General features: G+C 43.4%; 7 protein-coding genes and 3 long non-coding RNA genes across 14 annotated transcripts; 3 read left to right on the top strand and 7 right to left on the bottom strand.

Annotated features, from left to right (window-relative positions):
- The first annotated feature begins 23,897 nt into the window (after nucleotides 1-23,897).
- ZC3H12C (zinc finger CCCH-type containing 12C) lies at nucleotides 23,898-64,972 on the top strand. Of its 4 annotated transcripts, none has more exons than XM_085216238.1 (6): nucleotides 23,898-24,127; nucleotides 42,479-43,245; nucleotides 53,746-53,885; nucleotides 56,260-56,494; nucleotides 57,089-57,195; nucleotides 58,362-64,972. In XM_085216238.1, the coding sequence occupies exons 1-6, from the start codon at nucleotides 24,017-24,019 to the stop codon at nucleotides 59,756-59,758; spliced, it is 2,757 nt and encodes a 918-aa protein (XP_085072364.1). In that variant the 5' UTR covers nucleotides 23,898-24,016; the 3' UTR covers nucleotides 59,759-64,972. The 4 variants fall into 4 exon arrangements, with proteins under 4 accessions (XP_085072364.1, XP_085072366.1, XP_085072367.1 ...); XM_085216240.1 differs by lacking the exon at nucleotides 23,898-24,127 and adding an exon at nucleotides 24,475-24,615; XM_085216241.1 differs by lacking the exon at nucleotides 23,898-24,127 and adding an exon at nucleotides 24,900-25,035.
- A 9,922-nt stretch (nucleotides 64,973-74,894) lies between these two features.
- On the bottom strand, nucleotides 74,895-111,025 carry RDX (radixin). Its single transcript, XM_085216233.1, has 14 exons — nucleotides 110,761-111,025; nucleotides 104,075-104,139; nucleotides 95,655-95,738; nucleotides 90,434-90,529; nucleotides 88,871-89,145; nucleotides 86,484-86,567; nucleotides 85,861-86,007; nucleotides 84,438-84,534; nucleotides 83,672-83,835; nucleotides 82,887-83,017; nucleotides 79,851-80,011; nucleotides 79,080-79,172; nucleotides 78,228-78,470; nucleotides 74,895-77,265 (listed from the first exon to the last, which is right to left on the bottom strand). The coding sequence occupies exons 2-14, from the start codon at nucleotides 104,084-104,086 to the stop codon at nucleotides 77,101-77,103; spliced, it is 1,752 nt and encodes a 583-aa protein (XP_085072359.1). The 5' UTR covers nucleotides 104,087-104,139; nucleotides 110,761-111,025; the 3' UTR covers nucleotides 74,895-77,100.
- Nucleotides 111,026-120,116: 9,091 nt separating this feature from the next.
- On the bottom strand, nucleotides 120,117-124,352 carry LOC146545803 (maestro heat-like repeat-containing protein family member 2B). The gene is made up of 7 exons (XM_085216235.1): nucleotides 123,666-124,352; nucleotides 123,457-123,549; nucleotides 122,973-123,068; nucleotides 122,685-122,808; nucleotides 122,374-122,482; nucleotides 121,756-121,908; nucleotides 120,117-121,499 (listed from the first exon to the last, which is right to left on the bottom strand). Exons 1-6 carry the CDS (start codon nucleotides 124,101-124,103, stop codon nucleotides 121,884-121,886), a joined length of 885 nt encoding a protein of 294 aa, XP_085072361.1. The 5' UTR covers nucleotides 124,104-124,352; the 3' UTR covers nucleotides 120,117-121,499; nucleotides 121,756-121,883.
- LOC104917595 (maestro heat-like repeat-containing protein family member 2B) lies at nucleotides 124,200-125,669 on the bottom strand. Its single transcript, XM_085231195.1, has 5 exons — nucleotides 125,544-125,669; nucleotides 125,224-125,346; nucleotides 124,933-125,088; nucleotides 124,593-124,715; nucleotides 124,200-124,283 (listed from the first exon to the last, which is right to left on the bottom strand). Exons 1-5 carry the CDS (start codon nucleotides 125,667-125,669, stop codon nucleotides 124,200-124,202), a joined length of 612 nt encoding a protein of 203 aa, XP_085087321.1.
- A 1,089-nt stretch (nucleotides 125,670-126,758) lies between these two features.
- On the bottom strand, nucleotides 126,759-127,740 carry LOC146545802 (maestro heat-like repeat-containing protein family member 2A). The gene is made up of 4 exons (XM_085216237.1): nucleotides 127,632-127,740; nucleotides 127,283-127,442; nucleotides 127,115-127,155; nucleotides 126,759-126,953 (listed from the first exon to the last, which is right to left on the bottom strand). Exons 1-4 carry the CDS (start codon nucleotides 127,638-127,640, stop codon nucleotides 126,759-126,761), a joined length of 405 nt encoding a protein of 134 aa, XP_085072363.1. The 5' UTR covers nucleotides 127,641-127,740.
- Nucleotides 127,741-127,895: 155 nt separating this feature from the next.
- LOC146545801 (uncharacterized) lies at nucleotides 127,896-128,582 on the bottom strand. Its single transcript, XR_014881105.1, has 3 exons — nucleotides 128,432-128,582; nucleotides 128,281-128,346; nucleotides 127,896-128,025 (listed from the first exon to the last, which is right to left on the bottom strand). It is a non-coding gene; the product is annotated as an uncharacterized LOC146545801 (long non-coding RNA).
- A 77-nt stretch (nucleotides 128,583-128,659) lies between these two features.
- LOC146545800 (uncharacterized) lies at nucleotides 128,660-129,730 on the bottom strand. The gene is made up of 3 exons (XR_014881104.1): nucleotides 129,611-129,730; nucleotides 129,005-129,097; nucleotides 128,660-128,729 (listed from the first exon to the last, which is right to left on the bottom strand). It is a non-coding gene; the product is annotated as an uncharacterized LOC146545800 (long non-coding RNA).
- Nucleotides 129,731-141,803: 12,073 nt separating this feature from the next.
- On the top strand, nucleotides 141,804-157,670 carry FDX1 (ferredoxin 1). The gene is made up of 4 exons (XM_085216234.1): nucleotides 141,804-142,116; nucleotides 147,077-147,201; nucleotides 150,810-150,939; nucleotides 155,867-157,670. Exons 1-4 carry the CDS (start codon nucleotides 141,950-141,952, stop codon nucleotides 155,979-155,981), a joined length of 537 nt encoding a protein of 178 aa, XP_085072360.1. The 5' UTR covers nucleotides 141,804-141,949; the 3' UTR covers nucleotides 155,982-157,670.
- An 18,911-nt stretch (nucleotides 157,671-176,581) lies between these two features.
- Nucleotides 176,582-236,828, bottom strand: ARHGAP20 (Rho GTPase activating protein 20). Of its 2 annotated transcripts, XM_085216231.1 has the most exons (16): nucleotides 236,592-236,828; nucleotides 226,811-226,899; nucleotides 209,660-209,830; nucleotides 206,566-206,625; nucleotides 203,838-203,987; nucleotides 201,966-202,007; nucleotides 200,580-200,664; nucleotides 197,820-197,897; nucleotides 194,607-194,673; nucleotides 192,196-192,378; nucleotides 186,906-187,084; nucleotides 183,848-184,009; nucleotides 182,541-182,650; nucleotides 181,633-181,822; nucleotides 180,727-180,838; nucleotides 176,582-178,638 (listed from the first exon to the last, which is right to left on the bottom strand). In XM_085216231.1, the coding sequence occupies exons 1-16, from the start codon at nucleotides 236,688-236,690 to the stop codon at nucleotides 177,575-177,577; spliced, it is 2,841 nt and encodes a 946-aa protein (XP_085072357.1). In that variant the 5' UTR covers nucleotides 236,691-236,828; the 3' UTR covers nucleotides 176,582-177,574. The 2 variants fall into 2 exon arrangements, with proteins under 2 accessions (XP_085072357.1, XP_085072358.1); XM_085216232.1 differs by lacking the exon at nucleotides 206,566-206,625 and having other exon boundaries at nucleotides 236,592-236,827.
- A 123-nt stretch (nucleotides 236,829-236,951) lies between these two features.
- Nucleotides 236,952-287,410, top strand: LOC146545799 (uncharacterized). The gene is made up of 6 exons (XR_014881102.1): nucleotides 236,952-237,130; nucleotides 240,342-240,526; nucleotides 248,245-248,448; nucleotides 249,995-250,073; nucleotides 252,149-252,324; nucleotides 285,427-287,410. It is a non-coding gene; the product is annotated as an uncharacterized LOC146545799 (long non-coding RNA).
- The last annotated feature ends 948 nt before the right edge of the window (nucleotides 287,411-288,358 follow it).

Genomic DNA, 288,358 nt, shown 5'->3' with positions numbered 1-288,358 from the left:
TGACCTGGATGAGGGCATTGAGTGCTCCCTTAGTAAGTTTGTGGATGACACCAAGTTGGCTGAAAGTGTCGATCTGCCTGGGGGTAGTGAGGCCATACAGAGGGATCTGGACAGGCTGGATGGCTGGGCTGAACCAATGGGATGAGGTTCAACAAGGCCAAATGCCAGGTCCTGTACTTTGGTCACAACAAGCCCAGGCAATGCTACAGGCTTGGAGCGGAGTGGCTGGAAGACTGCGTAGGGGAAATGGACCTGGGGGTACTGATTGATGCTCGGCTGAACATGAGCCAGCAGTGTGCCCAGGTGGCCAAGAAGGCCAGTGGCATCCTGGCTTGCATCAGGAACAGTGTTGCCAGCAGGAACAGGGAAGTGATTGTCCCCTGTACTCAGCTCTGGTGAGGCCACACATGGAGTACTGTGTCCAGTTTTGGGCCCCTCACTGCAGGAAAGACATTGAGGCTCTCGAGCAGGTTCAAAGAAGGGCGACAAAGCTTGTGAGGGGTCTGGAGCACAGGCCTTATGAGGAGCAGCTGGAGGAGCTGGGATTGTTCAGTCTGGAGAAGAGGAGGCTCAGGGGAGACCTTATTGCTCTCTATAACTACCTGAAGGGAGGTTGCAGTGAGCTGGGGGTCGGCCTCTTCTCTCGTGTAACTGGTGATAGGACTAGAGGGAATGGCTTCAAGCTGCACAAGGGGAGATTCAGGATGGATGTCAGGAAATGCTACTTTTCTGAAAGAGTGGTCAGGCACTGGAATGGGCTGCCCAGGAAGGTGGTGGAGTCACCAACCCCGGAGGTGTTCAAGGAACGTTTGGATGTCATGTTGAGGGACATGGTTTAGTGAGAGCTATTGGTGATGGGTGGATGGTTGGACTGGATGATCTTGAAGGTCTTTTCTAACTTTGGTGATTCTGTGAAATCTAAGTGGAAAATGGAGATTTCTGGTGCCATCAAAAAGAAGCTGTATGTTTGTATGCCTGAAAAACAAGCTCCTTTCAAGATTCAAACCTAATTTTAAAATCTCTAAAATCTCTAACATCAGAGGTTATGAGTGAAGTATAATCTATTCTGTGATTGATTCGACTGGAAAATAGATGTTAAAATCACACATAGAGAAAAGTTAATATCATATGGAAAATTGCTAAGCTTTCTGCATTTGGCAATATATTTTCACCACTAAGCTGTCTCCAGAAATTACAAAGTCCAAACTAGCCTGTCCTATAGTAGCACTAATCACAATTACAGCAACTGCATAAAGAGTGGCAGTGACTGATGATATGTGAAGTGGTACTTGTCATTCTTGAGTTCTGCTCCAGAAGAAATGGGTAAGATAATAGGTTTGAGAGCTTTGCTAACCTACACAGAAATTAGTAACCAGGCCAGCAGTAGCTACTCAGTGCAGACAGAAAGTGCCATAATTTTAAATGGTCTCTCCAGGTCTCTCTATTCATTAAGAATTTTAAATGTCAGGCTTAGTGCTAAGCTCTCAATTTTACCTACAATAGACCTTCACCTAATATCACAGCAGATGCAGCAATTTTCTAAGGAAAGAGCAAAAGGTAATTTCCAGAGCTGTTGCAAATGTTCCTACAGATTAGGACTTCTACAGCTTTCATGTTATATAACAGCTGTCAAAAAGTTAGACATCCAGCTAAGTTAATAATTAAATTCTCACTCCAGTCAATGGGGGAAGTAAATCGCACCTTGAAATGCCTTTCTCCACCTCTCTCTGGCTGTGGATGGACACTATTTGCTAAGGTTAACCTAGACTTCACTTTTGGAGGACTTACACTGGGTGAAATGAAATCTACCTACCATGATTTCTGTGTCCCACAGACACAGATTCCATATAGGATCTGGGGGGGGCGGATGGGGGATTGATGGAAGTAGAGGAGAAAATGTCCAAGGTGACATCGTGCCCTTGTGGCATGTATTTCTCCAGCATGCCTGCAATAGGCAAGGCAGTCTGCCATTAATCAATCAGCATGCTTAAGTACCTTATTCTTCTATATTCAATACAGGAAGAAAAAGCACTTCAAATAATATGTACCATGTTGCAAACATGACTTTTTGGCTGTAGCTGGTTCATGCACAAAAAACAGATGGAATTAACTGCGTAATGGAAATGCTGGATTTAGAAATAACTCTTTGAAAGAAGAAGCCAAGTTTCAGAGTTAATAATATAGGGGGAAATCAACCCAGTTCGGTAGATAAAATATATAATCAGTGAAGTCATGTTGATCAAAACAGTGCTTCAATAACTTCTACTTTCTGAACACTTCACAAACAAATTAATGGATGTCTGTCAATTTATCATCCTCTATGGTTACATATTAGTCCCAGGGAAACGACTGCAATATCTTAACATGATTAACCATATTAAATAATTATTCTATGTGAAGTGATGCTCTTCACTAGCACTGCAGTCACCCTGAGCATAGTTTTGCCTAAGATTAAAAGTTCTGGCCTGTAAATCTATTGATCTTACTTCTTTAATTCAAATGTAAGAAGATACTCTGTTGTCATGACAGAGTTCATTTAGTGGAAGCCTTTGGGTTTCCTAGCTGATGTCCCTGTCTTGATGCAAGGAGAAGAGGTTAGCTAAGAGTATCTAACCCAGGGTAGCAGGCAATTGTGTAGTATAAATATGAGTTTAGGAATGTACTTAAAGGTGTCTACCAGTGATTTAGGCAGGCAGGAACTGCTGTGGTCAGTGGAGATACAGGGCTCAATCAAATATGTGATGAGTTCCATCTGACATGTCTGCTTCCCAGCTGCTACAAAGGGCATTAGTCTCATACAGATCCTGTGCTATATGCACCTGCCCACATGAATATCTACAGTACTCAAGGACATCTCAGTTGGAAGACAACTGATTTGCATCCTGACAGCATACAGTCAGCACACCCCAGGGGATAATTCAGTTCACCTTCACATGTTTATCCACTGCTTGATTCAGTTTTTCATACACGGGGACTTAGCACCATTTGGAAGCCATAGCACACAACTAAGATTTCTGCACAGAGCTAGCAGACACACCACAGGATCTATGGGGAACCACGGCCTGCTGGAGATCAGGCAGCTATGATGACACTGCCCAGAGGCACCCACTGAGACAGGCAGCTCTCCAGTGCCTGGCCACCAAGCTGCTCTCCATCCCAAGGGTGTCTCTAGGGCAACAGGATCTTCGGCACTAGGCTGCAGAAATTCTCTTTTCCATTCTCTCAACGGGCGCAGAGAATACCAGGAAAATTTGGCAGTGTCTGCAGCCCTCACGCAAAAGGCTTCAAGACAAACCTTCCATGGCACCTTCTGCTCTCCCCTGAGCTGCTCTCCTTTCCCACAGTGTCAATAAGATCCACTTCACTGTCCATCCCACTCCCACCTGAGAGCCATCTGTCCCTTACCATGCTGCAAAGCAGGGGTGCAGAGGAGGAACCCTGAAATAAAAGGAGGGAAGGGACAGAATCTCAAGAACATGTGAAAGAGTTGTATGAGAGGCTGATGAATTTGTAAAGTCATTCATGCTATAATCCCACTGCATGTAATGAACTAACTGCAAATAAAAGCTCACCTTCATGCCTAGCGGCTCCCATAAATGTCTCTTGTGGTCCCAACTCAAAGGCTATGGAAATCAACTTCTCTTTCCTGTGACTTCAATGATCTTGAGGTTACCTTGGCATCTATTCTTCTGTTTCCCATCCTTTTTTCTATATTTTCACTCTGCTGTAAATTTCGAATGCTTTAAATATGCTGTGAATTATGAGCCAGCAACAAAAATCTGATTCCTTCAGGAGCATGTATTACTTCCTCTCAGATAATTCATCTGTGCAAATCAGTCTGAAAACAGGAGTTTAGACCTACTGAAATTAAGCTGGGAAAAATCAGGAGGAAACTACCATTCGAAACATAGGTCTGCTACTGGTAACTTCTCTCTTCTAAGTGATACAGTTTTCTATGGACTTGTTTATGGCATCTTTTTTTTAAATCTACTGCAGATGGACAGTACCCTGTTATTCTTTACAGCTGCATAGGAAGCTGGCACAAGAAAAGAGGGCAGTGTGTCCAATGTCACCTTTGGTTCCCACCTAGAAGTCAAGAGTACAGCATGTCCTCTTTGACACTGCTAGGAAAAACATCCGTTTGAATGTGGACTCAATTTCCACTTAAAACAGATTGTAGTTGATTTCCTATGCTCTTTGGTATAATTTTTAAGCAGTTCACTCAATAAAAGCCTGAAAGACTTCTTTGGTTGAAAGTTATAAAATATTACAACTAATTTACAGTGAAAGCCAAGAGCAGAAAGCAAGATCTGTTGTACTGACTGCTAAATATATAGCAAGGAGCATCTCCAGTGACCAAGAAAAGAGTGCACAGACTTCAAAATGAAGGGAAGCTGCTGAAATAACCTGCTGAATTTCCTGTTCCATGCACACATAAATATTCAGCAATGTCACTGACTTCAAAAGAGGTTGAAGTTGGGTTAACTAATCTGTATGTCAGCCTTATTTGTATTGCAAGCAGGTCCATTAGAGTCGTTTCCTTGTTTTTGAAGGGATGTGCTCAGGGATTTGTATGGCTACCAAGTCAGAATCCAACTCAGAGAGCTCAGGTTTTACAGTGAGGATGTTGCACAGAGCACATGTACTGCACGCTGGACATCTGAGATACAAGTCTTGTCCGCTCAGCAGAGAAGAATTGACCTTTTACTGTCACCTGGAAAAGTACTGAAACATTTATTAAATTACTGTTATTACAAATGTCAGATAGCAGTAAATGAGTAAGTTGTTGTTTTTTTTTTTACCATCCCATTCTCTTTCATTTCTGCCACAAAACTCATGCCCTTGCAGCAACACAAGCCCTGCATACCAACAGAATGAGGAAACATTGCATGGTGTAACAGCAATGAACTGTGACTTTGTTCAAGGGACACTGCTTGGGGAGGGGTGAGGGGGGGTGGGGGGCAGGAATTTGTGCAGCAATTAATGACCTTCCTTTACTTTGAGTCCTTGTCTTTACCTGTGGCTGGTGGTGCCAGCAAATAGGGCAGTGGGTGTTTCTCTGCTTTACCTCACCATAAACCTAAGTGGGTTCACTGGATGGCTAAGTGAATGGGCTGAGGACTTCTTATCCTCGATTTATATTGTCTTGACTTTGTATTGAACAGTGGACATCAAGCAAGAAATTGCCATTTTGCATCAGCTCTGAAGAAGCCAGTGCTTTACAGATTGGCCTTCTGTAAGTGACACAATACCGTCCATTATGTTTGGTGGAAAATGACACTACATTTTTCACTGTGCTCAAATGTGATTTATCCACAGCACAAGTACACAGTGAACACTGCAATTGTCATTTCTCGCTAATTATGTAGAAAAATCCACTAAGGGAAAAAAGAAACTCTTGCAATGGCTTTTCAGCTAACAACATTACAAATAATAATGATAATAAAATAACCATGGAAAAGAACATGAGAGGTGAAAGTATATCTGTATAAAGAAATAGAATATTTTTTACATCCATAAAAAAAGCAGAGCCAACACAAGAAAATTGTTCTTTGCCCTCAAGGGCTTTGAAGAAAGAAAGGGGAAGATTAGGCTGGCAGGGCACTGAGTGTGCACGGAATGCACGGAGATGAGGAGTCATGCCCCACAGCATCACGACTGAGAAGGTGCTGGTATTTCAGGCAACTGAGCAGGACAACAAACACAATGTGTTTAGCTGCACGGTATGCTAAAGCAGGGTGCATGGGGGAAGACCTTTGTGGGGCTGCATTCAGATTACACAACAGATGTCAATACAATCATAGAATCCTGCAGGTTGGAAAAGACCACTAAGAATTTCCAGTCCAACAGTCAACCCCATCCCCACCATGCTCACTAACCACGTCCCACAGTGCCGTATCTCCATGTCTCTTGAACACCTCCAGGGACAGCGATTGCACCACCTCCCTGGGCAGCCTGTGCCAGTACCTCACCACTGTTTTGGAGAATAAATGTTTCCTAATATCCAACCTGAAGTTCTCCTGGTGCAACTTGAGGCCACTCCCTCTCATCCTATCGCAGATACTTGGGAGAAGAGTCCGACCCCCATCTCCTTTCAGACAGTCGTAGAGAGCAATAATGTCTTCCCTGAGCCTCTTATTCTTCATCTTCAATAGTTCTGGTTTAGAAGAGGGATTGAAAATAGCATTGTTTAATGTCTTAACTATGTTATTTATGTTGTGCCCATATTCTATAGGACAAAATGTTCATACTGAATTTCTCCTCTCTAGCCAACTTTTTCTATAAATTGGAGCTGCATTCCACCACAAATAAAGACCATGGGAGCATTCAGAGGTGTAAAATGAAAGCAGAGGCAGGAGAGGAACTTAGCTAACAACCTCAAGGGAGAAAACAAAATAGATTATTATTCAGCTTTTAGGGCTTACAAATCTTTCATTTTTTTTCACAATCTCCTTGTCCAGACAACATATAAGACCTAATAAATGATAGTCCAAATTTTCAGGTTGGATATTAAGAAGAATTTATTCTCAGAAAGAGTGGTGAGGCATTGAAACAGGCCGCCCAGGAAGGTAGGGGAGTCACTGGAGGTGTTTAAGGAAAGGGTAGATGCAGCTCTTAGAGATACGTTTTAGAGAGCTTTTTGGTGGTGGGTGGATGGCTGGACTAGATGATCTTAGAGGTCTTAATTCTACGATTCTACAGATTCTACAATTCTATATTTAGGGGAACTGTTTTGCATAAGATGAGTGATGAGCACTGGTTTTATGCACTGATAAAATAAGTGGAAAATAGACATCCTGACAGCACTGATTCCGATCACTGGTCTTCTATACAGGTCATTCTATTAAATTTATGTGGAATTTACCTGAAAACTTTTTTAGGCCCAGCTGTCAGGATGCAGAATAAAGCATACTCAGAGCAAGCTCATGCAGGACAGTGGATAAAAGCAGATGTAATCCTGACACAGACATGCCAAAAAGCCTGAAACAGGCTGACAGCAGCTATCACCAAAGACATGAGGAAAAATATTTTTTTCACCACATCTTAATTACTCTGAGGAAAAAATAATCCTAAGCCTGGACCAATTTTAAAAGGAAAATGAGTACTTGTAGCAGGCGTTCCTGTGGTGAGTCAGATATCACAGACACCTTGATGCTCCTTAATGCCTCCTTGGTCTTGCACAGAGATACAGGACTGGTTGTAGAGTCCCTCATCCTCAGCCCTGCTCCTTTGAGCCTCCTATATTTCTAATTTGTGCTGTTCTGGAACAAAGCATGGAGACGTTATAGCAGACTTCCAGCACCCAAAGGGGCCTACAAGAAAGCTGGGGAGTGACTTTTTATCAAGGAGTGTAGTGATATGATAGGGGGGAATGACTTTAAACTGAAAGAGGGGAGATTCAGATTTGACATTAGAACAAAATTTTTTACTTAGAGAGAGGTGAGGCTCCAGCACAGCTGCCCAGAGAGCTGTGGCTGCCCCATGCCTGAGGTGTTCAAGGCTGGGGTTGGATGGGGCCCTGGGCAGCCTCAGGTGGTGGGGGGCAGCCCTGACCATGGCAGAGGGTTGAAACTGGGTGGGCTTTAAGGTCCCCTTCAACCCAAAACATTCCATGGTTCTACATGATCCTATGGCATGGCCAGAGAGTGGAAACTGAGGGGCAGAAGATAAAAAAGAGTTGGTGTTTAAAAGAAAACAGCACTGTTAAGTGCTGTGTTGATATCAGAGAAAGTTTTCTCCGGACATAGAAACAGATGTGATTTTCATAAATCCCAGTATAGAACTACCCAGCAGAGGGGAAAAATAAATAACCTTCCATTTAAATAATTCCTGATGAAGCTATGTTCATCAAAGGGGGAAAAATCTGGCAGGATAATTTAATCCTTTTAAATCTCTGTTGTTAAGTACCGTATTGAGTTCTTGAAAAGTAAAAGCAAAAAACAGCACAAACAACAGGTGCAAAACATTGCACAGTATGGGTAATTAATGCCACCCTCTCTGATGCTGCATGAATGTTGGGAGGTCCAGTAAAAAAAACAACAACATTTAAAAACATCACTCATTTGACTTGATTGCCATTCACTAAATAAAATAAGGATCGCACAGATTAATATGCAAAAAGCATTTTTATATGATAGATTATTTATATGATTATATAAACATGTATGTTACATATATGTAGTGAATTTCCCCATGCATTAGCTGGAGCTCTTAATAATACATGAATACATGTAAGATATCCTTACTCCAGCACCAGCTGGAGTCATTGCGGCTTGCCATAACAGAATTAAAATAAAACCTCCCAAAAGACTACGCATTCCCCTCAATAGAGCAATGAAGCAAGAGGGCCATTGGGCCCGGGCTGAGCAGTGAGAGGCAAACATGGCATGAAATCCCCAGCCTTCAGCCTTTCAGATTTGCTGAAAGGAAAAAAGCTATACCCCCCAATTTTTATTTTTTTTTTTTTTTCAGTCAAACCAGGCACTTCCAAAGTCAAGATTTTGCAAATACTCAGTGTAAAACATAATTTCACATACAATGAGTTGCCAGCAGAACAGAAGTAATTGAGTTTTTATCAGCCTCCTGGTATGTCATCTCATGTGACAGAAAGCCAGACCCAAGGATCATAGCAAAATAGAGGAGACCTTGACCACCAATACACCATTCTGTTACCTTCATAACTATTGTCGAGAAGCACAAGTAATTACGTTTTTCACTCTCTATAAACATATGCATCCTGCCTCTGAAGTTGATACTGAAATGTTTATACAAAACGCCATTTTCACGGGCTACTTCATGAAGGAATATGTACCAAACTTTGAAGTGTGGCCCAAGAAACCACAGGGCACTCTGTGGGTGTTCCCTCGAGGGCCTCTTTGAAACCTTCTTTGAAGGAGAGAAATGAGGACATCTGATTAAGTTTGATCCTAAACCAGAGTCTGCTTCAAGACAGGCAAATTCCACAGTAAGAGCTTTGTATCCTAATGAAGAAGCCAGAACCTCATGCATTTAACCTTAAGCAGAGTGATGACTTTCTCACATCTGCTTTCATGTAATATGTTTTTTTTTAATTTATCTTTACTTGAAGAAAAAAAACCTACTAATAATGCTCACAATACTATAAGCGATTTTAGGGTAGCTGGAAAAGTAAAAGCAAAAATGTACCAGAATTAGTATTGATTCTGAAGAAGACCATTTCCTCTCAAACTCCTTGGAGCTCTAGTAAACAGTGCAGGTGTCCACAAGCGTGCTGAGCAACACACTTATGTCAGGAACGTGCAGCAGAACAGCAAGGAAATTCTGAATCACTAAAGCTTGCCCAAATCCAGCAGGTTTCACACCTCCTAAAGGGCACCATGAGCATGGAAACTGCTAGTGGTAATTAAGTAATCTAGTTTTAAACCATTTAAATAGTAGACACATCAATGAAAGAAACATTAAACTACTTTCAGATGAAAAGACAGTCAATCCTAGAGCATGACATCATCTCTAACAAACTGGATCTAATCCATAAAACTAGAATTCATACAGGGAGAAGTGTTATAGCATCTATGGCAAAGACCTGGTGTTCTCCTAATATAGAAGCTTGCTGCCTGTGTAAAAATAGCAGATTAATCATACTGATTAAGCGTGTTAAGCGTGATGCAAGTATACATGCAGTAATGATCTTGAAAATGTATTGACAGAAAATGTGGTGCTCAGGGACATGATCATGGTGCTCAGGGACATGATTTAGTGGTGGGTTGTTAGAGTTGGGATACTATGGTTAGGCAGAGGTTGGACTTGATCTTGAAGGTCTTCTCCAACCTGAGCAATTCTATGTGGCAAGAACAGCAAGTTTCATTTAAGCTTGATCTGTTCAGATAACAGGACAAAACAACCTTCTGCAAACCACCTCTTGAGTATTGTCCTCCTGCAACCACATCCTTCAGCATCGCTTTCAGAAAGAACACAAAGAGGTGTTGGTCATGCAGCAGTACATATATATGCCTAGGGCTGGTCCTGGTACTCATGATGCTAGTATTTTGGAAAGATGCTTATAAACTGTTAATAAGACCAATAAATCAAGCCCAAACTGCAAGATTCTCGTTTTTGGGTTTGAATTCCAGCATGGTCGTGACAAAATAGCAATCGTCTCTTAAGTGGAAGTCTCACAACTACCTGTTGAAAAACAATAGATATGAAAATAAACAATTCTTTTTTGAGTAAGATCTAAAGAAGACGATGATGAAAGCCCTGTGATTTCATCCCAGAACTCCCTCAGTTCCCTATAACAAGATATGAGATTGTCCCATGAGGAATGAGGAATGAGCATGTGATCCAAGGCAACCACACAACTTCACCACGGGAAGGTCATGCTTAACCAATCTGGTGTCCTACTATGATGGAGTGACGGCACTGGTGGACAAGGTGGACAAGGGAAAGGTGATCAGTGTCATTTACCTGGACTTGAGCAAGGCCTTTGACATGGTCTCCCACCACATCCTTATCTCCAAATTGGAGGGATGTGGATTTGATGGATGGACCACTCGATGGATAAGAAATTGGTTGAAAGGCCGCAGACAGAGTGTGGTGATCAATGGCTCTATGTCCAGGTGGAGGCCGGTAACAAGCGGCGTCCCCCAGGGCTCTGCCTTGGGACCGGTGCTCTTTAACATCTTTATCAATGACATCGATGATGGAATCAAGTGCACCCTCAGCAAGTTTGCTGATGACACCAAGCTGAGTGGTGTGGCTGACACAGTGGAAGGAAGGGATGCCATTCAGAGGGACTGCAACAGGCTTGAAACGTGGGCCTGGGTGAACCTAATGAGGTTCAACATAGCAAACTGCAAGGTTTTGCACTTGGGCTGGAGGAATCCCAGGCAATCCATACAGACTGGAAGGAGCAGTCCTTGAGAGCAGCCCTGCAGAGAAGGACCAGGGAGTTCTGATGGATGGAAAACTTAAAACGAGCCAGCAGTGTGCTCTTGCAGCTCAGAAAGCACATGGTATCCTGGGCTCCATCAGAAGAGGGGTGGCCAGCAGGGACAGGGAGGTGATTGTCCCCCTCTACTCTGCTCTTGTGAGGCCCCATCTGGAGTACTGTGTCCAGGTCTGGAGCCCCCAGTACAAGAAAGACAGAGAGCTGTTGGAGAGGGTCCAGAGGAGAGCCACGAAGATGATCAGGGGCTGGAGCACCTCCCCTACAAAGATAGGCTGAGGGAGCTGGGCTTACTCAGCCTGGAGAAAAGAAGGCTGTGAGGTGACCTCATTGCAGCCTTTCAGTACCTAAAGGGAGCCTACAAACAGGAGGGGAATCAACTTTTTGAAAGGGTAGATAGCAGCGGGACAAGGGGAAATGGTTTTAAGTTGAGGGAGGGAAGATTTAGGTTGGATGTCAGATGGAAGTTCTTTACAGAGAGAGTAGTGAGGTGCTGGAACAGGCTGCCCAGAGAGGTTGTGGATGCCCCGTCCCTGGAGGTGTTCAAGGCCAGATTGGATGGGGCCCTGGGCAGCCTGGTCTAGTATTAAATGGGGAGGTTGGTGGCCCTGCATGCAGCAGGGGATTGGAGATTCATGATCCTTGAGGTCCCTTCCAATCCTGGCCATTCTGTCATTCTGTGATTCCCAGGAACACACTGCTCTAACGGGCTGTAGCTCTGAGAAGCAGTCTGAAGAATTGGATTTGCCTCAGCAGAGAACTATTCATATGCTCAATAAGCCAGCACAAGTTGGTTATTTGCTGACCAAAATGCCAGTGGAGTGAAACTACCCATGGATAGAAAGCACCAGAACGTGAACACCAATCTCATGCAGAATCTCTGAATATTAGAGCTCTGAAAATGGAGCACTTAGCAGAGATATACTGTGCCCGTGGGCATGAGCTGAAATAAAACTGTGATGGTGCTGTAGAGCATCTCCTTCCACCCCCAAGAAGAAGAAGCCTGCAGCATTCCATGGACCTATGACATGGAGCTCATTGTCCCTCCCTCCTCTCCCAGGACAGTGGCTCTGTTCTCATCCTCTCTACAAACATCATGATAGATTTGTCTCTAGTAAGACAAATCCATCGAAACCCATCCATCCAGCAATAGAAACTGCATTCTAAGATAGAGGATTCTGCGCTTACTGCCATAGGCTAAGAGGTTCATAGTATGGCTCCCCGAATCATAGAATCATTAAGGTTGGAAAAGACCACTCAGAACATCTGTCCAACATCAACCCATTCCCACCATGCCCACTAACCATGTCCCTCAGTGCCACATCTCCACATTTTTTAACCCCTCCAGGGATGGTGACTCCACCACCTCCCTGGTCAGCGTGTGCCAGTGCCCAATTACTGTTTCAAAGTTTTTCCCAGTATCCAACCTGACAGCTACCTCTTCAATTACAATGCCCAGTAGACTCTGGCAAACTCTCTTCAACCCACATATAGCATCAAACTAGGTTTGGCCTCATCTTCAAGAGCTGAATCTAGAGGATTTTTTCAATAGAAGCTTGTCCCTAACTACTTGTAATTTCATCAAAAACAGGAAAACAAGTGTTCAGGCACCATGGCAGATGCATGGTCCTGGCTGTTTTCCCCAACTTCTGCTCGTTTAATAATGGTTTTGATGTTCCATGACCAGCCTATGTCTCTCGAGGACCCAGTATGGTTGTTTCTGGTAGAACAGGCACAACAATTTGTGCATTCCTTCCCGCAAGGCAATTCCCTACACTCCGACACCCCTTGAAGCTGAGGGTTCTTCAAGAGTGCACAGAGTATTGCTCCTGGGGCTTCAGGAACAGACAGGATATGGACCCAGAGCCCTTCCCAGAATAGTAACCTTAACAAGCATTCATTTCCACTTGAACAGTTGAAGTGAAGCATACAGGCCTCCCTCGTGCTCTCTGCATTTATGTCTAAATGCAAATCGTTCTTACCTTTCATCTATGAGAGATGAAACATCACCGTATGTCCTTGTGGACTGAAAACCCACATGTGACTGATGACAGAGGACTACTTTCTGTCCTGGACTACATACATCCTTCCATATCTGCACTACATTCATTTTGGACTAGAATAGAACATACCAACACTATTTCCATGTGTGCCAGGGTGGTGGTCACAATACATTGTAGTTAATGCAGTATATAGACACTGAAACTCAAAAACATTTAGAGGGCTCCAAAAAAATTGCACAATTAATCACAGCTTTTAGGGTCGAACGTGGGGCAAGTATATGAGGGTTGGGAAAGCACTTCTGAGCTGTCTTTTAACCTCTGCCTAAGGTGCCACCCTTTCATAATGTATTTTGCATAAGTAATTCTGCATATTGCATGTTGACACACAGCAATAAAGCTTGCTAATTTTCAGTGGGACGCATGAAAAAATCAAATCAGAAATCATTAAACCTCTTGAACATGTTAATCTTTTCACCCTGTGGCTTTTTAATAGACAGCGAGAATTCACACAACAGTATGTCTACACAGAAACAAATCTTCCAAAAACACAGAGCCCTGCTTGGTACCACTCACTGAACTCAGATCAACTACAAATAGAACAAACACTAGGTAAAAAACAGCAGCGGTAATTAAAATTAACCTGGCATTTCACAACAGAAAATGGAACCAGAGTCAGAGCCTTTTCCAAATCCTGGCTTTCGAGTGCTAAGCAGTGAGCTGCATTTTCAGTTTGCTCAGTGCATTGCTCCTCACTGCACCTAGAAAGACTGTCATTCATCACAAATCACCTACAGCATGGCTAACAAACATTTTGAAAAGCACTACTGGCATAGAATAATAGAGTTATGGAATCTTTTGAGTTGGAAGGAACTCGTGAAGGCCGTGTAGTCCAACTCCTGAGCCATGAACAAGGACATCTACAGCTCAAACCAGTGGCTCAGAGCCCTTTTCAGCCTGACCTTGAATGTTTCCAGGGATGGGGCATCTACCACCTCCCTGTGCAGCCTGTGCCAGTGCCTCACCACTTTTCCTGAGAAGAAATTGTTTCTAACAACCAGCCTGAACTTCCCAGGTGCAATTTAAGGCCATTCCCTCTCATCCTGTCAGTTTCAGTAGAAAAGTCACTTTTAAAAAGGGGTTGTCTACACATAAATCTTGAAATATCTCATTTACTATCTCTAAAACCAATGGTTGTTCAGACCACATGGCCCTGACTGTAGTATCCATGTATCTTCATGTGTTCTAAATCGGGAGCTACTCTCTTGGCAGCCTGTGTTTGCCGATACCTAGTACAGCAAGTCCTTGATCTAGCACTAATAGGTTTATAAACGTAACATTAATAGAAACAATAAATAATAATTGAATACTTAAAAGAAGCAGAAGAATCCAGAGTCCCAGGTTAAATGTGAACTATGGTTAATATATATATATGTGTGTGTGTGTATATATAAATATATATTGTATTATAGTACAATATATGGTTAATATAGTATTATACTGGTCATAAAATCAAAGATCAAAGTGGTATGGATTTACCACAGACACTGTTCGCAGACACTCGTGCATTCTCTCCCATTCCTAATATCAGTTTGGTCATTTGCATTTCATTGTGTTACCCTTGGCCTCAGACAGCTCTCTGCACTTGAAGTTATCTCTTTTTTTTTCACAGAACTGTTCTGAGTTTCTTACAGATTGACACATGAACAATTGGAAGATTCAAAAACAATTATCCCCTATGTTAAGATGTACAATAGTAATAAGAATTTTTTAAAGAAACCATTATAAATCATTTAAGCTGTTTATAAAAATAGAACTGAAAAGGGTAATATTTCTGATCACTGAGCTACAATGGAGTATATTTTTAGATCAACTTGCCTTTTAGATACATGTAAAAAATTCACTCAATGTTCCTCCCACACTCGTGAACTTGAAAATTTACTCCACGACATCAAGAATGAAGGCAATACCTCCTTAAACTAGCAATCAAGATAACTTTCTTAAGAGCACTTTTGGCATCTTATTTTTCTGAGTATCTTTTTTAAAACATTGTGTCTATCACCACCAAACAACCAGCACACTCCTGCTGGCGTGATGCTTGCAGATGTTAATGCTCTCCCAGCAGGCACTGTGGCTCACTGACGCCCAGCATCAGACTTGCAGCAGATGTAGGCTGAAGTCAAAACCACACAGTTGCGTGGTGTATAGTGTAAAGTTTTGTTCCTGTTGTGATGTAATGGAAGAGGGCTTTTCCTCTGATTAAGTTCCTCACTTTCCATCCTAAAAGTTAAACTGGGGTTCCCACAGTGTACATTTAATGCCATACAGTCTCTCTTCTACCACATGCTTAGTTTCAAGTTCCTTGTTATGAGAACTACGTGAACTAAGTGGAAGGAGTCCAAAGAGGAACAAAAAGGGTGATGTGAGAATACAGAAAGTTTAAAGAAATAATTTGTTCTGCCTGTAGAAGAGAGGCAGAATGATAGCAAATATCAAACAATGGTAAAGAGTCTGACACAGGATGTTCTCCATCCTGGTCCTGTGGGTGAGACAAACAGCTTTAGATAAAGGTTAGACATTAGGAGCAGTCTGTTCACATCTGACAGCTCTAAACACCCATAGACAACTGATGCTAGCTCCAGATCTCCACTTCTTCTAGCAGAAGCCAACAGCATTTGTAGATACATACCATTAAGTCCTCTACGCTTAGACAATTAATCCCATGCTGACAGTTACCAAAGAAGTGACTTTAACAGTACAGAACAGTGAGTAAGGAGAATTCTGCCTGTAGAGCGTATGGCATCTCTCTCACCAGGTGTTCTCCAGAAGAGGTAGGGCAAACAGCCTTAGAACTAATTTAGATGGAGATGATCTTGCTGTGCAGTAAAAAGATCGAATCATAGAATCATTAAGGTTGGAAAAGATCACTAAGATTACCTTGCCCAGGAATGCCCAACCAGTGGCTCAAAGGCTGCAAGAGGCCCAGGACAGCCAGCAGTATGGCCCACCGCCGGCTCCACACCATCATGGCAGCAGCTCTTCCCCACAGAGAATCCCAGCCCGGCCCTGGGTACACACAGCAACTGAATATGGGTGTGTGATTGGCACTGCCTGGGCTGAAACCAGGATCACTAAGAATTGCAACCACTTCCATCAAACCAGACATTGATATGTGAGTTTCACAAAAAGGTCAAATATCCCACTAGTTTTATTTTCTTGTTCCTCTCTTTTTTTAATGTTTTCATTAATAAAATAATAAAATAAGTTTTGTTACTTATATACATTAAGTATATTATCTATTTTCTATGTGGTCCAAGACAATTCCTCTTCATGGGGGAATGTCCCCCATGAGGACAGGCTGGGAGAGTTGGTGAAGGCTCCAGGTAGACCTGAAAGCGTCCTTCCAGTATTTAAAGGTGGGCTGTAAGGAAGGGGACAGACACTGTAACAGGGTCTGTTGCAATAGGACAAGGAGAAATGGTTTCAACAGGGCAGATTTAGACTGTAGGTATGGAAGAAGTTTTTTACAATAAGGGTGTGAGGCACCTGAACGGGATGCTCAGGGAGGTGGTAGATGCCCTGTATGTGGAAACATTCAAGGTCAGGCGGGACAGAGCTCTGACCAACGTGTTCTAGCTGTAGCTGTCCCTGTTCATGGCTGGGGAGTTGGGCCACTGCATGGCCTTTAAGGGTCTCTTCCAACTCAAATGATACCACGATTCTATGAATATATGATGTAATAAAGAGCTTCCTAAAGGAGAGATAAAGCTCTTAGGCTAATTCTGAGTTTTGTCACCGCCTTCTGCAGCCTAAGGGGGACCTTTGGCACAAGAACTCCCAGCAATGCTTTCCTCTGGTTGTGCAGTGTCTCAGCTTTCCTACAAGCCTCTATTAGCCGCCACAACCCTCCCGTTCTTCTGGGCCCCAGAAGCCAACACACACACATCCAGCTGAGCAAAAGCCTCTTTAATATTCCTGTCAGCCAGCCTTTTGCAAACGTCAGGTTTCTGCTTTTCCGTTCTCTGCTGGGAAGAAGATTCCCAGGCTAGTTTCCAGTCATGCTGCTGGATTTGCTGACAGTGAGTAATTCTGCTTCCTGTGGAGCTTTGGAATGCCTGTGAGCAGCATGTGGCCCACCCCAGCCCACCTCAGAGACCCTGGCTCTGGGATGCAAGACGGAGGCTGCTTTGCTCCATTCGCACAAACACAGCCAAAGAGCTCTCCCCTGGCTACCTCGTCCTAGCAATACCATTCTGTGGCCTCAGAGTGCCTTAAGACTTTGATTAGCTTTCATGATTGAGAGGAAGGTGAAAATGAAGCCTGCACTTGTCTGTGTCCACAGATGTATGTGGCAATCTTTTTTTTAACCCCCCGAAATGCTGACTCTTCAAAGACAGCTTTCTGCCTCCTGCTTATCCCTTTGATTACTTCCCATCCTTGCTGCCTCCCACAGTGCTGTGAGGTTGCAGGAACACAGCCCAGGAGAAGTTAAAGGCATTCAGAGCTCTCTCAGCAAACAAACAACGTAGTACAAACAGCCACACTGGGATGGAGGTCTTGGTCATGCCCTGCACTTTCCTCTGGCAGCAGCCACCTGAAGGAGTCCTCTGCCAAGCACTCAAACCAAACAAGCCCATAGATGCCAGCAGGGAGCTAACAGCTTGGGGCTGCCTTAGGAACTTGCTAGAGGGATTCTTATTCCATGAATACGTTTGCCTTTTGAAAGCATTGGTAGATTCAGGGTGTCACTCCTTTTGTTGCTCTGAAACCTGACATTTGACAACTTCATCTCATCCTCGCTAAATCCTACGTAATCAAAGACACAAAACAGTTACACATTACTTGTGATTTTCAAGGCCTCCATTATTCACAGATCTCTCTTGGACCCAAGGTAAGTGTGGATCTGAGGGACATGGTTTAGTGGGCATGGTGGTGGTGGGCTGATTGTTGGACTAGATGATCTCAATGTTCTTTTCTAACCTTAATGACTCTGTGATTCTCTCTTGTTCTTTCCAGGCTGAGTGCCTGCTCAGTCACACTTCACAGAGGAGCTGCTCCACACCCCTGACCATTCCTCTTCCACCATTCTTCTGTGTCCCTTTTGAGATAGGGAGGCAAGAACTGCTTGCAGCATCCAAAATCTGGAGCATCTGATACTTGAACAGTACCATATTGATGCTTCCTGTTTTCTATGATGTTTTTTTTTTTCCTCTAAAAATCTATTGCTTGCAGCCACTGCTGAACACTGATGTTTTCTTTATAACTCCAGTGCCCTTTGCCTCACATGAGATGAATAGTTCTTAATCACTGCATTTTGGTTTACACGACCCTGAAAAAGAAAAAAGCCACCAGTATTATCATGACATTTTGCCACTTTATTCCCTGCTTCTTTTTCCACAAAAGTTTGAATACAGTGATCAGTACAAGTGAAATCATATTGCCCTGTGCAGGTAAATGAAATAGGCAATACATGCTATGTGTGCAAAAGCACACTTCTAATCTTCAATGGGCATTGAGTACAGGAAGAAAATCCTCATTCTTTAAAGGATAAAATGACTATCCAATTTGCAAAGTTATCTTGCAAAGTTTTAACTCCTGATGTACACTGTCTTTAAAAGCTCTATAAGCAATGTATTAAGCACTAGCAATTACTGCAGTTCCAGGGTGCCCAAAACGTGTGCGAGTCTGCTTTCAGTGACATGCTGATTTAAGCCTGTAACAGCAACAATTTGTAGACCATATAATACAGGGAGAGAAACAGAAAACCTATCAGGCTTGCTGTCTGTTGATCAGATCTAACAAGTAAATAAATGCACAGTGCTCACTGTATAAGGTATTTATGTTAAATTGAAATGTATATGTGGCTATTAAACTACATTTTTTAAACATACATAACTGCAAAAAAAAAAAAATAAATAAATAAAACTCTTGCCTAGAAAATAAAGAACATAGCACTGTTCACTAAAGCCTCTGAGTTCAAGGTAGTGAAAATAGAGGAAATTAAGATAGTGTGCATGAGATGGGTTTTGGGTTACAAATACATTTTACAAATGGAGTAATTTTATCTAGTATATGTCTAAAGAGCTTAAATTTATGTTAATACTGTGTAGGGTTTGAATAGACTGAAACAGCAATCTAAATAATTTTTTGTATGTTTGACTCACAGTAAATTATCAGTTACCTCAGCAACTCACTGCAGTACAAATCACCAACCTGAGTCTGTTGCAGGCTGCGGGGACTGCCTCAGACTATATTCTGAGGAAAATGGGACAAAATATCTTTTGCACAGGACACAGGAATGACTTGAGGGGGGTATTAGAAAGAAGACAGAATGTAAAACCGGACTGGGTAAAAGAATGGTGATTAATGAGGAGCCTCAGAGTACATGTAATCACAGAAAGATAGGCCTGGGATGGACCTTGATTGGTCATCTAATCCATCCTCCAATTCCAACGTCAGATCAATAGTACTTACTACTTGTCCAGTACATACTTGAAGACATCCAGTAATGGAGATAAGACTGTACTCTCAGCAACATAACGCTATGCCTCACTAATGTTACCATTAAAAAAGCTTTTCTTCCATGATGAAATTTAAGTCCATTACAGCTTACTTTATCTACCAAGAATAGATCATTCCCTTCCTCTCTCAATGGCTTTTTAAGCACATGAAGACTCTTAGCATCTTTCCCTTGTCCTCTGTACCCAGCACCTCCAGCCCCTTTGGTCTCCCCAGCCCTCTGCTCACTGTTACTGCCACCTGTACTATCTCCTGTTGGTTCACAACCTTCTGGGCTCTGGTGCACAAACCCAGCTCTGTTACTGATCTCCTACAACACTGCACTGAGCATGGACCTCTTCCCGCATGCATATCTGCCTGGGATTTTTACTATTTTCCCCACAAACACATGTTGCTGATTCACATTCAGCAGCTTACAGTCAACTCCGCACTTCTTCCTGACAGTAACTTTTTCATCTATTGCTCCTATCTCTGAGTTTGTCTGATTTTGTCCCCCAAGGTTGTGCTTTGTTTCCTGGACCAGATTTGTGTTTGTCAAGACCTAAGCCCCCTCCTCCAGCATGTCTGCATTTCCTCCCAGAACAGATCAGAACCAGGTTTGGACTGCTGGAAGATCCTACAGGGTGCATCCATTCTGCCACAACCCCCCACACCCACACTACAGAAATGATACCCAACCAGTTCAGTCCCGGTTTCACAGCAGCTCTACACAGAGCCTGTTTCCTTGAGCAAACTGAGATACAGCATCAAACAACGTGACATTACATTTTCGCATGACTCAGTTGCTGTGGTAACATAAATTAACAAAATGTACATTGTCGTAGCAGCTTTGTCACAAAGTATGTAGGCTTTTCTACGCAAATCACAGCAGAAGCAGCACAAGGTTCTGAGCTGGAAAAGTAACTGGACAAAATGTGATGGCTGAAAAGAGAAAATAATGTCAGTGGGAGGTTAAAGTGAGAGCTGATGAAACATCTCCATGTGTTAAGGACGTCAGTTTGAAAACAGGGACTGTAACTGGGTGAGGGTGTACTTGCAAAAGGTACTCAGAAGATTGAAGAAGGTTGCCAGTTGGTAGCAAACTTAATAATAGGATCTTAGAGAAAACCACCAGTTAGAAAGTAAAGGCAAAAAGCATTCAGTCATTCTGCTGAAATCCATTATCTTTTCCAGCATGCCTGATGTGAATGAGCCAGCAAGGGAGCACTGAGCAGGGGCTACCTGAGAGAAGGGTTCTGTGGAGGAATGCATAATACACAGCTTTCCCAGTCCAAGATGCATCAGTGCCCTGGGCTGCAAAGCAGGGCAGCTTGTTGGACAACAACAGGAAAAGAAAAGGCATTCTCCATGCAGAAACAACACGCAGAGAATAACACAAGTTGTGGAAAACATCTGTAGATAGTAAGAGGAGGGCAGAAAGAGCAGACTAAACATCCAGCATAACTGAGAAGGTAAAGAAACTTCGAAATGTGCATTTCTTTAATTAAAAAAAAAAAAAAAAAACACACACCAGAAGAGATGATGAAATGCAAAGTTGCAAAAGCAAGTCTGATTTACCAGCTACATAAAGAAGATTGAAGGGAAATCAGAGTTCATATGTACAGGAGGATGGATGGTTGTAAGAGAAAAAGTGCTGTTTACAAACTTATCTGATTCTGTATTATTACACTGTACTGTCAGTTATAAATTACAATTTTTTCCTCCATTTCCTTACCAGGAAAGGGTTGTGCAACATATGAAAGTCCCAGACAAGCCATTGAAATCCTGAATTTCTTCAAAATCTGAACAACAGAGATGTGGGAAAGCTGTGAACATGCAATGGTGAACAAAATGGGAGGGCAGAGAGAGGTGTGAGGAGTTCTGGATGTAGATGATGTCCTGACCTGACTGTTCTATTGAGAGAAGACTAGCAGCTCCTGCGACTCTTCCTTGCAGGTACCACTGCTGCATTACGGGTTTGTGATCACAAGACTGAAAAATCTTTGATTCTGACTCCCACGCTTCTATTTTAATTTGGAAGCAATTTGCTACTAAAGTCAATGGAGAGGAAATGGGGTTTTGCCAATGAGCAATGCAGTGACATCAAGCAGCTCATTTCATTTAAGCTCACATTTGAGCAAACTTAACCCATGCTTATAATAAATTTTAATCAATTACAAAGGTACTACGGGTTACATAACTCGAATCAAGAGATGGGGTCCAAAAGATCCCTTAGATAAACTCACTGGGAACTACAGTTTACAAAGGAAAAAAAGTTAATGTGAAACTCTTGTGACTGAAAGTACTGCAGAAATCAATTCCACTCTCTCGTATTCTTGTAATTGCAAACCATTTTCTGCAGCACCGCAGTGCTTTCAACTGACTCATACACTCCTCAGTCACTGGCAAGGGCTCCCATAATAAGCAGCAAAGTAGCACTGCAAGTGTCTTAATTCTTTACTCCTCTTTTCACCAGTTTCCTCTTCCAAATTAATACTCTTTGTTACATTTGGACAACACTCCGATATTTTTAAAGTAACATCAACATGTCTGGGACTAAGGGTACAAACATTTTCAATTTTGTTAGTAGTGGTCTCAAAACCTCTCTGCAGAGTAACAAAGCAGAGAAAGCTACCACTGTGCACTGAACACTGTGAAATCATGCTTATACAAACTCAGCATGAGACACGCTCAGAAACTGAGCAGATCCTGTTTTGAATCACAGAATCATAGAATGGTTTGGCTTGGAAGTGATATCAAAGATCATTTGCTTCCAACCTCTCTACTATGGGCTGGATGCCACTCACCAGATTAGGCTGCCCAGGGCCACATCCAACCTGGCCTCGAACACCTCCAGGGATGGAGCATCCACAATTTCTCTGGACAGCCTGTTCCAGCACTTCACTGTTCCCTGAGTGAAGAATTTCTTCTTAATATCATTTCCGCTCTTTTAGTTTAAAGGCAGTCCCCCTTGTCCTATCACTATTAGACTGTGTAAAGTTGGTCTCCTCACTGCTTATAGGCTCCCTTCAAGTACTGGAAGGCCACAATGAGGTCTCCCTAGAGCCTTCTCCCAGCCAAACAAGCTAAACTCCCTCAAACTTTCTTCATAGGAGAGGTGCTCCAGCCTGTATCTATCTTCATGGCCATCCCCTGGACCACCTCCAGCTCCACTTTCTTCCTGTACTAGGGGCCCCAGGCCTGGGCACAGTCCTCCAGGTGGGGCCTCATGAGGGCAGAGTAGAGGGGGGTAGAGTTCTTTACTATGAGAATGGTGAGGCTGCCCAGAGAGGTTGTGAATGCCCAGTCCCTGGAGGTGTTCACAGCCAGATTGGATGGGGCCCTGCGCAGCCTGGTCTAGTATTAAATGGGGAGGTTGGTGGCCCTGCATGTGGCAGGGGGGTTGGAGATTCATGATATTTGAAGTTCCTTCCAACCCTGGCCATTCTGTGATCTGTGATTCTGTTGTTGTTCTGGGCTGCAAGTACACGCTGCTGATTCATGCCCAGCTTTCTGTCCATCAGGACCCCTAAGTCCTTCTCTGCAGGGCTGCTCTCAATGAGCTCTCTCAGTTTGTACTTGTATCTGGGATAGCCTTGACCCATATGTAATACCTTGCATTTGGCCTTGTTCAACATCATCCAGTTCTCATAGGCCCACTTTTTAAGAATGTCCAGGTCCCTCTGGATAGCATCACTTCCTCCTATTCTGTCAATTGTAGCGCTCAGCTTGGTGTCATCGAACTTGTTGAGGGTACACTCAATCCCACCATTGATGTTGTTGATAAAACCACTAAAATATACCAGTCCCAAAATGGACCCCTGGAGGACACTACTCATGTCCAGCCTCCAACTAGGCATAGAGCCCTTAACTACAATCCATCTATCTGTGTCCATCCAACCAATTCTTTATCAACTGAATACTTCAGTCTTCAAATCCATATTTCTCCATTTTAGAGAGAAGGACATGGTACAGGACCATGTCAAAGGCCTTGCACAAGCCCAAGTAGAAGACATGACCTGCCCCTCTTTTGTCCCACCGGTGCCATCAGTCCGTCACAGAAGACCACCAGACAGGCAAATTGAGTGAGATGACCAGGCAAACTTACAGATGACCAGACCCACTTACAGGTCATGTCATGAAGGTTTACTGAAACATAAACAAGAAAGTGACACAGTCTGTTCCTCCAGAATCTTCTGTGTAAGTAAATTTATCATATTTTATCAGAATACCTGCAGAATAGCCTTTCAGGCTTGTATTTCTGTACAGGATTTATCACATGCAAAATTCAGAAATTTAGCCCATTTTCTGCTGGGAACCTGAAAAAATCTTTATGAACTGCATTAGCAGAGCATCAGAGGCCAGCAGAGCCGTACACACGCAGAGCCCGCGAGTAGCTTTGTGTCACACCCTGGCTACGCTCAGCCGGCAAACCTCAAGCGCGGCCCCGGATTTCATTCATGTCTCCAATCACCTCCTGGCACTCAGCCACGGCCGCACGCACACGGGCGGCTCCGTAGGATGGCGCGAGGGAGATTACTTCATCTCCACAAAAGTAACAGCGAGGTGGGAGGAAACCTCCCATAATTAGAGCATGGGACGGAAATTAAGGTTTCTACTAAGTCTGTGGCTGAGTCGGGTTGCGATCTGTGGGAAGGAGCTCTCCGGTCTGCGTTTCTCCATTTGTAAAGACAAGAACAGTAAGGTACGAGGAGACTTCAACAGCAAACGTTTGTAAGCACGCAGAGATTTCCTCTGAGGGCGGCAGGGCGGGCCGGGAGGACCCACACCCAGGCCGCAGCCGGCCCGTTTCGGCACGGCGCGGCCCCGCCAGCACACAGCGGAGCCGGGGAACGCCGCGGATCTCCACGAGCGTCACCGCAGCCCCGCGCCGCGGCGGAGGGCGGGCGGCGAGAAGGCCGCAGCGCGGCGGGCAGCGCGGGCCGGGCGGGCATCGCGCGGAGCCCGTCGCCGCTGCTGGGCGCCCCGGCGGCAGGTGCGGCCCGACCGGCTAGCGGAGGAGGAGGGGACGAGGAGGATCCAGGCGAGCCGAGCCGAGGGCCGCCGCGCAGCGGGCATGAAGCGGGCGGCGGTCGCGCCCTTCGGCGGCGGGCGAGGTGACGGCGACCTTGCCGCCGTTCTTCCCGTCCGTAACGCCGGGGCGGGCCGCCCTCCTCCGCCGGCGGCCTGCAGGTGGGTGTCGGGGGTAGGTCCGGGGGAAAAGGGGGGGGAACGGCGGCGGCCCGCCTCGGTGACGCCCATCGCCGGGGCCGGGGCGGCGCGCGGGTAAACACGGCCCGCGGCGGGGCCGCGCCGGCCCTGCCCGCCCCCCGCGCCTCCCCGAGGTCGCCCGGCGGAGCGCGTCCCGGCGCCGGAGGCCGCGGTGCGGCGGGCGGGACGAGGCGCCGGTGCCGCTCGGTGCTTCGCGCGGAGGTACGAGCCGGCCCTGCCCTCTGCCCCGCGGGCCGCCCGCGCTGCCCTCGGAGACCGCGCGCCGCGGAAACTTTCCCCTTCTCTTCGGCGGCCTGGGAGGCGGCCCGGCAGCCCCGCGGACCGCCCGGCGCCGTTCTGCCCCGCCGAGGAACTTGGGAGGGAATCGGAAAGTTGGCTCAGGTACCGCGCCCGTCCTGTCGGGAGCTGCTGCTGTTGTGTCGCGGTCGTTTTGCGGGGACTGCGTGGTTCTGCTCCGCGGGTGTGAGCGCTGAGCGCGGGGCGGGCGGCGGGCGGGGAGCCCTAAGAGCGCCGCCCGAGTCCGGGTCTGCGGACAGGTGGGGCTGAGAGCGGGCGCGGACGGCGCCGTGCGTGGCACTGACCGCCCGGCGCTGCTCTCCGGGAGCAGAGCGGCGCTGGGAACGCTGGCGGCTGGGCAGCTCTGGGCGGGACCAGCGGCACGCGTGGGGCGGTGGTGCCAAAAGGCAGCGGGCGAGCCCAGCCCGCTCAGCAGCGCGCTCCTTTGACGCGAGGTGTGTTGCCGTGTGTTGTGTGTGCAGTTGCCGTGTCCTGTCTTCTTGGTCTATGAGGAGCGGAGGTGTCATTCCTAACTGGGGGATCCTGAGTTACGCAGTTAATAGTTAATGTGCTTCAGAAGGCGCTGGGTGTATGGCACGGTCTTCTCAGCTGGAGGGAGAATAGCCATCCACGTATGTGTGGGTTCACAAAGCGGGACGGTGCTCCCTCTGCCACTGTCTCTGTGCTACCCAGCATAGAGCAATCCAATGAGTTCACTCTATCCAGGACAGCCTTAGATCTTGATGAACAGTCTTGGTTTGTCTGGTGATGCTCTGAGGTGAGCTTCTATCCCAGCAAAGTGTAATGTAGCAAGCAAACTGAAGTTCTTGCATGCTGACATGCTAAAGACAATTTGTTCTCTCAGTACAAAGTTTGCTGTTTCAGTATGCTTACATTACTTCGATAGGTAGGTGGTTTTGTATTTTCTCTCTCTCACCTCTTTATCTTTTTTATTTACCAGAACAGTGTTGAGAAACCCAAAACTATTACTTTCTTCTAATGAAGATGGCTGAACCAATCACAGATATCCCAACTCTCCACAGACCTTGCTATGTCCCTGGTTTCTGCCCAGTGTGGCAGCTCTGCTCTCACCTCACAAACATCTATAGGGCAGCAGTCACTCGGCAGTCTTAGAATAAACATTCCCATTCCTAATCCTTTAGATAGTTCTTATGAGGTCCTAATAGGCAGAGATCTATAGAAACTACTTTTAGGCATTGTCCAACTCAATAAGCTTTGAAGAAATGTGGTCTTAGGATGTAAATGCGAAGAGAAGTGGAGTTTATTTAAGGTATGCAATTTCAAAACAAACTCTATACATTCAACCAGACGGAGCATGAAGGATTATCCAGACCTGACTCATCTGTGTAGATTGTGCACTTTAGGCTGAATGTTGAGCTGAGTGATTTCACTGCTCGCTTTGCTGGGTTGTACCAGCTTTTAAACATGTTATTGGTATTCTAGAGCTGTTTTTCTTGGAAAGAAACTAGGCTAGCAGTTGATGAGACTTGAAAAGATTGAAGACTTAGTTCAATAGTTGATGAAACCGTCTGCTGTTCAATTTTAAATAGGTAGGTCAAAAGCATTACAAAGTTTTCTGTACTGTCATCTTACATATCCTACATGCGGCTGAAAATATTCCTGAAGTGAACTGGAACAAGACAAGTAAAAGTCACCTTGAGCTGAAATGAGGAACTCGCTTGATCCAGGTTGTTTCTTGTGCTCAGAAATGGCTGTGCGCAAGCAGCTCCGTCCTTAGGAGAAGGGATATGTGCTGCTTAGGGCAACTTCTTACATTACTGTCATCATCGAGTCTTGTTCAGTATTTTCTGCATCAGATCCCTAGCTTCTGGCTTGAGGAAGTATAAAGAAATAATAATAATTAAAAAAAAAAATCTACCCTTCCATGCTTCCCATCTGTGGAGATTTTTCATTAGTTACACTTTCTTTTTTAATTACAACAGATCCTAATCTGATTATTTTCTTTTCCAGCCTCAGCTTCCAGCCCTCCTCTTAGTCTGTACTTTAATTTATTCTTAAAAGCTGAAATAATTGAAAAAGAACAACAATAGTCAGAGGGAGGGGGTTGGGAGGGGGGGCGTTACAGTAATTAAAGCGATGGCTGGAAAACAAATGAGGTTATGATGTAAAACTGAACCTTTTTCCTGTTCCGTAAATATTACTCTGCTGCTTTTGCTGTTCTGTGAAGCAGTGTCCCACGTGCAGCTAGGAAGTAGTGCAAAGGGGTTTTTGTGATTGGGGTTTTTTTCTTAAAGTTATTCAAGATATTTCCTCATTCACTCATTTCCGTCGTGTTTGTTGCCATGGCAGCTGGCCAGTGGCCTTATTAGCCGTGAGGTGGTTACACTTCTTGTTTGTGTGGTACTGGAAACTACACTGGAGGTACCAGAAGAAGCAGATGTTGCACATTGACCTTAGTGAGTGGTTTCTGTGAACAGAATGAAATGTTTCTGTCCTTGGACTGAATTATTGTGTAGTTATGCATTATATCGCTTATTGTGTGCTGTATAGCTATGTTTAAAATGCCTCCTGTCTTCCAGCACACTAAATATTTGCAGTGAGCGTACAACCACTGCCATATGTTTGGAATGAGTAACCCATTAATTGAACCAGGCCGATTTTATGCTCAGAATTGTCACTTATTTCATTTCAGTTACTACATTGCATGTTAAAAGTAGTGTATGACAACAGCAGAGATAGGATGGTGAAACAAGAAGTGGAGTCATTTTTCATACCTCCTGGTCATTTCCAGTTAGCACACAGATAGAAAATCAATTGTAATCTGCTCATAATCGCCCTCCTGGTAGAATTATGAGGTATTTCTCTCTCAAATTTTATTTCTCTTTTCCCTCTTCCTTCTGCTTTAATTATTTCCCCCCTTGCTGTTTTTCCTCTATACGTCATGTGGAATAGGAGTTTGAGGGGGGAGGTATGGATGGATGTTTTCCCGTGTAAAGCTCTGCATTGCTGCGGAGCAGCCTGAAACTCTGTCAGAAGGCAAGTTCCATGCTCTAGTGTTTATTGATGAGCAGAAGTTGGTGAAGGTTTTCCTAACCTCGGGGCATTGCTCTCTTTACCTGTTTCCATATTGATTATTTTAGGCTAGATCACATTTCTTGTATAAGACTGAGCTCATCCTACCAAAAATTCAGATTGCATTTTGCTTACTGAAGTGCTGGACTCTGCACCTGACACTTTCCCATCCTGCAAGGATGCTTTGCCCCCAAGTTCAGGAATTACTTCAGCATTTTGATAAACTCTAGCTCCTTTCATTCTTGAATGCTGGAATGCTGCAGAATTCAACTGTTCTGAAAGAGTAATTGGGTTTTCAGCCCTGGACTGGTATAGTCCCATCTGGAAAGATGTGGATGACCATTCTGAAGCTTGAGGGAGGAGAAAAACGTCTCTCCCTCTGCAGCTGCTGGCTGTGTTCTGCCAGGCTCTCCTCGCACTCTGCCTGGCTGTTGTAAGGCTGTTTTCTCTTGATTTATGACACCAGGGTAGCGCTCTGGGTTTCACATACATCAGCCTCCTCCTTGCCAGGGGAGATGTCTGTTTATGTGTACCTGTGTGTGTATGTGCACACAGATGAAGAAAAAAATGCTACAGGGGTCTCTTGACCTTTAAATGTAGAAAGGTCATATGATGAGACTCAGGAAATGCCGCTCCCACTGCCTTTGTTTGAGCCCAAAGTATTTAGGGGCTAAAACAGAAGGGTCTGAGTTCTTTTAGGATAAATACGTGTAAAACTTCTGCAAGATTGTACAAACTGTTTAACACACATTCTTATAAAATGTGGTTTTCTTGAGGGTGGGTAGAGAGGAAAAAAAAAAGCCATGTTGGGAAGGAGAGGTTTTGCTTAAATGGAATTTGGTATTTTGAGAGAAGTGAGGAAGAGACAGCACAACACTAAGTGGTTGGGAGTGAAGGAGAGTTTAAAGGTCATTAGTAATCCTCCCAGTGGCAGAAATACAGTAATTTCTTTTGGTATGAAAGGAATGTCTTAGGAGGAGGTTGGAAGTTACAGAGTAGTGCCCAAGACTGGGAAAGCGAGTGAAGCTGGAGGTGCTGAGCAGTAAGCATGCCCCTGCTGCTACTGCGAGTACCTGGCAAGCAGTCTGCATGCTGCAGGCAGCGAGGGCTCCGAGGCTGGAAAGAGTCCGAAACCCTGGAGTGCTTCAGTAATTGACAAAAACTGTCAAGACAGTTCCTAAAAGGCCATTTGTGTGAGCCGTCCTCCCATCTGAGCTATAAAAAGTGATGTGTTGAGAAATCAGTGAGTCAGCTCTTGAAGAAGATTGCCATAAAACTTTGAAATTTTGCGATGAGTTGAAAATTTCTGTTCTGTTGTGACTTAGAGCTTTTATCTGAGAGTTCATGAAATGTGGCACTTGGGCTGAGACTGGCTGGAGGGGGCAGGCTCCAATTCTGTTAATAGAAACTACTGTCCTCGTTTACTTTTGTTCTGCAAACTGGTGCTACTGTCATAGCTGCTATCGGCAGCTTTCCTGTTGCATTATAATTGGTGCCCGGATTTGGATAGCTCTCTCAAATCCATCATCTGTAAAGCTGAGTTTGAACCGCTCAGTTACCTCATCTTTCCTGCACAAAGCGTTAAATCCTCATCCTCGATGAGAGACACTTCCGCTATGAAGTGCCATCAGTGCTTTCTTTCATGGAGCTCTCCACTCTATCAAAGGGAGGCTCTGAGAGCCTCACAGATTGTAGCAGCATCCCCTAAGGCCTTCCCAGTTTAAAACATTCAATTCGTTTGAAAACCTCAGATAATCTGTCCCATCAATCCCAGTACCTATTGTTCGTCTTGCTGAACGCACCTCTGGAAGTGGTTTCTCCTGGCCATCGAAGGGCTGTGATTGCAGATGCCCAGGGCAGTGCACCTGGGCTCACAAGGCTCCAGCAGCTGCTCTGGGGTTGTTGCTGCTGTCCTTGCTGGCTGCCAGCTGAGCCGTGAGTTGGACTCGTGGCTGTTTCAGAGCTGTCGCAGTTGGATTACAGTCTGAGCTTCCTGAAGTTGTTGCTGAGCTACAGCCCATACTTACAGCGGAAGGATGGAAATCAGAGTTTTCTGCTTTAGCTCTAGTTTCCTCCAGACACTCACTCACCTGGCTGTTGGTAGCTTTTTGTGGTAGCTGTTGCATGGAGGATAATAACATCTGATATCACGCATACATTGGCAAAGCCTTCAGCGGGTTCCAGGAAAAAGGTCGTGTGGCTCATGAATGCATTTAGTAGTACCCACTGGCTGGAGTTTGACCTCATCACCAGAACTCATTCAAAGTTCAGTCATTGTTTCCTCTGAACTCTCTGCTTTCTTCCCTGAATGTACCATCCCTTGTGTTGTGAGTAGCACTTGGTAACATCCCCTTGCCTGATGAGTTATGAGAGAAACTGCAGTTCTTCCCAGAAGTTTAACATGTCCTTGCGTTGTGGAATGACACAGTCAGCATTTTTCCAAGACTCAGAATAACTGTGCTTGAACTTTATTAAAGTTTAACTCATAGTTCCATGCGTGGCTTCCCCATGAGGTTTTGTTCAGTGTTTGGTGGTGGTCTTCCATCTGATTAGTTCCATACAACGGGCAACTTTCATGAAACCAGCTTGTAGTGTAGCTCAGAAGGAACTGCATGTAACACCAAAATCCATTATTCTTTGAATTCCGTCAAGATGGGACAGAACATAGAAGTGACTTTGCCTATTTCTCTGCTGATGAGAACACCTTGCTAAGTTTCAAACAGTAGCTTTTTACACACGATATATGGAACTTCAAACAAGGAAACCCTTTATTGTGAGAACAAGCGTTGTCAAGATGCTGATCTTTCTGTTCTCTATGTACAGAAAGCAGTTTGAAATGTTCATCTGCATCTTGGATTCATCAGTGTGCCTTTGGGAGCACTGGGAGGAAGATGTAGCAGAGGGCTGAAAGCAGACGCCTCCAGTGGGCATTGCAAGTAGAGGTTAGTCCATCTGCTGATGCGGAATGCTTTTGTGGAAAGGAAAGCCTCATTGCCTGCTAAGTGCAAGATGATGTTGCAAGAAGAGGTAATAAGGCCAAATGTGCTGCATTAGCAAGCGTGCAGTCAGTAGATTGAATAGTGATTGTTTGCATCTTTTTAACTTGGGGGCTTGCCTTTGGAGCACCATGTCCAGTTCTGGACTCTGAAGGATAGCAGAAGATACGGCCTTACTGGAGGGAGTGCTGAGAGCAGCTGCCAGGGTGGGTGAGGGCCGAGGTACTCGTCTGCAGAGAGGCTGGGACACTTAAATGTGTTCAGCCATGGTAGGGAAAGTTGAGGGAGATCTTATTGCTCTCTTCAGCTACATAGCGAGAGGATGTGAAGAAGACAGAAATATTCTCTTCAAAGGCATGCACCAAAGGAATAACAGCCAGTAGTTGCAATTCACAGAATGAGAGCTCTCAGGGCCAAAAAGACTTGCAGTATATTATTCTTAATGAAGGAATCTGTACCAGGTATTCATTTGCAGGACAAAGATCTGGTCTGCTTTCCAACTTTAAAAATAAAACCACAACCTATGTACTAAATGTAGAAGAAATTTTGTCTGCAATATTCATTTCTAATTTAAAAGTTGCAACGCTCTGAGCTTAGAATGAAGTGAACCTGGGACTCCAAAGACCTAGAAAGATTATGTAAAATCACTAACAGATGGTTTGTCTTTTTTTGATATATTAGATAATTAAATGAAAGTGGGCAAGCTGTTTTGTTAATATATAAAATACTAGGATTTCAAAGACACAATGTGTGTAGCTTAGTTACAAACTTCCTGGTGGGCTCTCCTGATTTCAGGAATACAGCAAACCTCAAGAAAACCCCATGCCCAAGTGACAGGTACTCTGATAGGCTGCTGTGTAGCTATTTTCTCATAATTTATTTTTGAACTTGGATTTGCAGCTACAGTAACCTACTTACTATAGAGTCTGCCTATTGTTGCTGCTTGTCAGTTCTATTAAAAGCTTCTCCAGAAAGTAAGAAAGAATTATATACTAAGTGTGTCTCAGCAAACCATATTTGCCAGCTCTGTCTTTCTTGCTTCTTAACTTTAAAATCTGGGTGAAGATTTGGACCTTAACATACTTTTCTATCTTTTTTATCCCAATAAATTATAAGGTTGAAAGTCATGCAGAAAATCTGCTGCTGGCAGCTCCCTCGCGGAGGGCTCCAGTCCAAAATGACAACTGCAGCAGCATGCTACAGGCACAGGAATTGTCTCTCAAACAGGCATAACCCTGTGAAGCCATTTAGGGCTACACAAAATCCAACCAACACCTTGAACTCCGTCCAGGAATCCTGGAGATTAAGAGCTGTGTTGCCAGCAGCATGACCTGGAACACAACCTGTCCGTGTCGCTAGATGGTTTGAGAAGCCTATTTTCCTCTGACACTCCTTTCAAACTCTTAATAATAGCATGGCACAGATAAAAGATGTGAGATTGACTAGAGAAGTCTCTTAAATTTGTATTTAAATGAAGGGAATACTTTTTTTTTCACTTAACCATGTTAGTTTTGTTAGAGGATTTTCTTCTGACAGAACAAATTTGAATAGAAGTACTTTGCTAAGCATGATGGCGTACACTTTGTACAGTTGTAGGCATTGTCTGGACGCCCAATATTGTCACAAGGAAAGTTAATTAGGCAGTTCAGATTTTCATGTTCAGAAAACACCCAGACAGCGTGACTCACTCTGGAAGTGGGAAGAGATCAAATCCAACATGTATCACCGGAAACTTCTTTTTAGCTCTAGAGTGATTTGTATCTCGGTGTCTCTCCTTCAATTCGTAAGTAATAATAATAAAAGTTAAGAACTTTAGCAGTGTGGTCTTTGGCAGTGATTTAAGCTAATTGTCCTTTGGTTTGTGGCGGAGATGTGCAGTGTTGTCCTGCTGTCAGTGGCTCGGCTGCCATCTTGGGGCATGCAGGGACTTTGGGCATCTTCTCTCCTGCAGCCACCTGGAGAGCTTTCTGATAGAGCTGGAAGGACTAGATTGAAAGTGGCTTTTCTTGGTTTTCTTTAGCAAGCTGGGTAAAAACAAGACAGACCCTTCAATCTGGGATTTGGTAACTATTGGCGGGTGATTTTTCTCTTTTTTTCTTTTTTAAGGATTTTTAATCTGGGTTTTCTTAATAACTTAAGATATTTTAGGCACTTGCACCACCAGAAAAGGCAGACAAAAATATAAGATATTGGGTTACAGTGCATTTCTAAAGAAAATGCACAAAACTGTTAGACTTGCACACAGCATTGGTGGTGGCTGTTGTGTTTTTCCGTATTTGTATTTTTAAAAGGAAAAAAAAGACATTTTTCTTTCTGTCAGGATCTGTATCAGGGAATAGTGCAGAAGTAAGATTCACAGTATTGCGTAGGCCTTACAGTCTTTTACTCCAGTGGGAATTGGACATACTGAAGAGAGTCCAACAAAGGGGCACCAAGATCGTTCAGGGACTTGAGCATCTCTCCTGTGAGGCTGAGAGCTGGGACTGCTCAGCCTGGAGAAGGGGAGGCTCAAGAGGATCCAATCAATGTCTGTAAATCCGTGAAGGCAGTGTGCAATGAGAACAGAGCCAGGCTCTGCTCAGTGGTGCCCAGTGCTAGGATAAGAGGCAGTGGGTACAAACTGGAGCACAGGAGGTTCCCTCTGACCACCAGTAGCACTGCTGTGCTGTGCAGGTGACGGAGCACTGGCGCAGGCTGCACGGAGACTCTGGGGTCTTCCTGGAGCTCTTCCAAAGCCACCTAGACGTGGCCCTGGGCACCCTGCTCTGGGTGACCCTGCTGGAGCAAGGCTTGGGTCAGAGAGACCCAGAGGTCCCTTCAAACCTCAGCGATTTTGTGATGCCGTGGTTCCATGGAGAAGCGTTGCTCTAGTTTTGTGCTCAGTCCATACTGATTGTCTGGCAGGCTTATATCAGAACCTGCAGGCCACCTGGACCCCTTTGAGGGTTATGGCCTGGAGGGGAATGCCTCTCTGCTTTGTTAAATGTTAAGTGTAACTACAGGCAGCTGAGTCTTCTTTCTGGAAGCGAAATAACTCTTTGCTGCTTGTTTCAACGTATTTGGAGATGGTTTTATACATTATTCTATAGAGAAATTGTACTACATTTTAAAATGTGTTTGATAATTGTAATTATTTTTTTCAAGGCTAGTCATCTTCCCTAGGCAAAGCATTACTCATCTTTATCATAACACCAGTTGTTTTTCTGAATTCCAGGGAATTTTTGCTGGTCATTTAATTCATTCCTCTGCATGGAGTGGCGGTGGGTTTTTGTTTGGCTTACTGACCGTGTAGGTACAGCCCACACCATTTGCCTTTCCTCAGAACTAAGCAGCCTTCTTTCCAAGTGTTTTACTTGAGACAGTTGGTACCACTCCAGTTGCTAACTCATAAAGAAAAATTTTTCTTTTTCTTCCACTTCATGATCTGAAATATAAGCACTTCCCTTGCAGCTCCCCAGGACAATAGTAAGTGTAGGATATTTCCTACATGACACAGCAGTGGGCTTTGTCTCAGTATACAACCTTTGTCTTTATTTCATACATGCAGTGGTATGTGATTGATTTAACTTGTACAATCTATTCTTGCAAATGCATCATTTATAACTGGATGCTTAGTATAAAGTTCTACAATAAAAGATAATGAAATGCTGTAATAAGAAATGCTGTCTTTCTGATTGCTGCAACAATACCACTTGAGTTACAGAATGACCATTTTGTATGCTTGCATAAAATCATTTCTTCTTAAAAAACAGCTTTGTTTTCATGTTTGAAATGAGTAGAGTTGGCTGCAAGTAGCAGCTATCTTTTTTCTTTCTGATTTTTGTTTGTAGTAGCACTTCCCCAATAAATTCAGCCTATGCCATCTGAATTTATCAGGTGTTCAGCTCTCTCCTCTGGCCCATGGGACCCCTCAGCCATGCAGTTCAACCCAGTCCCTGATTGTCCTGCCATGTCCAGCCAGCCAGCTCGCAGCTTTGTGTTTCCTTACTTTTCAATCAGATGGTATTAGGGACCTGACGAGCACTGTTTGTGACGTCTGATCTTTAGGAACCTCAAAAAATAGATGTTTGGAGCTTCCTGATCTTGAAAGACCAGAAATTGGAAGAGCTGCCAAACGCTTTATTTTGGTGACTGGATTTAATTTACTGACTGTTTGTGTTTTAAAGGTGGCAACAGGAGGTTGCGCAACTAGTCAAGTTATTGGATTTGCAGGTTTTAGCCAAGCAGAGCTTTCTTTGTTCATTTGCACCGTGTACTTCCTAGTGATGCTGTTGTAGCCTATCACAGATGTGATGGGAGATCCACATTGTTTCTGACTAAGGTTTCTTTGTTGACCACCTCATTCATAGTTGGAAAGCTTTGCTGTCGTTGCAGACATGATTTAATAGGATGATGTGATGTCTTGTAAGCCTTGGGCAGCACAACATTTAGGGATGAGCTGAGAAAATTCTTCAGGTACAGGTGGCTGCTTTAAGTAGCTGACATCATGCAAGGAGTAGAATTAGAAAACATTTTCTTAATTCATGCAACTGCAGCCTGCTGGAATATTTGATATAAATGAATATAACATAAGTAATTAAGTTCAGTCATAGTGCAAGAGTGAAGATTTATCAGCAGCTGACAGTCAGAACTGATTCTGTGAAGACATGAGGTTGGAGTGTGGGAAGTTGTTTGGTGGTGTGGGGGTGTTTGGTTTTGTGCATTGTTGTTTATTATTCTACTTGTTACTGTAGAATGCATTAGGCAAAGGCAAAGAAGGCTTATTTGCAAGTAAAATAGCAAAGCTCATACCCTTATTTTTAAGGCGAGTTCTCACACTGGATCACAAATTTGCCTGAACTGTGAAGTTCTCAGCATGTTACACATGGACATAACTGGTACCTTAAATACCAGAAATGCTTATTTTGGCTGAGGGTAGCACAGAAAATGCCTGGCTCTAGTTAGGGAGATCCTGAACTGATGTCTGATGCCAAGTGATGCTGTGTACAGCTCGTGGGCATAGGTGAACCGGGCTGCCTTCTTATTTTGCCTACAGGAGTTTTAATATGCTTAACGTTATCCAGTACCAGCAACTGAGGTAGTCTAAATACCGCAGCAGGGTCTGATTAGCTTTTTCAGATCACTGCTTTTATTTGCTGTTCGCAAAGAGGCTTAATCCAGTGCTGGAGATCAGGCTTCCCACTGGGCTCGTGGGTAGCTTTCCCTTGGCCTTTGTGCTACAGTGGCAGAAATCAGTGAGGAGCTCCTCCTGCCACCAGCTGAAGGGCTGTGAGGCAGCGGCTCTGCTGCTGGCCATGGGCAATGTAACCCAGGGAAAGCAGAGCGTGGGCTTCTGCTGGGCAGCGTGCTTAGCAGAGTGTGTGATGAAGCCATCAGTGCAGTAGTACAATGGCATGGGATTTCAGTATTTTTAATTGAGCTTCGAGCTTTGCTGCTGTTATGTGGCACAATGTGTGCGCTGTGGGGCCTGTTGGATTGGGATGGGTGGGCAAGGCTTGGGTTTGGGTTTAGGTTTCAGTAGGGCCTCCATGAAAATAAAACAGAACATACAACGTGCTGGCTGTGGCCACGCTCCTGATTTCCCGGCAAGCATTGCATCACTGCAAAGCAACAGGAAGATCTTGACATCCTGAGCAGGGCTGTGAAATAACAGGGAAAGAAGCTTTGTTCCAAACAAATATGAGTGGCTCGCAGACAAAGGGTGCTTCTCAGTGCCTTCCTATCGAGTGTCCTAACGTTTCAGCGCCACTGCATAAAAATACTCTTTGTTCCATGTATTAATATTATTTGGGGTTGCTTTAATCAATTTTGCCTTCCAGCAAAACTGAAATACACCCACAAATCCGGCTATAGCTCTGCATAAGTGCACATCTTTTACACTTATTGACCGATGTACAAAAGTGTCAGGAAATTCAGAAGGCAGTTTCTGAATACTTTTCATTGCTTGGTGTGAGCTCCTTTCATAGCTCTTCACACATTGTACCAATATGATTAATTTTGCTAACAAGAAAAGGGGAACGCAAATAGCTAGTGATGGATTTGTTTCTCTTCAATACTTTTATACAAAGGAAGTTTCCTGAATAGCCTTTATATTTCTTAGGAGTGTTTTTTTATATTATCATTATTATGATAGAACTCACAACTTTTACTACTCAAAAATAATTCCTTTCTTTGTTTCATGAATTAGAAACAATGAGGAGAAGCCAAAGTCTGCCCAAGCCAGGTGTTTCTTGTTGGCAGCCTGCTCCCTAATGACTCTGGCTCTCATACAGCAGCTGCCTGCTAGCCTCCTTTGTATGGCCCATTGTTGCTGCACACCCCTCGTTAATACACATGCTGCCCGGGGCAGCCCCTGTGAATGACATCAACTTGCTTATCTTAGAAACCCCAAACCTGATGCAGGGCGGGGAGGTTGCCTTGCATCTGCCTAGCCAACTAATTGTGAGCACCGCGGGTTGTGATTGGCTCCCCTTCCTCTCGGTAATAGGTTAAGCAAAGACATTGCGGGTCCATCTGTTCGTCCATTCATTGTTCTGCTCGCTCGCCTCAAGTCTGCAGCTGAAATCGTGTTAAGGAGTTGCTTCTGGAACAGCTACAAGAAACCAATGCCTGTGTGCCTTCCAGCGAACGTAAGTATAGGGGCTTCTCTCTGCAGAAATGGGACATTTCGCCTTTCGGATGTTCCAGCAGGTCAGGGTGCCTTCTGACAACGTGAGCATGTGTGTCAGCAGAGATTGGCACGCTTTGGGCATCTGGAAGAAAAGAGAGGAGAAAACATATCTGAAGACTTATCTTAAAGTGTATTCAGGAGCGGTCTTCCAGCTCAGTCCAGTCTGTCAAGGAACTTCTAAGAGCATTGGAAATTGTATGTTTCCAAGAATTTGGAAATGGCAGGCAGTACCCATCAGTAGAACCAATTTTATTGTAGCTCCCTTGGAGGTAAAGGAAGGTTTTGACTTCGAGTTATCATTCTTTTTTTCTTTCTTTCTTTCTTTTTTTTTTTTTTTTTTTTTTTTTTGCAAGTAAGCTGCTGTTTTATTGCAATTTTTGAGTGGTAGAAAAGCTTTTTTAAAAAGCAAAACTACTTTCCTTGTTATACCATACAATGGGTAAATCTTTCTGTGTGTGAAAATAGGAAGAGCTCTTTTGAGGGGTGTGTGAAGGTACAATAGTGCTATACAGACCATTAGGATATTCTCAGGTGGGAACATGTTCTACTGAAAGCTTTTGTACTTTGAAAGTGATTCATAAATGTGTCAGGTCTAACCCAGGTAATTTATAAAGCTTCTAATCTGTTTTGTTTTATGTTTTGAGTTCAGATGTTAGGCTGAAGAACTCTGTAACTCCATGAGCTATGTCCCAAGGATCCTGGAAAAAAAAAAAAAAAAAAAGCCCTAAAAACAAAGACCTTCATATATCTGTTGAGAGGGAAAGAGCGTATATAAAAGGGTTAAAAAGAGGTTTGCATTTCTACCACATGCCCTATTGTGTGAACATATGCATGAGTCTATTGAAAGTTTTCAGAAGATGGGCAGGCCACCAGTTGCTGGTCTCCTGCAGTTCCAGTAGACATCTGTTGCCCCAGAGCATTAACCAATCTGTTCAATGGGACATCCTTCCTTTGTTGGACAGAATGATGCAGACAACAGCACTTGCTGAAATACAATGGTAATTAAATACATAGAAACTACAGCAGTAGGTATTTATTACATATTCATTATTTTATTTGCATTGTTGCCATAGCGTTACGGTTTGGGTAACAGATACATTCATTTTTTTTTTCTTTTCTGATCAGCGCCGCACTTCTTTTTGTGACAAGTAATTACAGTGTTTCAACAAACTGCCATTTCAATATTTCCCGTTTTCTTTTTAGAAGACTTAGAAAAAGACTTCCTGTGTGAAAACAAGATGAACTGTTTCACTGTAGAATGTATCTTCGGGAACTTTTTGGAAGGTCTTTTGGGAATACACAATTTCTGTTACCTTGCCACAAGACGCACTGTTTTCCTCCTTGTTATTTTCCTCCGTGAACAAAATTTGCATTAAAATACTTTTCTTATGTTCAGTCATAAGTGGAAAATATTCAGAATAGGCATTAAAAGATTAGATGAGTTCTTTTCCCACATTCCTGTGAGAAACAGAAATATTTTGTGTGAATTGAATTAATGAGTCGATTGTTGTTAGCAGTTATAAAAAATAGTGGTAACTTAAGAAATGGAAAAAAGAATTTGGTATTACCATGTGGTAGCACAGTGCTCATCCCCAGTGCTGATAAATGTCTTTGACTCAGTAATACAACGTTTCAGGCCTTTAACAGCAAACACACTGTGAGATACCATAGTTTCAATCAGGCTATAGTTTGTTCTTAAAAGTTCTGTTGCTGTAAGTATGTCCAAATTGGATGTTACTCTTTTTTTTTTTTTTTTTTTCCTTTAAATAAAACAAATTCTGTTACTCCACTGTGAGCACAACCAAAAGTTGCAGACTTTCCTTGACAAGACTTTTTTGGCTGGCTTTGTTTGCTTGTTTGGCTCTCAGTTGAGTCAGAAATCATAGCGGGTATTTTTCTCATCTGTCTTGCATTGTATCAGAAGCCTGCTTTAAAACCTACATGCATAATGAGAGTTTCTTGTCAATAAAGAATGCAAGGAGTTTTTCTTATCTGATGTTCCTCCTTGAATAAACGTGACCTTTTCTGCTTTCTTGTGAGCTTTGTTGTCCTGTGTGGAGATACGCTGGCATTTATTCAGAGTATAAATTTGCTCAAATAGACTGCCTCTTTGCTCACCACATCAAGATAAAATAATCAACTCCAGCGTTTAACATCTGATCTTCGTGATTCTAATCCATGACTCTCATATAGGGCAGTGTCTTGTGAGCTCCCACGTATAGAATTTCAAGAGATGCTGCTGACCATGAATACGGTGCAAAAGTTCAGATATTGCAGACGTTTCTCTGAAAAGTTTGTGTGCAGGGCCTAGGCCAAATGCCAGGTATAGCATACTGCTTACGCAAAATGTTTCTGAAATCTTTAATTTGGGGCTTACAGTAGGGGACTCATTTAACTGCCCTTGAGAGAAAGAGAAGAGACTTAGAACAGGTACATGCGAGAATGATGATGGATGCATTCCAACAAGGCACAAAGCTCAACTCGTGGCCACTTTTGTATGCAGATGATATGCAAATCATCTAAAGTATATTTCATATAAAGGCTGATCTTTGAATACATCCATATGCCAATGAGGTTTTTAATCACGCTGAAGGGTTTTGTGATTGCAGTTGCTTTGAGGCACTTAAACTTCAGTGAAGAGTCAACTGGAAGATGACTTAAGTATTATTTCAACTAACGCTCAACAAACAAAATGTCCTTGTCACTTGGATGTGTTTATTCTATGATGTTAATATCCAACCTCATCCTTCCCACTTCCAAAAAAAAAAAAAAAATCCCACTGCTTTTAGCTCAGTGCTGAAATGCCATTTCACAGTACATGGATTTAGGCAGCGCCCCATTATCTGGGCGCGCTCGGCACCAGCAGTACATGAGCCAGCTCAACTTTTCAGGCCAGCTTAGGAGTGTTGCCCATTAACAGGACTTCCTCGAGTCCCAGCAGATTGCAGGCTTGGGAACAATGATGTCGGGCCTTCCAGTTTGCTTTGGCAGCTGCATTGTTCTCGGAGGGGAAACCAGACGCACTTAAGTCCCACTCTTTTTCATGGGCTTTTGTTCATACCAAATTATTCTTTTGCCGTGCTAGTATTCATGATGGTATGTTAAAGGAGTGCATCCTAGCAACTAAGGCTTGTTGCTAAGCAGCCTTGCTTCCAAGAGATTTTTCTTGTTTGAGGGTTAGTTTTTTTTGTTGGTTTTTATTTGTTGTTTTTTTTTTTTTCTGCCGCCAGTCCTGTGAAGGCTGTAGTGTTGGTTTTTTAACTGTATCCTTTTATTGGGATATTGTTGTGATTTGTTACTAGCACTGTGCTATCAAGTGCATTACATTAGTTAATAAATCACTGATGTGAAAAGGTTCGTTTCCGAAGTTCTTCTTGTGTTTAGTATGTGGTGTCGTGTGAACTCCCTTCAGTTAAGGGAATATAATGTTCCTTGGGACGCTGTTTGAGATTGGGTTATGGCCTTACTCCCTTCTTATGAGGTCAAGTCTGAATAAAACTTGAAAGTAGAATATTTTCTTTCCTAGAAGTCATCTTAACTAAATTATGGGGTTAGACAGAAAACACTTGTGACAGATTTTGTATCTTTTTTGAGCTAAAAGTACTTGGGTAAACTGACTGTGCCTGAACTGTATTTGATAAGTTCAGTGAAAACCTTTGCATCTATGTATTACTTTTATATTCTGCTCTGCAAGGTGAAAGTGTGGAAGAGCTCTTTGTTTTTTAGTCTTCCTTTCATGGAAAGTTTCCTTTTTCATGGTACCCCTGCAGTACGATTGCTCTGTGTTGTCCATTTTCATCTGTGAAAAATAATCTTCTACTTTTTTGATTGAAGCATTTAGCAAAAAATTTCCCACTTAAAATAACAAAATAAGGGAGAAAGACAGAAAGCTGTCCTTTGGAAATGTACATTATGGAAGTAATGCTTTGATGAAATGGATACTCAATTTATGTATAACTGCCATTATGCAAAATTCCTCAAGAAAAACTGCAATTTTTCTTCTTCCATTCTTTTTATATGACTTCTTCCTATAGGTTTAATGTGATCTAGCAAGTAGCTTCCACAAGTCAAGTCCAAGAGTTGAAATTAGCATTTATTTTTGTTGACTTACTGGCTTGACAAAAAGCCTGTTGCAATGGATGAAAAGACTTTCCTTGGCTTTATTGACCACTAGATCAATCCGTGCCTTTGCATCTTGTGTGTATTAGTAACACAGCACTCTGTTGAGAGCAGTTAGTCTTTCTTAACTATCACTTTATAATTCAGAAATAGGTCGAGTGTATTCAATTTAATTCATAGTGTCTTTTAGGACCAGTAAGTTTTTACTGAATTATGTTTTCTGTTATAATTGTTTATTTTAGCACTAATTTTATTTGCCTAATAAGCCAGCTGATCTTGTATTATGCTAATTTCTATTGAACAGAGAGTCTAAGCTGCTTAGTTTGAAAGGTTTTCTGGTAGATGTATTTCATAGCTGCATTTTTCTTTTATTGTTGCAGTACTGTCTAAAGTTAGAGGAAATACCAAGGTTACCTTTAGGAAACTGAAACTTTGTTCAGTTTCCTGTTGATTAATAAACCCATTTCTGGAAATGGCTAAGTAAAAGCATTTAATACATGAAGAAAAGAAGTGACCAGTTTTTACTCAGCTTAGCTATGTATGCTCCTTTTGAAAAGTTTTTTCCTGAAAAAAGATGTCCATGCTCAAAAAAAGCACCAAGTTGTGTGTCTTTGCTGTGAGAGATTAAGTGCAATTCTGAGAAGGCAACAATAAAATACAAAAGAAATAAGATGTGTAACCAGTTGCAACATTTTTGTTCTCTCTTTAGGAATACGGAGCGCTTTATATTCAGGAATACAAGAAAAACAGCAAAGTGGAGTCAAGTACATGCAGCAGCTTCATGGGCTTGAAGGATCATCTAGGGCGTGACTTAGGCCATCTTTATGTGGCGAGCACTGGCACGCAAATAAATGCAATTGTACCTTGGTCCGTGGCGGAGAAGCCGACGATGGATAAGGTTAATTCTAGGAAAGAGGACGTAGACAAGGAGGCATCTGAGGAGACTTCAGGAAGCTCCAGCTGTGACTCTGAAGAAGGCACAAATTCCGATAATGATTCAGAGAGACTGAATAATTCTGCATCAGAATCACATGTATTGCCTAAGACTCACCGACAACTGTGCCGATCTCCTTGTTTAGAGCCTCATATACTAAAAAGAAATGAAATTTTGCAAGACTTTCGGATAGAAGAGGCTCAGACAGTACCGAAGGAAGTTGAAAAGCCCCCTGATGTGGTGAAAGAATATCAAACCAAACTGGAGTTTGCACTTAAGTTGGGTTATTCTGAAGAGCAGGTTCAACTTGTACTAAATAAACTTGGTACTGATGCTTTAATAAATGATATTTTGGGAGAACTTGTCAAACTTGGGAGTAAAACTGAGACTGATCAGTCTGTAACTAATGCTAACACTAGTGTAATGCGTGAAACGTCTTCCATAGAGTCTCAGAGGTCAGAATCTCCGCTGCAGGAGGATGTGACAGAGGATGGTGACAACCTGAGGCCAGTAGTTATTGATGGCAGCAATGTTGCAATGAGGTATGTGATCGTGAAGCTTTTTGCTTTTGTATTTCAATGGAAACAGAATTACTCTGGTTCAAGCACTGATGACTATTTAATTGCCTAAAACTGTGTGCAGGTTCTCTTGCAAGTATCATCCTCAACTAAACAGCATGCCAATGTTGTAATCAGTTTAGTGGTCTGTAAGAATTCAGTGTCGATCTTCCTGTGTAACCAGCTATCAAATCTCTCCTTCCCATTGCCAGTCTAATACTTAATTAACTTTTGGTATACTTAGCAAACCTGTATTAGGCACCACTGCTATGAGAAATCGTATCCAGTTACATACAGAAGGGCAAAGCAAATGTAAGATTACAGAGGATTATGAAACAGTGACATTGAAGAAGGTAGCTTGAAGGATACTTTTCCTTGACATGTTGTTCTATAAGTGGTTTATCTGTAAAATTTGACTGTTGATTATCAGATTTGGAGCTAAGTTTTACTGCCATTAATAGCTGTGATTGTGCCTTTAGACTTTTCACTTACATACCTACAAGTGACACAGCTATCTAGAGCATTCAGCCATTCTGACCCCAGTAATAGGTGCATAGCAATAAACTTGTCTGGGGAGAGGCAGTAGGTTCAGCTTCCTCAGTGATGAAAGAGGAGGTAATGCAGAAGTGCTCAGAGATGGGGTTTTTTGATCTGTATAAAAGATCAGTTGTCTAACTGATGAGTAACAAATTGGTTAACTTGTAAGGATTGTCCAAGTACTAGCACCACAGGTTAGAAGGATGTTTTTAGTCTCCTAATGAACTATTAGGATAGTAATAAAAGTTCATGCAAGACACTTCTGGGCTGAAGATTTTTTTTTATTAACATTATTTTCTCTTCAATTGGATTACCTTCGAATGAGGCTTTTTTCAAATGAAATTTAAGTACAGCTCTTTAGAGCAGTGCAGTAGCTTTTATATATTTAAGTAAAAGTGGTTAGCGCATAAACTACAGGTAATGCTTCTTTCTAAATTGGGTGTTCCAATGAGTTTTTTTACGTGACGTATCATGCAGCCTGAGTTGTAAGGGAGTTACATACAGATGAACAAACACTATTTTGATGCTAAAATAGATTTGAATTGCATTTTACAGAAATACAAAACTCTTGTGCAAACTTAGCTAGTTAGCACAGCTCAGACATGATGGCTGAACTTTGGTGCGATATTTCCTAGTAGCTGCATCAAACAGGTTCCAGAAGTAAATCACAGAATAATAGAATATCCCTAGTTGGAAGGGACCGACAAGGGTCAAGTCCAACTCCTGAATCCACACAGGACCACCCAAAATTCATAGAATCATAGAATTGAAACCACGTTTCTGAGAGTGTTGTCCAAATGCTCATTGGAGTCCATCAACTTGGGGCTGTGACCCCTGAGGAACATGTTCCAGGGCCCAGCCACTTTCTGGTGAAGAGCCTTTTTCTAACACACAGCTTAACCTTCCCCCCTTGGATCTTGTCACTGTCACCGGAGAGCAGTGATCCACATTGCCTCTCTGCTCTCCTCATGAAAAAGCTGTAGGCTGCAACAAGGTCTCCCCTCACTCTCCTCTAGGCTGAACTAACCAAGGCACGTCAGCCGTTCCTCACACGTCTTGCCCTCTAGACCCTACACCATCTTCATAGCCTTCCTTTGGATGCGCTCTAATAGTTTTATATCCTTCTTATATTGTGGTTTCCAGAATTGCAAGCAGCGTTTGAGGAGAGCCAAGTAGCTTCTGCTCAGCCACTTTTCCTTAACGTTTATTCAACTATTAGTGTAAGTAAGTAGGTAATGACTTCTCAGTTACTTCCCTGACCACATAAAGTGGGCCAAGTGTGAATTTATGATATGCATGGTACAGGGCCTTAATGTATAGAAAATAAGTAACTGCTTTAATCTATATCCAATTGACAGGTCTTTATTTTTCTGTAACCAGCTATAAATCATAGAATCACTGAGTTTGGAAGGAATCTCATAGTCCAGTCACCTTGTACAGAGCTGTCAATTCAAGGCCATGTCCAGTTGAGTTTCAAACACTGAACTTTCTGAGGTTCCCATTGGCCCATTTCTCTACCCTGCCATTGTCCTTTTGAATGGCAACATACCTGTGTGGCATATCAGCCATTCCATCCAGTTTTGTGTCTTCTGTGGACTTGTTTCAGAGTGCATTCTGTCCCATCATCCAGGCCAGTAGTGAAGACATTAAGCCATGCTGGCCCCAGTATCAGTCCCTTGGGTACACTGCTAGTGACTGGCCTCCAAGAGGACTTCATGTTACTAATCATAACCCTTTGGGTGCAGAAGTTCAGCCAGGTTTCAGTCTGCCTCTCTCAATTTATGCCACCCATATTCCATTAGTTTATCGGTGAGGCTGCTATCAGAGGCAGTATCGAAAGCTTTATTTTTTAAACCTCAAAATAAACAGCATCCACAGCTCTCCTAATCCACTGAGACAAACATCTCATCATAGAAAGCTGTGAAATTGGTCAAGCATTATTTGCTCTTCATAGCTCCATTTGACTATCTCAGTCACCTTCTTGTACTAAATATGTTTGGAAAAGGCTTTCAGGAAGATTTGCTCCATCACCTTTTCAGGGATCGAGGTGAGGCTGACCAGCATGAAATTGCCTGAACTGTCCTTGTTTCTCTCCTTGATGATAGAAGTGGTAACAGAAGCTCTCTTCCAGACCTCTGGAACATCCACATTCACTATGACCTTCCAGAGGTTTCCAAGAATGGGCTTGTAATCAGCAAGCTCCCTCAGAACTCCTGAATGCATCCTGTTGGGGCCGAGTAGCTTAGGAATGTTCAGTTGAAGTGTTCCTTAACCTCTGCTGAGGAAAAGTTTTCTTTGCTCCAGACCTTTCCTTTGGTCTTGGGCCTGGGATTCCTGAAGGCAAATTTTACCAATAAAAACTGAGACAAAGAGTTGAGTACCTTCAGCTTTTATGTGTCCTTTGTGACCAGGTATCCTGTCTCTTCCCTCCAGGGCCGTATCCCATGAGATTCTTCTATACAGTGTAAAGTCTGCTGCCCTCAAGTCCAAGATTGTGATCCTGCTTTTTCCATTGCTCTTTCTTTTCAGAATCCTGAACTCCACCTCTCAGTTCACTGCAGCCAAGGCTGCCCCTGACCTTCACAGTTCTGATCAGTTCTTCCTTATTTGTAATTTTTAGGTACAGCAAGGTTGTCATGTTGGATCCTCAGTCACCAGAGTCAAGAAGTTGTCATCAGTGCACTCTAGAAACTTCCTGGGCTGTTCGTGCGTTACAGTGCTGGCCAGCCAGATGATAAAAAACAGTTTTGCTCTGTTTTCATTCAGCCAGATGACAAAGATATGTTTGCTTTGCTTTGTCAAGTGGATTACATCGTTAGCTAGAGATCAGTCCTTCATTACAAAGGAGGTTCAATCTTGTGTTTATGAAAGACGCATCCCTGTTGTTGACATCATCTGTGCAACCAGTTGTTTACCTGCTTGATAGTCTCTTCCTTTCAAGAAAATAGGCAATAGTAAATAAGTTGAGCGTCCATATGCAAAAGAACAATGTTTGGAGCAGTGAGGAAGACATAGGAATTCACCCACAGTTCAGACAATCTTATTCAAATGTTCATACCTAAATGTCTGCGATACTGTTACAAGAACCTTAGTTCTGTGACTTGGCATGGTCTTTTCTTTTTCTTTCTCTTTGCCTTTCCAAGGTATTGCCAACTAGCCTACTTTGGAGCTGCTAGCAGGAAAAGCAAGACCATAGCTAATCTTCGAAGAGAGATTTCTGAGAGCTTTCTCGTATGCTCTTGCTGGACTGGGTATACTGAGCTACATTCTTACTTCATGTTGTCATAAGACAAGTTCTTGATGCTGCCTTACCATAATAATTGATATCATTTACTGTAATTATTATTTTAAAAAAGAACTGCTAATTTTCTTTTAAAGGGATGAGACTGATTAGTGTGCACATGTATCTAAATTTAAAATTGGAACTGAACAGAGATGAGATAATCCCCTAGAGCAGCTGTAGAACTCTTGATACACATTTAGCACAACTGGGGTGAGATTGGACTGAGTGGTAGGAACCTGGGTTCTTTTATACTGTATCTGAGCAGTGACGTACACTGTCATTGTAGAAAACTGGATATATCTAATCCTACTACAGAAGTGTTCTTCTTGCGTGTAGTTGATGATGTTGTAATGAAAAATGGTGGTTTAAAGCATTAGTCCACAAGGGTGAGAAAAGTATTTCTCCATTGACATAAAAATGCACTTGGTGCCTTATTTGGTGTGAGCTATTAGACAAGTAACACATGTCCATCCATAGTAGTTCTGTATCCCCATTTGAACTTTAAGCAAACCTACACTTTCTGTTTATGTAAGTGAAGAAGACAAAAGGTGATCTTTGTCCATCTAGCAAATACCAATCACCACCTCTTCACCCCTGAGTCTGCTCTCTGTTCTTCAGTGTGTTCCCAGACCTGCTCTTTGTGCATCCCAGGCTGCCTCTTCTGAGCCTCAGCAGTCAAGAATGAAGGGGAGAAGGTCCTGTTCTTCCATGAGACAACTGAGACAAGGCTTTGAGGTTCTATTTTGCCCCTTCTTTACTTCTTTACTGCTGAGATTCAGAAAGTTCCTTCTGAATAGAGAGAAATATGCTGCAGCACTGTCCTTTTTCCTTGCTTCTCTTTTTCAAGGATAAGGCTGGGACTCTGAAAATTGCCTGAAACTAGTTACTGCTGTGATACTTTTCTTTACTGGAATCAAAGTCAAGCTTTTGCTAAGAAAAGTAAGGAATGAGGAACAGAGTTGTTAGCTACAAAAACAACTGGAAATTTTTCTCTACAGTGTTCATGTGCTTCTGTCCCATATTTGTTAGCTTTGCTTGGCTGTTGTGGGTACCTTCACTTTCTTTGCTAATGGGAAGAAGTTCAACGCTTTAAGTAAGCCTACATAAAACTTTGTGACAAAAACAGACAAGAAAGTCTGAACTTTGCTGTGCTCACAGTGACAGCAACATGAAGACAGCGTTGAATTGCAATTAATTGGAGGTTGTACTTGCTGTATTAGATTTTTTTCAAACAATTTCAGAATTACATCGGAAAAATAACTGAAATCTTGATCATATGCTGTCTGGGTTTGCTAGTGGGAATGCAGAATTTTGTTCTGAATAATTAGATTTGTCTTAAAAATTCACCTTTTGAATTCCAAGATTATGTAGGCTCTGAACTTCTGCTTGCCCTTTTGGAAAACTTTGACCTGTATTGGAGGTATATCCTTGCTAAAGGACAACGCAACCTGAGAAAACTATTGCACTTTTCTTTGGGAGAGGAAGATACTGACTTAGGGGACTTTCACTTAAGAAAGGAACAGGTTTCCCAGAAGGTGGTGGATGCCCTGTCCCTGGTGACACTCCAGGTCAGGCTGGATGGGGCTCTGAGCACCTGATGGAGCTGTAGATGTCCCTGCTCATGGAAGGGGGGTTAGGTTAGGTGACATTTAAGGTTCCCTTGCAAATCAAATGATTCTATGATTCTATCAAAGGCATTTTGCAGTTTTCCTACTGCTTTCACTCCCAGCCATCTATCCAGCCAGATGGTTCGGGTGCTCAGCAGGGGCAGAAATGCACATCCGAGTCTGGCAACTGTGACAGCGCTGGTGTTGCTCAAAACGATGTGTGAGATACCCATAGGCAGGTATCAATCATTAGACATCTCCATTTAGGAATCTGAGCCTTGTCCATGTGTATTAGTCATGATGCAGGTCATTTGACCATAGTAAAAATTTTGCTGATACCAGTCTACTTAGTTTTTCCACAGCTGGAAATGACTCTGCACACTGTCAACCAAAGGATGATTTGAGTTGTCTCCTTTATGCCAGATGTAATTTCTATCTAACAATTAAACTGCAGACTTATTAAAATAATTGCACTAACAGTTTAGCCTCTTCTCAGACTGAGCTCAGTAGACACAAGAACATGGATGGATTCAGACATCCGTCTCACCGGTAGCCTTAAGCAGCGTTTTCTCCATAGTCTGCCTTGTTTCTGAGATTATTTTGAGAAACCACTCCAAGCAATAGATAAAAATATTTTTCCAGCAAGTAATGATCATGTGGCTGGCAGCTTGTTACTGGCAGCTCTGAGTGCAACTTCTCTTTGCCCGTTTTGAAGTCTGGCTGCAGCATGTATGACTCTGGTTCAATCAGATACCCTCATGTCGGGCTGGTGGCAGCACCTCCATCCCCCTGTAGTGTCATTTTGTGTGGTGTTACAGCCTCCAGAGCTCTTCAGAGACCTCAAAACATGGGAGTCGTTTGTCATGGTCTAATGGAAAGGAAAACACATTTGGAAACTGTTCTATCCACATCACACCTGCACCACATTGTACAAATAAGGAGCAAATGCAGAATGGATAGAAGATCCGGGTTGCTGAGAAGTGCTTTGGGGCAAGTTATTGTGGGCAGGAATCTGGTAGAACTTCGAAGAGGTATTTTTTTAGAGAAGGGTTGAAATTAGATACAAAACCAGTCTGCCAGCCTAACAAGACACTGAGCCAGGATGGAAATGCTCTCTCCTTGTTATGGACTGCTGTCCTGCTGTTACATGATGGAAGAAAATAGTTTGGTAGTCCTCTAAGTTTGCTGGACTGATCTACATTTTGTTGTTCCTGTTTTTAGTCAATATGCTTTTACCTGCAAAGTATCTCATGTCCAGGTTTCACTTAGATAAAAGCTTGTGGATGAATTGCAACACTCATTAGTGTTGCCTTCAGCTCTGATGTCATTAGTGTGTGCGTATCCTGCAGCTTTCAATCTGAGAGCCAAATTTTGGTTTGAATATTGCATGAGGACACACGAGAAGTCTTGCAACTGTTGTTAGCAGTCAGTGTTTTAGGAGCATACTTCTCTCTTTTCAACGATTTAACCACTTGAAAATCAAATGTGGGGACAAATAAGGAAATGGGGAAGATAAAAATGATTTCATCAGATATCTTACCATTGTTCTACTAACTACTAGCCTAGAAAATGCTTGACTGGTTTTGTTCAGGAAGCATTCAGGGTTGTACTGCTACTTTTTATCCTTTTAAAAGTGAAGCTACATCTATCAGGAGACCAAATATAACAAAAAAATCATCCATGAAGGGTATGAAATAGTAATAGATGCTTAAGAAATATCTTTATGTTCCTTAAACTTGAAGCAGTGGTTTACATGCAGTCAGTCAGCATGCAGAACCAAAGCAGAACACACTGATTCGCTACCACTGTCATCCTTACTGCCCTGAGCCTCTATATGCTTGTAATATTTGGGAAGAGATTGAAAAAAAATGAAGTACAAATATTTCTCCTGTTCTTTACAACTGACCAGAAGGAAGAAAGGCAGGGGAAGAAGCGTGATTTCAGTCCTTTCATCATATGATGTATCATAAAGCTGATGAAGCACAAAGATCAGAGAAGAAGAGCATTGAATTTGCATCACCACAAAATAAAAGAACAAATTTTAACCAGATGTTTTTCAGAGTTTCTCACTAATAATTTAAATTGGACTTTGTATCAGTTCCGATGTTAGAATGGGCACGGATCAGAAAAGTGGCAGAAATAATCTGAAGATTTATGTGAACTTTAAATCCCACTCAGCAGTGCCTGAAAGTTTGTCTGCATTGTAATATACTTCATGAGAGTTTAAGTATATTCCAGATTGATGTTCTGAGTGGCAAGATTTTCATGTTTTGTGTTAGGCTGAGCTGCCTTTCCCTTGCTGTGCCTTGAGCAGTGTGGCTTGAATTCCAACTGGATGGAAAGCAACAAGAAAGAATTCTCATCTCTTTCAGGCCAGCATCTCATTCCAGAAATGATTTCTCACATTTATGGGAAAAAATGTACTGTTCATACTGTTACTAAAACACACTCTTACAAAACACTTGTTCTCTGTAAGGAGTGAAGCGTGGTTTTATTCATTGGAAACCAGAGAAATTGTTTAGAGTAATAACAGTACAATGATTTCACTGGAATTTAGAAGCTGGAACAAACCCTTCCCAACTGTTTTAAAATGGATTGCAATGTGTGTACAGTTGCACATGGCCTGCTGATAGTGTGAGCAGTAACTTCTTGTATCAGCTCTGCAGGGGAGGCCTTACACCAGGGAGCTGTGGCATGCAGAGGGGAAACTTCACGTCACCCCGCAGAAGTAACTGTCCCTGTGCCAGCTAAAACCCACAGACTTACAGTCTGCTGCAGCTGCAGTGTCTTAGTACAGAGCTCACGTTTCCAGGTCCTGTCGTGGAACTGCTGGAAAAGGAAATAATGCAATTACTTGGTTAAATCCACATTGTGGTAGCGGTCTTTCGGTTTTGTTTTTCTCTTTTTTTTTTTTCTTCTTTTTTTTTTTTTTTTTTTTTCTTTTTTGGTATTTTGTGCAGAGTCTGTGACATCCAACACAGCCTCTGCTGAGGACAGTGCTTTGTGAGATGTGTCAGCCACAACTCCTTGTCTTTCAATTCGTAGACTCATAAGAACAGCAGAATCACAGCATGGCTTGGGTTGGACAGTCCTTAAAGCTCACCCACTTCTAACCTCCAGCTGTGGGCAGGACTGCCACCCACCAGATCAAGTTGCCCAGGGCCCCATCCAACCTGGCCTTGTGTGCCTCCAGAGATGCATGCTCACCCTCTGCAGGCATTTAAGATCTAAACAGCTTCTATTTTTTTCTCACTACTACAGGGCTGTCTCATCCATTGCAGCATTATTCAGGCTCCCTCAGACTGTCAAGAAACATGTGGCAGTGCAGCATGTTAGGGAGGTGGAGCAGCAGGTACTCCAGAATGGTTCTGCCAAACAAACAGAAGCAGAAGTTTTTAAATTTTCTAGGGTTTGTATTTCCCTACAAACTTTGCTACTGGAAGATCTTTTAGGTGACTAGCACTATTCATATTGTTCCTTTCACAAATCACTCCTTGGTGGTTGAATTCTCTTACCTTTCAAAAGCCAGATGAGGAGGTGTTCATACAGAACATGGCAAGTCAGTGAGGCAAAAGCTAGTGGCTTGCTGTCACCCTGTGTGTCCCTTCTGCTATTAGCAGCTTGCTGTCATCCTGTGTATCCCTTCTGCTGTGCAGAGCTATGGGCTCGGGAGGGACCTCGTGGAAATTGCTGATCTCCTCGTGTGCATGGGGACAGAACCTGGACCAGAGCCATCTGACTTGTACTTAGAAATGTCCACTGAGGAGATTCCAAATAATTTCTAGGCAGATTGTCCCATTAGTCAGTTAGAAAGCCTTTTCTAGCATATTGCTCAACTGTTTCTCATGCATTTTGTGCTGACTTTGCCATCACTGCTCAGTGGGACTGCTGTGGGCTGACCGGGGCCGGGAGCCAAGCACCCACCCAGCTGTTTGCTCACCACCACCCCACAGCGGGACTGGGGAAAAACAGGAGGAACAAGAGCAAGAAAACTCAAAATAAGGGCAGGGAAATTGCTTACCAAGTAGAATTGCAGGCAAAAAAGGCTGGAACCAGCTGTGTGCAGCATGGGGCAGCCCCAGCCCGTCCTCTCAAAAGCCACCTCTGCAGCCTCCCCAGGACCATGAGGGCCCAATGGCTGATAGATGTGCTCTGTTTTAATTACATGCGATGTGCTGAAGACAGTTTTGTTCCTCCATAGGCTTGTTTATCCTAGATTAACTGAATGCACTTTTTCCAGCGTTTCCCCATAGGTCTCATTTTGCTTTCCTTTGGATTTTTTCCAGTTTTCCTGTGTGTTTCATGTTCTGCAGTGCCTGAAATTGGATGTGGAAGTCAGACGAGGCGTCACCTACCTTTAGAAAATGAAATAATTACATCTCTCACTTTACCTCAGACAGTTATTGCACAACGGCTGCACTTCTTTTGTTTTGCTTGTGTCTGATCATATTCTGCTGAACTTGCTCGCCTCCATGGTTTTTTAATACACAATTAATTTCACCTTCCTAAGTGCAGTACTAAGCAAATTCTTAGTTTTCTTTTGTTGACTGTTCTTTTAGTGTCTCCAGTTTGCCTGAGCTGTGCTGTAGAGTGCCTGGTTTTGGAATCCTTCTCCTCTGTCTGAGCTTAAGGGAAGCTCCTGCTGGGCTCTGCCACCATGCCCTCAGGGCTCACTATTTGTTGCCAGCATTTCCTAAGAAATTTGCACTTTTCCATGTCGGCATTTCAGCTGTCCCATATCAAGTCTCCATGATGGCTGTTATATGCCAGATTTTTGGTTGGGCTGTGAGGATTTTTAACACTCTGCTTATGTTTTTCCTTATTCGCCAGTCTGCAAAGAGATGCAGACAGTACTCTGCAGATTCACTATCCTTCTCCCATGCCATACAATTGATGGCAGTATTTGATCAGAGCTCAGACTGACCCCTGCTTGCCTTAAGAAACTCCGGAGCACGTGGATAATGTGACATTGGGTGGGAGATGTGTGCTTCACTGTGTTCCGTGTGCACTCAGAGAAAAGCAAAGTCATATAATAAGGAAATTTAATGTGTGTTTCAGCCATGGGAACAAAGAAGTCTTTTCCTGTCGAGGAATCAAATTGGCAGTAGATTGGTTTTTGGAAAGAGGCCACAAAGATGTTACCGTGTTCGTGCCAGCGTGGAGGAAAGAACAGTCAAGACCTGATGCCCTTATCACGGGTAAGCTCTGCTCTGCCTTCACTGGCTTATGGGATGCTTTGTTCAATGTGAGTGCTACTGGGCAAATTGTTAGAAATGTAAGACTGCAATAAAAGGTATCTTTGGTGCACCAACTTCATTGCAGTCTTCAGGAAAGAAAAGGGCAAAGTAGTGCCCTCTCCACATCTTCTTTCTCTGTTCGCCTTCTAAATTTTTCTTTAATGCTGCTCCTGATGTCTTCAGGGACGTAATTGCCATTTTTAAATCTGTTACGCCCGTGTAGCCTTGGCAGCAAAGAGGTTTGAAGGCTGTGATTCACGGAATGATCTTTCTTGTGGTGAGCAGAGTCTGCCAGCCTGCCCTGTCTGCAGTCACCTGCAGTGAGTCACTGCCCTGCACTGGGAGCAAAGCGAATGATCCCGGCAGAGTGGAACAGTTCCCATTTGGAACATTACTGTTAACGAGTGAGAAGCCTGCTGATTTATTTATTTTTTTCACTTTGAATGTGTTTACCCTCCAAACAGTTTGATGTAGATGCAGTTGTTTCTTTATCCAGCTTCTTGATTCCCTATGAAGACTGGGGGGTTGTCTTCCTGCTGCTGTGAAGTTGAAACAGAGGAGAATCAGAATTTTTTTTTTTATTATTATTATTTTTTAACTTTTTAAGCATGCCTTTAAAGCTACCTTTAAAGGAAGGGAAGCTTATGAGAATAGTAGTGATGGCTACTTAAAGAATATGGAATCCACGTTTTGATTTCCACGTGCATTTCTGAATATCTAGAAAGACTTTTCCAGTGCTTCATTTCATTTGCTTGCTTGTTACTAGAACATACCTTGTTCAGGCGAAAAATGGATTTGGAAAGGTATTGTTAGCCCTCATCACAGGTAGTGTGGGGTCTTTCCCTTGAAAGAGAACATATACTTTGGTAAACATTTGATATAGCCTATTGCAAAGGCAATAAAGAAAGCCATAACCTGAGAAAGAAGATGGATTAACCTGTCTCAAGGCTTGAGCTGGTCTTGGTCAGGTCATTTCACTATATTAGTGTTTGAGGTATGAGAAGAGCATTGGCTAAGTAATAAGGATATTTTTATATATATACTTATGTAATTATATACTTACATATATACTTATATACTTATATATACTTATATATATATATAATACTTAGAGTTGAAATGTAGCATTTGCTAGAGCTGTGGCTAGGACTAGAATCCCAAAAAGGAGTTTTGAGAAAGCAGAAATTCTTAGGGTCGACTATTTTTCTACCAATGGAAAATGAATTTGCTGTGTGTCGTCAGGGAGCTGGTAAATGGGAGGCAAATCAAAGAAGAATCACAGAATCATGTATTTTCCTTCGTCTCTGCTGCGAAGCAGGAGTTCTTCAGCTTTCTTAGCAGGATGCAGGGTGCCTGCTTGCTGCCAGCCTGCAGAAGCACACTGTGCTGACACTCCATTTCCAGAGATACTGAAACATGTGACCACCTGGAATTTTGTCAAAGTCTGAAATGACTGATGTGGGAATGGCTTTACGCTGCCCATATTTGTGAGGAGCTTCTTGGTCTAAACAACAGCTGCATTTTTCTTATTACTACCTGCCATTTATCTAGACGTGACAGATATTTTGTTCTTTCTTAATGGGGAAAAAATTGCCATCCTTTAGACTCTTACATATCATTTGCTGCATGGGGGAAAAACGACTGCAGAAAGACTGGACATCATTTTAATCTTGTGGCTTTTCTAGTGAGCAGATAATGTTGGCCTGAAATATATATTGCTTATTTGTAATATTAATGCTGTATTTCTTCCTGTTGGAGACTTTTTTTTCAGTATGGAACATTTTCCCTGTCAGGTTTCTTTCACTGCACAATTGTTATTTGAGATCTAAATCATTGTTAAGAGCCATGACTCATAAAGAGTGTGTGTCTTCTGCAGTTTTAGGAGTTGCCTAGCTTTCTGTTTATTTTTCTTTCATAGCATTTTTCTTCCATAGCTTGTCTGCTGTGAGGAGACTGGTAGCCAGTACAAGTGACCCAAGGTGGGGATGCCCCAGTGCTTAGCACAAAATGACATCTTAAGCCTTCTTAGGAGATGTTTTAAGTTTAGGTAAAGCCTGAGTGTTTATAAAGAATGCAGGTTTTCTAATCCTTGTGGGTACTGTTAGTAGTCACTCCGTGTTTCGATTTGTTGTGGGTGTTGTGTTTGTATTCTTTTGAGTATTGTCAGTTGGCTGCTGACTGTAACTTCGAGTATCACACATCAGACTCCTTCTGCTGGAATATAACCTTTTAAGACATGGTTATAAATGCTTCCTAAAATCTAACGTCTTTGGAGATAAGACAAATACATTTTCATTTTATTTCTTCTTCAACTTTTGATTCTTTTTCTTTGTAGATCAGGAAATCTTGCGTAAATTAGAGAAAGAGAAGATTCTTGTATTCACACCGTCCCGCCGAGTGCAAGGGAGAAGGGTGGTGTGCTACGATGACCGATTTATAGTGAAGTTGGCCTTTGAGTCAGATGGCATCATTGTGTCTAATGATAACTACAGGGATCTAGCAAATGAAAAGCCTGAGTGGAAGAAGTTCATAGATGAACGCTTGCTAATGTATTCGTTTGTTAATGACAAGTAAGTCATTTTATCCTTGTATGTGCCTCTAAAATAACAGTTTGAAGATTTGTATGAATTTGTTATCTTCCACCAAAATCATTAAGTACATGTAAGAAAACAAAAGGAATAGTTAGTCATGTTTTTGGTATTGTGAGTAAAAGTACTTGAACTCTGCTTCTTTGCTTTTTTGTAGCAATGTTTTTATATTTTCACTGTAAAATTGTTTGCCTCTTCTAGTGTATACCAAAGTGTATGCTGTATTTTATGTGTGCTAATGTGTCATACTTAAATTCTTCTGATGTACTGAGCCAGCAGTTTTGAGAACCTATGGCTCCAAAACCATGAAGTCATAGAGCAGCCCAGTTTGGGATGGACCCACTTACAGTTACTGTTGGTGGCTTTTTGTTGTGGGATAGGCAGTGCTGCAGCAGAAAGTCGATCTTGTGCAGCTGTGGTACAGTGACATCAAAAGCTGCAAGAAAACAGCTCTCAGAGTACCCAAACATAAAGATGTTAGCATGGCAGGCTATAGCATCAGGAGGTTCTTGTTTATTGCAGGAGGAATGTGAAAAGGCATTTGCTTCTGTAATACTTCTTTTTGTTGCTTTATAGATTTATGCCTCCTGATGATCCTCTTGGCCGCCATGGCCCAAGTCTGGATAATTTTCTTAGGAAGAAGCCTATTGTGCCAGAACATAAGAAGCAGCCGTGTCCGTATGGTAATTTGATTTTCTACTCATCAGCTTTCTGTACTGCTGGAACTGGTGACTCAGCCCCTGCTTTATTTTAATGCTGCCAGAATTAAAACTTTTAGATGGAGGTTTTTACATTATTGTCTTATCCTGAGAATGTTTGAAATGATGAGCACTGGAGTTATTGCAGGCTGAAGGGATTTTTTTAATGTGCTGGTTAAAGAGCATTTCTATCTACCAGTTGAACTAAAGGAGCTATTCATCAGTCTTTGGTAGAGAGAGATCTAAAACAACACCTGGATTCTTCAGGCTCTGGAAAGCTATTTTGTAATGGACTTTTGGCCAGATAATGGATTGAGGTTCCTCAAGTTCAGCTGCTGGCCATCTTAACTGAGCTGAACGTCTACTGCTTTTATGGCTCCATAACATTCACATTAAGTTTCCCACTTGTATATCTTCTTAGCACAGTACACCAAGTGCCTGCATATACACTGGTGACGTGTTCAGCTCAAAATGTGTCTGGTAGTGTTGGTCTGTGTTCTGAAGCAGTTGCTGCAGAGCACTACCACTGCCTCTTTTACCCATAGTACAAGAAAGGAGATCTTAAATCTCACCCTGCATCACACAAAACCATTTGCAAGATCTTCATAGAATCATAGAACCAGAGAATGATTTGGGTTGGAAGGGACCTTAAAGATCATCTGGTTCCAACCCCCTGCTATAAGTGGGGACACTTCCCACTATACGTTACTGAAAGCCCTGTCCAGCCTGGCCTTGAACACCAGGGATAGACCATACATAGCTTCCCTGGGCAGCCTGCTCCAGTGCCTCACTGCTGGCACAGTGAAGCATGTCTTCCTAACATCTAACCAAAATCTACCCTCTTTCAATTTAAAGCTGTTATCCCTTGTCCTGTCACTGCATGTCCTTGTAAAAAGTCCTTCCCCAGACTTCTTGTAGGCCCCTTTAGGTACTGGATGGCTGCTATAATATTCACTGGAGTCTTCTCCAGGCTGAATGGCTCCAACTCTCTCAACACGTCTTCTTAGGGAAGGTGCCCTCTGATCAGTCTTTCAAGTTGTGAGTAAAACTTTAAATGAGAAGCATTTCCGTTGTTTCATGATTCAGACTTTTTGTTTCTTGTTTTTTTCTTGCTGATATTTTTTTAAATCTCATTATATTTGTCTTGACAGGGAAGAAATGTACCTATGGACACAAATGCAAATACTATCATCCAGAAAGGGGAAATCAGCCTCAGCGATCTGTAGCTGATGAACTTCGTGCCATGTCTAGAAGTACAGCTGCCAAAACTACAAGTGAAGGAGGACTGGTAAAAAGCAATAGTGTTCCCTGTAGCACTAAGAATGATGGCACTTCTGAGCTTAAGCGTGCCACTCCGAAGAGACAGTCGGATCCTAGTATAAGAACTCAAGTCTATCAAGACTTGGAGGAAAAGCTTCCCACCAAAAACAAATTAGAAACCAGGTCTGTACCTTCGTTAGTTAGTATACCAAGTTCCTCTGCTGCAAAACCCCAAAGTACTGCACCTTTAACCAACGGCCTTCCATCTGGAGTTCATTTTCCACCTCAGGATCAAAGACCACAGGGACAGTATCCTACAGTGATGATGGCAACCAAAAATCACGGAACACCAATGCCTTACGACCAGTATCCAAAATGCGAGTCTCCGGTAGATGTAGGGTATTACTCTATGCTGAATGCATATCCAAGTCTGAGTATATCTGGTCCACGCAGTCCTGAAAGGCGCTTCTCCTTGGACACAGATTACAGGATTAGCTCTGTAGCTTCTGACTGCAGTAGTGAAGGGAGCGTTAGTTGTGGCAGCAGTGATTCCTATGTGGGTTACAGCGATCGCTCGTACATGAGCTCACCTGACCCACAGCTGGAGGAGAACTTGAAGTGCCAACATATGCACCCGCATGGCCGCCTTAACTCTCAGCCATTCCTACAGAGCTACCACGAGCCTCTAACACGAGTGCAAAGTTATAGTCACGAAGAACCAAAGCATCACCACAAACCTCCAATTCCGTATATGGCTGTGCATTTCCAGCATCCAAGCATCGGTGCTCGTTCTAGTTGTCCAAATGACTACTCTGCGTCTCAGAGTTCGTCGCACTCAAAGACCATGCACATGGGGAGAGCCCTTGTGTCCACGAGGATAGATAGCATTTCAGACTCACGTTTGTACGATAATTCTCCGTTGAGACACAGAAAGCCTTTTGCTGGCCAAGATGGGCTTGGAAGCTGGGACAGGCAGGGCTACGGGATGGATGCGTACGGCTACCGTCAGACCTACTCTCTGCCCAGTAACCCCACACAGCCGTGTTACGAGCAGTTTGCTTTCCAAAGCTTACCGGAGCAGCAGGACCAGACATGGCGTGTACCGTACTGTGGAATCCCTCAAGACCCCCCGAGGCACCAAGACACCAGGGAGAAGGTGTACATCAACCTGTGCAACATCTTCCCCCCTGATCTTGTGAGGATTGTCATGAAAAAGAACCCTCACGTGACAGACGCTCAGCAGCTCGCCGCAGCCATCTTAGTGGAGAAATCTCAGCTAGGTTATTGAGATGATGCATCTTTGTGGTGTCCAGTAGTTTTCAGCTCAGCTCTAACGCTGAGGGAGGTTTGCTACAATAGCATTTGGGATCTCCTTCTCAGCAAGGAGGTTATATAGTAATCCATTTATGTGAAATACTGTAATACGGAGTCTGTATGTATAGCCCCATGCATCGGAGTACCTGATACGTTTTGTGTTCTAGTTTGAAAATTTTTTAAAGGCTATTTTCATGTCTGGAGAAAGCTCCAGTTTAAATTAATATATAGAGATATATATATACAAAAATCTGTGGTCTCTGGTTATAATCTTTGGTGCATCAGGGGTTTATATGCAGCACTTTCTATCCTTGTTACATGTTGTTGCGATTTTGGGATTTGTTTTTTAACTTGCTGGATGTTCGTCCTGCATGGTGTTAAAACAACCTGCAGAGAGAGGATTTTGCTACTTCCAGCAGACAATTTTCAAGCCAAGTTTTTGAACTTTTTACAACACCGTGTTTGTTTGTTTATTTGTTTGTGGGCTTTTTTGTGTGTGTGCTATAACCTATTTATAGGAGACAAAGATTTACTACAGCACTGACTTTATTTTTTAAACAGATAATTGAGTTACCACAAATGGTGAGATGGGTAACCTTATATTAGTAATTTATAGCATGGCACTTTTCATTGCTTCCTTTATTTTGTTTAAATAGTTACATGTTCTGTTGATGCAGTTGATTGGTAAGATCAAATGCAATCAGAGGAAAAATAGGTTTTTTTTTTCCTTCTTTTTTTTTTTTACTAATTTATGGCTAAGGTGAAAGCCTTATTGCTTGGTTTTCAAAGGTGCTGAGAATTTGCAGCCTCCTTTGAGCCCAGCAGAAACTGCCAACACTCGGTACCTCCAAGAAACAGGCCGCCTTGCTTCCATCCCCACGTGCTGTTCCTGGTCAGTAGAAAGGGGCCTGACTTCCTAGGGTTCTGTTTAGATGTTTCATGTGTTTTTCTTTGTATTGCTGCACAAGTGTACCGGATAAAATACGCTTTTCATAAAATATTTACCTGTTTTTAAATGAATTTAATTATCTCAATGCAAGTTTTGTATTTAAGACACTGTTTGATTTTACTTGTTATTTATCAAGGCTGGCCTGCAAAGGGTTTGTGTGTTGAGGATATGCAACATTTATTAACTGCACTATGGTGACGATATTGTAGCTCAAAAGAATAAGTTAAACTTTTTGTCTTTCTGTTGCAGATGGGAGGGAGGGTTGGGAGAGAAGGGGCTGTGTGTGTTCCTGGCGTTAGTTCCTGGCCTGCTGCGCCGCGGGGGCCAATTCTTGCCACAGGTAGTGTAGTCTTAGCAGCAGACCGAGTGAGTCTGCTCTAGTACTAGTAAGGGATATTTCTGGTTTTAAGTCATGGGTTTTACTAGCACCTCTAAGCTTTTATATATATATACACATCTATATATATAAAATAGAAATAGATTTTGCAATTGATGTCGGTTGTACTTACATGACATAGTCAGTTGCCTACAGTTTTAGGTTTCCATCCATTGTAACATTTTTTCAGTGTTAACAAACCACTAGTTTACACTATTACTGCTGATCATTTTAGTACACTTGCTGGAATGTAAAGGCCCTGAAGAACCAGAAAGTACCTTTTACTGTTGATACAAATTGTATCTTTTTAACTGAGAACTATTTTGATTTGTAGATTTAGTAGAAACACAAACGTATGACTACAGGCTTTTGGGCAACATTTTATCTCTTATTGAAAAACTAGAGATTTCAGACGTAGAATAGATTTAGGCGAGTAAAAATAGTTATTTGTTCAGGTGTCTGTCTCAATTTCACATATTTAAAAAAAAAAAAGAAAGAAAATAAAGAAACTATTGGCATCTTCTTCCTCCTAAAATATTCATAATGCGAACTCACTAAAATAAAGGTAAAATGCTGCCTGAAAATAATGTCCAAGCACCTTTGAATACGAAGACATTTTCACTACTCGTGCGACACCGTGTGTTGCAGCGAGTAGGATTTGGGTATACAGTAAATGCTTCTAAAGAGCATTGTGCTTATAGACATATCCAATAATCTGAACCGTGTTCAGCAAACTATTTCAGGAAGTAGTGCTCCAGACGGCTCTTACTGCTGATTTGCTGTGGGATCTGCATTTGCCTGTCCGTGGGACGGCGCAGGAGCCGTCTGTGTGGCTGTAGCCTTCCCCTCGCTTTGGTTGGTGGCTGTCTGCAGGCATTGCTGGAGCGTAGGGGCTGACGTAGTGCTGATGCTGAGGTTTGGAGAGGTTTGGAGAGGTCGGTGGGTCTCATCTGGGTTGTGCACCTAAGATTTTTTTGAATGGAATTACACTTCAGTACTACACCATAGTGTAGATGCAGCTGTTTTAACAATGCAGCTATTATACCTGTGTTTTTAATGAGTTTCTACGTTTATTTATTATGTAGGGATTCGCTTCTGCCAAAAGCTGAATTCCTTGAACACGAACAGGAACGTGTGTTTGTAGTAGAGGCGTTTCATCTTCCCTATCCCATGAACATCAGAACACTCTGTGCTGTGTGCCCGGGGCTTTCTGGCTTCCAGGCTTCACATCGTACTGCTGAAGCCAACTGGAGACACGTTGTGGTGCCCAGATCTCGATGCCTCCACAGATGTTAATGCAGCACTGAACCCCTGCGAGTGTGGTGGTTGGTAGAAAATTCCCATTGTACGTTCTGTGCTTGGTGCCGAAGCACTAAAAACACTTTGAAAGTGTAAGAACAGGAGTTATGTGGTGATTGTTGATGTTGTGCAATGATGTGTTGGTTCCCTTTAGACACTCTTACGTTGGGTAAACAAAATGAATGGTGGACAAACGGTAGGGCTTGGTTCTTCCTTTGTTGTAGTTGTGAGTCTTGGAGGAAGAGGGGGAGACCGATCTGTATAGGGGGCAGTACCAGCAGTATGTGGGGAGAAGTGGTACTGGGCAGGTGGTACTTCTGGCAACGGAATTGCACTGATGCAAATTGCTGGACTTAAATGGTAAGGGGTATCTCGTCAATATTGTCTTCACTGCAAGCACTGCAGTTACAGAGGAGAACCTTCAGTTTAGCCCTGTCCCACCACTTCCCTTCGTTCGGCGTCGAGAGCCGTTGGGCTGCTTCGCAGAAGCTGTGTGTGCAAGCGGGAGCTGAGCCACCAGAGCTCCCTTGTAACAGTGTGCAGATGCACCGTGTTTGGGTGCACATCGACGTCAGGTGTCTGCATCGCTGTTCTTTATACAAGGGGTGTTGTCAGTATTTAGAGTTCTTAAATGCATCCTGTGGGCACCTGACTTTGAGCTCGGGGTGCCCGGGATGTGGCGGTATTAATTGCTATGATGTCTTTTTACAAACACCTTTAAATATTTCTTTTTTCAATACCTTACCCTTGCTTGCCAACTACTGCTAATGCGCTGGAGGTAAGACCATGTCCCTGCAGGAGCCCTGTTTTCCCTGCTATGTCTGAACTATAACTCGGTCCTCCGCTGCAAAACTGCTGTGGGGAGAGCCAGAAGCGTGCTGCGTGCATGCAACACCCCAGAAAGGAGAGCCAGCCTGGTGACACCCACAGCCTTTGGACTCTTGTTGAATTGTCCTATCTTCTTCTGGGAAAGTGGCAGCAAATGGGGAGCGCTTCTCCCAGAGTACCAAACCTGTCTGTGCACACAGAGTACCTCACATGGCCCGGACACCACGGCAAGGCGATGGGTGTGGGTCGGGGCCAGGCTGGTGCTGCTGGCTGCAGCGTGGTACGATGCTTTCCTGCTGTCTGGAGCATTTAGAAAATACCCAACTGACTTTGCATTGCTACTGAAAATTTAAAATACTGTGCAATTAAAGAGACCGTTTTTTTAATAAAAAGTAATGTAGAAATTATTTATTTTGATTTACAGTGTGACTCTTGCTAATTTATTCCTTGCTTTATAAGGCCACGGAGGAGTGTATCATTTAGTGTAGGAGCTTAAGCTGCTGAAATGAAGATAACAACAGATTAAAGCTTTAAGCTTTAAAAAATCCTGTGGTCTTGTTATGTTGTTTTTTATTTGTTTGTTTTTATAAAAGGGTTGAGGTTTTATAAGCATCAAGTCATGCATTTTATACACTCTGTAAATTATCAAGGGGTACGATTTGAGAATTTTCTCTGAATTTTAGTATATATGTGCACACTGTTTAGACTAACCATGTAACCAGCGTTAAAAGCATCTGTGTGAGGCGGTTGTTCCAGCTAGCCTCATGGTGGGGAATGGGAGGTACATTCAGATTTTATGTGTGGACGTTCCATAGCGCATTGCCCATGGTCACAGGTATCTTAAGGCTTCGTCAGGAGCTGGTATCTCGTAGCCTGATCCCACGTGCAGTGTCTCTACATGTGTGGATCATACTGGTGTCTGTGTGTTGGGGTTTGCTTTGTTACAAGGCAGTGAGGGAGCTGTCTATAAAGGCATTGTTGAATACACTGAGTTGTTAGGAGCATGCTGTAAATCATTTTCCACCTTCCATTTCCAGGTCTTAAAGGTTTGGCGTAACTTATGCTTGAACTGATTGTTACTCTGTCCTTGCACCTCTAAAGGGGAAATAACAGCAATAGTTCTCTTCCCCTCTCAGATCTAATAGCCACATGAGGAGCTGGAAGCATGCAGAAACCAAATCTGTTCATTGGCATCTCAGCACATTCATCCTTACTGTTTCACTGGTGTAACAGTCTACGCCTTCTAAAGGCAAACCTCTGTTTTTGTAGGATGAATTATTTTGTTATTCTTCACTGAAATCTGATTTAAAAGGTTAGGTTGGCTGGTTGGTTGCTTTTTATTTATGTGAACGACACTCTTAATTATTCTGGTATTTAAGAAATGTTGTGCCAGCACATTATGGAACATCGTGCAAGGAAACAGAAACACAGCTACGGCAGCAATAATTGCATTCAGTAGTTTCTTTTCCCTCATTATCTCTGTGCTCGTATTGAGTAGGTGAAGTTTTCTACAATTCTAAAGGCAGTTCTGGCAAAGCCATTAGTTAAGAGTCGTGTCGGGACTAATTGGTAAAGCAATTGTCAAATGCTCTTCGTTCCTTCATTGGTTGTTCTATGTCATTTCTGTGATGTGACTACTCGCATCTTAAAGCCACCATCTAAACCATTCCAAAAACATGTATCTGGATTCTGCTTTTAGAGAGAGAGAAAAAATAAAGATTTGTTTTCCTCACTGATGGGCTGTTTTGTTTCATACATACAAATTTTGAGAGCAGCATCGATGGCAGCAGAGCATATAGCAGCTCTGTGTCCTGACCTGCACTGCACAATGGCTCCCGTTGAGTCAATTCAACCAACAGTGCCACAACTGAGAGGTTCAAACACATGCAGTGATTACAGAGCATAAGTTCATTTTTAAGGCAGTAAATCATATTTAGTGGGCTCTTTCCAGTCCTTTCTCTTGGTGAGAGGGCTAGGGCTCTGTGGCAGTCATTGGTAGCAGAATCTGGATCAAGACTACGCACCAGCAGAGCTGCTCTGCCTTCAACTATTGCTACGCATCTACTTATCTTTAAGTGCATCACTCCAGCAGTTTATCTCAGAATTTTGCAAAGTTATTTGATGAATGCAAAGGTACCACAGAAGCTGTGGAAGCAGACTGTTGAGCACACATGATGCTGTGGAAAGTTGTGCAGAATTGCACTGCTGGGCTGGGGTTGACCTGCTGGGTTTGGGTGCCCTGTCAGCCCTGCAGCCAGGAGTGAGGCTGAGAGTGGCACAAATGGGGTGGGTGGTTGGCCTGAAAACCAAGCTAGCGCTCTTAAGCAGTTGTGCCCATTGACGATTCACTTGATGCAAGCACTCTGCACAGCCATTTGCATTGCTGCACCCTGGCTGAGTACGCAGTGTGGGTTTGCCTCCTTTGGGCAATGGGAGATGTTGGAGTGAACCTGGAATGTCAGAGCCCAGCAGATGGGTCAGGCAGGATGGCAGGGGCTCACTCCCACAGGGATTTGCCTGTTTGCATCCTTCAAGGTAAGCTTGGGAAGCCTACCGCAAAGAACGCGTTATCAAGCTAAAAACATATCCTGTGACGTCTTTAAAAAGAGCCTGTCAGGGATCCCAGCAGCTCTCAATGGCCACAGAGGTGTTATGCTGGAGCTGAAGGCCCAAAAGCAGACAGCCTGCAACATCCCTCTAGCTCTTGTAGTACCACACAGGTGCTCCTGTAAGGCCGCGCCCAAGCATAGGGAAGCACCACAGGACAGAAATGGCTACAACTGCAACAAGTGATGGATCACCCCCATCCCTATGGCAGCCCCGGGCCCATAGCCACCTCCACGTGGGAGTTGCTGCCCCAGGGGTGAGGGCTGCCAGAGCCAGGCGGTGCCGCCATCAGCCCTTCTTCCCCTCCCCTCACAGATGAGTGTGCCAAGAGCAGCAGGTGGGTACAAAGGAAATTAAACGCCACTATTAATTTACATGAACCAGTGAAGCGTGGGCAACAGGAGCAGGAGACAAGGAGATGGTGATCAGCTTTAGCAGCAGGTTTTTACGTGGACCAGGCTCACATTACAGAGATCCCCCGATTGCGGGGCTGACCTGGGGCTGCTGCTGCCTTCTGGTGACCTGATATGCCCAGCAGGCAGAGCTGTGCTGGGCTGGGGCCAGGGCTGTGTGGGGCACTCAGCCTTCCTGTGCCACACAAAGGCCGTGGGATTCAATTCATATTTCTTAAATACACACCTGGATTTAGGTTCTATTTTGCTCATTTCAGAAGCAATCTTTTTTCCCTTTTGCCCTGGGCTTGCCCCGTTTTGCAGAGTGACTACTGCCCGCTGGGGCCAGGCCTCTACTCAGCCCTCCACCAGAGTCCTCCCACCGTGAGGTGGGTTAGTTAGTTAGAATAGAATCTCAGAATCATTCAGGTTGGAAAAGACCACAAAGAACAGCCGGTCCAACCCCAACCCATCCCCACCATGCCCACTGACCACGTCCCTCAGTGTCACATCTTTACAATTCTTGAACTCCTCCAGGGACAATGACTCACCTCCATCTCCCTGGGCAGCCTTTGCCACTGCCTCACCACTCTTCTTGAGAAGAAATTTCCCCTCACACCCAACCTGAAGTTAGTCAGCACCCAAAGCTGGGAGACACAGGACACAGTGCTTGGAGCCTTTTTGGAATTGCTCCAGGGAAAGAAAAACATCAGCATGATAAAAATGGAAAGGGTAAGCATGGCACAACATGCAGGCAAGCAGAATCATTACCCTACTAGAAGCCTTCATTGGGATTTTATTGAAACATAACTTTCCCATCCCATCCTTCTGCCACTGAGAACCAGTCAGTGGGATAACAGCACCTGGGACCTGCCAGTGCATGTGAATGAGGGAAAGCAAAGCAGCAGCAGACATGTAGTCATACACACAGAGAAGCCAAGTAACACGTGTGTTTACGTAAAGTTATGTTATTACCCTGCCTGATCCAAGCAGTGAGGAGCTGAGCTCTGAAACCTGGGCACTGCTGAGAGAACACGAGGAAGGGAAGCGCTGCTCTGAGCTAAAGGCCACGCTGCTTCCGCCCTGGGGAGCAGGCCAAGCTCCTCCACGATGGCTGCCTGTGGGTCTGCACCTCCCACCTTCCCTCCCTCATTGTACAACACCCAGCAGGCAGCACACAGCTCCACTACACAGACATATTAGCAGACCTGTATTGATGGTAACCTCCTGCCTGCTATCCAGCAGTAACAAAGCCCTATCCAAGGTGAAATCTTCCCTGCTCATCCCTATGGTCAACCTCCCATGGTCTTCACCAGAGGCACTGTTTTTACCCCGTAAGCATGCAGCCCAAAGATATGATGACAAAATCACTTTCCCCTCCCCCCCAAATTCAAGCTGCTAAAACACACTGCCTTGAGCAATTCCTTCTCTGCAGCATGGTAGAACATTCACTAGTGAACCTGAACGCTGTCAACAAAACCAATAAAACACCGTGGACAGCAGAGATGAGCAAAGGCAACACAGCAGTAAATAAAGCCCTCAAAGCATTTTGCAGATGTATTTGCATGAAAGTGCCTCATTACCTCTCACGGTTAGAAACGAAGTAAAAAAGCTCTCTGAGAAGGCTGCTTCCAGGTGCAGTCACTGCAGAGGCACTCCCAAGTCTGGTGAGTGGCAAAATGCACAGACAGCAGAGCTCCCTGCAGCACTACAGCAGGCACAGCCCAGGCACCAAGGCAGCACCTAGGCTCAGCAGCAGCCTCGGGGACCACCACAGCATCTCCCTCTTTCAGCAGCTTTGGCCAAGGATTTCAGACACATGCATATGGCATCTTCGGGCTCACATTTAAGAGCTGTGATGATCTATCCACACAAATCTCAGTCTGAGTAGCCAGCATGCGTGACAGCAATGTGACCAACACAGAAGTTTTCAGGGTTTGGCATTCCCAATAATTCAGATATCCATCCACTCAAGTCCCTTATTTACCAGTTCCCATCTTCTCCTTCAGGAATGATTTATTCTTTGCAATACCTGATCACAGCATTCATAGACAATAACTTGGTTACAGGTGGGTACCACAAACAAAAGTTCTCTGAGAAATGAAATCGGTGCCATCTGACCATTAGCAAGACCGATTATCAAATGAATAGTGATTCTTCAGATTAACATTAAAACCCATTTATTCAGGCTTTTGTGCAGGGTGCACAATTCATTGCAGTTACGTATACACAGTATGCACGTTCTAATAGCATACAAAAGGCAGATAGCAACAGGTTCTTACACTGGAAATGTATGTACAGACATAGCAAATCGGTAGTTTTACATTAAAAAATACCTGACAGTATTCCTGCATCATCAAGGCTATTAGAAATGGTGTAGAAAACCAATAAAACTTGGAAAGTATCTACCCTCATTTCGCTCTACCCAGGCTGGATATGGTCAGGCTTCCCACACAGTGGTCAAAGCCTTCAAGTTCCCCAACACTCGGCAGGGTCACATCACCGCTCACTCTAACACGTTCCATCACATGTTAAAGATTAATACATCAGTATTAGCTCCTGTTTTACGGGGGAAAACAACTTCAGTACTTCTAAGAACTCATTTTCTCCCAGGAAAAGACAACAAAGGAAAGATTTCTAGAGAGCATGAGAGAATCAAACATTAACGAGATGTTGGAACAGTGCTTCCCGGTCCGTCCCGAAAAGTCCTTGTGGACCAGGCAGCACCTAAGGTAAAGTGCTGAAAACTGTCCAGATTTAGAGGCGCAACAGCAGGCCTTGGCTGACCCCAGGTCTTCTGTTGATCTCTACCTTGTTCCTATCCTAAGGGCTGCAAGAGATCGTACTTTTGTAACCTGTACAGAAAGACACAGAGAAATCAAGCAGATTTAGCAAAGATAGAAGCAAAAGCAAGAAATAGAATTACGTAGCAACATCAACAGAGCCCTGTTCACTCCCTGTAACTGCTCTGAATTAGCACATTCCCACATTCCGTGTCTGAACGGATTTTGTTTCAAAGATGTGAGGAGAATCAGTGAGCGTCAGCAAAGAAAGACTGAGGAAAGGTGTTGTGCCTGTAGCCAAGTCCCCTGCAGGAACATGGAGAACCGACTTCACCGAATTTCAGCACGAAAACCAGGTCCAACTTTGTTCAACAATCACATTTCAGAGTCGGTTTTTTATATGTAGCAGTAGAGCCTTAATACCAAACATTCCCATTACTCTAACACCCATCCAGGGGCGGTTCCACAACGTTAATTCATTAACACAGGCAGCACATCACTGCTGTGACGACGGTAGGTCCGTGTTAGAACTGCTTCCATGGGTGGCTGAAACAGGGTGTGCTGTGCATAAACACCCAGTGCAGAGCATGTGTCTGCAGAACATTCAATCACAGCCACGACTACTTCAGCCAGCCCTCTGCACAACACACAGATGCTGCTTGCTGTGTGAGCTCTGTGGTGAATGGCTTTGCAGGAGGATGAAAACAAACAGGGAGGTAAAACCTCAGTTTTATATCAAGGGCAAAACTGAACCCTACTCCCTCTGCACACTGTAATACTTTAAGCTGTGTTTTTAAACACTGTTAGCTTTGAAAAGCTTCATTTTTAAACCTACTCAAGATAAAAATTCATACAAAAAATACAGAACTTGCATACTTCATCACAGTACAGCCATGAGAAGGCCCGATGCCTATTAGAAATCTTCAGTTTCATCTTTTTATATGTACATATAAACACATACAAATACATAAATTACCAAGTTCAGTTAGGTGCATGTACTATTCCCTACAGTACTGTTCCTACCAAAAATAGTTCCATCCATTAGTTGATAGCAAAGCGAGGGGCAGCATCCCAGGCACAGCACAGCTTTGTACCACGCTGGGGAAGAACACAGCCATTTCACCCTTCAGTCAATGAAACAGGGCACAGCAGAATTACTGACAGGAAACTTGACTGTAGAAAGAAACGTGTGGTTTTCTCTTCTCTGAGAGTAAGACAAGGTGGGAAGCAGGAACCAGTTCAGAAACTAGAAGAAATGTAAATGAAGTCAGCTGCATCATATAGAAGTCACTCTTAGAAAGGAATGCCTTTTCATAGTCCACTATTAAAGGTGAATGGTCAGGTAAGAGATTTTTTAACCCTGCACACCTGCCATTACATTCTAAAAGCATGGGCTGAAGAGCCATTGGGTGACTTCTCAAAGGTATCAGTGCCAGCTTCCATCAGGGTGACCTGCAGCAGAGGTTTGAAGGCAGGCAAAAGCACAGCCATGACTCTTTCAAACAAGAATCTGCAGGAAAAGCTTTCTGAGTTCATGTTTCCTCCTTGTAGGTTCTTTACATCCACAACTGCTCGGTTGAAGAGCAAAACTGCAGCACCACATAACCGTGCCTGGCTGCCCTGCTGTTTAAGCACTCATGCCCATCCCACCCAGGCTGGATATCAGGGAAAAAGTCTGCCCCAGAGGCAGTGGGACAGGCAGCCCACCAGGGCAGGGGGCATGGTCCTGAACTGCTGGAGCTCAGGGAGTATTTGTACAGTACTTTCAGACATACAGTCTGATTTTTGAGTGCTGCTATGTGGAGTCAAGGGATTGGACACAATGACCTCTATAGGTCCCTTCCAACACAGGATACTCCGTGGTTCTATTCCAGTCCTTTCCCTTGCACAGCCCAGCCTCACCGATGAGCTACACAATAGAACGAAGTTTCCTCTCCCAAGTGCTCACAGAATCATAGAACGGCCTGGTTGAAAAGGACCACAATTATCATTGAGTTTCAACCCCCCTGCTATGTGCAGGGTTGACAACCACCAGAACAGGTTGCCCAGAACCACATCCAGCTTGCCTTGAATACCTCCAGGAGTGGGGCATCCACAACCTCCTTGAGCAACCTATTTAGACTCACAATTGAGCCTCATGGGTAGAAACAGTGACTCGTATCTTCTCTGATTTTCTGAAAGCATTAATACGCTTGTTTTTCTGACATTTTTTGCTCTCCAGAATGCTACTAGGAATTGTTATAAAGTCAACATGTTTATTTCTGTATAAGGTAGCATATATCAATTCACCATGCATGCCTGGTACAAGAACATGTAGCCAAAATTAACTCAGAGATTATTCCAAGAAGCAGCAGCACTAGTTCTGAATTTAAGAACTATGAGTTACCATGCTTTGTAGAAAAGATCCCAAAGGCAAAAGAAGAAAGAGTTGTGTTTTCAAATGATGCAGGGAAGTTTACGTGGCACTTGGGAGCATTGCTCACGAGAGAAGAGATTCAGGAAGTTAAAACATGAATTAAACTGAACTATCAATTACAGGAAGCAAAGTAGAGGTGCAGATTAACAGCATAAACGTTTGTTTCAGAACTTTTCTGATGTGTGAACCTTGCTTTTCCATCCCAAATCCATAGAACATGAATCCATTCAAATACAAATTGATTCATTCCCAGTAACGAAGAGGAAGACAGGACAGACCAGTCCGCGATCTCTGGGCGTTTTTTCCTGCACATTCTAGACTTAGAATCATAGAATTGCTCAGGTTGGAAAAGACCTTAAAGATCATCAATTCCAACCGCAACCTGACCATATTAGTTACTGCGTCGAAGATTGAAGTGCACTTGGCAGAAAAGCTTTCAGCTTCAGCCCTGATGCAAATGAACCTTGTTCTGGCAATACGACTGCAATTACCATATTCATAGAGATTAATTAATTAGAAGTGTTGCTTAGATAAAAGTAAACCTAGACTATTTCAACTCATCAAGATAACATACTTTAAGGAAACATTTGACAGAAATCAGCCTTCTATTGAAAGCTCAGTTTAGCAGAAAACTATTGATGTTATATAGTAAGATGTTAAATCTTGTATCAAATTTAGTGAAGAAATGGGGGTGATTAAGAAGTACAAAAGCTGTGGCCACAGGGAGCTGCAGACCTGATAAGGAGAACTCTGTGGGATCTCATATGCAGTCTCAGAGCCTGTCATGAGATCACTGCTTCACATGGGGACACGTGGGATTCACACTGCTGGGACAAGCAATGGGGCAGCGAGAACAGCGCACGTACACAGCACATCCTGTGACATCAGAAGTGCTCTTTGCAGAAGGTAAAATTATAGACTGCAGAGCATGTCTTCTGATGAAATGTAACCAGCTATACAGTGGTCAGGCTGGGTACACAAGGTTTTAAAGAACTCCGAGATCTCTCAGTGCTGGGCAGCAGGCTTCCTATAAGCCTTCAGAAATTATTCAGATAATAGCAAGCCCTCTGGTGTAAACAGGATAGTTTTAAACAAACAAGAGCCACGTAGTTGTCCCACCTCTGAACTTGATGCCTTTTCACCTGATCCACTTCTCACAGAGCACATGGAACTTTAACTGTTACGCCCACATGCACTAGGAACCTTTGCATCAATCAGGCCATCTCTTTTGATGTGCATTTCCACCTCTCCTTGTTTCTTCTGCCGCCTAACGCCTACTGCTACGAACAGAAACTGACGCGTTGTCTACAAAAGCCAACAGAAGCACCTAATGGAATCCCAGAGGTTCCAGACATTCCATTCCTTCGCTAACTCTCCCTTTGCTATGAGCCATGTAGCCATAAGCTACCTCCTCCTGAACATCTGGAATACTGCAGGCACTGCTGCAAGCACACTGACCTCTTACTGACAAGAAACGTGGTGCTTTGGAGCTTTGAAGGAAGGATATGTCATTGCTTTGGGGGACTTTGTTTTTGAGAGTCTACTTATGTTACATGAAGCTTCTATATTTGATAACGTTGGCACTCCCGGGGAAGGAAAAAAAAAAGCAAAACGACTCAAAGTTTCTCTAATCTCACTTCAAAAGAACGTAGAACCTACAGACAGTAAACTGAACAAAAGCGATAGACTCCACAAATGAAAAAAAAACTCAGTCAGCTGGCCTACGCTTGCGGATCTGAGCTCAGCTCTATGAGATGGAAAATGCAAACCCTAACAAATCAGTTGCTGAATTCGCTAAATAACTCTCACACAGTGAATATACAGATGCTGCAAGAATACACTGAGGAGTCCCGGACACAAATGAACAAGCCTTCAGGTTAACAATCCTAATTCAACACGTGCTATTTCTTTTTTATTAGCCATCCTTTTCTCGGTCACATCCACCCTTCACTACGACATTGTCCCCTCCAGCCCTGAGATGCTCCTTGCTGCTGACTGGCTCCCCAGACCCAACCAAGTGATGGGCAGGGGAGCTGCCGTGGAGCCCCTTGGGCAGAGCAGACGCTGCCCAGCAGGCACCCAGCAGGGCGGGCAGCCAGAACCACCTCCTCGCCCAGACTGGCACAGCACAGCAGGTGGGAGGCAGATCCTCTGCACCCCTAACACAGCTAGCAGATATGCTCTGAAGAGTTAAAAAGGCCTGTCTGTATATTAATCTATTAACGCTGACCACATTTTCCTGAAAAATTTTATCTAAATACATTACACTACTGGACAATTTCTATGAATAAAGTCAACACTGTATCAGATTCTTTCAAAAGGAAGATATTGTATTTTCTTGCGTTGGTATTCCTACCTAGAAAGCACTTATGAATGCTAGCATCAACCAGCTTATTCCACAGGTCGCTCTCATCTCCATTAAACCCTCCAGTTCTTGAAACAAATTTAGTGTCTAATGAGAACTGAAGGTTTTCTGTATTTTCCACACAGAAAATCATGCTTGTATGGAAGCTCACTTTCAAAAGCAAAAGATTGTATTAGCATGGCTTGTAAACAGTAGCACTGTTCTATGTTGTTTTCTCTCCACCTCAAGAGCATACCTTTTACCTTTAAGACACCCTCTCAGAGCACACACCTCCCCTTCCAAGGACAACATCCTTAAGTTACATTCCCACGCAGAAGCTAACAGATGAGGAACTTGAATCTAAGGCGTCAGCAAAAGGGGCTCCAAGAAGGAAGTATAAAACTAATACCAATTAAATGTATCAAGTGCTTTAATTTATCACAACAGTTCTAATACATAGAGTAATAAAAAGGGTTGTGCTTGCATTTGAGTGCAAGGGCAACTGCAAGATGGAATAAAACGTCATCTGAAAGGAGGTCTAATTTAGGTGACATCTGCTTAGCAGAGTATTTTGCATACTTTGTACAGAACTGTTTCTGCCCTTCTATTAGGGCAACAGAAGGATGACAAAGCACAAGTCTGCCATTACAGACAATGCAGGCCCTGTGTTTATTCAACAGCATCGCCTACTATGATATGCAGAGTCATAAAAAAAAAGTTTCTTCATGTTTAAGACAAGACAGTGACCTATAATTAAACTTAATTTATCCTGGGGCTAAACAATGTGTAGGCAGTGATTGAAAGTTCTCACATTACTCATTTGGCTCTTATGTGGCCAAATTACTCTTCAACAGAACCCATTTGCTCCGATAATTCAAATCTTGTTCTGACTCAACAGCCACCAGTGCATCCTCCCAACTGTATGTGCTGATTTCATAAGTGGAATATCATTCCCTAAGGATACAATTTAAGAAATTTTATTTTACATTTCAATTTGACTTGTGAAACAAAAGACTGATTACCAACACTTCTACACTGCTCTGGAAAAGCTTAATACATTCAGCAAAGCTGTTTGGGGGAAAAAAAGTGCATTAAATAACAACAGCGGACCTCAGAGAAATTTACTGTATCTCTTTATTGTTAACCAATGAATGTTATCCAAAATAGTAGATGTAATTGTAGCTTAATTGTACAACACAAAACAGGATGCTAAAGGAAAAAGCACGTGGAAAATTATTTCACCAAGTAATCATTCAATGTACTCTTAGTATTCCTGCACCAGTCAGCGCTCCCAGCCGCTGCTGACAGCAGCTATTACCACTTTGTTCACTGTGAAAATCTGTATTACAAATGGTTGTTCCTGGTTGTTTTTAGAAAAAAAAAAAAATCACACAGCTTTATAAATGGATCTAATCCATTTAGCCCTACTCTATATACCGTAGGTTTATGAACAGCAAACGTTCCTGTTATTTTTCCCCAATGCTGAAACTGATGCATCAATGTCAGTGCACACTTCCCAGGGAAAAACAAGGACTCAGTGGAAGCACAGTATTTCACCTGCTATGGCAAACTATCCATACACTTCAGGAAACTGCTCACGTTTCGTGGATGAAGCCCGTGAAACAGCAACTACACTTACAATGCACTGCAAGTAGAAACACCAGCTTCCACCAAGCAGCATTCTGAAGCACGTGTACACCATTTGCACATCAGTCCTAAGGTTAACGAGATATGTTTAGCCCCACAAACCAAAAATATATTAATGTATTTTTATTCTAATTTCGTGATGTCACCCCACACAGCCAACCTTTAACTCTGCAAAATAAAAAAAAACTTAGTTGGACTGTTCATAAGAAAATTAAACCTATTGTGCATGAAAAAAATGTTTAATAAAATGGCAAATTTTAATAGATAAGTGTAAATTTATGAGTGCATAATATCAAACAGAAAAGAGCTGAACCATCCTCAGAGAAAGCAGGGTTCTTCCATTGTAGGTATTTACTAAGGTACTCTAACAGAAGGAACATCTGCACATTAACTGTGAAGATATTTCTGAAGTTCATTTCCTAGGATTTCTCAAATAAAATAAAAAAAAAAAAGGAAAAAAGGAGCAAGTCTCCTTTTCAAGAAGGAAAGGACTTAATGATCTGACATCAGATATGACAGTAACAATACTAGCTTCACTCAAAACTGAAGCTATAAATACTTTTAACTCCAATTCTGGGAACTTTCATTTTGTATTTTGAGATCCAACACCGAATTAATTCATATGCACTTTCTACACCCCTCCCAGAAGATAGTATACCAGTGACAGGTTACAGCTTTAAAAAAAATACAAGATGCTTTTACAATTTAAGCTCAACAAAAGGCAGTTAAACAGCATTTAGCACTATAATTCCATCTTAATGTCAAAGAAAATCCTAGGAACAAGGGCTCCTAGAATTTATGATATTACTGTATAGTGACAGAGCTTTTTCATGGTGTTTGAAGGACCAGTCATCATGTATGTAGTAGTGAGGTAGGATACTGTCCCCTCCCTGGGACTGATGTTTTCATATGCTCCCTTGCCAGAAAGGTCCAGGGTCTCCCTACTGCAAATAAAATAATTACAAGCAAATAGCATACAAAGCTTTTGTTGTTGTTGTTGTTTTTGCATTTTGTTGCATTTAAACACTTTGGGTATCTAAAATAATCACCTAGGGAAAAGCAATACATATTCCAGCCTATCAGCAGCCACGTGCTGCCTACAGGTAGTGTTCCATTTAGACAAACATCTGGAACTACCACCTGCCATCCAGACCTTTGTGAACAGGTAGGCAAAGAAAACCATCAATGATGACAGGACATGAAACACCTACGAATTTGGGAGGCAAAAAAAGAAACTGAAAGTCAGCAATACCAAACTCTTCATGGTGTACCTATATTGAAAAATTTAATGTCAAACTTCATCATCCTGAAATAGTACCTATCCAGTTTTGGTTCAGCTCCTTTATTCTTTAATGTTTAAGCAGTATGTACATTTGTCAATCATCGTACACTTCACATCAGATTTCAAAGAAAAAAAACTACAAAACAACAAAACTGAAGACATGATGGGGAAAAAAAATGCTATTATTCTCCACACCCTCCCCCTGCAAAGCTAGGGATGGCAGACTGCCTTACTGTTGAATAGCTTCCCCTAAATTTGTCTTTAACCACTGTAGTCAAACTGGTATTAAGTGCTTTGGCAAAGCGGGTGCAATCCATCAAATCTGCAAAGGCCTGCTTTTTTCTCTGTTGGTGGTTCAGCTTTACGAGGAACATATATGCAAAATAACAGCTCTCACATTGCTTCAAACTCATCAATACGCTGCTTTGTATTGCCTTGTCGGATTTGTCGAAGAGTCTTGTACTTATCACGGCCTGCTTTAACATTCTCAGCATGAAGGACATCATTTTGTGTTTTCTTGGTTTCATCTCTGGCTTGGGCCAACTCAGAACTTAAAGCCTGTTGAATAAAATATTTGAGTTTAAGTGCTTTAGCTAATCTTTTCATGACTCTGGAATTTCTGTTAATACCTATCCTACTGCTTGGACAGGGATTCCAGAATGTCAACCAATGAAACACTGTCTGTATTCTTCAGTAACTAAAGCTGTAAGGTCTATCAAAAAGACTGTAGAACGAAGAAGATGACAGCACAAGATTCCTTCCTTATAGATATGTGAGCATCAAACAAACAAAAACCACCTCATAACCTAACATCCAAGAACAGAGGGACCAGCAAGATAAAACAAGAAGATTACGTTATTTCTATTTCTGCTTGACTGAAGACAGCACACTCATCTCCCTGATTTTGCCAGTGACTGGGCAAGTAGAAAAGATGCATTATGGAATCATGCTATTAAAATATTGCTGCCAGAAAAAGAAGCAACTTTCCAAACAGATATTTCATAACATGGCAAATTGTCACCACTAACATTAGATTATTATACTTTGAAAGATAAGATTGATCTAAGAGGAAATGCTCTTTCAGGGAAATAAGATTCATCCTCAAGGGGAATATTTCAGCCTCTACTTTCATGATGTCTGTGAGCAGCAGCAAATAAACCCAAATACTATTAAGCAAGCATCTGTTCGTACTAATCAATAGATTTCAGAGCTCAAAAGGAAAGCGTTAAGTTTCAACGTTCAGTATCCCAGCCATTATACAATTACTTGTAATCTTCACTGTCCAGTGTGACAACATCCTAATACTTCTAAGCTACAAAGCATAATCCTGCAGCTGGCCTTTCCGTTTATTCTGCTCTGTAGCACTATGAACGATACTGGTTGTTAAATTAGTAATAAAACCCAGTAACTGGTAAGAAGGGTACTTCCTTGGCACACCAAACTTCAATGAGACCTTTTAAAAATAAAGAACAAAAACCCAAAGCCTGAATTATGTTGATAGAACTATATGTCTTCGTTACCTGGAGCTGTTTCTTAACACGTTCATTTTTCTGTGTTTCTGTTACCCGTTCCTCCTCACTCCTGTGATTCATGACACCATCAGAAGACAGTTCTGCACTGGCTTCAGCATTGTTTTCATCATGTTCATCGTGTTCGTTCTCTGTTGGAGGAATAACTGGTGGGGGAGGAGGCGGAGGAGGAGCAGACATCACAGATTTCAGTTCTTCTTTGGTCTTTTCTAAGTCCTCCTGGGCTGCAAAAGCCTAAATACAGTAAACAAGACAGTATTTTTAAAGTTGATTTAAACTAGTTAAAAATTCACAAGAAATAATTGAGAAATTCTCCTCCCAGGAGAGATGCCTCAGTTCTTTCATCAGCTTGGTAGCCCTTTTCTGGTCTGCCTCAAGTACGTCCAAGTTTCTCCTCTACTGGGGAGCCCAGAACTAAGCACAGTGCCCCAAGTGTGGCCACAGAAGAGCTGAGAATTTTGCTTTATAACCTAGTGACGTTTTATGTGCCTTTGTTCCAATTCTGATCCATCTTTTCACCACCAGTCATGATTTTTTATTATTATTTTATTTACACCTCCCTTTTAATGTGTTTCTTTTCCAGCACAAAGCTTCAATCCATCACCCCACAAAAGAAAGCCATTTTAAATCTCTGATCATATATTTGTGATAAGAATCCCCCCTTTCCTGTTCATCTGTGAATTAAATATAAGTACAAAATGGCTTCAAATTAAAAAAAAAAAAAGCTTCTCTAAGGCCTGAGGGGAAAATGAGACCCAATCCCATGGAATTTCACTGGTATTTCTGCAGTTATCCCCCTTAGTTTCTCTTAAGGTCTGACTTCCCACAACATGAGCTCATTACTTTGTGCTGCCATTCTGAGGCTTCCTCCTCTTTTTTTTTCTTGGCCTCCTCCAAAAGTGCAATCTTGGCAGTGAATTCAGCAAGTTCTGCTGCCTAAAACAAAAACAAACAGGGTAGAAGTTTTAGTTCAATACCACTTCAGCTCTGCAGTGCAAGAGAGCAGAACGTTTGAAGAGAGTCATTTATCATTCATCACTGCTCTGCTTATTAAAAATAGAAATTTTAAACATGTATGACAGACAGAGAGAGTCAGTATTTTTGTCTGATAGGAGACTGTCTGGGATGCAGAATAATCTATCTTCCTCACTTCCAAGCTTGCTGGGAAATAAAGACTTGCAGTTACAAATTACCATTTGGCACTGTTTCACAGCTCTAACAGTTTGAACAAAAAGCTGATGACTTTAGATGATAATCTCAGTACTGTTAAGATAAATCTCGCCTCAAGCATTGTGTGCTGAGTTTAAAGACTAACAAAAGTTGTTCTACAGTTGAGAAATATTTTCCTATAAAATTTTCATTCCCTTCTCATTTACCACAATACTTCTTCAATAAGGAGTCATCTAGCACAGAAGGTAATGCTCTAAGCAGAGTAAAACCTAAGAGGTTTGGGTTTTTTTTGTTTTGTTTTTCTGAAGTCTCACAACAGTCTGTAACAAAGCATGGGGTACTTCACATACTTCTTCATTTTACAAAACAGACGTAACCAAAATTCCAACACAAATTTCAATTATGTTTTTCCATTTGCTTCAATGCAAGATTAAAGGTTCTTACTAGCTGCTCCTGGTTCTTCATTTGATCAGCTGCCTGTTTGGCTAGAGCAGCTTTAGCTTCTTCAGCTGCTCGACGCTCCTTTTCCAGGCGCTCTGCTTCCTCTTTTGCACGTTTTCGCTCCTGATCCAGTTCTAGAGCTCTTCTGGTCTGTTCCTCTAGCTCTGCCGAAGGGACAGTTTGCAGGCAACACATCTTTATTTCATTCTTACTCGTATGTAACACAGATAACAGCTACCACAAAGCTTTACAAGACTGCCTCAAGTGAGCCTGACTTAAGCTAAGAACTGCCAGCACATCCCCTGAAGATGCACTCCATGTCTTTCATACACACTTTGGGTGTATTTCACCTCATAGCTCAGAGTTGCAGAAAGTTATCAGCTTCCTGATAAAAATAAATAGATAGATATATCTAAACACACCAATCACTACAGATGAGTTTTTACATATATTAAATCATCCTGTTACCACAAAAAAGCCAAAGACTTCTACTCCATTGAAACGCTTTACAAGATTATCTTAAATGCAGTTGACATTCTAGACCTGCACTTCCAGCAAAATGACTGAGATCCATTTGAGAGATCAGAGAACAGACTTCCAAGAAGTGCAACAAGGAAAAATCAAAACCAAGGAAGGGATAACAGTTGTCTAGCTGCCTGGTTAGGAAAATACTGAAAGCTAAAGGGCAGAACTCTGACGTAAGGGAGTTAAGAGAAAACAATCTGTCAGTACTGTAATTTCAAGGGAAGAATTGAACAGGGAATTATTTTTTTAATAATAAAATCTGAAGGCCCGAATCAGGGGCACTGCATTACAGGTATGGTGAGTTGTACAATGCAGTACCTATAAAACTAAACCAAATGCACCAATGTTTAAAAACACTTTGAACAGATAAATCCTCCCAGTGAAGATGGAGAACACTAAGCTACCATGTTAACTACAGAACAAAGGCACCATTTATATAAACATGAGTCCATCTCTAAAAAGAATGCTCAACAGGCTAGTAACGTGTATGACATACTACACTGGATAGACTATATTGCCTATAAATGTTACCACTATTGAGAAATTATTCCTTCCCCTTTACTTATTTTTGATAGCTTTATATTTACATTCTTTCCTTTAGAACAATCTTCTCCAGAGTATGTTGTTAAATTAAAAGAACAACAAACAATTTCTATCATAGTAACGTATTACCGAAGGTATTTCCAAATAAAGCGCTTAACAACTTTAACATAGTAAGAGTCTTATTTTTTCTTTATTACAATCAAGATTGAGCACGGTTTAACTTAATGAAATAATTCCAAATGATACTGTATTCCACTCTGAATGACATTCTCAGAACAGTTAGAGACAAGAGATGCTTCTGACTTTTCTTTGAAAACACAGCTCTCAAGAACTCTAAGCTACGATGCAATTCCTGTTTAAGTTCTCCAAAATTTCATGGTTTTGACATTTATGTCCTGCTCTTGCAAAAGCAGCAACTGGAACACGGTCACCAAGTCAGAGTGGCTTTGCAAATACTGCTCATTTTTAAGTTTCCTTAACATCTACTTCCACGAAAAATACTTCAGTTGACATTTTCCCTGATGAATGTTTTGCCCAAGATCACTTTTTTGTTAGTTTATTTGAAATTTAGACCCAAACTTTTTAAATAAAGCAAACATAAAACTTATTTCACCAAAAATCTAAAACAAAGTCAACCAAAAAAAAAAGTTTAACCCTTTTTCTCAGAGAAGCTTTGGCATGAGGAGTTTAAGCAAGGGATGGAATGCACAGCCGGTATATGTACCCTTCACACCAACAGAAGTGCCTTTCAGTGCCTGGTGAAAAATGTTTAGTCAAACTACATACCTTTCAAAGACTTGTGAAACTTACTAACAAATCACTGCCGAGAACTGAAAACACATCTCTGACTTTCTTGCCCTACTAGATGCATTCCACTTCTAAATTTAACATCTCCCTTCAACAATTCCAGGGCACAGATTTTGTGTTGTCTGTCTGGATGTATCCAGCCTGTTTTGCACCAAAATACTGGGTGCTATGGAGGCAGAGCTAGAGAAAGTGTAGGCATATTTGCATAGCTACAGACAGCGATTGCCTTTATCGTGCTTGAAGCCAACGGTTATGAACAGAAGAATGAAACTTTTATGAATACAAAGCAAATCTGAAGCAAAAAAAAAAAAAAAAAAAGAGATAGCAATTGGACAAGGGGGAATGGTTTTAAGCTGAGACAGGGGAGGTTTATGTTAGATATCAGGAGGAAGTTTTTCACACAGAGGGTGGTGACACACTGGAACAGGTTGCCTCAAGAGGTTGTGGATGCCCCAGCCCTGGAGGCATTCAAGGCCAGGCTGGATGTGGCTCTGGGCAGCCTGGTCTGGTGGACCTGCACATAGCAGGGGGGCTGAAACTACATCAACATTGTGGTCCTTTTCAACCCAGGCCATTCTATGATTCTATAAGAGGAGAGGGAAAGCAGTAGAGATAGTGACTGCACAGAATAGCTCAACATAAAAACTGTTTACCAACCACACGTTTTATTCACAAAAGTCCATTCAGACTTGAATTTTTAAAGTTCTCAGCACCAACAAGGGATTGGGAAAATAAAGGGATAAGGAACTTCCAAATGAAAAGCTAAATTCAACAAAATCCTGTAGAAATTACTCTGAATAATTGTAGACCCCCTACCTCCCCCAGCCTCAGATTTTCAGCACTTTAAGCATGTCTTAAATCTGAGTTAAACTGTATGCTGTTTAATTTCCTTTTATAAATTAAGATTAAGACTCTTGCTATATTAGGAATCGGTTTTATATTAAGAAAACACCCCCTACCTCAACTTTCAACTTTGAAAAGAATAGCTCTTCTGAAATTAAAGCATAAACACCACTATCTTGCCTTGCTATTAAAATAAATTCAAAAATAAAGCAAGCAGAACACCACAAAGAAAAAAACAAACACAAACCATGGAACTGCCCTACCCAAGTGAACTACACAGTGTTATCAGACAGAACAAATCCAGGAGCAGTGAGAGCTCACCTTTCTGAGCTTTCATTGTTTGTTCCTCAATTTGTCTTAAGCGTTCCATTAATTCTTCTTTTTCACGCTCTATTCTTTCCTTTTCCTTTTCTGCAATCTCCCTCTTCTTCTTCTCATTTTCAAGTTGTGCCCTGAAAATAATAAAAGGCTTTTTTTTTTTTTTTTAAATATCAAGTACATTTCTTAAATTCTGCCCTGAGGATTCCGGAAGCATTTGTTCTCAGTTTACTTAAATAATAAAGAAATATTTAATTTTCAATGTTTTGAATTCATATTCAAACATAATAATTAAGTCTCTTCATTTCAAAATATAGTACGTAAAGAATTATGAACAGAACCGATTAGCAGCCCTAGTTATGGCCCAACCAGGTAAAGCCAAGATTATAGCTGCATTTCACACAAGTTGCATGTTCCATCTGGGGTAGAAATAGTCACTGTATTTTTTGAATACACAAAAGGTAAGTTGTTACATTCTTTGCTAAACTTGCTTTCACGGTTCACATGTAGAGTATAAAAGTCCCTAAGAATCAAGCAACAGAAACTTTAAATGTTTCACAAAAAACTTAATGAGAAACAACGGTAGAGCTACTATTACTATGCTGAAAGCTCCAAAGGGACACGGCTTTCTTTTAGAACAGGGGAGCCATGCCAGTGCGCAAACCTGCTTACACCTCACAGAAAGAAATGTCTTTTCCAGAATGCTAGGATGTTTGATATTCTATGACTTAGTATTCTGAAAAGGATAGAAGAATTTTCCTTCTGTTTCATGAAAGTTTGTTAATTACCTTTCCAATTGTTTCTGATGTTTCTCCTCTCTAGCCTGGGCCTTCATCTGTTGCACTTCAATTGTATCAGGTTTCCGCCTCCTCATGTACAATTCATGATTTCCCATACACAGTGCCAAAATACGCTTGTTAATTCTCAGACGAGGTGCATAAAAAACGAAATCCTAGAAAAATATGCACATATCCATCAGTTGAAAGACTCAGCTGTAACAAGAGTCAAAGTATTACTGCATTTGTTAAATTTAAGTTTACCAATGTTTTTATACTCTTCCTCCAAAATCCAGTTACCATTAGGAGCCTATAAGATAAATTCAAAAGCCTATTGGTGCTCCTCTATGTACAGGTTAGCTATTTTAGTCTTTTTTTTTAATTTCTAAAAAGCAGCACTATTTTCTGTGTTTCAATGCAAAAAACTTCATGTTTTGTCTCATAGAGTCTGATGGAAGGTGCTACTGTAATCCAAGCAAAAAATCAAAATAAAAAGAAGAGGTGGGAGTGCAGGGAATTCAACATGCTACAGAGCAGCTTTTCAATTCATCACAAAACATTAGCTGGCTTATAGAAAGAAATCTTAAGTGTCAACAAGAAGGAAGAGAGCGAAAATAAATGTACCGCATTTCAAAACTTGAATTTCTTTTTGATTACTGAATACTCTACCAACACAAAAAGGCATAAAATTATTTTCTTATGCCATAGTACCAAAGCAGGCTCCTTCAGGCTTGAAACCCTTCACATAAAAAGGCATACTATTCTACAGACAACTTACAGGGGCCTTTTTGTCAATTGGCTTTATAACAAACTTCTTGTCATTGAAAGAGATGTTTCTTATTTCACTCCAAGGAAAACCAATCTTGGGTGTCAGCCTTCAAAGAGAAAAAGTTCTCATTAAAAGAAGAAAAAGATAGGCATTTCATTAATGTCCACTGACACATAAGCCTTATTTTCATCCTGTTTTCACTGCCACAATTAAATTACATTTATAAAACCTACCAAGACAACAGTTTAAGCATATTTTAGTTGACAATTTCACATATTCATTTGATTAGTTTGTAATAGTCAGTTTCATATTCTAATAGCACTGCAACAGAAGAAATTGAGAAACTTCTGTTTTGACATATTCTACTACCATTAAATACAAGCTGAATACATGCCAAATACCAAGATTCTTTATCAGCCAGCGATAATCTTCTCGTCAGAGAAATGGACAACTATTTCAATGGGGATATAATTTTAGAAAAGTTAAACGTTGCGAAGACTGAAATTAGATCAGCCTCTAGTAATGCTGTACTTCAGTTTAATTCAGCTGTAAGATACATCTCATTAATTTCCAAAGTTCACACTAGATTTCATCCACTTGCATTTTAAGTAGAATTAAGTTGAGAAGCCGTTACAATGCTCTGCACCAACTGCAAACTTTTAACTCTGAAAAGAAATAGTTCTTAAATTCATTTCCTGAATATTTTCATCATCTTGCAGGAGTTATGTTGCCATCTAATGGCAATTAAGGCTCACAGAATTTTGTTAAGGAGCATATACATCCAAGCACGTCATTTCAGTTCAGATGACAGCTCTGATCTGGTGTTTGACACGTTTTACTTTAAATCACTGTGAAAGCACTGCAAAGACCAGATACCATTAACAGAAGTGTCTGAAAAGAAACAAAAGAACGAGTCTGCTCTTCAGCATTAAGACTAAGTTCTGTATATTTCAGCTCTATCTGTATCTAAGTAAGGCAGAATCTGATCTCTATCACAACAGAAGATCCATCTATTTTCCTAGATGTCTAAAGGTTTCCTTTTTAGATACCAAAGTTCTTCTTGCTCTACTCTTAAACGCAATTCTTGCAAACTTCTCAAACACAATGTTCAGCTTCTCAACGTCCTTTTCACCCTGACTTAAAAGAGTTTTAACAGAGTGAAAAGTACAGGAAAAAAAAGCTATATCAAAATGGTCTTGCTACAAATATCCATACTTAGCAACATCAATTTAAGTTTATACAGAACTCCATTCACTTCTTCTAATTGCTATTTCTTTTATAAAGTTAACTACTGGAATGTTTTACCTTCCACATAGATTAGAAGATCTTTGATACCCCTTTCTGCTAGATGTTATTGAAACATATGCTTTTGTATAATCTCAGGTAGGATTCTCCAAGGACAAAACTGTAAAAAGGAGTATTTGCCACTTACTTATCATCATGTTCATAAATATTCAGACCCAATGCATCAACTCCTAACCACAACTCAGTTCCTTTTTTATTCTTTATTTCAAAATAGTTGACTCCATACATTTCCAAATCTTGTGCTATCTTAAGGTATTCCATCATAGAATCTTCCCTGATAAAAAGAACAGAAAGAAAAAAGATAAATGCATCATACAGGCAAGTCAGAAATAAAAATGTAAGAATAGGGGAACTACAGAGTAACTTATTAGTGAGAAATTTAGTTAGGAAGCAAACATCTCTTGGAAATTCACATGTACATTGATTTAAGTATTTGCAGCACTTTACATCCTACACTCAAATACAGCTTGATCTCTGCACTTTGTGTTTTCAGCCTGAGAAGAAAAGAAATAAATGTATTTTAGAAGCATGCAACTACAAAGGCAGTTGATAGTCCTACCAGAAATCACATAGGCAGCCAACAATCCAACTGGAAATTCAACTCTCATCCAAACTTCCACGGAAGTTTTTGATAACTGCTTATGCCAGCCAGAGCAGAAGAAGTTTCCAAGCAAAAACACCATCACCCAAAACACATCTTAATAATAAGAAATATCCTTATAGGTCTTGGAACATTTTGTATGTGATTACCTTAACATTCCCCTGTGCTCTTCATGCCAGTTCTGTATTCTCTCTTCCCATTGCTCTTTTGTCAGTTTGTGCTGTTCTAACACACTGTGAATAGAAATTGTTATTAAATTACAGATTATCATTTCATCTCAAACTTTTTTTTTTTTTTAAAAACTTGTGGCACAACATATTCTTGAAGAAATTTAAACATTACTTCCTATATACTGCTCATCTTTTCACCCCAAAACACAAGTTCTGAATTTCAAAAAGAAAAACATTTAGAAAATAGTGTGGATTCACTTTTTTTGTGATATTCCATACAGTCTTATCATAATTCAAGTCACACCATGGCATATGGCAACTTTCAGTAAAGCCATAAAATGTAACATTTGGAACTCCCCAAAACACACAGACTTACTAAGACCTCATACACAATGCCACAAATTGACCTTCATGTATTTACAGATGCATTCAAGCTTTCATTCTGCTGTCAAGGAAAATCAGAATAGTGAAGAAAGCTGATTTGAGGTTTACCTACAGCAGGCTGCAATTATGGATGGAATTATGCTTTTACTCCATGCACCTAACTTTTGAAGCATTCCTAGAGAAATTACTTTAAAGGGCAATTAACTAAAAGAGGATTGCAAGATAATCTTACTAAAAGAAATCAGAACAGTTTCTTTCCTTTATTTCTATTTAATCAGGACAATAAGTTTACTACTTTTCCTTATGTTTCTAGGGAACTACATAAGAAATAGCATAATGCAGAAGATACTAATGCAGTGTTTATCTTTGTAGAGGATGTCTGTAGAGGATGCTACTCTACCCCACATCTAGGTACACAGCCATCTCATCATCTGGTTCTCCCCTCACATGCTATGATGAAACGCAGCCAGCAGTTTCACACAGACTTACTATCTATCTTGCTGCTGCCCAACTCATAACTCTGAGCCAAGAAATCCACAATATTCTGACCAGTGAAAGTAACTCTATGGTTAAGCAGAACTGCAAATCCTCTCATGTTTTTCCATAAGTTGAAAAGGTAGCCTGCTTCCTGAAACAAGTATTTCTGACATTACATTGTTTTGAAGTATTTTTATTAAGTACTTGAAAGTTTTCTAGCAAATATCTGGTGACTGGAGGCAAAACAGGAGTAATTGTGCTAGAATGAATACAAAAGCTATGTACCCACTCAGCACAAACCGACAACTCATTGAAAACGTGCTGGGAAATCATCTGAATGTATGTCTACTGAAAAGGAGCATCTTAAGTATTGGAATCTGTGTTGTACACAAGCACTCCAGTGTTTCAAAGGCTGTCATCAACTCAGCAGAGACAAAGATTTGTGAACTATTATATTCAGTAATGAGTTGTGCTGATTCCTAGCCTCCTTGCCTTCTACATTGCTCCAGAAGAATACTTCCTTAGGAATCCATTGTAATAAGAAGGAAGCAAGCAGCCAACACTTACCCCAAGGTTTTTAAAAAACTAAAACATTCACAGAAATGTTTATTTAAACATTTATCACATTTTGAAATGCCTTTTTACTGGCTAGGAGATTCTCACACTTAGCTGACGAGCTAATCTCTACTTTTTGTTTTTGAATTAAAAAAAAAACATTATGTGAATCTCAAAGGAAACTGAAATTATTCCACAGTTCTCATCTCTTTGAAGATGCACTAGAGTTACAGATTTAGTGAGTATACATTTGTTGACAATACACAGTCATGGATTCATTTACACTAACAAAAGTATCTAGCTTTGCAAATTTGTGTTGCAATGCTTCCCTTCCTGCCAATGCACGTCAAGAACAGTTTCAGCTGCAAGAAAGAAAACCCAGAACTATAATCCTGTTGCTTACCTTTCCTAGGCACTTACATGAGTTACTGATACAAAAACATTCACACAACAATTATAACAAGAACTCATTTTCTAAATTTTCTGTCCAGGTCAGCATTTGTAAGTCAAACCCACAGCAGAAAACGTATTTTATAACTATTTCTCAGGAATTTACTATCATTTACCAAAGCTTCTTGCATAAATACGCCATGAAGTGAAGGGTAAACCTGAGTAACTTAACATGATTTTAATTCAGCAGAGTCAAGCCTCCAGCAATGATAGATCAGTACTTATTCCCACAGTACTCTGAAAATTCCACTGGCTAAATCTGGCAGCTGGTTGAGGATGGGGCAAGAAATAGGACTTCAGAAACCCACAGCTGTGATGCTTTGATATTTAGTCTAAACTGGGATATCACTTCCTTGTAAGTTCTACCAGCAGAACATGCACTCTTTTAAAAAAGCTACCATTAATTGCATTTTTAACTTCATATTTTCACTACAAGTGTGCTGCAATCAAGTTTATATAGAGCAAACAATGCAAAAAGACGTATTTATGGTCTGTCTCACCGCTGAGGGAGAAGCCTGTCATTGGCTAGGTAGCCTAGTTTATGTATCTCCTTATTGTAATCTCCATACTTGGACTGGACAGCATAAGAAGCGAGAAGAACAGCCGTTTCTGGTGGGCAATATATCTCATCATTTAAGATAGCTTCTTTCACTTGCAGGAAGAAAAGTCTTTGTGTTATTTCCTGGATTAACTCTTCAGATACATCCTCTGGAAAAAACTTGGCCCTGAATTTAAATTGCAAAGGATTTTCTTTCCTTACATCTTGCTGTGTTACCTAAGGAAGAAAAGTAAACAAAGAAAGAAAATATAGGAAGAGCACCAAATGTTATAATAAATACAATGAACTTGACACCAATGACTAGTAGGAAGAAACAAAATATGTTTAATAAGGATTCCGTAGCAAGAATTACAGCATATTAACTTAAGAGTAAAGCTGAATTATTCTTTTAAAAGAAGTCTTTGTACTGTTGAGCTAAATATATGTGCTTTGTTTCTGTGCAAAAAACATGGTTCCATCCATCACATTTTTGTAGAACTTACGGACAAGCCTTATCGTGATTTCCCTGAAGAGATCAGATGTGATCAGCTTATAAGTCTAGTCTAAGCTGTCTAGTCTACAATTTATACACAAACAGATCTTCTGTTACTTTTCTATTTTATTGGAGCTCAGCTTTCAGCACTCATAATGACAAGAAAAGATCATTTTAACATCAAATAATACAGCGATTGTTAAAAGGTAAATTCAGAATAAATTTCATACATCCCAATTCCACGTGCACCTCATTTCATATTTAATTTCATGTGCACAAGTAGTCCTTTTACAACTCTGCCCCACAGGAAATTATGCTTCTGTTTGCTTGACTAGTAGAAAGTATCAAAAATGGTAATGACTTACGCTGCAACCACTCTCATGAATCTGTCATGAAGTTCAACAAGGCCAAGTGCAAGGTCCTGCACCTGGGTCAGGGTAATGCCAAGCATAGATACAGGTTGGGCAGAGAATGGCTTGAGAGCAGCCCCGAGGAAAAGGATTTGGGGATGTCAGTTGCTGAAGGACTCAACTTCAGCCAGCAACATGAGCTTGCAGCCCAGAAGGCCAACTGTGTCCTGGGCTGCATCAAGAGAAGTGTGACCAGCAGGCCACGGGAGGTAATTCTGCCCCTCTGCTCTGCTCTTGTGAGATCCCACCTGGAGCACTGTTTTGGGGCCTCCAACACAAGAAGGACACAGAGCTATTGGAGCTGGCCCAGAGGAGGGCCACAAAGATGTTAACGACTTTCTATGACAAGTCATTCATGAAGCTCAGGGGTAAACTGAGAGTGAACAGGAATACAGGGACAAATATGGAAGTCATTTGTATCCGTGCATCATCCAAAGCAGCACGGACAGCAGGGTGAGACAGTCTTCTAAACACTGTATTTTGCAATTTAAAGCAAACAAGAAGCTACTTCTTGACTAAATTTGATAAATCTCACCTACAATGTCAAAGCAACAAGTCTTATAAAATTATATTTAAAATAGATAAAATTTATATATTTGCTCAAGTACCAGGAAATTATTACCTTTTTATTTAGCTTCAGCCACGTTGAGTAGCCTTTGCTGTCCACGTACTGCAGTCCAAAAAACCAAACTTCACGAAGACCAACAGTTTTTACCACCTAAAGAAAAATGATCCACAGTTATCAATGATTAGCGAACAGGAATTTGTTACCTTGTATAAGTCACCTCAAATTTAAATGTAACAAGATTTTTTAAGTAGGCAACAGGAGCAAAATACATTCAAAATAAACACCTTGTAGCCAAAGGAACAGCTCCAGTGTGCAACTTACTGCATGGATCAAACAGCCCCTGAGGAAGACAAAGCTGCAAACAGGATCCTGATCTTTGAAATCAGGACTGGGAAGCTACCTGCTGACCAAACAACAAACAAGTCTACTTCAACCAAAGACAAGCAATGAAACTATATCACTGAATAATAACTCTGGACAAATATGATGTAAAGAGTGTGAATCACCTCCATTAGGTATTTCTGAGATCTTCTAACCGTTGATGACAAAAGAGGTAAGAGAGATCTGGCTGATAAACCAAACAGGGATTGTCTACGTAGCTTCTGATTTAGGCAAAGGCTATTAAAGAAAGAAAACTGTCCTTGAATAAAGAAAAAGCATCTTTATAGATGAACTAGATAGAGAAAATAAAAGATAAGCAGTCTCCACAGCAGGCAACGACTACTTGTAGTGCAACCATCAGGAAGTCCCACCAGATGTGATAAAAAAATAAAAAGAATGAAACTGATGCGACAAAATCTGCAAAAAACCTTCCAAGATGATCTCTGAATAGTCAGTAAAAAAGAGATAAACTTAATAAGAGGTGAATTTTAATAAAACAAAATACGTGCATAAATGAGGACATTTTAAGTATGTTAACAAAGCAGTTGTTGTAGAGGTAAAAAGCCACAATGCTGTTGTATACAAATCTATGGCATTCACAGATCTCTAATACTATATACAAACACACTGTCCTATAAAAAGATGCAGCAGCACTGGAAATCTTTCAGAAACATTCAAATGAAGGATCAGGGATATGGAAGCATAAACAAGACCGGAACACTGACATGGAGAACTAAGAAAGAGGAAAATATTATGCAGGTTCTTACAATGTGCATGGCAAGTAGGAGAATAGGAAACAACTAATAATTCATATGTTATGAGAAACGTTAAGAGAATCAGATGAAATCATTACATAGGAGGATCAAAGCCAACAAAAAAGAAGCACTTCTACTCTACGAAATAGAACGAAAACGCAGAACTGTCTTACAAGTCCTTTGCGTGGCAGGAGTATGCCTGGATTCAATAAGCAATTAATCAGAAAGGTCCAGCAACAATTATTAAATAAAGTGAACTCTGTCTCCAGAAGATGCAGTATGGCAGTAATTAAGTTATGTTCTCAAGTAGGACCAAGCTGGCAAGCTGGTTTACCAAAGGCTGTTTTATTTCCATAAAACACGCATTCAGATCATGAGAAGTAAAAAGAATTTTACACATAGATCCTTCTCCACCTTAAAGAAGGTACTACCTGGTTGTTAATCTAAAATTTGGAAAATCAGAAAGCGTCGCAAGACTGCTGTGCAAAATTTTTTCTAACCCCTTGCACGTGTGTATTGTTGTTTACATAAGTGCAGCTTTTTATTCTCCTCCTCTACCCTTCCACCTTCAAGCTCCACCAAAGCACAGAATCGACAGTACTCATGGATCCAACATGACTCTTTTAGTGTAGTCATTTTCTCCAAAGCCCCTACATTCCTATAATGTACCTTCCTACTTTGGAACATCAGAGAAAATGAGGACGAGTTTACTTTAGTGCTATGTCTTTAATTTTCTGTGTTGGGACACCAGACATAATTCAAGAGCTGCTGCTTCCTTTGGCACAGACTGCCTGTCCAATACTTATCAAAATACCACGGCTTTAGCAGACAACTCTGAAAATGCTCTTTGCTTTGTAGCCATACTAGTGAAGCCTTGTTAGCCGATCAGCACTGTGAGCTGCAACAGAAGTCACCAAGAATCTCAGAGGCTCAACTGCCCAGAAGGCATATAGAGCCAAGTGCATATGCTCTCATCAAAACACATCACTCTCACCTGCTTTGTACTGCCCTTCAGTAGAGAAGGGCATTGCACCTTCTTCAAATCTATACAGTTTCCCCACTACAATACATGGTTACACGTGCTCATAAATCAATACTGAACACAGTTTATATATGAGTTTGTTTTTCCTCATGCAACAAATAAGGAAAAAAAATGCAGTCTACAACTGCCATCTCAGCCCCAAAAAACTTTTCTGACACTCTGTAGCAGGATAACACAGGCACTTACACACTGTAGTAGAGTGATACAAAAAATAAGTACACAATGGGAAACTTCAGAATTTGATTTATAGTTCTGTCTCAAAAGATTTATTAGATAGCCTCAGGCAAATTTTCATCACATCCATGAAACAGATTTATCTACCATTACAGCCTATGCTTTGGCAATTAACAGGTAATAAAAATGTTGGAGACAGATCTGTGCCTTGACAAATCAAAACATACATAAGAGGACAAACTAGCAGGAAATTCAGTTAGTCAACTTCTGAAAGACTGTAAGGGAGGCTTCTGAAATACCTGAAAAGGAGAGCTGGGGTTTAAACTTGAGATGAAGGAGACAATACTCCCAACTTTTCCTGAACTGAAACCATAGTAAACAAGTTCTACTGCCAATTCCATATTGAAAAAGCAAAAACCAAACCCTCAGACTCTGGAAACACACCTACCACAGCATTCCCTCCCTTCTAGGAAGGAGTCATAGATGAACAATTGTTTGAGAAAGAGAGAATGGACCTTCTCTTGCTCATACTGACCACTGACACGATGGACTAAAGGACTAATGAAAGGACTGTGGATGTAGTAGAATTCTGAAAGAGTGGGAGTCATTATAAAACAGGCTTGTGCAATAAACAAGAACTTCAGTATGTTTCAAAACAGAAAAGAGAAGCCATCAGAACACCAGTTCTTTTCTGCTAGCAGACAAAGATAAACACGCAAACAGAATGGGAAACAACAACTCCAGAAAACAGTATCTACAAATTTGAAAGAACCATTGACTGAAGGAAGGACAAGTTGTTCACTAAAACAAAAAGCACTAGACAACAGCAAAAATCATGAACAAGTTATTTTCTGCAAGCACTAGTTAACAAGTGTATTGCCATGTTCATCATCTCTGCATGAACCTGGCACACCAAATATCTCGATAGCAGTGCTACTCTATTTTTCTATAGAGAAACAGCATCAACAAAGCATGAAAATTTAATGCTGATTTGGCAACACAGTTCAGCTCACGACACTACTCTGTATAATCTACGTACAAATTTAAGATCAGACTGAAAATATTTCTCTCAACACAGAAGTATTTTAGATGGTTTTGTCTGACTTAAAGCTTTTCAACTTAAATTTCCACAAGTTGATCATAAGAGGTACCGAGATGTCATAAGACACACAGAGAGGTAAGGAACAAAGTTGTAGAGAACATGCAATGTGTCAGAAAGGAAGAAGAATTCACAGCTGTATCTTCGCTCCCTGCTTGCAAAAGCCCAATTTGGAAGAAACTGATTACCTGGGCACAAGATATTACATAGCAGAATGTCACCGCACCCAACACTGCATGGCAGAAGATACAGCAAAGGTTGGCAAAAGGAAAGCAATAATCTTGGGCATTTGTGTCACAGGATATCATACTTTTTATTTGATGGTAGTATTGGCTAAACAAAAAGCAAAACAGCTGGCCATGTATTTGTTCCCCTCCCTTCAAGGCTTTTAGAGAGTCAAGAAGTGTATTACTCTGTTGAGGCTGAAGATGTACTGCTACTGACAGCAGTTAAAGGAGAAGGGGGTTAAGTCTGTCACATCTGCTTCTAACAAAAGTGGCAAATTTACTTGATTATAAAGTAAAAGGCTTAGCGTTAGAAACAAAGAAATTCTCATCCCTTCAACTTACATACTGAGACATTTAATTGGCGAGGTGAAAACCTCTGAATGTCACTTTCTCCAAAATGCTCAGCTCTATGCAATTGAAGCACCTACAGTGGAGGGACAGAAGTGACAGTCCTACTAAAACAATTTTTTTAAATACAGTTGCACTGTTTTTGAAGAATAATTTGGAATACTTCATTTTTTAAATGAATGCACACACCTTGAGCCTGGATTATACATTGTACTTTTTATTTCCTCAAAGAAATGTCGTATTGACAACCTTTTAAGATTTTCTAAAGCACTGTACAACCTGTAGCTAATATCAGAAAGAATGAATGTAAGAACAACATTTTTAAAGAAATCATTCATGTAGCTCATTTAACTGGTTTCAAGATACGGACAAATGAAAAGGTGTAGTTCTGATAGGCCTGCAAACAAGGAGCACATTAAAAGCTGTAATTCATAGTTTTTCACTCTGAAATTCAAGTTTAAAAAGAAAGCAAACTGGATTACAGGATAGCACCGCTTTTCAAACATTCAATAGTCAATATAGCATCTACAGATTCTTGAAGAAAAAATGCTAGCTTCCCCTAGTTTGTGTGTTACACTCTTTTAAACAATAGTGAAAGTTATAAGAATTCCTCATAGATGCAATTCTAACAATCCTACAGCAATTGGTATTTTTGTCTAATCACTGTATAATAACGTTACTTTGAAGCACTCCTGAAGAATCACTTTCTGTGATTCTATAAGGAGGAAAGATTTAGGTTGGATGTCAGGGGGAAGTTCTTTACAGAGAGAGTGGTGAGGTGCTGGAACAGGCTGCCCAGAGAGGTTGTGGATACCCCATCCCTGGAGGTGTTCAAGGCCAGGTTAGATGGGGCCCTGGGCAGCCTGGTCTGGTATTAAATGGGGAGGTTGGTGGCCCTGCATGCGGCAGGGGGTTGAAGCTTCATGATCCTTGAGGTCCCTTCCAACCTACACCATTCTGTGACTCATTTTGTGATTCTGTGAAGCAGTTCTATACATAATACTCAACTGACTTCTCATTGTTCACCTACTTATGCAGAATTGTCTTTGAATTTAGCACATTCCATTTGGATTAATGCTGAAGTTCAATCTAATCAACAACATAGCTTAGATCAGTTACATTAAAATACACAATCATATACAGGAGAACACTGCTGCTTTATCAAACTCTGCTTTAATACCCTCAATATGACATGGTTGTATACATACACAGGCATATATGTACACACATAGAAATACAAATAAGTTACCTGATCAAAGAGCTGCTTGCCCGTTGTATTGGGTTGGATGGCAAACTCCAGCTCTGCATCCATTGTGGTTACTCTGACGTTGATCTACAGGAAACAATGAAAATTTTAAATCACACTATAGCAGTGCAATATTTCCATATACTTTGATTACTTTGCAAGAAATAGCCTACAATAAGTAAATTCAACCATTTAAATGGTTTTGTACAGAGCTACGGAGTAGACAAAAATCTTTTATTTTACATAGAAGCATACTCTGCATAATATTCCATGCCAGACCTGAAGATCAAACCATGGAACAAAGTTCACGTACCATCTTAATGAGAAGGCTGACATGAGTACTAAACTCTCAGGCATTAAGCTATAGAGCACTATCTTTTGGTAGAATTCTCAGATACCTGCTACAGAAAAAGTTCAAGTCACAGATCATCACCTCAAGGCACGTATACTTGACAGGACAAAAAGCCAAGCAGCATCCTGTCCTGCTATTTCTCAGATTCAGAGATTCAGTGTTATTACACAGATACGACTAGAGGTCAAGATGGACCAATCAACACTTTCTCATCATTAGAAAGAAGAATTACACAAGTCAGCTTTCTTTAAACTGATCCCATTTAATCTACTATAGGACTGAAAATCCACTGGCATTCCGTGAGCTTTGTCCCTCTCCTGTAATAGAAAACCATTTTCCATACGACTCCCAGCAGGTGTTGTTTCTGTCTGTTCCAAAGCAAGCAGTCCAGGTGGTATCCAGAACCTACATACCTTACCAATACCTCTTCAGATGGTATGCACAGGAGTGAGATTTTTCATGAAACAAAAATAAGTACCAATACACAGTACTGTCTTCTCACAGCTAGAAGAGTCCTCTATCCTACTGCTAAGCAATCAGACTTTATTTATGTTCAGAGAAGAGTATAAAGCATTAAAGGTCAAATTTACATTGCTATAAATGCAGGGGAAAAAATGTAAGGCTTACTTAAGGCACATAGATATTCTCATTTCTGTCTTCCATAAAATATGGAACTGGAATAAACTAGGACTTGTATTGCAGGCTCCAACACTACTTGGTCTATGTCTGTGTAAACCATTTCTACTCCCTATCTCCCTAATTTTGCCACCAGGTGGAATAATCTGAGAAGCAAGCCTGGAAAAGTCTCAGTCAGACAGAACACAGAAAAATAGATCTACGATGGGAAAAAGAAAACTGGACAATAATTTGTCCCTGCATAACAATTTAAGGTTGTTCACCCCTTTCCCTAGCGTCAAGGTAAACAGCTCTGGACATGAGCTGGAAGCACAAGATGAGCAGCAGGAGTCAGAAGACCTCTAGGTTATAGACCTACAAACAAGGAAGATAGTGGGGCTTACAAACTTTTTGTGTGCAAATACTGATAAAGAACAAGAGTTGAAGGCTTTGGAGAAAAAATAGTAAATTTTTATTGGAAAAAAATAGAGGGAGGTGTGTGAGAAGAGAGAAGAAGAGGTGTTTTTTGTATGTTTTGATCCTCCTTTCAAAAGATACAGCTTTTTAAAAAAGCACTTTTATTCAGCTTTAGAAAGGAAATCTGCTTTAGCACAGCTAGCAGTAAGTTAAAGGGCTAAAATATAACTTTATTAAATGCCAAAGCATCTCTTACGTAACAACAGCATTGCCAAAACAAGATGTGCCACAGAAGATTTAGAAAACTCAGAATGTGAAACTAACTGCAGCAGACTTCATGAAGTTGCAATAGGGACTTCTTACATAAATACCCTTATTTTTAAAAAGTTCTTCTAGAAATGGAAGAGCTCCTGCCTGGAAGTCTGCATCCCTTACAAAAGCTGAAATAAATAAATAGTAGAGCAATAGATGTCATAGTAATACTCCTGCAGAACTTAAGTTCTACTAAGAAGTCTCAAATTAAATGACAGTAATATTAAAATAACCTCTTACGACATGGGATATTTTTAAGAAAAAGCCCACTAAGGTAGTACTACTCTTGACTTTTTTTTTTTTTTTTAATATATTTTCTTCCTATAGATGTTTGGGCTAACTTAGATTTTGGCATGCAACTGCTGACCTTCTTATAGCTAAAGCTTTGAAACAATGTTGTTTCCAAGAAACAAGATTACCATTGGCAAAAGGTGAGACCAAACCCAGAAGGCTGATCTCACCCAAATCCCAATCACACCATTTGTTCTCAGCAAAATCAAACCTCTGCTCTCAGCTGCACTGTTAGCTTTATTTTGCAGACAAGGTGCATTAAGAAAGACAATAGGGAAAGATTGAGAGAACACAGGCAGAGAGAGACAGCCCAGTGACTCGGGCAATGGACTGCCATTCAGGGAAACTGCCACTGGGGGTGGCAGGGACATTACCTGAACCACAATTTATGAAGACAAACACTGCTCTGAACATAACTGCTGAGCCAACTTTACCACACAAGCATGGAGACAGGATGAGCCTCTCGCAAAAGTTCTAACACTACCACTGCTCAAGGCACAAGAATTAGTTTATGCCAGCTTCTCAATCTGGCCCTCACCAGGATTACACTCATTCTCTCAGAAGCTGCTGAAGCTGCCACAAGGCACTGGGAGCAGATGCTTTGTAAGGATGCCACTCTGTAACCTAACCTACAAACTCTCCTGCTGGTCTTTGCAGTCCACAGAAGTTTGCCTAGTGAAGCTTTTTTTTAATGTTTAAAAAGTTGTGGTGTCTGAACATATATTTGGTGTCACAATTTAACAGTTTATTCCATTTACTACTGACCTAGAAATATCCACGTGGTCATGCGTGGGAAATACTTAAAAACTTAACTGGAGGTTTCACAACTGGGTAGCCCTGACCTTGCCTGAGGATTCACAAAGCCTGCGTGGTGAGAGACTGCTCCCTGTTTATAAACCCGTCTGTGGCACAGCTGACACACAGCTGGGCAACGACCGGCAGCACTGAGACCTGGCAGTGCCGCATGTGGACACAGAAAACACTGACTGCACTACACAGGGCACAGAGAGCTCCGATGCTGCCAATGCTCAATCCGTGCAGCTAGGCAGAGTTTTAACACAAAGGATTTAAGACATCTTTCGTGCCCCCAGTTCAGATATATGAGTACACCAAACTCCATCCACAGAGGTTAGGGCAAGAAAGGCACTCCTGAGCTGTAGGTAGTGCTATTTGAAGATAAATAACTAAATCCATGCCCACAGGCAAGATAATGTGGCTAGGGTTTGCCTCTTTCTGGCAGAATATCATCCTGAATATACTACCTCTATGTATTTATAGGTGAATTTACATTAGCCAAGCATCTGGACAAGCACTGTCTGTATTCAAAAGGCCATAATGGAAAAGATGGAAGAGGAGGTTAACGAGTTACTTCAAAGCGTTTTAAGAAATTCCTAAGAGGAAGTGCTTATAGCATGGTGCTTTCTTCAGTTGGCTGCTTCTATAAGCAAAGATGCTGTAGGAATGCATAAAAAGCAGTTAAGATTATCATATCATAAAATGCACTGGACATTTCTATTGCAAAGTTCCACCTAAGAGCATTAAATCGATGTTTAGACTACCAAGACTTATCTCACAGCTTCTACAGTAACTAGCTTGGCTCACTTGTCCACAGGTAGTAAAGGAAACAAATGGTCAAGGAAAAGAGCCATTGCTGTCCTTTAGCCACTGTTTGCTGTGATGAGTTGCGGTGCTTCAGCAGAGCTGGCACTAATAGGCTGCCCAGAGAGGTTGTGGATGCCCCGTCCCTGGAGGTGTTCAAGGCCAGGTTGGATGGGGCCCTGGGCAGCCTGATCTAGTATTAAATGGGGAGGTTGGTGGCCCTGCATGTGGCACAGGAGGGTTGGAGATTCATGATCCTTGAGGTCCCTTCCAACCCTGGCCATTCTGTAATAAAGAATAGGAAAACTGTTTAAAATCATGTGAAAAATATGTACCATGGTTTTGTTGTTTTAATGAATGCAGTGCTAGTCTTCTGTAAAAGCCATAGAAATAGCCCAATGCTCATCTATAATCAAAATGCATATAACAGAAGTTGTTTCTTCAAACTAGTTCGGCCAGTTTCTGTATCTTGTTTGCTTCAGCACATCAGTCCCACTGCTTTATGCATCACACAAACTTGCAGCCTTCTCTGCATCAAAGCAGGGGGATGAAAAGATGAATGAGAAAAATGAAAGAATAAGATAAGGTAAAACAGTAAGGATCAAATGGCATTGTGAACTAATGGCTACAGAATAATGCAACACAAAAATTAATAAAACTCAAAGTTAAAAAAAATCAAAAAGGTCCTCAAAAATGACATCAATTGTCTATTTCTGCTGCAAAAAATAAATCATATATCCAAACCATAACTAATGCCCTGAATATCTAAAGATTGCCCTGCAAAACAAATCCACTCTTTATCAGAATGTTATTACAATGTAAACCATTCAATTCAACCATTTTGCAGAAATTAACTTAATCTTGCAAATACTGATTCCAATTTTAAACATTCATTGTACTTCACAGTGTGATAGCTACTGCTCCTAGATACACAATGCCATAAAATGCCACAGCCCCAAAGAACTGCTTTTAATCTTCTGACAAATAGCCCTGTGACAACCTGGTATCTTGCTCTTATGCCTTGCACAAAAATGTTGAAAACTATCAGGAAAAAAAAAAACCCACAGCTGATAATTTTAACTCCTCTTACACCTTATAAATGCAACTAAAATTTCAGTCAATTAAAGCTAATCTTCTTAGCCTATGAAATGATTAACACTTACGTAACTAATGGTGTCTAATTTTAGACCCCATGTTCCTATTTTTGGTGAAGAGCTGAGAGAATGGCATACAGCTGAGAAACATTTTGTATCTGCTCCTTTAGGAACGAAACATTGCAAGATTCAACAGATGCTCTGTTCTTCCCTGGGCAGAGAAGTGAGCACATTGCAAATGGCCCTACCAAGCAGAGCAGCCCCAATTTTGATTACAGTAACAAAGACCTAATTAAACACAAGTCAGCAATTTTTTTTTCCAGAAGGATCACTAAAGCTAACTGCAACTTAATTATGCGCTGACAGGCAGAACTGAGAATATTCATGTCTCCAAAGCATTTATTTTAAAAGTAGAGACGCTGAGCAAGCTCCTTGAAAACAACGGAGAGCTGCTTTGTTCCAAACACACATCAAGGACATCAACAGACTTTTCTACAGAAGCAACTGAACAAGAAAATGTTTTAATAGTGGATATTTTTCATAAGCATATTACTTTAATATCTCAAAACAATGCACTGTCGCTTATACCCTTTTCAAAACACTACTTTGCACTCCAGCCATTTAACCCAGTAGCCTCTGAGAGAAAATCCCACTCACATAAGAACAATGACCTTTACTGCCACATATAAGAAGATCATTCCCAGTGCCATGAACCTTACTGCAGACAGAGGCTAACCTTCCAGGAAAAATAGCTGAGTCTCAAAGCAAAATTTTTCCATGGTAAAATACTTCACTGGTCTTCATTTGTTTAATTTTGTTTGGAACATTACATAAACTGTCCACATAAAAGCAAGAAAAAAAACCTGCATTTATTTCCATTGATCTTCCTGTAATCAAGTGTTCAGTGATTTACACTGATCTTCAACTTCATTATTTATTACATGTAACATCAAAATAAAATTCATTCTAAAATGCAGAGAAAATGTGCTCAGTTTTATGCACAGATTCACTTACAAGCACCCCAGATTTCCCAACAACTCTCATTGGGATCAATACTGCAGGATCTGAAGGAAAAGAATCTCAACAGGTCCGCTTTCAGGGGAAGCTTCACAGTAGCTGCCAGAGCAAAACCTGAGGTTTGACTTCTACAGGTAAAGTTATTTTATCTGTGGCATGTATGCTACCACTACATTAACTGATGACGAGGTACAATTTCTGCAAGATAAGGTTTTGAGGAAAAAATCTGCATGACATTTTTTCAGCAGTTATCAATTTCATTTCACTTCTTAATGACTCTTTTCACCTGGTGATATCTCAGATGCGCCTACAGCATCAGTAGAAAAAGGCCAACATCTGAGAAGCCTTACATAAAGCCCACCATAGAAGAATATATGTATGTATTCTCACACCTTTGGCACAACTCCAGCTTTCTTTCAAAGCTCTGGTGGCAAATTTCTGTTTGTAGGATGAATTGTGAGCCCTTCTGACAACTCCATAATTCTAAGGATATTCCTTTTCTCCAAACCTTCCCAAAACCACATTTTCTACAATTTTTCTCAAGTCCTTGAGGTGGAAAAAGCTTTGTTTGGCTAAGTTTTGTGGTTCTGATCCCACAGATTAAGAAAAGGTAACCTCACTCAGGCAGAGCTGTTCTCTATCAATCACACCTGTGAATTCCTTGGGCCATTACTGCATGGAGTTGGGGGTTTCAGGATCCCACAATCACTTTTTCCCCTTATTCTAAAAATACTTTTCCAGTTGGGAAGCTCTATTCAAGGACAACTCAATTAACATAGCCAGGATTGGAAAAGGTCAGAAAATAATACACTGCCAATTCATTTTCCTGTCTTTAAGAATGCAGCCTTCTGTAGGAAGGGGTTAGTACACAAATAACTCATTCTCCTTTCATAAAGTGTTAAGATACTGGTCTAAATCACTGAGGGGGGGAGAGGAAGGGGGTGAAGAAGAAGAAGAAAACGACACCGACAGTTTGCCAGTAGAGTAACAAGTAGATTAAGCTCTAGACAGAATTTCTAGCCTTTGGACAGACACTCGCATTATTCACTATGCCATACCATTTCCAAATACTGGCGTGTAATACTGACTATTGGCATTTCAAATTAAGAGCAAAACCCTTTCAAACATCTACAAAAAGATACATGTACACTTACACACATAATTGCACTCAGTGGTAGATATGCCCCATTCCTCATCTACCACCTCATGAAACATCAGTAAACAAAGGAAGCCTGAAGACTATTACAGAACCCAATTAAGAGGAGGAGAAAATCTTCTCTGACAATTCAGTTCCTTTTCTGAATGTTTTGCTCACTAAACGCAAGGGAAAAACGAGAACCAAAAGTCACTTAACACATGGTAGACAAAGAACTAAACATACAATATTACAACAACAACAAAAGAATCAAGTTGTAGAGTATATCCTTAAAGGATTCTAAAAAAATCAGTATCAAGACAAGAAGTTGTGGGTTTTTTTGTTTTTTTTTTTTTTTGTTTGTTTGTTTTTGGGTTTTTTTTGGACACAAGGTGAATGAACCCGTATTTTAGCTGAAATGAGGTGTTCTCCCTTCTCTATTTACCTTCTAGATTACATCTCCCACCACATTAAAAATACCACCTAATGGACCCATTACTATTACTGACACTTCATACGTTTTGTCTTTCCCTCACAGACCCCACAGCAAAACCTTCCACTTATTCTAACAGATCTTGAGTCAAGAACAAAGTGTGCCTCCACCACCCAGCGTACGCCATCTCACCTCAAAGTCAACAGTACCTAAAAGATCACTCCCCCTGCCAGACAACCAGGCTTTAAGTCCACTGCAGACCCTGAGCACTACTCTCCTCTTGAACTGTGCAACTGACACACAACTCCTCAAAGCACCAAGCTTCCCCTACCGTTTCACGTGTTCATATCAAACTAACCAGCTGAGCTCCACTTGTGTATTATAAGATCTTATGGAACATATTACGGACACGGGCAAAACAACCAGTGCTGTTCTAAGACCACTGAATCACAGATGATTGAAGGGACCACTGCAGATCCTTCAGACCAACCCCCTGATAAAGCAGGTTACCCACAGTAGGTTGCACAGGAAAGAGTCCAGGTGGGTTTTGAGTATCTCCAGAGAAGGAAACTCCACAACCTCTCTGGGCAGCTCCAGTGCCATCCTCAAAGTAGACAAGTTCTTCCTCGTGTTCATATGTAGCTTCCTCTATTCCAGTTTGTGCCCATTACTCCTTGATCTGCCACCAGTCACTGCTGGAAAGGGTCTTGCCCCACCCATCTGACCCCCACCCATTAGATACTTTAAGCACTGATAAAACCCTCTCTTCCCCAGACTGAACAGCCCCAGGTCTCTCGGCCTTTCGTCCTAAGGGAGATGCCCCAGTCTCTTTATCATCTTTGCGGCCCTCCACTGAACTCTCTCCAGAACTTCTTTGTCTGTCATGAACTGAGGAGAGCAAAACTGAACACAGTATTTGAGACGTGGCCTCACCAGGGCAGAGCAGAGGGGGAGGATGACCTCCCTCAATCTGCTGGTCACGCTCTTTTTAATGCGCCCCAGGAAACCATTGGCCTTCTTGGTCACAAGGCCACACTGCTGGCTCACGGTCAGCCTGCTGTTCACCAGGACACCCAGCTCCTTCCCCACAGAGAATTACCACTCCAAAAAACTGAAAATTCTGTTAATTTTTAGATGAGTAAGAGAAAAGCAACTTACTGGTTTCGGCATTTTGCTGGTTTTCTCCTGTCCACTTCAGTCTTCTGTAAATTCTTTGTTCCCTTCTGTCAAAAACAAATGTAAAAAGGGTTGTTTTAAAATTAATCATAACAGAGCTTGCGTACATCACAGCAAATAGTACAAATGCCAACACAGATAAACAGGTGTTCTGCACATACAAAATGCCCTTTTCAGTAGGTAACAATAACAAGCAGCTAAGTTACCCACTTCCAGAATCTACAGGTTTCTAGAAAGTAGCCTCCTTTCCAGTGCTTATAAAATAACACTCCACTAAAGTAAGAATTAAGATAGCTCCTCAAGTGCTCCAAGTTCTTTTAAAAAAAAAAAAAAAAAAAAAAGAAGTGATATTAGACATCTTTCAGTACTGAAAGCCTTGAACATTATGAGAAGAAAAATTTGTTCAGGAAACTCCAAAGCTGCAATTTAAATTGTCAATGCCAGACAAATTTGAAACTTCATGCAAACAAAAAGTTAACGCGATCTTTAAGCATCACAACAGTTTCTTGTGTATAAAAGCATCTCTCAGGGAAGAAACGATACACTCATTTTTCCCAAGTGAAGATAAACACGAGTAGACCATTACAGTACAAATCAAAAATAAAAATTAAGCAAAGCAGATTTTCTTCATTTTGTAAGGGGGAAGGCTGCAAGTAATGTCTAAATGGTTATGAAATTATTTACTGTTGTGTTCTACAAGATCGAAATGGTCTTTATGTCTTGCAGAAAAACCCACAATGCTTGTAATGTGGCTGGGAGATCTCACACTGCCATGATTCTGTTCATCCCAACCTAGAAAGATCAAGTAGCAGTCATCTTCCTGCTCATTTTTAAAGTACTGACTTCTATGAACCAGCCCTCCAGCTGCTCTGCAAAGAGGACCAAAGATAGCACTGCCTTCAAAAATAATAGAACTGCAATATCATTCATGCTAAGGCAAAGGAAGATGATGCACTATTCAGCATAATCTGAGATTCCAGTATTATATTTCCATGATTACACCAGAAATGTAACATTCTCAGAAGTGCTTAAAGAAGTTCAGAGACAAAACCAAAGTACTTCCAGTGATTTATTAATCAAAAGTAAACTTCTGTAAAATGGATTTCACAGTCACAAAGGAAAAAAAGCAAATACATTGTTATACATATTTAAATAAGTTATGTCTCCTTTGCTTCTTACAAAAATACAGAAAACAAGAACAAAGCTTTGCAGAGCAAGCTAAAGGGCACTGACATTTCCTGGTTTTCTTTCCTACTCCATAGTCTGTAAATAAGGAGATTCTGAAGTACTGAACAGTATCGGTAACGTTATTTTACTATTTGAATGCAGTCTGATACAATTTTGAAAAACTTGAGCAAACTTCTCCAGAATTACATCTTCCCTCTTATTTTTTCTTATTTTTTACTGAAAGAGTTTTGGGGGGAGAGGAGCGTGGGAATGATGTAAGATAAGAAATGATGTTTCTACAAGGTTTCCTGGGTCCATACAGCGCCGTCCTTTGATATCACAGAAGAGGTTGCTCTCCCTCCTCCCTGCCTTCTCTAGCATCCCCCAGAAAATAAGAAGTAGAACAAGCTTAGCCGTAACTTCTGCTATCAGCAGGAAGGATTCCAAGCTGCAGCAACCCCCACACTCACCTTCTTGCCAGCAAAGGCTCAGCCCTACAGTTAAGCTCAGAAAACTAACCGTTCCAAAGCTAACTTACAGTCCCATCCACCATTTTAGAAGTGCACCAATCATCAGTTCTGAAACAAATAGTAAGCGGCACAGCTGCTTTTATGTGCCTGTATTTGCATTGAAAAGAAGAGGTGTGGTAGGACTACTGCTATTACTCAAGTCCGGGCTCCAGAAAACAAATGAGAGCACATGCACAAGGCTTGGCTGTGCAACCAGCTGATCGCTTTCTGAAGCCTTTCTAGAAGAAATGTGCCTACCACTTTCCAAAAGGATTGTGCCATACCATCATACCATTGCAAATGCTTCCCAGATATTCACTTTCTGCTTTTGGTTTTACCCAAATATTTTAGTCAACTGCTATAAACCAATCCTAAATTACTATTTGAAAGCAGACTCTAAAACCTTAGGGCAATCATTTAAATCAGAAATGTCACTACAACGTTTCATTCTATAGGATAATTTTAAGTCATCAAACCACAGCTAGTAGACACATAATTTAACTGAGTTTACACAATTAACACACGCTGTTTGCATGCAATAAAACAAAGCTACCAGTTGAAAGTTCATAATTATCTTGTCTGTAACCAAACACAGTGCCACTGCCAGCCCCACAGATCCTATGGGCCCAACAGGTGACTGCGGAGCATAGAGAACAGAGAAGATCTATAGAGAGCAAACAATATCTCAATTTTCATTGAAGTGTCTCCTGTAGTATCTTATATTAAAGCTGTAATTTCATTTATTTAAAAGAAAAATATCTTGTTTCCTCAACTGTGCTGAAGCCTGATCTTACTGCAGATCATACAAACCATGTGCTGTATTATAAGGAAAAAAAAAGTTACATGAATCCAACACTGATGTTAGTTGGAAATTTACAACATGGAAATAAACGTGCACATAGTGCAGGAACAGCCTGTGTCTACATGCTTTCATGCTCAGTGTTACACAATTTCACAACAATATATTCATATATAAGTATTGCAACTAATTATTATCACTACAGAAAAATCAAGTTCTTCCCAGATCTCGAAATGGAGCAAAAAAAAAAAAAAAAATCAAAATCAAGCAGCAAATAGAAAAAACACCCTATCTTCCCCAGTTATCAGCATCAATTAGCATTAAAACAAAACACACATAACAAAAATATTTGACTGAAAGAAACCAAGTATCACCACCAGGCAAAATACTGTCACCTCCACTCTGATGACTGCAGTAGGAGCTCACTTCTGCCATTTACGTGTATCCAATTTATATTTAGCAGACGGCATTATTTTGGCTCTCACTAAGCTTTTTGCTGACGCAGTTAATTACATATGCTCAGTTTTATCTTAATTCCCATTCCACACCAGCCCCATGGGGCCGTGGGTGCAGAGCTCCTGCTGCAGCTCCCCAGGCCTCGACGCCTTCACGGCACGTGCTGCTGTCATCCATGTCCGCACTGAGTCACCACGAGGTCAGATGCCACGCATCACAGACCAAACAGAAATTCTCTTAAAATGAACAATTGAGATTTCAATTCATTTCACAACATAGCAGTTCGATTTTTTTTTTTTAAATCATTATCATCCATGTTCCCAGTTATGCCACAGAAGCCAACAAATAAAGCAATTGTTGAAAGACGACAAAGAAAGCTTTATCCAGAAAGCGATGGTGCAGAAAGCGCACGATGCCAAAATTCTGACAGATAATTTATGCAGCAGCTGTTTTCAAAAGAAACATTCATGCACACAGCCGTGGGGCCGGGGTCAGGTGAGGAGGGGACGGGAGGCCCGAGATGATGGAAAACGGAGCCTCAGCATCAGCAGGGCCCCGTCTGACAGCACACGGCCTTCCTCCAGAAGAAGTCTCTTCGCAGGGTGCTCCCCAGGCTGTGAGCTCTCAGCACCTGCCTGCCGGCACACAGATGGCAGGACCACAGAGTTTCAGCCACAGCCACATAACGTCAGTTCACCCATCTACAGGAACTTGTTTAACACAAATACACTTTTTCTTTGCAGTCTAGTAGCATTGCAATTGTTGTGATCTCCAACAGTTTTACAGGCAGCAATAGGAAACCTACAGGCCACTGTACTCACCCACTTGGCCTCAGCTTTCTGCCAAAGCCTTTGTTCTAGCATAGCCTGCGTGCATCCGTGGGGCAACCATCCCTTCCACTAAGCTCAATAAATCCTAACGACACACTTGGCAAGGTTCAATAAAGCTGTGCATTCACCATAGGCTGTACCCCTACATGTACCTGCCACTCAGGTAAGGAAATACCTACACAACTGGGGAACCAGGACAAGCAATCTTACAGAATAAAATAAAAAGCTAAATTCTGTAAATAAAACAGAATATAATAATTTTTAAAGAGAAGAGATGGGACCTGTGCCAGATACTACAGAATTTTACATAGCAACACCTGGAGTATTATATCTTCACCTCCTTAAAAGAACGTTTCCCTCCAGTTTCCCCACACTTGCCATACCTGACTTGCTGATTCTCTGAAAATAGTTACTATATAACTGGGACAATTGTTATGCTTCAAATATATTTACAGCCAGAGCGATTTTGAAGATGGAGCTGCTTTCTTCTCAACTGGAGATCCCAAGAACTTCAGAAGTACTAATGAGAAACTGGGCAGCAGCCAGCATGTAGTTAAATAGAAAGGAACACAGAACAGACAAACGATGTTTATGCAACACTTGATGTTTTACCAGTTAGAGACAGATGTGCTAAACAACTTGCATACTAAGCTTAATAAATATAAACTGTCATCTTAACTTCAGAATTTTGCTTAAGGCATCCAACCAAGATCTGGATGAGTTCTACAACAACAATATGCAGTCTTCCCATGTACATCTGATACAGAAGTAAAAATGGAAATTAAGATGTGTGATTGACACAAGTACTCTATTGTTTTAAGGTGAGAGACTCGTCTAAAAATAGGGCTAGCAAAGAATTGTGGCAAAACTGAAACCCTGGGTATGTCCCATTCCAGAACCAGAGGTTGTGTTTTCCGAATAACGTGGTGCAAGTCTCTTAGGACTAGTTCCACAAAGCACAGCAAAGCCCTTACATCAGCCTCCATATGCACTAGCTAGAGTTCTTAAATCAAAGTGTTCCCTGTTTGAGTCAGTGTTATAATTCTGTCTCTCCCTGAACTACGTGACTTGAAAGTTTCATTTCACAGAGTAATTAATAATCGCCTAAAACCGAAAGAGAAAGTTATTTAATTCAAAGCACAGCCAAGAATTAGCTGCTGCTAAAGTTACCCAGAGACGCAGCCCTTCAGTGTAGAAAGCAAAGAGTTTCCTGAGGTCCCTCCAACTCTGGGAAAAGCTCGTGAGACACACCGGGTGCTGCTTTAAGGCACAGTATCTTTGGATAATCAGGTCTTTATTCACAACTCTGTATAAAGTTTGGTTACATTTACAAACTTGAAAATCCTCCCTTTCCTCTACGCCCACACACTTTTAAGGCAATACAAAGTGATAGGAAAGCTTTGATGTTTTTAACACGTCCAATACAAAGCTGCAATGCCTTGAACAACTTCCTTTTAACCCCTGCCAACACAAGTACTCCTTCTTAAAAGCCAAGTAGCAATTGAAGATCTCTGAAGAATAAAGCCACATACCTACCCTGACAATGACTGAAATGACTTCACTTGCTCTATTTACCAGGAACTGCCTCCACCAGAACTTCACCTCTTTCATTCCTTAGCCCCCGATCAAGCACCGCGTGGACGAATCCATATTCTCACCACATACGCAGTGAGCCAACTTCTCACTCTATAGCTTCACCATACTGGCAGTGAACTAACTTTGCCTGGCAGCTCCGAACATCAGCAAGGCCGGCAACACTCCCTGCTGCGATACCAGCAGCAAAAGACAAGAGCTCTTTCTGTTCTCCCTCCAGACACTTTTCATATTGTTTCTTTCAGTCAGTACCCAAGGAAAACTCTCTGGACAGCTCCTGAGGTGTCACATCGCGTCCCTTTCCACGTGGTTTTCGATGCTGCTTATGGTACTTCAGCCCTCCAGCCTCTCAACTTGAGGGAAGAGCTGTGTCACTTCGGCACAAAGCTGGAAACGTGCCACCGCCTTGTGACTGCCCGGCTCGCCGGGAGGCCGCTTATCTGGGAACACTGCCGTTTATTTTTCCTCTCACAACCCCTCTTCTGCTAAATCGATAGCTCGATACAGACGAGGGTTACAACCCGACCGACGGCTTTCGCTCATCCGCACCCGCGGCAGAAGCAGGGCCGATTCCCCGCGTGCAGCTCCACGCCCCGCCCGGCGCAGCGCCGCAGAGCGGAGCCCACGCACCGACAGCTGCGGCACCCGCGTGTGGGCAGCGCCGAGCCGAGACGCGCGGCACGGGGCCGGGCGCGGGGACACCTCCGGAGCCTGGCTCAGCGTCACACGCACGGAACGAAGCCGAGTTCTCTCGACTCTTACAGCTCAGAAAGAAAACGCTTGCGGAAGGCCGTGCCCTGAAGGGGAGCGCGAAATTCTTGGCCCATGGGAAAAGACAGCCCCGCCGCAGCCCGCGGCCCCTTCGGTTCTTTCTGCCGGCACAGTCGTTTCCCACGCGCGGACTTAGAGAGCTGGCACGGCCGGAGGCATGGAGCCGCGGGCTGCGCGCCTTTAAACGAAAGGCGAAGCGCAGGCGGCACAGCCCGCGCAGAGCACGGAGCCAGGCACACGCAGGGCACAAAGGCTCGTCGAGGGCCGCCGAGCCCACGCCGCCGGCCGGCACTCAAGACTCTCCGAGTGCTCATATGTCGGGAACAATAGACAGCAACAGATGCTCGCGGCGCTCCTTCACGAAGCGAGCCCTTATCGCTCCCGCATGTAGCCGCCACATGGCCGCGGACCCATGAATAATGCAGCGGGAGCTCCCGCAGGACGCCCACGACTCGCTCAGAGGGGGCGGCGGGACGGAGCGCTCGCTGCCCGCAGCGCCCGACCCGCTAAGCGGCCCGCCGCCCCCGCGCCCGCCGAGCTCACCTGGGGCTGCGCTCCCCCCGCGGCGTCGGGGAGGGGACGAGGCGCGGAAAGGCGACCGAAAGGACCGAGGCGGGCGTTTCCCCGCCCCGCCGCGCAGCTCCCCCCTGGCAGCGGGGCAGGAGGCGCTGCGGGGCCGCCCCGCGCTGCTCGCGGCGCCGCCGGGGACGAGGCGCCGAGCGCGGCGGCCGCTGACAGCTCCGCAATATGGCGGCGGCGGCGGCGCCGTTCAGATTTTCCCCCCTATCAGATTTTGCGGCTCGGGACGCGGCGCGCGTGCGTGGAGGGGAACGCGCGTGCGCGCTGGGCGGTACGAAGCCACTGCCCGGAGCCCCGGCGGAGGGGCGTGGGGTTTCGGCGGCGCGGAGGGAGCTGCGCTCCGTTCTGCGGCACCGAGGGCGGGGTGTCCCGCCGCCTCGGGGTTCGGTGGGGTGGGCGCGCTTTGCGAGGGGGGGTTGGAAGGCGTCCGGGAATAAAACTCGAAAAGCATCGGCTCGCGTAAGTGAAGCGATGAGGGGAGGCGGCTCGCGCGCGGGCTCGGCCGCCGGCCGGCCCTGAGGGGAATGGCACAGGCGTGCCCGGGCGGGCGCGGGGCAGCCGCGTGCTGCGGCACGAATGGACGGGCGGGGAGCGCGGGGCCCTGCGGAGGGGAGCGCCGAGCCCCTGCGTGCCGCCCTGCCCTCGTGTGCCGGGGGAGATCATCGCGACTGATACGTCGCTCTGTGATGGCTTCGCGTCTTGCTGTCCCGCAGTCATCGCCGCAGGACCCGAGTGTCTCGGTTTATTAAACGCGTTCGATTTCCTCCCGTGGGCTGAAATTTCCACGGGGTAGCCCCTTCTTGTGTCTGCTGTTTGTGCTTGTTCTCGTGAACGGCCAGGTTGAAAACGGAGTGCTTTGCTGCACGTTGAACTTCGAAGCCTCGTGTCCTCCACGGGTACCACAGCGCACACTTCCCTCTCAGGTGGCCCACGAGAGCCGGTGGAAGTGAATAAGTTCTTCGGTGGAAAACCAGACCCAATTCCAATCAGTGACCTAAAGGCGGGAGCTTTGGTTCGAACTAGAAACTGTGATTCAGAGCAGATAACGTGTTTATTTTAGCTGAGTTAAGGGCTGGCTTTTCCTCCATAACAGTCCCTTGTCAGCTGGCTCGGGTATGGGATTATTGCTCTGAGGTCATGGCTTCGTGCTGATAGCGAGTGTGAAAAAGCTCTTTTCAGATGCGTGCATTATCATTTTATCTCTGGTCCCGTTGCACGAAGAATAATATTCCTAAAAAAATGTCACGGTAAATAATAGTCTTATCTACCTTGTTAACAGTATAATGTGGTTTTCTTCTCACATTGCTTCCTTAACAAGGTGTAAAGTTGCAGTTTGCCTGATAAAGCAGGGCAGTAAAAACAAAAGTGCAGTTAGTGTTTGTACTCTTTAGTCATGAAACTGAAACTACAGAAGGAGCTACGGTCAATAAAGAGAGCTTTCAGATATCCATATCAACTTAAATTACACAGTTCTTTAAGAGGTGTGCTATAAAGTTACTGATAAGAGTGCTGTAACTGTGAGATATAAAAGTTTATCTTCCAGCAGTAATGCCAACATACAGCTCTTCATTAAAAAACATATTTTGAGCTTTCAGTGTCCTATCTGAGGAATCAGTGCTACAATCGATTCTGACAGGAAAGCTTTCCAAGCCATTAGATCTTATTTTTAGTGTATCTGCAAAACCAGAAAGCACTGGTCAGTAAAGACCCAACTGTGAGTTAGATGTCACTTTTGTTAATGCTAAATGCGCAATCCAAGGGATGTTTACTGGACAGCAAATTTTGGAAAGGAAAACTAAAAAAAAAGGTAACTGTGGATTTTTTTTTTTTTTTTTTTTGCATGTTAAATGTTATGCCATGCACTTTCACCTGTAATTCAATCAAGATTTGTGCCATCAGCTGCACAGAAGTGTGATTCTGCCCATATCTCACCACTAACGTGAGAAGTTATACATGGATTTGTCTACAAGTCTGGAACCCAGCCACTCTTTCTGGGAAAATGTGTGCCTATGACTCAGTACGCACATACTTATCTATTAATATGTTTGCAGAAGCAGACCTCACATCATAAAAAAATATTGCGTGGTAATTCAACTATTACTAATTGTATGGCCTAAAACCAAATTGTTTAATACTTTGTTAATATTTGAATATAACAGGATATTTTATTTTAGTTTCCATTGATAATGTTTCTTTTTTCAACAACTATTGCCCCTTAGAGTTTCTGCTAGAAAGAAATGGAACTGAAGGAATTTTGTGGTCATTAGATGAATCCAATTCATAGATATTTAAAATATTTGGATAAATTACAGTAAATGGTCAGATGTTAAGTTTGTCTGTCATTTAAAGTTAAATGTATCTAATTCCAGAAGGTACCAAATTTCAATAAACATATAAGGGTTCCAGTAACGATGCTGAATATTCCAGATTCCTTTTATTGAGTATACTGATGTAGTCTCAGCTTTGATCAAGTTCAAAAGGCAAATTGTGGTATGGTTATGGAAAGAATTTGTCCTTTGCCTATTGTTGTAGTTGTGTCAAGCACATTTAGGAGTCCTGCAGAGGCCTGTTCTTGCAGTTTGCAGCACCTCTGCAAACATTTATTGCTGATTGCCTCAGCTCCAGGATGCAATCGTATCCAGAGCTCTGCAGCTGGATATTCCCCTTTACAAGTGTTAAGAAGAGGGAGGACAGCCCCAGTGTGCAAAAAGTGCAGGGAAGAGAGATTCTGCCTCCTCTTTAGGAGCACAGAAAACAGAAAGGACAAGGCAAGACTCCAGAGCCTGGTCAAAATGTCTATTAAAACAGTATTCAGGGTAATCTGCTAATGAACTGCTGTGTTGGCAGCTAATTTGGTGTCAGGCAGTTCTGCCTTTTGTTTTAACAGCCTAGCTGAAGAGGCTTAACCTTTAACATTCACAGTGAGACTCTGCTGGCCAGCAGCCACCTTTACTGTTGAAAATCTGCAGAGTTGTTGGCAAAAGGTCTGTGCTGCAGTCCAGTGAGTTCCTGCCAGTGAAAGACTTAAGGAAAGTACTGCTTCTCTTAATGATTGTTGCTACTGCAAGCAGACATGCTGTACTGTCTAGGGCCTGGGTGAGTAAATTGCATGAAAGCTTTACTAACACCTCGTGTACGATAACCTGTAACACATCTTTCTTTTTCTCATAGGTATGTAGTCTCTGATATAACAGCGAAGATACTGCAGTGGTATCAGCCTATCTCAGGGCCAAATTATATATATATATATATATATATATATATATATTTTCTGCTCAAGACTGAATGTAATAAATTCACTGTAGAGGAGTGTGCTCATTTAAGTGTGTCAAATATGGACCTTAGCAATTCATATTAAGTGAATCAGTACTTGCATCTCTGAGGGAGCAATTTGCTAACAACTTAAATTTTGCATACAAAATATGGATCACCCATTCATTATATTTCATCCACTATTCTAACTACCGTTATCACTGTATGGTTTTGTAACTGCTGATAACTGCACAAAGGGCACATTAACAAATTAAACTGCTTTGCAATTAAGGTTGGAGCAAGCTGTCTAATTTGTTGTACTCCAGCTGAGATGAATCTGTTTATGTCACCGCTCTTGTGTCATGTCACCCAAACATGCCTTCACTGATACATAAGGTTGTCATCTAACAGCTGACACTTAGCTGCAGTTCTTGCTGCTGGCCACTTCATGTTTTTATCTCATTCGCTAGTTGTAATTACTATGACAAGTGCAAGTTGTTTTGCAGTGACAGGGTTGTTTTTTTAGTGACAGTGTTTATTATAGCTGTAAAATGGCCAAGTCTGGGTCAGGTCCATAGCACTGGAAATGAAAGCCATTGGTAAGGCTGGAGGTATTAATTTCAGCAAAATAATGTTAAGAATTTGTAATGAAATAAAATAGGAGGGAGGTAAGGTAATAGGCAGAGTTAAAAGCACCGGTTCAGACAACAATGTTTTTGATGGAACTACTTCTATGGGCAAGAAAAAGGAGAAAGAATATGATTACCAGGGAATTGGATGCAAGCATTTGAAAGCATGTAAAATACATACAACTGTTAAAACCAAAGCAGATGCTTTTGATTCCACCTCAACATACTCCCTCCCCAGATTACATGTTAAAGCTTTCCTAAGATGTAGCCATGCGATTTTTGTGAATAAACAATATGATATTAAAATACAGAGCCCCATTTATTAGGAATTAAGTATTTTTAAGTCCTGTACCCTTCTAATTTTACATCCTCGGCTTCCTTCCTTATTAAGAAACAGAAGTAACGGAGACTGTGAGAGTTGAGTTTTCAGTTCCAAACAGTCTCAAGACTGCCATCAACCTGTTCTACCAAAATGGATGTGCTGAAACTTCGAAAAGGAGGTCTATCTTTCTCCTCAACCCTTTCCGAGTGGCTAAGGCTCCTTTTCTAACATGAGCATTTCAGTGAATGTTTACATATATTTAGAAAAGTGAGAACTGAAGTGGACTGTTCAGTTTTGTGTTTTTGAATCATAGGGTAGTATTTCTCAGTATTTTGATAATATGCCAGCATCACATAAGATGGAAAAAGTGCACATGGAACCAAAGGAAAAACCTATTACCTGTTCAAAGGGAAACTACACAATCTCCCCAACATTCTAGTTGAAAGAAAATAGAAGGCTGTTTTTGCCAATGTTATTTTCAGCTGAATTGTGTGTTGCCTTTGATGTACTGCTGGAAAAAAAAACAAACAAACAAACAAAAAAAAACAATAGGTTAGAAAAAAATCACACCATGAATTTCAGGTAAAGAAGTAGAAATAAATACAATTCCTTTCTTATTTTAAGTGCTATGCCTCTTTTGGAATCAGTGGTTTATTTCAGAATTAATCTGCTAGCACAGAGTAGAAAGTAGCAAGTCATCAGATATTCTGGGCTTCTGAAGGAATTGAAGAAGAAAAAGGCTGAGCTGATGCAAGGAAAAAGCATGTGTCATTAAAAGCAGCTATAGCTCTACTGCTTTAGTGAGTACCCCTATAGAATTATTTTCTTCACCTCCCTATCACAAGTGATGAATGTATTAAGACTTAATTTGCAGAAGCTAGAATATCTCAGCGCTTTATCATCAGCACACCTACAAAGATGCAATTTTGAGTCTGGAAGGTAATTTGGAATTATGAGGGCAAATGTTCTTGTACAAGTATTATGTTGCAATTTAATGTTATCAGAACAAATCAGCCTTGAGTAAAGTTCAACAAGGAGAAATATAAGGAAGGAAAGGGAGAAAGGCAAGACAATTCTATGATGCTAAGAATTTCAGTGTGCTGCTACTACAGTAGTATTTTTAAAAGCTGCTCCTTTTCATTTCACCACGTGTGAAGAAGGGCTGAAAGATTTAGCACTATTTACTTTTAGAAAAATTATTAAAAGATATTAATCTTTGGATATCCTTAAAGAATGCTGGCACTTGAAGAATCAAATGAGTTAGGATATAGTGAGTACTAAAGCAATGAAATATGATACAATTGAAATGAGTAATTAGTTTAATTTTGATTCCTTAAGGGTCTGAATTCTGTTAATGACTTTCTATGGTAAGTCATTCATGAAGCTCAGGAGTGAACAGAGTGAAAGAGAGATTACAGGGACAGATACAGAAGCCAACTGTATCCTGAGCTGCATCCCAAGCAGTGTGGCCAGCAGGGTGAGGGAGTGATTCTGCCCCTCTGCTCTGCGCTGCTGGGGCCTCACCTGCTGTACTGTGTCCAGATGTGGAGTCCTCAGCACAAGACACATGTGAAACTGCTAAAAAGTGTCCAGACAAGGGCCACAAAAATGATCCAAGGGATGGAACACCTCTCCTACAAGGACAGGCTGAGAGAGCTGGGACCGTTCAGCCTGGAGAAGAGGAGGCTCTGAGGAGATCTGAGAGTGGCCTTTCAGTATCTAAAGGGTGGCAATAAGAAAGAAGGGGACAGACACTTCGGCAGGTTCTGTTGTGATAGGACAAGGGGAAATGGTTTCAAACTCAAGGAGGGGAGATTTAAACTGAAAATAAGAAAAAAGCACTGGAACATTTTGGCCAGAGAGGTGGTGGCTGTCCCATTCCTGGAGACACCCAAGGTCAAGCTGAATGGGGCTCTGATCAACCTGGTCGAGCTGTACATGTCCCTGTTTGTTACAGGGGAGTTGGACTACGTGAACTTTAATAGTCCCTTCCAACTCAAACATTTCTATGATTCTATGATTGTATTAGATTTGGTACTTCAGGTGCTGCTGAAGTTAAAATTACAGAAATAGTTGTTTCATGAATCTAAATCTTTTAAACAAAGCATGTTTCTGCTTGTTCTCACCTAAGGATCAGGAGGACGGTTAAGCTGATTGCCCTGCTGATTGGTCATCATTGTAACTAAAGCTTTGCACAAAGATGGATGTTTGCTAACTTGCACATTTGCTAATTTGAAGGTGTGTCCTTTCTTTCTTAATATGATATCCTGTCACCTAAATACAGTTGAGCATTTTGTTCTTCATTGTTCCAGCTGAGCCCTCACGCAGGCCTCATTTCTATTGCCACCCTGCAAAAGACTGGAGGAATTTCAGCAGCCCTGAAGAGGCAGCACAATGGCAAATGAAGTTTACACAAGGTAGAGGAAGTACAGACGGCTTACATTTTGCACATGATGTGGTAACAATACTGCTTTCAGAAAAATGGTTCTAGGTCACCTTGTCTGAGTGGAGCATAGTACAAGATGGCCTCACAAGGTCCCTCCCAACTTCAACTGTTCAGTGAAAAAAAACAGCGTTTAATTTAGGCAGTACAGTGTGTGGCTCTGATCAACAAGGTGTTTGTCTGATATACGTAGAAATCACACAACCTGAACCAAAATGTGCACAGACCTGATTACCAGAGGTGGGCTAACTGAGGATAGCTGCCAGCTGCCCACCAAGCCACTCTCACTCTCCATCTTTTACAGAACGGGACCCTAAAGGACTGCAATATTAGGCAACATTTAGAGACATGAAGGGCATGGACAAAGAAAAACAAAACAAAACAAACAACAAAAAAAAAACAGAAAAAAAGGAAGCTAATGAATTAGAACTTTTAACGTAAGAAATGAAATAAATAAGAAGAGATTCAAACATGCAAGCCTGAGGCTTCGGAGGAAGAACAAACAAGAAAAAAAATAAAGCAGCCCTTTCTGTAAAATGTCTTCCTTGGGCAGCAAGCATTACTTGTGTCTTCATATGTGATTCCCTATGAAAAACACATCTATGATAAGTGATTAATAACCATAAGCAATAACCAGTAGAATAGTCAGTAAGAAAGGACAGCCGGTGATTGGAAGTGACTGACTAAAATTAAGTGGTGACATTTCAGCATACAGCAGCTGAAACTGCTGCTGGTCATTCACCGGACTTGACAGTAAGCACTAGCAAAGAAAGTATTACTTAAGGAGGTAAGGATCTGCCGCCTGCCCTAAGAAACCAGGGGACAGCTCTAAATTGCTGCTTTGGGAAAAGAGTAGTTGCTGTTCTGTTGGCCTTCCTTTCCTTTCCTCCTTTCAAAGTTCTGTCTTGTTACACCACATGATTTATTGTTTCTAAGTAGTCTTGGAACAATTCAAAGTCTGCCATCCATGTGCCCAGGTGGCCAAGAAGGCCAGTGGCATCCTGGCTTGCATCAGAAACAGTGTTGCCAGCAGGAACAGGGAAGTGATTGTCCCCTGTACTCAGCTCTGGTGAGGCCACACCTCCAGTACTGTGTCCAGTTTTGGGCACCTCACTGCAGGAAAGACATTGAGGCCCTGGAGAGGGTTCAAAGGAGGGCGACAAAGCTGGTGAGGGGTCTGGAGCACAGGCCTTATGAGGAGCGGCTGAAGGAGCTGGGAATGTTCAGTCTGGAGAAGAGGAGGCTCAGGGGAGACCTTATTGCTCTCTATAACTACCTGAAGGGAGGTTGTAGTGAGCTGGGGGTTGGCCTCTTCTTTTGTGTAACTGGTGATAGGACTAGAGGGAATGGCTTCAAGCTGTGCCAGGGGAGATTTAGGCTGGACGTTAGGAAATACTACTTCTCTGAAAGAGTGGTCAGGCACTGGAATGGACTGCCCAGGGAGGTGGTGGAGTCACTGACCCTGGAGGTATTCAAGGAACATTTGGATGTTGTGTTGAGGTATATGGTTTAGTGAGAGCTATTGGTGATGGGTGGATGGTTGGACTGGGTGATCTCGTGGGTCTTTTCAAACCTTGGTGATTCTGTGATTCTATGATTCTATGAGTCTTTCCAGAAGCTTGTATCTGGATGGCATAGATGCTGGCATTAAGGGGCTGCATGGCCCTGAGCAGCTAGGAGCTAGTCTGAGCCTTGCTGCACTGGGCACAAGCAGTCACGCAAACAGGTGTGCACATGTGCATGCATGCAGGTGTACACGCACACACGACTGCCCCGGTGACAGAAGACACAGAGAAGGCGGTGTTACTGAATGCCTTCTCTGTCTCTGCCTATGCTGTTGGAGGCTGTCCTGAGAAGCCCTGTATCCCTGAGGCCCCAGAGGCAGTCCGGATCAAGGAGTTTGCCTCAATTGATGTGGACTGGGTTAAGGAGCAATTAATCTGGGATGCACCATGGGTGCTGAGGGAGCTGGTGGAAGTCATTGCTGGGCCACGGCCACTCTCTATGGTCTTTGGTAAGTTGTGGGGAACAAGAGAGGTGCCTGAAGACTGGAGGAAAACAAATGTGACTCCAGTCTTCAAAAAGGGCAAGAAGGAGGACCTGGGTAATTATAGACTGATCAGCGTCACCTCCGTCCCTGGAAAGGTGATGGAAAAACTTATCCTTGGCGCTGCCTCTAGGCATTTCAAGGATAAGAGGGTCAATAGGGGCAGACAATATGGCTTCACCAAGAGGAAGTCATGCTTGACCAACCTGATAGCCTCTTATGAAGACGTAACCAGGTGGATAGATGATGGTAAAGCAGTGGATTTGGCCTGTCTTGATTTTAGTAGAGCATTTGACACTTCTCCCACAGCACCCTCCCAGCTAAACTGAGGAAACGTGATCTGGACAACTGATTGAGTAGTGAGGTGGACTGGCTGAAGGAAAGAAGCCAGAGGGTTGTGGTCATTGGGACAGAATGAGTTTAGTTGAAGGCCTGTATCTAGTGGAGTCCCTCAAGGGTCAGTACTGGGACCAGTGCTATTCAATATATTCATCAGTGACTTGGATGAGGGAGTAGAGCGCACTGCTGGCAAGCTTGCTGATGACACAAAACTGGGAGGAGTGGCTGACACACCTGAAGGCTGTGCTGCCACCCAGCGAGACCTAAAAAGGCTGGAGAGTTGGGTGGGGAGAAATTGAATGAAATATAACAAGGGCAAGCATAGAGAGTTGTATCTGGGCAAGAACAACCCCAGGTACCAGTATAGGTTGGAGACTGGCCTGTTGGAGAGCAGCACAGGGGAAAGGGACCTGGCGGTCCTGGTGAACAGCAGGGTGACCATGAGCCAGCACTGTGCCCTTGTGGCCAAGAGGGCCAATGGCATCCTGGGGCATACTAGAAGGGGCGTGGTTAGTAGATCGAAAGAGGTTCTCCTCCTCTTCTACTCTGCCCTGGTGAGACCGCATCTGGAGTATTGTGTCCAGTTCTGGGCCCCTCTGTTCAAGAAGGACAGGGAACTGCTTAAGAGAGTCCAGTGGAGAGCCACAAAGATGATGAAGGGACTGGAGCATCTCCCTTATGAGGAAAGGCTGAGGGACCTGGGTCTCCTTAGCTTAGAGGAGATGAGAGGTGATGACCTCATTAACATTTATAAATATGTAAAGGGTGTGTGTCAGGAGGATGGAGCCAGGGTCTTCTCAGTGACATCCAGTGACAGGACAAGGGCAATGGGTACAAGCAGTAACATAGGAGATTCCACATAAATATGAGAAAAAACTTCTTCATAGTGAGGGTAACAGAGCACTGGAGAGGGCTGCCCAGAGAGGTTGTGGGGTCTCCTTCTCTGAAGACATTCAAAATTTGCCTGGACACATTCCTTTATGACCTAATCTAGGTGTTCCTGCTAAGGTGGGGGGATTGGACTAGATAAGCTTTTGAGGTTCCTTCCAATCCCTGACATTCAGTGATTCTGTGATTCTGTAACTGGTATGGAGAAGAGAGAGCAGCTACTAAGACTTGGTACAAAAATACTCTTTTCACATCTTAGCCAGGATTTTGGCTTTTTATTTTTTTTTTAATAAATAATACAATTTTTTTAGCTCATTTTCTCTTTTCTTTTTCTCCTCTCCTCTCCTCTCTTTTCTGTTCCTTCTCTTTTTTTCCCTTCTCTTTCCTTCTCCTTCTCCTTCTTCTTTTCTTTCTTCTACCAGCTCTACCATTGAAGAGAAAACTCTCTTATTCTCTTCCATGTCTCACTAGAAAAAGGAGAGTCACATCTTGAGTAATTTTCGCCTCAAACAGACTTTGAGAGGAAAAAAGAAAAGCTGCTTTCTCCCTGGATCCCTCTGGCCGAGGCAAGCAACAACTGTGACCGCAGCTACAGCAAAAGCAGGAGTGCCAGTACCTGTCTGTGGGCCCAAGCAGCCGGGAGAAGTTGTCGATCATGACCTCTGTGTGACAGCGCGTGAGGATGTGCATGAGGATGACCACCGCCTGGCACAGGAAGGGCATGAACGTGCTCTGCTGCACAGATGATGTGCAGCTGTGCAGGATGTAGAGGATTGGAGGCACCTGAAAGAAGAAGGGGAGAAAGAATGACCTGCTGCATCCTTGACTCTGCAGGGAGTAACCATGGACATTCAGCACATGAGCAGTGCCCGCTCCCTTGACATGCTGCCAAGGCCTAAGCCTAAATTTCCTGCCAGCCACCCTGTCCATGCCCTGGCTCTGCGCTCAGGCTGTGCTTCTTTGGCACAAGAGGAAAACAGCACAAGGCATAGTGCAACAGCTAACAAAAGTCCAAGATACGTGGAAGAAAGTCTCTTACGTCCCGACAGATGTCCTTTCCATACATCTGCAGAAGGGTGGTCATCCACTTCCCAGCAGCACGCACACGCACTCCTTTGGCTCTCCGGAAGGTCTCCTTGATGGCCATCATGAAGTCGATGGTGCGTTCTAGAGGGAAATTTCTGCACACAATCTGCAGAGAAATGAGAAGCAAGAGAGATCCCATCACTGCTCTGCAGCAGCTCTTCAAAACATAAAGCAGTCTTGAGGGCATTCTTAGTTCAGCAGCTTGCCATCATTCAGGCAGCAATCACAACGTTCCTGCTCTGTACCCTGCTATTTATACAGAAGGTGGTTGAGCCTTCTCTCAGCTTCTCCACCCATGGTGTTTGCTTACATGCAAAGCCTACCTCCCAGAAGCCACAGTCACACATGCACACAAAGACACACAGTCACACACAAACACAGATCATGGAGTCAGCTCCTTGCACTGGGCGCCTGAAGGCAGACATGGCTCAGAGCCTCTTGCTACTTGCTGAGAAAAGCAGTCTCAGGGTGACAGCTCACTCTGGAAATGGTGTGAGAGGCTGGGAGCAGCACAGGGTCGTGTAGAAGCCCATGCACTGAGATCCCACCACCGCTTTTTGGGTCCACTTACCCTTGCCATTTTGGACAAGTCTGGAGCTGACAGATGGTGCTGTAGGCATGCAGCTCCTCACATAGGCTCCCGATGTCTCCTGTCTCGATGTCTCTGTTGGCTGCTTTGGCTGGAAAGAGCACAGGGAGAAAAGGGAAGTCATGCTTCTGGAAATGGAACTGCTTTCCAAGAGGAAGAGAGACGAGGACAGGGTGGGAACAAGAAAAGAGCTGTGCATGGTGCCTATCCCTCCTGTAAACAGGGCCCAGATGTGGGACTCTGGTAGTGCTGCAGAGGAAGGCAGAGAGCTGGCGCACGCCTGCTCTACTCACCTTGGATTTGGAGAAGGGAGCTCAGACAGGTGACGGCCAACTGGCGGGATGTGGGCATGGGGTCACACGTCAGAGGTGCCAGCAATCCCACCAGGGAGCCAAACTGCTCGCAGGCATCTCCTCTCTGCAGGGGTGAGAGGCAGGAACAAAGCTGTAGGCGGCCCCAGCTTCTCCCACCTGTGCTTTCCCCATGCCGTGATACAACATGCACAGCTGAGTGGAGCTCGCCTTCCAGCTCAGGGGCACTGGGGAGGTAGCAGGGGGCATGTGGCGGGGCTTTTTACTCACTTGAAGCTCTTCACAAACAGCCAGCAGCTGGGAGCAGGTCTGCAGGGCCCTCTTGTGCTCCCACACGTTGTCTGATGTCATAGATCTCTGCAGGACCTGTGGCAGAGCATCTGACTCACTGAGGACGTCTTTTCTTTCCCTTCCTGCCACTCCTCTCCCTGTCCCTCCTTTCCTGACACTTTCCCTCAGGGCCTGCCCTGGTTCTACATGGCCCCCCACCTCACTGAGCACCAGCACTGCTACCCCGGCTCTCTGCAGACACTCCTGCCTCCTAACCCAGGAGCTTTTCCTCGGCTGTGGCTTGCCAGGGCTGGCTCCTGCCTTTCCCCCTGCAGGGCCCATTTCTCTGCCCATTTTTGAGCTCGCAGTGAGCTGGCATGTCAGCAGGAGATTTCTCCCCCTCTGACTCTCCTCTCAGTCCCCAGATCTCTGTCCCTGCTATTGACACTTACCATGCTTTCTCCCTTGCCCCGCACATACTCACATGGACTATGTTCTGAAAAAAGCCACGGGTGGGCTCTGTCTTGAGCAGGACCTCCATGAGCCAGCCCAAAGATTTCAATGATGTTTGCTGAAGCTGAAAGCAGAAGAGGGGATTGAGGTGTGGCATCATGGCTGCTGCCAGATCATAGGTCGTGTGTGCTGAGGTAGGGTTCTGACCAACAGGTGGCCGGGAAAGTTACAGCAGGTTACCTGCAGGTACTGAGCTTCTTGCTGTGACTTTCTGATCTTCAGCATCATCTCCGCTGAAGGGTGCGTCACAATGTTCTTGCAGCACAGAACCAATATTTCACGCATATCCTTGCTTTCTAAAGAGGGCTTCAGCTTGCTCACAGGAGGAAAAAAGGAGAAAGCAGAAAGAGCCTTTACCAATGCTCTCCAGACTGGTTCAGACAACATCTGAGTTTCTCCTAATCCACAGCTACGAAGCCAGCACTCCCAGCTCATGCTGCTGAGCACTGTCTTCAGTTCCAGCAGCACCCACTCCTCCCCGGCAGCAGTGAACCACCTCCCGCTCTGAAGGGAAGGAGACCCCAGGTCTCCCTTCTCTTCCCTGACAGGGGACAGAAGCATCAGGGCCTTTCTCCCTGCCCAGAATCTCAGCTTCTCTGGGCACAACAGCCCAGCCATCCCTCCTGTAGTTGTGGCTCCTCACCCCCAACCCCCTCCAGGTCTCTGGCAGCTACCCAAAATGGGGACCACCATCCTGCCTTGCAACCCCAGACCTTACCTCAACTGCTCCAGGGCCAGAACCACCTTAAAGGGCACTGGGGAGACAGGGATGCCTAAGTAGTACTTCTTCAACAACTCCTGCAAGTCCCAGAGAGACAGTGTCAAAGTGGGCAAGGGGCACACGACAGCTGTTCTGTCTGGCCCAGAGACAGACACAACTGCCACACACCAGCCCCATCACTCCCACATTTCCCACGGTAGCACTGCAGGGTGCAGCATCTCCATGGCTTGTGCAACCTAGCCCACTGCCCAGCTGCTGCCTGCCAGCACGCAAGGTCCCCACCAGCTGGAGACGTGGCTGAGGGAGACCTGTATGCCTCCAGGGAAGCGAACCCTGTGGCACAGCCCGGAATTCTGCTGTAGATATTCCTGTCTCTAGACACTCACCATCAGAATCTCCAGAAGCTTGCCCTTCAAGGAGGAGCTAAAGCAGGCAGAGTCATCCACAGCTTGCAAGGCTGAGCTGAAGTCAGTGATGCTCTGCACCAGCGCAAGGTTGTTCTGCAAGTCCTGAGGCCCAAGAGAGAAGAACATTCTTTGAATTGTGGGAAGGGCTGAGGGCTGCAAGGGGGACACGTGGGCAATGCTAAGGGAAGGCTTGGATCTTCATCTGGGCACAGACGGTCCCCCAAGGGAGCTTTGAAAAGAAAAGGCCTATCTCAGCATTCCCCCATGTGGCGGGGCTGCATCGGGTGTTCAGACACTCTGGCACGCTTCAAGTTCTCACCCGGCAGCTGCAGCTGTAGAGCATCAGGATGTTGCCCACGATGTCTCCCTCCAGGTGGACAAGCAGCTGTTCCTTGGAGGCATGCAGTGCCAAGCTGCCATGAGTGAGCATGAGAGCACTGCATGTGGCATGAGCTCTCGTGCTGTCCAGCTCCATCTGTGTGGGGAGAAATGCCTTGAGACACTCACTCAACAGCCCCCAGTGCCCCGCGATGCACCTGAGCTCCCAAGGCAGGAGCTGCTGTGAAAATAAGGCAGAAGAATGCCAAGATAGAAACCCGTAGCACTTTACCTTCTTGCGTCTGGAAATCCTCGCATTCCGGCCTTTGCACAGCCTGGACGCAAACATGGTGAGTGTGTCCAGGACAGGGTGGAAGTTGCCCTCAGCAGCATGGCTGAGAAGAGAGATTATTTCCTGCACAAAAGAACAAAGAACAGTTGGCGCAGGCCTGAACCTACTGGCGCTGCCACCACAGTGACCGGGCCGGTCCTTGCCTGAAGGAAATGGCAGCAGTGAGGAGATCAAAAGGCCCGGAGCAGGGCCAGGAGAAGCCTTCTGCCCCAGGGACAGAGCAGGGATGCTCACAGAAGCCGGAGGAGAGGAGAGCTCACCTGGGCCTCAGATGGCTCCTCCGCATTTGCTTCCTCCAACTGCTGCAGCAGCTTCCCTTGGATGTGGAGGACTCCCTTACAAGCTCCCAGTGCTGTCCCCAGAGCCTTGTACAGGAAAGCCTGCATGGGAAGGGAAGGAAGAAGCTGAGATGTGGCAGCAGCCTGACCTGCTGGGAGAGGGCCAGGTGGGAAGGACTCACTTCCTGGGAGTCACTGAGAGCAGCTGCAGGGCCGAGCTTTAGCCAGCCTCCAGCCAGACTGCAGGGAAAGGCTCTCTGGGGGGCATGGACCAGGCAAGCAACATGAGCAGCCCAGGGGGGCAGAGCACCAGCCACAGCTCCAGCCCCAGTTGGGCACCTGCAGCTGAACCTCTGGCTAGAGCCAGGGGGAGCCCACCTTTTCTCCAGAGCTGCCACCGGCTCAGCTCGCAGCTCAGGGCCTCGATCCAGGCCTCATCCTTGATGGTGTCCAGTGACGCCCTCAGGAACTGTTGGAGAACAGGAGAAGCCAGTGTTCCCTTGCCCTTTGCCTCTCGCCTCACTCCCAAGTTGCTGCAGACTTCTGGGGAGAGTGCCTGGAAGAACAGTCTCTCTCCCAGCTGCCCCAGCATTCCCTCCATTAAAGCCGCCTGCCTCTCTTCTCCTAAGCCCCCCCTGGGCTTGGGACAGAGAGGAGCAGGCAGTGCCACAAAGGCGTGCAGCTGCTCTGCTGCAGCATTTGAGAGGCTGTTCCTGCCCCGCAGCTCATATGGGAGCAGGGCTCCTTGAGGCAGACAAGCATTTCTCTGCACCGCGCCTCCCAGCAGTGCTGTACCTTTAGCAGACGGCACTCCCACTCTGCAAGGTCCAGGAAGCTCTCATCTTTCCCTGCACAGCAATAGGAAGCAAAAGACCTTTACCTTGGGATCAGGCCACAAAAGAAGAGCTGCTGCAAACCTGGCTTGGCCTGGGCACTCGACACTGCCAAGCTGGGACCCGCACCCCTTCCACAGTGTCCCTGCCCTCAAACAGTGTCCCCACAGGAACACCAAACTAACTGCTCCACGACTGCTGTCTGAGGGGACATGAAGGGCCCATCCGTGTTCTGGAATGGGCAGATCCCCGGGGAGAAAGGTCCCTGGGCCTCAGCGCTGTCTCCCTGGAATGGAAACAGCAGCAGAGCAAGCACCAGACTGCAGGAAACGCTTCCCCTCTGCCATGCTATAGAGCTGCATTTTCACTCCCCTCTCCTTCCCTGCCTCAGCCTCTCCCTCCCCACCAGCGCTTTACCTTGGAGACACTGCAGCAGCAGGGGGATCTCAGCAGCCCACATGGCCCCCACAGCTCTGTGGAACCTCCTGTGGAGGTTTTGCATCAGCAGTAAGGCAGCAAGTTGGAGTTTGCTGCCTGCAACAGGGCTCCCTGCCACCATCTGAGCGAGAGCAAGGAGAAGCAGGGTCACTTCTGCAGCAAGAGCAGAGGGAAGCAGCTTGGCTCTACCGTGGTGGGCAAGGAGCAGACAACAGCTTTGCCCATGGCCATGCTGCTTCCTCCTGGGGGCTCATGGCACTGGCCTCTGGAGCATCTACTCACCAACAGGCGTGCCAGCAGTGTCTGGGGAGTCAGCAGTGGGCCTGCGAGGAGAAAGAAGTGCTAAGTAAGACTCCAAGACACTCCATGCCCTGCCACGCTCAGCTCCGCTGTCCCTTCTGGGTGCTAACACAGATCAGCAGGGCTCACTGGGGGAGTTTCTGCTCCTACCTTGAAACATGGAGCTGACAAAATGAGGATCCAGATCTGCTATCTGCCATCCTGTCAGGTCCTCTCTTTCAGCCAGGGCTTGGACACAATGGGAGACTGGAATCAGAATGCTCGTGTACTGGGCTGGCACCACAAACAGCAGAAGCCGCAGCCACAGGAGCTGTAGGGAATGAAGCAGTTGAGCATGTCAGCATCCCTGCCTCTGCTCAAAGATGAAGAGGACTCTGTGAGTTTCCTTGAGTCTTGTGTGCTTCAGAGCACGTTGTAGGAGAGACCTGGGGTGTTGGAATGGGATGAGGAACACGTGATACAAAGGCAAGGAGCAGCAGGAGGGCCAAGTGTGACTTACTTTGGACATCCTTCTCACAGAGACATCTATCCAGTGACTCCAGGATGTCCATGCACAGCTCCTGGAGAGCTCCTTCTTCCTTGGCTTTCTGGGCAGAAAGGTTCTCCAGCTGCCTGCACAACAGTGGTGTTGAAACGCTGGTTACTTCAGTTCTGGAGAACTGAGAGTTTCAGGAGGCTCAGGTGTGGCCGTACTGGTGCTTCTGTGCCAGCCTCTGACAGCACGGGTCTTCCAAAAGAAGATGCTGCCTACTGTCCTTACCCTTCTTCCTGTGGCGCGGCTGAACTCATTAAAGATGTGCCCCACCACATCCCAAGCTGAGCAGCTCCGGGTGTTAGCACTGAGCAGATCCTTGATGAAATACAGAACAGCCCTCCTCACCTGCAGGGGTCAACTGTGGGTGTGATTTTCCTGGTCAGAAGGCAAAGGGAAGCCACCTGCTCATCGGGGCAGATGAGCAGAGACAACAAGAGCAGAGGTCCATGCACAGCACAGGGACCCGTCTTCTCCTCTCTACCTGCTCTTCCCACAGGAGCCATAGTGACCATGAGGTCAATGCCCGAGCAACATCCCTGGACACCCCAGCCCTGCCCGTATCGGCAGCAGCATCACCACCCCAACAGCGCTTTCCTTTCCCAAAAGAGCTCACCCGGGTCCTGGAGTCCATGCTGCACAGCCTCTGCAACCTGGGGCAGCATCTCTGTCATCACAGGCTCTGCAAGAGATGCACAGAAACATGCGCGGAGACACAACCCAGATGGCAAAAGGGATCCCGGGAAGTCCCAACCCATGGTACTTACCATCAGAGCAAACTGGAGCACTGAGCAGACCCAGGGTTACCACATATCCAGCCTCCCACTCATCACCCAGCTGTGACTGCAGAAGCAGGAGCATTTCCTCTGGGCAGATTCGGACTGCAGGAAGGAAATCCCACACGATGTTAGCGAGCAACTCATGTCCATTTGTGAGGTTTGAGAGAGAGGTTTTGGCCAGGGCTCCGGCAAGCATTGCCAAAGCTCCTCTCCTTACCCTGCAGCAGTATGCAGTGGGTCAGCTCTCTGCTATCAGCCTCGCTGTGCTGCTGGTGTCATCAGAGAGCTGTGGGAACAAGTCCATTTGAGAAAATCACATCAGAACTGAGGATGGAAAAGACACTGTGCTGCCAGCACTCATCTCCCTTGGCACTCTCAGGAAGAGGACACGCAGACAAAACCCAGCCTGCCCCACAGCATCCCTAGGGGCGCAGGCATGGCTCTGGAGCAGCTTTGGGCAAGCAAGAGCTAAGGCTGAGCAGCCATCAGAGGCTCGGAGTTTTACAGCCCTTCTGAGATTTAGCCAAGAGGGAAACAGCTGCAAAGATAGGCTCCCCTTACCTGGTAGAACACAGCAGTGATGATGTCCAGAAACTTGTCCTTTGGAATTACACTCTCAACTCCCTCTAAGGCCTCTAGGAAGATAGTGAGGCTCTGCAAAAGACCAGGAGAGCCACATCTAGCCACTTGGAAGCAGAGAAACTGTTTCCCAGTGGTTTGTCTGCTGGGAGAAGCTCCTGCTCAGGTGTTCTTGTTTGTGCGCCCTCCCAGCAGCACCAAGAGAATCTCTATTCTCTCAACTGAGCCATGCTTGGGCATTGTTTGCAGGCATTTCCACCCAGCAGCCCTCTTCTCCCCCATCAGATGCAACTGGATGTGGTCCTCCCAGTTGTTAGCACAGAGCTCCTCAGGCACTCAGAGCCCCAGAGCCCCACGGTGGTGGTGATGAAGCCTCCCATCCCCAGGAGATGAGTCCCAGTGACTCTTGGCTCCTTCCTGGCTTCTGTCCAGGTTGTTCCTTCCTTGACTGAAGAACTCAGGAAGCCTCAGACCTCCCTTGAACACCTGTTCCTTCTTTCTCCTAGTGCTCCCTGCCTCCTCCCGCATCCCCCTGCCCCCTCATGGCACTTGCATGTGCTCCACACTGAGCCCTGTGCAACATCTCACCTTGGCCATCCTGCAGGTGTCTTGGACCTCCTGACATGGGTGCACGAGCCAGAGGAGCTGCTCCCAGACGTGCTCTCGGTGCAGCCCCTCTTGCAGGAGGACAGCCATCATGGCAGCCACAGCCCCAAGGACGGCCTGTTTGTCCTGGAGATGGATGGCAGAGGCCTGGCATCAAAGACTGAAGGTCTGTCCTTCCGACAGAGAGGGCTTTCTCTTCCCCTTCCCCGTAGACCCATGTCCAGAAGGAGATGGGCTTGCTCTCCATGGGCAGGCAGGTTTTCCCCACACCCTCATCCCCAGCTCTCCCCGCCACAATATTGTGACATGCAGCTGCTTCCTGGCAGGGAGATCCAGCCTCGAGCACAGAGCCAGTTCAGAGCCCTTTGCAGAGCCAGCCCACTCCCTCTCGTCACCCCTCTGCTCTCAGCCCACTGGGCACAGACAGAGCTGCTGACATGGATGCCAGCTGGGAATGTAGCAGTGCTCACTTTTTCCTCCTTGCAGTCCTGCCAGTTCCTCACCACAAAGAAGAGCTCGTAAAGATTCTCATGGATTTGTTCTCTCTCTGTGGCAGGCCAGGGGCATTGCTTTCCAGAGGACAAGTAAATCTTAATTCCGTCCAACCACTGTTTCACAACTGAAAAAACAAAGCAAAACAAACAAACAAAAAAAGAATAATTAATTAAAAAAAAAAAGAAACAAAAAATGCAACAAAACAAAACAAGAGAAAAGGAAGCTTCTGAGAGTCTGCAGCAGGGTGAGGTGCAAGGGCGGTCCCGATCCCCCCTGCTCTGAGGCCAGCACTCACCAGCACAAGCGATGCGCAGGGTCTGACCGCTCCTCACCACACTGTGCAGGCCGGCCAGTGTCAGCCACACGAAGGGGATGCACTGTGGAGCTGCAGAGAGGAAGGAGAGGGCCACGGTCAGAGCCCTGGCAGCGAGGGAGGAGGGGCTGCAGCCCTGCATCCCCCAGCTCAACGCAGATCACGCGCGGAGGGGAGAGATAGATGTCAGGAGGCTGAGGGCATTCTACCATAGCTGCTGAACAGTTTGCTCAAGGTGATGAGCACATACTCCTTGGACATCTCCCCCGTGGCCTTCAGGTGGCTCTGGAGCTCAGCCATCACCAAGCTGAAGTGCATCCAGGCCAGAGCCACCAGGACATTGCTGGCACCGTCCTCACATTGCCTGTACCACCCTGAAAAAGAATCTCTGGTGACACACGGCACGGGAGACTGCCTGAGGCCCTTGGAAGGGCTAAGCCAGCGCCGTCCGCCAGCAGAAGGGAGCAGCGCGGACAGGCTGCTCCCTTTGCCTTGGGGAGTGACCCCTTACCTGGGCTGCTGTCAGGTCCTGGGACACCTCTCCCAGCAGCCGGTTCACCACTCCACATGGCGGGCGGCTGCTGTCTTCCCATAGGGCGCTCTGCAGCTCACGGTACGCCTGCGCTCGGTCATCCTGGGGACAAGGATCAGTCATGCTCACTTTGCCCTCTGCCACTTTGCGTTGCTTGGAGTCGGGGCCGAGAACCCGGCCTCCAGCCCCACAGCACAGGGTGAGCTGTGCTGGCACATGTGTAGTTGGTGGGTAGAGGGGAGAGAGCCTTCCCCTTGCTGAGGTACTGGGAAAGCCACCATGGGCAGCTGCACTCATCAGAGCAAGGACAGTGCTGCTGGCACGTCCTAAACAGACACTGGAGGCACATACGTGCTTGGGCAGTGTCACGGTGTCCAGAGAGGTGGAGGGTCCTCATCTTGAAGGGCTCTCAGCCGCTCCATCGCAGCAGGATATCTCCAGAAAAGAAAACATGGTTTGTGAGCTTTCTTAGTACAAGAGGAGGCAGACTATGAAAATGAAAACTAGTCTATTTGGAGCCAAGTGTTATCTTCTCATCAAAAAACAAGATAGACTGCAAGACTGGATGTTACTGAGGTCACACAGTGAGGGTCTCACAGAAAGTGCAATATTCTCCTGTCCTCAATTACTATTTCTGGATATTGATGCTATTTATTTAAAAAGTACTGAAAAACAGGTTGAAACACAAGGTTTAAACAAGCTAGGATGAATTCTCCGTCACCCCAATTCTGTTGAAAATATGTTGGGGTTCGGGATTTTTTTTTTTGCTTTTTCTCAGAAGCATTGGGAATCAGCAAGTTAGATGTGCACAACTGGGCTAAATGAACATAATGCAATATGGCACGTTACATGCTCCAATGAGCTCAGCGTTTTCTTCGAAATAAAACTAGGTTTAGCCCACAGAGAGAGCATGTCAGTGATCAAACTATACTTGCCTTGAGGAAAAACAGGAGAAAGAATCTCTAAGGTTTAATTCTATAAAACGAAGTTTCAAAGAGACTACTGGAGTGCACATAATTGCTCGAAACTCTTTCTTTCTGAAAGGTCAATTCTTAGTTCCCTTCAGGAGAGTGTAAGAAATACAAGTTACACAACTGGTGAGAAAGTCCTTCATTTTGTAGGAGGTCAGTTCTTCTAGACAACATAGGCTGTTGGGAATTTCATATATGCAGAGACCCATTTCAGGTGTTACTGTACAAGTAATAGGGCTCCAAAAACCTTGTTCCCAAATGCAGCAGCCCATGCAAATGTTGGATTAGATTCATGCTTACAGCTCTTCTTAGCAATTACACTTTATAACTTAAAATGCAATCTCCAGCTGTTAAGGCCTTAGAGAGGTACCAGTCCTCATGTAAAGTTCTGTCACAATTCCATCCCAAAAGTGCATTTACAAAGCCTGTTTTTAATATTTTCTCTTTTCTTGTGATGGCACTACTCCCATTACTGTATATGGAAAAATAGAATCCAGCTTTTAGGGTAAGTTCTTTCAATAGCAGCCATTAGCAGTCACACTACTCCTGCTAATGTGCAGGGCAGAAGATAACATTTTTTACATAAATGCCTTTTTCATTAGTAGTTTTATGATAACACTGAAAGACTATGTCCTGCTATACATAGCACATACACTAAAATAGAGCGACAGAGTGTACTGTTACAATGATTTTCCAAGCAAAATGAAGATTTGCCCAACACCTACATAGCGGCTTTTAATCCAAATACTGAAAGTAAAAGTAGTAGTTGTGCTGCCAGCTGCACTGAGACGGAGGGCATTCAGTGTTCACTTCTTCACCTTGGCATAGCCCAATTCTTGGTATAGCCTAACTCCTTCTGCCTTTTCTTTTCAGACTGGGAATTAAATGGTAGAATAAATATCTCTACTTCAGTTTCTGCTAGAACTTGTGCCACTGCAACCAGTGCAGCTGCTGAGAATGCTCCTGGAATATCTTCATCAAGACACGAGCCTCCGGAACACTCTGTATGTAAGGTTCAGGCATTCTTCAGAATGTTAGTATGACAGATGTCATTTGCTTTTCGTCATATTTTCAGCATCCCTGGAAGACATTTTTATTTGTTGACATTTTTCTTTATCAGTTTAGGATACTCAACTGCTAATTTGTGTATAAAAATATTTAGAAATTAGTTTCAAAAATTTTTGTATAGCACCTGAAGTAACCTGTTTCTCAAATGTTAACTGCATTCTTTTGCAGTAAGCTAAAATAGGCAGCAAAGTTAGTCTCACAAGACCTATGAGTCTCACTAGCAGTCCTGGTGTATTTGAAGAATTGCTCACATGCATTCTGGTTTGCAAAATTGGCCATCTAGATTTTTCCATGTGAAACCTAAACCACTGGGCTCATATTCTTCCTATCCAGTGAGCAAGGCCACTAACAAATCTGTGCATCGAGAAAGATGAGTAACTCAGCAAATTAAGTAAGACAGATTACAGCATACTGTTTACCCTAAACTAAGCAGGCACCACTACCCTTCTTTACACAAGACGTAAGAGCTCTAGCAAAAAAATTAGAATTTCTTTTAGATTTTTTTCTTGCAAAGCAGAGGAAGATGCACACTGCAGATGAGGATGTGGGTGGGCTTGGTTTCTCATGCAGTGTGTATGAGTGTATCTCAATCTTCTTTGAATGAAAGCTCTGTGTTCTTCCTCTGGAACAGTTCGAGAGGTCAGGCTCTGGTGTACAGGGGTGCTGCTATATCTGCTTTTTATTGTATTTATAATCAAATAGAATCATAGAGTCATTAAGGTTGGAAAAGATTACTGAGATCATCTGGTCCATCCCCACCATGCCCACTAACCATGTCCCTCAGTACCACTACTCCACATGTTTTGAACAGGTAACTGCACCACCTCCCTGGGCAGCCTGTGCCACTGCCTCACCACTCTTCCTGAGAAGAAACCTTTCCTACAAACCAATCTGAACATCCTCCCACCCAACCCCCAGTGCAACTTGAGCCCATTCCATCTCACCCTTTCAGGCAGCTGCAGAGGGCAGTAAGGTCTCCCATGAGCTTCCTCTTCTCCAGACTGAACAATCCCAGCTCCCTCAGTCACTCCCCATAAGACTTGTGCTCCAGACCCTTCACAGCTTTACCGCCCTTCTCTGGACATGCTCCAGAACCTCAGTGTATTTCTTGTAGTGAGATGCCCAAAACTGAATACTTGAGGTGCGGCCTTACCAGTGGCAAGTACAGAGGGACAGTCACCTCCATAATCATTAAATACAAGCATCAAATAAAAGCACAGAGTTCTGTATTCTTGTGTTTGAACCTACGACTTTTTGATTCAGTAAAATATGATATTCGTAATAGTACATATAAAAATTCAAGTTTTTATTTAGGCTGTTCTAGCAGCATTTTGGTTGTCTGTGCAGTGAAGCAAGTTTTTAGAACAAAATTGTTCATATGTTTGCTGGAAAATTTTGTTTCATATATACCCTTTGAAGTATTAAACCAGCATCAAGAGAATCATAGAATCCTAGAATCATTAGAGTTGGGAGTGACCTCTGAGGGCCATCTAGGGCACAGCTAGATCAGGTTGCCCTGGGCCTGATCCAGCCTCATCTTGAAAGTCTCCAAGGATGGAGCATTCACCACATCTCTGGGCAACATGTGCCAGTGCCTCACCACCCCCACTGTAAAAGACTTTTCCTATCTAACCTAAATCTCCCCTCTTTAAGCTTGAAACCGTTTCCCCTAGTTCAATCACAACCGACTCTGCTAAAAGTCTGTCTCCTTCTTCCCTGTAGCTCCCCTTTAGATATTGAAAAGCTGATCTCAGGTCACCTCAGAGCCTTCTCTTCTCCAGGCCGTACAGCCCCAGCTCTCAGCCTGTCCTTGTAGGGAGGTGTTCCATCCTTTGGATCATTTTTGTGGCCCTCCTCTGGACACACTCCAACAGGTCCATGTCTCTCCTGTACTGAGGACTCCACATCTGCACGCAGTATTGCAGGTGAGGCCTCAGCAGCACAGAGCAGAGGGGCAGGAAGAGATGTAAAAGGAAACACATTCAGATTACATAATTGCCTGTCCCAGGTAACAAATGGCAAAGGTTCTACAGACAATCAGGTCTGCAATGGCTACAAAAATCTCAGCTCAGGACATACCTCCCCCTGCTTAACAGCCAGTAATTTCTGGAAAAGCATTTGCTTCTTCATTATTTAGGTGAATGGTTCAAGCTTCCTCCATCTTAGTAAGACACCAGCCTATACATAACTCTGTCAAGTGGAACAAGCACCAGTGCTGGAATGTCAGCTGCAGACAGCCAGTGAGACCAGGAACTTACAGCAAGCCTTTAAGAGACATTTGCTCTTAAGAGGATTACTAAAAGTATCACCCTTAATCACACAGGGCATAAAAACCAAAGCTGGACGCTCCTTCACTTGGCGATGCCCAGAGCTTCAGTACTGTGCTGGTCAGCCAGGCTCTGTGCTGCTGTCCTGGCATGGACGCTGCTAACTTCACAGCTGCCAGTTTAAAACAAAGCCTTAGTACTGCTTGATTCTGTATATACAAAACCTAAGCGTGTTAAAAGGTAACAGGGCAGAGTGCTACCTCAGCAGCTTGTAACAGCAGTGGTACTGCTATGGGCTACTAACCCTAACGTGTTCCAAAAGCTCAGCTGAAAGCCCTAAAAGCAGCGCAAGAGAAACAAACCTTCTATACTCTCTCTGTACACCTGCAATGCTCTGTCTTGAAATGAGAGAGGACTGGCAAAGCCCGTGAAGCACATTGGAAGCATTGTGTTATTGCTGCCTTCCTGCTGAGCTCGCTGAGCGACCACTAATGGCCGGCACCGCTGCGGCACTGCTCCAGCGGGACTCGGGCTGCCGCAGGAGACGGCTGCATGCTGCGTCTGTCTCCTGTACAGCAGCTCATGCAAATGCAAAATAATTGGAAAGATCAGATGAGCTCTCTCTAAACAACTGAGTTTCCAGCGGTTGGGTTACTGCCAGCTGAACCAGCGGGATTTAAAATAAACACGAGTTTCTGCACCAGTTGCAGAGTGCCAGATGAGCTGAGCCCACCGAGGGGGCAGTGGTGTGGATGAGCCCCTCACAGCACATGCAGCCGGCTGTGCTTGGAGTCACCGTGCTCACTTCCTCTGCCGAAGGGCTCTTCATTGCACATACCAATCTTGGATTACGAAGGAGCATGGGCCGCAGCTCAACTGTTTTAAGTGCTGCCAAAGAAAAAAAGGGGACTTGGGCAAAGGCCAAGCTAGCCAAGCACAGAATTGCCAAACCAAGGCTTTCAATAAATCAGTTCCCAGAAAGTCATTAGACTGACAATTAAAAAAAAAAAAAAAAAAAGGAAAACAACAACAACAACAACAAAAAACCACTCATGAGACTTTAGTAATAGTTTGGGGTTCTCTTTATTTCCTTTCTGTGCTCTTATTTCCTTTCTTTTCAAGCCTGGGAAAAGAACATTTTGCTTGCTTCTTTTCTGATTCTCAATTCCTCTCTTACCATCCGATTTTGAAATGACGGAAAGAGGGCTTTGCTTAAAATATTATAGAAATTATAACGTGGCAGCTTTGAGTACACCACTGTTCAGATTCCAGATGTGATCTGCATGCTCCTAGGCTGGCAGAGAAAGGGTTCATTTTTTCTAATTCAGTTACACCACTGGAGACGAAACAAAACCGATAAGCTTATTCCAAACCAGACTTCTGCACAGTCCCAAATGTGCAGTGCTTTTTGGTAAGTCCATGTCTGCTTTGTGGGTTTTGTTTTTTTAATCTTTTATATACTCTCCACACTCCCATTTTTATTCTATATATTCATTAGAAATCTCTCAATTTCCTTCTTCTGAATGCAAAAACAAGATGGAAACTTTTGCCTCCCTCCGTTACTGCTCTGCTCAGCACTAAGAGCAAGCTGCAGCCCAAACTTGCCGTGCCCCCTGGCGGGCACACAGACTCCTGCAAGCCTTCCTCTGCTACCTTTGTGCTTCACTGTCCCTAACAATCTCACAGCAAGAGCTTTCTCGTGCTTCTCAGTACAAACTAACAGGCTGCCTTTAGAAGTAAGCGCGTTCCTTTCTAGCAGGCTCCTCGAGGATGTATTCTTCAGAGATGATAAAGACCAACACGCAGTACTTGTATATCACTCTCTCCACCTGGAAATGACAGGACAGCAATCAATATCCTCGCTTAATGGAGAGATTTGCCTTACTCTTAGTTGCATGTGTTTTTACAAAACAACTGTAAAGACTTCTGGGAAGAGAGTAAAATGTATTACAGATAGTTCATAACAGCACAATGCAGAGAAGAGAGGCGGGCACCAACAGGCAAAAGGAGTGACTATCAGGCTTTAATTCATTTTCAACTCGAATTTTGTGCAGTCAGAAAATTGCCTTCTTGTCTAATTGAAGCCTCTAATTACTGTCTCACTACAGTCTAGAATGCAGCACTAGTAGCAATGAAAATATTGCCCAGACTGAAATTCAGTAGGAGAGAGGTCTGGTGGATTTTGATCCTCACGTTCTGTCCTCCACTGCAAACTTAGTGGCTTCAGCTTCAGAGTGCTATTAGACATAAGAAAATTAGGAAGGAGTCAGACCAAAGAAATGTCCACTTAGTGACTGACCAAAGGCCCCTCAAGCCCCCTATTTAGTCTCCAGCAGTTGTCGAAATCAACACCAGGAAAAGAATGTGACAGTGGAGCAAGCATCCACTTCCCCCATGTTTTTTTCCAGCTTCCAACAACTTGCCCATGAAGGATTTCAGACAGTCGCTAGGCACAGTGCTTTCATATCTAACAGCCAGTGGTGGATTTCCCTTTTCTGATCTTGTACAGCTGTATTTTGAGCATGCTTTGAGATCCCCTAATGACCATAAAGTTGGCCATAATTCTGCAATGGCAAATTCTGCTTTGTTTTGAAAATTTCACATTGAGCTGGCTGTGCCTCACTCTTCAAATTGTCATAGAAAAGAGGGGATGCTACGAAATGAAAGGATAACATGAAGTAAGAGAATTTCATAAATTCAAAAGAGTGAGAAAAGCATTTCTGTTTAAAACTCATACATTTTTCTATTGAGAAGCACCAAGTCTCCAGACAACTAACCTGAATATCCTTTACTCAGATGAAAATTCTCACACAGATTTTGCAGTATGTCTGATAGAACTATGGCTTTAGAACAAAGAATTACTGGCACTTGAGCAGAATTCTGCCGCAGTTAATTCACGTTTCTGTCATGAGACAGACCCACCTCCTCGGCTGTCCTATCTGAGTGGGTAATAGCGGGCTCTGCCTCATTCCCAGAGCTCCACCTCTTTGAATGACAAAGTCCAAACATTTCTATCTGTTCCCAACTGTATTTCAGGTGCTGTAGTGAAACAAGCAAAGACAAAGCAACTGAAAACAAAACACTCTCCTGCCCTGTTGTACTGCAGTTATCAGATCCTCAGCAACAAAGGGGCAAAGTTCTCAAATCCAAATCACCCTTTATCTGCAGAACTTTTGGGCAGCCCCAAGTGGATTTTGATGGCACTCAGATAACCTGCCCTTACAGAAAGGCTTAGAAACCACTTTAATTCTCAAAATAAAAACAACCACGTCACAAACATGTCTTCATACCATGTCTCTTGCAGATGAAAAAACTGCAGTCACAGAGGTCATCTTCAGTAACTTACGGAGATTATCTGATGATCATTTGTATGCAGAATGTTGTTGTCCTCCTGAACCCTGGAATTTTATGCCAGATAGGAGAAATTTGATACCATTGCTGAGCTGCATAAAACAACCCAAGATGAGACAGCTGCTCTCAGAATAAATCTTGTTTTGTAAGATGACTGGAAACAGCCCTTTCATCTTCTTTTTGTTTTTTTGCTGCTTTTTTTTTTTTTTTTTTTTTTTTTTTTTTTGCATAGATAACCTCTAAGAACACTCTCCACATCTGGCTGCATGAACACCAAACAGCAAAAGGGAGGGTGAGGCAAGCAGGAGCAGGACCACACCATCTTCACCACAGATTCCTATGAACTTCCATTGCACTACACCCCAAAACCTCAGTTATAAAGCTGAGGACAGAAGAAGAAGAATGAATACACGAGTATTATCTTGTAGAAATTGTTTGCCATCTAGTGGTTTGTTGGCCTCCTGCAAATAGAAGCTTAAAAATAATGATCTGGAGAACACAATTGTAAAAAATATATTTTTCCCAATATACTAGAACCTATACAAATACATAGGAAAGATGAAGCTTGTATAGCAAAATGTTTATCATTACAATGAATATGTAATGGAGAGAAGCAACAAAGCTTTTACACAAGCAATGTGAGGTTCAGAAAGATGTTTGATATACACACACCATTAAGTATTTTTGTCTCTTTTATTTCAATCTTTCAATCAATTTTCATCCAGGTATCCTGATCAAATTGCTCTGCCTTTTTCTCAAACTTGCGTCCCACAAAAGCATACTTTATATAAAAAATGCAAAGAAACTACATAGGAGGTCTCCGTGTTTGGGGCTGGGAGATGTCAGGGAACAGCGAGAGATGGTAGCTCTGCAAGGGAATGTGGCTGGGAGCCAAGTGGAGCAATCAGGCAGGGGAAAGCAATCACTTCATCAAGGAGCCAGGCAGCAGAGCAGCAAGCCAGGGTCAAAATTGGTTTGCAAGATAGTGGTCATGGTCAGCAGCAGTTAGTTGTTCACTCAGCAAGGCCACAGTGACAACGCACATCCAAGGCCATATCAGAATGCCAAGTCAGTGAGTCTGGGTCAAGGCCAGACAGCCCCATGGAGACTTGAGACAATGCAAATACAGCTGCTACATGGCTGCAGTGTGTCGTAGGCAAGGGCCAGCATAAAGCCTCTGCTTCAAAGAGGCTCCCAGAAGGAAGGAGAGACAGCACCTCACTTCTAGCTTTTGCTGCAACAGCTGTAATTAGTGAAGGCTCTGACTCTGGACACTGCCAACTGAACATTTACAATGGGGTGACGTGCTCAGGACCATGGTCATCTGAGGGCAACGACAGAGCTAGGGCACATGCTGAACATGGGGGTAAAGCTGGTTAATGGAAATGGCCTTCTTCATGAAAGCACTGTATGAATGTAGGTCTCACATGGAAGGAACCGAAACAAAGCTCAGAGCTTGCTGTGTTCAGTTGAGGAAAACAAGAACTCATCCTATTTATTAATAGAGTTTTTTAATAAGAAGCAACAAGGGACATGTGGTTCATAAAATGATCACACAATGATTTGGGGCTAGTCGTTTGATGTGTACATAGAAATAACCAAATATAATCCTAGGATGTACAATGGCCATGCACTTCCATTAGAGACACTGTACAAGTGAATGTAGCATCTAACTAGCTGCCTAAGTTTAACTTGGGTGAATTCAAAGTAGCATATGCAGAAATGACTTGGTGGGAGAATCAGGAGAATTACATAAGAGTTTCATGTCTTGCGAAATCAGATGAATAAAAACAGAGGCTAAAACAAAAGGGCTGGAGGGGATACAACAAACAGTGACTGAACATCAGAAAGGTCAAGAACCATTTAAACTCATGGGCAGCACTGGGCAAGAAAAGATTGGTATATATTATCCTAAACTAAAAATCACATTAAAAATGAATTATTTGAAAATTATTACATTATTAGGCTTTATGCTCTTTCAAGGAGTGAAAGTGATCTTTTTTTCAGTGGGTTAATGCCAGCCAAAAAATAAAAAATAAAATAAAAAAATAAGATGCAGATAAATACTTTTACAGAATCACAGAATTGAATTTCTTGAGTTGTATGTGACGGCAGAGGTTTAGACTGGAAGGTCCAGAGGATTTCTTTCAGATTTATTTCCTGCATAAACCATTAATTTACAAAAAGCAGCCTCTGGATAAAGTCAGACTAGATTATCTTATGCACTCTCTTGACCTTGCAAAACTAGAAATCCACACAAAGCTGAAGTTATCTATATGCTGCCTCACATATGTGCACGTATGATCCTATGCTGTCTGAACAATGCTGAAATAAAACACATTCTTTGCAGCTACTTTTCCCAATGTTTCAAAAGAGAAACTCAGTGAAACAGAGCTCACAAGGGTGAGGGAATAGCAGCACACCTGATGAGGATCTGGTCCTTGTGCTATTTTTTAGACACTACTTTTCAATATATTCCAGAATACTGACTGCATTTATGCAAATATAGAATCATAGAGTCATTTTGAGCTGGAAGGGACTCTGAAAGGCCATTCAGTCCGACCTGTGCCAGTGCTTCTTCCTTGTATCCAGTCTAAATCTCCCCTCTTTGAGTCTGAACCCATTTCCTCTTGTCCTGTCACCACAGACTCTGTCGAAGAGTCTATCCCCTCCTTTCTTATCCCCCTCCCCTCCCCAATTTAGATTCTGGTCAGAACTTGCAGACCAACACGCACGCAGCAGAAAGCCAACTTAAGGCCACGTGTGGTCTGTAACATCGAGGAAATCTCAACGTTTCCATACAGATATTTGAGTTCTCCTCCTGACAAATCCTCTGAGGGCACTGCTGCCCATCTGCTGATGCCTGTGTCTTAGAAGTTCGTCTCAGAAGAAATAGCAATGAGGACGTGGGGAGTCAAGAAGTCCCTCGCAGAGCAAACCGGGGAGGGGACTAGTTTAGGTCGGGCTCCACGGGAGAACCTGCCAGGAGAACCACGGCTTGGATTTGGAAGCTGGGATCTGTCACCCTGCGGCGAGTCCCGAAGGAACGAGGCGGGAAGGCCGGCCCTGGAGGCGAGCAGCCCTCCGCCTCTCCCGTACCGCCTGCAGCTACGCGGCGCTACGCTGCGCACTTGCCGTACCGCCGTTCCTCCCGACCCGCGGTCCCCTCTCGACGCCGCCAGAAGGGGGCGGGAAGCACGTTACGTGGATGGCGTAGACCGCTACGAAAGTCGCCGCAGCTCGCGCCGGAGGCGTAAGCGCCGAGACTTTGCCCCCACTCCTCCCAGTGTCGGCACCGAGGCCTCGCGCTGCCCGCCCGCTGCCATGGCCGCTCCGGCACCGGCCCGCCTGCTGCTCCGGGCCGCCGCCGCCGCTCCCTCCCGCCGCTGGTTTCTCTCCGCTTTGCCGGCAGCAGGGACTGGGCCGAGCTGCAGAGCCGCGGCCGTGAAGGCGTTGCGGCCGCTCAGCCTCTCGGCCCGGGCGGCGCGCAGGTAAGCGGCTCCTCGCGGGGCGGCCGCCCACGGCAGAGCTGCGGGGCGGCCGGGGCCGAGGGGTGGCCGCGCCGGGCGGCGCTGCGTGACCTTCCCGCCATGCCCTCGCCGTGCCCCGGCCCGCTTCGGCCTCGGCTGCTCCGTGTCGGCCCCGAGGCGCTGCCGCCGCTCCCTCCCGGCGTTCGGCCGGGCTCTGCGTTGCGGGAGGTCCTGTTGGGCCCGGTGGCCGGGGGGAGCCCGGGGCTCGGCCCTGGAGGTGTTCAAGGCCAGATTAGATGGGGCCCTGGGCAGCCTGGTCTGGTATTAAATGGGGAGGTTGGTGGCCCTGCATGTGGCAGGGAGGTTGGAGATTCATGATCCTTTGAGGTCCCTTCCAACCCTGGCCATTCTGTGATTCAAAGAGCCTGCTTCCAGTATTGAAAAGACAGACTTAAAGGGCAGATCGTCTTGGTTGTCAGGGAAGTCCTTTTGGCTAAGAGCAGGGCGCCCCAGCTGCCCAGCACTGTGAGTGTAGCCTGGGCTGCTCCCGACTGCTGGGGCGACTCTCACCACCGTGGCTGGAATCAATCCCAATTTGGAAGGGACCTGTAAGAATCATCGAGTCCAACTCTTGTAGAATCAGGGAAGTTGTTTTAGTAGTTTGCTTTTAAGCTCTCCTCTAGGTGCTCTTATTTTGTTCCAGCAAATGTTCTTCGTACAGAATGCAAGGAACTTTCTAATCCAGGTCTCCTGTATACCTGCTTAGATCTCTTCTCTGAGTGACCCAGCCCAGTGCCCTAAAATAAGTCTCCAATGACTTGCCCGGGCTATCAGTTATTTTGAGGTCAGAACATAAAAAGGTCTTTTAAAGCATTACCAAGATGCAATTCAAAAATCGAAGTTACTGAACTAGGTACAATTAGAGGAGATGGATTACTGTAAAGAGAAAGCATTTTCTTACCTGATTGTAAGTACTTCCTCAATTTACTGACAGTTATTTTTCTCCAGTCTTACTTTTTCTGGATGTTGTATTAAGCCCCAGTTCCTTAACTTTGTATAATTGGCCAGTGTCAGTCCAATAAAAAGACTGATAATAGTATATGTGTGTAAACTTACCTGTACTTATGTCCAGAAAACGAAGACTTAGCTATATGAAATCCTCAGCAGCGGGGGTTCTTGTGAGCAGAGGTTTCCAAGAGTTTCAGTGAGGCATCAGGCCTTGTTTTCATTTCCATCTTCATTATTTTATTTCAGACCGTTTTTTCCTGTTATCTCCACTTTGCATTTTATGGGGAGCAGTAGCTATCTAACAATTCTCTTACAGCAGTTTAGATACTCATATAGTACTTTCATTGACTACATAATTTTTGTATGTTTTAAGAATTAGTTTTTATTTATAACTTACATATTTTAATTAAGACTTGCATTGTAGTTTAATTCATTATATTCTTCTGACAGTCAGGTTGGGCTGTTGGATGTACCATTTAATCAGAATAATAGCACATCTCTCCATGTGCAACACCCTGGTACAGTTTTGTTTGGAAGGCTATAGATGACACTTACCTTGCAGGTAGTGGCTGAAGATTGGGAAGGATACCCTTTTCAAGGGAGGAGAGGTATTCTTGCAGGGCACATCCTTTGTGCAAAGAAGGGACAATGAACAGCACTTAACAGTTCTCTGCTGCGTTCAGTTCATTTGCTGTGTGCTTAATTTGGGGTACCCTAGTGACACTTGATAATAATGTCGATAGAACTGTGACAACCATATGAAGGAATGAATTTTATTAACAGATAGCTTAAAATAAAGAAGTTAATCTAAGCATGAATTGGGATATTTATGCTTTATGTAAACCACATGAAATATGTTTGGTTCTTTCCGGGAATCCTGAGGCTATTTATGCTTGCATAAGACCTGCCATATATTTCACGTTAATCTTCTGTGTGCAGTTCACAGAGTGGTGGGGGTTTTGTTGCTCTTGTTTTTTTTGTTGCTTTTTTCTTTCTCCATGTAAATGATGTCTGGCTAGATAAAAGCCACATTGCTTGAAATTCATAAACCTTAAGCACTGTTCCACATAAGTGTGATTTTTCTTTCAGTGGAATCTCTCAGTTGAAAAGATCAGCACGGTGTACATTCTGACCCTCTGACTAGCAGTGTACTTACGCTCTGGAAGCATTTTCACAGTCAGGCTCAGTGATCTGTAAATTGAACTTTTTGTCTGTGTGAAGGGGACTTAAGATGGCAATTGCAGGAATCACAGAATGGCCCAGATTGGAAGGGACATCAAGGATCATGAAGCTCCAAGCCCCCTGCCGCGGGTGGAGCCACCAACCTCTACAATTAATACAGTTAAAACTTAAATTGCTCAGGGCCCCATCCAGCCTGGACTTCAGTGCCTCCAGGGACAGGGCATCCACAGCCTCTCTGAGCAGCCTGTTCCAGCACCAGGAAGACAGATCCTATTGGAGGACCAAAGTGTCTTAAACTTTGTTACAAATAAATCTCAGTTTCAGTGATCAACCAGGTGGATTAATTCTCATAGGAAGGATTAATTTTGTAATGTTCTTTAACAAAAACTGATGACTTAAAGATGGTGCTTCACTTGGGCATGCCCAGCCCTAGCGCTGCCCCACAGCTGGCTAAAGCCAGTGTAAGATGGTGGCTGCAGAAAGAGGGGTGCTGTTCCTGTCGTCTTGTTTTAACCAGATGTGTCATGTAACAGGTAGATCAGACTGTACCAGTTCTGCTGTTCATACGGCCTCAGGGCTTCCAAGATTGGTTTTCAGCCCAATGTGTTTCCAGCCCAGTTCACTGCAGAGCACCATGAGTGCTGGAGGAGGGAACAAAGGAGGGATGGGAAAACCATTGTTTATCTGACACTGCTGTTATTGCAGACTGAAGTGTGATCACCAAGGAAGATAGCCCTATGTGTGCTGTGAAAACCTGCCTGGAGAGGATCTCTTAAGGAGCCTCTTAGGAAGGTTCCTGATATCTCACAGGACTGTAGTCAGACATCTTGATATTTGGACTGCATTACTGGTGATTGCCTTATTCTGTGGTGGAAGAAAAGATGTGCTTTAGATATTGAACAAATATTTAGCACTCATGGACATAAGATGTCTATAAATGCAACTGCATCCCTGTCTCCTGCTAGGATCACGTTTGTCATATTGACAGAAATGTTTTGGTAAATGAGTGTTTCAGCGAGCTCTGGAAGGACTTCTTGAAGAACCTAAAATAAATAAATAAAAACAACCAACTTAAAACAAAAAAAACAACATTGTTGGTGGTTTACTTGAGCTGTCAGAATTGGAATCTATACTTTTGTGGATGCAGTCTAAACCTATCAGTGACATTGACTTTTTGTGAAGGCAGTGAATTTTGCACTTGCGTATCTGGGAGGTGGGTGCTGGTTTCCTCTCTTTGCTGTTGGAAGTAGTAATGCTGAGCAGGGGAGTGGAAAGAAGAGCACAGTGGTAACTTATACTTCTGCAGAATGGCTTGCTGGTAATGCTGCCCTGATGCCACAGGTGACTGCAGAACACAAATTGTATTATGTGAAGATGCATCTTCTAAGATTTCTGAATTTCATTATAGTGTGAGCTTCATTTGAATCGTGCGGGTCCACAGGGTTGATCCTTCATTATTGATTATTATTTTGGAATGAATTTGTGATTAATAGTCACCTGCAGTTGCCCTCCAAAAAGAATGCTGAGGGGTGATAGGGCAGGAGTTGGACACAACATCACGATGTGATAGCAGGTACTGCTGCCAACTGAGCTTACAGCTGGTGCAAGCGCATTAAGTGTAGAGCAGTGAGCATGTTTGTTTTTCAAAATGAGCTTCAACTTTAATTGCTAGAACTGCATTTTCTTTTGTAGCTAGTTCCAAAGGTGGTTGACTTGCTGATGTTTCAGTAAGGCCACTTCTAATTTTTTAATATTCAGCCCTGCAAGTTAGAGTTAGAATTTCCTAGGAGGTGGCTTGGTTTTTCAGGCTTGTATGTGTTCTGTGTTGTAGATCTCTTAAAGCCTGCAGTTATTACAAAGAGCATGTGTAATATGGAGCTGTTCTTAAACATGGATTTCACACTGAGGTATAGATGTTGCATTAGCTTTTAGTTGTTTTATTTGTATCTCTCAGCATGTTTCTTCCCTGTCTATCTAACAAGTTTTTCTTGCATTACTTGCCCTGAGAAAGAGCATAGTCTATTCTAATGAATTGTATTTTATTTGCTATTATGTTAACGACTTTCCTTTAATTTGCATGTGAAAGGAAACCATATGGAACACACAAAAAAACCCTATTTTTTTTCCATATCAAAAGCGTTAGTCTTAAGAAAAATAATTCCCTTACATTCTGCATAAAAATTTAAGTATACACAAGTGCCTGAAAAGCAAAGCAGGAGACTTTTCTTTGATGTCTGTATTGAGATTTTGATGCACTTCACTAAAATAAATATTTTCAAGATGAAATTCTAAGAGAACCTGCTGTCAAAAAAGACAAATGTGTTTGGACTACTTCTGCTATTGAAAGGAGAACAGAATTAGATTTTAGAGGTAATAAAATGCCTTAAGTTCTAACCATACATGGGAAAATTTTAAACTCGTTAATTCTTTTTAGTGTTACCTACTAGATCATTTTGTAAATGCAAAGTGTGAGTTCACTTTGTGAGAGAAGTACAAAGCACTTAAGGTCAGCTCTTTTATTTGTCAAAAATACAAATAGTCTGCCTAAAAGAAAGCGTTGAATTCCTTTGGCAAAAGGTGAAGCATCAGGATTCTGTATGGCTTCTAGTGACAAAGCAGAAGTGAAGGGGTTTTTGGTGTTGTTTTTCATGTCTTTGTGTTTAATGTCACCGTGAATGCCTGTAGCTATTACAGCTTTGAAAACTGTTGTAGCAGTATTCAATCAGATTTAAAGGTCTAAAAAAATAATACATTTGCTTCTTTGGTTTCATTATGTACTCTTCTTTTTCAGTTCAGAAGATAAAATAACTGTTCATTTCATAAATCGCGATGGTGACAAGCTAACAGCCAAAGGAAAACCTGGAGATTCATTGTTGGATGTTGTTGTTGATAATAATCTAGACATAGATGGTTTTGGTAAGTGGATTCCTTGAAAACTATATTCAGTGTCTGGAAATAAGGATCTCTTACCAGTTTGTTCATAAATATTTATGAATGTATTTCTAAAACCTAGATGTGGAAAAGTCCAAATAAAATACTTTTTTTTTTTTTTTTCCCCCCTACAGGTGCATAGAATATTTTGGATCTAGTTCTTAAAAATATTTGGGGTTAGCCTTGCTTGAAGGAATTAAAGAAAGATAATGGTGACAAAATGGTGTCAGGGAGGAATCTGAAAAACAATAGAATGGTTTAGGTTGGAACGGACCTTGAAGACCCTCCAGTTCCACTCTCTGCCATGGGCAAGGACATCTTTCACTAGACTAGGTTGCCCAAAGCCTCATCCAGCCTGGCCTTGGAACACTTCCAGGGATGGGGCAGCCACCACATCTCTGGGCAGCCTGCTCCAGTATCTTACTGCCATCTATGTAACTAATTTTGTCATAGTATCAAATCTGAACTTACCATTACCCTTTGTCCTGTAACCTACGCTCCCTGATAAAGAGTCCCTCTCCACCTTTCCTGTAGGTACCTTTCTTTAGGTATTAGAAGGCCACTGTCAGTTCTCCCTGGAGCATTCTCTTTGCCAAGCTGAACAATCCCAACCCTCTCAGCATATCTTCACAGGAGAGGTGCTCCAGCCCTCTGATCATCCTCATGGCCTCCTCTGGATCTGCTCCAACAGCTCATGTCCTTCTTACATGGGGGCCCCCAAAGCTGAATGCAGTACTGCAGGTTGGGATCTTACAAGAGTAAAGTACATGAGAACAATAATCTCCCTTACCCTGCTGTCCAGGCTACAGTTGGCTTTTTGGGCTGCAAGTGCCATGTTGCCAGCTCATATTGAGATTTTCAGCGACTTCCTTCTCCCTCCGCCCTCCCCTCCCCAAGTCCTTCACCTCATAGCTGCTCTCAATTCATTTTCCACCCAGCCTGTATTTGTGCTTGGAATTGCCCCAACCTGGGTGCAGGACCTTACACTTGGCCTTATTGAACTTCATAAGATTTGCACAGGCCCACCTCTCCAGACTCAAGTCCCTCTGGATGGCATCCATTCCCTCCACTGTATCCTGATGATACCACTCAGCTGAGTGTTGTCTGCAGACTTTTTGAAGTTGCAGTCAATCCCACTGTTTATGTCACTGACAAAGACATTAAGTTCTGCCAGACCCCCAAGGGACACCACTTGTCACTGATCTCCACCTAGGCATGACCACAACTCTGAGCGAGGATTCACTCAGTGGTCCATCCATCAGATCCACATCTCCAGTGCAGAGACAAGAATGCTGTGTGGGGTAGTTTCAAATGCTTTGTACAAGTCCACGTAGATGACTCTTCCCTTATCCTCCAACACTGTAACGTTGTCACAGATGGTCACCAGATTTTGCCAGGCACGATTTGCCCTTAATGAAGTCAGATCGGCTGTCACCAATCACCTCCCTATTTTCTATGTGTGTTAGCATAGTTTCCAGGAGGATCTGCTCTGTGATCTTGTCAGGCACAGAGGTGAGAGTGACTGGCCTGTAGTTCACTGAGTCTTCTTTTTTTTTCTTTTTAAAAAATAAGGGTTATATTTCTCCTTTTCTAGTCAAAGGGAACTTCACTGAACTGCTACAGCTTCACAAATACGATGGATAGCGGCTTAGCAACTTCATCTTCCAGTTCTTTTGGAATGCTCAGATGCATTTCATCACGTCCCATGAAATTGTGCATATTCAGGTTCCTTAGATGCCTCAAGTCTGATCTCTTCCTACAGCGGGCAGTTCTTCATCCTCCCAGTCCCTTTGCCCTCTGTGACTTAGGCAGTGTGGCTAGATCAGTTGCTGATTAAGGCTGAGGCAAGTAAGTTTGAGAACTTCAGCCTTCTGCATATCCCACATAATCAGCTCTTGTTTCCTTCCAGGGGGGCCTCGTGTTTTCCTTAGTCTTCATTTTCTTGCTGGCAGTGCTTAAAGAAGCTTTTCTTGTTGCTCTCTGTGTCTCTAGCCGCATTCAATTCTATCAGGGCTTTAACTTTCCTAATCTGATCTCTGGCTGCTTGGACAATTTCTCTGTGAAGATGAGACCTGTGAGATTTCTGAGCTGAAAGCTTCTGAAGGCCACACAAAAATGGTGTATTTCTGACAGTGTTGAGTTACTTCTCTATTGTTGTGTGATTTGAATTTGTTATGTGGCTTTTTGTAGCACATGTTGCTGTAGTACTTGAATGACCAATGAAAGAAGCAGCCAGGTATGTCAGTTTGCAAAGAAGAGCAAAAACTTCCTATAGAAGAAGTGAGGTAAAGGAGGCCAATGTGTTAGGGATATTCTAACTCAGTACAAGTTCTGTTTAAAATCAAAACAGAAGGAATTTAAGAAACCTCCTTTTCCTCCAAACTTTGGACTTTCTACAGTTAGTTCCGTGGTGGTTACAGGCTTCTGGCTATACAAAGCAAACTTTCAGAGTATATGTTTAAATTAATGTGGGTTTAAGAAGTAATAATACAAGTAAAGCAGAAAGTGGGATTACAGTTTTCATGAATGAATATATAGCACAGAGCAATTGCAGGGTGGGGGGAAAGTATGCTAGTTCAGCACAGCTTGAAGTGTAACCTGTGTTTTATTTAAGTATGAATACATGCCATTGCTAGTAATGTTTAAGATTCTGAAGAATATTGTTATGGGTTGTATACATTTGAAGAATAAACTAAAAAAATGCACAACACGTTGACGTAGCTACCTTCATATATCATTATATAAATCTGTTGTATAGGCTTATGGCTACTCTGTAGTCTACAGTTAAGGTCCTCTCATTTCATGCTAATATCAGCCATGTTAAAACATTATAGTAAAGTGGAGTAAAAAAGATAATGTCAATAGTCTGTAAATAATGTCCAAAAGAAACATTTGAGATACTTTGCTAACCTTTAATTATAACATACTGTACCAATTTCAATAATAATTTGGTAATGAAGCATCATACTAGAGCAGAGAAATAATGCAATAGAAATAATGTAGAAATGTATGCTCTTTTTGGAGGGGGGATAGATAATGAGGAAAAAATGTAAAATGCAGGTGTTATCTGTTTACTTGTATCACTAGGGGGCATCCTACGTGCAGTTATGGTAGAAATGTGTGCGTAGAAACTGAACTGTTGTACAGCTTAGGTGCCCTTGAGTAGTTTGCTGCTGCCTTGCAGTGGCACTGAGACCTTCCACTGTTCAAACAGTCTACTTGGTGTGATTTTTCTTTTCTTTTTAACTTATTTATTACTATTTTCCCCAATGTTAGAGTACACAAATTGTTGATGTGGCAGCTTCTACATTAAGCACTTTACAGTTCTTTAAAGTTTTCCACATGTATTTTTATGTACATAAAGACATATTTTCAAAATTGAATCATGCAGTACAGTATCATGCTTGGTTTGAATATGTGCTGCTAATACCATTGTGAAGTGTAGCAGCACAGTACTTTCTGTGCAGTTCTTACTGTGCAGTCTGATGACGAGTTACACTGCTTATTATGTTAGCATAAACATGTTCTGTATTAAAGTATAGTTGTGAAATTCAGTTATTTGGAATTTTCTGTTAACTTGCTGTTCTCTTTAGGTGCATGTGAAGGAACGTTAGCCTGTTCAACTTGTCATTTAATCTTTGAAGACCACATATTTGAGAAACTAGATGCAATTACTGATGAAGAGATGGACATGCTAGACCTGGCATATGGTCTCACAGAAACGTAAGGCAACGTAATGCTTTGCTACATCAGTAAATGGACAGGAGGGTTTGCAAGTGGAGCAGTCCAGTGTTCTTAAAGTGCTTTAATCAGCTTTTAGTGAGTAGCTGCATGGATTCTGTTACGTGGATAGGACTGGCAAGTTGAAATATTATTTGAGTTCATACTAATGTTGGTACTGCTGATGAAATGTTGATGAAAATGCTGTCCATTTTTGTGAACCAGAACAGTGACTCTTCATAGTTGTCTGACATAGGAGTGTCAGATACTGAGGTATGATCAAAATCCCAGTTTTTTTACCAGAAACTTTGCTACTGCAGTCCTGTTTGTGAACTTCTTTCTTGCTTCCCTTCTGTTTTCTGATGCCATCAGTCAGCACTTAGCTTATTTTATGGATGTGTTTACATTAGTATTTTAGTTTGTATCAGACCTTCTTTCACAGAACCATAGAACAGTTAAAGTTGGAAGCCATCTTCGGGCTCCTCTGGTCCAGCCCCTGCTCAAGCAGGGCTACCCAGAGTAGGGTGCCCAGGACCATGTCCAGGAGGATTTTGAATATCTCAGAAGAGGAGACTCCACTTCTCGGGCATTTGTATCTGTTGATAAGATCTCCCTTGAGCCTTCTTTTCTCCAGGCTGAAGTGTTCCACATAGCTGTGTCCCCACTCATGTCAGAGCATTTCTCAAACGTACAACACAGATACCACTTGGATGAAACTAAGTCCAGTGTGCTCCAATTCTGAGTGGGCACTTCAGTGCCTAGAACTAGACTAGCACAAGTTTGAAGTACCCCTCTGTTCCGTCACATGCCTCATAACATGGATGTCACATTCTCATCTCGGAGCATTTCCTTTCACACATCTGTTCCTAGTGGGCTGGATCGCTGTTCCTAGTGGGCTGCACGTAGCCTGTCTCAGAGAATGTAGCCACATGAGGTGTAAGCAGTTGTGCTGAGTGAGTTTATTAGCTTTTTCCTTCAGGTTTCAAAGGAACTGCTTGCTGAAGTTTCTGAGAGTCTTTCCAGTGATTTCAGAGGGCTTTATACCTGGCCTGTATAGTATTTATTTTTCAGTATCTCCGTAAGGAATTATTTTGAATTAAGCCTTTTATCTCCTTTTTCCAGTAACACTGGAATCTTGTGCAGATCTTTTCTGCGTGACAGTACACTTCTTTTTCCTCATTTCAGCCAAATGTTATCTTTTTAGGAGATTGAGAAGGCAAAGAAGTCAAGCTGAGAAATCTCTTTCAGCTTCTATTTTACTCTGTCCGTCTTTTAATTAAAGGCTTAAAACAAGGTGTTTTTTTTTTTTAATTGAACAACTGAAAAGCAGTAGAAAGCCAGAGTTCTGTTTAAATATTAGTTTAGTCCAAAGAATTTTGAGAGAAAATAAGTTTCAGACCTTCTGAAGACTTCAGTGTTTTGTTGGTTTTTCCTGGCATCGTGTCATTCGTGTGGCCAGAAATCTTTCATGAAAGGACAACTTTCTGAAAGAGAGTGCTGGAGTGATCCTCGTGTTTACTACAGGTTGTCTGGTGTCATGCTAGTACAAAGCTTTGTAACGGAGATAGGGCAGAGCATTGCAGTAAAAGTTTAAGGATAAAAGTTATTTCTTGTCAGTGACTCTGGAATTGGAAAGTTTCAGCTAGCAGCTGTTGTGAGTATTAATACCTCTTAAAATGAGGGACTGATTAGAAAGGCTAAAACAAACTTGTTTTGAATAACTTCAGAATAATAGAGGTTATTCAACGAAAGAAAATGAGAGGGGAGGAAAGCAAACCCTATTAAATTAAAAAATAATGTGTTTAAAAAATACTGAGATAAAAACCAAACAAATACCTTCCTACTTTTCGGCAAGCCGTTTGTTCTTATCAGAAGCAAAAAGGTCATCTGCATCTTTTTAGGTGGATCTAATAGATGATGCAGAAGCTGCACTTAGAATACAAAGAGATAATGTAACAGTAAACATCTTTTGCATTGTTTGCTCTGGAGATGTTACAGGATCTCCGTGTACTGGAAGCTTTTTTGGCATGGGATTTCCTGAAAGATCTCTCTTATGTGTCCATGGAAGAAGTAGTACTACAAATAAAGCAGTAGTAACAAATAGAAATGGAGGTAGTATTCACCCAGGAGCTCTAAAGGAACTCAGTATGACATTGCTGAGCTACTCTCTATCAGGTTTGATTAGTTAACTTAGAATGGCTTCCAAACTACAGGAATGGAAGGTAGCAGGCTAACCATGAAAATAACGTTATTGGCTATAGAGGGCAGTCAGTCCAGTTCCATACTGGATGCATTAGGCCTGTGTCTATTGCCTGTTGCTTTTTATAGGTTCTGCTAAATAGTGGTAAGGAAAGAATTCAGCAGAGCTTGTTTAGACAGAAGTAACAGATATCGGAATTCTGAAATGAATCACAGAGCATGAAGGATACTTCATGCTTCCAGAAGTTACTTGGCTTCCAAAGCCCTTTACTGAGTTCTGGATTGCTGCGGGGTAAGAGCAGAGGCCCTGCAGAGGATCAATAGTTGGTCAAAAAGTACTGTTTTTCAACAGGATAGATAGAGGTACTTGACTGTCTTGTAAATATAGGTGGTCAAGTGGGGTCTGAAGCTCATCTGTGCTAGATTTTATGCATTGACCATATCTGTGAAATACCTGGGAAAAAAAAGGTGAAGACAAAGATGACAAAGTTTGTATGTAGTACTGTGCTACTGTGTAAGGGAAAAAATCAAGCCTGATTGCACCTTGGAGAATCTTCTCCAATTGATTGTCGGGAACAGAATTTGATGTTAATAGATCACAAAATCATAGGGGCTGGAAGGGACCTCTGGAGATTACCTAGTCAAACCCCCTGCCAAAGCATGTTTCCTACAGTAGATTACACAGGAAAGTGTCTGGATGGGTTTTAAATATCTGCAGAGGAGACACCACAATGTCTTTGGGCAGCCTGCTTCAGTGCTCTGTCAGCCTTCCACTAAAGAAGTTCTTCCTCATGTTTTGCAGAACTTCCTGTGCTCCAGTTTGTGCCTGTTGCCCCTTGTCCTGTGGTTGAGCACCAATGAAAATAGAACAGCCTGTCCACTTGACTCCTGCCCTGTAGATACTTATAAGCACTGATAAAATCCCCTCTGTCTTCTCTTCTCCAGGCTGAGCAGTCCAGGTCTCAGCCCTTCCTTAGAGGAATGCTGCAGGCCCCTAATCATTTCTGTGGCCCTCCGCTCTTCTCTCTCTAGGGGTTCCCAATCCTTCTTGAACTGGGAAGCCCAGAACTGGACACAGTACTCTAGCTGTGGTCCCACCAGGGGAGAGTAGAGTGGGGAAGGATCGCCTCCCTGGACCTGCTATGTGTGCTTGTCTTAATGCACTCCAAAATGACGCAGAGGCAGGTGAAACAGTGGTGGCTTTACACACTTGAAATGGGTTGTCAGCTAGCTAATGTCTTTCCAGGAATGTCACTTTAAAGTTTGATATTAAAAAAAAAAAAAAAAAAAAGGGAGAGGGACATCTGTAATATGAGGTAAGAACAGATGAAAAAACAACAGCAACAAACAAAAACCCAACCAGAAAAAACTACTGTGCCTAGATAGTGATTAACTATCAGCCTTCATACTTGTGCAGCACTGACTTCCTACGTATATACCAAGGTGTATAGGTTGAATTAACTGAATTCCTTGAAAAAGCAGGGAAGTAAGCCTTGGACTCTGATGTTAAAACAGTGGAGAAAGATTCTGCGCCTTGCTAGGCTGAAGAAGCAAAAATGGAAGAGAGGATTAATTCAGTAGTGACTATTGAGATTAAAAATGATTTGAAGAAGCTGTTTAAATCTGTCTTATCCAATACACAAGCTGTGTTATTTCTGTGAACATAATGTTTTGGGTGGGTGAATTTTTAGGATCATAAAAATGCTTTTCAGAATGTATTCCTGTTTTTTCATGGAGCACCATCATCCACTTTCTCATTTTAAGAAATCCAGTTATCCTCAGCTGTAGTTTGCTTCTTTGTTTATGAACTGCTAAAAAGTTGGCAGGCTTCTTTAATGTGTGTAAATTTTGGCAAATGTTGTGCTGAGCTTCCAGTGAGTGAGTTGTGAAGAGACAGAATTTTAGACTTTAGAAGTTGCTGAAGCTATAATTTGTGCATGATAATAAAGCAGTTAATGTGTCCCATGCGGTTCCATTACCTTACCACAGAGGTTTTTTTTGTTAATTTAAGTCATGGGAAGATATATTTTCTTAGATACCTGTCTAAGCACTAACCATGTTAGGAGGAGGTAAATAGATATTTTGTCCTGTAAATATTTAAGGAAAAACATTGAACTTCAGGTAGAAATTTTGTAAAAATCAAAAATGTTTGACTTGAGTGTGAACTTTTAGAAAGATACACATGACACAAATGGAAGAAGTTCCTAATCTCTTCTCAGGTTGTAGCTTGTTGGGAAGCTATAAAAGTTAAACTAACCCAAGCCGTCAGGTTAGTTGTACAAATGTGTGCTCTGTTTCCTTGAGCTGTCCTAAGACTGTGGGTGAGTTAGTCTTTACTGAAGCTTTCCATCCGAGTGCCTTGGTCTCTTCAGAGATGCTGAGTGTTCCGTAGGAGATCAAATGTCTGTCCCTACCTTTGGCTGAACTATTAGCGAGTCATTGAAAATGGAAGGGTCACCATTTGTACAGCAAGTGAGAAGCACTCAGGTTAAACTTCCCAATGTAAATATCCCAAGTTAAGGATGTAAATCTGTGACCATGATTGATATCACATATATTTGTGTTCTCATGCAAGCAGCTCACTGCTGGTCTTAGTTACGACCATGCAGTAGTAGGAGATGAGTTTCTGGAGCATAAAGTGTTTGGGGTGGCTAAATGTTGGGGAAGCAGGGCTGTAAATACTGGTAGGTGTATGGTTGGCTAGAACTAAAAATAATATTATTTCTTACAGATCACGTTTAGGCTGCCAGATCTGCTTGAAGAAGTCAATGGATAATATGACTGTTCGAGTACCAGAAGCTGTTGCTGATGCTAGACAATCAGTAGATTTGAGTAAAAACTCCTAAAAGAAAGTATCATAGGAGTTTTAAAGAAGCTTGATTATTTTTATAACTTATTTTTAAATGTGTAATTAAATATGGAAACTTACATAATTGTGAGTTATTTTATATGACTATCAGTACTAGATTAATGCTATTTTAATTTTTCTTTATAGAACCTCCTATATTTTTATGCTTCAGATGCAATAATACTTCTAACTGATCATTGGACTATAAGTGCTAACAAGTGTATTACGGATTTCATACAGTTTTACTCTGCCAAAACCTTTGATGATGACTGAAAACTGAATCACTTCTAGAAGATTTGCAAAATCCCTGGGCATTGCTAGGTGTCAGGCCTAGCAATCTGTTAGCAGGACTTGTGAGGCTGCAGGTCTTTTTCAAGTGTTGCTTTCAAAGATATATGCTCAGAACCAGTTCGCTTTCTCAGTAAGTATGATATTTCCTTTGCAAATAGTGGATTTTCAGGGTAGTTGTTTTCCTGAAAACTTCCTATTTATGAAACTTACTAGAGATGTGGCAAATCCCATCTCACAAAAATACTGTTAAAACCATAAAAACAAGGGGCCAGTGCAGAACGTGGGCACACGCAGCTTGGTTTTCGCAGTACACCGCAACTATGGAGATTGACGTGGCTTCAAGGAAAGGCTTGGAGCTGTACAACAGGAAGTAAATGCAAACTCTTGCCATTTTCTGAAGTTGGATCGCTGAATTGAGATTGAAAAGATTGTGTCCCTGTTAGAAAAAGAAATATTTTCTAGAGCTGTATTGGAAAAAACGGATCCAGTTTGGGGTCCTTGATTTCCTCTCTCAGCAGGTATTCCTTTGTTTTGTGATGCTCACTTTGGACTTCCACTTAAAGCAAGGTATGCTTGATGTTAAAGATTGCTCAGAGAACATTTGGAAATTTGTTTTGTATCTCATCTAATTAGAAGTACAACTTCAGAGTTGAAATTTCCTGTTTTTTTGTGAGAGCTGGAGAGAACGTGGTTGGTTGAAGAAGTGTTCTGAAGATACTGCTGTCTTCCTTTGTAACTGCTACGAGCAGCTGTAATTCAGAGGTTGCCCTTCCACAATCACACAAACTCACTGTTTGTATTGCCTTTATCACAGTTTCATTTGTACGCTGCAGTTCTTATTAAATATCAAACTTTTATAATTTCTACATGAGACACAGCTCCTTAGCTTCCAAGAATGAGAACTCGGATCATAACCAGATGTGCTGTGTGGAATTCCATGAGGAAGAATCTGATTTTCAGTAGCGATGTGCCATTTCAGGGTGGAATGTGTTTGATTGTGGGGCTCTCTGTGTTACTGCAGCACCAGGCACTTCTCCTGGAGGGAATCCTGAAGTGCTTAACACTGTCCTGAACAAGTGTGAAAAGGCTATTGTCCAAGTTTTCCTTAAAACACAACACAACAGAACAACCTTGGTTTACATGTGCTACTTCTTGTTACAAAGAGTTTGTCTCCTATTACTGTGCCAATGGAAGGAACAGCAGGACAAGACAAAAAAAAAATACAAAAAAAAAAAAAACATTCAAAGCTTCTTTTGAGTTCTGGAAGTGTTCCATGGTTCGTATAAACAGAAATCTCAGAAGACAAAAGAATGGGTTTGCAATCCCCAACGCACATCTCAGATATTCTTGTTTCCTTTTTGTCAAAGTGATTTGAAATAAATCTTATTTTATACCACTTTCTGACACACCTTGTTTGTATTGATCTGTGCTCCCTTGGGATGTGTTTCTGGGTATAAGGTGAAACTTCAGTTGGTGCATAGTCAAATATACATATGGATTATTGCTTAATCGCACAAAGCATCAAAACTAGTTAAAGATGGGTTTTGTTTATTTCCATGTATGAAAAAAAATTACAGGTAACTGGTTTTCTAAATGCGCTTTTTCTATTAAAACATTAAGTCACTGGGTCTCTCCTGTCTTCTCCAAAATGAGGAGAAAGTAAGAACTGATTTTGTTTCCTCTGTTTCTAAGCTTTAGTTTGTAACGTGGTAGGAGAGAAACAGATCTTTGTAGCAATGGAAGAGAACTGCCTTCTGACCTGCAGAACTTCAGTGTGGTTTCTGAGGCTAGGAGGGCCCTTTGGGTTTCATTGCATCTTTAGCAAGCCAGGCTAAAAGCAAAGGTCTGGTAACCTCTTCTGCTCATCCGGATGATGTCTGAGGCCCTTGGCAGCATCACTCCAGGGATCCCTCCTTAAAACGCAGTTGGGTGGGAGTCCTGCTAGCTTCTGTTGTGGACAGGGAAGTTGTCTGCAGGAGCCAGCAGTCCTCTCCCCGTTTCTGTCACATTGTGTGCTTGTGAAATTCTGTTTTGTTGCTGTTTGGAGGATATATGGAAGGAAGGAGGTGCCTCACAGTTTCTCAAGATGATATCTGGTCCTGGCAGGGGAGGTCACCATGGAAGGAAAAAGCAAATTCTCCAGGTAGTTTAATTTCTTAGGAAAAACTCTTAAGTCCACCACTTTTGTTTATGGGGCTCCGAAAGAGTTAAGGCAACTCTATCCACTTAATTCCCATCCACATCAGAGGCAACCTGAATAAATGGAAAAGCTGCAGTGAATGGGTGAGGACAAGACAAGTCACTACAGCCTAAATTTGTTTTGCTTTCATAAAAGGCAATGCGGTATTTGAAAATAGGATAGACCAAAAAACCCTCATCCATGGGAGATCTTCAAGTGAGGAGAGGGGAGAAGAGAAACTCGAGCTGAGTTATGAAGGTATCAAGCAACAGAAAACATTAGAAAGCGGCTGCAGCTGCTGTAAATGACTCATCATAATTTTTCCTCAGATGATCTGGAAATATATGAAAAGGGAATGGGGATTTCCTGCATTCAACAAAGATGTGGAAAGGGGCTGTTGTCTGTCTGCATGGACACGTACATCCCTGTGCCACTGCGGGCTGGAATGGAGCTCCCCTCCTCTCCACTGCACTGCCAGTACAGCGAGGTGTGCCTGTGTGTGAGATCGTGGGCAGTAAAAGAAACAGGAGGTTTGTTTTCCAGCCTACTGGCTGCCTCCTTTTTTATGAAGTTAAATGTTGTTTTCATGTGAACCATTTTACAAAGGTCTTGTTAAAAGTAATTTCTGAGTGCTTTAGCCTTGGCAATTGGGGTACATACTGCCTAAAGCTATGGCCTCACTGTGTGCTGAGCAGCATCTCCAGGACCTCTTTCACACCTCTGAAGCTCTCTTGACCTTGGCCCAGCAGCAGGAAAGCTGAGTATTGTCTGATGCTGCCCATGTGCAATCACAGCAATGCTGCTAGTGTTGTAATCACTCCTTGTTCCTCAAGCCCAGAAGGATGAGGGATGCATCCTACCTCTGGAAGAAAAGAGGGATAAAAAGTGTTTTCAGCATGCTTGGAATAGCCTTTCCAAGGATTGCCTTCCCGTTTCTGACTCTAATTTTAGAGTATCTGTGTCCTGGAAAACAGGTCTGAAATTCTGATGGCTGACCCCAGGTGGTAAATAGGACTGAGCTATAAGGGGTTACAATCTGGGGCAGTGTCAAAGCAGCTGTGTCTGTGCTTTCTGTGCAGGCTGGTCCCACGGTGTCAGCTTGGGCTCCTACCGCCACCATAGGTAGGTTTGTACATACAGTGTGTCTGTGAGGTCCCCAGGGCTTTCCTCATGTCACTGTGCCTCTCCTCCTTTGTGTTCTTGGGGATGAGCCTTCAGCTGCTCACCGTGATGCTGTCCAGTTACAGGACAGGATTGATGGTCCTGGTGTTTCCAGACTCATTGTAGGAAAGCTGTCTCCTGGTGCCCCACAGCCTGCAGGCTCTGGGGACAGCTGAGGCCCTGGATGCTTTGGTTTTCCTTCCTCCAACAAGGTTTTCTTCCTAATGATCATAGACTCACAGAATGGTTTGGGTTGGAAGGGACATTAAAGCCCACTCAGTTCCAATCCCCTGCTCTGAGCAGGGCTGCCCCCCACCAGCTGGGGCTGCCCAGGACCCCATCCAATCTGGCCTTGAGCAGCTCTGGGGATCGGGCACCCACAGCTTATTTTCTCCTAATATCTAACCTAAATCTCCCCTCTTTTTGTTTAAAATTGTTCTATTTATCTGCCTGTGTGAAGAAGTTGGTCCCCTCCTTCTTGTAAGCTCCCTTTCAGTACTGGAAGGCCGCAGCGATGTCCCCCTGGAGCCTTCTCTTCTCCAAGGTGAACAAGCCCAAATCCCACAGCGAGTCTGCAGGAGAGGTGCTCCAGCCCTCTGACCTTAGATTCCTTTGAGATTTCATTTGAAAAAAATCCAAGAACTAAGCAGCAAATGATGTATGATGTTTGTGAAAGCACGCAATTTCAATAAAATCAACTTCATCAGAAAATTTTACACAACAAATTTAGCAGATACTCAAAGTTTATGCAGCTGCCCAGTCACCTCTGGCCAAATAACTCATTTTTATTGGTCTTTTTGACATTTTGGAAGGCAGTGTAATGTTCAAGATCTTTCAGAACCTGTAACATAAGGTCACTTTAGGACGCCTTCAGTAATTAACAGATTTGGAAAACACTATGAACCAGCTTACCAGAATTAAGTAGTATCATGGACTGGTCAGCCTGGAGAAGAGGAGACTCAGGAGGATCCCATCAGTGTCCACAGAAAACTGAAGGGAGGTGCAGAGAGGACAGAGCCAGGCTCTGCTCAGTGGTGCCCAGTGCCAGGACAGGAGGCACTGGCTGCCAACTGGCACACAGGAGGTTCCCTCTGAACACCAGGAGCACTACTGTGCTGTGCAGGTGATGGAGCACTGGCACAAGCTGCATGGAGGCTGTGGGGTCTCCTCCTTGGGGATCTTCCAAAGCCACCTGGAGGCTCCCTGTGGGGAGAGCAGCAGTGCTGGCTGGGCTGTGTGTGTTGGTGTGCACAGGCAGTGTGCTCTGGCAGGAATACTGCGGCTTTCACTTCTGAAATAGCTCTGTGATTTGTATCAAACATAATTTATTTCAACGTTTTTGCTAAGCCAAAACATAGCGGTCTGTTTGTTTTGGAGGGACGGGAGGCAGGCTGTGAGGACGGTCTGAAGGCTTTTTCCTTCCGTCCCTGGATTTGGGTCAAGTGTTTGCAGACTGAAGCTGACAGTCAGAGCAGCAGCCAGCGCAATGTGCTCCCAGGAATGAACTCAAATAACGCTTGTCTCCCTCCAGGCCTGAAGTAATGACAAATTTTCGGCACCCTCCTGTATATTTCTGTATCTGGAGGAGGAGGAGAAGCCCCATCCTATGGTTCTGGTAGGCAGTGCCTCATTTGGGAACTGCCAACCAAACCTATGGCTTGGGCACCCAGGCAGCACTGGGCTTGGAGCCAGTGTTCATCTCTCACTTGCGAAAGATTTGAAGAAAGGATTTTGCTAGTGCACAGGCGTTTCTGGTACCTGACCCTCAGAGGAAGGTTAACTTTACAAAACTCTGGGACCTGGAGGTCCAGCTGGAAGGAAGCGGAGATGTATCAAACCTATGGTGAGCACGGTGCTTTATGACATGCCGGGTAAGGCCCCAAGCTGCTCAGCTGACAGTGCCCATTAACCACCCATAGAGGCAGTGAAACACTGCAGCAAATGCCCTGTGGTTACTTCACACTTTTATTCTAGTAATTAATTCCACTTGCCAGATAATTGGATTTACATCTTTACTGCTGTGCCCAGCTTCATCCGTTTGTCCTGCACCAGAGCCATGGCTGCATATTTCCACACAGAGCATGGGGCTGCATACCATGAACCCTGTATTCTCCAGGAACTCGTCAGACTTCAATGTTTCATCAGAATAACCTGGGTTATTTAAAATACGTAAGCATTTGCTGCTTAAATGCACTTTTTCCCCCTCCATGCAACTCTCAGATGCAGGCTGCTGGAACTGGAATTGCTGGAATTGCAGGTGGGCATGCCAGCCCTTGAGCCGCCTTCTCACTGAGAAATGCAATGACTGCCATCATCATAACTCAATTAAGCTGGAAGAAAGAGGAAAAAAAGTGCTGAAACTTGAAGTAGGAATCCTGCGCCAGCCTTCCCCACTGACAGTCATTAATCCCCTGGAACTGAACCTGGACGAACCTTCCCCTTCCCTCCCAGCTACCACATGCCTCATCTCTATGACACCACTTGTTTTCTCTCACAGCTCTTTTCCTCTGCTGTTGAACATTCCTCTGAGATGAGGCCTTCCACCTTCATCTCTGGCCAAGCCCCCTTGCCAGCTCCCTGGGAGGTTTGAGTCCATGTGCTCCTGCATCTCGGAGCTGCAGCTACAGTGTGATCCCATGTCCTCTCTTTCCCTTCCTCCTCTGCAGTCTGAGCTTTCTAGGAAGGAGAGTCCTTCTTCCAAGCCATTACAGCAAACCCTTGGATGCAGTGAGAGCATCCCATTGATTTGGATATGTTTGATTCAAAACTGGGTCAGATAGAGCATCCCTTGATCAACCACAGCTTGATGCTGAGCACCACCTGTGGCCTGGCACATCTTTTGCCTTTTCAAAGGTCAGGTGGGACAGACTGCTCCAGAAGCAGAGATTTCATCCCATCAGCTCACGGCAAACAAAAAACTGAGTAAGAGCCAGCAGTGTGCACTTGCAGCTCAGAAGGCCATCAGCACCCTGGGCTGCATCAGCAGAGGGGTGGCAGCAGGGAGAGGAGGGAACTGTTCTCCTCTGCTCTGCCCTTGTGAGGCCCCATCTGGAGTACTGTGCACAGGCATGGGGCCCCCAGTACAGGAAGGATTTGGAGCTGAGTGGGTCCAGAGTAGGGCCACTAAGATGATCAGAGGACTGGAGAACCTCTCCTGTGGAAGACAAGCTGAGGAAGTTGGGCTTGTTTAGCTTGGGGAAGAGAAGGCTCCGAGGAGACCTACTGTGGCCTTCCAGTACTTGAAACAAGCTTACAGGAAGGGGAACTGACTTTTCACGTGGTCTGATAATGACAGGACAAGGGGGAATGGCTTTAAGCTAAAAGAGGAGAAGTTTAGGTTAGATGTTAGAAGTTCTTTACTCAGAGGGTGGTGAGACACTGACACAGACTGCCCAGAGAGCTGTGGGTGCCCCATCCCTGGAGGTGTTCAAGACCAGGCTGGAGGGCAGCCCCAGCTGATGGATGACAAGCAAACCATGGTGCAGGGCGTAGAGTCTGAATGATCTCTCAGGTGACTTCCAACCCAAGCCATTCAATGAGTCTGTGTATCTGTGAAGTACTTGGAGGCTGTTTTGGTGAAATGAAAGCAGACAGAATTAGTGCAAAGGAAGGAACTGTATGTCTGATATCTGTCAGCAAAAATCAGTCAACACTGAGGAAATTTGTACAGAAAAGGTCCACCTGAACATGTGTAAGATTGCGGCTACTCAACAGCATTTGCTCATAAGGAAATAACGTGACAATAGATCTAAAATTTGCCCCATATCAATGATTTTGTCCCCAGCTGGGCTTTTTTTTAAATTTATTATTATTATTTTTTAATATTGTTTCTGCAACCAAGGATTTATTTGAAGAGGTGGTTCAAGGGTTGCTCTTAAGGTAGAGCTCCTGGTGAGGTGAATGGGAGCCAATGTGTCCAAGCATGACATGAGTTGTGTGGCCACCATGGTGACACATTGCTGTAGAAGGCAAGACTTGTGTCCTGCAGAAAGAAAAAATATCTAAAAAAGCTTTTCAGAGATCAAGGCTGAGAGGAAGAAATAATAATTGTTGGCAGACCACCTAGTTGGAATATGGCCATGTTTATTACAGTGAACCAGCCCTTCCCTCTCTTAAACCTGATTAGTGCAATGGCTTTACTCCAAACTAACAGTGTTATTCATTTGAAGTGGTTGAGGGAGTAAGAGTAGTTGAAATCTCTCAGACCATGAAGAAGATACAAATCACAGAATCATAGAACCATAGAATCGTTTTGAGTTGGAAGAGGCCCTCAGAGGCCACCTAGTCCGCCTCCCTGACATGAGCAGGGGCACCTACAGCTCCATCAGGTGCTCAGAGCCCCATCCAGCCTGACCTTGAGTGTCTCCAGGGATGGGGCATCCACCATCTCTCTGGGCAACCTGTGCCAGCGCCTCACCACACTTACAATATAAAAGTCTTCCTTATCTCTAATCAAAATGTCTCCTCTTTTAGTTTAAACCCATTTCCCCTTATCCTATCACAACAGACCCTACTACTGTCCCCTTCCTTCTTACAGCCCCTTTCGATATTGAAAGACTGCTCTGGGGTGGCCTTGGAACCTTCTCTCCAGGCTGAACAGCCCCAGCTCTCTCAGCCTGTCTTTATAGGAGAGGTGTTCCATCCCTTGCCCATTTTTGTGGCCTTTCTCTGGATGCACTCTAACAGGTCCATGTCTCTCCTGTAATGAGCACTCCACATTTGGACGCAGTACATTTTTTCCATGAAAATTTTTTTGGTTGAGCATGACAATCACCCATGGCTTTTGGTATTTCAATCACGAAGATGCACCTGGCTCTGTATTGGCTAGGTTTGTAGTTGCTCTGGCAAGATCTGTCTCCATTTGGTGTCGGTTGGACATGACGTATTTAGCTTTTGAGGGTGAGACTGTATGAGTGGGAGTGCCTGGAGGGCTAGAGAGGCTGTGGGCAAAACTGGTAGTTCCAAGGAAAGTTATTTCAAGGTCTGATCTTTCAGCTACTTTGTAATTATCCAACTTTCTTCAAGATGTTCTGAGAAGGAGAAGGAATCTTATGATCTTAGGTGGGAAGCTGTTTCTTTTCCCCCCGTCAGTCTGCACGAGGTACATAAATACACAGATACAATCATTTTATCATATCAAATTAAGGAAATTAGAGTGGGAGGATTAGAGAAATTTGTAATTACCTCTGGCTCTGTATCTAAAGTTTTTTTTTCTGTGATGAAGACAAATCTTTTCACCTCCACAGAGCAGCTCCAAGATCACAAGGATTTCCTCTGCTGAGCCCCAGATGGTGCAAAGCCCATGGCTGTGGCCACATCTGCTTGCTGCTGTGGAGAGACTGACTCTTAATCTCTTCAGTTCAGGATCTTGGCTTGTTTTAGTGGTCTGCATATAGAGAGACCAGTACTGTGCTCCTCTGCTTACAGGGCTGTGTAACCCCTGCTGCCTGTGCTGCCCATGGAGGGATGCTGCAGCTTAGGAGTGGTGGGAGGGCACACTGACAGCCTTTGGCATTAAGAACCCGTGTAAAGGTATGATGCACTTATCCCTCCAATATCTTCCATTTGGCAGTGCCCACAATGACAATGCAGGATTAGAACTAATCTAGGGAGTCTTTATGGTTCATTTAATTCCTTGTCATCTCTAGTTCTGTGGTGTTAGTCTATTTTTCTTTTCTTACATTTTTTAAGGACCAACCTGGTACTTCACAACATGTTTATCTGCTGCTTTGGGCTTGCTGATCCTAGCTGTGCCTTACCGTGATTTATGTCTCACATTTGATGTCTGTGCTCAAAAAATTTAATAAGTCCCAGTTTTAGCAGTACCTATGCAAAAAGATGCAATAGTATGTCATAGAATCGTAGAACCATAGAATTGGTTGAGTTGGAAGGGACTCTTAAAGACCATCTAGTCCCCAGCCCCACCAAGAACAGGGACACCTACAGCTTCATCAGGTTGCTCAGAGCCCCATCCAGCCTGACCTTGAGTGTTTCCAGGGATGGGGCATCCACCACCTCTCTGGGCAACGTGTTTCCCATCTGCTTAATCACTGTCCTTTGAATGAAATATGAAGACCCACCCAAATTTATCCATAGTCTCTTTGAAAAATATCCTCCATAAATATGATAGAGTTGAGAATGGAAATGTGACATTCACTTTCCAGGGCAAACATCAAACAGCATATGGGATAAAAAGGGTAATGCATTAATTGTGTTATTTAAATGTATTTAGCGGATATTCCCTATCAGTAGTAATGACATTATTGGGAAGCTTTTGTTACAGTGAAAGATAACAATGGAATTAATGGCTCCTGAAGGCAATTACTCTTAAAATCATAGCTTGTTCCCTGTCTCAGGAGTTTAGAGAGATGAGGGAGATCTTGAACAGGGCCAGAAAAGCTGAACATGAGGAGACGTACTTCTTACTCCTGAGCCAGGTTTCTACCTGATAAATTCCACCAACCCACCCACTCTTTGCTCTTTTTCCCATTAAATGAGGAGAAGGTCCCCCCCTGGGCAGCCTGAGGGCTTGCAGGGCACCTACACATGCAGTGGCCACCTCAGTAGTTCAAAGCAGTGCTTACGTGGTCGGTTGTGGCTGCTGCTGCCAAGGGGTGGGTGCAGCCTGCTGCTGGCAAGGAACCCTTGGGCAGCTTCTGGGATTTGCAGTGCACCAAAATTATCCTGCTTTGCACTGTTGTGCACGGGACAGGCCACTTCTGGAGTGATTCTGACTGCTCTTCAATGCACTTCAAAAATAAAACAGAGGTAACCATGGCTGGAGCCAGTCCTAAGTCCCACTTGAAGCAAGATTTTATCTAAATTCCAGCTAAGGGCACCAGAATTCCACCTGAATCCTAGAGAATTTGTTACCCATCTGCCTCCTTCCATTCCCCGTGATAGCACCAGTTGAGGTGATGTCTCCCTGCCTGAATCTCAGTCTTCATGTGTCTGAAGTCAGGAGTGGGCGAGCGCTTGCAGCACCCCACTTCGGGTGCTCCTCTCTCACCCCAGCTTTACTGCATTTGCTGCTAACTCTCCATGTCCCTGGCTGGTCACAAGCGTCCTTTCTCTGCACCATATCCCTGGGGCTGTTGCGTATGGCAGAGCCTTGCTTTGCAGCACTTCCTGTGGTAAGATTTGCAGTAAAATGGTGCAGGGTGGATCAGAAGAAAATCTGAGGTGGCAATGACCGGAAGCCCTTCAATCGAGTTCAAACCGAAAGGGATTAAACCAAAACTGGTGGGTTGCTGTTGGGGCTGGGGGAGGATCACTATCCCACCTTGTTCTCCGCGCTGCTGAGAGGCATCCTCAGATGTTAATGATCACAGGACTAATTTTGGACACAGAGAGACCTGCAGCCACCCTGAGAGAGCAAAACGTGCTCTTGGCTTAATGAGGAGATGGACTGAAGGCACTGCACTGCACATTAGCCTGTGGCAGGGAGGGAAAAAGCCGGAGATATGCCTGCTTAATCCTCTACCCAAAGCCAGTGCGAGAAGGAATGATAAAATGAAAGGATGTGAGAAATACCAATAAATTGGATTGACGTGGTTAGTCAAATACACATTGTAGAATTGTTTGAAGCTCTCCCTGGAATTATCTTCTTTTAGAAGAAGACCTATGGCAATTACAAAGACTGGCAGGCAATGAATAAGCGGCACATCTCTGCTGGCTGCCGCTGGCACGGCTGCACCCCATCACTGCTCCCCTTCCCCATTGGAGCATAATCATAGAATCACAGAATTGTTTGAGTTGTAAGAGACCCTTAAAGACGATGTAGTCCAACTCTCCTGCCATGAACAGGGGCACCACAGCTCCATCAGGTGTTCAGAACCCCACCCAGATTGACCTTGAGTGTCTCCAGGGAAGGGGCATCCACCAGCTCTCTGGGCAAGCCTGGGTGGGGATCTTCATGGAACATGTGCCCATTGCCCATACTCAGTATGGTGCTCAACATGGGACCTGGTGCTCAGCACCTTGCTTGCTGTGGATAGGAGCCTGCTGGGAGCCCACAGGCTGCAGAAAAAATGGGAGGACCTAAATGCACACATGTGCTGGTGACTCAGAATCTGTCCAATTCAAATATAGGTAGAAATTTGGAAAAAAATAATGTATTCGATTCAGAACCATGTATTGATTAAATAGAACTAATAACAGAACAATCTGTTATTCAAAATGATTATTGTCTATTTCTTCTGCCTGTCCTGTAAGCAGTTTCCTTCTTAATTTCTTACTCCAGTAGTCGCCTGGATAGCAGAAGATGGGGGAGGCAGTGGATACCCTCTATTTGGATTTCTGATGCCACATAGCAAAGCGAGCTGACTGTGGACAGGAAACATGGCATGTACAAAAGGAGCACTGGAAGGGGAGTCACCAAATGAGCTCTCCTGTGGGTGTCTGCTTGGGAAGCAGCTCTGTGGGGCTCTCTCCTTCCCTGTTCACTTCTGCATCTCCAGAGAGTGACTCAATTCAGCAGTTGTGAAATTAGGGGTCTACATCGTGAAACAAATACCAGCAAGAAAATCTAATATCAAAATGACCTGACAATGCCTGACCTGGGACAAGACACCAACAAAACGAGATTTGGCTATGAGAAGCTGTAGGATGTCCAGCACAGGACCAGCTGTCTGTCACGGAATCATAGAACGGTTTGGGTTGGAAAGGGCCATAAATCCCACCCAGCCCCAACCCCCTGCAATGGGCAAGGCTGCCACTCACCAGCTCAGGCTGCCCAGGGCCCCATCCTGCCTGGCACTGAGCACCTCTGGGGATGGGGCACCCACAACAATCTGGGCAGCTGTGCCACTGCTTCACTGCCTTCTGAGTAAAGAATTTGCTCCCAACATCTAACCTAAACCTCACCTCATTTAGCATAAAGCCATTGCTCCTTATTCTGTCACTATCTCCCCATGTAAAAAGGCAGTCCCCCTCCTGCTTGTAAGCCCCCGTCAAGTCTTGGGCTCCCAGCAGGGAGGTAGACCTCTTTCCTTCCTGGTCAGCTATCTCTGCAGTGACACATAGGCCCCGATATCTCTGTGTCCTGCCCTTTGCCAGAGGTACATCTCCCAGTTGAGGGCAGGCTGGTACATGTGGCACTGGGTAACGGCTGATGGCTCTTTTGCAAAGCCTTGGAAATAACTCAGCGAGCAGAAAAGTTGAAGAAAATAACGTGGAATCAAATGGGACATTTAATTTAATGTTCAAATATTTCATGTTTGATTTTTTTTAATTTTTTTTTTAAGTACGTAATAAAACTGTTGTAGGATCTCACATAGAATTTCATTTCGCTTTTTTCTTCCAAAGCTCAGAAGGAAATGTGGACTTTTGTGATTAACGGGAGGAAGGTCTTCAGTGTTTTTTAAACTGAAACGATGAAGCAAAATAAATGTGCACTTATAAAGTGTTTCAATTTAACTCCAAATTATATTTTCTTAGAGAAAAATATTTTCACCACAAATCTTCACCCACTTTTGTTTGCAACCCAAAATATCATCTTCAAAGAGCGTGGTGTGCAGACAAGCTGTGCAACCACCGAACAGCAGCCCCATGCCTCCTGTTTTGCTTGCAAAGAGCTGCTCCTCAGTCTCTCCTGCAGCAATAGTAACAGTATAAATAGTAATAGTGCCAATACTGCCAAGCATCTGCATTTCTGGTTTTGCTAAAGCTTGGCATTTCAGATGAGATACTTCAGAGAGCTAATTAGCACGCAGACTCATTAAATGCTAGGAAATGCGGAAGGTAGATGGGGCATCCAGGCTGTTAACCCATTTCCCAAAGGCAAATCTCTGCCTCTTTCAGCTTTACCCAGAGCAACTCAAATCCTCAGAGCTGCTCAGGAAACCCCTTTATACTATTAACTTCTTCTTGTGTTGAGGATCCGTGAGCTGTGGCAGTGAGGTTGTGGGGCAGTGGCATGTCTCCTCCTTGCCATTCCAGCCCGTATCTGCAGAGAGAAAGGAAACCCGAGGGGAGGGACGGCAGCTCTGTGCTCTCATTCTCCTCTTACTCTTTCTCACAACGTACAGAAATGGCTGTGGCTTCGTGTGGAAGATAATTAATGGTAGTAAATAATATTTCCTTGTGCTAGGAGTGAATAGTGCCCTCTGTTTGGACATCTCATTGTGACAGTGCTCTGTATTTAATTCAGCTTCACAGCAGAGGCGCACTGAATTATTCATTGCAAGTAAATGATCTGAAGAATGCAGCCTTTTTTTTCCTGCTGGCCAACCCCATCGGCTTCCTCTGCTGCTCTTTCCTGCATACAGCAGCGTCCCTTCAGCAATTTGTGCAGCCAACCCACAACACGGGGCTTTTGTTAGTTGTGAGCACGTGTGCTTGTGCTGGGGGTGGCAGGAGGAGGGTAGTGGCCTCTGCGTCCCGCTGATGGGGAAATGGCAAAAAGCGATGCTGAACATGCTCCTCATCTGTGAATACATAGAACACACACGTAGGTATACCCAGCCTTGTACACACTGGGGATCAGAGCGTGTGGTGCTGTGTGGAGCCAGGAGTTGAGACCCTTCTGACTCAGGACATTGTATGATTCTGTGACTTTACACGTGCTCCAGATAAGACCCACGGTAAGCCTACAAAGAAGAGGTGCAGATGGCACCATCTTGGGCTGGTTTTGGTGTCTGGCCCCATGTTACTTACCAAATACTTACCATGTTACTCATCCAATCTGCATCTGGACAAATATAAACCTCTCCTACACAGCTTCAGCCTTTGAAAGACTATTGAAAGGCAGAGGGCTGTACCCAAGGAGGGAGGTAGAGCAGGTGCCATCTCCAGCCCCAAGTCTTCAGGGTGGCTCTTCCTCCATGGACAGTCCCAGCATTGGGTGGGTGTGTGGGTTTCCCTGTCCTCATGCTCCTGGATCCCACCACTGGAAGGAGTTGTTGCTCTGAGGTATTTGGTCGAAAGCTTTGATTCCATCACTATTTGTAATGTGTCTGGTTGTGAAGTGCCCAGGTTGAGTGGCACTGGGCAGCCTCTCAAGGACAGCTCCCACGGGGTCTTCCAGAGCTGCCCTCAATATGGAAGTTCCTTCTCCAGCAGCCTGAACACAGAGCACATGGCAACACATTACTGCATTTCTGGTTTAAGTCTCATGGAAAATGAATGAGAGTTGGGATTTTTCCAGGCTTTTCACACAACACTTCTGTTTGCTGCTTTTTTGTTGTTGTTTTGTTTGTTTGTTTCTTCTGAAGAATAAGGTCACCTTTGTAAAAAGGTCTTGTTTTTCTGTTAAAAAAGAGCATTCGAAGTGTATTTTTTCCTTTGGAAGTACATGAGCTGACAGAAAAAGAAATCTTAGATGCGCGTTTTTGTCAGCTCCTTGTAATCAATAACACCTACGTAAAAGAAAAAGCTGAAATCAGGCATCAGCAAGGGAACAGGCTGAGCTTGTAACATTTGGGCTGACCTATTATGTACACATTTGCTGGGAGGAAAATATACGACAGCAATCCATCCTTCTGCCTCCAGCCTGATGCATTACCTTGGGTTGGTTGGATGCTCAGACAGATGCCCCTCGAGCATTTTGTGAGGACAGCAGTCAGATGCATTGACTGACTGCCATCAGTGGGGACATGATGCTTGGGAGATGGCATTAGCTGAGGACATGATGTTCAAAAAAATGGTTAGAATCAAGTTTCATCATCCTGAGAATGAGTCTCCTAAACCTGCCCTGAAGACCCTGTAATATGCCCATGTAGGATGTGAGATCGCAGGGAGCATCTCTGTTGGCAGGCAAGGCCCATCCTGAGCAGGGCACCTTCTGGGCTGCCCATCTCCTGGCTCAATGCGTGGCACAGAATTGCAATAAACCCCTCTCTTTTGGCTCTGTAACATTTCAGGGCCTGATTCTGGGATGGCCATGGAGGAAAACCAGATTTGGGAGTGTTCGTTTCGCCTACGAATTCCAAGTAGAACGCTGAGCACATTCGTACGTGGGCTGTATGAACGCTATAAATATTTTGGGAAGTCGGGCCCAGCTAACAGCTCGCTTCACAAGGGCACCTGTTGTGCCCCCACGTTGTGTGGATCTCCCACCCACGTGATAGAGCGGGGTTTTGTTCACAGACCTGTTGCTTTTACATCCCATTTGAAGGTGAGAAAAGTGAAGAATTTACATAGTAAACATTCTTGGCAAAAGTTGGAGCCTCCAGTCTCTGTGTGATAAACTAATTACTATGCTGCCGAGTTTACACACATCAGACAAGCATACTGGAAACTCATGTCCCCAGGTAAAAAAAAAATGCAAAAAATTCACACTTTGGCTTTGCCAAATGGTTTATTGGACAAATTCTTCATTTTTTAAATCTAGACAGAACACACAAGTACTGAGTGCTTTTTCTTAGTACTTATCACAATGAAAAAATATTTGCTAAGTCTCTACTTTATAAAATAATAGATAGATCTCTGCAATAGAAATTAAAATTGAGAACAGAAACTTGATAGGGAGCAATTTTTCCAGGAACGCAGGAACATCTGGTATGGTTTCTAATTTATTTAGAAAATAGGCACGTGGGCTTTTGCCTAGTGAGGAATTTAAGCACATAGATTACATTATTGCACTTCCCTGGGACTATTTATACTTTAAGCCAATCCCAAGGCCAGGCATGCTGCTGAGGTTCACTTTGCAGATCCTTAATGCAATGAAGCTGTTAGGGGTCTGGAACACAAGGCTTATGGGGAGCAGCTGAGGGAGCTGGGATTGTTCAGTCTGGAGAAGAGGAGGCTCAGGGAAGACCTTACTGCTCTCTGTCTGAAAGGCAGTTGTGGTGAGGTTGGGGTCAGCCTCTTCTTGTACGTAACTATGATAAGATGAGAGGGAATGGCGTTAAGTTGCACCAAGGTAGTTCAGGTTGGATATTAGGAAAATTTATACTCAGTAAGAGATGTGAGGCAGTGGCACAGGCTGCTCAGGGAGGTGCTGCAGTCATTTTCCTCAAGGTGTTCAAGAAATGTGGAGATGTGTCACTGAGGGATATGGTCAGGGATGGGCTGATGGCTGGAAAGATAATCTTAGAGGCCTTTTCTAACCTTAATGATTCAGTGGTTCTACAGAGAAGTACAACATCATTTGTATGCTCACCCTTGGAACCATTTCTTGTGGGCAATGAAAATTCATCAGAGCTTGCATAGATCGTAGAGAAAAATTTACAGACCTGGTTTTCCCTCTACACATTTATGCAAATATTTAGTAGGGAGACAGCTGTGCCACAGAAGTACTCAGATGGGCACGAGAAATGAAATGCATCCTTCACTGCTCTGATCCACAGAGACCCATTTCTGCTGGAAAAGGAACTGAGGCCTGGACGTCCTTGGCTGCCTGCTCACCTTAGTACTCTCAGAGTCAAAAGCTCTAGTAGAAACAGTACAGTGATGTCAGACATTCATTTTATAAGCAGCTGTGCCAACAAAGCACCCGACCACTGCCTTCTTTCATCCTCTTGCCATGCCAAGCTGCCTCACTCAGCTCTCCATCAGGAACAGCTCATGTCAGTGCCTTCAAGGGCATTTCAGCCAAAGCTGGTTTGTCCAAGTACAGTATTTTCAGTTGGTCACTTGCCTTAACAAAGGAGGAGGAGAAGCATGAGGAGTTGAGCCTTCCTTCCCCTGTAACATCAGAATTACAGCTGCCTTACAGAGCATATTTGCAGCAGTTTGACGGAAATAGTTTGTGACAAGAGAGTCAAGTGCAAAGAAATAATTTTTGCATTGAAAACACCTCTCTTACAATAGGGTCACTGAATGGCCAAATTCTGAAATATTCAACTTAATGTGGCTGGCAGTAGCTACCAGACTGCTTGTCCTCGAGGAACTGCTGACATTTGTAGAGAAGCCATTAAGAAATCCAGACAAAATAAGGCCTGGAGCAAACCTACTGTTAAGAAAAAAACATTATGAAGTGAATTGTACATATTTATAAAGCACAAGTGATGCCCAGAACCTTTAGGCTCTGTGTGACAGCCGCATCCTAACAGAAATATTCAGCACCTTTAACCAACTGCATTTCCTTATGGACACTGGTGGGTCAATTAGTTTATCCCCACAGTGGCCTCCATACAGAGATGTTGTCAGCTCAGGGAGCAAGGGAAGCCTTCTGTGAGGGAGAGGAAGCTGTCTGGGATCCCTGAGCACTTACTTGGGGCTCTGTCAGCCAGCAGACATCATGGGAAAGGCCCAAGTGTGCTCCAGTTGGGTCCTCCTCCAGGGGATTCCTCAGGCCTTGTGAGCACATCCGGCCACTCAGTAGTGTCACTGAGGTCATCTGTACTGTACTGTGCTGTTCAGAGTCCAGGATGTGTGCATGTGTTACGTACTGAAGGAAAATATATGTCTTAGGCATACAATCCTAATATAAAGACAACCTGAAGGCGGGGTGTAAGACACAACTTTTGCTGGTTTCGTAGAAATTTTTTAGATTCTAAGAATCGGCAGGATTGTCTGTTCCAAAAAACTTTATTTAGGTGTCCAAGCCAGTGAACTTTTGCTAAATTCCCCCAGTCCTGATGAATAGCAGTGAAGCTGGGATACGACTATCCTTCCTCAAGACATGGGTGATGTAGAATTGCAAACCCCTTGAGGGTTTGGACCAGAGATCAGGAGGTTGGACCAGAGACATCCTGAGGTCCCTTCCATCCTGAATAATCTTGTGCTGCTATGATTTTAGGGATGAAAATCAGGTTTCAGGGGACAGAAAATAGAATAACTATCTTTGTGTACATATTGCTGTGTCCTTCTTAAGGTGATGGGAGGTTTGGATTGGGCACTAGAAAGAATTTATTCTTGGAGAGAGTAAAAGCATTCTTGGAGAGGTAAAGCATTGGAATAGGCTATACAGAGCAGTCCCCATTCCTGGAGGCATTTATGAGACGTGGTTGTGGCACTAAGGGACACAGCTTAGTGATGGGACTGGGTAGGTCAGGCTGATGGTTGGACTTGGTGATCTTGAAGATCTTTTCCAACCTAGATTTTATTATGGTTCTGTGATTGTAAGACCGCTTATACAAATGGAAACAGGGAACAGAGGAGGCAGGTAAGTGCCAAATGTAACAGAGCAAACTGGGATCAAAGCTGGAAATGAAATGTAGACCATCAAACCCCGGGCCAAAAGTATGTCTCCAGAACAAGGAAAAAGTTGGACCAACAGGTGTTAGCAGAAGCCTGGTGGTCAGAAGCATGGCTAAAGGACAGCTTCACTCTGAAGGTCACTTTCCTTTTAGTATTTCCCAGATTATTAAGATATTATTCCTGTCTCAGCTCCTTGGGGTGCTCAAGGGAAAGACCAGCAGACCATGGTACATGGATGTTGGCTCCCCAGCAACAGCACACCTGGAGTCACCGCATACTGGAGTCCTCAAGGTCACATCCAACACTCTGAAAAGGCTCGGTACAATTTATTTTAGAACTTAATAGCATTTATTTCCTTTAGTGAGCACCACAGACAGTGATTTTCTCCATTAGTGCTCATTTTAGTGATTGCCACAGAATGAGCCCTGTGCAGCAGCAGGGTGTATGTCTTTCAAGACAGAAGCGTGTATTAAATTGTGCTGGGTCTACATCCAGCTTGTTCACCATATGTTTAAATTTGAAAGCACTCTAACATTAGCTACAGCTCAAAAGCAGACACATAATTTGTTTCACATTGAAGCACTCTTGGATATACTTTAACTTCAGCCTAGCAGAGATAAATGACTTGCTGGAAGATACCATTTCTAGGACAGAACATTTATATTGTAGAGACTGGAGATTTTTCTAAAGCTTTATTATTGTTGCAATGAATCAGCATTTGCTCCTTGATGTAATCTTGGCAGTGTGGCACTATGCTTTTTGCTATTTTGAAAAGAAATGCGGAGTAGCTGTTTTATTTCAAAATAACTTTTTTTTTTTTTTTTTTTTTTTTTGCTTTGAAGGAGGTGCATATGCGGAGCTATTAGAGGACAAGTCTCAAAATACACACAAAGGGTTTTTACCTTTGGAAGGTGACTATTACAGACCAGATCCTGCATAGTACTATTTTTATTAGAATAGCTAAATATGAAAAATGTGAAAAAGGGAATTTGTAGTAAAGTATTTGAGCTTGTAAACATGCTGGTATAGTAGCAAGCGCATGGCATTTTGTTGCATTATGAGGTTGTCTACAAACACCTCTCTGTTCACTGATAGAACCACGTGCAGGATTACAGACCCAACCAGCAAGTCTTCGATTCTGTATTTTTAGGTAAGGATATTTCTAACGTCGTTAACGCCCACCCCAAATCTGTTGGACATTATCCATTCTGCCTGATACAGCACTAGCAATCTTTCTAACTGGTAACAGCTGGAAATGGCTTATAGCGCTGGGCAGTGTTTGCGTTTTTTCAGTTTTCAGAAGTGCTGAGCAATTGGGGAGCACAAGTAGCTTTACCAGAGCGTAGTTGAACAGAATAGGATCTGAAACTCCAGGATTGGCCAATACAAACTGGAGTGGGTGAGGGCTTTTGAGAATGGAAAGCTAATTAATGAACGTACACAATATCAGAAGGACTGTATGCATGCACACATGGCCAGATGTGTTTTCTTTAACCTTGTCACTCCTTCTTCCTTTCTCCGTAATCCTGCTGATGTTAAATAACAGATATTGCTCCTCTCCTTCCTTTCTATCTGCCCTAATATCTATCGCCTGAAGGTATCTCTGCATCTTGGCAGGAGTGTCCCATTAGCAGAAAACACTCTTTTTTTTTCCAGAGAAAGAACAAAAGGGTAGGAATTCTTGTTTGAATTGTATGAAAACTGACAAAAGTTCACAGCATGACAACAGGCACTTTGACTGATGCCACCCAAAGAGGAGGAAAAATGTTGCTGTCCTTTCCGGGGCAACATCCACAGTAGCATCACTGGGACTTTTGCTTCGGCGATAGCTTACAGAACTAGAAATAGCCACCTAAAAAACATTACAAAGAATATAAACTGAATGGATGACATAACAAATAATATTTAATATATAGCATTGAATGCATACACATCAGTACCAGTGCTGTAACAACAAAACAGAACTCATAAAATTAGCAGCAGTTTTTGCAAGTACAAAAATACACATTTTTTCAGAACATATATAATAGCAAAATTTATCAGGATATATTATACAAACTTGAAGCATTTAGATAATGCAATACTTTTAATATATTATATGATGTTTTAGGTGCTGCATAATAAAATTACATGTGTTCTGCTTGCAATAATACATAATGCCATTTACAGCGATGTTAAGAAACAATTCACAACTCAAACATGAACAGAACAGCCAACGAAGCACAATAAATGACTGAACACACGGAGTGGGGAGGTGTTAGTTACAAGCTTCAGCATTTATCTTTACATATTTCTGAGCTTATTTCCTTTCTTTCCTTTGCAGCATGAAAGAAATAACTACACCTATCAAACGTACCCTGGAAACATACAGAAAACAATACACTTATTCCTTGGAGGACAACAAAAGTCATACCTATCAGTTTCAGAACAGTAGTATAATACCACAGTTAGGGGATCTACACTGACTTTGCACGCTACGTCAAAGCACACACGACTGAGACTCACATGGGCAAGGCTCAACACACAAGTGGTCACGGGGAGTCCCAGCAGGCGCCCTGCTGCCCACGGGGCTCCGAGAGCAGGGTGCTTTCTTACTTAGAGCCTGGGACCTTGTCAGATTTTCAGGAGTTTCCGTTTGCTTGCTTTCAGCATTGGGATTATTTTTACAACATTCTTTCACAAAGCTTTACGTAGGAACGTTAACGGTTTCCTGGAAAAAGAAAACCCATGAGTTCAGGGACTGCTCAACTGAATTTGAACAGCCTGGATATTTAACTTAAAATGAACACACATTAACACCGAAGGCATTTTCTTTATGGTGTTTATTTTAAGTGTTAAGATTCCTCTGCAAAAAAAAAAAGCTTTGGTCAGTCTCTTCAAACTTTGGATTGCTGCAATCCTTTCCTAGACCTCCTCTTTGTTCTCAGATCATGAAGTCTGTCTCTTCCTGCGACTTTCAGAGGCAATGGCTGAATGTCAGGTTTAACCAGATAGCTGTCGATTCCTTCAGTAAGTTTCAGAGGTGCCAGCCTGCTGTTGGGCTCCAGCAAGTTCCCCTCAGCCAAAGCCTCGGTAGGCTGTGGAGATGGGGGCACCACACTGGGTGCAACCAAATAGTCATCAGGGGGCTCAGCAGCAGTCTCTTCATGTTTCTTTACTGGCTGAAAAGTGCTGATATCAAAAGGGGAGGAGGTTTCAGTTGGGGTAAACACAGATTGGTCTGAAAATTGAGAGAAAGCGCTGTCCAGGGAGCTCATCGATGACAGAGACGGAGATGTCCCTGGAGAAGACAGGCTAGAAGAGCTAAATCCTGAGCAAATATTTAATCCTTCTGGTGTTGGAGGCAGAAGGCAATGGGACAAGTCTTTCTTTTCAACATTTTGGTTTGTGTTGTCACTTTTACCAACGTTAATCCCTATGATCAAGCTCTGATTGATAAGTTTTTGTCCTTCCATTTGCAATGAGCGAAGCTGATGTAGATAGTCTTCATCTTCGTAAGAGAGGACAACATCACAGCTGGCTTTGCGCGCTGCCTTCTTGTGACCATCACCAGTGTGGGCAAAACTAGGGGCAAGGAGACCGATGGCAGGCTCTGAAGAGCGCCTGTGTCTCCTTAAGGACTTGAGGACACCTGAGGTAGTTGCTGAAGTGAAGCCCAATGCGCTGGAGCAGAAAGACTCCTTCTCTGAATTTTCTTGCGATGAAAACTTATGATGTACATCAACAGAAATTGTCAACTGTTTCGATTTGGTTTTATTTTGGATTTCATCCACCTCAGTCTGTTCTGAATCGCCGTCACTCAGGGTGAAGACGGACTCCCTGCTCCTGTTATCCTGGTCTCGGTTCTTGATCCAGTCACTGGAAGAGGAGTCGGCTTCATCGTTTGCCTCATTTTCCAGGCTGTCATAGGAAGAGTCATTCAGATGGAGGGAGGCCAAATCTGCAAGGACAAACCAAGTGGTAGCATGTCAGTGACCGAACCACCCTGCTTACATGCAGCTGCATTTATTTTTGCAAGTATCCCTTAATTTTAGGAACATTTGCCATTTATTAAAGTCTCTTAAAACAGAAATGTCAGTAATTTCAGAAAAAAATACTGTATAAAAAACCTAAAAAAAAAAATTTCAAAGTAGAGGTATGTTGCAGGTCAGCTAAGAAACACAAAATAACGGGACAAATAAGATTTCTTTGTGTTCTGGTGTTGTTTTTTGTTTTTTGTTTTTTGTTTTTTTTAATGTGAAGACTTCACTAGTAAAAAAACCCAGCTCTGAACAATATTTGATATATAGAATATTAAATTAGAAAAATATTGAATGTTTCTTTTTGATACTGTACAGTGAAAACATCATTTAACCTTTCATTCTCTCTTCTACATAACTGAAGAAAACAGGGCATACTTCATTCAGCTAAGCCCTGCACACATGTACCCTGTTCTGTAGACATGATAATTGGAATTACATTAATCTCTTTTGCTCCAGGCTATGCTAAGCTGACTTATCTCACATTTGCAGCAGACTGAGTTCAGGTATGGGTAGTTACCATGCCTCAGTTTCTGCTGGAAAAGTTCCTCAGACACATTAACCTACCATGGATCTGACAATTCAGTGCCAGCACAGCATCACAGGATGGCTGAGGCTGGCAGGGACCCCTGGGACACCCAGAACAGGGTGCCCAAGGCCATGTCCAGGCAGCTTTGGAAGATCTCCAAGGAGGAGACCCCATAGCTTTTGGGTAGCCTGTGCCAGTGTTTCATCACTCCATCAGCTAGTGCTCAAAGGGAACCCCCCTGTGCTCCAGTTTGTGTCCACTGCCTCTTTGTCTTGGTACTGAACAGAGTCTGGCTCTGTCCTCTTTGCACCCTCCCTTCAGTTTTCTGTGGACATTGATGGGATACCCCTGAGTCCCCCTTCTCCAGGCTGAGCAGTCCCAGCTCTCTCACCCTCTCCTCACAGGAGAGATCCTCCAGACCCTGCATCACCTTGTCCTTCTGTTGTACTGTCTCCAGCAAGCCCATGATTCTTTGGTACTGGGAGGGCCAGAAATGGACCCAGCACTCCAGATGTGGTCTCAGTGGTGCTGATTAAAGGGGAAAGATCACCTCCCTTTGCCTGTTGGTGATACTTTGCCTAATGAAGCCAAGAACATCCTCAGTCTTCTTAGCAAAAAGGGCACACTGATTACTCAAGTTCATGGTTCTTTTTTTGGGTAGGAGGACAGGTCAGATTTCACCAAATTCCACTAGAGGTTGTGCATGAGGATTTTTGGATATCAACAGAGTCAGACTGGCATGCCAGGGCAAGTGCCATTACCACTTTCAGTATAGACCTGTTGTACCAAAATCTATTTTGCAGAAATGCAGCTTTGCAAATCATTTAAGGAGAGACCTGAACCTCCAGTCAAAATCAATGATCTGAGAGGTAAAGTGAGAAAAAGAATAAGAATGATATTCTGGAATATGCTGCATATCACCCAACTACCTTGCTGGACATTTTCAGTCCACACTTGTACGACTTTTCTGTGCTAGAAGTAAAATCTGTCTGTTCCAGTAAACATCTGGAGAGCTCTCCCTTTTGATAATAAACAATGCTTTCAGCCCTAATATAGAGTGAGAACTGTATGATAACTTGTTGATCACTGACTTTCTGATGTACTGAGAAGATGCTGTCAAGGATACAAATTCAATATCTGAGATTAAACCTGTCTGAGATTAAACCTGAGATTAAACACTGTCTCCCTCCCTCCTTCTTTTTTTCCTTCCCTCCCACCTTCCCCTCAGCCCCCTCCCCCCCCCTTCTTTCAACATAGTGGCTCAGATGAATGGAATAGGAGCAAGGGATTCTTAGGGAAAGCTGTTTGTGGTGTGGTTTAGTTCTGTGGTAAGTTGGATCACTATCACCAATACTTTGGGAAAGGAAAAGACAACAGCAGTATATGGGAACGCCATGTGAAGAGGAAACAGCCTTCTTCTGTGGACTATAATCGATCTTTGCCTGGTTGGGATTAGCTAATAGGATCAAAACTTCATTACCTGAGCCATTTTCTCTCTTGCATGTCATCAGGATTTCTCCAAAGAGGGAGTTAATCTCTTCTCCAAAAATCTTGCAGCAATTCTCAGTGAGGAACTGCACCAGACTGGAAATCTGCAACAAAGCAACAGGAGAGAGATGTGCTGTCACATCCTGCATTATTATATTCAGGGCAAACTCATCTTACAGAGGAGGAACACAAGCAAGCTACTCATCCATGAAGTGTTTAAAATAGTCTAAATGGAGAGGCTCACCACAGAAGACCTTGGCAGACCATCCCTTGGCAGCCCAGCCCTGAGCTCTTGCCATGAGCCATCCCTGAGCTCTCTCAGGCGTGCTGAGCCAGGGCCTCCAGGGACATGGCTGTACAGGTGATGAGGGAGAGACAGAGAGAGCAAAGTGACATCTCCTGAACATCACCCTGTCTTGTCTGTTATATCTTATCGCTAGAGTTGTTTTTACCAAATGTTTCCCACATCACACCAAATTCCACCTTCTTCAGCATAAGAGTAGCTGGTAGATGGCATTCATCCCATTATCTCCTTCCCTGACACCTTTTGCAGTCCTGTCTCCCATCTATATTCCTTTGACCTTTGACTGGGGTCCAAATACTGGTAGTCTTCCTGCATATATCTTTTTCATTTTTACTCTGTCCTGTTTAAGGCTGCCACAACTGGGGATCTTTTTGATGACAGAAGTCCTCTGCTAATGCACTGTGTATTTCTTTATGATGCCTCTCCCCTTTTCTCAGGCAGATAATAATAATGGATTTATGAATGTTTCTGGGGTGCTGATAAGAGGATGAGAACCGATCTGAAGAGGTACCACCTATTCTCACCTTTGTAACCAATAGACTGTTTGTACAGGAACATGGTTATGTATGTTTGCTATATTGTGGTGTCTCCTACCTTTCTTGTGAATTCACTTTCTATATCAGGAGTTGAGGAAGCAGGAGGCCAGAGCAGGCTGGGCGCAATGCAGATGGCAAGATTAAATGCATTCATCTGGTTCTCTTCAGATCGCATTTCTATACCATGTAGCACTCCAAAGATGTAACGTAGGAGAACAACATTGGCTCTGGGGAGTTGCTCTATTAACCTGAAAGCATGTACAAATGTCATTCTTCAAATTACTGACTAGAAAAAATAAAAACCTTGAAGATAACTCTGTATTTCACCTTAGTTGCTTGACTGCTTCACTGTTCACTTCACAGTTCAGTTGTCACTACCCGCCATCTAGTTGCCTAGGTACGTACGTACGTAAATATGCACCAGGTTCACTGGTGTGTAAATCTCTGTTCCCCATAACATAAACTTTGCCCTCTTTCTGCTTGGTATCATCTGCTTTGTGGAGGCTTCCCTTGTCCCTGGTCTCCAGTGTTTTATTTACAATTCCATCTTCAAAACAGTCACTAACATTAGAGTTGAATGTGGAGGGAAATATGAGGAACTGATTTTTGCTCCTCTTCCCCCCAGGACCTCCATTTTCCCTATGCATAACTCTGGCTTTGGTATCAGGCAGAAATCCAGGTCTTAGACAGCAAGTTTATAAATATTATAAATGTTTCCCATGAAGGCATGTTTCACTTATTTGTTAGCATCCACAAAAGGCAGAAATGTATGACAAAAGAGAGCCAGAAATTTGCCCTATATACGCTCTTCCTTAAATATATACGTAAGTTTAAATGCTCTGTATTTTAGCATTTATTTAGACTTGTGGATTTTTTAATTGCAGGTTTTGATTGGAATGTTTGGGATTCTGCATTCCGGGATATCATTTAAAAGGAAGAGAATACAGAGAATATAAGTAACTCTACCTTTGGATGCTTTTTATCTTCTCTTCATTATTTCCATGATCCATCACAGAGACCCACTTATCACAAAGCTGGGATGTCAAAATGCTGCCTGGGATGTTGCGAAGAAAATCCTTATCCAGAGAAAAGAAGAATAAAATGTGAACAGCTGTTCTGGAGGGTGGGAGGAAATAGGAAGAAGCAATGCAGATACAAGAGGATGTTTCAGTGGGACAGCACTAACTGATCCACACAGCAACCAAAACCAGCAGAAAACCATCTCAGGTAAAGAAGCACTTTGGATTATGCTAAAATGGAATTTTTTCCTGACCTGTTCTCACTCTTTTTTATCAACAGAGGTATCTGGATGCTTCATCTGCTGTTGATGAACTGAGAAAAACTCTGCAGTGGGTCCAGTTATTTTGATACTGTATGTATGCATTTACTTATCACTTGAATTCATCCATAGCCCCTGTTTGTTCCCCTCAGCTGACAACTTTCAACACCACCAGACCATAAGCACTCCCTGCCTACCTTCCTCTGGGCACAGTCCTTTGTGGTAAAGGAGTATTTACCCTGGTCAGGGTTAGTCTTCCAGCTCCTGCCTCCTCAAATAGTGGCAGATAAACCGCTGCAGCTTGGGAAGAAGCCCAAATTCCTGCTTCCCAAATCCCAGCTTCCCCAACAAGTTAAGTTAAGGGAAACTATGGCTTGTACAAATAACACATTCGCTCTTAATGTGATGCTGTCCCCCAGCCTCTTAAATGCTCATCCTAAACCACCAGCAGCAATGCAATGGTAACTTAGCCATGAAAACCTCTCATGTGACAGTAAGAGAAATGCTTTTTTTGTTATACTTCTGTTATGTCTTTTTTTTTTGTCCAAAGCAATGTTTGCTTAAGAATGAAGACTACTATTTCTTTTAAGCTAAAAGCCACACACAAATGGACACACTATAACAAAATGTGAAGACAGATATGCTCCTTGTAGCTGATATTTTACTGAAGGCTTGTGATGCTTTTTGCACAAGCAACATTGCTTTTAACATAGAAGTTTGTAGGAGATAATCCATGACAAAATGAACTGAGATTTTTTGAGCAACACTATACACTAGCAAGGGTCTGAATAAAGAAACAAGACTGCAAATCTGCCTTTTTGGCATTTAACTGACTTTCAGGTGAGGCTAAGAGAATTATGTGAATGTGTCAACCCACTCTTCTTAATTCAGCCTACCAAGGCCTCTCCACCCCTGGTGAAAAGCTCCACTCGTTTGTGCCTAAGATCTGTGCTGCTCTCAACTGAGAAGGGAGAAAGGAACATTCTTCACGTACCTTAAACAAAGATGCTGTCACAAATATGGATTCGCAGGCTAGGTCCACTTCAGCACCTGAATCAAGCTTCTCCTTGAGCTCTTTGCAGGTTTTTGCACTCCCAGAGCGTCTGAAAATACCCTCAGTGGAAGGGCCTTCTTGATACAGGAGAGAAAGCATGTCCTAAACAAAATTAAAAGGCAGAGAGGGTTTCTCAGAAACATGTTTTACCACTGCAATGTGGTTTTACTGCTTTGGTGACAGGCAAAAACCTCTGACTCCTCAGAAAGCTTACACACAGGTCAGGGCTCACCTCCAGACAATGCCATACTGCACATAGCAAAGCTATGGCCCAGGGTGCTGATTTTGGTAAAGATCCCTTCAGAAGCACAGAGCCACCACTGCTGAGCACTGACCTCATGCACGATCTCCTCCAGGACCTGGGCAAGTTTTAGCCAAGTCACTGAAACAAATAAACGTCATGGCATGGGAGAAGGCTACTGTCTACCTAATGCAGAGCTCTGCATTTTGTTCTCTGCAGGAAGATAAAAAAAACCCTCCCTGCTCACCAGCATGTTCAATCTCATCACTGATCAGAGATAATTTCTGTTCCAACTTATACCCTGATGTCTGTGAAAAAGGAGATTTCATCTGCTTGGAAAGTGATTGTTTATATGTACCCGCAATTCTCCATCAGATCAGAGCTGGATTATGCCCCTTCTTGGCCTTGGGAGCACAACAGCACTCTGCAAGCAGCTCAGGACTGACGGTGAGACCAGCTGCAAGGCTGGACTTGGCTGCAGGCTCCTTTCGGCTCTCTCTCTGACATGCCCATTATCACCTCTCCAAAGATTTGCTCTGAGAAAAAGAGGTATTGGCTTCAAGTTGCACCAGGGGACTTTCAGTTTGGATATTAGGAAAAAATTCTTCTCAGGAAGAGTGGTGAGGCAGTGGCACAGGCTGCCCAGAGAGGTGTTACAGTCACTGTCCCTGGATGTGTTCCAGAAACATGTGGATGTGGCACTGAGTGATGTGTTCAGTGGGCATGGTGGGGATGGGTTGACAGTCAGATTGGATGACTTTAGTGGTCTTTTCCAACCTTAATGATTCTGTGGTTCTACGATTCTAAGCAATGTGTGAGTTGTCGCATTTATCTCTCCTGAGGGAAAACACATGCACAGTCTCTCTATGTGTAAACACACACTTAGAGAGGACTGAGTTATCAAAAGGGATGAGGAGAAAAGGTACACAAGGAGAGAGCCTGACATCACAAAAACAAGTCACTCTAGCAGTAATGCTAAGCAGAGGCTTCTGGCTTCTTTCAGAGTCTGGTCCTGGCACACATTAATGCAGATATCACTAATGGAAGCTGTATTTTTAATCTTTTAATCTTTACTTTCTTAATGTTTCTTTCTCACTCCTGTAGAAGTGGAAAGTGATGTGTGTCCAACAGGAGCACCTCTCAAGGCAGCAGGACTCATGTCACCATTTACATTTATTTTACGGGGATTTACAGCTCTGCTGACAAAACAGCAGTCTCACTGCATAAACACCTTTGAATTATTTTTGGAATAAAATAGCCACAAGATCAAAGTTGGAAAAAATGTAGTAAATCCAAAAGATTACATGAAGGAAGCTAATGGTGTAAGATAATTCAGTGAGGCAATGGCTAACAGAGAGCCCTTCAGCTGTGAAAGCAAGTTTGGAGCTTTGCAGCAGAGATACCAAACACGCCTGCAGCATTCATTCCTAATATCTCCCTTCTCTTGCAGATAAATCCCACACAGTATCTCAGATGCAATTTTCCATTCTCCAGAGATGCTGCATGAAATCAAAAGCCAGTTACATTTTGTGGCATAAACACAGCGTTCTAAGATTCAAACCACAAAGTCTACCAAGCTCTGATTCTATACTTAGTAACTCTGCACTTTCTTCACATACAATTTTCCTAATTATTATGTTTTGGAGAAGTTTCCAAAATGCAGCTTTGGCTCCCCTGTCAAAAGGAGAGAAAGAGAGACCAGGTCCTCACAGGGTTCATCTCTAAAGGGCTTATTTAAACTATGATAAAAATTTACACTGCCCCCTCAAAAGAAAATACCAAACCCACGCTCTCAAAAGACCTGAGAAGTCCTGGTGTGATTCACCGCTCAGGAAATGATAAAGCAGCACATCAAGCACAAGCTTTGGAGACAAACACATCTGTTACTGTAAACTGATGTAACCCCATTAATTTCACATTGTTCCAGCTGGAAGTCAGTCTGCTGAAACAAAGGGCCCAATCCTGCACGGTTCACGGTGGGAACTGCTCCCTCCCTTTGGCAAACATTTCAATTGCTGTATCAACAACAGGGCAGTTCTAAGGACACCTTCCTGACCCAAAATCATAGAACCATAGAATCATTAAGGTTGTAAAAGACCACTCATATCACTCATATCATTCAATCCAAACATCAGCCCATCACTGCCATACCACTAACCACATTCCTCAGTGCCACATCTCCACATCTCTTGAACTCCTCCAGACTGCACCATCTTCCTAGGCAGCCTGTGCCACTGCCTCACCACTCCTTCTGAGAAAAAATAAGGACTCAGAGTGCTTGTCTGCCCTAGGGTGGATGTCTCCAAGAAAGGCTCTAAAATGGTTTGAGGGCAGGTGGCATTTCTGTGCAAGCATGGGCTGCCTATCCTGGACAGCAGATATCACCTGCTAGGGGTTGGGGATTCTTAGGAGTAATTTGGATTCTACAGAAACCTTAGGAGTAATTTGAAAAGTATGCATGAATACGATGTTTATTTGTGCTGCATAAGTGAGGATTTGGGAATCAGCCTTACATGGGCTACAGAGAAGGAACAGCCCAGAGCAGTCACATGCTTCTCAAGCTGTCTGGTATTAACCAGGCCTCACCACATCATATGTTAAAAACCAAAGTTTTTGTTGGGAACCATAAATGAGGTTTCCTGCTGTTTTCTCTGCTTGAGTAATTGCAGCGTCCCATTTCTACAGCATCTCCGTATTCTCATTGGCTGCACTAAGAAATTCCACTGCTGTAAGAGCCAGCCCTGTGCCTGGACTCACCAGGAGGGGCTTGGGCAGATTGTCGTCCTCGCAGATGGCTGTTAGCAGCAGGCCAAAGAGCTTCCCAGGGGCAGCAGATGTCGAGGAGAGGGGCGCATTATCCAAGTGGGTGCCTGGACCACGCCAGAAAGCCCAATTTATGATGGATCTTTTCCTTTTAAATGACTTCTGGCTCAAGTCTGGGAAAAGAGAGAGGTGTTTATTAGAAGAAATGCATTTAAATTCTAATTCCAGTATTTGTTTTGCAGTGGTTGCTATGGTATCAAAGGAAAAAATGTCACGAACTCAACCAACATCCTGGCATCCGGCTCGGCCTAATCCACCATGTGCATACCTGTGTGTGTGACTGCGGCCCAACTACGCTCTCAAGAGGATCACCAGAAGCCACACTGCATGGCCTGACCACTGCATCAGCACCTCAGCCCGAGGACTTTGCATGTGGTTGGCCTGTGCTCAGGGCCTCATCTCCCATTTGCAGGTGTGAAACCACAGACCTTCTTTGGGAAAAGTGCATACATGAACACCACTGGACTCCTTGGCTGACCATCTGGAGGTTCCCTACTTTCCCCGGCACTGTGATGAGCTTCTGCTGTTGTGGAGGGCAGAAGGTAGAATTAATGCTTGCAGAAGTACAGATTGCAACATAATACCATAATACCAGATTTTTCTCTCCTATATTCAACTATGTGTTTTTTTAGCCCAAACAGTGATTTTTGCTATACATCATTCCAATCTGAACGATCATGCTCCCCTAGGGAATGGGTGGAAGGCTTTTCATTAGAGATTTACAGGATGAAAAGTTACAGTTTAACTCGAAATGTGAACATACACATGCTAAAGCCTGATGAAAAATTCCTTTCATAAAAAAATTATGAGGATATACATTTTAAGCCCAAAGCTCCATGAAATATAAGCTTGGCAGTGTCTATGGCTTTACTTGACACATCGTGTTTTGGGAGAACATAAGTGCAACTTTCAAAACAATAATTTTTCTTTCAGATGAGCAGGATATTTGCATATGACTATGGCTTGGTCCACTTGGAGCTCTGGACACATAATATAGTTTGGTGGGTTTTTTTCTGATAGCTTTGTATATCTCAGCAAGTAAAAATGAAGGAGATATTGTATTTTGGAAGAAAAAAGGAGTAACAGAAATGAAAGAAAAAGAGTCTTAAAATAAGGAACCTTTCTCAGCCTTTCAACTCTTGAAAGTCACCAAGGCCCAAATGGGTGATGTGAGCAATGGGTAACTGTGATTAAATGCAGCTCTCCTGGAACAGGAGGCAAAGCTTAATCGGTGTTCTTCAGCACACCAGGACAGAAACCAACAAGCAATGCCAGGCAGCAAAATGCCACCTCACTTACAAAATCAACACAATGAGCAACAGAACTCATTTGTTTCCCATTCCTATTTCAAAAGGGGAAGAAGTGTTAGGGTAAAGAGCAAACGGGAAGAGGAAGATGTAGACTTTCTCTTCTTGAACCTGTATAGAGCTACATTTGGTGTACAGTCTGCTCCCAGCCAAGACAGATGCAAGTTATTACTCTGTGGAAGACACAGCTCCCATATGGAGACATCAGAGTGCACCCCAGGGCCTGCTATGGTGGGTTATTCTAGCCCAGAATCAGAATAAAAGCGACACCACGTTGGCTGCCGATCTTGCTCAGAGCTCACAACAGCAGCCATCTGCCTAGGGATCAGCTGGGCTTGTATCTTACACGCAGGGAATTGAGTCTCTTCATTGGCAGCATCTCAGCTGCACAAGTGCTCATTTCCTCTTCTCACAGACTAATCAGGAACTTCCAAAGAAAACCTCAGATCAGCTTAGAAACACAGCATCCTTCCTGACCAAATCCTTTCAAACAGTTTTCAAAGACCTCCTTTCTGTATTGAGACTAACTCACTGGAAATTTGCTCTCTTTTACCAGACGATTAAATAACAATTTGGATGACAGACGAGTCACTGACAGCAGTCAGCTCTTTCAAGTCATACTTTAGGCAAATTAGCATTTATGGTATTTTTTAGATGTGTGCTCGTGAGCATGACTTAATGGCTGTGTTCAGCAGCTAGGTGCTGGTCCTGTTACGTGTCGAAAAGCTGCAGGAGGGAAACATCATGGTGTTCCCACACAGTAAATTATCCTGTGGGTTTTTCAGTTATCCTGCCAGCACTGCTGACACAACTACAGCAGCACAGTTGGTGTCCACATAGCTTCTTATCTCACAGAACAGCCAGTTGTCAGTTGTGTCCTCCTGTCACCACCCATTCGGCCTTGCGTGATTCAGCCAAGCAGTTTCATAGAATCATAGAATTGTTTGAGTTGGAAAGAACCCCTTAAAGGCCACCTGCATTTAAAAGGAACACCTACAGCTCCACCAGGTTTCCCAGAGCCCCATCCAGCCTGACATGAACGGTCTCCATGAACGGGGCATCCACCACTTCTCTGGGCAACCTGTGCCAATGTCTCACCATCCTTACTGTGAAAAGCTTTTTCCTTATATCCAATCTAAATCTCCCCTCTTTTAGTTTGAAATAATTTCCCTTTGTCCTATCACAACACACTTTAGTCTCATAACCTCCTTTAGATAGCAAAAGTCTGCTTTCACATCTCCCCAGAGCCCTTTTTTTCCAGGCTAAACAGCCCCAGCTCTCTCTACCTGTCCTCGTAGCAGAAGCTTCCCCTTGGTGAGTCTGGTCCAGCAACACCAGTGTCACAGGGGCTGGCGTATCACAGGAGATGGCATCGGGATGGTAGGAGGAGGCTTTGTGGCACAGAGTTGCTTGCCTCACAAATGTGAGATCCCGGCCAGGGTAATATTTGGTTAGAAATCATATGATTCTGAACTTGCCAAGGGTGCATGCCATGTGTGTGCTGTGGTTACAGGAAGAGTGGATGAAGATGCTGCTCAAACTTGGATTCCAAGTTTCTGGTTTTATCATGTTTTCAGGAAAAATAAACAGAATACTTTTAGTGCTCAGGTAGCACCACCATCAGAAGAGCAACCACTTGCTGAGGAGCAGGGAAGTCCTCTCCTGCATGGGGAGAGTTTCTCTGGAGCATGGAAGGAGAGTTACACAGCATATGGGTATCAAATATACCCTCCTCCCTGTAAATTGCCCCATACGTGGTGCTGTGCCCAGTGGTCCCCCAGCAATCCCACACTGCTTGGCTTGCTGAGCTGAAGACAAGCCCCAAACCAGATTGTAGCCTTGGCTAGCACACAGACACCTTTCATCCTTTTCCAAAACCAAAACAGGTGAGAAAGAAGTGGGAAGAGCACAATGCAAGATGATCTGATTTGCAATAGCAAGGCCTATGCATTACTCTAATAGGTTCCATCAGCCAAGGATGGAAACAGGTAAGGCACAAGGACACACAGCTTTTCCTCCAGCCGTGTGGCTCTAGCCCATCTTCAGTTTCACAGGCTGCCCCAGTGCCAGCCTGGCCCCCTCCCACAGCTCACATCGTGCTGCCGACATCACATCTGTGCTGATTTGCATTCCTATTTTCTCTTGCCAGTCAATGTCAGCTGCCAAGCGGGGCCTGTAAACCTAATTACACCCCTCTGTTAGATTGCCTCATTCTTGAAATATGCTGTGAAGTAATACATGATACAAATTACTTGGGGAGGGGAGGGTGAAAGAGTGCGGAAAGGAAATTAATTTATATAAAAACGCAATCAATTTCCGGAATAATTTGTAACAGGTACTAATATTGCCTTGCTACATTTAATTTCTCAAAACATTACAAATGGATTCTACTCGTATGTTTTAGGAGATCTTGGCTGTTGGGGGTTGCAGAGTAAAACAGAGTGCACATATATTATTTTTATTGATATGGAGTCATTAACAGGGAGGAAGGACAGAATTCCCAACTAAGCTTAGCGTGATAGCGTGTGAAGCACAATAAAAACACACTGTGGGATGCATCCTCGTCACATGGTGTTTATAGCCTAACGCCCCAGCCTGTAAAGATCTGCCCATATGTTCTACCCGTGAGCAGTGAGCAGACACTGTATCGTTGACAACAGAGAGCAAAACAGAGAGCAGGTGCTCATATTTTTGCAGGACCAAGGCCAAAGGCAGGAGAAAATATTACCGTCTTCATCTTACTCAGGGAACAGTGAAATAAAGAAGCTGTATTTCCTCACTTCATCTAGGTACAGTGCTATAGAATCACAGAATCATAAAGGTTGGAAAAGAGCACTAAGGTCTTCCAGTCCAACCATCCCCACCATGCCCACTAACTATGACCCTCAGTGCCACATCTCCATGCTTCTTGAACACTTCCAGGGACAGTGACTGCACTACCTCCCTGGGCAGCCTGTGCCACTGCCTCACTGCTTGAAGAAATTTTTCCTAATACCCAACCTGAACCTCCCCTCGTGCAACTTGAGGCCAATACTTCTCACCCTATTGCTGTTACTTGGGAGAAAAGGCTGACCTGCATGTTGCCACAACCTCCTTTCAGGCAGCTGCAGAGAACATTAAGGTCTCCCTTGAGCCTCCTCTTCTACAGACTGAACAATCCTAGGTCCCTCAGCCACTCTCCATAAGCCTTGTGCTCCATACCCTCCATAGCGCTGCTGCCTTTCTATGGACACACTCCAGGGCCTCAATGTCTTTCTTGTAGTGATGGGCCCAAAAACTGAACACAGTTCTTGAGGTGCAGCCTCAGCAGAGCTGAGTGTAGAGGAGTGATCCCCTCCCTACTCCTGCTGGCTGCACTATTTCTGATACAAGCCAGGATGCCACTGGCCTTCTTGGTCACCTGGGGCCATCTGGGCACACTGCTAGTTCATGTTCAGCTGACTGTCAACTCCAGAAATTCATGCTCAGGCTGACCCATGAGACAGGTGCCAGTAAGGGAGGCAAGCCGTCGTTGGTACTTTGTTCAGACAGAAGATGCTGAATTTTGTACAGAACTGAAGCCTTGGCTTCTGTACCAGACAACCTCCCTACTTTGCTGCAGAGCACAGAAAGGACTGCAGGGAGAAGCTCCTTTAGACTTACAAAAACCTGCAGGGGGAAGACCTTGTCTTTCTTTTGCTGGTTTTAGAGCAACCTCTTGACAGGCAGCTTGTCAAACTGTAACTTATAAAAACAGCACACGAGCAACAGCATGCTCAAACTGGGGAGAACCACACAGCAAAATTCCTGTGCAGCTGGCACTAACATCTGCCCGCTGCTCCTCACTGCCCACCCTCCATCCCAGCACTCTGGCTTCGCCCAGCACTGCCAGGCCACAGGCAGGCTCTGCGTTCCGGAGGCAGCAGCAGACCACGTACCGTGCAGCGGCGGGCTCTCGGCCAGGCGGCTTGGCTTCAGCACGAACTGGCACTGCAGCTCCTGGGGCAGCTGCTCTGTCAGGAAGGAGCCCTGCAGCTGCCTGGGGCAGGCACAGTGCTTTGAGCCATGGGGCATCGCATCGCGGATGTGGCTCATCTTGATCCCAAAGGGATATTCGTGTCCTGTGCAAAAAGAAATTCCTGTCATGTGGGCTGGACTGTCTGGAGGTTTTCAGAACTTCCACCTACCTCAGAGGAAAAGCAGATTTTGCACGCTGGCCACAGCAATTTCTCAGTTACCTGAGAACCGTCATTTTTCTGCATGTTTACATTGGCAGAATAAATTACATAAATAATACCTGGGCAGATGTGGAGTTACTGCATTCAGTGTAACTAAACAGATGTAAAGGTACCATCGGACCTACTACAGCTGCATCACATAAAAGCCCACTAAAGAACACAAGTGACTGAGCATTCAGTGTTTATTTTTTCTCCTGCTTTACACGGGATGCTGAAGATTTAGGTGCTGGTTTCTCATATGGTTCTAGCAAGAAACAAGATTTTGAGAGCAGTCATCTGTCACCTGAGCGTGCAAAACAAAACAAAAAAATTCACTATGAAAGTGATTCTCCCTGCCTCTGCATGCTAATGAAGCCAGGAGAGACACAAGTGCACCTACTGCCTGAGGCTGAGAGGAAGGAAAAACGAATCCCAGGGCTGCTGCAGATGAGCTGCATTCAACAGCACCTTTTGGGACTGTGCAAAGGCAACTCATTTCTGGAGGGGCTTTCAAAAATACCAGCAGAAAGACATGTTTTGAACTTGTCTAAACACATGGCAACTTAAGTGTATTAAATCTGAAATGCATTAGTTAATTAAATTAGTTATCTTATACTTAAATTTGAGTGCTGATAGTGGAAGTAAACCTATTTGAGACTGTAGGTAGGATGAAACTGAAGTGCAGTCAAACTGCTTCAAATGTGCACCTCTGATAACAGCCAGCCTTATCTGATAAACCCTTATGTAAATATCAGGAACAGCATCAGTTGGATGTCAGATTCTTCTTTTACAAAGCTTGGACCTCAAACTTCTAGTGAGAGAGTGTCAGTTAGAAAGGTCTTTCTCATTTCTGAATCCTCTGGTTATGTATTTAAAACTACAGTTGTGATTTTATCTGACTGAGCTACACATAATAGTCTAAAAGACAAAGTTCAGTTTCACATTTCAAAGACAAAACAACTTGCAATGTCCATAAGGTGTGCAGGTTAGATTTTCATAAATATTAATGCTGCCTGAATACAGCAAAGCATTTTTAGCTAAAGATGCTTTAAGAAGGAACACTAAGATTTACAGGTATTAGATTTGCAGGAGGAGAACAGAAATTCCACGATTTTTTCTCGTTCTAATTGTGTGTGAACTTATATAGCACAAGTACTGCTGGACTTCTGTGGGGGAAAGGTTCTTAAAGGTTCTTAATAATGGGAGGGATTTGTTCTCAGAACCACAGGCCAAAATCAAATCAGCCTCTCATCACTTCTCAGCTTTGAGTTGGTTTCCGGTGACAGAATGTTGAGAAAAGCATTTTAGGAAGTGAGTAAGAACAGTTTGCTCCTAGTCAGATGGGAGTTGCCAGCCAGTAAGAGAATTATAAAATCATTCAGGTTGGAAAAGACCACTAAGATCATCTAGTCTGACTGTCGACTCATTCCCACCATGCCCACTAAGCACGTTCCTCAGTGTCAGATCTCCACATTTCTGGAACCCTTCCAGGGACAGTGACTGCACCACCTCCTTGGGCAGCCTGTGCCACTGCCTCACCACTCTTCCTGAGTAGAAATTTTTCCTAATATCCAACCTGAACCAACCTGGTGCAACTTGAGGCCATTCCCTCTTGTCCTATCACTAATACAAGTCTGCAGAAACACAGGTTTGCAAAGGCCCACTGGAATCAGGTGAACTGTGGAAGCATAGAGCATGTCTCAAAACTCTGCTGAGCTGTGCTGAGGAGGAGAGTAGAGTAAACAATGCTATGGGACTGTAGGAGGAAATACAGCAAAGCTGGAGTGGCTCCACGGGAGGAGGTGGCTGAGGGGAGAGTCTGGCTCTGGGAAAGACAGAAACTTGTGCAGCCAAAAATAGCAAAAACAGAGCAGGAATTAATGAGCTTTTTCTGTCTCCGTGAATGTGACAAAATCAGACACATTCTTCAAAATTAAGGATCAGCATCTGCTTGCCTAAATAGGCAAACTTGCTAACAGGGAAATAAGAGGAAGAAAGGGGGAAAAAAAAAACAATAACAACAACAAAACAGAAGAGGGAACTTCACATCAGCAATCTCTGCATTTCTTGCTTCCTTCAGCACTAAAAACAATGAGTGAACGCTGAAAAATAAAATGATGTCATCAACATACCAATAAGAGGGTACGGAGCATCTTCTCTTCCTGAAATCACCCACAGCTTGTAGTCTTTTTCAGATCCCTTTGGAAGCAAAATCAAGAATAAGTTTGCCAGCTACTATGAAAAAGTTTGTGTCAGGTTTCTCACAATATAACAATAACCAGCATCTTGCCACTGGCATCAATGGAGCCCAGTTTACTTCCACAGTGCCCAAATTTGCCACATGCAAGTTTCTGAATTCTCTGCCATAGGGAATGCAGCCCCCTCCCCTGCAGCCATCCCAGCTTGTGCCAGGGGTGGTTCCCAAGGGACTCATGGCACTCAGCACAGCCCCAGGCAGCCTCGTTAGCCCTGCTGTGCAGCTGCTGGGGGTTTAAGGGCTTGGGAGCATTGGATGCTGTTTTAAGGCTGTGGAACGCTCCTTCATAATTCACAGTGGGAGGATAAATTTACATCAAAGAAGACAATTTCCAGAGGATTGGAGAATGTGAGCAACTTTAGGCAAAGCCTGTAAAACTGCTGATTTGAAAGCACATTCTAAATATCGCCTTCAGCATAAATATACAAGTCAATATTACAGCTTACTTGAAGGAGGAGAATAGCACATCATTTCAGATATGAAAGTGAGGCAACAGAGACAGAAAGAATGACATTTAATACAAAGCACTTTCAGAAGAAAGGGCAACAGTGAAGTGAATAAATACCATATGAAATGTGAAATATTGCACCTTAAATGCCTTTTCAGTGAGGATAATTAAAGTCTAAAAGTTCTCTGGATACCCCAAAGCAGCATTAAGCTTGACAATTAAATCCTACCTCCTTATAAATTGATTTGCCCACTGTCAAGCACTGTCTGGACTTTACGTAGTGTTCCCAGAGCTCCTGTGACCCTCCTGCTTGTTGTACACACCCACTGTAGTGCCAATACACCCCATAAAGACCATGCAGTTTGCTTGCTGACTGACAGAGCTCTCTGGGCCATATTAGCTGTTAAGTCAGCTAGCAGGAGGCAGAAGGAAAATAAATAGGCTTTGGAGACATCTCTGGTGCCTCAGGGCAAGCTGCCAGGAGCAAATAAATACAGCTGAGGAGCACAAGAAAAGTATTTACTTTTCCTTTTAAATATATATATATATATGAAAGGGTTAGTTACTGTGGAGAGGGGGCAGGCAAGGGGAAGAGCCAGGCAGGGCTCATCTCCCGATTGCAAATGTTGTCCTTTATGAGGCCATTTGTCACTGGAACTGTGGCTGTCCCAGAAAAAGCAGCAAGTGTACCCATGGAGCTGGCGAGCCCAAGGCCCTTCTTTCTGCTCCCCTTGAGCATCTGGGAGAAAGGCTCAATGTCATTTTGTGAGAACTGGTTGTCGTTTTATCAGAGAAACCAGAGGGAAAAACCCCAATGCATGAAAATAGAGTGAGCTCAGCCAAAGTAACATGAACTACACAACATGGGAAATGTAGTTTTTATAATTGCTATTGAAAAGTCACAGAGCTCCTTTCAAGTGGTTCTCTGGACATAAAAAGCCCCTCGAGATGGTGCATAAGGGAAAGCTCCCTCGCAGTCAGATCAGTCCTTTGGGGGAGCTGGGTGATATATAGACTGCAGCTTAATTTATTTAGCTCATCTGATTTTATTGCTAATCTGATGATCTGCCACTAATGAAAAAGGCTTTATGCTACGCAGACGCAGTGAAAAGATGCGGTATATTACTCTAAACAAATGATTCCGTGGGCAAGATTGTACATCTTGCAGAAGGCTTTCATTTTTTTTCCACTTGAAATAAAAATGTAAAGAGGAAGAATGGCCTGACGGTGCTACATACAAAAGAACACAGAGCTGCAACAAAGCTAGCTCCTCCTCCCATGCACCCCAAACACAATTCTTTTTTGGCAACACCATCTTCCTGATTTTTCTGTAAAAGAAATGAGGAAGTACAAATGACATCCATGAAATGGGTAAAAATGAAATGTATTGCAATACAGAATTGCAGCTGTAATGTAATGTGGTCTTGATTTTTGACATAGACTGGGGCAGACAGAGGGCTTGATTTTAGCTCACATCATATCCTCTTCACTTCTATGAATTACAGAGCTACCTTAACTGGACAGACAGCAGGACTGTGAGCTTGGGCCACAGCCCTGGTGTAGGTGGGACACAGCAGCTGTAACAGCAAAAAATGCTGTGCCCAGGAACAACCACACTAGCAACGTAGTGCTCTAGACACACTAAAAGCCTGTGCAAATTAGGGATAAGGAATGCTAGGGAAACCATACTTTGGAGTTACTCTAATTTGGGCTAGGGGTCTCAGGAAGCACAGGAGTGGCATGTGGTCATGTTTGACTTCTTATGCAAGGCTGCAGTAAGGAAAGCCTTGTCAGATTCCTTGCATCTAGAACAACACAGACACCAAGACCAACACATTGAAAAACATCTTGTTACCCGAAGAGCCAACTGTAAGCCATTAAAAACCTGTCATCCAGGAGCTCCCATAACCATCAGCATCGATCAGACACATAGTGAAAAGTTGGGATAAAAGGCTAAGGGAGTTGGAACTCTTACCCATGACAATGATTCCTGTTGCCATCTGAGGGACTTTCTTTTCTGTTTTAGGGGAAAGGGAGTTCATTCAGGATCTATCAGGAATTACTGCACGTACTCAGTGCACTATTTTGAGGTATCTTAGGTAGTTTCAGACCACTGCTTCAATTGGGTGTATTCAGATTCTGTGCAATCACTTGGTTACTCTCATATCTCATGTGACACCAAAGATCTGTGGGTATTTATAGGGTCTGATCTGGACACTTGAGAGCAGTGCTTGTGCCTGTAATCTGGGGACACAGCTGATCATGCTTTTCTGCCTATTTTGAAACTGACAGACAAGCAGGTAAGCAGGTTTCCTGCTCATACTGAGGTACACAAAAGGAGGGCATCAAACTCATTTTTTGTGTCAAGCTATCTCCTCTTATGCATCAGCAAAATGGATTTAAAAGCAACTTTAAACACGTCTGATTCATTACAGGGATGGGAGCTTTACCCAACACTTTTAAGGCATTTGACGATCTCTGGAGGTCTATATATTAACAAAGTACTGCTTCATTTCAACAACACTGAATTGCTAATGGTAAAGGTTTTTAAATTTACGTTCTTATCCTAAATCTTGGAAAAGGTGCAAGAGAAGATTCGATTATTAAAAGCGACTCATTAAGACCAGTGCAAGTACTTACAGAAATTCCCAGCTGCTGCAGGGCCATGAGAATGACATCACTGGCTGTATCAACATTGGTTACATTTAAGGTTTTTGACTGTGAACAGAGAAAAAGGAGACAGGCAAAATGGCATTAAAAATTGGATTCGCACATAGTATCTGAAGTCAAATAACTGCATGATTCATTGCAGAAACAAAAGGAAGTCAAAAGTTATACTGCAGAGAAAGACCCAGCTGCCTAAGACAGAGGTCTGACTCCTCTGCCTTGTCACACACTGCCTGTATTCGCTCCCTGCTTCCCTGAGAGCTCCATCAGAAGGGCACAGTGCCATGATTCTGGGGACAAGATGCATGCATGTCCCCTTTGAAAAGAAACATTTCAGTGAGTTTTTTCACTGAAAAAAAGATGGCTGCATATCAATTGTAAATCACTTCCTTCCCTTTCTATTGAAGTACTCCTGGTAACAAAACACTGCAGATAGGCTGTTCTCTATCTCCTTTGCCACTTTCTATATCGTCTTCTCAAAGCTACATTTGGCTTAATACCAGAAACACTTCCTCTTGGGAATGTGTCCTCCAGTTAAAAATACAGCCCCTGCAGCACCCTCCTACCTCTGTACAGAAGAACACGGTGGCACAAAGGTCTGCTTTCTATACAGCAACGGCGAGACTCAGCACCTGCTGCCTGGTACTAGGCTTCCCCCTGCATCACGGGATGCTGCTCTGCACCATCACGCTGCATGTCACACATTTCAGGCACACCAGGATTAGCAACTTCATTCCCAGCCCCAGTGCAATGCACAGCACCACTGCCATCACCTTGCATGGGGGAAAAGCGGGTGGGGAGAGCACGCCCAAAGCGCCTTTTGCCAAACCTCCAAGACATATCCAATGGCCCAAAGAAAGGAGGGGGGCAGAGACAGGATGCCAGTGCTCCTGCTAGTCCCAGGACAGTTTGCTGTAGCCTGCCGCTCTGTGCAGCACATCAGTTTTATACTGGCCATGTGATGCTTAGGTGAAACAACTGCCTGACATTCTGCATTTAGACAAGATCTGAGCTGTACGGTGTGTAAGTCCCTGATGGTAACAAGCTGCCACGGCAATCAAATGAAAGAAGTGAGAGTATTCTACATCTTGCTTGAGGACATATCTGAACGCTCATACCATAAAAAATTTAACATTTGCCCAAAGCACTGACATCTGGCTCCCAGCAGTAGGTCAGCACATTTGCATAAGTTTTGCTCTGGGCTAGAATACAATAAAACGGTTTATGCCTTGTGTTTACCCTTCCCTACCCTCCAAAAATGAAATACTTCTCCGGCATCCCCAGCTGCTGTAGTACAGGCAGCAGAGTGCCATAAGAACTATTTGTATCACAAAGTTTCCATCTGCTCCTTCACAGCTTTATTACTGGCAATAGCTAGGCTGCAGCGTGTCATTTCTAGGACTGCCAGGATCAGGAAACTGTATTTGGTACATGAGATAACTATAGCAAAAGAGAGAAGACATACAAAATCCCCCCAAACAACGCTGGTACAAGAATGAAACATCTGGGTGCAGGTGTGCTTTATAGATATTTACACCTGAGCACACCTTGATCTGCAGTCCTTCAGAACTACCACAATTATTGTTTATTAACATTTTTCTTAGCAACCCTGCAATTCTATTACAATTCACCTTAACAATGATTTTCTGAAAAAGACAGAATTCTTTACGCTTCTGTCAATGCAAGTACAGAATTCATCGATGGGCATAGACCTCCAACAAAGTCTAACTGCAGTGAAAACTTCTCACATCCTTGAAAATGGTCTTTATGCTTCTGAGCATGAAAAACATGTCTTAAAAGTACCATTAGAAAAAAAGACAAATGAATAAGAAACAGAGGAAGAATGGAGGGATTATCACTGAATGCCAGTGTATCCCTGGGGAACTGTTAAAAATGGCTTTTAAAAGGTGTAAATCACCCTGTGGACAGTCTTTCTCTACCAACTTCCTTTGTGCCCACAATGTACCAACATCCCCAAGCTGATGAATACCACATTTAAGGTAATTTCAGAGTGTTCTTATACACGGCTTTACAGATTTATGATTGTTATAAACAATAAAACACATTGCAACTTTGCAGAATTGAATGAAGGCAGCTGTGAGTTTAAATCAGTTTTAAAAGCAAAAAAAGGAACACTGTACATTTCTTAAGATGTTTATGCATAAGTTCTTTTAGATGTGTTTTTGGGGGGGTTTAAACTCTATAGTCTTTAGCTTGTGTGTTGGATCCAGTATTTATAATCATAGAATCATTAAGGTTGGAAAAGACCACTAAGATCATCCAATCCAACCATCAGCTCATCCCCACCATGCCCACTAACCACGTCCCTCAGTGCCACATCTCCACATTTCTGGAACCCTTCCAGGGACGGTGACTGCACCACCTCCTTGGGCAGCCTGTGCCACTGCCTCACTACTATTCCCGAGTAGAATTTTTTCCTAATATCTAACCTGAACCTCTTCTGGCACAAACTGAGGCCATTCCCTCTCATCCTATCACTGTTACCTTGGAGACGAGGCCAACCCATTTCTTACTAGGAAAATTGTCTTTAAAAAGGAACTCACTTAGTAAAGACAGGAAGCACACACTTCAGGGCTGCATATGCTAAGTCTTCTAGAGGGAGCTAGATCCTTAAAGGAGGCTGTAACCCAAAAGAACCCTCTCATCCCTGACATGCACAGGATATACAGATGATGTGGATTTATACCCCCAGATTAGCTCAAGAGCACTTACATATGCACAGGTTCCAACATCCTTTGCAATTATCTTCAGAGGAATGCTTTTAGGATAGTCTTTTTCTTTCTCTTCCCTTATTCGACTGCCAAAACAAATGCAAAACAAGTGAATTTTTAACATAGTAAGCATAAAGATCAACATTTAAATAGCAATCAAGCAGAAACTGAGAAGGCAGCAGATCATTTTCAGATCTACTGCAACAGAAAGATCTCAGAGGAAAGGAAAGCCTCCAGCACGGTCTGAAGGGGATACTGACCACTGTACCTATTAATGCCCTGTTGTGTCTAAGTTGCTACATTGCACAAATCAGTACAAACAGCAGAAGAACCAGATTTAAAATCAACACGTAGACTTCCCTGCAGTTTTCATTTTAAAGAGCCCATCAACATGGCATCACTCTGCTTTAGAATCATAGAATCACAGAATTGTTTGAGTGGGAAGGGACTCTTAAAGGCCACCTAGTCCAACTCCCCTGCAATGAACAGGGACACCTGTAGCTCAATCAGGTTGTGGCATAATTCAGTGACTGTGATTATTTGAGATCATGACAACTACTTATGAAGGATGTTAATTCCTGAGAAGAGTCATTGCACAGGAGGGTCTACACAACTAGGCCTAACTATGAAGAAGAGGCTGCAGCAAAGTCAAGACAGTTTTAAACAGAAATTGAGATAAAACTACTAATCACTGTAATGTCTTAGGCTGTACTATCAGTTTCTGCTGAAATCATTTCCAGTTCATTGTCCAGAACAGTGAAGAAGACTGAACAGGAGAAGAGTGAATTAGAAATCACCCCCAGCAGGAATGATTTGAGAAGCTCTGTGAACTGTAAAGAATGAAACTAAGACAGAAAATTTAGGTGTAGAGAAACCAAAATCACTTCTGGTAGTATTCTGTTCAAAACATTGACTGAAATGAGAGCTCTGTTTACCCAGATTCTTGTGTATATCCTCTGGCTTAGGGTACATTTCATACAACCAAAGTTAGCCCCACTGCTCTCCACTGCCATGAGCAGCAGATAGGTTGGAACAGAGGTTCCTGAGCTGGGCTTGATTAGATGCCATCAATGTTGGAAGAGCCACAGTCTCAACTAGAGTGAAGGTGGCAGTGTATACTTCAACAATGAAGGAAAGGAAACACATTACAAATAGCTCCAGTTTTCTGTTGGGCCATGGTCAGAAACAAGGGAAAGAGTTTTCCTCCTTGACTAGTGACTGGTGCACAAAAGGCACATGCAGCTCTCAGCAGGGAGAAGGTGTGGAATGACTTTTTTCTTTTTTCAAGAGCTACTATAATTATGGCATTTGTACCGCCGCTTAGGAATCACTGGTCTAGATGACTGGGACTTTTTCCAGTGCCTTCAAAAACTCTATAATAAAGTACCTTTGCAAAAAGGAGAGCCATGTTTCCTTCTGTTCTGCAGACCTGCAAGAATTATAGAAAAAAAGAGACAAATCAGCTGTCATTCTAGTAGCAAAAGAGCCCCTGAACAAACCACAGTGAAATGCACTGCTTCTTGGTTGCAAATGCCACAAGTATATACAAAAAATAAAAGAGTTTTTGAAATTTGAATGAGAAAGCTGTTTCCCTACAAAATCAACAGGAGAGCCTGCCAGGGAGATCAAAAGCCCCAGTTGTTATCTTGATCACAGAAATCAAAGCTTTACCGTGAATTCAGTAAGGAACTGATGTCCAAAGAGAAGAGTACTCTGCTTAAAAATGAAAGCTTAATTTAAAAGCATAAAGGTATTTCCTCAGGTACACAGGCTTTTTTTTATTTCCACTGTTTATTTACCTTCTTATTTACTACTTGGCTTACCACCAAATTACAAAGTACACATAAACCATTTCACCTAGAAACGCTTAACTTTGGACTTTTTAACATCCGTCTTGCTTCGACACTTTCAAGGATACAAAACTACCCAGGTAAATGTAGTTAATAATAGGACAGCACAAGAAATTTAACCTAATTTTGTGCCATCTTCCTTGATCTAAATCCTGCCCCAGATGGAGTAGCTGCTATTCCCACTGCTACTTATGCAAATCAGGTTCTTCACATTTTCAGAGCAGGCATTTAGGGAACTACAAATCTACTGAATGATGCTGCTTCAGGGGCATGCACTTCACAAACACTATAACTGTGATTCTGCTTTGGCTGCTTCAGTTCTGTAGGATATGCTATCTGTGGACTCACACATGGTGTTTTATATTTTCTACGTGCTTCCAGTCATAAAACAATTTCCCTTCTATAGATCTCTGATTCTGGATTGGTGCTATTGCTTTCATTCCCTCCTACTTTCTAATAGCTATAAAGGATCCCATAGCGTCTCCGGATCAAAGCTCATGTTTATTGGCAGGAGTTGAAAATCAATAGAAAATTTCAGTTTTGTTTCAGGATTATTAAGCAAACAAACAAAAAAGTCACAAACAGAAGAAACATCTCAACAAAGAACAGTTTGTGCACAGTACTCTCTTTGGATATGGACAATGTGACATACAAATCAAGCCATGTGTGTCAGCTTTTGCTCTCTGATGGTAAAGAGGAAAATGCATTTTCCAAGACACAACCACTATCTGGAATTTAAGGGTGACAGTGCACTCCCTCGCACACAGTGATGACAGCCCTCTCACTGAGAGTGAAATTAGCCTAATCACTGACATTACCTCTATAGCCCTTATGTGTCCTACAGCCAATGCTGCAAAGATGGACCAAAATCTTTCAGTGATTCTGCTTCAGAAGGAATTTTAACATTTTCTTCGGCACAATTTTATGAAAAAGAGCAATAGGAAAAAAAAGTCACTGTTTTGCCCTATGTCTCCTGTTACTTCCAGTACAAGCACTTCTGCCTGAAATTGTCCTACAAGGGTCTCTTGGATCCTATCATTAGCTTGGTTGTTTACTATTTCTAGTTCATTTTATTAATTAACTGAAGTATGCAACCAATTATATATAAAAAAAAAACAACAAAAAGAGACTTCCAACCGAGCAAGTCTGCAGCACAGACAGTGCTTTGCCAAATCACATGTTCTCTCAGATTTTTTAAGTGATAAGAGAGTACTGCTGCTACATTTGCAGAGACTGAAGATGGGGCACGGAGGGTGACTTGCTCACAGCAGTAGAGGGAACTACTTTAAGCATTGTTTAATTCTTCCTTCCTATATTCACTGGTGCTGAAATGACTCTATGGCTGTCTCAACCTCTCAGCCTAAACACATTTCAGTAACTTGCTAAATAAAACATGCCTCGTTTCTTACCTGAAATTTGCCACACAGTTTGTGGTGGGCCAGCCCAAAACAAAGGACCTATCTGGGTCAGTGCTGCCTTCGCAGACTTCTTCTGTGCAAAATGCTGTCCACATCTCACAGAGACGTGCTTGGCACTTCAGTTTGAAATGAGAGTGCGACCTGATGGCAGAAATTCACATGTTTGTCACACACAGGAATACATAACAAGACAGGTTAAATAACTCAGAATTTCCTCTTCCTTTGAGCACATTTGAAAAGAATTGATGGAAAGAGCACTTCTGCTTTAGTTAAAGAAACCAATGTTTTGTTTGCATTGCATGTGAATACAGAACAATTTCTGATCTAAGTGAGATCAACAGAATTGATATGTGAGATAAACAGGTTACTTGTGGCATCCCTTGGCATCTTGCTTTCTGTGACAAAACTGCCCGTGACTGGAGCTCACCTCCAAATTTCACCATCAGGCAAAATCACTCTTTGACTTCAGCAACTTCAGCGCTGCTGAGGTGTTAGCAGTATAGTATGATTGCTTAGCTCCACGGTCAACAACTATGCTGACTGTGAATAGCAACAACTCGATCAGACTGAAAAAGCTACTCCTCAGGAAAGACACAACAGCCTGGGTCACGTCAGATCTCCACAAACTAGCTGCGGGACTTCACAGCATCACAGGATGGCTAAGGATAGAAGGGACTTCTGAAGGTCATCTGGTTCAAGTGCTTCCTCATGTTTAGAGGAAACCTGCTGCACTCAAGTTTGTGCCCACTGCCACTTGTCTTGGCACTGGGCACCACTGAGCAGAGCCTGGCTCTGAGCTCTTTGCACCCTGCCTCCAGATATTTATGGACACTGATGAGATCCCCCTGAGCCTCCTCTCCCCCAGGATGAACAGACCCAGCTCCCTCAGCTTCTCCTCACAGCAGAGGTGCTCCAGTCCTTTCATTATCTTGACAGCCCTTCACTGGACTCACTCCAGTATGTCCATGTGTCTCTATTACTGGGGGGCCCAGAACTGGATTTAGCAATTCAGCTGAGGAGAGAGGAAGGATCACCTCCTTTGATCTGACGACAGTGCTTTGCAAAATGCAGCTAGGAATACTGTTTGCCTTCTTAGAGGCAAAGGCATATTGCTGACTTGTGTTCAGGAACATTGTTGACTCATGTTCACGTGTCCATCAGGACCCCCAGGTCCACCTTTGCAAAGTTGTTCTCCTTTAAGAATACCCGCTGAGTTCTCAAAATATCTACTTATTTACAAAGAAGGTATATTACATGATTTTTTTAAACTTTTGAAATTTAATTTACATTAAAACCATGAGCTTGCTGTGCTAGCAGGGAAAGGCTGAAGAAGAAATGGCCCTTCCCTGAAGGCCCTTCTAATCCGAGGACTGCAAACAAGAGCATGTCAGCTCATCGCACTGTTGCAAATATGGATGGGGACAGCACCAGGCATCATGGTGATTAGTGCTTTATAAATAAATATGCCAGGTAAGCAGTTTCTTAGGGCTCTGGTACACAAAGACTACCTTCTCTGAGATTAGTCTCGTTTACAAGGTATTTGATTTAGAACAGACTGAACCAATATGGTCTGAAGCATGAAAGCACTTGGAGTTTGCAGCTCTAAAGAGGATTGCAATGAACTTGCAGTACCTCAGTTGGTCCAGCTGACATTGTGCTAACAGGTATCTCTGAACAGAGCACTGCTGATAGCCCTGCCACATTCACAGTGCTGGGAAAGAAAAGACCTCCGGTCCGCACCACAACAAAAAGATGCACTTGAATGAGAACACTATAAAATACTGTAAAATACCATCTCAAGTTCATACATTTTTTAAACCATATCATAGTGTTTCCTGCCAGCTGAACATTTCAGTTCTCTTTAAGCTATTACACTTTGTTACCCTGTCCAAAAGAAGCTTAGAATATTTCAATATGCTCGTCATCAAGCCAATTTGTGATCTAGCAGATAAGATGAATACAGAAAGGACTGTAGCGGACTGTCCACAGAATGAACTGTAAAAATGGAGACTTACAGCCAAATACAGACATAAATTGTAATGTAAATCTTAATAAATGGGTGATTGGCCTGACAGTACCATTGAGACTGGGGTTATGCTGGGGATAAGCCTGCTGAGCTTCCCTTTCTCCTCAATACCTTTTCCCCAGTATTCAGTACAGAGAACTCTCTACAGGCTGCTTCACTTCTTAACATTTACAGTTCATAAAGCCAGGCCCCTGCAGTGCCAGCAGCAGGTGTTGGCAGGGTGAAGCACAGATCTGCTCTCCTTGTCGTTCCTGATGTATATCCTTGCCCTGTTTGCCATGCCTAGTCACAGCTCTCAGCTATCATCAGTATTCAAGTGGCCTGGTTTCTGGAGGCGCTGAAAGGGGAGCCTCCATTAACATCTAAAGGGCCTGAGGTATAATTTTATCCCTATCTGCCACATTCTTTCTCCAGTCCATGAGTTCTCAGTGTTGCTGAAAGCTGAGTCGTCTATTTAAGCACCAAGGCATTACATCTAGAAATGAATTTATCATTACTGACTAAGGAAGAAGCATGGCTGAACATTGGAAAAATGGAAGGAGTATCTTTTTTTTTTTTTAAAGATGATTTTTATCTAAGATCATTTTTTTAAAGCAGTCTTATAAAGATCAGGCAGATCCAATTTGCACTGAAATCACAGAAAATTAATGCTCAACAGTGGTGGAGGTACTTATGTACCCCAAGTTGTCTTACCTCTGCAGGACAAACTCAGATCCTTTGGCTTTCTGTAAGTGGCAATTGGATACCTTGAGGCTGTTAACAGATGGAAGATTAACTTCTCACTAGATTTGCTAATCTTCTTAATAGGACCTTCTGACAAAAGCATTAATGGAACTAGTGGGAAATCGCTACTGTAATTCCACGTATTTACTCAACCATAAATTTCTATGTCCAGCCAAGTTTGGAAAGTAACCCTAAAATGAACGTGTATATGTGTGTGTATGTGTTATAGAGAAGAAAGAGGAGGCCATTTCCTTTCCTTACAAAAGCTTATGTGAGAAACCTTGATTGGTGAACTGAAACACCCTTGAAATATTTGCTCTGCTGAATTAACACACATTCTCTGGAAGAAATTTAATTAGTAAATGGAAAACAGCATACAATTTTGCACCCTTAGTATTGGTTTAGTGAAAAAAAAAAAAAAATCAAACCAACCAACCAATTAATGTATTGCAATCCTCACACGAAGGCATTAAATGAAGGGACAGGAGACAGAAAAGCACAGAGTATTAATCTTATTTTTCATAAGCTGGGTTAATGGATGAACTGAAAAGATAACAATCTGCATTTAAAAAATGATTAGGAAGTATCAGAAAATGGACCGATAGGTATTTTGTTCAAAGTCACACCAGATCATCTGTGGAGAGGACTCACCTCCCCATATTTCCAAGGGGGCAATGCCAATTCATTCCTTTTAAGCAGGAGCTCAGTGCTGGGCAGGACTTTGCTCAGCCAGCTTAGAGGACACCAGATATTTGTTGCTTTCTTTGGAATAATGTATGCCCATTTGCCAATCACACAAAGTCTAATTACACATGAGCTCCCTTGTGCAGTGACCAGCTACCTCCAGCTCAGTTGGCACTGGCAATGTGCTGAGCTGCACCTAAGAAGCATCTCTTAGATGCCTATAGGCTCCAAGTTGGAAAAAACTGCCTAACGAAAAGAATATTACAAATTTTTAGCACCTGCACATGGAATAACTCTGAAGTTAAATCAGACTCAGCTGTATCAATTCCATCTAGACATTATCCTGGCGACCTTGTGGCCCGACTCTGCATCCACTATTGGAAAGTCAACAGCAATCCCTAGTTACAGCTGCAGAGCAGTACATACCACTCAGGTTTTCCCTCTAAGAATCAGAAATGGTATTTTGGTGTGTGGGTGCCTTTAAAAATGCTGATTTTCATATAGTGTTCATTAGTGACAGCTGTGATGCTTTAATTGCTGTCAGGGAAGCTGTAGAGAGAACATCCCAATGAGTTCTTTAAAATGCATGAATATAATTTGAAATACATGAAGCTATATCACTTTACTATTTTTACCACTTCTAGCAAAGATGTGGCTTATTTCTCCCCTTTTCTTTCCACATACAGAAGCACAATTTGTTCTGTTCCAACTCCATCAAACATTGCAGACTCCTCACCACATTAAATCAAGTGCTGTAAGAGCTGTTATTACTCCCTGGGGACCATATTTTAGAGTGGTGACACAGAATAAGGCTTTCCAACACCACTGGGAGCCAGTCAGACCTGCAGGTATGCACAGCCCAGCCTGGGGCTCAGCATGCTGACCATGTGGGAGGCACTCATCTCACCTGGCTTCAGCCTTCCACAGCTCAGGAGCTCACACCTAAGGCAGTGAGATGATGCCTCTGAGCAGTCCCCTCTCCACTGCTGATGCTCTTTTCTAAAGGAGTGGGTTTGCCACAGGCAGGTGCTGGCTTTCCTCTACTGAGACAAAGGAGCCCAGGTGAGTTGCAAATACATAGCATTTGAAAGCTTAAATTAAGTGAGTTGAATCCCAGCCTAAATACAACACAATCACAAACAAATGCAGAAACAATTATATTACTGCTACTGCTGGTAGAACAGTAAGATGCCCTGTAAAAATCTCAACGTTCATCAAACAACCTTAGCAGAGCATGTTTGGATACAGTATTCCCCATGTTGTCACACCACATAAGGTGAAGGAGTTCATTTGGGGGTTTGTATTCTCTGTGTGTGATTCAAACAGACGCTGCTCAGATTCCTACTGAAAATGCAGATTTATTCTGACTTTTCCCAGCAGCCTCTGAAACAACTGCTTAAGCAAAGAGACACATTGCAAAAGCCCAGGATTCACATTGAGATTACCCACCCTGTGAGACTACAAACAGTGCCTAACAGAGAATGAAGCTGCTTCAGGATCCTTTATGGTTATTTCCCCATAACAACAAGCGAAAGCACCCCCTAGAATTGCCTTAAACTACAAATGCTGCATGAAGCCAGCATGCTAGACACAGCTTGTAAATCTGATTTAATTGTGAATGGTAGAGTGAACAATCAGAGCTTAGCAGCAAGCCTGACTGCACAGGAGCTCAGCCCAGACCATTGAGCACCACTTCCCAACCTCATGCTGCTTCTGGCACAGCACTGTGGTGCTGCCCATGACCTCTGTTCTTAGGCAGCTGCTCATCAGCTGCTCAGAATCTTTCTTCTCAGAAAGAGTGGAGAAGCATAGGCTGCCAAGAGAGGTGGTGAAATCATCATCCCTGGAGGTTTTCAAGAGAAGGGTGGATGTCACACTGAGTGACATTGTCTAGAGTGGTCACAGGCATGGGTTAATGGTTGGACTAGATGATATTAGTGGTCTTTCCAACCTTAAAACTTCTACAATTCTATGATCACTGGAGAACATCAAAGTAGCTCCCAGGTAAGTGTGAAAGCCTGTAGCCTCTCTCCAACACAGCAACTCCATAGGAATGACGATGACTTTCTATAGCAACTTTCAGTTCAAGGCATCCCAAGGGACATGCTGAGCAGTGGTGAGTTTATAACACTCAGTTCCCAAGGCAGGGAACATGATATAATGCAAGCAGTGTATTCAAGAACATCTGCTGCTGCTCTGTGCTGTGGCCTGGATGCTACGGGTTCTAGGGTCTACAAAAGTGACTGCTGAGTTCAGGCACCTAACTCATGTTGACCAAAAAATAAAGATGCTTGATGATTTAGGGGAGATCTACTACCGAAAAAGGAATTCCTCTACTGAAAAAAAAGGGCTACTCTGTAGGAGGGGATGCCATACTCACTTGGACTTGGCAACAACCAGAAGGTCTGTGAAGAGGAAGAGGTGTCGCTCCTGGGTCTGCAGGCCTGTCTTCAGTTGCACGTGGCCATCAAGGAGGAACGTCCTGTTGTGGCACATAAAGGACTGCACAAGGGGACATGCCTCCGGGCTGATGGGGGAGAAGCAGCCTTCCCTGCAAAAGGAAGAAGGAAAGAATAAAGGAACCTAATTCACCCAAATGTCAGTGAGTGAGGACCGGGCAGAGACTTTCCACACCCACCACAAAAAGGTCATTTATTTGACCACACATCTGTAAAAGGTGACAGGGACACTGACAACAATTCAGACTTTTGATTCTGACACAAAACCTCCTGGGGACTGTCCTTGCTGACTCTTTTACAGCACAAGAACATAGACAGCCTGTAGCAAATGACAATGATTAAAATACAGCCTTCTCCATTTTGTCTATTTGTATTAGTCTCCTTTTGTTTAAAGTCTTAGGGAAAACACTGCACCTTCTGAAAGCTCTCCATACAGAGGGCTCCCTAGAAGCAGGTTGCAGGGTTTCCCTGGGTGCAAGTTTCCACTGGAAAGCCAGAGATGTGACTTCCAATTCTCCCAGCAAATGACAGAACCAAATCTGGGCTTCCTGCACTATGGTGTGCTTTACCTAAGGAACTTCTGGATTAAAACCAGGACCCATCAGCATTTTTTCTCCAGATCTTGTAGATCTGACTTTTTCAATTATTTGCTTTCTCTAGAGGTCTTTCCAAACGAAACCCTTCCTTTTGGTTGAACAAACAGTTCTGTTTTTATTCAAATACATTCTTCATATATTCTTCAGCAAGGACAAAATAAAAGAAAAATCAAGCTAAATCTTGGTTGGATCGCCTTGGAAAGAAAAGCCTGAATTGAGCAGCTTTGAGCTTACAGTTTATTCCTATACCCACTGGAATGAAAGACAAACACTTAATGATTTTGTTGAGAGAAGAAACGGACATTACAAAGTGAAAGCCCCAAAACACACAGGAGAGATATGAAAGAAAACAAGAGTGAGCAGAGAAAATCTTTGAAGAAGATTACAAGCCTCCTTACACCTCCCTTACAGCCTGGCTGATTTCCCAGCCTCCTCTCCTCACTGCCTGTAGCTGGATTACTCACGAAATTATATAAGAAATCCTGACGGCAGGGAGAGAAAGGATAAGCTCTCAGATTGGCCTACATTAGCAGGACACACTTTCACTGATCTATAAGGGGCTGGTGAGCATCTTAGTTTTTCTGCTTTCCCCTTTCTGGTTGGGAGCCTGAATTTATGAAGGAATGCCTCGACTCAATTGACAGTTTCCCTCTTGACTTTAATTACCAGCTCCTTTAGGGAAGAGAGAAAGAAGAAAAACATCTTTCAGCTGAATAATGCAAACCAAAGTTATTTGATTGCTCGTAAGCAGGAGGGGTGCTCATGAGAGCAGAGGTTAAAAAACAGAGAGGAACTTTGGTCCAACACACTGAGTGTTGCTGACACACACTTTGTGGCCCCACAACATGAATGAGAATTCACCAATTCAACAGTTCATCGGTAACTGGCAGCTTGATGGTACTTGGCCCAGAAACTTTGACAGAAATCGAGAAAGATGACCAGTCCAGCTGTGCAGAAATCACACACGTCTTTACCTCAAAGGTTAAGTGGAGAAATAGTCTCACTTATATTTGAATCCGGTAATGACAATAGTCAGAACAAAACCCTTCATGTTCCACTGCTGCAACCAAACAACCACGAACACTTATAAAACCATACTCAAATTCCTTGCTGGCTCAGCCTCAAATATTTCCATATAGGCAACTCAACTTGGATCATTTCTGTTTCCACATTTCATTGGCCTGATTTGTCATCCCACGAATACGTCAAATTAAACTAAGCAAAATCTCTGTCACACAGATAAGCTAAGGAGGGTGTACTAGGTTTACTGATGCCAATAAGGCTCAAACAAATGGAACTTGGTTTTAGAAAAGGAAAACGCAATAATATAAATCAGTTATTTTAATGAAATCTGCCCCTTGACTCAGATCTTTAGCTCTTTCATCTGAACTCTAAAAAGGACTGACATGTTTTAATGGAGTTTACCTGACCAAAAAAAAAAAAAAAAAAAAAAAGGTGAAAGCCTCTTCTTTCTCTGAAACAAAGCGGAAGAAAATCAAAGCTATTTATTCAACCAGCCCTTCTAAAGCCCCGCAGCTCAGGAACATGGGGGAAAATCAAAAGCATCCTTTTGATCCTCTCAATTGATGTTCCATTTTTTCCATTTTTAAAAGACATGAATGAAACCCAAGTTTTGTTACACTGAAGAAAATGCAGATAAGCTGTAACCTTAGGCACAGGGATTTATATGAGAGGTAATGCTGAAGTTCAGTTTTTAATGGCTCACTGATTTTTCAGGCCATCAAATGGGTCTAATTTTTAAAAAACTGCTAAGCACTCATACATGCACACTTTGAAAATTCATTCTAATAGAATTATGCAAAAATCAGTGCTTATGCCAATGTGATTTATGACATCGTTAAAAAAGTATGTCAGTAATCTCAGGCCTTCTCAGAATTCTCTATGTTCTCCTAAATTCATTCTAAGATCAATACTTGTGGGTCCCCACGAAATAACACCTTTCCAGTCTGTAAAGGAAAAAAGCCTTCATCCTCATTTGTTAAGACGGACTGTGAACTGATTTCAGAAAGATGGGGTTACCCTGCAGAGTCAGCAGTCATGTTCTGCTTCATGTAGAAGCCAGGCTAACATTGGCATTTAGATGGCATTCCCTCTGCACCTGTCTAAGCCTCAGTTGGGTATTTCTTCACAAAGGTACTATTTTGGGGTCTGAAATTTTCATGCATGATTTTAACCAAGAAGTGAATTCTGTTACTTGAGGATATCTACAGAGGGACTCCCAGGTTACTCAGGAATAGATTAAAATCACTCTACTGCCTGAAATCAGTGAAAAGATAATTGAAGAGTTTTCTCCTGACATTTTCAGGGCCTTGTTTTTACACCTATTATTTTTCAAATTAATCAAAATAGGTATTTTGTCCCTTTTTTTTCCAAAGCACAGTGATTTAAAAGAACACTTCAATTTTGTGGGTGTAGCATATGAAGCTGAAAGCTCTCAATAGTCAGCCAAAAACAGAAAATACATCCCCACTGCATCCAGCATGAAAGCAAACGCATCCATGCTCACTTCAGCAATGCTGTATTTACCAGAAACCACAAAAAAACAAGCAATGCTCCTTCTTTCCCCACTGGAGCTTCCATGGGGTTTCTCAGCAAAACAGATATCTGAACAATATGATCCCCAATGTGTTTATTTTAATTCTTAGTGTGGTGGAGACATCAGCTTAATTGTTTGTTTGTAGTGAAAGCAATGGAAGAAATCATAGATACCCAAAAAGATTTTAACAGCCTATGTTAAGCTGTTATTAAATCCATGATACAAAGGTGATATACGCCTATGGGAAACTTCCCCTTGATTCCAGTGGATGACTTCATCCTATCTATCATTTAGGGAAGCAATCTGTCCTCCAAGTTACCTAAGCTGGAATGAGCTAGGTATCTCAGCTACATGACATCCTTTTCACACGCTGCTTGTGATCCATCCTAACCACACATCTTGTTTTCATTATTGTCTTCTCTCAGAACTTTCCTCTGCTGATGACAGCTTCTGCAGCTGCAGAAATCCATTTCCTCTAAGGATACAGTCTCAATGCTCTCTCCATGGCTGATTTCTCTGGAGATAAAACAATACTCTGTTCTTTATTTTCTGAAGTCATAGAATCATAGAATCATGGTCGGAAAAGACCACTAATATCTTACAGTTCAACCATCAACCCATCCCCACAATGCCCACTAACCATGTCCTTCAGTGCCACATCTCCATGGTTCTTGAATACCTCTTGGGGCAGTGACTCCCCCATCTCCAGCCTATGCCAGTGCCTCACCCTTCCTCCTGAGAAGACATTGTTCCTAGTATCCAAACTGAACCTCCTCTGGTACAATTTAAGGCCATTATGTCTCGTCCTATCATAGGTACCTGGGAGTAGAGGCTGACCCCCACCTCACCACAACCTCCTTTCTGGCAGCTGTACAGAGCTGTAGATAAGATCTTCCCTGGGCCTCCTCTTGTCCAGACTGAGCAATCTCAGAAGTCCTTCTAGGGAGGTAGGTGAGAAATGTGCAGTTTCATTAGCAGAGAGGGACAAGGGCAGCTACGCATATGGCTGGAATGCAAAGCAGTCCAGCCAAGTGAGAGCCTGCCCAGTAGCTACACCTACATCAGACCTTCCAAATTCCTCCCAAAGTGAACAACTTAGCCTAGGCTCATTTCACAGATAGTATATTAAGTAAAACATTTTACCATGTGCAATATTTGTGCCCATTCTGAAGCTCAAGTAAAGATTCAGTTCTTCCCAGTTCACCTGGCTTTTCCCAGTTTTATCCCTACATCTGTAGTGCTTGCAGCTCATGGCATAAACCCATCTTTGTTTTAGGCACAGGCTGCAGAGCGCACCAGGCAGAGCAGATACCAGTGCTCACAGCATTCACAAGACCATAACTCTATTCTGTACAGCTCAGAGGCTTGCTTTGGATTGATTTAAAGAATCAGCAAATTATCTTTAGTAAAAACACAGTGCATTAATTTTCAACTTCTGCATTTACATTCTTATCACTGAGTCAGAGCGCTGGATTGGAGCAATTCAGTGAGAGAAGCAGGAGCTCTTCACACCTTTCCAAGGCCGGGGAAGACAGCAGCTATCTGCACAATCAGAACTGTCTGCAGCCAGGCCCACATTTCGGATTTTTGCCAAAATTAACATATCAGTCAGGGCCAATATGTGATTTGTGATCAGCAGAGACATCCCCCAAAACAATTCTGACCTAGAAAAATTAATTCCTGTCATGTTCTTAATGGAGCTCATATTGGAGATGAGGTACTGATATTTGCACTTTCTTTCCACGTCTCCTTCTTTGACACTTAAGTTCCTAAAATTTCCTGTCAGGAGAAAATTCCATGTCACCTTAATAGATGTTTGCTTCATATTTTTGCTAACGACACTGGCTTTGTTAACAGAAGCTTTGAAGCCAAGATTGTTTACTCTTGGAAATCATGTAATGTATAAGGTATATCACCCACACTGTGTGGTTAGGAGGTACTTTGCATCCAAAATAACAAACTTATTAAGATATCAATAACTGGATCTCTTCAGCCTGGAGAAGAGAAGGTGCAATGGGGGCTTTACGGAGACTTTCCAGTACCTGAAGTGGACTTACAGGAAAGCTGGGGAGGGACTTTTTTTAATGGCATGTAGCATCAGGACAAGGGGAAATGGGTTTAAACTAGAAGAGGGTAGATTTAAAGTAGATATTAGGAATAAATTCTTTACTGCGATGCCAGTGAGACACTGGAACAGGTTGCCAAGAGTCATTGTGGATGCACCCTCCCTGGAAGCATCGAAGGCCAAGCTTGGGGGGATGGGGCTTTTAGCAGCCTTATCAAGTGGGAAGTGTTCCTTCCAATAGCAGAGAATTGGAACTAGATGATCTTAAAGGCCCCTTCCAACCCAACCCACTCTATAACTGTTCTTTAACTAATCGAAATAAAACGGCTTCATAGTGGTGTGCAGTCCTGTTTTTTTCTGAGATAAGGTGGAAATAAAACCCAGACCTGTCTTACATAAGCGAGCACTCATCCGTGTCCCACAGCTGCTTAGAGTGCACTCAAGTGCAGTGTTAACATTTCAAGACTTCAACATTTATCTAATTTCATCATGATAGTTTGGATGTGTGTCATACTGTATCTTGCCAACCTGGCAGTATCATGGTTACTGATCATCACATTCTATGTGTGAAAAAGAGAAAGGCAAAAAATGCAGAGAAAGAAGAGATTTTCTTATACATTGAAACTTAGCAGCCGTGCTTGGGACCAAAGCAAGACAACAGGAACAGTCCTGCTAATATTCTTGATGAATGTAGCCTCTGTCATGCTCATTAATGCACATGGCTTGAAAAGAGTCCCTATCCATACTAGAAAGGCTGGAGGTGCAAGTGGTTTATCACAGGAGATTGTCTGAACTTCATCAGCCAGGGACTGTGTCTTTGAAGAATGACTGTGGGACAATCAAAGCCCTGTGTGGTTACTTTATCATTTTCTCAAATCCAGCTGCAGATGCAAAGAGGCAGAAACTGGGAAATACAACACACGGTTCTGCACATTAGCACTGCCTAACTGGAGGTGTCCTTGTGACACAGCTCCTTATTTGGCACAAACTCATACCACTTTATGGAAGGAAAAAGATGCTGAAGATGAGGATGCCAGCAAGCAGGCCTGTCCACTGCTCGGCCTGTCCACTGCTCGGCCTGCCCTGTCCCCAGCAGGATTCTCCACGGCCACAACATGGCCCTCTGGCTTCAGGGCCAAGTGCTCACAGCTCCTCCTGCCATGAACAAGGCTCCATGCAGACACAACTCACCCACACAGAGCAATCTGCAGGTTCTGAGCCCTATTTAGACAGTTAGATTTAATAATTATATTAATAATCCATTGCATTTTTTAAGGTGCAAACCACACGCTGCCTTTCAGCCACAACCAGTGCATTGGAGAGCCACCCGCATGCCCAGAATCTTCCACACATCTTCCCACTTCAGCTTCTCATGATTAGGAGTAAGCTTTTCATCTAAGCTTATGCAGCACTTTATTATAATAAATGGTAATTATACCTGGAGGGGGAAAGTAAGCACAAAAAGTATCAGCCTGGAGGGTAGGAGTGCTTTCCAGCTTTCCAGGAAGGTGGTAGGTAAGGGCTGACAGAAAATCAGGATGCTGTTTAATCTCAAGCTGACTATTTATAGAAGGGACTTGGACAGATAAGTATATAACTTTCTTAATCACACAGGCTGCAAACCCATTTCTGAAAACCTGCTGTCAACCTCATCCCTGTTCTGCTAAGGGCTTATTTGTCTGAGGATGCAGGCAGGTTTGCTTGCTGACATCTATGGTAAAGCAGCACTCTGAGAAAACAGTACAGCATTCCAGAAATAGCAAGTCTATTTTCTGCAAGCACTCTACTAAAGTTCTCGTAGGCCATTGCCATCACATACAGTAGCTTTTGTACAGTGAAGCTAGTGAGATCTACTCAGATTTTTAAAGAGCATTAGTTATTTTCTAAGTACTAAAATGTTTGCTTGTATTTGCATAAATGTGCAACTAGTTGCAATTGCAACTTCTTTACTGCTTTTCTTCTTCTAAAATTCAGTGGCCATATTATAATTCAAAATATTCTGTGAAAATGTTCCAACTGAAATTATTTTAGAACTCTGAAAGTTGTTCCCTAAGTATCTGGAATCATGTTTGCATGACGTTAAAATCTTCTTAAAAGTAATAAAAACTATTACAATGAATCAGCATGGTATACAGAGGTTGTTGGAGGTGCCAAAGTGTGTAAATGTACTTTTCTACTGTAGTCTTCCAAATATCAGTACATGATTAAGACTTGCAGTAAAATATCAAATAGCTTTAGGGTAAGAAGCATCGTTAAAAAAATCCTCCACATTTCAGAATGGAAGCTTGGCAGCTTATCAGAAAACAAACAGCACTTAAGTAATTTCTGCATAGCCAAAAGGACAATATTCTCTGCAGAGCAAACGTATTACAGTGTGGTGGCTGGAGACAGGAAACACACTTGCGGTTTGGTTTACTTCCAAGATTTTTTTTTAATTATTTTATTTTAACAAACAGCTGCAAGGTGTTTACTCTGAACATTTAGCATAAGGGCAATATTCTCTACTGGTATAAAATAGCACCACACGTTTCAGTCATATTTTGCCTATTTCCACCTGAAAAGAATTTAGTACAAGTTAAGTAAATCCCTAGTGAAAAGCTCTTGCTGTGTGGGTGTCCTCCAGTCCTGCCATATAGCCCAATTGGAGACCACCACGTCTAAGGGATTCTGGTCCAACTCCTCTTACGAGGGGAAGAAGTGTAAAGGAGGACATATCCATGTGCAGAAGTCAGTGAAATCTGTTTTGGTCTTGGGAAAAACTGATCCTTTTTTTCGCAGTGCACTCTCACTGCTTTGGAGAGTCTCATGGCCTACAAGAAGTCTGGAGGAGTCTTTGCCTCCTCCACACTGGCTCCTTTGTACCCATTCTACTGTCATAGAGGAAAGCATTTTGAGGTTCCAGCTTCACCCTTGTCTCCCTAGATGGGTTCAGCATTATCTTAGCCTGAAGGGATGAGGATTATATCCTACCATAACATTTTGTAAAACAGCAATCACAACTGGGACATTTAATCAACTTAATCCCAATCAGGACATTTAAAAGCTTAGCTCAACTCAGCTGATCATGAGTTACATCAAGGTTGAAATTAACCCTTACTCCAAATGGGGGTTTCAAATACCTTCTGGCAAAACATACTGCAAGAGTTCAGTGTAGGTCATGCATTAGCCAGGAATTCTAGGCTACCAAAAATAGCCGGGACATGCTGCAGAGCTCAGCAGAAACAAGCCCTGTCAAGCTGAGGTGTACATATGACAAGCTTGGTGTGAGCATCTTTAGAAATCCTTTCTGGCCCATCATTTGTGGCTGTCAGTGAGCCCACATGTAAGCATCTGCCTGTAATTACTCCACTATCTGCAGCTACCTGTTACATAGGCTGCAAATGGGCAATAACAAGGCTATTGTGGGACCTTCCTCTTAACAGGGAAATACAGCACGTTCTAAGTGACTGCCTGAAGGTTTATTGCCTGCCAGACACCTCACACAGTTATCGGGTAATATCAGAAGGGTTGTTCTGGGTCTTTGAAAGCCCTGTTGCCTCTGATTTTGCCATTCTTCAAGAAGTAGTTCAGCAAGGCTCTTCCCCTCAGGTCCTGACACATGTGAAGAGTACACAGTTGCGCAGCAAGTTTTAAGAGGAGCATTCAAAACAATGCAAAAAATGTGGCCAGGCAAAGCAGAGATAGAATCCACCAGAAGCTGTTCTCTGAATGCCCTTTTCAGGAGAAACTTGCTGATGGTAAACAAAGTAATCATACACAAAACAACCTAGGAACAGCTCAAGAACTGCCTTTACAAGATAAGGCCTCCTCAAAAGTATCCTTTGAGACCGCTTTCCTATGAGGGACAGCCAATACAAGTGCCTGTGTCAGATGGGACTGTCACTTCACTGCACCTGTCCTGGCTATAATGGGAACAAATCTGGCTTTGGTTTGCTTCAAGGGCTTTAATTCATGTTTTGATACTAGTACTGCAGCGCTGGAATTATCCTATTACAGCAAAGAGATTATTTGATATGCCTGCTGCTGCCAGCCCTTGCATGTGTGTGACCCAGATTCCTATGGACAGCCAGCAGCCACATCAGGGGCAGCCACACATACCTGTTTACCCCTTACAACTACCTGCCTGTATGTGCAAGAGGGTTTTGGTGGGCTAGCCAGAGGGTTCTACTTCACTGGTGGCCTGTGATGGGGAAAAAAGATATTAGAGTGCACTCCACATCCTCACACCTAATGGTAATAAGTAGTTACATAAGTGAGAAACATGCAACCACTCTGAGCTATGAAAGGCTGAACCTGGATGTGTCAGTGAGCCACGTGCAAAAACAAAATCCCGAGAACAGACATAGTAGTTGCATCACTCTTTCGGGAAGTGGAAGATGAGCTGTCTGAGGAAGGAGAGAACTGAGCCTGGGCAATTCATGAAGTGCACAGGCTTCATGGACAGCAGCTTCACAAAGAGTAGAGGTGATCAGTGAGGACCTGACTAGTAAACAGGCTAGAAACATCCCTTGCCTTTGTCCAGGCAGGTTAAATGGGGTCAGCAGAATGGTGGTTGCGGTGCCCCAGGGGACAGTGTTCAGTTCTTTGGCATTGACCTGTTCAGTGCCGTCAGCAGTCATGCAAAAGCACAACTCTATGTGTATGGAGAGCTTTCCTGTCAGCTGGTTAGTGCCTAAAGACCAGACGCACTTGGGAGATCGGGCAGCCACTAAGGAGGTGTCTTTTAAGTCATGGCTTTAAATTCAGGTACCTAAATTATTCCCATTCCTTACTCCTGAGAGCATTATCCTTCACTGGATCTAGCCCATGGTATTCAAGCACTTAAGACACAAGTGCAGAAGAAATCCAAAGATAGATTGTTATTCTCACGTTGTGATCAAAAACTCCCCCCAGCAGTTCTGTATTCCACGAGAAAGCAATTGGAAGTGGAGAAGCAATGCTCTATCAGCCAGGAGGAGAGTTCAATGCATATTTAATGCTGGCCCTTGTCAGAGGTGAGAGCACCAGAGGCTGCACGTCAGCCTGCACATCATTAGAGGCTTTCTGCTTGTTTACACAAGATAAACGGCCACAAAGAAGTCTGAGCAAGTCAGTTCTGCGATTTCCTCAGGTATGCTGCTGCCCAAACTGCTTGGCCAGACTGTTGTTTGGCAGAGATTTCATTGTCTAAAACCAGGGATACACAATGGCTGGACAAGGGCTGCATTTTGCCAGATCTCAAGGCTTAATCCCAAAAGCCCCTAAGTGGGCTGAATCCAAAAGCAGACGTGGGCAGAGAGACATCTGGATGAGCACTCATCCTGCTGAGTGATGCCCCTCGCCTCCTTCGTCTTCAGATTGTCACAACTCCATCCAAAGGGGAATCGGCTTAAAGCACGGGTGTTAAACTATTAGTCATTTATTGTAAAATTAATCTCTCATTTAAACTCCAATCCTTCCAAAACCCCTCTTCTAAGCCTGCAGTCTTTTTACCTTTACTCCCTTTCTTTTAATAAAAAAGCAGCAGATCTCTGAGAGCCCCAGCTCATTTCAATCTCCAGATGTACAAACATCATTATAAGCCACTTTGTATGTAATAAATGAAGACCTGATGTGTTTTATCAAAAACAAACATATGCACACATACACACACATGCTCACACAAAACAAAACAGAAAAAACAGCGGGGCAACAGGAATGCCAGTCTTGGAGTTAAAAGGCCATTTGAGGCCTCAGAAAGTTCACTTTGTTCCTTGTTAACAGTTAATAAAATTTTATCCCCAGCTATTACTACATAAAAATAACTTATGCATTCAAGCACATGGTTTAAAGAAACAATACTCCAGTGTAATAATTAGCTTAAATCGCGGATGAATTAGAAATACTATAAAAATGACAACTAGTACATTCATAGAATCACAGAATAATAGAATCACCAAGGCTGAAAATGACCTCCAAGATTATCTAGTCCAACTATCCACCTATCACCAATATTTCCCACTAAACCATGTCCCTTATTACAACATCTAAATGTTTCTTGAACACCCCTAGAGACGGTGACTTCATCACATCCCTGGGCATCCTGTTCCAATGCCTCACCACTCTTTCTGAGAAGAAATTTTTCCTGATGTCCAATCTGAACCTCTCCTAGCACAACTTGAGGGTATTCCCTCTAGACCTATTGGTAGTTACAGGGGAGGAGAGGCTGACCTGCACATCCCCAAATCCTCCTTTCAGGCAGCTGCAGAGGGCAGTAAGGTCTCCCCTGAGCCTGTTCTTCTCCAGACTGAACAATCCCAACTCCCTCAGCTGCTCCCCATAAGTCTTGTGTTCCAGACCCTTCACAGCTCTGTTGCCTTTCTCTGGACACACTCCAGGACCTCAAAGTCTTTCCTGTAGTGAGAGGCCCAAAACTGAACACAGTACTTGAGGTGCGGCCTCAACAGAGCTGAGTACAGAGGCACGATCCCCTCCCTGCTGGCTGCACTATTGCTGATACAAGCCAGGATGCTGGTGGCCATCTTGGCCACCTGGGCACACTGCTGGCTCATGGTCAATAACATTATCATCATTATTTTAATTAAGTGTGATTAGTTTAAAAAGGAAGAACAATTTGAAGAAAAATAGCTTTGTCTTTCCTAAACTTTTCACTATTTGTATACAAATTCATGTTTCCTTGCCTTGCATATGGAAACAGGGCATACTGAGGGGAGAACTCCAGAGAAGTTCTCATTCAGAGACTTACGCTCATTCAGGTAAAGATAGAATGCTAAAATATCAGAACTTCTCATGAAATAGAAAATTAAAAAAAAAAAAATCATAGTCCAAAATGTTGAGATTTAATTAAATCTAAAAATTAAATACAGAAGGGCTCTTCATTTGCATTGTTGGATGAGTCTTTGGGAATATGACTTTTGCTCCATCTTGACAATAGAAATTTGATTTCTAATGAAACTTGATTGCAGTTCTCACAAAAAACAGAAGCCGTGAAATTTCAGAAGAGGCCTTCAGCCCAGCAGGCACTGTGCTGTCCTCACTCCTCCCCCTAGGAGTTGTTTAGAGGCTATACGGAAGCAAGTGCCTCAAGAGCTGAAGAGATGGCAGCTGCCTGGGGCCTCTTTCTGCCGTAGTCACTGCAGCAGAGAGGTGCCAAGCTTCACCAACCCAATGCACCTTGCAAAGATTACTTTGTGGAGGAAAAATTAATTGCTACCATGGAAACGAGCGAAGAATGAGCAGAATGATTTCAAGCGAAATACCTGCTTAACAAGTTAGTTATTCACAGTGAACGTATTCCCTTCCTATTCACAATCACATTTTTCTGAAACACCAAGCACTCATCTTCTCTGTGAAAAGGAGACAGTTAAGGCCTCCAGGCAATTTACATTTATTAGAAGTCTCTATTTTTGTCTTCAACCAGTCACATAGCTTGGATCATCCACGTATCTTCTGACTAAAACCCTGAAAACACAATGTACAAGACTTCGGGAACACTTTGTATTTGACTTGAGCCAAGTGGAACGCATTACTAGATTACACATGTGATCTTCGTTATCTGGGATATTTAGCATTTGGCACTGGCCCCTGGAAGATAACACACCACAGTCATCTACTGTGCATCAGAAGAAGAAAGAGCAGCTTCACCATGATCAGCAGCACAGCCCTGCTTCTATCTACAGGACAGGAGAACACCCTTGGAGATTTCTGAAATACCCAGTCTATACCTTTAAATTCTTTGATTGTTCAATCCAAATAATAAAACTGGGGAGGGCTGACTTTTTAGGTATTTCCTTTTCAGGATCTGTAAAGATTTGCTTGTAAAGCCATTAAAAACGATGGCTGATTTTATTTTAAAACCAATCCTGCTTCTCGCTTATACCAAAATAATATCATAAAGATTCTTAACTCTGTAATAAACAGTAGTTTAATTACTGATATTTTAATGTTTTTAGCATGCAGAGGCACATACCTATGTGCCATGAAGACTAAGCAGTGTAAAATCATATTATTAAAGCATGTAAATAATTATATTATTAAGCATGTAAAAATATCATTTTCAAAGATCTGGTGGGGGCGTGCATGAGGAAAAGGAAAGCTGCCAGCAAAAGCAAGACAGAATTTGGCTGTCCTGTCAAGTATTCTCCATATGAACAGAAGTCCGCCAAAACAGAGCAGAAACTTGGTAGCTTGGGCTTTGTCACTTGTGAAAATTGTTTTGAAGGACAGCAGAACAAAGGCTGAAAATTTTGTTTGAAACAAGTCTTTATTATTAACGTCAGTTATTTTGAGAAGACATGCCCTGATGCTTAAATCAAGGTCTCGGGCATTTCTTTTCTGTTTCAAGCCCATAATTTGTATTGCACTGAAGTATATCATTAAGTAGTGCAGTTTTCATTAAAGGACATAAAGAAGAAAAAAAAAAAAAAGAGGAAAATTACAACTGTGCAACAGGTCCAGGTCCAAATATAACCAGCCCAAGCCCTTCGCCGATTTCATACATATTAATGTAGTTAACAATCAAACTTTCCGCATCTGAATGTCAGCCAAGAAAAATATCAAAAGCTTACTCTTTCAGTGTATTCTAGAATAACTCTGCTCAAAGTGCTTCCAAAGAGGACATGTGATGATGTAAAACAGTCCTTGCATTCCTATTCATCACTACTTTGTGAGGAAAGATAAACTATTCAGAAAAGAGGAAGAGAAGCAAAATCAGGAGGCAATGAATAGTCTGCATATTTTCATCTGTTGGAAGTAATGGTCCAAATTCCACTAGAATATCTATACTATTTACTATCTTCCCTTGCTGTCTACAATTACAATTGAGTGGGACAGGGATTGCAGAGTGGTTGTACATCTGTACACCACTGTGCCATTCAAAGTCGTATCAGAATTCCTCCACAGGCAAAGTATCTTGGCCTCTTTTATGGCCAATGTGGCAAGGCAAGATCTGTAAGGAAGGCCTAACTTTCATAAAACCAAATGATATAGCTGAGGAAAAAGAAGACAAGCTTTTGACACAAGACTTTCCAATTTCTTTCTCTTTTAAGATTGAAGAAGAGCACAGCAGCACAAAACAGTGTCTGATTTTTCCAGCTTGATCTACATCTCCTGCTGTAAGAGCTACAGCAACACAACCATTTAAAAAACTCCATTTTCCTAATGCTAAAACAGTCATCTCCAGATGTCACAATGGTTTCTTTGAACATTATTAATAAACTCTAAATAGCCCAAAGGTAGGTCTGTCCAAAATGGCTGCCACCAAATTTTATGAAAATACCCTCTATATAATCCAAGGGCACCTGACATATAAAGCAGTGTAAAAATACAAGCTGACTTGTACTTATAAGTATTTCCTGCCCTTTTAAACTTTGCACTTGTTCGTTAATTTCAACAAATGTTGAGGTGAGCCAGCTGCTGAGGTGAGAGGATTCATATAAATCCCTCACAGATGTATGCTAACTTCAGATAGGAGTTTTATCATCTACAAGTCATTAATCAACCATTAACAAGTATGTGTAATGGAGTCCCACTATTAAGGTTCACTGCCAGAGGAGAATAATGGATTTTGTAGTCTGGCTGTGTCTACAAGAAGGGGAACTAAGAGCTAAGACAGCTCTGAGATAAAACATTTGGAGGAGATTAGAAAGCACGGGAAGTCATTTTGTTGCTCTTTAGCTCGCCTTAAGAGAAAGCACTTCACAAGCGTTAAGCATTTACACAACAAACCAAGTGGAAAGTTCAAATTCATCCATCAGTTTAGTGATGAAGAGGAATGTATTTTGCACAGCCAAACAAGGAAGTCAGGCATAGGTGAGAATTATTTCTCCCACGAACAATAATAAACACTACATCATCAAGAGCATTACTCTCTCACTGATAGACTTTGAAGCTACAAAATCACCTGCTCTGGCCTCCAGGGTCTTCAGACTTCACCAGACACTTCTTGCTAAGGCCACAGACTCTAGCTGGAAACAAGAGGAGCAGCTAAATTGCTGCTTGCCCCAGACAGAGGACAGACAGGGCTGAGGCAGCACCTAACATCTCTGGAAACGACAGGATCAGTCAGGCAAGGTGTTGCTCTTCCTGTAGAACAAGGTATCATTTCCCATTCTTCAAACCTCTCCACCATAAAGTTTCTGCCAACTGGCCTTACAAAAAGAAAAAATCTTCCTGCACACTAAACCTGGATCTGGAAAGAATTCTGCCCTGGACTGTGGAAGCAACACATTCTTACAATTTAGAAACAGTGAAAATATTCTTAGGTGAAAACTATGTGTCATTATCCCATTCAGTGGCTTCTTCAGCCATGGCCAATTTCTGATACTTATAGTACAGACAATAGCAAGAACAACAAGAAAAGCAGAATTGAAGAAAAATGCCCAGGTCTGAACCCAGCAGGCAAATGGCAGGAGCTCTGAAATATAAACTTTGAATATAATACATTTTTTTTAGTATTGAGGACCAAGTGTTGAGACAGTTTCAAGGGAAGACAATTGCCCCATTCCTGGAAGTGCTCAGAATCAGGCTGGATGGAGCTTTGTCCAACTTGGTCTACTGGAAACTGTCACTGTCTATGAAACTAATTAATCCTTATGGCCCCTTCCAGGCTAAACCATTCTATGGTTAATGATTTTATGACTCTAGGCTTATGGGGACACAAGTGTATAAATGGTAGGAAAATCTAATATCTAAGGGCTGAGGGTTTCCATCTCTTGCCCCCCATATCCTCCAGGTATTGCTGCTTCTCATAGCAACAGTCCATCTCTAATTTCAGTTTTCAGTTTTGAATGTGTGATCCATCCCCAAGAAGTGGTATCACAACTAAGAATGTAACTACAAATCCAATGAAATAGTAGTAAATGGAAAATAAATACGGTAGTACAGATAACCAAAACATTTCAGTAATCCCACGAAGGGGTTACAGAATACCAATTCCACTTATTTTAAAGACCTGGAAACAAAGTAAAAAAGTGGCCATAGAATAAATTTTACAGCCAGAACCAGAGCATGCTGCTGGCTCTCAGCCTTAAGCTCAGGCCAGTAGACTACACAAAAAGGTGCAAACATCTTTAGACATTCAGTGGTCAATTTTCTCTTTCATGTCACAGCCAGTAAAAAGACATGTAAGTAGTTTCTACTCATTTTCCTCTCCTATTTTGCAACTCTGATGTTTCCACAAAATACTTCCACAAGTTTCTGAAATTCTGTGAGATGACAAATATGAAACCAGGTATTAGTTAGATCAAACACAGAAGACTTTCCAAAGCTCACATACTGATTATTTAACACAACACAGTGTAGGCAAAAAATATTCCCTACAAAGCCATACAGAGATACGTTCCATCAATAATGTTTCTTAGTAAAGAGCTCTACACAGCTGGAAGCATTAACAACCTACCAGATGGTTCACTTCTTGATAAACACTTATGTTTTGTAAGTTTAAAGTCTAATGAACTGTAGTGCAGGAAGATAAAAGTTACGTATGCAGAACGGTTCAAATGGCAGGTCAGGAGAGAGAACTGGACAATGGAACAGCTCCATAGAAGTCCCATTTTTATGGCATCTTTACATTGGTGTGGGAAGGGAGGAGACATGGCTGATCCTGGCAGAAGACACAGACATGAAGTGCTGAATACATCACATTTGCACACACTCCCTTGCTCTCTCTCACAAGGTGCTATGGGAAAGGGATAAGACAAAGCATGAGAATACTGGCCCACAGCATTCTCCTAAACCAGCATGAGCTTCCAGACCTCTTAAAAGAGTGCATAATAGCAATCCATCACAGCTCAAAGTAAATTGTGCAGTCCCACAATTACCATGCCTGAGTTACACCTGGTACAGTATGTACAGCCAGCAAAACTCACTGACTCACCTTGAGACAGATCTAGATCTGTTAAGTGCTTTGACGAAGATCAAGGATGGTGCAGACTGGCGTCTTTGGGCCAAACTCTTCATTTTTTGCTTGAAAAGAGAAACAAAAAGAAATTGTAGGTGAGATTTGGAACCATTACTGCATGTATACAGATTTGTAGCAGCCCGACTCCGATTTCAGATCACAGGAAAAAGGGTGAGTTATCACCATTAGAAACCCTGGCAGTAGAAAATGATTGCAAAATGTCATATACTGAGAAAAATAGGAGCATGGCCTGAAAGCCAGTGATACAGAAAAGATGACAATTAGCGCCCATACAGAGATACCCAAAGTACTGCATACGTAAAATAAATATAATATAAATATAGCTTTTCCTCAATCACTTTTTGACCCTTAAGAATCTATTGTACTTTAAGTGTATCAAATATCAAGTAATTTCAAATACTCAATACATTTCTGTACGAGTCCTGCAATTTACTATAAATTAATGTTTGGATTCTACCCACCTAAGTTTACGCACAATATTGGGCTACATTTTTTTCCCAAAATCATTAGAACCCCAAAGAGGTTTGAGCAAGTTCCTTCCCTATTAATCTAACTGGAACACTGCTTCTCTCTCTCAGTAGTCATTAAAGACATTTTTTTCATTCCTGATCACACCTGGGAGGGCAAGGCAGTTCTCAGAAGGCATTGGAAAAACAGGAGGGAATGGGCAATAGGAAACACGGGGAAAGCAGCAGGAAAAAAAAACAACAAAGCATAGGTAAGAGATGGAAATGTCAGTAGCTATCAAGGGAGCATGGATTCCCACTGAGTGAAGTTGAATACCACAATAAAAACACTAAGCAAATAGACAAAGCTGCTTTCCCTAGAGGCAGAAATTTTCAAAAGCATGTGCTGAAGACAGAAACACACACTTTGCTGCATAGAAATGTATTCATCACCACACCACCTCCCTCCTGCAGCCAGAAATAGGACTAAGGTGTGCTGGCCTGAGCACTGGAGCTGCTGTAGGAAGTGGTGGTGCAGCCTGCTGCTGCCAAGGTGTGTGACCAGGCCTTCCATCAAAGCATAGCTGTTGTCTTATTTTGCTCAAATATTTTTCATAATAGACTGGTGAACAAGCAGAGGGGGCTGAGCTCCTCCTGAGACCTAGACAGAACATGTCCTGTGGTGGTCCTTCACATCAGCCTGCACACCACTGAGAGCACACAATCAGAGGAACCTCTGGCGGTCACTGCTCGCAGATAATTGCACAGCAAGATTTTCTTCCTTTACCCTAAATATAATCACTGAGTTCCAGGAACAGACATGTTCGGGAACAACTGATTCTTCTGCCAATTTATGCTCAGGATGTGGCACACATTTATTTGGGCATGTGCATGGTTTGCTCCGCTCTAAGAGAAGACACTCTACAGAACTATGTGTTTTACCTTTGAAAAGTGTATTTCTTTCACTCACTGCAGCACATTTGTTATTGTCATTATTTGGTTCCCTATTTATGTATGTACGCTCATTTTGTTAGATATGCAGTTGCAGCTATTACACAATAATTGTTATAAATTCAACCGTGTAATTTCAGTTCACCTTTAAAAATGATCTCACTTTGCTGTTTCTTTCATTGAGACATAACCTTCTCAAGACAGACAAATTAGGTCTGGGACTATTTAGATATCTTCTGTCCAACTGTAAATTAACTGAATAATAGCTTAGTAGATTATTATCAGAATAGATTATACATTTTTCTAGTGAATGAAATCAGAAGATCTCACTACTGGCAAATATGAGAAGTTGTTAACATTTGAAAAAGCATATTTACAAATGAGAAGGCATAAAGAGATCTGTGTCTAACAGTATACATAAAGCAAGCCACAGATTTTACTCAACCATCAGTTTTTGTAGGAATTTATATAAAGCATCAACTCCCAATTACAAATTTACTGAAAGTCTCCTTTTGGGTAGGTGGTTTAAACTGGAGCATCTCAGCTCCTGTGAACACAGTGGAGGTTTGGTGATGTTTCCGGAGAGATCTTAAATCCTTTGACTGCTGTGGTTCAAAGAGAAATCCACTGAAAAACTGCAGTATTTTAAAATCACAGAAACATTTAGGTTGGAAAATACCCCTGAGATCATCAACTCCAACCCTCACCTAACACTGCAGGTTCACCACTAAACCACATCTCTAAGGGCCATGTCCACACAACTCCTAAATGCCTCCAGGGATGGTGATTCCACCACTTCCCCGGACAGCCCATTCCAAAGCCCAGTCACCCTTTCTGTGAAGAAATCCTTCCTGACAACCAGTCTAACCCTTCTCAGTGCAACCTGAGGTCATATCCTCACACCCTAGGCTGTTTCCACATGTATGAAGGCCCTGTCCTTGCTTTGCAAATGTCTCTGAATTATGGGCATTCTTTTCACACATGGGCTAGCAGTGCTGAATAGTGCCTTGACTTAAATATCTGAGGACTAAGGACTACAGCATGTTTGATTCGAGCCCAGGTGACTCAGGAGAGGATCCCAGGAGGCCTCAGGTCCAGTCTTTCTGGGCTTGCTGAGGGCAGGCCTGTCCAAGCAGGGCACCACAGCTCAGGGCTGTGTTATTTCCAAGGATGATATCCCACAGCCTCTCCGAGCAGCCCCTTAATACAGACAGAGCTTACAGAAATAGAGCTTTATGACATGAAAAAGATCACTGATGAGATTTGGAAAAGTAAAGTTTTCAGAGCAAAGATGAAGAGAGTCAGGTCAGCCACATGCAAATAAAAATGTTACATTAATGATAGACAGAAAGGGTCATTTTGTTTTTATTTTGCCATGTACAGAGTCTGAGAAGAAAAAATAAGAAACCATCACGATGATTTATTTTGAGGAGGAGTAGGACAAATTCAATTTTGGCTAGGATGGACCCACATGTCTGCTCCCCTCGGTCTCCCTGCTTTCCCATGTGCAAGGATGTCACCGTGGCAGTGCAGAGAGGAGCAGACACATCCTGGACAGCTGCAGTGAAAGCAGATGTTTGGGAGCAAAAGGAGGTGCAACGACCAAGAATCCAAGCATGGGACACAGAGAAGCATTTCACAATGTGTCCCAAAACACAACCTCCCACTTTTTTGTGTAAATATTAGAAAGGTCAACACAGGGAGAAATCCTCATGCTTGTTGGCTGAGTCACACCCATGTGAAATGTATCATAAAATCAGTATCCATAATTAATGTTTACAGTGTGCCAGATGCAAAGATTACCATCTTGTATCAGTCAGGACAAACTAGAGTTATCTTTGCCTTCCTTGCTTTCAAAAGCCTCAGTCCCCTACCTCCTCCCCTCCAGTTCAGGTTTAACTTCATACTTTCTGCATTTCTGGTGGTGGCTGCCTTGATTTCTTTCTTAACAGAAACAAAAAGGGTTGCTTCTGTAGTTGGATTGGGGATCCAACAACACTTCAGTGTTTGGCTAGTTGTTCATCTGGTATAAACAAATGTAGGGCTATAGATTTCAAAAGAATGAACTTCCACCAGATAATGATCAGACCTGCACTCTGATCCACTATTTTGTAAACTGAGGTGGTAGGTGGTTTGTGAGCAGATCAGCTCACCATACTGAGGATGGTAACCCTGCAAAACATTACTAAAAATATGCAGAGGCTCTTCTTGAATCAGAGACTTAACAAAGAGCAGAGTTAGAGTAAAATCTTGACAAGTAGCACACAAGTCTGTGACTGCACAAATAATCTGCTTCTGACTGTCCACATTCAGCTAATTTGGCTAGTGGTTGAAGTGAGTATTGATGCCATATAGAATTTATGTAAATTATTATATCTAAGTAAAGAAATTCATCCCATTCCTAAAAAAAAAAAAAAAAAAAAAAAAAAAAGGAAAGTAGCAACATCTGCATGAGATCTTTAAAAAACCATCAAACTGAAGATAAAGCACTCTCTTGTGATTTGTGTATATCGCTTAACCATATCAAGCTTGGAAAGAGTATGGCAGAACATAAATTAAATAAAGAATGCCTGAAAAAAAAATGCCTTTATAGACAACTGAGAGAAAAGGACATGTTTAGTGTACAGTTCTTCTGTCCTGTTTTAATTGGGCAAAGATGAAATAAGTCTTGACCTAGAAGTGCTGACTTCTTCCACTGAATGCACAAGAAAACTAAAGAGACCAGCAAGGTTGAATAAATCAGCTCAATTCTCTCCTTGCTATCTGAGCAAAGGACAGGGAACAGAAGAATTTTTAAGCTTAATAAGATACAGAACAATTGCCTTCATAGTGAATGCTTTGAGCTTAGGATGAGAAAATGATATTACCTGAATGTCTATGTAAAAGATTCATATGGGAAATAGTTGAAAAATGCACTCAGTTCCTAGCTGGCAGGTGAACCCAGCAGAAATGCCTCTTCAGCAATGTGCAGAGACTTGCTAAAACCCTCCCCAGAGATGAAAGGATTTCAGGCTCCTGACTTACAAGCTTGTTCCAGAAGTGGGTCAAGGCTGGGATGTGTGCCCAGGTCAGTTAACTGGGTGACTCTCAGATGGACCAGTACCTTGAGCTGAGGATTGCTCTCAAGTGACTAAGATCTCCCTCTCACTACTTTATTTTTCTAGTGAAAGGAAATCTGATTTTAACAAAGCCTGCTATATGAAACTAAGTTAATAACCATGAGGGATTTCACCCATGCAAACTCTGTTCTTGTTGTCTAAGTAACAAAACATATCTGTGACACACATTTCTGGTTTAGCTAGACATGAAGCAAAGCACAAACACAAACCTTAATAGAGATCTGCACAACAAAGTTCAGCTAACTGCTTGACAAAAAATGAAACATCAAAACAACACTCATCACCCAGCTGTTAATTTTCAAAAACAATTGGGCATCACTATTTCCCCTGTATCACCAGGCTTCTTACAAAAACAATAAATCCTATATTCCTCCATGCCATAATCCAGCACTTGTTAGACTTACAGTGCACGGCTGCCCAAAAAATACCAGAAATAACAAGAATCTCTTATTCTTGGGTAGGGCAAGAAATGGCCCTACAGTGACCTGTAACATTCCTGAGCCCTTATAAAGAGGGTGAGAAGATGGCTGTGTGTGCATGGCTGGCTCGGAAGGCAGAGCGTGTGCCTGTGAGCCTGAGAGACAGCCAGGTCCCATTTTCCATAACGGCAGAGCAGGTGACAAAACTATGTGCTTATGTTTATGCTGGCAGAATACTTGTACTTACATGGACTTTCCTAAAAGAAAGCTATTTCTGGAGGGATAACTGTGGATAAAATGATTGCAGGGGCAAAAGAGGAAAGAACTACCAACAGAAGGGAAGAAAAAGTTGGTAATGGTGGACCAGCAGCTGCAGATGGAGACCAAGGTTAACACGGAAATAAAAACTGATGAAAGAAACTGTGTGCAAAAGATGTCCTACCAACCATCTCCCACAAGATACTAATCTTTGGAAGCATGGATATATAGATGTGTTGGCAAGATCTCATCCATTTACATCCAAAGCTGCGCATGTGGAAGATTATTAAGAACATGGAGGAGGTCATTGTTGAATATTTAGCCCATGGGTCCTGCTGTCTGCTGCACTGCATCCACAGTGCCTGCAGCAGCAACTTCAGATGTGGTGCTTTCGATGGAGCCCAAGTTTTCTTACCAAGCCTCACACAACAGATTGTTAGCACACAGACATGGTTATGCTACAGTTTCAGTACACCAGGCTTTTCTTTGGAGCAGTTCACTGATGACAGAGCAAGTATCATATAGTCACAGAATCATTAAGGTTGGAAAAGACCACTAAGATCACCAGTCAACCCATCCCCACCATGTCCACTAACCATGTCCCTCAGTGCCAGATCCACACACTTCTTGAACATCTTCAGGGACGGTGACTCCATCACTTCCCTGGGCAGCCTGTGCCAATGCCTTATCGAATAGATAATATAAACAGACAATGATTTGCTATATCGTAGGTCCCATATGACATGCTGAGTCCTTCTCCTTCCTACCACCATCATGCAGGACTTAAAAAACCACTAGACTGGAAACTGAAGAGCTAGATCACATTGTTTTATACACAGTTTTCAATTTCTCATGTGAACAGGCAAAAGAGGGATAGCTAACTCTCATTCTGAATTAAATCATAAGCCTAATAAAAGGCACATCACCGTAAGTCATCACCAGTCAGCAGTACCTACCAAGGTGGTTCCATCTGAAGGACAAATGTGGATGACTTCATTAACATGGGCTTTTTCCAGTTCTCATCAGAGATGCTATAGAGTATGTTTCCATGATGACAGAAATTGTCCAACATCCAACACTTACTTCACAGAAGTGTTCCTGAAAAGCTGAGATTTCTGCTGGTGTGATTCTGACCACAGCCCCCCATATCATCAGCCATGATCACAGTAGAGGACAGAGTCTCACAGGAAGGAGAAATCTCAGCCTTACGAAGCTTTATGTCAAAAACCATATATACACAAGGGCATGAGACCAAGGTATCATCAAGTACAATGACAAACACATTCTTGATTCATATTTGCAGAGTAAGACAGAGGACAGGGTGAAGGTTACGTGTGACTGCCTTTACTCTTCTAATTCAATTTGCTTGAATTTTATCCATTTAGTACATGGTTGGGAACACAGCTCTCCTTTTCCTGACAGTAAGCTGTTTCTGTACGTGTGATCAGAATTACAAAAAAACATTTTAGTGGTGATAGAATACTGTGCTTTAAGCCTCCGCAAGTGCTATTCTATAAAACAGTTAAGTTTTTTGTACACATTGTATGAATAAACATAACAAATTGCTGAGCCTCACAAAAATTATAAGCAGTCACTTGAAATTTTCAAGGAGGCAGCAAAAAATCTTAAGAGTGATTGCTTATGTTACCAAAGATTGTCTTGTGTAAAATATTCAGCTCTGGTTGGAATCTAACTCTTCGAAGAAGGGAGAAGTGAAACACCAGAAACTTATAAATACAATTAAATGACTACAGCTGTTACTGCTGACACAGATATACTGGCACAGAAGACATGCTGAATCGTTTGTTTTGATAAATTTGTATAAATAAGCTCCATCAGTAAAATCATTTTTACTCATCTTACTTCAGCCCACTTCAGAGTTGCATCAATTTACTGGTATTGGTTACCAAACGGTCAGTACAAAAACTTCTCTGCAGGTCAATCAACCACTGTCTAGTGACTCCAGTTAAGTCCAGCAAAGTAGGGAACCTGACCTAGAATTTTCCAAAAGGACCAATTAAAACACTGCACTTCAGTGTCACATTCGAGAAGGGTATCTTGAATGTCTTACAAGCATTTAATAGGGAGAAGTTCCCAGTATTTGTATGGTATGCTAGCATTTCAGATTGCTTTACATATAAAGAAAAGGAAAGGAAGTGTTTGCAAGACAGTAACTTAAGTGGTCCCACAAAGCACACGGAGTGAATCCTAGACAACTTCTATCTCCTGGTCCTATGATGCGATCCATCAGCTTTGTTGCAACAGCCAAGTGAAAGATAAAATAGAAATTCAAACAATCACAGAACAACACAGGAAATCTCAGCAAAATACATTTGACTTGGGAAGGATAAAAATGTTCATTGGTGGCTCATCATTCCATGTCTGGGGGCATTTTTGTCACAGAAGTGTTCCTGGATTGCTGAGATTTCTGGCACTATGTGGTGTGATTCTGATTGCTGACCCCCATATTGTTGGCCAGGATCTCAGTAAAGAGCAGAGGCAGTGTGAATGTTAAATATGTATTTGCAACAATATCTTTAAACTTGCCATGCTGTGTCACCACCAGTATCAAAGCTGATCTCTTGTCAGCACGCTCTTCCACACAACTGCATATAAATGCTACAAGCAGTGCAGTATGTCCTGTAATAACAAAGCCTTCTTGCTTTGTCAAAAAGTGCTGTGCCTTAGCATTCTGTGGAGCTCAAAACAAAGGTACTCAGAGAGTCCATAGCACATAAGGAGCAAAAAATAATTTGAACTGCCATTAAGATCCTGCTTCAAGCAGATTTAGGACTAGCCTAGTGTTGAACAGGCATGAAGGTAGGGACCTTCTTCCCCAGTCAAATGGAGAGGCAGCCTGTAAGGAAACTCCAGGGAGCATTGGGAGGACAGAGGCTGGACTGATGCTTGTGGCTGCAGGAGGATTTCCTATGTACCCCCACTGTCTGTGCCTGCATGCTGATGAATTCCAAGAGAGCTGCCAAGATCTGTAAAAAGTAACATCCCTACTCCTTTGTCAGCATTGGCAAAAACAAGGTCCGCGTTCCTTCGATGGGAGCATGAACAGAAAGCACAAGTGCTGCCTTCAGTTCTTGTCTTCAGAAAGCTGAATCATAAAGAATTTGTAGGCAAGCAGTGTTAACCTTTACAGCACTTGAACATCCCTTCTCATTTCAGGTGATGCCTGGCATCAGAGCAGCAAGGTGTCTTCAGCAAAAATCAAAGAAGCAGTAGGAGAATAATCAAAGCCACACATTTAGCTGCCTCAGGTTACACAGTAGTACTGGGGAGGGCAAGCATTCATTCCATCCATTTGTCCAGCAGAAGACACTCCACCCCTTCATGTGGGTGTATTGCACTCCTTCTTCAGAAACGTAACAAATCAAGGTGAAGGCAGAAGTCAGGCTAAGCACACCCCAAGCAGCCATTTTGCACTTTACTTGTGCCCTGAGATGTGCCTGGGGCTGCAGTCAGGTGCATGCCTTGGTGGGATGAGACACACAGGACACATCCCAGGGACATATGCTCCAGCCCAAAGTCATGCTCTGTGGGAGGAGTGGAACTGGGGATCCCCTCAGCCTCAAAGCCCCAGCCATTGGGCTGGACACAAGCTACCACGCATCAGGTGGACAGCTTTAATAAAGGACACCATAACCCGGCCGTGTCCTAATCCTCCCAGTGTGTTTGGCAGCCAGTGACACCATACTCCTCTAAAGGCAGACAGAGCACAGATGTAAATGGCAGTGTGAAGCAGAATGAGTACGGCAGGAAGGCACCCAGCCCCATTTCGGTACAAAACCACTATGGTACTTATTAAGCCAAGGAGAAAAGGGTTCCCCTTCTACATAGTGGGAAGAATGTGGTCATAGCAGCTCACTCATTACAGCACAGTGAAAGGCAGAAATGAGCACTTAGCTGCACACAGAGTGAGCATTCCGCACTTGATCGTGTCAGATGCAACTGGCACACTGAACAGCTTTCAGTTGGTTGTAAGCCTCTCCTCCATCAATCACGACAGAGAAGGCAGAGCGCACCTCTTCAGGAAGTTGCCTTCCCATTTCTCTCATCCAAAGCACATGTGGGAGCCCCCAGCACCCCTTGCTGGGAGCAAACCTTCCCCTACTCGCTTGGCAAATCCCAAATCCCACAGAGCCCCCGAACATCCACCCCACAGAGTCCCCGGGCACCCCGCAGAGCCTCCCCAGCGCTCCCCAGGCACCTGCACAGCCAAATCACGACACAGACCCGGAGCTCCGGCATCCCGCATTCCCCAGCTCTCCGGGTGACGCCGGGCTGATCCCCCCAGCTCTCCCGTACCTCTGCGCGGCACCCTCGGGTGTCCCCGGTCTCAGCCACCCGGCAAAGCTGTACCGCAGACCCCGACCGCCCGGACACGCCAGCACCGAGCTCTCCCGCGGACCTCCCGGCCCCAGCTCTCCCGACGGCTCCCCCCGCATCGCCGCGGACCGGGGGAGCGCCCGGCGACGAGGACCGCGGCGGGGGATGACACCTCCCCGCACAATTTCCAGAGGAGCAGCCTTACCTTCTTGCCGTCGGCGGCGGCGAACACTCTACTCTCGCCGCTCACCGAGGATGACCGGCCGGGCCCGAGGTGCTCCTGTTGCGGGGACATCACGTCCATGCGGCCCCGCGCCGCCGATCTCCCACCGCGGCGACACCCCAACCGCTGCCGCCGCCGCCGCCCGCACCATGGACAGGGCGCGCCGCGATGGCACACGCCCCTCCGGGACACGCCCCCTACGCGGGACACGCCCCCCACAGGAGCCGCGCCCCCAGCCGGTTCGAGCCCTGCTCTGCGGTGCGGGGCGATAGGGAGGGGAGGGGGCGACGCGCATGCGCCTTCTCACGGAGTCGGCGGCGCGCTCTCGCGGTCCTGCGCGTGCGCGTGTCCTGCGGGTGGAGAGGTGTGGGGTGGTGCGGGGAGAGTGGGTTACGCTACCCCGGAGCGGGAGGCGTTGCGTGGGGGCATGTTGCGTTGTCCCAGGGATGGTTGAGGAACGGCATCGTCCCAGGATTAGGGGGTGTGGCGGTGGCCCATCACCCGCCCACCTCCTGTTCGAGGTGAGTGCAAGGCACGGTCCCCCCTCGAGGACTTCCGTGGTTTGGAGTCCTTGCTGGTGCCCTGTCCTGGGGAAGTCAAGGGCGTGCCGTCGTGCAGCAAGGAGTTAGGAGTCATCAAGGGGAGAACAACTGGGTGAGCACATGTGTGTGAGTGAGCTGTGGGTTAACCTGGATTGGAAACAGGATAGAAACCCTCTCTCCCTGCCCTTCTCCTTGTCGAGGGTGTTTTTCTCTCCATCCTTTGCAGCAGTTATAGGCTGCATGTGCATTTTTTCGTGTGCTGAGCACCAAAAAAGCAGACAGTAAAAGAGACACCTTGCCGTCTCACACGCAGCTTTCCATATGTCCACCTTCCTCCTGTGCAGGGGTTCAGTCCAGCTTTATAGGGTTACTTTCCTGGTTCTGGGTGCAGCAGTGCACGTGGTAGCAGCCACACCTGCCATGTACACCTGAAGCAGCGGAGAATGGCAATGGTTGTTTTTGCGTTATGCAGCCACTTCACTGAGCTGTTTAAGCCCATCAGCTCAGGGACAGTGCTTGGGTGATCCCAGTGCTGAGACTGATGTGGGCTCGTGCCCTCTGCATGCATGTTGCTTCCTGCAAGGAAGGAAATTGTGTGGGTGCGAGCAAAAGGGAGATGAAACATTAATGCCTGGGATGCAGGCTGAGTGCTGCTGCCTCCTCACACAGAGGCACTGGGCTTTCCTGGGCCCAGCAGTTCACTGTTGCCTGACCAAAATCAAGTCCACGTTTATGAGCATTTCCCCAGTTGGTGATAGCTCTTGGATAACACCATGCCAGTGTCTGAGGCTCAGAGAGCTGCCAGGCTGCCTCTGCTGTCCTCCAGGACAAGAAAGAAAATCACTGAATAGAATAAAATAATCATTAAGGTTGGAAAAGGCCTCTAAGATCATCTAGTCCAACTGTCAACCACCATGCCCAGTAAACTATGTCCCTCAGTGCCACATCTATACATTTCTTGAACACCCCCAAGGACAGTGACTCTACTTCCTCCCTGGGCAGCCTGTGTCAGTGCCTGACTACTCAGAGAGTAAATCTTTCTTCTGGCACAACTTAAGTCCATTCCCTCTCCTGTCACTGTTACTGGGGAGAAAAGGCTGACCCTGACCTCACTACATCCTCCTTTCAGGCAGTTGCAGAGAGAGACAAGGTCTTCCCTTAGCCTCCTCTTCTCCAGACTGAACAATCACAGTTCCCTCAGTTGCTCCCCATAAGCCTTGTGCTCCAGACTCCTCACAGGTCTGTTGCCCTTCTCTGGACACTCTCTAGGGCCTCAGTGTCTTTCTTGTAGTGGGGGGCCCAAAACTGAACACAGTACTCAAGGTGCTGCCTCACTAGAGCTGAATACAGAGGGATGATTACCTCCCTGCTCCTGCTCTCCTGCTGGCTATGCTATTCCTGAGACAAGCCAGGATGCCCTGGGCCTTCTTGGCCACATGTACTTACACACTGGAACTCACACCATTTCCCACTGTTGGATCTGTGTGGTCTTTCAGCTGCTCTGTCCAAACGTTGTGAGCATCTGGCCCAATGCATCTGTTGTGGAGCAGATCCCAGATCTTGCAGATCCTCTGCAAGAGGGCTGGGAGAAGGTTTGCTGGGGTAGGGAGGAAGCTGTGCACCATTACTATTCAGAGCTCAGAATATATATAGCGGTTTGGTACCCTGTTCCCCAGAAACATTTGCAAGTGATGATATTCTTGGTGACGATTTGGAAATTAGGCAGTATGTATTTATTTTGCAAAGGAAATGTTGCACAAGCTTTCCTAAACACTCACATATGCTTTGAGGTGTTCTTTTATCAGATCCCATAAGCGCATTTCTTACGTTTGTTGAACACTGACTCTGTCACCTGCTCACTAAGATAAATAGATGAGAATCCTGCCATTTGGTTAAGGGAGATGGGAGAAGCTTCTCTGTGCATCATGAATGTGTATACAGACGTACAGCCGTAATGCAGGGGTTCTGGTTGTCAACAAGCTGAATATAAGTCGGCAGTGTGCCCTGAGATGCCCAAGGCCCAGCCCAGTGGGGGAGGGGCTGCCCCCTCTGCTCTGTGCTGTGCAGCCTCACTTCCAGCACTGAGTGCGGGTTTGGGCCCATAGTGTAAGAAGGGCATAAAGCTACTAGGGAGAGTCCAAAGAAAGGCTACAAAGATGGGGAAGGGTCTGAAGGACAGTGAGGACAGGACATATGAGGAGCAGCTGAGGTCACTGGGTGTGCTCAGCCCAGAGCAGAGCAGGCTGAGAGGAGGCCTGATGGCGGCTGCAGCTCCTCACATGGAGTGGAGGGACAGCAGAGGGGAAAAGGGAAATTTGGAAGAGAACAGGATGGGTGGCTGAACAGCTTCACATCATCATCACTTGAGAGCAGTCCCACTGTAAGCATTCCTTGTGAACAATGGCTACATGGCATTGCCCTTCTTTTCTGGAATTTAGTACAGCAGCTTTAGGGACAGAGGGAATTTGTCATTCCTCATCTTCACATTATTTACTACCATGCCAAAAAGGTTGTGGTTTGCAAAGAGCATCTTCCATTCTCAAATCCCTGAGGGCTTTGACAAGAGAAAGCCTGTCCTTCTCTTTTTTATGGTAGCTTGCTAATAAAATTAAGTGCTATGTAAGTAATTGCTAAGTGGAATTCACAAATGTCCAGAAATTCAGGCCATGGCAGTTATTAACATTTTATGCACATATATTAGCATTAACAGAAAATACCTTATTCTGCCCCTTCGCATGTTAGCAGAGACCTCCAGGTTTCAGGTTTCTATTTCAGTTCATGGGCCAAGCCCTTCTACCCCTTCCACAACTGCTACCCGGACACCAGAAAGCAAAGACCATCACAGCCAGGCCTTGTGCAATTCTGAATATCCATTTCAGCCTTATTACATATGCTGTGTGAAATTGAGTCCAGTGCATCAAAGAGAAGCTTGCCTTTGAAGGGCTGCATGTCTCCTGCATGCAAATGCTGCTCTGATTTAATTAAGCTTGATTTTATAATTGGTGTAGTTAAACTGGTATGATTCTTGTGAGCAAATAATGATTGGCAGGAGCATCTCAATGTGCTTACAGCCTCATGTCAACAGAATCCATCAGCAAGTGACATTGGGATTTCCTGCCATTCATCTTTTTCGTGTTTTTTCTGTATCTTACTTCTGATTTTTATGCTTTGTTTCCTTTGTTTGCATTAGTAGACTCACAAGATTGCTTATTTTGGGCTTCTCTGTACTGAAGATTTCCCTGTGGTCACTGCCAGAGCACGGCCCTTCAACTGGAAATTGTGAGGCAAAGTTAAAAGCCACTGGCTGGATGTTCATTTGGAAAGACCTCACACAGAACAAAATATTAGACATGAAAGGATAGCATGTTGTTTAAGGTAAGGCCTAATCTCTTCCCTTTATGGGCAACATTTCTGATTTAAATCTGAGCACTCGCACCCGGAGCTGTTTAACATTCACTCTCAGCTAGGTGGGCAGCAATGCAAATACCCAGAGCTAAATCTGCACGGCAGTCCTGAGCGCAGCATGCAGATGCAGTAAGTGGGAGGCTGACTACCTATAGAATATTCAGGACACATCTGATCAAGTACAGTCTTGATCTTTCATAGACCTTAGTGTGTACCCATCACACTACATGACACCTTGAAAAGCCACAGTCCATGGCATTTACTGCTCAGCAGTGGGACTGGTTCCTATTTATCAACATGTTTTTGATAAAGACATCCTATCACTTAAAATTTGATGAGAGTACTAGAAGATGCTTGTCCCAAAGTTCTAGATGAGAAGCACGACTGTGTACACACAGCTCATAAATAACCCATTCTTTATTGTTGTTGTAGCTAGGTGTTGCTGATGGACTCCCTGGAGCTTCACAAAGCACTGGCCATGCAAGCAGCCAGATTCCTATTTTGGTGGGTTGAGGCACAGAGTAATAAATTGCATAATGTGAGTAAGGTGGCATATATATGCCCAGTGAGGATTATACATCCATAACAGGAACCTTTATGGTAACTAGAATGGGAAAAGATTGGGGTTGCATCAAGAATAGAGCACCTTTGTTTTATGGCTGATGGGACTTGGATTTATTGGAAACAGAAGGCAGACTGTTGACACTGGCTGTATAGGAGACACGAAGGGATCTCCCACAAACAGAGGACCATTCGAGTGTACCATACCAGCCATCCATAGAAATTATCGCTTTATCATCCTTGCTCTGGATTCATTGCAAGCATTGGTTTTCCTATTTCACAGCCTAGACAGATTTTACTTTGAGTGTGTTTAAGAACCCAGAGGGCCATATTTTTTGTCAGTTTGTGTTTTTAACACACTGATGGATAGTATTGCACTTCTGGTCCCTCCTTGGATTTACAGTTTTCCATTCACCACAGGGAACTCTCTTTTCTTAACAACCTGTAGGACTGTTGAGCTGTGAATGAGAGAAATTAAAAAATGACGGGCAAGATTTTTAGTTGTCCTTTCATGACACACTCTATTTTTTTCTCTGCAAGAGTGGGATGCTTTCAAAACTGACTCAGATAAATGAAAAATGGGCTAGACATCCTCCTGCAGACAGGCACTCTGAGAGGAAATAGCTATATATTTCCTGTACAAAGTGTTGAATTACTCAATATAATCTGATGGACATATCTTCAGCTTCTGTAAGCCAAGGTGGGAACTTAAACTTCACTGCACTACATCAAGCGAGGATTTGGCTCTCCTGCCTGTCTCAGCCTCTAACCACATTGCTGGTGGTTTACAGATTAAATGGTCCATTATATGAGGATGGAAATTCCTGAATCTTCTAGCTGATACGCACAACGAGGACTGTCAGACTCCAAAACAGGGTCTGGCTTTTGCTACACTGCAGGAGAGTTTAATTCTTGGGCTCCCAACAGCAGCAGGAGACAGGTGGACAGTGCCACCACCACTGCCATGCTGCAGCTCTCACCTACTACGGCCAATATCACGGTGTTTTAAGGAAAAAAAGCGGTGGTTTTGAAGTGGATCTAAGCTTTTTCTGACACCAGCACTGTAATGATAAGATTTACAAAAGGCCACAGAGGATCACTTAGCTGCATTGTCAAGCAGCTTTATCTGTGTCTTTCCTGAAGGGCATCTGGATGACTTCAGAATTTGCAGTGGTGGGGATTTGCAGGCTCCCTCCTGAGCCTGTCTCTGCATTGTCCCTGCAATTAGAAACTTTTTCTTGATGCCTGGCTGAAATCACCTTCTCTTCTGCTAAGCTTATTACAACTTGCCCTAATCACAGGGGATACAAAAAGATTCATTCTTTCTTTCTTAGAGCTACCTTTTAGGAATTTGGACACTATCTCCCCACATCCTCTTTTCTAGTCTAAGCAATGACAAACCCTTTTAGCTTTTCCTTGCAGTTCATGAATTCTGAACCTCTGATCAATCTTGTTCTCTCAGTTCTTTCCATCTGGTGCAGAGCCTTTCTAAATGACAATTTCCAAAGCGCAGTGTATTTTGTTTGTGAGGACCACGTGCACATGTTTCTCTTCCTTTCACACCCCACCTCCGAAACAACTGTTTTCCTGCTTTTTTTATTAGTTGCAGAAGGGAGGGTACAGGGAGGTTGGCAGCCCAGTGTTAGCATTTTACAGAACGTTGGTTGTTTCTCATGATGCGGAAAGACACTTAGCAAGGAGAAATTAATTGGTTTCATTTTTTTTGTGAGTGCCATTGTAACTGCTGAAGCCAGAAAATATACGTAAAGCTATTAAAATATTTGGATGGCGTAAGTTTAGGTAGGATTTCAACAGATCTCTGTACTCCACTTGTTTCTCAATGTGAAAGCTGTGACCCAGCACTTCTACTGAATCAGCGGGATACTGGCCCTGGTTATTGAGAACACTGCTCTCAGGCTAAGGGTTATTGCTTTTAAATTAACACAAAGGTGATCACCACTGATGTGTATACACTTGGAGGGAAAACTAAACCATTGGATACTAGAATCATAGAATCCTAAAATCATAGAATTGTTTGAGTTGGAAAGGACCATTAAAGGTCATCTAGTCCAACTCTTCTGCAGTGAGCAGGGACATCTACAGCTCCATCAGATGCTGAGTCCCATCCAGCCTGACCTTGAGTGTCTCCAGGGATGGGGCATCCACCACCTCTCTGGGCAACCTGTGCCAGTTCCTTACCACCCTTATTGTAAAATCATCACAGACCCTGCTATAGAGTCTGTCCCCTTCATTCTTATAGCACCTCTCCTTACTTTATAGCTTCCCTTAATCATTGTGGGCTTGAAGTATGTTAGTATTCAGGCTTCAGAAAAGAGTTTATAACAGTATTAAACCCCTGACCTTCGAAACAGAAAACATTTTGTAAATTCTTTTAAAAATGAAATTTTTGTAGATGACAAAGAGGGGAGAAAAACATCTAAAAATGCTCATTAACCTGTTTTGAAAACAAAATCCTTTCTCTCAAAGAGTGAAAATGTTCATCCCTCTGAACACTGGTGCAATAAGAGGGATGGAGTGAGAAGGAAGAGCAAGGCTGGTGGTGCAGTGCTGCAGGTCCCCAAGACAGCTCATAAAATGGAAGGAAAGAGGAGGTCTTGTTGGGATGTGTGGTACCACAGCAGCAGCATGAGTGCCTGGGGAGGCTGAGCTGCCCAAGGGGACAAGCGTGCTAAAAGATAACCATAGACATGAGTGCGCACAGCATTACTACAGTACAGCGTTACGATACACTGCCAAATTAATGCCAAGAAGATCACTGTGCATTTGTTAAATAGAAATGTGAAATAGCAATTGTAGGCCTATCCCCTGCTTCTGCTGCCTTTCAGGAGTTGCTGCTTAATTCTGCACAAAAGAGGTTTGCGATTGGCATGCAGACTTACAGGTCAGTGGAAACTGTTGATCCTGAGAGGTTTGTCAAGAAAATGAGTGAGCTATGGGCTTTGGCCAAGCTATGTGCTTGCTTGACCAGTTCTGGTAACCAAGGCAGCAAAGAAATCCATTTCAATGAAATGAAATTAAAATGCATATGAAAGTACAGCCTAGAATTTGCAGGATTTTAATGCTTCACAGTGTGACATAATGACACACATTTTAATGTTCTCAGACCATTTCTGTGAGTTTCAAAAGGTTGAACTGACGCTGATGTCACATTATCCACTTGCTCTAAAATACATGCTGGCCTTGTGCTTTATTTAATGCTTTTCAATGTTATTTGGATGCCATAATTTTACAGTCACCTCACTGGATCGATGAGGAAAAGTAAAAAACTGCCAGATGAAGGTTATTTCATGCACTAAGTCATCAGCAGCCCCAGATTTTCCCAGCTTACCTTCTTTCTCCACCTGCATGCAAACACACTAAAAATGTTCCAGGAAATCTCTGCCTCTGCATTAACATGTGAGTTGCTCATAAATCATATGTCTTTAACGGAGAGTTGTAATCTGATGTTAATGAAGACTCTGGGGCACTGCTGAATTTGGGAAGGGACCGGTGCCAGAAGCTGGTGCATGTCCATAGGCCTCCAGTGTTATCAGTGGAAGCCTTTGGAGTTTCATCAGTGCCAGAGCTTTCCCAGTCTTCTCTATTCAAAAGTTGCTATTGGCAGAATAATAAAAATCCCCCATCGCATCTTGTGAATAGTTTACATTGCAAATTCCTAAGGCCTGACTGCTGTGGTGTGCAGGTCCCAAAGCACAGCGGTGTTGCAGTTGCCCAGTTCAAAGCCTGCTTCCCATTTGCTGCAAGGCTCTCTTGGATCTCTCCAGCAATGTAAAAGGCTCCTTGCATTAAATGAAAGATTTCTTTCATTGAAGGCCCCTTTCCAGCACTAGGTAGGTGGAGGAAGTCCTGAATGCAAACAAAAAGTTGTGCTGGAACCTTGCAGGAAAATCTGGGAGGTGCTTCTCTATGAGGCATGGGGGCTTTTAGGGTGCAGGAGGAGGCCCCATGCCATGTAAGTCTTTTGTAGAATAATTTAACAAATTATTTAACAAATAACTCTATTTGTAGAATAACGTCAATCTCTTGATTGTAACATAAATCTTGGCTTTTACATCAGAGCACATCAAGGTGACCTGCAGATTCATTAGCCTGGATATTGCAGCCCCTGCTTCTGCCTCCTGTTCAAGCCCTGTGCATCTCTCCCCTCTGCCCTGGGGTGACCACACTGGGTTTCAGGGCATTGGGCTGTGGATGTGAGGCTGTGTGGCATGGCCACAGCCCAGTACAGCTGCCTTGGCAAGGAGGGCAAGCCCTCCTAGATATGCCTTCATTCAGATCCATGCAGTTATTTCTGTATACTCAGTGTCTTGAAGACTAATATCAAGGTGAGCCTGGCTTGCCAGCCTGTGGATTTAATTGCTTTATTGCTTAATTGGCAAATGGGAATCGATAGCTGATTGGCATGTGAGTATTAACAAATGAGTAATGTGCATAACAATAGGAATAACAACTATTTACCATGCTGGAGAGTAAAGGCAAGCAATTGCAGCAGGCTGATTGTAGAAAGCTGCCTCTTTTACTCAGTGCTTTTGATGCTATGAAGTATGGCTATAAAATAAATGTCCTTTTGTTAGGCAGTAATAGTGTCCTGCTGCTAATTGATAACTATGGATTTCCAATATACATAGGTTGCTCCAAAAGTAATACCTCCTATTTATTTCATGGAAATTACATCATATACAAAGAGAACCATAACACTATTTGACAGAGCATATTCTCAACTGCAGAACACTATTTTTTGACACAGTCACCACCAGCAATGAACAAGAGCCTGCATGTTGCACTCATGAAAATCTGCACTAGCAGGGGTGACTGACTCACTGCTGCTGTCACCACTACTACAATACACCACCCACCGCCTCCCTGTTTGATCTCCATAAACATTCAGCAAGCATCAATGAATCTGAATGGTTGCCATTCTTTTCTGTATGGAGGAATTCAGTGGCATTCCTTTGCTTCTTGTGCACTTCCATGTCAGACACCATTTTTTCAGACTGCCTCTCCACTGCTATCTGTCACACAGCAACAACATGTAATGGAAGAAGGCTCAACCTCTTCTGCTGTACCACCAATGTACCTCTGATGTCATGGGCCAACATAATTATATAGGAGGTATTACTTTCAGAGCAGACCTCATACAACTGTTTTTCCTTCTGGTCTGTTTACTGACTGATGTGGAGCGGGTATATTTTGCCTGCTAGATGTGCTGCTGTCAGGTGAGAGCTGCCAACTCCGGAACTCTCAGGGCTCAGGTGCCACTCAGCACCCTTGTAAGGCGTCACTCATTTGCAGGTCCCATGTGGCAGCATTAAATCAGCTGCAGTGCACACTTTCATAGTGACCAGAAAAGAAATGATGTTCTCTTCTGGGTGGTACCAAGGAGGTACTGAAGTAAAATGTCAATCCTCACAATACTGTACTCACCAAATGGTCGTATGTACAGAAATAAAAATGAAGTGTAGCTCAATAAAATAGTTGTGGTTGATATTAAGTCACTGGTATTTTAGCTGCCCATGAGGGACAGTGGAGGTGGTGATATATGAAAACATGAAAATATGATATCAAAAAGAATTTTGATCTTGCTCAACTTCAAATTCTAAGTTTTCACTCAGCATTGTCACTTCCTTCTTTTAACCTCCTACAGTTACCTACAGCAAGAAATATTTTCTCAGGTGTAAAAAACTGCATTTTCTTCCTGCTTCCTTTTTATTAATTGTTCACTTTTCTAATTATCTGCTGACAATACTCATCTGTTCTCAGCAGTGCTTACATCTGCAGTGCCCGTGCCTGCAGGGACATGAGGACAGCTGACAGCAAAAAACAGAATGCAGGCTCAGTTCTGGGCACAATATTGTCCCAGTCTGTAAGTAGTCTCCCCCCAGCCTTGCCTTTCAGACCCAGTTTTTCTGTAGGAATGAATCAAAGACCAATCTCTCTGGTCCCTTATGAGGCTTCTCTATTCATTGTGTAGTTATTCTTTATAGCACTGTGTTCGTAGACTCCAGCCAGCTTTCAGTCCATGTGACAATGTTTGTTTCCAGGCCAATGCTGGTTATTATTCTTTGGTGTGAGGCATCCTATCATTTGCTTTGCTAACATCCCAGAATATTTCCTTTACATCATTGTCTTTGTCCAGTAATGGTGGAACTCCATCATAAATGTAATCAAGACAGTCTGGCAAGATCTTTTATTTAGAAACACATGTGGCTTATTGCACATAATTCCACTGCCCTCTTGATGTTTCATGATTATATGTTCAATCTCAATGTTACATTACTGTGGGGGGAAGGGGGGAGATGTTTGTTTCATACCTGACCGATCATTTATTATGCATGTACACATTTCCTATGATGCAGAGCACATATGCAAGGGAGCCATGCTATTTTTGCATGCGGTTTAGGTTTTTTGTTTATCATTCATTCTCAGCAAGGTCATCCTTTCCCCACAGATGTTTCTTACTTTTGCAAACTGAAGAAAATTTCTCTCCTAACTCACATAGCGGATCTAGTACTTGTAAAATACACTTGCCATGCCAGTACTGTAATTGTTTCAAGAACTTTTTTCTTGCAGAGCTGTGGTTTACCACCATGCCATGGCTTACCACAATTTAGCATAGAGCTGTAGCTTTTAATCAGAAAGCCAAGCCCTGACCAATTTGAAAACAAAGTGTTTAGAGTATGGGTGTGGAAGATCTGTGATAGATTTGCTGCGCTGATTTCTTTCAGCTTTTCTATTTACATCCATTTTTAAGATTCTTCTCCTATATGCATAGCACTGAGGAAAAGTGTGACAATTGGGTAACAGTAACTACTTTGCAGCTCTGAATTCACCAGAGAAACATGATAGTCATAGAATTATAGAAATACAGAACTCCCCTGCCATGAGCAGTGACACCTATAGCTCCATGAGGTGCTCAGAGCCCTGTCCAGCCTGAGTGTCTCCAGGGATGGGGCATCCACCACCTCTCTGGGCAACCTGTGCCAGTGCCTCACCATCATTATTGTAAAAAACATCTTTATATCCAATCTAAATCTCCCTTCCATTAGTCTGAACCCATTTCTCTTGTCCTATCCCTGTTAAAGAATCTGTTTCCTGCTTTCTTACAGCCCCCTTTTAGATACTGAAAGACAGCGCTCAGGTCTCCACAGAGCTTTCACTTCTCCAGGCTGAACAGCCCCAGTTCTCAGCCTGCACTTGTAGCAGAGGTGTTCCATCCCATGGATCATTTTTGTGGCCCTCCTCTGGATGCACTCCAACAGGTCTGTGTCTCTCAAGTACTGAGGACTCCACATCTGGATGCAGTACTGCAGGTGAGGCCTCAGCAGCACAGAGCAGAGGGGCAGAATCACTCTCTTCCCTGCTGGTCAGGCCTTTTTCAGCAGGGCTGTGCTTTCAACCTTTCTGAGGTTTAAATAAATTATCTTCAGTCAGAATTTTTCCGCCTGTAGAGTTTCTGATCACTTTAAATGTACTCAGGTATTTCTGTGACTGCACAGACTACTGGTAACTGCAAAGAGAGCAGATTTGGAAATAAACTCGTTTATACATAACAGAGAACTGACAGGTACAAGTAAATAAATTATATTTTCATGTATTTATGAGCATGGGGGCTGTATGTATGCATACACATTTTGTCCTTGGAAGTCTTACAAATGCATTTGATTGAGGAGATGAAAGATGTCCATTCAGTGTGCAATGTAAAAATGACCTGGTTGTTTGGAAAGGGGCGACTCATATTTCCAATATGTCTGAGGTCAGATTTCTTCAAACAGAGTCTCCACGTTTGCCTTGATAGCATGAAAACACTGGAGGGACTTGCTAGCAAGATGTATTTTACTGATCGATAGCTGAGTAAGCATCTCTGAGCAGCTGGTGGTAAGGATAGGAGATGGACTGAATTAAATCACTGTGATGAGCAGGATTTAAGGAGAAACAAATTTTAAAACTCACATCAAATTGCAGTTGTGACTTTTTCTCAGCAGAAACAAGCTGTAACTACTTTACGTAGATCAAGATATAAATCTTCTGGTCTGATACTGTAATAACCAAGATGTCAGAGACAATGTTACTTGATCTAGAGTTTGTGGCATCCACTTAATAAGAGGAGGTGAGCACTGCCACAGTCGTCACACCAGACATGGTTCATCTCTTTTCCTCGTCATGGGATTTTCACTACAGACAAGTCTGTGCTAAAACAATATTTCACATCTGTCTTCCTGCAGGCAAGGACAACAGCTGTGTGCAATTCAGCATTTTTGTATGTTTTGATCAGAAATATTTTCAAGTGAGCTTTCTGCACTTGCACAGAGGCTGTTTCTCACTAGGCACTGTTCTCTGAGTTCCCTGGTCTTGCTGAGATGTGAAGAGAGTCACCCATTAGTCAGTGCAGCTTTCCAATAGCCTGGGGATCAGGAATTCTGGTCATGTCTCTAAGTTATCCTGTGAAAAACTCCTGAGTCAACAAATTATCTCAAAACTATTTTCTATTCTGATAACGCAACACTCAGATAACTGAGTTCAGCTCACTGTAGTGAAGCCTGAGGCAGCAGAATGGGAAGTGGTTGTACCCAGTGAAAATGAAAGGGTGATGGTTAGGGGAAGGGAAGTAACTACGGAGAAATTGGATTCAAATCTGAAGGAGATCTAACTCCTTATTAAAACAAAACAAACAGCCCAAGCAGGCCAAGCCTTAAGATTTTCTGGATTCTGAGGATCAATTCAGTTAGGACACTTACTCAAACAGAATTTAATTGATAAATTCAGCTATGTAAATAACTGAAGAAAAGAACATATTTTTCAATTGCTTGTGATTGTTGTCATCTACAGATAAACTAATAACAAGTGGTATTTTTACAGGCAGCTGTCCGTAGTGACCTTCCTTTCGTGAGAAGAGGTGGAAGAAGAGGTGGAGAAGATGTGGCTTCCCTTGTCCTTGGTGGGTTGGTTTTTAACATCTTGTGTTTGTCTTCCTCATTTCTATCTCAAAAAAGTCAGAGTCACTTCATACTAACCCAGGCTTTCTGATTCGCTACAGTGTCAGATCAACAGATTTCTAATGCCATACAACTGTATCCACATGCTTCTTTTCCCCATGGGGTAACAGGAAAGTCTATTCAGGATAAATGAGAAGCACTATCACCTTCTCCATGCCTTGGAGGGTTTGCTATGATGTAGTGCTGACTCTTTGCAAGCTTCCCCAGCCTCTCTTGCTCACAACTCTGGGAGGCTGAGAGGGGAGTCAAACTCCTGGTCATGAGGGGCATGCTAATCCAGTCCTTGGAGACAGGTGTCCAAATGGTGGGATTTTAGCAAACCCATATTGCTCCTGCCCAGTACACCAGCTGCTGGGAGCAGCAGTGCAGATCTACTAGGATATGGTGGCAAGTATTTGGCTGTGCCTTTGCTGATGAAGGCAGTGTGGCCTGGCCCATGTGGGCCTCCTTGCTAGTCCTACTTTGGGCCTGTTCCTGTTGGCACGGAGCTCCAGGCATACCTAGAGATGCTTCTTAACCAAGCAGTGCAGTGATGTGGAGAAGATGGAAGCTATGAACCATCAGAAGCAGCAAACATCTGTCTAGAGAAGACAAATTGGTCCTTTTCCTTGGTTCTGCTAATATCTCACTTGGTACATTCATCACTATGAACACCTCCTCTCTAAGTGAGAAATATATTATCTGGCTAACAGATTACCAAAGCCATTCCATGAGATATCTCAGACAATAAATCTGGTATCGAATCCCTTCTCTTACTCTAAAACCTGTTTTTTTTACAGTCATTCTTATCTTCTACACTACATACTGTGATATACAGCCACAGCTGGAGAGTGTGAAACGATCGCTCCACACCTCTTCCACCCTTTAGGCTTCTCTCATTAACCACTCTGGCAAGAGGTTAGCCAACTGCTGGCACTTCCACATCTGTGCAAATGTGTCCCATGTGCCTTGACAAAGCTGTCTGCTATCTCAAAAGGCCATTGCTCATGGCACACAGCTACTTCTCCATGCAAAGGTCCCAGTTCCTCTGTTGTGCAATCTGTCTGATGTTCTAACATCACAGAGACGGTTGTTGTTTCCTCAGAATGCAGAGGAAGTCAGGTATTTTATGGAGTAATGACTTTACTGCGATGAATTTACTCCAGCTCTTAGAAGAAAATAGCAACATGTAACTCCACTGCAAAAAATACAAAAATTGCAACAGTATCTGTACTCTGAACAGCCATTACAGAGCTCCCTTTATGAAGAAGATGAAAATTATGGTATTAGTCTGGAATTGTGCTGCTGGGCATACGCCAACGGAAGTGTCTGTGCTTTATGTGAGTATGCAAGATTAGGAACCTGGTTTGAAAATGTTCATCTCAGTTTCTTCTAGCTAGTTACATATTCTGCTCTTTCCTTACAGACATTTATTGATGGTTTTCCCTTTAAAGTGTCTAGAGTCATCGTACCAGTTTGTCCTGCCAGGCTGGGTGACTCCTGGTGGCCCTAGATCTTTGGTTTCTGTGATTGAAGGCCATCAACACAGCTTCACTGGGGCTGGCTTGCTCTGTCCTGTGGAGTTTATATGCCTGACCACATCCAATACTGCAGGGCACCTGCTCCAGTTCATCACAGCCCAGCAGGCCGCGTGGGATCTCCAAAGCAGCTCTCTCACACTTCGTCCACTGTACTTTTCCATTTGCTCACTGATGCATCTGACTTTATTTTTGAGATTTGCTAAATATACAGCCAACCCTAAGCTTCAGCAATCAAACCACAGAACCCAAACAAAAGAAAACTCATTCCTCATTTCCCTGTTTCACCCGCTACCAGACACAAACAACATCTACAACACTTCCCCAATTTAAACATGCATGATTTTTCTGCCAGCCTCTGCAAAACAAAATCAGCATTCTCTCTGGCAAATGCCAGACAAGCTGTGATACAGCCCTACATATTTTGCCCCAGAGGCAAGCCTTTGTTCCCTTGGTTAACCAAAGAGCTGTTGCTAATATCTTTCCTGACTGTTTTCTAGCACTGTGCTCTGGATTCAGTGCCAACATGAAGGTAGAGCTATTCCTGATGGCTCCTGCACAGTTCACACCCACATCCTCCTGTACCACTGCTGGAGAGCTCTTGTATCACTTATCATCACCTGACTTCAAAAGAATTTCAAAAGAATAAAATCACCTCATCCTTTGATTGCCATAGGTGAGTAAGTTTCCACATTTTTAGTAGTGTATATTTTTTAAAACATGGTATTCTGCAAATAGATTTACTATGCACAAAACGAAAGCCTCAGACTAGCAACCTCAGCCAACACATTATGAAAGTGAAGTAGCTGTAAATGATCTCTGTGCACAAGATCACTTTGAAAAACAACTCCTTGATGTCTGCAGAAATCCACTCCTTTTAGGCAATTTCCCCTTTTCTGCAGCTCTCAGGCTAGCACAAAGAAGCATAAAGTATCATGTGAGAGATAACTGTGAGGTCCAGCAAAAAAACAGCAATCTTTTGGAAACAGATGCCAGATCTGTCTCTTCTCCATCAGTAGTGTTGCTCTCCTGCTTACTTTGTACTTTCTTTAGATGCTCAACCCTGCAGAAGCCATTGGCTTCCTTTCTACTCCCCACAAGACTCCCTCTTCCTTCACCTTCACCCATTTACCTTCTCCTTCCCTGTGACTCTACATCTCAACATTAATTCATTAATGATCTGGACGATGAGGCACAGTGTACCCTCAGCAAGTGAGAAGACTACACAGAATTGGAAGGAAGGGCAGATGGACCGGAATGTTATGCTGCCATCCAGAGGGACCTCAACAAGCTGGACAAATGGGGGTCCTGGCAGACACATAAGCTGAGCATGAGCCAGCAATGTTCTCTTGCTGCAAAGAAGGCTCATGGTATCCTGGGCTACTTAAACATAGTATTGGCACCAGGACCCATACGTCCTTTTCTGCAGACCCACTTTCCAGGTAAAAGACTCCCAGCATGGGCTGTTGTCTGGGGTTGTCCTCCCCAGCTGTAGGACTTCGCAGTTCTCCTTGTTAAATTTAATCAGGCACCTGTCAGCCCATTTCTCCAGTCTGTTCAGGCCCCTCTGGATGGCTGCATGGCTCTCTGGTGAGTCAGCCATTCCCTCCTCATTTGAGTCACCAGCAAACTTGTGGAAGGTACATTCTGCCTTCTCATTGAGATCATTACTGAAGATGTTAAAAAAGACTGGACCCAGGGGTGCACTGCTCCCTGGAGTGGAACTGGCCTCCAACTGGACTTTGTGCCACTGCTCACACCCTCCAGCCTCATCCTTTACTCCTCCTTCACCCTTTCCCAAACTTGTAAGGCAGGCGATCTCTGTATTGTTGTACTCTCCCATCAGAGCACACAGGGGATCCCACAGGGTGGGAAGCTTCTGCTTCTCCACCTTTCCCACTCATCCCAAGAGTGAGTGCTGCAGCATGCCACTTGCCCGTGGAAGTGCTTACATCCCATGCAGCTGCTGAGGGTCCCTCAACAATATTCCACCATATGGCACAACACTCCTCTGCTTTATCACGTGGAAAATATCAAGATAATCAGACCTGCCTAGCTGTGATTCATGTAACCATCTGTCTGGGCTTCCTACTATTCGAGTGCTGTAATACTTAGCCTACTAGCCAGAACATAAGCGGCCTTTTGCTGTCCAAATTTCTTAATCTAAACAAACATGAAAGGCCAAATTCTGATCTGGGCTCCATTTGCAAAAATCTCATTTGTGACATTAAATGAATGAATCAGTATGAATCAGTCCGAGCATGGAGTTTGGCACAAAGTTTTCTCACTGATTTATAGTGTCCATCTGGCTGCTCTTAATCAAGGAGCGCCTGGCCTTAGTGCAGTTTTTAAACAATGACGGTATACACAAAACTCACTTATAGCCATATTTGTATTTGGTACCAGAACTGATAACTCAGTTATATCCCTGTTGCATCACATTTATATAGCTCATCAAGCTATATAAAGCTGTTTGTTCCTTAATAAGTCCTTTGCAATGAGGGTGATAAACTTTTAATGAAAGTTTGGCCATGGGCAATTTAACTGCTACTGAAGACGACTGCTGTAAATTGTTCTTCATCATGGTCTAACATGCATGTCTTCAGCTACATGGGAAAAACTGAGAGGTGAAGTTGTTGGCGCCCAGCTCTGCTGAATTACCACAGCATCAGTTGCATTTAGCACTACCAGAAACGTACCTAAGCCCCCTTGAGCATTACAGTTCCTTTCCCTAGTGGCCAAGGAGAGCATCAGGCCCTGATCTCTCTCAGTAAAACCCACTCTCCACTCCTGGCCACATCCATCCCTCATCAGATGCCAATGTGGGGCTTCACAGTGGAAGAAACTTTCCCATTGCCAAGTCTCCAAGGCTGGGAGCTGAGGACTCAGCCAGTTAAGCACAGCATACAGCTACCTAGTGGCCCATGGTGACTTATGGAAGCCAACTTGATGCAGTATGAAACATTTTGAAGAGTACTGTGAACTTGCAGAACATTACCATGTGATGAGGTGAAAGTGTGAGCAGTGCTTCCTCTTCCCGGAGATGCTCATGGACTCACATCTCTGATGTGCTAGTCCTAAAAAATGGAGGATTTGAAACTAAAATCTGTGCATTCTCTTTATTTGGAAAACAAATGATTTTTGGAGTTCCTTCTGGCCTTTGTGTCCAATCCTTGAAATATTTTAAGATCACGGTTCTTGAAATCTAGGGAGCACAAGGTATTCATAGCTTGCTTTTAAAAAAAATCATTCAAAAAATATCCCTTTTTCTCAAGTTTTTGGAAAAAAAAATCTACATTGAAACAATAGAGCCTGCAGACTGGAAGTCTCCAAATCATCCAAAAGGCAAATAAATTGATGTGAACCTCTTAATTTTAAAACTTGAATATTTCTGAGTGTCAAGAATTAGGGACACACAATTTGCATACAGACAATTAAATGAGCCTTCTAAACACTCATCATGACGGAAAGTCTTTTGGATGCTACCCACAGGATCAGTTATTTTTATAACCCTCGGCTGTTTTAAGTTGTTTTTTGAATTACTCTCTCTCACTGCAGCTTGATGTTACTTACTGTAGATCTGAAAAAAGAAAATGTGGTATATCTAAAAACCAGGAAGAAAGGAGAAAAAGGCCTAAGGTTCCAAAAGCAATGTTGTCATAGCTACATTAGGCCTACTAATTACCATATCAGAAGTTTCTCTGAAAGTGGTGTTGGGAAAGACAATAATGAGGCCAGATAGCTCTGCTAGGGAACCCATATTTATACATTTTGGCCTGTGTTTTTTATTGAAGCCAAGAAGTACCAGAAGTACTCAGAAGTACCCTCAGAGAGGGCAACAGCCCAGGTATGTGTGGAGTGGTACATTATCCCAATTTGCCAACTCTCACATAAAGGAGTTGGAGCTGTGATGTTCCTTCCATAGGATCTTTCCAAGCTGTTCTGCACTGTGGCTTCAGCATTACTTGACTAAGCCACCCAGCTAGCAAAGGGAAGCTACCTGTGGAAGGAAGCTACCTCTTTGGAAGTAATTATTGGATGGATTGAAACCAACGGCTTAAATACCTTCTGCAAACAGCGGGGAATCCAAGAGAGATGTAAGAGCCAAGGGAAAAACCTCAGTTCTTCTCTTTGCCCTGGCACACAGGCAGGAACTCTGGGCTCCCCCAGATACAAACTGAGTGCTCTGCTCACAAACCTCTTCTGTTTTCTGGGTCAAGCCAGCAGCTGACATGGACTGGTGCCCAGTGGCTCAGGCTCTGTACAAAGGCATCCTTTTGCCATCCTTCTCCTTCACTATTTTCCCTGTATCTTCTTCAGAAGGGATGACAACAAAACAAGGGCTCCAGAAATAAAGGTACTTAAAATTTTCGTTGTAAATAGTATCACCTTTTCAGCATTTTTCTGCCTATTCTATGCTGTGCTTTCTGACCTTTCAAATCAATCTGTTGTGTGATGTGGTGTTAAATACACCCCTGGCATCTGGATGAACTGTGCCCACTGTTTCACCTTTGTCCACTCATCCAGTGAGCAAATTTATCAGGTATGACCTACATCACTAACTGGAGAGTGACTGTAACTCACGAGAGATTCTCCATGGACTGGAAGCCACAAGCATGCAGCCCAAGCACTTTGCTAGAGACAGCCTAATCCTGAAATCATGGTCTATGAGCCAGCCCCACTCCTTGTTTCTTCCTCCATGAAACAAGTAAAATCAAAGTCAGTGGAGTGACATGAGTGATTTTGGCACAGACGAGTAGATTCAGCACTGTCATTTATGATGCAAGATTATGTTAAATTTGCTTTCAAAGTTCTGCCATGGGACACCCTCCTTCTCCCTCTTTAATTGAAGTCTTGTGGAGCACTGCTGGAAATTCATGTGCTGTGTCTGTAGCTGAGCCAGGTCAGCAGCCACACTGAACCAGAAGACATAAAGATACAGGGCTGGGAAGCAACCTGGGAGATAGCATCTGGCCAGGATGGACTGTGAGACATCCACACCATCCCAGGTGGATGCTTCTCTGACCTTATCTCAAAATTCTCTAATTACCAAATAATTTAATTACTAATTAAATTAGAAAAATTTAAAATTAAATATCTCTGGTTATAAATGTAGCTGATTACCTCTTCTGTGTCAAGCTGCTTTTGAGAAAGGTAAAAGACAAGAGGCGAGCGGGTTTCTGAGTGCTTGTTGATAATTTCTAAGGGCATGGGGTCAAAATACAGACGAAATTAAGGACCTTGTACTGCTATGCTACTCAGCCAAATATAGTCATCTGTGTTTAATGGTGGATGAGTACAGGCAGGAAAATGGGTGAGCATCCTGAGCAAGAAGGTTAGCATGTTTTCTCCACTGTTCTCTCCTATGGGCTCAGGAGAGGAGTTTGCTTCTCTAACCTGGCAATGTCCCCTGTGTATTCTGTGCTCATTACTCTTCAGTGTGATGTCACCATTGAGAAAGAAAAAAATTATGAGTTTCCTATACAATAAGCCAATAATTTTCCCCATACTTCCTCCAAAATGAGTACTGAGTAAAGTGCAGACATAGCTGAACATTTCCATTGCTGACAGACCCCAGTTCTTGGAGAGCAGATTTCTCTCACTGGTTTTTCTGACCATCTCCAGTCTCAGTCCTGTCCCCTGCAGACCAGGGATTCAGCTGACATCTTTCACCTCTTTAACCCTAAACCACATTGAAGCTGGATTCTGTGCTTTCTCCCGCATTTTTTACATCACTTAGCATATAAACACCCAAACTTTCATCACTATGTAAAGATACTTACTGGTCTTTGACTTGAGATAAGTTTGACCAGAAATTATTAGTGTCACAAAGCTCTAGTACTGGCAATATAGAATAACATATCAGACGGAGCATGCTTTCAAACTCCTACAAGTCACCATCCTGAGGTAGCATCTCCTTGGAAACCTTTCAGCATGGGGCCTGGTGGTACATGGCAATGATACTACATGTTGTGTGGTGTGGAAACACTTGATCACAGAATATCTTGAGTTGGAATGGACCAACATGGATTCCTGAGTACATCTCCCAACTCCACACAGCACCAGCCCAAATCCAATCCCTGTGTCTGAGAGCACTGTCCAAACACTCCCTGAGCTCCAGCCTCGGGGCCGTGCCCACTGCCCTGGGCAGACTGTTCCATGCCCACCGCCCTCTGGCGCAGACCCTTTCCCTCACCCCCAGCTGCCCTCCCCTGACGCAGCTCCATGCCGTTCCCTCGGGCCCTGTCGCTGTCACACGGAGCAGAACTCAGCGCTGCCCCTCCCCTCCCTGTGAGGAGCTGCAGCCGCCATCAGGCCTCGGCTCAGCCTAGTCTGCTCTGGGCTGCAAGCTCAGGTCCCCCTTCTGCACAGATGAGGGCATGTTTAACCTTGTGCACAGTGAGTAATTCCCTTGGCTTTATATGCATGGGGCTAATTTGAGGAATGAGTCTCATGTTTCATTATTATAAACATAAACATACGCTCAGCATCAACATAAAGCTGTTCCAGTCACAATCACTGAAGTGCAGCAGACCCTGGCTCCTCACCAGTGTATTTTAGAATAGGTTAGAAGGAAGGGAAATCACTCACTCTGCATGGAAGCAGCTAAAACCAGAAAGCATCTGAAAAGATCACGTTTTCTTGTTTATCAGCCCTGTGTGTTCTTAAGTGCTTTATTTGTGCTCAGAAGCACAAGTTACAACAAGGACATGATGATTTGTGTGGAGGGACATTTCTGGGCTGTATATAACACAGAGAGGTTATTTATTTCTATATATTATTAATGTGTTGGGGTTTTTTTCCTTCAACTACCTGGATAAAGGCAAAGAAGTGTGGCAGTTTCTGTCCCTTTTGGGTGGACCTCAGCTCAGTAAAATGGGAAAATATAAGGCCTAGGCATGAATCATGTCCCAGCTAAATCCTGTATTTAGGAGTGAATTTCCAACACCCAGAGCAGCAATGCAGACTCCCCCAACCATAGCATCCTCCAGAGCCACTCAACCCTGACTGGCAGAATACTACCTCAGGGGCTGGGAAAATGGATGGTATTTTGTTTTTCAACCCCCTTTTACCGCAATGAAATATTTCCAATAAAAATAGGAGCTGTTCAATGTAAGTTTCCAGCATTGCCAAATGACAGCAGCACTGGGACTTCACAGTTTAGAAAATCCCTTGTTCACCCTTATGTGATGTGTGAGATCATGGAAAGACAGAGCAATGCACCTCTTGCCTGCCAAACACCCAATCACCGTTTAAAAACTTTACAGCATCCCTTGGTGGATATATATTAGCACCATTTAACTATTCACTGATATTTTCAGAGAAAGTAAATTGTGAGTATGAAAAACAAGAGATAAACAGCACAACCTGTACAGCAGGAAGAAACCACAGAAGGATACAAAGTTAATCTTGGGAACCTATTTTCATCCCCAGTTAGGCATAGAGCTTATCTTTTAGGTAAAAACAGGTTTGTTTATTAGTCACTGCTACCACTGCTGCATTTTTCCAGGGGCAGTAATAGGAGGGAGCATCCTTCCAGCTCATCTGCATACCATTAGGAAAGTGCTCAAGCAGAGCAGGTAAGTGCTGGTGTGCTTAGTAGGATCAGCTGGCCAGACTTACCTACAGCCCCATACCACTGGCTGGGAAAAGTGCCCACTTGCTAATGAGCGCTCAGGCATAGCAATTAGATTGTAAGCACTTTGGATTAGCACCATCTGCACCATGCTCATATAGTACCTGCTACAGAAGGCCCTGTATGCAATCCATGCTGCTGATAAGTTCCACTACACAAACACCCAGAGCAAGGAGACCACACTTGTCCTGATCTCTGCATGTCTTTTTGGAGAAAGTGGGGGAAATGATCATTTTCAAAAGAACATCATGTTACAGCAGCTCTTAAAGTAGCTCAGTGCTGAACTCAGTAAAGGTTTCCAGCTGAGAAGCAGAAAAGAGGCATATGTAGATTTTTGGACTGGAATGGAGAAGATGGACTTGAGACAAATCTCCAGAAGACTTAAGTACATTTCCAGGCAAAGACAAATGATTCATCACACTTCTAAAAATGGTTGTAGGCATAAATGCAAAAGCTGTAGGAAAACACAAGCAATCAGATTAAGAGGGACCAAGAAGATATCTGTTCTGCGGATCAAGGAGAGCAAAGGAGTTTTGGTGCTGTATCTTCAGGCTGAAACCTTCCATACAATCACCAAATCAGAATTCACAGCTCAAAACATTCAGGACAGGGCAACCGGGAAAATGGTCCTGAAAAGCACTGCAGTTCGATCCAGAACCAGAGCAGCAGCTCATTCCCTCTGCTCCCAGGAGCCTTTTGGTCATTGCACCTTATAGCCTAGCAGCTCAGGATAAGAAAGGTTACTGAGATTTTAAAAAGTTCCTGGGATAAAATTCATCTACTTGATTTTGTATTTGTAAGATGTCTCATGTTCTGCATTTGCCAGGGAAAAATGCCAAATTTTAGTGCCAAATTTATTTGAGCATTCAATCTACTACTAATGAAACATCAGCTTTGAGGCAGAACAGTAATACAATACTCATAATATGGTGTGTGATGTAACCAGGAACATACCTTATAAGATTAACTAGGTTACATACATGTGATGCAAGTGGCACCAAGCATTGCACTGTCCTATAAGAGGGACTGAGTAAGAATTTATTTTTCACAAATCCAGCTGTGCTTTAGTAATCCACCATAAGTTAATAAAAAATATGCGCTGACTGTAGGTGATACATCTAACCATGCTGTAGGATCAGTTATATGTAGAGGTACTGATTGTTATTGATCTTGCTGCATAAGGCAGTGGCTGCAATGAAATCTTAAATAAAGTCCCCAGTCACTTAACTGAACCCAATGGTTAATGCATTTTCCCTCTGATTTTGTGAAAGTCTTATTTTTGATCAGAAGCTGAAAGAAGAATTGTAGAATCCTGGAATGGTTTGTGTTGGAATAGACCTTAAAGCTCATTCAGTTCTAACCCCTTGCCATAGGCAGAGTGCTCCCCACCAGCTCAGGCTGCCCAGGGCCTCATCCAACCTGGCCTTGAGTATGTGATGCCAGGTTGGGGCACCCACAGCTTCCCTGGGCAAACAGTCCAAAGATTTAGGTAGTACTCTAGGATTTACCTGCACTTAGTTCCCTATTTCATGGGACATTTTTTAAAGTCTTTTGCAAACAGTACAGAATCTGTGTTCCTGGTCTCTCAAATGAGTCCAACATTTCCTTATCAAAAAAGGGATATGGGAAGGGAAGTACTTAGACAACAGCATGGAGATCAGGACCTTCAATAGAGAACTAAAGGCTCAGGCTGAGCCCAGAAGAGCACTCCAAGATGGTGGGCAAAACCCACACTCATTGAAACAAGCATGAACAGTGGTTCTGGGCAACAGCACAGCAAGATTTGCATGCGGGTTCACCTGAGCTGGAATGGAACTGTGAGTCTTCCAGGGGAAGGAAACATTTAGGCTGTGTCCTATTTCCCTCCAGAGAGTTAATTCTATGCTACAACAGCTTGTGGTTGGCCCAGACTCTGGTGTCTCCAAGGACACTGCTCCTGAAGCCTGCAGCAGAGACCTGTGTAATTCTCATCAAAAGTTAACAAATGTTTTCAAGAATATTGATCTCATCTCTCAGTAATAAGGAAGAAAATTAAAGCATTAGAAGCTCACTCTAGCTTCTAATATTAGGTGTCGGTGTGTTCCAGGAGACCTAGCAGACAGTCATGACAGTGAGAACAATTTGTGGAGCATCTGGCTTCAAATTAGGAAGAAATATTAGGGGCCTGAGGAACCCTGTTATTTTTTAAAGGGTTGTTATGACATCAAATGGTTCATTAGTTTTAAGGAGAAACAGGTGGTTAATGAGAAGCTCTCATTAAACTGGGCTGTGTTCGCACACTGCGGGATGCATGAAGGCTATCTGACCCAGAGCTCATGTCCCAGGTTCCCTCTTTGCACAAATCCACCAACCCTTCCTCTCAGTCTGTAACAGCAAAGACAGAGTTGAGAGGGGCTCTTTCCTCTCTATGTGTGTAACAAAAGTACATCTTGAGTGAGTAAAATGTGAAATTCTGTTGTCTGATAGATTCATCCTGGCCAGAAACCACAAGTCCCCTCCATACGTAGTGGCACAAGCAGACTGTGCATACAGCTCTCAGCTTGCTGTGAGCACCTTGCTGGAACCTGTGACAGTGAAGCCATGCGGTATCTGGCCAAGATTTCTTTCCAGGACTGATCCATGTTCTGGAACGTGGAGTCTCCCAGGCAGCTGGATATAGGTGGTCAGGCAGATTTTGGTTACCCAAGCAACTCACGTGTTATGATTCCTAAACAACCAAGATGTTGGAAGGCTGGGGGCACTCGAGGGAAATGGTTATGGAAAATACAAACAGTTTTCCAGCCATGCAGACACATGTGGTAAGATATATTTATTGAACTACTTTCAATTCCTCATCGTTCTCTGGCTGGCCAACAGATTATCAACTATCACACTGGATATTTTGTTCTCCTGCTTTTCTTTATTAAATTCTAACACTAGCAAAGGAAGACCTTGCCCTGAAATAGGGCAAGCAAGCTGCCAGCCAGCCATGCCATGCAGTGCACAACACAGTGAGCTGTGTAGTTCTCCTCAGATGTGCTACCTGTAATCAGCCATTTCCAGGTTCTAGTGGTTTCATTAGGCTGAAGGAGCTGTGAAACATCATTTGGGATTGGAAAATAGGATAATGATGATGACTGCTGAAAGCCAAGGGCATCCGGTGCTGATGCTGATGCCACACCAACCAGCATCGTTTCAGGGACATCATCATCACTCAGAGGGCAGTGAGGCAGTGGCACAGCTGCCCAGGAGCTGTGGATGCCCTATCCCTGGAGGTACTCAAAGCCAGGTTGGATGGGTCCTGGGCAGCCTGAGCTGGTGGGTGGCGGGCAGCCTGAGCTGGTGGGTGGCAGCCAGCCCATGGCAGGGGGTTGTAGCTGGGTGGGCCTTCAGATCCTACGCAACCCAAACTGTTCTATGATTCTCTGATCCTAAGATTGCTGCAGCTAAATTCTCTTGCAGATCATCTTCACCATCCCATTTTGAGATTTCAGTTTATCTTCACCTGGAAACAGGTTTGACTTGAGAAGTGCTATGTTCAATCCCACACAACAAGCTGATTTCCAGCAACCTGCATTGGGTGATTTCCATTGCAGATCAGTGCCCATAACTCTGATAACCTTCACAGCTTCTGATCTGAATCAGTTCCCCAGCCATTTAACATGAGGCTTGTGATTGATTATGTAGGTAGCTCATGTTAATCAAGGGCTTGTTACCTGTCAGAATGCTCGCCTTGTGAAGGATTGTGTTTCTACAGTAAAGGTCCACTCAAGGAGAACCATGATGTGGAGCAGGTCAGGTAGAGCAGTGCTTTTGTTCCAGTCAATGTAATATATTTCAGCTCTGGCAAAATTAATCAGATTTATCCTTTTCCTCTCTGTCTTCTCTGAAGTGTGTTTGCAAAGGTTAGCTGTCACTCACAGGATATAGCTCTAACAGAAATGCTGCAAATTACTTGAGATGCCCTATCAAAATATTTTCAAGGCAGGTTTTTTGGAAGTACTAGTACAATGTGAGTCACCTCTGAAGTCAGACCCAAAGTAGCAGCCACTGTGATAAGCAGGCTAAATCAAATCAGTGGGTCTGACTCACAGCTCATATTCATCAATTTTGCAGTGATTTGTCTTTTCTGATAGCTAGACTGCTTGCACATACTCCATTGATTCAGAGGGAAGTGCAGACCAAGGGGGCTGAGCAGCCCTGTGTAGAAGCCAAAGGAATACAAGTAACCAAATGTCAGAGGACATAGGAAAAAGATCCTCCCTGGTTCCTCACTGATGCTTCCTAGGACAAGGGGAAGTGGCTTCGGACTATAAGACGAGAGATTTAGATTGGATATAAGAAAAAGTTTTTTACAGTAAGAGTGGTGAGGCACTGGCACAGATGGCCCAGAGATGTGATGGGTGCCCCATTTCTGGAGACACTCAAGGTCAGGCTGGTCAGGACTCTGAGCACCTGATGGAGCTGTAGGTGTCCCTGTTCGTGGCAGGGGAGTTGGATTAGGTGGCCCTTAAGGGTCCCTTCCAACCCAAATGTTTTTCCACGATTCTATAATTAACTTCTGTTGGAGGGTAAAGCAATCACTGCCTGAGCAGAGAAGACTACTCAGCTCTGAGTATACAGCTGATCTGCAGTGTGCCAGTCAGCAAACTAGACAGAGACTGCAAGCCTCTTCGGGTGGAAAAAGATCACAACACTGCCAAAGCCAGTGTAATAAAACAAGATTACAAAACCACATCTATATTAGTATTCCTGTAGCCATGCAGACCTAAGAAGCCTCCACTAGCCCAAGCCTAAGGCAGCCTCTGGACACCTTGAGGCAACCTGTGCTCTTCAGAGATCCAAAATTAGACAAGAAACAGACACTGCTCTTTCTTCCACCAGTCCGATCCTGCTCTCATGCTCTGCCCTCTCCTCCCCATTCCACCCAGCATGCTGGGCACCCGCACTTGTAGGGGGCCGTATACCTAAAAGCAGACATCAAATGCAGTTGAATGGGAAAGGGCTCCATATCTCTATTAGTTAACCAAGTATAACAGTCTCCCTCAAAATATTTAAGGCCAGAGTCTCTTTGACAGGTTCATGCTTACTGAGGGTTGTGGAGGTGATCTGGTTTGCTATGGAAATGATTGCTTTGCATATCTGCAAATGTATAAAGTGTAGGTTAGATACTCTGACACTTTGGTAGTGCTAATTTGAAGATTATGGACTGTTTTTTTCTAAATAATCCTAGAAATTGATAGTCTAACTTATGCCCATGGGATCACAGTCCCAAGCCCCGGTTTTGAGTGATTCTGTGTGACACCAGGTGTTGGGCTCGACAATCCTTGTGGGTCCCTTCCAACTTGGGATATTCTGTGATTCTGTGTTTCATTAGTATTTAGTAATATTCCAGCAATGACAGAGTATTTGGAGGGTCAACTTTGCAACCTTGAACTGTTTCTTCATGGAACTCAGTATAGTCAAATGAAGCAAAAGATGAGCCATAGAAACTGAGGAAGACTCTTGTAGCCCAGGATGAGACATGAGATGAACAGAAATTTGATGGAATATAATTTCCAGAAGTAGTTAGTAGACACAACTTTGGAAGCTGCTAGGAGGGAAACCAATCTGTCATGGGCTGTTAGTCATTCAGCCAGCACTGTCCTCATGCTGATTGGGCTGACAAGGTACAATATCCCACTGCCGATATTTCCAATCACTTTTATTAAATCAAGGCTAAATAATGATGTTTTGGACTCATTTCTAGAGGTAAGAATTGTGCCTCAGTGACAGGTATGCTGCTCCTCCTTGAGAAGGCTTTTCTGGGAAAAAAAGTACTGATAGTTTGGGAAATTATTATTGCCTAGGATGCTCGTTGTGCTTCAGACAGATGATCACAATTTGAAATGTGTCTGCTTCTTGTCTACCAAAATTATTGAGAACCTCATCTTAAAGTTTTAAAACACCCAAAGCAAACGGCTTCAAAAAGCACATATCATTCCCTGAATATGTTCAGCCAGCTTTGCAGCTAAACAACATACTGATTTTGGAATAGCACAATCCATTTGGGATTTGAAAATTAGCATATAACCTTAAAATACTTTTGATTAATTTTTCTTATGATTAATTGGTCTTTAACAAAGGATATTGGCTCATAATTTACTGCAACATTGAGGAAATTACAGGATTTCGAACTCATGGCTCTTCTCTGGACAGTGCAATCTATATTCACACTTAGTACATCTGGTCTCCTGTTCTTCAGTGAAGGTCAGTGTTGAAGTTAAACCAAGTCTAGAAGCAGACTATTGTATTTGTAATTCCATTAGGATTTCTGAGGAACAACAGAAATTTTGAACTTGTACTCTTTCTAGGCATTATGCCACTGCTCAAGTTGCTCATCATTCATGTAACAGATCAGATTTTTTGGAGAGAATCACACACTGCTAGAGGGCTGTCTTGTACCTACCCTAATCTGAAATGTTCAGTTCTAACAAGAGAGATGTGATGGTGCCTGGTGCACTAAGACAGGGAGATGACAAGCTGCCTCTTCACTTAATGAAGAAAGAATAAACAACTTCTGAGTTGGAGAAACCTTTACACCTGGCAAACACCTGCTGAAAGTGGCCAAATCCCCATTACTCCATTTTCCTCACTGCGGTCAGAGGCAAAGCACCACTAGATCAATACTTTACACTTAAAAAATCCTTTTTATTAAAAGAAAACATGCAAAACCAGCTCATAAGCATTCTGTAATGTAGAAGAATTTTGACTATTACTATGTTAATATCCAGTGTATTAATATCCAGAGAAGTAGCTTCCTGGAGCTGGTTAAAAGGCACAAACCATCTCAAGATCAAGGCCTTAAACTAAGGTGAGCTTAATTTTATTATCTTACAACAAGGTAAAAATGCCCTTCTCCAGGCAGGAATGGCCAGATGAGGGGTCACACAGTGTTATGTGTCATTCTCTGTCAGTGCTCTCTGAGATGGCAACCTGGTCATCCTGTCCTCACAGCCCAGGAAGCCAACCATATCCTAGACTACATCCAAAGCAGCATGGCCAGCAGGCAAGGGAGGTGATCCTGCCCCTCTGCTCTGTACTGCTGAGGCCTCACCTGCAGTACTGCGTCCAGATGTGGAGTCCTCAGTTCAGGAAAGATGCAAACCTGTTGGAGTGCATCCAGAGGAGGGCCACAAAAATGATCCAAGGGATGGAACACATCCCCTGTGAGGACAGGCTGAGAGAGCTGGGGCTGGTCAGCCTGGAGAGAAGACTGCGAGGTGACCTGAGAGCAACTTTGCAGTATCTAAAGGGGAGCTACAGGAAAGAGGGGACAGATTCTTTAGCGGAGTCTGTGGTGATAGAGCAAGGGGAAATGGTTTCAAGCTTAAAGAGGGTAGATTTAGGTTGGTTATAAGGAAAAAGTCTTTTACACTGAGTGGTGAGGCACTGGAACAGATTGCAGAGATGTGTTGGATGCCCCATCCCTGCAGACCTTCAAGGTGAGGCCGGATCAGGCCCTGGGCAACCTGATCAAGCTGTACATGTCCCTGTTCGTTGCAGGGGTGTTAGACTAGATGACCTTTAAAAGTCCCTTCCAACTATAAGGATTCTATGATTCTTTGATTCTGTGATCCACTACAAGAAGAGCTTGTGTGAAAACCAAATCTTAAAGGATATATTAACAATTTAAATTTTCTGTAGGATTAGGTGGGTCCCTTGGAGTAGTGACAGTTCAAGGTCAGACATGCTTCCGGAGGCCTAGTGTTTTTTTGACTGAGAACCTTGCAGCAGTGTAAAGAAAGAAGGAAATTCTGAGTGAAATTATAGACTTTCCCCACTGTCATTAATTGATCATGCAGGATCAATGTGCAATGGAACTACGCAGAAGAAAAAAGCACATTTTCCATACTATTTATATATGTGATGTCATCACTAGTAGAAATACTGCAAGTATTGAAGTAAATTCTACTTCAGAAGAGGTGGATAGTATTTCCACCACAGCCACCATGCACTGTTACCAAGGTGATGAAGCATCTGGAGTACCAGTATTATGGGGATTGCCCAGTCAGAATGAGAGGAAGCTCAGGGAAAACCTTATTGCTCTCAACTGCCTGAAAAGAGGTTGTGGCGAGGTGGGTGTCAGTCTGTTCTCCCAGGTAACAGCAGTAGGGTGAAAGGGAATGGCCTGAAGTTTTTCCAGAGGAAGTTCAGGTTGTATATTGAGAACAATTTCCTCTTAGAAGGAATGGTGAAGCATTGGAACAGGCTGCCCAGGGAGGTGGTGGAGTCACTCTTCCTGGAGGTGCCCAAGAAATGTGGAGATGTGGCGCATGGTCTAGAGTGATTACAGGCATGGATTGGACTGGATGGTCTTAGTGGTCTTTTCCAACTTTAATGATTCTATGATTCTATGATTCAAGCTAACTATATGCTTAAATGCAACACTTTGCTGCTGTCAATAGCTGAGCTCCTCTACTTCTCCTCATTGTGCTCTCCCTCTCGCTACAACAAGGGGCTGCCCTGGAAATGGGACTCTCTCTGGCCATGTCCCCTCTTTGCTTTCTTTGAGCTTCCCTGGACCCTGAGGATAACATGCTGAGGTGGCATGGGGAGGCATGCCAGCAGAAAGTGAATTCCCCCAGATACACAAAGAGCTGCCTCCTGTCGTTTCTACCTCTGCCAACAGCTTACGGGCCGGTTTGGCCTGGTTTCATGACTGGCGGGGCGGAGGGACCCATGGACCCACAAAACCATGACAACCTCAAACCAGCTCATTCTCAGAGAAGCACCTAGACCAAGACAAGGAATGGGCACATCATCACAATTCTCAGCTATAATATGAAACAGATTTTCACAAAGACTATTTCAGAAGCTATTGGAAAGAAACAGTCTCACTGAGCAGACATTCTGTGCACATGTGTATGTTTGTATGGAGGGGTAGATTCATGGTGTCCCTTTATGTTGTAATGATGTTTATACTCAGGATAATGGATTACTAGCTTCCCAGTGACAGTGTGCAGGCACCAACCAGTAGTTGTATACTTGCTGAGCACCATCAGCAATGCCAAGAGATGTTTCTTAAATGCCATGCAAGCTTTGCTGCCACTGCTGCAAGTAGGAATACTTTCCATCCTGGAAGGCCAACACCATCCTAGACTGCATCAAGAGAGGAGTGGCAGCAGGGAGAGGGAGGGTATTGTCCCCCTTTACTCGCCCTTGTGAGGCCCCATCTCAAGCAGATCTGGGGCTCTGCACAAGGATGTGAAACTCTTGAAGCAAGTCCAGAGGAGAGACAGGAAGATAATCAGAGGGCTGGGGCACTTCTCCTGTGAAGAAAGGTTGAGGGAGTTGGGCTTGTTCAGCTTGAAGAACAGAAGTTTTTGGGGAGACCTCACTGTGGCATTCCAGTACTTGAAGAGAGCATATAAACAGGAAGTAGATTGACTTCTTACATAATCTGATAGTGATAAAGACAAGGGGGAATGTCTTTAACCTAAGAGGGGAGATTTAGGTTAGATGTTAGGATCTGGAAGGTCGCAGCCATGTCCATGGCAGAGGGTTGGAACTAGATGATCTTTGAGGTTCCTTCCAATCTAAGCCATTCTGTGATTCTATGATTTTATGATTCTGTGCTCCTTGTACCTCACTCTTTCCTTGGTCTAGCCATGGGCAGGGTTAGCTCCTGGTCAGGAGCAGACCACAACCAGTCCTGGCTTGAGCTGCTTACAGCCTTATCAGTGCTGTGATGCCCACAGGAATCATTCATGCTTATGTGGGTTTTTCCATTGTCCACCAAGCTGCGTGCTCCAGCATAGACACTGTGGGTGGCTTTGCCCAACAGTGCAGAACCATGGCCTCCTGGGGCATGGGTCCTCTCAAAAAACACCCACTTCCTCCAGGCAGAGGTGGGCTGAGCTGTGCTCAGTGTTTGGTTACAGCGGAGTGAACGTGGTGCAGTCCCTAGCTGAGGTGTGTCCATTCCGTACCTGAGCAAATGGGTGATAAGCTAGAAAGCCAGCAGAATCATACACCCATCTGCAGTGAGCAGCATCCCGGCACCCATGGGAAAGGGAAAGCATTGCTCTCAACCACAGCAAAAACAGGATTACTTATAGGTGTGGCTTAAGAAATAAATGCCGGCAAGTAATAAAGCAGTAGGATAAACCAAACTCTTGTGGCACAGCATATACCTTCCTGCTTCCTACATTTCTCCTGCTGCTTCTTCTAATCATCTGCAATTAGAATAGGCCATGCTCTTCCCACTTGAATTAATCAGTATTTGCAGTGGTTAACTGACAAAAACGGAGATCAGGATACACAGGTACTCCACAGTATGACACTATTAACCTCCATAATCCTCTCTGTGGTTATTAAAGGTGGTGAAAGTTTTGCTATATATATTTTTTTTTTGTTCCATTTGGTAGTTTTCTTTAAATAGATCAGCATTTTCTGTTTGTTCTACCAGCAAAGAAGGGAAGACATGACACTGCCTCTGTCTTTTACTCTGCAGGGGAAAAGATAAAAGCTAGAGATCTGTGGGAACACCACGAAGCCATATTCATAAATGAACCATCTCTCTTCTCTTGGTTTATACTGAAGGTATTTATTAGAATTACAACTGAGTAATTGCAGGGACACATTCAATTTCAAAATTACTGCATCTCTGCCTGGAAATTGCTTGCTGTCCCTTCTTACAAATAAAGCTGTGGCTCAGTATAAATGAAAACATGACAGAAGGAAAAGTCCCTGTTATTCTTTGTAAAAACAAAATTTTGCATTCACACAGCCCTCTATCTCTTGGCAGCCATCTATTGTCTCTTTGTCTTAGTAGTCACTCTCCCTCTTTAGAGGCTGTTTGTATGGTTGCATTAGAGGGTAGAACATTCTTAATAGAAATAAAGGCATCAGGAGGTGGGAAGAGTCCTGTCCACCACTTGGAAGCCAACTAAATGCAAACTGAAAGAGAAAACGTAAATGAAAATTAATTTTGTACATAAAAGTACCTGTGTGCTTCTGCTTATGCCTGTATGAAAGTATTTTATATAGGAAGGGAGAGAGAAATGGTCGTGGTAATGGGGAATGGGTCTCCTCGAGCATGTCCAGGTGTGTGAGCCCGAGGGCTGCCCCACTCTTGTCCCCCAGCCCCAGCTGTCCAAACAGCCCCAGACTGCCTCTCAATACCATAAAAGTTATGAATAATGGGGTCTTGTTCCCTGCCTGCCAGTGTGTGATCCTCTGCAGGTCACCTTCTCCAGATATCCCCCATAATCGTTGCTGCTGGAAATCTGCTGTTCATAAGAAGCAAAACGAAAACTGCCCTTCTCCTGGCTGCAGCTGTGCTGAAGGTTCAAACGTGCAGCTCCCATGGCCCCATCAGGCCCAGCTGACCCGAGGCCACCACAGCCACCCTTCTATGAGAGGGGAGACCCCTCCACTGGCCCAGCAGATAGCATGTGGGCTTTAAGGCTTTAAGGCCCTACCCCAGCAAAGCCTCATTTTGCATAGGGGTCTCCTGTCTGAGTCAGGTAACACTGCTCCCTGTCTTGTTGCAACACACAGAGGCAGCAAAATGTCTGCAAAATGCCAGCAAGATTGTTCAAGGTGACATCAAACATTTTTCCTGTCATTAAATTTTAGCTCAAACCACGTTTTTGCCCAGCACTGTTCTCCGTGCAAAGTTCAAGCTGTCAGAAACACAGTCTGCCTGGTGTGAGGGTGCTGAGCTGCAGACGCTGTGTAGCTCTGCTCCTTCAAAAGCTCCCTCCAGGATTTCCTGCCTTCCTCCTTGGAGCCAGTGCTCCTCTGGGAGTGGCTGTGACACAGTCCTGCCAGCTGTTCACCATGACATCCCACCCTGCACACCAGCTTCTTGCCCTCTCCCCATGGACACACACAGGTTATCACCCACCTGTGTTCCATGGCTTGGAGCACCAAAAGGGATCACTTCCATTCGTCTTTGCTGACTCTGGGGAGCAGTCCTTCAGAAGGATGAAGCATAAAGGGGGTTCATTGGCACAGTCTGCCCAGAGAAGCTGTGGGTGCCCCATCCCTGGAGGTGTCCAAGGCCAGGTTGGATGGGGTCCTGGGCAGTCTGATCTGGTGGGTGGCTCTGCCCACGACACAGGGGGCTGGAACTGGGTGGGTTTTAAAGTACCCTCCAACCCAAACCATGCAGTGATTCTATCATAATAATTGGGGAACAAGTTATTATTGCAGCATATTGCTTTTAGTGTATGGATTGTTAAAGAAGTACTGGAAGTCCCTTTCATTGCCCGTAGGAGCAGTTTTTAAGTGCCTCATAATAAGAATGCTTCCAAACCTTTCATAAGCTTAACATCAAGTAATGAAGTAAGACTTGTCCAAACTTATATCCTTCTTACTCTCAGAAAGAAAGGGCAAATATTTGGTGAACCCGTAATAAATTAAGGATAGGTGGATGGATGGATAGTAAGAGCGGAATGGTCTATTCTTAGAATTATGTAAATGTGATTTAAATAGAATTTCTCACAGGGGTTGTGGAGAAAGATAATGGGAAAATTGCCTTTCTAATGTACCAAGCTATTTTGGAGTCTGGATGAGTTCTTGCTCTGAAAATGAAAATTTTTCCAGTGCCACCAAAAAGAAAGAAAAATCAATGAACTTTGTTTTAATCCAACACTTAGTTTATTCAGATTAGTTTTTCTTGGGGTGTGTGGTTTTGCAATGGGGGTTGGTTCCAGGAAACCAAACCACAGCATCCAACTTGTGCACAGGATTTGAAGCTCTGGGCAAGGTGACTGTGAAGCCCCTTCCTCCTCAGCAGGTGCCAGGGGTGCTGCTTTTGGGGACATTCTAAGCATCCCCTCCCTTCTCTGAAAAATGCTCTGTGAGAGAGATAGCAACACCGAGCATTAACACTCCTCCAGGATTTCACGCCCAATGAATTTGCTCATTATATTTCTCTTCTTCCTCCCATTGGCTTTCTGTCACTTCATGCGGCCCTTGTGCTGGACACGCGCACACCCACACCACTGATCTCATGCAGCAGATCCTCTCTTACAGCCTCCCAGCAAAGCTGCCAGCACTGTGGATTCAGCTCCTTGTGGGTCATTCAAAGTGGGCTTCATGCTTGTGGTGCTTAGCAGACTTTTACAAAGCAGCAGACCCCGGGGAGCATTCTTGGCCAGCAATCCACCTCTCATTTCTTTTTGCCCCACCAGCCCGAATATTTACGAGGTGGCATGTGATGTGATGGTATCTGGTTCCACATGTAATGCTGATGTCATGTGTTTTAGATTTAAAATGCCAGTTTCATTTTGTAGTGTGCAGTAATTTGTTTCTTTGGCAGTCCATAAAGAATTGCACTGAATGTTGGCGTACCGACTGCAGCAGCATGGAGGTGGAGGTAGGAGCACCTCCCACGTGCTGTAGTGGTGTACTCAGAGCTATGCAGTGTGCTCCCTGTGCCTGTAGTACCAGCGCATTCTGATGCATGCCCAGAGCACCTTCTGCTCCAAAATCTTTGCCTCTAATGATGAACGAAGTCTTGCAGCATCTAGGCAAGGAGTTATTGGATATAAATATGGAGAAACTGAGGCGCAGCATCCTCCTGAGGTCACAAAGCCCATGGAGAAGAGGGCAGTGCACTCACCTTCCATGGTTTCCTAGAATCACAAGAGCCATCCGTCCTCTCCCAGATGCAGGCACCATCAGAATTTGGCTGTCTCTTCTCTAAACTGTGTTTGATTAGAGACAGCCCAAGCCTTCATGCTGGTATTCAAATCTTTCTGAAATCAGAATCCTGATCTATTAAATCTTCTATCTAGTTTTGAGCCAGTTCCCAGTGCAGGATGAGGAAGGTACATTTGGGAAGCAGATGTTTAAACTGGATAAAGAAACAGACAAAGAAAAACATTTACTGTCCTAAAGTGCTGATGAACAGGTCTCACACTTCAAATAATGGGGCCCAGTGAGACTCACACTACCCACTGCAGTGGATAGGATCATAGAATCATAGAATATCCCCAACTGGAAGGGATGCATAAGGGTAAAGGAACTGCTGTCAGATACACACACATCCTTCACAAACGTGGATGACTCTTCACACACATTTACACAGGGAAGAACACCCTGCAAGCTGCAGAGATGTCTGTGGCACGCTGTGGTTCCCCAGGCACCGTGGTCTGGATGCTGCTCACTGACTGGTGGCTGTTAACACAGTCCCAAGGGCAGCCCTCTCTTGTGCTACCTGCAGCCCTGAAAGTTAGGGGTGGTGCTTCTGGCAACTGTGTAAAACCAATCAAAAGGAGATCATCTCCTGGCCAGGCTGGCATGCGTGAATCCAGCTGCAATGAAGTGAAAACCCCTGCTGATCTCTTAACAGTGTGGTGCCCTCCAGACCTCTAGCATGGCCTGATACTTCTAAGCCAACTCTTATGACTGCATCATAAGAGGGGTGACAGCAGGGAGAGGGAGATGATTGTCCCCCTCTACTCTGTCCTCCTGAGGCTCCATCTGGAGTTCTGTGTCCAGTACAGGAAGGATGTGGAGCTGTTGGAGTGAATCCAGAGAAAGGCCACTTAGATGATCATAGGACTGAAGCACTTCTATGGAGAAAGGCTAGAGGAGTTGGTTTTGTTTAGCTTGGAGAAGAAAAGGGTCAGGGGACACCTCACTGTGGTTTTCCAGCATGTGAAAGGAGCTCATAAATAGGAGGGAGATTGACTTTATATGGTCTAGTAGTGACAGGAGAAGAGGGAATGGTTTAAACTAAAAAAAGGGGAAATTTAGGCTAGATATTAGGAAGCAATTTTCAACTCAAAGGGTGGTGAGGCACCTGGCACAGCTGCTCAGAGAGCTGCAGGTGCCCTATCCTTGGAGGTGCACAAGGCCAGGTTGGATGGAGCTGGTGTCTCAGCTGGTGGATGGCAGCCCTGCCCACAGCAGAGGGTTGGAACTAAATGATCTTTGAGGACCTTTCCAACCCAAACCATTCTATGATTCTATAAAATATATAGTGAATTCAGTTTCCTACTCCTCTCTATGCTCCAGTGGCTTTCCCCGCTGAGGCAAATGAAGGGAGAGGCTGAAGGGCATTGTTGGAGAAAACATGCCTCTAAGAAGACAGACCTTTCTTTAGAACTGGCCCAGCTAAGGAACAGCAGGTTCAGTTCTGGGTTTGGTCTGATGATTTTAATTCATGTCTGATGAAATGTAGAGAGCACATGATGTTAACATGAGAAAAGATGGAGAGCCACCAGCCCCATTTCAGCTCTGGGGAAGGGATGGTTGGTCCACATTTATTTTCTTCAGCTCAGTCTGCTGCTGTAATAAAGCATACTGTCTCCTCCTACATCTATCCTGAACTCCGAGGCCCTCCTGGTGACAACACTAAAATTATTTTCTCAGCTGAAGCACTCTGATAGCAGGGTGATAAGTACAGCACAGCTGCCTTGACAGGTTGATTGATAAGGTTATAGACAACATGACAGGATTTCTGTTATTGCTGACATGGCCAAAAGCTCAGTAAGAGCTGAGCAGCTCTTTCTTGTGACACATCTAACTGCTTTTCCAGGCTGTAGAATTCTGAATAAATGTCAGCAGGCAGCAATCACTCAGGTGCATGTTGGACTCCCCACTCTGCCACCATTCCTTAGAAGAGACCCAGGGGACACATTTCTGGCATGTCACTTCAAATTTCCCCTGTCAGAAAGCGCTTACCAAAACGGAGTAGTGGAAGGTCTCCAATTCCAGCGCTGGAGATGTGAAGTCTCTGAAAGGGTGGCCAGGAGACCACCAGCTCACAACACACTTACCTTTGTTTCTGCTAACGAATTGCCTGCAAGGAAAGGTGCTTTGCAAGTTTTGCAAACATGATTGCTGTTCAAAAACATTAAAAAAATGAGCATAGAAATATCAACATACAGCCTGCTTTTGTTTCCCATGAGTGCCTCATAACTGCACTATGCATTAGTCTTTTTCAAGCTCCTAATTTGTTTTGCAGAATTTCAGCCTTCTACTACTTTAAAATAAATGTCTCCAGCAGTTCTTTCTTGGGAAAAAATTCTCAATATCTGAACTCATATAATCTGTGTGTAGACATCTGTGACTCCCATACAGCACAGAAAAACAGAATCACAGAATCATCAAGGTTGGAAAACCTCTAAGATCACTGATGGAAATACCACCAATGCTGGCCACTAACGATGTCCCTTGAACACCTCCAGGGACAGTGACTGCACCACCTCCCTGGGCAGTCTTGCCACTGCCTCACCACTCTTTTGGAGAATAAGTTTCTCCTAATATCCAACAGCAACCTTAGATAGTGGTTTTCTGGACAACACGAGTATTTCATGGAGATACATATTCTGGACTTCTATGGTCTTTGCTTCCTAATGGTCTGTCCCACTGCCCTGTGACAGGAACCACTGCTCCCAGTACACTCATTTGACTTGTTGAGCTACGAATTTCCAGCAATGGACAAGCCAGTTCTTCCACAGGCAGTTGGCTCCACTGCATGACTGTCTGTACCATTAGAAAGTGACGCTGAACATGTGGCCCAAACTGACCTTGATTCCTGTCAAGGCACCAAAATTTCTTATCCTGTCTTCTGTAGGTGTGGGTGCTGTTACACTCAAGTTTTGGTGGGATGTCAGCAATCATAGAATCATAGAATCACCAAGATTGGAAAAGTCCTCCAAGATCATCCAGTTCAACCATCCACCTACCACCAATATTTCCCTCCAAACTCTTATTATAAGGTCTAAACATTTCTTGAATAGCTATATGGATGATGATTCCATCCCTGTTCCAGGGCCTGACCACTCTTTTGGAGAAGAAATTTTTCCTAATATCCAACTTGAACCTCCCTTGGTGCAACTTAAGGCCATTCTCTCTCTTGCTATTGCTGTTATGGGGGAGCAAAGGCTGACCCCCACCTTGCCACAACCTCCCTTCAAGTTGTATAGTACAGTAAAGTCTCCTTTGAGCCTCCTCTTCTCCTGACTGAACAATCTTAATTCCCTCAACCACTCTTCATAAGACTTGTGCTCCAAAGCCCTCACCCCTCAGTATGCTGTTCCTCTCCACATTAGACCCTCGGAAGCTGTCCAGTAGTCCTTCCAGCACCAACCATTATCCCCTGTGGTGTCACTGCTCCTTGTCCCCCAGCAAAGCCTCCTGACTTAGGAACAAGAGGCACTTCCTTTCCTCAAAATCTGGATCCAGAGATTGCATGTTGCAGTCAGCCAGGGTGAGCCTTGGGTGATCATGGTTTTATCAGCAGCTGGGAATAGTTTGTACACAGAAGATTCATCACCTCTTTGGTCTGACAGCATGTCATAAAATTCGAAGTTGAAAGGAATGTAATCTCCCATCTCATCAAAGAGGAGAAATTTGTTGTGTGTTGGTCCTTCCTTTAAAAAAAAAAAAAAATATATATATATATATATATTATAACTCAAAATTTTTCTAGTCTGAATCAACCACAAATGTAGGAGTCTGCTGCTCCATTTATGGCTCAGCTCCTTTGTGTAACTGTTTTTTCAGGGAATGTTGTCTTGGGACCCTTCATTTTCATTTTACAACAAAAAATTAACTCGTTAGTGCTCACGGGCAAAACACAGCAAGGATGAGATTCATCTGTCAACAGAACTGTCAAAAATTCAGATGCCTTTCTAGACCAAGCTACTTGTCCCTCCAGCAGTGCAGGAGACCCAAGATGGCTGGCATGAGATGAAGGCACGTTCACTGGAACTCTGAAGGAGCCCCTATTCTTTCCTGGAAAGCTGCTTTCATACATCACTATCTCTAGCCATCCCTCTGCCCTCTGCCACTGCCAAGCATCTCTCATGAAAAATTAAGCATGAAAGGTGGAAAGACCTCATGAAGAGCACCAATCTCATGGGGAGCAGCTGAGGGAACTGGGATTGTTCAGTCTGGAGCAGAGGAGGCTCACGGGAGACTTTATTGCTCTCTGTAACTGAAAGAGGTTGTGGTGAGGTGAGGGTCAGTCTCTTCTCCCAGGTAACAGTGACAGGATGAGAGGAATGGCCTGAAGTTATGCCAGGGGAGGTTCAGGTTGGACATTAGGAACAATTTCTTCTCAGGAGGAGCAGTGGGGCACTGGCACAGGCTGCCCAGGGAGGTCAACGTTCCTGGAGGTGTTCAAAAACACAGAGATATGGCACTGAAGGACATGGATAGCAGGCATGGTGGGGATGGGTTTATGGTTGGACTCAATGATCTTAGAGGTCTTTTTGAACTATAATTCTATGATTCTAAGTCCTGGACATATTGTCAGCATATGCTCTCTTTAGGTCATATTCATTTACTTTGTCCATATTTTAAGCAGGCTTCATGGCATTGCAAGATTTGATGAGTTCCATTTGTACAGTAGAGGAGGGTTTGCAGCTTTTCGTAAGGGCAAAACAGAGCTGAGGGTGACACATGTCCCCACTGCAGAGTTCCCTGTGGGGCTGTCAGTGCCCCTCACCTCCTCTGTCCTCCTTCCTTCACAACCACAACTGTGCTTCAGCAGCTGTTCCCAAAGGCAGGTTCAGAATCCTCTGTCCATGTAAGGATCTTAATCTTAATTCTAAGGGAGGACAATATTGTAGTTACTGCTTCTCCATGACAACACAGTTCAGCCATGAAGGCAGCATCTCCTCCCAGCTCTGATAGGCAGGGTCCATCCCAAGGACCCTCATTTTGGGTGAGTAGTTGAGGCCAGTCAGGGCTGGGAGCGTGAGGGGAACGTGGCCTGGACATGCAGGATGTGCCACAGGCTTTCTGCAGGCGGACAGGCAAAGCATGGTCACATGCAGCTGAGTTACTAGCTCAGGATTTACAGCCAGAATGAATTTAGTGCTACCCATGTTACTGAAACAAAGCCCATGAAAGAGAGTCAGTGGCCATAAATCAGCCAATCCCCAAATCTCCAGAATGTCAGGGGATGAGAAATGCATGTACTGGTAAGCTCACACAGTGGGCTGCCTGGAAAGCTGGTCTGTATTTCATTTGATTTTTTTTCAATTAGCAACACATACAGCACAAACTCTATATATCCCGCTCTTTCCATTCTTCCTTTGTTAAAGATGCCGTGTCTGCACTCACTGTCTCTTCAGCACCCCATTTCCTCTTTTTCTATTCATAATATTTTTTTAAGAACTCTTGCAGCATTTCCTCGCTATATTAATAGCGAGTAACATTTGATTCCCTCAAAGTGTCTCATGAATTAAAATGAAACATTTGTCATTATTGCAGCCTCATTGAGAAAGAAAGCTGGCAAAAGCTGAAAAAAAGAGATCCCCAAGATGGGTTAGATCAGAAAGCTTCAACTTTCCTAACTTGGGTGCCAAGAATTAGGCCCTTAAATTCACATTGATTTAGTAATCCATGCTCACAGCACTTAGATGTGGTTTCATGGGGTGCTGAGCAGCAGACAGGTCTTCCAGGCCAAATATTGAGGTGTCTATTATGTGAAGTTGGTTTTCCCAACTGCACAGGAAGTGGAGCTGGGTCCCCATGCAATGTGTTGAACCCTCCAGCACCCATGGGCTTTGGCCTTGCATCAGCCCCGACTGTATGCTCCTCAAGGCCAGGTTGTGTTGCTTTTCATTGGCTGGTGCTAGGCTGGTACCTCAAACCATCTTGCTGCAGTTCCTCAGAGTTACAAATACTCCTCTATCCCTCATTATTCACCTCGGAAAGTCGGCAGCACTTTGATGTAAGCAGAAGGGCATTCCTAGAGATATGGTTAAATGAAACATATGCTTCCAGAGGCTCCCCAGCACCTCCCTTTCTCTCTGCTCAGGAAGTTTAATGGCATGCACATGGCAGTGGTGCCGCAGGAACACAGTGAGCCTATAGCAAAACCTGCCTGATTTCATAAACCACAGTGACCCAAAAATCATAGCCAAAATAAGACCACAACTCTCTGTTCTGCACTTCCTACCATGGCTGTCTCCTGGTGAAAATACACCTATTGTTGTGCTTTTTTCACAAAATATGTCCTCCAGTGTGTCTCAGTCTGGGACAATTCCCCCACTTCAGCAGCTGCATGCAATGCTGTTTGTGCTAATGCCCAGGAGAAATGGGCTTTTGGAGCATTTGGCATCATGACACCCACCCATCCCCATGGGCTTCAGGCGAGATGCTGTCAGTTCCCCAGTATGAGGGATGCATTTTTGCAAACTGCAGGTGGCTTTGTCACCATCTTTCTTTCTGTGTGTTGATTTACATCAGGCAAAAATATAATGTGCCATTCTCAGTAATTACTATAGCATCCAGCTTTATAGTTTGGCATCTTTACAAAACAGAAAAAAAAAAGAGGATGTTTTAAATTGCTTCTGAAAAATTTTTGGGATAGTAGGAAAGGAATTTGAGGTCTTTAAGGCAGGTTCCTGTGGGTTTATGCCACTTGCTGAGGTTGGTTTTAAGTGAGGACTTTGCTGGAGATGTCTGTCTTAAAGCTCTCTCTTTTGGTGGTGGCAGCTGTGGGTAAGGCAAAGCTCTTGGGGGGCTGATATTTATTCTTTATTTTTGGCTTGTAGATATGTCAGCCATTTCAGCACCTTAGGTTGTGTATTTCCTTGAGTACTTTGGCAACAGTGCAAGGGCCTGAAGGGGGACAATCATTTTCCATATAGAGTTACACGCACTGGCGCAAAGGGGCACTGCCAGCCTGAGCAGCTGTTCAAATCAGCCCATACTCAGTGGCATCAACCTCATGGGTAGTGCTGGCTCATACACAGAGCAGACCAAAGGGACAAAATGAAAGTGTTTTAGGTCTGATTCCTGCCACGCTGTGTCTCAGTGGGCTCTCCGTCACAGCACAGGTGTGAGGTGACTCTCAGATGGCTCACCATCCACAGGGCAGTTAGTGCAGCTTTGTGCCAGGCTCTGCAGCTCTGGGGCTCTGGGGCTCTGGGGCTCTTTGCAGGCAGCTCTACCACAATGGGTGACGCTGAGGGAGCAAAGAAATATAGCACAGAAGGTACCACAGAGGCTGCCAGGAGCCCATCCTGAGCTGCTGCCCACTCCCAGCTGCCAACATGACACTGGGCACAGGGAAGGAATTTCACATTCCTCTCTAAGCAAGTGCTTATTGCCTAAGGAATTATTTGTAATGGTGTTTTCCTTCCAGTAGGAATTAATTACAGCACTTTTGACACACTGCAATTCCTCCTCAGTACAGCACCAGGCCATAGACACAGTGCTGTGCAAATAACACCTTCTCTGCTCAGAAGAATGAATCTCTTCCTTCTGGTTAACCTGAAATCCAACATCTGTCTGCAGAGTACTTGTTTCCCTGCAGGGCATGAGACATAAGGCATACCAACAAGGTGAAACACAGATTAATAAATCCACTGCAAAATGGACTTATTTTTGGTCTTCCAATCTCAGCAAATATGGACTGTGACAGCTAATGCCTCCTCCTTCTTTATTCCCTTCCTTTCCCTCTCTTCGTTTTGTGAGCAGCCAGCTCTCGGGTCACCCACACACAATATCAGAAATGCACAACTTAAAGCACATGCAGTCCTCTGCCGGCACTTGGCCCTTCTCTCTAGAAACCATCCTGGTAACTTCTTTATTATTTGGAGCCTTCGTGCAAGTGTCACAGCAGAACATGGCACCTCAAGACATAAAGCAGCTCCTGGAAAGCCTGTGTGGATGCCTTGCCATGCACGTAATGGAAACAGGTGAAATTTAAACACATCGCTTAAGTACTTGTCCAGTCCCCATTAGGGTTTTGTAGCTCTCCTTTATTTAAAGAGCAAATTTCTGACACTTAAAAGAAGTTAAACATGTTTGAAAGCTTTAACATAGAACAGCCTTAACGCTGCTTGTTCTCTTGAGAAAATTGTTCAAAGGATTATTATATAAAGTCTGTGCTCAGAGTACGGAAATATTTGGATTAAATGGTGTATTTACTTTCTAAAATTGCATGCAAAGTACAAAATAGGAACTAGATAGACAAACATGTAGATAATGCACACAGACATAGAAGCAGCATCTGTTTGGAAGGCTGAGAACTGTGAAGGCATCCAGGAAGGAGTGTTCCCCAAAACCCCGAACATCAGCCACTGTGGCTAATGCAGCACCATCAGTACAGAGTCATACATGTTGATGAAATCTAAACAAAATCAAGATTTTTTAAGGTCATATTCTGTGACAGAGTCTGCTTAAAGTGCATCCTAGAGAAGAAGGACAAGTAGCTGTGAATTCCCTTGGATCTGTTATGAATCCTGAAGGGAAATGTCCAGCCATGTTAGATGCCTGTTTGCTGAGACAAGGGATGGCTCCACAGTTCTGTGAGGCTCCCCAGGGACATGGGCACCCCCCAGTCTGAGCCAGTGACTGGTGTGGCTAATGAGGTCAGATAGAAGTGATGCTTGTTGATGTTGACTTGATGGAGATATTGACTCCACATCTGTGTCTGGATGTGGAGCCCAGAGTACAGGAGAGACGTGGACCTGTTGGAGTGCGTCCAGAGGAGGGCCATCCACCACAAGGGATGGAGCACTTCCCCTGTGAGAACAGGCTGAGAGAGCTGAAGCTGTTCAGCCTAGAGATGAGAAGGCTCCAAAGAGACCTGAGAGCGGCCATTCAATATCTGAAAGAGCTGTAAGAAGGAAGGGGACGGTCTTTTTGGCAGAATCTGTCATGATAAGACAAGGGGAAGTGGCTTATAATTAAAAGAGGGGAGATTTAGATTGTTTTAATACAATACAAATACAATAAGGGTGGTGAGGCTCTGGCACGGGTTACTCAGAGAGGTGATAGATGCCCTGTCCCTGGAGAGGCTCAAGGTCAGGCTGGATGAGACTGTGAACACCCTGATTGAGCTGTAGGTGTCCTTCCCATGGGGAAGTTGGTGGTCCTGCATGTTGCAGAGGGGTTGGAGATTCATGATCCTTGACGTCCCTTCCAACCCAGACCATTCTGTGATTCTGTGATTCTGTGTGATTCTGTGATTCTGTGATTCTGTGATTTTGTTCATTGCCAGGGAGTTAAATTAGATGGCCTTTAAATGTGCCTTCCAACTCAAATGATTCTGTGATGCTGCAGTTCTTGGAAGTTCACTCTTCTTGTCCTACCACTTCTTCCTTTTGCTTCTCTTTCGGTTCTCTTCAGCACTGTAACCTCCTAAATATTCACTGTTCATACGGTGAGGAGATCCAATGCAGTGTCTATCTGGAACTCTTAGTTTGCAGTGAATGAAGTGCAAATTTATCTGCATACGTTTACTATTTTATTTTCTATGTTGCTTTGCTTATTTAAGCTATGTAAATGTCAAATGTGCTTCTGGAATCATGGTTCCAGAAAGACTGCAGTGCTTCTCCATCTCTGTGCTCATCTTCATCTCCTCCAAGAATTTCTCACTGAGAACATCCCAGTCCATTCCTGTCACCCAGAGCCTCAGGGGTAAAAGAGAGCTCTTATCACTTGGATATGTGTATGTGCACACCAACATAGAGCTATAGGGAGAGATAAAATGGCTCTTAACTGGAATTGCTGTATGCAATGCCAACTCAAAAGCCAGATGCAGAACTTTCAAGACTGAAGGGGAAGTTTTTTCCCTGCTGAAGTGGAAGTTAGCTCAGGATGAGTCACTATATACAACAGAGCTTCTCTCATTTACAACCTGCAATACCACTGCCAGGGTGATGCACTCTGTAGAGCCAGCACCAAGAAAGGAGTTAATTTTTGTTCTCAGAGTGCAAAGAAGACCAAGATTGTGCCTTCAGAACAGATACTGGCACTGAATCTGGCTGCGAAGAAGTATAACTGGCTTTGCTGGAAGTGAGACCCTCACTGGAACAGTGAGATACTCCCTGCATTTTATTCCTGGGAAAATGTGTTGTACCCACTATGGATGCTGGGCAGCTTATGGAAGACAGAAAATCCCCTGCTGTGAAATCTTTCTGGACAAATAAAAGTGATGAAGCACCTTAATCTTCTTGCATCTCATAATGACTTCAAGGCCTATTCCAGGCCCGCTGGCTGGGAGCTCATTTTTATCCAAGGAGCTAGCTGTAGTGACATGAACTTTCTCTGGCCTCATGAGCTTCAATAGCTTTTTCTATCATCCTGGCCCATCACCCACTCAGTCCTACTGCAATATGAGACAGTACACGCAGAGCTGGTGCCAGAAAAATTAGTATTTATTTCCCTGCTGAAATTCTGGGAGGTGACACTGGCCACCCATGGAGCTGCAGAAGGTGCTCTGTGGCAGCCAAGGTGTTGCCATAGCAAGGATGGGTGAGGCTGTACCATCAGAGCTTGAATTCATTCATTCTTCTTATTGCAGCATACATGTGTTGTAGCAAGTTTGCAGCATCCCTCCATCAAGCAGTATACATCTCCTAAGGTCTCAAGGGCACTCACTTGTCAGACTCATCAGGAGTCCCCTGCATTGGAAAAGAGGGCACTGGATAGCTGGGACAGAGCCCTTGCTCCAGTTCGGGTAGCATTTAAGCAGTGCTTCAGGGAGGAGCATAATACAGAGGGCTTGTTCATGTTTCAAAGAACTCCAAGTCTGTTGAATGCAGAAAGTGAGAGCAGAAGTGGGGATGGTATGTTATGTTAAATGGGGAGACCAATCCTGCATGCAGGTTGACTTTGCAAAATCTGGCTGCTCATTTACATTTCTGTGATATTTCCTATCTATCTTTTCCCAGCACAGAATAACTTAGTCATCCAGATTATTTGAAAAAAGACAAGAAATCATAGAATCACAGAATGATTGGGTTGGAAAGGACCTTCAAGGTCATCTAATTCCAGCTCGCCTCCTTCTATGAGGTTAAGTTATTTGAGAAGTGGTGCTGTTTGTGTCTGGTTTAAGCCTCACTGTGGGAAATGATGAAGAAAGAGAAATTAATGATGAAAATGGAAAAATTCCTAAGTTCATCACTGCTGAAGTTTCCCAGGGACTCCCAGCACAGAAGGCTGTGGATGAATGTCACCACCTGAAAATCAGGAACAAGAGCGAGTTGCACATTAAGCTCACAATGGTATCTTTATTCTGGGTAAATCTTCCTTCCCGCTCCTCTAACCAACAGCATATAAGGAAAGTGCAGATTTCCCATTTCACCAATAAAACATCAGTTTGAACTACCTTGAAACCTGGGAAAGTTTAACTGGGCTTTCTAATGCTCAAATATCTAGTTTTCTTCACTTATAAACATTAAACCCTCTGGTTTAACAAGGAGAATAAAAGAAAACATCAGGCAGAGGATTAAACGGGATAATAGCTAGTCTATAAAACAACTATTTCTCTGTTACAGAGAGAGAAGGGCTTAAACCAGACACCGTAAAAAGGAATTGTGTATTATTCAGACTTTGACTCCAGCTGCACAGACCATCCTAAATGTCATCTCTGATTCACACTTGCCCCAGTAATTCCCTCTGAGACCCCTCAGAATGTCCCAGAGACAGACAGTGACACCCAGTTGAGACAGAGACAGTGGCACCCAGTTCAGTTTTTTGGACAGTCATGCACCCACACACATACTCAATGATCTGCTGTTAGTATTTACAATTTAAGTTATTTTTTCATCTACAACAACATTCAATATCATGCTCTTCCAGAGAATGGAAATTAGCTACAATTTCCTTTGCTCCCTTTAATTTCATTCCCTGAAATGAAATTGTTGGTCCCAGCTATTGACATTTTCTCTAGATGACATGCACATTGATATGTCAAGTATCAGTGTAAGCAAGTTGCTTTTTTTCTGTGTTAGAAAATACGTTACACAAGTTTCCATTCCAACATTAATCTACAGCAGATTGTATGAGGAGATAAATGAAGCACAGTACTGATGGAAAATGCATGGAAAAGATGTAGAAAAAAGTCACCGGTTTATGCCTTTGACATATTTTTTTGAAAGCGCCTTCCTGCACATATCTCTTAAATCCAAAGTTTTAACTAACAATATGCACTTTTCAAGGCAACAGCGAACACCATGCAGGACGCAGAGAAACCAGTGGAGGTTCCAAGTTGTATGGCCAACAGCTGGGACAAAATTCAAGAAGGTAGACAACAGATCCAGTTAGGTGCAGGACTTAACTGAGGAAAGCTGGTAGCCTGTGCCACTCATAACAAGGAGCAATTTTCAGTCATTAAATTTGGCTTGTTTTCCACCAGCTGAATAGTTTCCCACTCCCTCAGCATAAGGTACATTTCTATTCTTCCAGGGATGCCCCACCACACACAGTCCTAGGGATCCTATTGAACTGCCAAACAGAATGTTCATCTTTACTGTGGCTGTTATGCTGCATGCCTAGACACATGCTAAGACCCAGCATGATAGCACTTGTGAAACATTTTCAAGAAAACAAAGAAATTCATCAGAGAACACAGAGGAATGAGAAAAGGAAACCAGTCCTGGGTGAAAGAATATCTGCATGATCCTGAAAGCATCACCAAGCCCTTACCATCTCAGGACCACAGCAGAGAGAGAAACAGTATTTCCCATGATAAGAGACACGTAGGTAAGACCTTCATCTTTTGTAAGATAAAATGCATCTTGGATATTCTTGAGCATAAAGCCAGATATAGAAGTTTTGCCTATGTAACACCATGGGCTGTGAATGTTTTTTTGCTAGATAAAAGGATGTCTTCAACATTCTGTCAATGTGGGTTTTTTTCCACATCTTAGCCATTTTGAAGTACAGCCCTTCATAGTGCCTGACAATAAGGTACAATAACAATGCCCTGGACTGACATTTCTGTAGAGCCATGTGCAAAATGGGCATGCAGCAGGCTTCTATGCCATAGAATATGTGGACGTGGCTGTGTATGCTAGAGGAAGGAGCAGAGGCATCCAGGGATGAAGATAAACAAGTAGATGCTCTGGGCTGGCATCCTTACTTTCTTCCCAGTGCCTGAATCACAGCCAGAATCTCCCTTTTGTTGCTCTTCTTTTCTGGATGTCTTCTTATCTGGGCCTTAGCTTCACCTTTTTGTACTTATAATCTAGGATATACACAAACCACCTGGAATATCCTGAGAAAACACTCCCTCCACACTCAGATTTTGGGTGGCAGTAGGCCCTCAAGGGGGTAGAATTGATACTTCATGGGAGAAAAACCCTTTTTGAGAGGTACAATTCTATCAGGGCTCCTACTTCACCTACCACTATTCTTGCAGTGACTGAGAGACTTACTGCAAGGCACAGCTCAGATTGTCCATGTCACTTCAAATGGCACTGAAAAAGACAGAGGTAGAGCTCAGCAATGGAGCACTCTGCCTAGCCCTTCAGTAAAATGCAAATTTTGGGGTGAAGTGGAAGCTCCAGAGATATCCTACTCCAAGTGGGGATTGGAACATCAGGAGGGGGTGGAAATGGTACAGTGAAGGGGTCTTCTCACCTCAAATGGAAAACAGAAACCAGCTCCTTACAGTGATAGAGGCAGTTAGAAAGGTATTTCACCCTTTATTCACTTGCAGCTCAAATTCAGAATTCTGTTTAATCCCATTACTAAACATGAGGTACTTTCCTTAAATTCTCTCACCTGCAATTTGTGCTGAAGAACACTTATCAGTTGGAATAATCCCAGTACTACCAATTAAATTATTCACACAACTGCTAGAAAGAAGGGTGTTCCCTGCAGCCACAAGTAAACCTGTGGTGGTTATTCAAAGCTGGGAGCCACAAAACAGAGGAGACAGGGAGTGCACATTCTTTCTGCTGTGGGAGAATGACCAGAAGGTATGCTCACTTCCTGGAAACCCAAGTATCTGTGTCAGCTTTCTTAGGCTTTATGGGGGGTTTTAGCAATTACTGAACAGCAATAGAAATAAAAAGAAGAAAGTGAGAGGTAAGGGGAATGTAAGAATGAAATTCATGACTTACACATTCTAATGTAAACAAGGCTGATGTGTCGTTGTACAGATGTGTCAAATGGTTGAAACTGTTTTGATTTAATAACATTTTGTATTTTGGGTATAATTCAGATTCAAGCCAACAACACCTCTTTTGTCTGTATTAACCAACTCATGTAAACTAAAACGCTCTGTTGTGTTTGTTCAGTCTTGCTCTGTTTGTGCTGGCTGCCACCAGTAGCACAGCTGCTGGAAATGGACATATTTCAGTGGGACCACCAGGGAGCCATGCTTGAGCTGCTGGGACTGGACTGGCCATCTCCATTCTCAGAAAGTATTGCTGTATGTCATGTGGTGCCTAAATAAAATGATGGTTCTAGAAAGACAGTTATTTTCTCATCTTTCTTTTATACTTACATTTCCAGCCTGTAAATATTTGGTAAGTAATCTTTCTTGATTGATCTTTGTCCTGCTCTCCATTCATCCACTGATCCACGCATCTACACGGCAACCTTTCATTATGCCAGAACTGCTTTGGTAGAACAAGGTCTATAGGAAAGAACAGGATAAGGGGAAAATCTTCTATTTTGCCCTTTCTTGCATTCATTGTAGACGCTTTTGGTTTCAAGACTGGCAGAAAACCATGATGGCCAAGAGTAGGAAACTTGGGTCTGTCTTTTCTGAGACACCCAGAGCTCAGTGTAAGACATGGGCATGTTCCATGTGCAAAGCAGAGGCACAACCCCTGGGCTCACAGCATGACCTCTCTGCTTCTTTGATGAATAGAAAAAGCTGCAGTTGTGAGGAGGCACCTGAAGGGCATGTGAGCAGTGGGAAAAGTGCAGACTAATGGCTGAGGTGCTACCGCCTGAAGAGCAGCTGATGGCACGCGTTAAAAAAAATGCAGTATGGATGTTTATGTATGGAGGGGTGCCAGAGAGATTAATGCTGGAAATTTGGGCATCATGGGTGAGTGGCTGCTGCTCATTTCAACCTGGTAGTACAGCAGCTGCCTTTTTTAGAGAGGAGCCTTCACCTGCACACCACGCTCGTGAATGGAGGCAGGTTTGTTCCCACTCCAATTATGCAGTATTTGAGTGCATGTGGGAAGCAGCACAGCCACGTCAGGCCTTGGCATCCCAGCAGTGCAGCTCTGTTGAGTGAGTGAACCTGACTGTCTGGGTCACTTGTTTGTTGATTTTCTTTAGGCAAAGATGTTTTACAAAATGAGAAAAACATTCCAAAGTGAGTGCTTATTTTGTAGTCAGCAGCAAAGGCTGGAATTCCAGACATGATGCTATG

The sequence above is a fragment of the Meleagris gallopavo genome, chromosome 1 (genome assembly GCF_905368555.1).
Source record: "Meleagris gallopavo chromosome 1, MGAL_WU_HG_1.1, whole genome shotgun sequence".
Lineage (NCBI taxonomy): Eukaryota > Metazoa > Chordata > Aves > Galliformes > Phasianidae > Meleagris > Meleagris gallopavo.
This window is presented reverse-complemented; position numbering and strand designations above follow the sequence as displayed.

Coding starts and splice junctions, on each gene's coding strand:
- LOC146545802 (XM_085216237.1), bottom strand. Junction 127,156..127,282: donor TGTCAGCTCCATGTTTCAAG/GTAGGAGCAGAA, acceptor TTCTCCTCGCAG/GCCCACTGCTGACTCCCCAG. Junction 126,954..127,114: donor CACTGCTGGCACGCCTGTTG/GTGAGTAGATGC, acceptor GCTCTCGCTCAG/ATGGTGGCAGGGAGCCCTGT.
- LOC146545803 (XM_085216235.1), bottom strand. CDS start 124,103: ATGGCTGGGCTGTTGTGCCCAGAGAAGCTGAGATTCTGGGCAGGGAGA. Junction 123,550..123,665: donor AAGAAGCTCAGTACCTGCAG/GTAACCTGCTGT, acceptor TTCTGCTTTCAG/CTTCAGCAAACATCATTGAA. Junction 122,809..122,972: donor CTGTTTGTGAAGAGCTTCAA/GTGAGTAAAAAG, acceptor TCACCCCTGCAG/AGAGGAGATGCCTGCGAGCA.
- ZC3H12C (XM_085216238.1), top strand. CDS start 24,017: ATGGGACGGAAATTAAGGTTTCTACTAAGTCTGTGGCTGAGTCGGGTT. Junction 53,886..56,259: donor ACCTGATGCCCTTATCACGG/GTAAGCTCTGCT, acceptor TTTTCTTTGTAG/ATCAGGAAATCTTGCGTAAA. Junction 56,495..57,088: donor TATTCGTTTGTTAATGACAA/GTAAGTCATTTT, acceptor GTTGCTTTATAG/ATTTATGCCTCCTGATGATC.
- RDX (XM_085216233.1), bottom strand. Junction 90,530..95,654: donor GCAAGCAGCTCTTTGATCAG/GTAACTTATTTG, acceptor ATTTTTCTTTAG/GTGGTAAAAACTGTTGGTCT. Junction 89,146..90,433: donor GGCTGAAGCTAAATAAAAAG/GTAATAATTTCC, acceptor TTTCTTCCTTAG/GTAACACAGCAAGATGTAAG.
- LOC104917595 (XM_085231195.1), bottom strand. CDS start 125,669: ATGCAGGCTTTCCTGTACAAGGCTCTGGGGACAGCACTGGGAGCTTGT. Junction 125,347..125,543: donor AGGAGCCATCTGAGGCCCAG/GTGAGCTCTCCT, acceptor TCTTTTGTGCAG/GAAATAATCTCTCTTCTCAG. Junction 124,284..124,592: donor AGCTTCTGGAGATTCTGATG/GTGAGTGTCTAG, acceptor TGGGACTTGCAG/GAGTTGTTGAAGAAGTACTA.
- FDX1 (XM_085216234.1), top strand. CDS start 141,950: ATGGCCGCTCCGGCACCGGCCCGCCTGCTGCTCCGGGCCGCCGCCGCC. Junction 142,117..147,076: donor TCGGCCCGGGCGGCGCGCAG/GTAAGCGGCTCC, acceptor CTTCTTTTTCAG/TTCAGAAGATAAAATAACTG. Junction 147,202..150,809: donor TCTAGACATAGATGGTTTTG/GTAAGTGGATTC, acceptor TGTTCTCTTTAG/GTGCATGTGAAGGAACGTTA.
- ARHGAP20 (XM_085216231.1), bottom strand. CDS start 236,690: ATGGACGTGATGTCCCCGCAACAGGAGCACCTCGGGCCCGGCCGGTCA. Junction 197,898..200,579: donor ATGTTGGAACCTGTGCATAT/GTAAGTGCTCTT, acceptor CTCTGTTCACAG/TCAAAAACCTTAAATGTAAC. Junction 178,639..180,726: donor CAAGAGAGAAAATGGCTCAG/GTAATGAAGTTT, acceptor TTGTCCTTGCAG/ATTTGGCCTCCCTCCATCTG.